This window comes from Salvelinus fontinalis, chromosome 20 (genome assembly GCF_029448725.1).
Source record: "Salvelinus fontinalis isolate EN_2023a chromosome 20, ASM2944872v1, whole genome shotgun sequence".
NCBI classification, from domain to species: Eukaryota; Metazoa; Chordata; class Actinopteri; order Salmoniformes; family Salmonidae; genus Salvelinus; species Salvelinus fontinalis.
In genome coordinates this window covers 21,788,902-22,077,259 of record NC_074684.1, presented here as the reverse complement: position 1 = coordinate 22,077,259, position 288,358 = coordinate 21,788,902, and the positions used below count along the sequence as shown (strand labels likewise).

The window sequence follows — 288,358 nt, the reverse complement described above, 5'->3', positions numbered from 1 at the left end:
GAGAATGTCGCTGGAGGCTCCGGACTGGGGACCGTCGCTGGAGGCTCCGGACTGGAGAACGTCGCTGGAAGCTCCGGACTGGGGACCGTCGCTGGAGGCTCCAGACTGGAGGCCGTTGCTGGAGGCTCCGGACTGGAGAATGTCGCTGGAGGCTCCGGACTGGGGACCGTCGCTGAAGGCTCCAGACTGGAGAACGTCGCTGGAGGCTCCGGACTGGAGACCTTCGCTGGAGGCTCAGGACTGGAGGCCTTCGCTGGAGGTTTCATGCCATGACTCCTTACTGGAGGCTTCGTGCCATGAATCATCACTGGAGGCTTCTTGCCATGGATCATCACTGGAGTGCAGAGACACACAGGAGGCCTGGCTCTGGGAGCAGGCACAGGACTCACCAGGCTGGGGAGACACACAGGAGGATTAGTTCTTAGCGCAGGCACAGGACTCACTAGGCTGGGGAGACATGCAGGAGGCCTTGTCCTTGGCCGAGGCACCGGATACACTGGGCTGTGGAGGCGCACTGGAGGTCTCGAGCTAAGAACTTTGCTGCCATATGACTGGTTTCACATTTGTCTCCAGCGATTATAAGGTGAAATAGATCTAAAACAATTGTAATTTATATTTAGAATCCCCTTTTCCAAATAGCTTACTCATTTACCTAGCTCTTATCAATCGCTCTTATCAATTTGTAAATTACAGTGCTTGGAGAATGGTGATATTTCTATAGAAAAAAAGAAAGTAGATTGCTAGATTGCTAGACCTTATTTATCGTTTCATTGAGCGTAAAGTTAGCGGAATTATTACGGAATTAAGTCAAGGTCAGAATACGGCATATCTGTCGAACACCTCCGCCACACCTTCATTTCTTTAATCTCCACCCCCAACAAATAGCATGCTATTCTCATGCTTACATTCAAGGTCAGAATACACTTAGTGAGAATAGTGCCTAAAAACGGAATTATATTCCATTTACACTTGCTCGACTCAGGTCGTAATCAGCCCCTGAGAGATGAGCAGTCACCAGCTAGCTATCCTAGCTGTCCCTCTGGTCGGTCAACTGGCTGGGTCTATTTTCTACCCCACAGAGCAGAGGATGGATGGGAGGAAGGAACTGTAAATAGAGGGAGGAGTGCAGCAGCTATCATTGTTTTGACAACATGAACAGCGTGGATGTTGTTATTGTCTGACAGTCATCACATTGACCTGTGAAGGGACTCTTTCCCTACATGCCCCGGGGTCAATTGGAAACATCCACCCATTGATATGATATGAGATTCTTAGCAGAACTTTAGGCAGATGAATGGCATCTTGACTAACAGGAATGCAGGCGATGTTTGAATGATTTCAAAGGGCAGGGTTTTGTCTGAACTGGGAACTTGTTCCATCTTGAAGATGAAACCATACTCAGATGGAAAACATATCACTCTGTCAGTAGCTTAGAAAGCCAATGGTATTGACTCAGAAAGGTGAATAATAATAGTCTACTTAGGGGCTAATGAAGATGGAAACTATTCAAGCATTATTTCTCAGGCTCACCAACCCATTCCAAAGTTGGGAACAATTACAGATATAGTATAAGCTGACTATAGTCTATCATTTTAAACATAGGCATTACCATACAGTAGTACAAGACTACAGAGTTTACTGATACTTCAATTACTAATGTTCTACAATCCACATCAAAACGCACTTTGGTCGGTCATATCATCCATTAAACCCATTTAACCCCCCAGTCGTGCCCCAGAGAGAGCTCTTCCAGGCTGGGTATTTTTGCCTACCATGCCCCTAAATAGAGTGTCTGTCTGGAGGAAACAGTGTAGGCAGGAAGTGTGGTGGCACAGGTGGATGAGGCTGACATCCTCCAACGAGACTGTCCCTGTCTCCCTGACAGCACACACACCCTGGGTATAGCATTACAACCCAAGAGGGAGGAAGTGACCCATATCCTTTGCCATCATCATGATGAAATATGGGCTCATAGCTGCTTGGTTGTAAAGACACTGAGAGACAAAGACGACACAACTCAGTTGGGGATAGGCCTATTTCTAGAAATAAACATGTTGGAGGGTATTCTATGTCCAAGTATCATGGGTTGAAGATTTAGCAACAATTTAGAACACAAAAGTCCAGTAGCGGTGTGTGGGTAAAATCCCTGGGGGAGCCAATTCAAGAAAGAAAATGTCATATTACACCCTATGTGTTGTGATAATTACATTGTTTGCTCTATAACCTGTTAGTCCATATGCCTTGCCACCGTGATATATAGGTATAAGGCTGAGACAATAAGCCGACACAGTGGCAGAATAAATTCAACCACACCTTTGTTTCATCACATAACTGAAGTCCACAAAACATATTGCATGTAACAAACAGTTACATGGCTTCAGCATGGTCAAGCAAGATAATGTTTTCGATATTTACTGAATACTAAACAACTATTGATTTAGAACCACAGAGAGTTACTGCAAGTCGCAAAGAAAACAGGAGTTGCCTCCACTATTCCAGCACCATTTCAACTTCAATATTTCAACATCATCAAATCACCCAATACAAATCTAATACAGTGACAACTAAGATACCAAAAACTATTTAGTGCAATCAACATTAGCTAAATATGATATCGCGGTCCATTGTACTGATGTGTGTGTGTGTGTGTGTGTGTGTGTGTGTGTGTGTGTGTGTGTGTGTGTGTGTGTGTGTGTGCGTGTGCGTGTGCGTGTGCGTGTGCGTGTGCGTGTGCGTGGCTAAAATGCCTGGCTAAAATGCTTGCTCGCTATCCTTTCCTTTCATTGGAAACAATGCAGCAGGCCGGCTAGCTAACATTAGCCTACTACATCTAGCTACATATTGAACTTCCATCCTCTTAGGCTAGGGGCACAATGTATTAATTTATGGTTAGATCAGAATCGTCTTTATAACCATTGGCCAGTGCGGAGAATTAAGTAAAACCACAAGTCCAAGTCCCTAGCTCCATCCATGGCTAGCTTAGGAACTAAAACATTTTAGCTAGTTAGCTAGCCACTGGAGGACAACGACACAACTGGATGCAACAAATAAAAAAATTCTGTAAATAACATTTGGCTTGTGATTGGTGTGATGCCAAATCCAAACGGGTTTTTTGGTGTGCCAGGACCATTCACAGTTGAACTCACTCAACACTGGTTGGCTATTATTTAATTTTAAAAATTATCAAGGGAAGCCAAATGCTTGATGGCTTCCCTTGCATTCAAATGCTTTTTTTGACCAGACAGCATCAGATAGATGGCCTGCACATACTGAGACAGATGTGCGCTGTTTCGCTCGCTCTGATGCTTTCTCCGGTGAGATACATTCAGCCTCTAGGGAATTGAAGGAAAATGATGAAACACAGAGAGACGAAAGATCAATTATTAGATTTTTTCTTGGTACATTGTTTTGGGAAGCATCAATCAATACACTCCACTGCAAAAGTCACAATACTTCACCAGATATCTCAGCTACCTCACCCCCTATCTCTCTTAACCCTCCTGCTGTGTTCTGGTCGAATTGGACCGATTTACAAGTTTTATCTCTGAAAAATGTAATCTGATTGTCATATGGTTCCATGACTTTGTCCACACAGGGGATTTGAACACACAAAATAAATGTTGATGATATTCATAAAATGTTAGGTGTTTTATTTAACTTTTGTACACCTGTGGCGTTCCCGGTCATTTTATACACTACAATTAGTGTATAAAATTGAGTTCAGGCACATGCCCATTCATCAGATGGACACACTTCCTCTCCCAGACCCCCTTCCCCCCCCCCACATACATACACACACACACACACACACACACACACACACACACACACACACACACACACACACACACACACACACACACACACACACACACACACACACACACACACACACACACACACACACACACACACACACACACACACACACACACACACACACACAACCTCCCTCCCCTTCTTGGCTTCCATGGCAACCCCCACGGGAACCTTTCCCCAATATAATCTTTTCCCCACGGGAACCACACCTGTTGGCATTCTCACAAACAATCGCAACGTTGTTTCAATAATATATAGAACTTTTCTCACAGCTCTGGTATGTAAAGCTTTTTTGAGGCCTTGCTCACAATTCGTTCTGGGGCAGCACAATGACCAAACAATATACTGTATGTGAGGCTCTTGATCATATCTTTGATCATGACACTGGTGCGAAGGAGAGAGGCCAGGAAACTGACAGTGAAGATGCATTAGAGGAGAAAGTAGTCTGTGATAAATAGCACAATATGTTGCATCTGAGTATTTGTTATAGTCAAAATAATCCATACATTATGCTTTTTTACTCAAAAACGAGTTGTATGAGTTCAGGTCAATGAGGCCTACAGGCCATAAATAGCAAATAGATGTTCAAAATGTGTAATGTTCACAACAACTTAAGTTGATTAAAAGATCTAACACAACATTAGGTGATAATACATGTATTATTATGGATTTATAATCAGCTATAACGGGGCGGTCATTTTGGACCGGGAACAGAATGAATGAACATGAAACGAACACAACAGGAGGGTTTATAAGCTCTTTGACATGTAATGTGTTGATGTTTGGTTTAGAGTAATCTCTCGTGGACAGACTACGTAAACATATATCTGAACAATTATGCCAGACTTTAGTTGGGTTAACTGAGATTAGGTTTTGAGTAAGATGCCAGTGATGTAATGTGAGTGGAATCCTGATGTTCCTGTAACAGACACATTGTATGCCTTGTCAGACGTGCCAAGGCCACTACGTCTAAAGACACAGGGGAAACAGATTTAACAGCAACAGAAGGAAAGACGGGTCTAAATACTCACTTTGTAAATATTTGGAGATTATGAACACACAATCAGTAATTTCCACAACATGTATCTGACTATCAAACAGATTCCTTTAGAAACTTTGTTTCTCATGCACTTAGTTTTCACACACTTTGGGACACTACGTGAATAGGTTGGACGTCATAATGCCAAGTTAAAGGCATTTTTCGAATATGAGAGAGATTCCTGGTATAATGATTAGGAGACTAATTTCCTGGGCATTAGGCCAAACTTAATTTACTAGACAGCTTCAAAGGGAGTCCAATTGTAATGTGTATCATTTTGGGCGGCATTCTATTGCTCATAAAAATTATATTGCTCATAAAAAAACATGTTATTATATATTTTATGTGTTAGAATTAAAGTAGAATTTCAAAGAAACAATCTGTACATACATTGTCAACTAGTAGGCTGCATTTAGACAGGAAGCCCAATTCTGATCTTTCTTCCAATAATTGGTCTTTTCGGCAATAACATGAGATCTTTTTACATCAGATCTTTTTCAGAGCTGATCTGATTGTTCAAAATACCAATTTGTGGGAAAAAATGACAGAATTGAGCTGGCTGTCTAAACACAGCCGTAGAGTAGTAGGCCTAAAACAACTGTTCTGCAGGGCTGAGTTTATGGTTTGTGCATTGCCTTGTTTATGTTGCCATCTATTGGCTCTATTTGAGCGTTACACACATTTCTGGACAGGCTTTTATTTACTACCAGTTCGCCTAAACACCAATGGCCTCCCACATAAACTCAGAAGACTTTAAAAATATTTTGCAATTTATTAAACTTATTGGGCAACTGAAAGTAAAAAAATAAAGAGGCTCCAGCTTAATTGAATCACTGCTCACACTCCTCCCACACTGTGTCCCCAGGAGTACGAGAGCCAGTCGAGCGCTGAGGCTAAACTGGTGAAAGAGTTTGATCTGCTAGAGAGGATTCTGCCGGCCGATGAGTACAAGGAGCTGGAGGAGAAACCAGGCAGGCTACATTAGTTCTTTGATTCCACACAAGGTAGGTACTATCTCTCCTTTAACTTGGTAATGAGGGCTGATAATCGGCTCTATGGGCTATGTAAAGGTGGTGTAAAATGTTTGTTTCTTTCACATTCTCTCCCTCCACATGGCAGCTGGAGGTGATGGATTGTCTAGCTCAGAGAACAAGAACAGGCTCCTTCCTCCTTGTGACTTCAACATTTCCACTGAATGATGCTACACTCAGCATGTGTCCATAATGTTGTGGTAGCCACTGTTCTAACTGATCCTCACAGGTCATGGCAGGATTTCTGGTTTGGGAGCTGTGGAATAATGAAGCAAAAGCTGGGCTATCGTTGAAAACAAAACGTGTGCCCTGTTTTACTCCCAAATTGTTTATTTTATTCTACATAGAAGTTGGGCAAGATTTTGAGTCATTTGTTTTTAATGAACGTTTCTGAATGTGCACATACTTCACCTGTATGATTCCCGTAACGTACCAGAAGATGCACGTTTGTATTTATTTTTTGTTTGATGTACCTCTTAAACTGTGAGTCTTTAGTAAAAACATTTTTGGGCATTAATTCCAATAGGCCCACTCGTTCCAATCAATAGAAACTGCAAACACCTCATGCCACGTTCTCTAGAAAGGCATTGGCGTAAATGCTTGAGGCAATGGGAAGTTGTTTGTCAATTACAGCACATTTAAAAATGTGTTTGGGCTGTTTTAATACAATGTATGTGTGCTTGAGTGTTTGATTAGATTAGTACCACATTTAACATATAGTATATATTTCAATGTAATAACATGTTTTAAGAGTGACATACGACACTAGACCTTTAGGTTGGTTTGCAAAAAAGTATTTAATGATACTGCAGAAAACACAGTATATTCACATAGCAGTTTTTTCGGCAGTGATGGATGTGGAACTGTTAGAGCGGGTCAAATCCACAGGCGGCTCCTGGCATTATACCTACAGTGGACATGCATGGCGTCGTATTAAGAGAAAACCCATCAGCCTTGTTTACAAATTCGAACACTGGAATGTGAGATGTTATCTACAGTACATCTCATTTAGGTTGATAGAAATCCTCTATTTTGTTTGAATGATTTTCAATTTGAGCGACTTTATTCCTAGTTAGCTTACACTTTCTAATTCTGAAATTCAAACGCAAGTGGGACAGGTTTGGCTTTGTGACACCGCCAAAACATCAGTCTATGCGGGTGTCAGCTATTGCCGGTTAACACTTGATCTGATTGATAAAATCAGTAAATGTCTGACCTGAATGTCTAAGAAACGTCACAGTTAAGTTAAAAACCAATAAAAACTATTTGAATAATAAACACAAGGAGAAAGTGTTATGTAAATAGAAAAAAAAAAACAGCTGTATGGTCCATTATTGAAGATTAGCAGTAATAACCAGTAATAAACACATTTAAAAAATAAACTTTTAATCCCACAGGGTGTCAAAGCATCTACACCGCTTGACAGCTGTGACCTATAATAAGCATAAATTGTGTATCCTATACATACACTGGATGGTCATTCTGCCACCTATCAAGGCTCATGTGCAAACAGTGCACGGTTGGAATAAAGGAGATATTAGTATGATTCAAAGGTGTGACAGTGTATTCAGTAGATTCCAGCGCAAGGCCTCATCTTGGTCCCCATTAACAGTGCAGTATTGGCCTACAAACCCAGCACATGCAATTTCAAGTATAAGTATCAAATACAACTCCCTCCCCCCAATAGTGTTATATGACTGTCCACTCTTGGAAAGTAGGGGCTCTATTCAATGTGTATTGCTGAAGCCTTACAGATTGCACAATAGAAATGCAAAAGGTACATTTTCCCGATTGAGCTAACATATGCAGCGTTTACCGTGAATGCAGGAACATTGCCTTTAAAATGTATCACGCTGTCACACTGGACTTCCACAATATGGATTGAATAGAGCCCTATGTCCTAATGATAATACAATATATATTTTTTACGTCAGTAATTTTAGTATTGGGAAGAAATGTGTCACTATTTTTTGTTTTTCAAATACATTTGATATAAACGGGACAGACTCATTTTAATACAAAAAGCTAATAGATGTAATCATAGAAATGAAATATCAAGGACAGGAGTACTTTACAGTATCACAATCTTTCTTTTTAATGTTGTATGGAAATGCATATAAAGCTAAGTAGCAGGTAGATAATACACATTTGTGTTGGTACTTGATGGGGCTTTGGGTAGATAGGCCTATGTCATACACTCCACATCAGGAAATGTAATGTGGCCTCTGGGCCAGTAAGGGGCAGTAGAGTGCTAATCCTGGTCTGGGGAGGTAGTTGAGTGGTTCAGACTGGTCTAGCAGGTCCTCTCATGATCACTGCTCTCGGGCATGTTGTTACTGGGGGTTTCTTGGGCACTGGCGTGGGCACTGGCGTGGGCGGCTGAAGACAACACCTCCTCAAAACTCCCTCCACCCCCTTGGCTTCCCACCTTGGTCTGCTCCAAAAACAAAAATGCAGAGGCACGCACACACAAAAACAAACCAAAATGTTAAAACCTAGAAGAATCTGTGACATTTCTCTGGTGTTCTAACAACCCTGCTGATGACAACATTAGGCTCTAAATGCTCACATTCAAAGTGTAGCGATTGTTCTCCAGAGAGTAGTGTTTAACTTCAATTAGTTGAGCTGTAAAAATAGACAGGATTAAAAAAAATAATAATAATGTTTTATTTAACTAGGCAAGTCAGTTAAGAACAAATTCTTATTTACAATGACGGCCTACACAGGCCAAACCTGGACCAATTGTGCGCCGCCCTATGGAATACCTAAACTAGAGGAAGTGAAGCTTTAAAAGGAGTCAACAAGACAGACCTGAATACTGTTGAGGCCAATAATGTTTACTCACTTATGTTGACTTTACTTAGGTCAGGATTCAATCCGATCATGCTTTGTCCGCAATGCACATTTTAAAGGCAATGTTCCTGCATTCGGGAGGGACACATTCTTAAAAAACGCTGCATCTCTCAAATTGGAAAATTACCTTTAAAATGGGGCATTGTCCAAATCCGCAATCGGATTGAATCCCGGCCTAACTTACTTCAACATTACGTAAATAAATCTCTCATAGCTCTCCGTCATTGCTCTTACAGCAACATGTGTAATGTTTCACATTACCTTTATGTTGGAAACGGTGCATTCAACCTTCTCCTCGAAGGACTTGAAACTGGACGAGTTCCTAATGGGATGATTAGTCAGATCAGTTTTCCACAATACTACAATTTTACTATACAACATGTATCTGAGTCACCATGAAGCAGAACTGCACAACGGTTGAAGCCAGCCACCATACTGTACCTTTACTGTTGTGTACAGTTTAACTAAAGCTGCCAGCACTTACAGTCCTCTCTATACTAAAGCTGCCGGCACTTACAGTCCTCTCTATCAACACAACACTGTGAGAAGACCTGTATGCTCAGTGTAATTGAAAGGTTGCTTTTTCTAGTGTTAGGATTTCTATGATTGCTGTATTTTTTTCACACATTTCTCTTTTAATAAACAGGTCAGATAGCTAGAAAAGTATTTATCTTGTCCTGATGACTGCTGCAGTAAATAGACCAGGATTATGTTTTACCTGTAAATTCTGAAACAATACCAATTCTCCGCATCATAATGCTTACAAACATTCAGCCTTAAGACAACAAGATTGACTGGGTGGCTAAGGATGGGGATCTAGTGGAGTTGTAACGGCTTCTCTCCTCCTCTTCGTCTGAAGAGGAGGAGTAGGGATCAGACCAAAATGCAGCGGGTTGTGAAGACAAAGAATATTTATTAACAGAACGACGAAACACGAAAACTCTTTAACAAACTAAAAAACAAATAAACGACGTAGACTGACCTAAAACATGAGAACTTACAAATACACGAAGAACGCACGAACAGGTACAGACTACAAACCAACGCTACAGTCCCGTGTGGTATGAACATACATACAGACACGGAAGACAATCACCCACAAACAAACAGTGAGAACAGCCTACCTTAAATATGGTTCTCAATCAGAGGAAACGTCAAACACCTGCCTCTAATTGAGAACCATATCAGGCAACACATTAAACCCAACATAGAAACACAACACATAGAATGCCCACCCAGCTCACGTCCTGACCAACAAAACAAAGGATTAACACAATAACTAGGGTCAGAACGTGACAGGAGTACTAACTCTATCACTATACACAATTACCTCATAGCGGGCATGCTCATTGAGTGGCGGATAGAGTAGCTGTCCCCAGAGAGCATGGCCCAGGTAAGAGAGGAGTTAAATCATTAACATGGATTTACAGAAAGCAGAAATCACAGAGCACACACACACACCCTCTAATCTACAGTACGGCAACTTTTCTAGACATTTCTATAATAGAGATTTACCCATCATCCGATTGCCTAAAAGAAACATACAATTCTTAGATTGAAATATTATAGAGAAATATAATAGCTTATATACTGTAATATGATATATGTTCTTAGACAGTGTTGGGAAAGCTAAGTATTGCCTACTTCACCCATATTTTATTTTAGCCAAAAAAGTAGTGTAGTTCCAGTAGTTACTTACACCGCTACATGGTAAAAACGTTATTTACTACTGAAAACACTATTTGAATTCAGTTAAACTACCACAAACCTACTGCAAAACATTTATGTAGTTAAATTAATAGTTGTAGTTCCCTACTCAACACTGTTCTTAGACGACTTACTCATGCAGTATAATCTAAAGTAATGACTTATCCATATTTATATGACTAACAACTTCTAGAGAACTAGTAATGATAATTGTACAAAAGAGAAAGAAAAATAAACTCAACTGTAACCATATTGGACTACCCTCAAATAAAACATGCTATGGTCCACAACACTAAGTCATGCATGCCTACTGGTCAGTTTGCTACAGATCTGAGGAGTTGGCGTATTCAGTGACTGCACTGGAATTGTCTCAATCAAATCAGTACAACACATTATTATTATAATTATCACATTATTATAAGAATCCTGGAAATTATCTCATTCAGTTGGTAGTCATCATCCTAATTACGCTCATATTTAAGTAAGTCAATGGCAACCATCTTAGTTGGTCTTTTGACTAGTTTCAGTGCAGTCATAGCAAAGACATACAGAATATCAGAAGTATAAGACTACTGAGATAACACTGAAACACAATATCTTACCCAAGTGAATTTGATCTTTTGATGCGTAGAAAGAGATGAAAAAACAAACATATTTCAAGACATTTGAATGACAGTATCAAGTGCCCCACTTATACTGTACATTGTGACTTAATTTCAGAAATACAGCAAAAAGTTTAATTAATCTTCTTTTCAAGAAAAGCCACATAAAGATCCAGTCCACACACACTTCAAACACACAGTTAACCAATCAATCATCCAAGCTATGGCAATGCCATACTGTATGCTGTACTGTAGGCCTACATTATGAAATAGAATGCAAATGTTTGGGTTGCAACTATTATTTTTAAATCTGCAGTCTGTAGTGCCGAGTAAAGCCAGCAGCAATTATCACCACAGGCAACATACCTTGCTCTGTCTGGTACCTCCTAGCTAAATAATACTTTTAGCATATTTCAAACCCAATGCAAGTGGGCCAGGGCACTTTTTCATTTCACTGGGCAACATAGTGAAAATAATGTGTTGTACTGTACATGTAATTCACACGAAAAATCCACACAGGAACTCATTTGCATGCACACACAAACACACACACAAACTAGGGGGCATACCTTCCGGGATACATTAACTCAAGGCCAAACATGTTGGAATACATGAAATATTGTCTATTTGTTTCTCTGGATTAATGTTAAACATGATTTCATACAACATTGGTTGATAAATACACTATTCCAAGTATTTTGTGACGTGTTATTATCATGCAATAATGACGACGATATTAAAAGAACAAAACAAAGACTGACACCTCCGCAACACACACTACATGACATGGACAGGTATAACAGTAAATCACAGTTTTCCTTCATCATGGCTAGTCTGAGTATTGCATTACCAGTGACAGCTGTCCATGATACGATAGCTCCCCAGTGGCTGAGTGTAGAGCCAGAATACTGGCCAGCCATGGAGCTCTATTGTGCCACCATGCCCTGTCAGAGCTCCAGTCCTTCAGGGCCGATCGTGGTCAGGCGCCACCCCGAGGGTCACTGCGGGCTAGCCCACAGTTCTCCCAGCCCTGATCACAGCTCTCCAAGCCCTGATCCAAACCCACCCCGGCCTGCATCCAATCTGGCCTGCAGAAAGCCGCTTACTCTAGGTTTACGCAACGCAAACATGTCCCCTGTAACAGATTGTCTGGGTCAACCCCAGCAACAGTCAGGATTGGGCACATGACAAGGCAGACTGGGTGCAGAGACAAGGGGGGAGCGTGGTCATTCTGACTGGAGGGCCCCTGTATTCTGTTTCAATAGCTGTAGGCTTTAAGATGTAGCAAAAGGATTTAGTTGATAGGATATTAAATATTTTGATGTGTGGTTGCCATAGGCACCAGTGACACTGTACCTCATATCCCCAAACTTCCTGCTGATGGCTGTTCCCAGTGTGGTGAACGCTGCTGACGTTTTCTGACCTGCCGTGCTCAACGTCTCCGATGTCTTTTTGTACCTGGCCAAATGAAAAGACAAGACGGTGATGATCAAAACAGACAAAGAACAGGATACCTTAGGACAGCCACTTCTGTGCTCTTCCCATCCCTGTCCAGAACACTGTTCACTACACACACACACACATTAGTTTTATAGTCAGAGTTGGAGCCAGGGTGTAACTGATACTCCAGCTCAGCATCATATCTATACAAATATGCCCGATGGGTATATCCTTTACCTGTGGACAGCAGATTTGATACATTTTTATTCACTGCATATAGTATACATACAGTGCCTTTGGAAAGTACTCAGACTCCTGGACTTTTCCCACATTTTGTTACGATACAGCCTTATACTAAAATTGATTAAATGCAACATTTTCCTCAGCAATCTACACACAATACCCCATAATGACAAAGCGAAAATAGGTTTTATTACATTTTAGCAAATAAAAAACAGAAATACCTTATTTACATAAGTATTCAGACCGTTTGCTACGAGACTCAAAATTGAGCTCAGGTGCATCCTGTTTCCATTGATCATCCTTGAGATGTTTCTACAACTTGGAGTCCACCTGTGGTAAATTCAATTGATTGGACATGATTTGGAATTCATACACCTGTCTATCAGGTCCCACAGTTGACAGTGCATGTCAGAGCAAAAACCAAGCCGTGACGTTGAAGGAATTGTCCGTAGAGCTCCGAGACAGGACTGTGTCCAAGCATAGATCTGGGGAAGGGTATCAAAACATTTCTGCAGCATTGAAGGTCCACAAGAACACAACGGCCTTCATCATTCTTATATGGAAAAAGTTAGGAACTACCAAGACTCTCCCTAGAGCTGGTTGCCCGGCCAAACTGAGCAAAGGGCCTTAGTCAAGGGGGTGACCAAGAACCCGATGGTCACTGACAGAGCTCTGGAGTTCCTATGTGGAGATGAAAGAACCTTCCAGAAGGACAACCATCTCTGCAGCACTCCACCAAATCAGGCCTTTATGGTAGAGTGGCCCGACGGAAGCCACTCCGCAGTAAAAATGCACATAACAGCCCGCTTGGAGTTTGTCAAAAGGCACCTAAAGACTCTCAGACCATAAGAAACAAGATTCTCTGGTCTGATGAAACCAAGGTTGAACTCTTTGGCCTGAATCAGGTCAGAGGTTTCCTCCCAAGCGTCAGGTTGGGAGGAAACCTGGCACCATCCCTACGGTGAAGCATGGTGGTGGCAGCATTGTGCTGTGGGGATGGGAGACTAGTCAGGATCGAGGCAAAGATTAACAGAGCAAAGTACAGAGAAATCATTGATGAAAACCTGCCCCGGAACACTCAGTACCTCAGACTGGGGGCGAAGGTTCACCTTCCAACGGGACACCGACCCTAAGCACAAAGCCAAGACAACACAGGAGTGGCTTCGAGACAAGTCTCTGAATGTCCTTGAGTGGCCCAGCAAGAACCCGGACTTGAACCCCATCAAACATCTCTGGAGAAACCTGGAAATAGCTGTGCAGCGACATTCTACATCCAACCTGACAGAGCTTGAGAGGATCTGCAGAGAAGAATGGGAGAAACTCCCCAAATACAGGTGTGCCAAGCTTGTAGCGTCATACTCAAGAAGACTCAATGCTGTTATCGCTGCCCAAGGTGCTTCAACAAAGTACTGACTAAAGGGTCTGAATACTTGTTTATAAACTGTAATATTTCAGTTTATAAATTAGCAAGAAATTCTAAAAACCTGTTTTTGCTTCGTCATTATTGGATATTGATGAGGGAAAAAAACAATTGAATCATTTTTAGAATAAGGCTGTAACATAACAAAATGTGGAATAAGTCAAGGGGTCTGAATATTTTCTGAAGGCACTGTTCCCTGAGCAAGGCACTGGTGAGAAAGACTGTTTCCCTATTGATGCTGCAGAATCGATGGGGAACAGAGGAGAGCATCACTTTGATCATTTGTACAGCTTAAATACCACTGTTAGGGCGCTGGCCTATAAAGGGAAGCCATTGATTTTCCTCTTTGTTTTCTAGGTCTAACAGCCTGCTAGTCTGAAGCCAAACCTGGTCTCAGAGCATTTCGTATTTTTCTGTATGTAAATTCTGAGACACTACATTTAGTATGATATGTTACGTTTCGTATGGTATGTAATAATTTGTGGATGTCCATCACCCAACTTATGTTATGAATTTGCAAAATGTACTATGTTACAAACTTGCTAAATGTATGACTTGTTACGAATTCTAGCTAGGTGGCAACTTTAGCTAACTGGCTAACGTTAGCTAGACTAGGGGTTAGGGTTAGCGGTTAAGTTTAGGTGTTAGGTTAAAGGGTTAGAGTTAGGGAAAGGATTAGCTAAAGGGATTAGGGGAAGGGTTAATGTTAGGGAAGGGTTAGCCAACATGCTAAGCAGTTGCAAATTAGCTCAAAAGTAGTAAGTAGTTAAAAAGTTGCTAATTAGCTAAAATTGTCCGTGATGAGATTCAAACTCGCAACCTTTGGGTTGCTAGACAGTCGGGTTATACGCCTACCCATTAACCGACCAACCACCCTTTCCCCAGGCGCCGAAGACGTGGATGTCGATTAAGGCAGCCCCCCGCACCTCTCTGATTCAGAAGGGTTGGGTTAAATGTGGAAGATACATTTCAGTTGAATGCATTAGGTATCCCCCCCTTTCCCTTACTTTCATTTTTGCCATAAGTAACCATATGTCTTATATAACCATACCAAAAGTAACATATCATACTAATTTGAGTGTCCCGGATTTACTATGTTACGTCTAGTCTATGAGACCAGGATGTATTGCCTGCCTGGCTTCCAACCTCTCAGAGCCCCAGGCCCTAGAGCCTGATTACCACTCAGTACATTAGACACAGACTGCATGGAAATCTGAGGTCCGCATCTGGCCGTCACAGACACACCTATGCCTGCTAACAGTTCCATCTGAAAATGATCACTACGCCTCCATAAGAATATCATGTTCATGTTGCTGTCCGAATAGTCTCCTGTATTTCTCTCAACTCGCACATTACTTGTCCTTGCTTCCAGCCTAACATTTAGTTTGGTACAGCGGGGGTTAATATAAGCCTTGTAGTCTGTCTGTCCGACCTCGGAAACAATGTTTCCCTTTTGAATTTCAATCTCTGTAGTAACAAACCACACTGACAATAGATACAGCTCAGCCGTTGAGGGAGTTGTTGACCTCCTTCACACTTGTCCCCGTTTTGCGTTGGTGTTGAGACTGGAGATTAAGGAAATATGTTGTGGCATTTACACAGCGGAGGCCCCCTAATCTCCTCTCCCGTCCAGCCAATGATTCCTCAGCACCACCGGATTGCTTGGCCCTGGCGACTTGCGGTTCCCCCTCACCATGGTAACAGTGATTGGAGAGGGGCACTGCTCATTTGTGCACCTAGTTAAAGTGTGACTCTGGTAACTGAATAACCAGGGAGACAAGGCCACTCTGGAAACACACAGACCGAGTCGGAGGAATGAAATCTAGGCCGACTGTATGGCTGTTCACACAAAATGGCTATAAATACAGGACTGACCTACACTGAGTGAACACCTGGTCTTTCCATGATATAGACTGGCCAGGTGAATCCAGGTGAAAGCTATGATCCCTTATTGATGTCATCTGTTAAATCGACTTCAATCTGTGTAGATGAGGGGAAGGAGACAGGTTAAATAAGGATTTTAAAGCTTTGAGACAGTTGTGACATGGATTTGTGCCATTCAGAGGGTGAATGAGCAAGACAAAATATTTAAGTGTCTTTGAACGGGTTATGTTAGTAGGTGCCAGGCGCACCGGTTTGAGTGTGCCAAGAACTGCAACGCTACTGGGTTTCCCCCAGAATGGTCCACCACCCAAAGGACATTCAGCCAACTTGACACATCTGTGGGAAGCATTGGAGTCAACATGGGCCAGCATCCCTGCGGAACACTTTCAACACCTTGTAGAGTCCATGCCCCGACGAATGGAGGCTGTTCGGAGGGCAAAAGAGGGTACAACGCAATATTAGGAAGGTGTTCCTAATGTTTTATCCGCTCAGTGTATATGAGCTCTACAAAACAAATCAGCGGTCCACTTAACATGTCTTTCAGGGTTTGTCCTGGTCAGAACTGCACACATTGTTTTGATGTTGATCAGTGTCCCAGAGAGAGCCTGAAGCTGCTGTTTGTTTTGACTGGCTGCTCCCGTGGGCAGATGTGTCCTGGGCCAGGCAGTCTGGCAGGCAGCACTGTACTGCTGTAGATGTAACAGCACTAATAGGCTGCTTGCTCCCTGTCAATGTCTACCTCACTGAGCCTGAACAGACCGGATCCATACATACATCACTCTGTGATGCCCATAAAGGCAATCTCTGGTGTCAGGAGCAAAACACCTTAAGGGCCCGAGTGCCATTTTCCTATTTTCTTCTCCAAATGCTAAGCTTATGCACTTACTCTGAGACAGTCTTTAAATGGCAACAATAAATGGCAACTGTAGGAGTCTAATTTAGATCCCCCCCTCCCCATTCCTCTGGCTCTATGCACATTGGAATGTATTGTAACAACATATTTGACACATCACACAAGCATAATACACACACTGAAATATGTTGGGTACTTACGCAGTGGAAGTCTGCATGTCATACCAGCTCTTGTTGAAGTTCTGTTTGAACTCACTGAGTGGTGTTATACCCAGTTTGGCTTTGAGCTCTGAGTGGTGTTTCTCTTTGGAGGCCAACACTTGCCTCAGGGTGGAGATTTCTTCCTCTAACTAGAGGGATAAACATAAAGAAAAACAGAGACAAAAGAGAATTAGAGAAATGGAGTAAGAGAGGGATACTAATTTCCCCTTAGGCTCAAGTATCCATATGTGACCTTATTTGCTTTATAGAGCATTCAATTTGAATGCTCAAAAAGTGTAATATTGTTTTGTGATGAAGCCTAATACGCTACAAACGGCACTACATAGATGTTGGTTATAGAGCTGTAATAATAAACTGAGGGAACTGAAGTACAGAACACTGGCTCTCCCATATAAACATAGTTCATGGTATTTGGCCTGAGCCCAGTTGGCCTGAGGTCAACACCAGAGGAAACAGTGACCGGCAGTAACAACTGTAACCCAAATCCCAATTATGCTGAATCCTAATATGAAAAGAGTACTGCCGATAGAGCTGCCAGGATTTACATAACTCATAATGCCGTCTACTTCCGGTCCTATTTTCCTGATAATATATCTCTCCCATTGTCCAACACTGTCTGCCCATGTGAGATAGATAAGTGTACTAACTTTTTAGCAGTCTTTCGGTTATTTGGATGGACAGAATGAAGGTAGAGCTTTCTTGAATCCAACTCGATCAACATACCAGGCTAAACATTGAAAAACAGATCAGTGAAAAGTGCTGATGAGAGGGACTACCTTTGTGAGTTCACTCAATATTTCCTCCCTATCTTCATCAGTCATAGTGTTGTTGAGGTCCACATCTGACACCATCTCTTCATCTACTTCTGTTACAGGCTCTGGGTCTAACAGACCTGGGGATAGACAAGGATGGAGGGTTAAAAACTAAACCAACTCTCCAAAGGTTAGGAAACTACAAACTCGCATATGGTGGACATTAACAATCACATACAGTAAGTCATGGCTAGTAACTTAGGCACCCTGCTGTCAAATGGTCTAACTAGAAGAGCTGAGTAGGCGACAGCAAGGCAGAGCCACAAATCTGTTGCCATAGTAACACGGCCACAGTTCAGTCAGAATGAACTAGATCACTGCTCTGCATCACTGAGACAATGGCAATATACCCAGCATGACCCCAAAATAGTTTAACAACCACCGTTAGATCCAGTGACCGTAATACTCTACACTAGAGCTTCCATTTCCAAGCCCATTTATATTTTATGCATTTAAAGCTAAGATACAGTATCTTCTGGATAGTTTAGAGAAAAGTAATGTTCCAGAAGGCCACCAGTTGTCTATTAGAGCTTATAAAACTAGGTGGGTCTAATCCTGGATGCTAATTGGTTAAAACTGCATTCCAGCTGGTGTCTATTCTAAAAGTTATCACTGGCTAAAGCTATGACGTTGAAATGCCCATTTACTCTGTTCCATCTCACTGCGCGATCCACTGTCTCATCAGCCCAGCCAGGCAATTTATAAACTTAATCTCCACTATAAAAAGCATCTAGACATTATCTCCCATTTACTTTAGACTAGCATTTGGTTTTCAACAGCGGAGATCATTGGTTTTGAATATTGAAATTTGATCTCCAGATGTCCCATAGTAATGAACGTGTCGTAAGTCGGGATGAGACAGACAGGCAGACAGCTTTTCTCAGCCAGTCGAAATCATGAATCAGCTGGCATCATTTTTATGGATATATACAAAGAAATGTCAATAGAAAACAGGTAAAACGAAATGCAGCTAGTTTGCAGTCTTTCCATCTTCAGTTTGAAGTGATTGTGTTACCTGTGGTGTTGCCAAGCGCCTGTTCTGAACAAAAGTGTCCTGATGAGAGTACATTTTCTATGCCAGGCAAAATCGCGTATCATTATCTCATTGTTATGGATATATCCAAATAAATGCCACTAGAAAACTGCTTAAAACGCAAATGCAGCTACTTTGCTGTCATTTTGGCTGCACTGTTTGATGTGACTAAGTTAGGCATAGTTGGATAGCATTTAGAACGAACGACTGGGTCGCGTCCATAGATATTGAACAAAAAGACTCAACGACTGGGGCTGGCAACCGAACCGATAGAACAAACAACCAGCTGGCTTGGATAGCAACCTTAGATTTGTGTCGGGACTATATCTCGTGGAAGGATGGAATAGTATGAATAAATTCATCAAAATAATGTTTTTTTATGAAAATATATCAATCATTATTTGAATATGTTGGTAACCTGTTGTACAAAAGTGATAATGCCCTTGAAGCCGGTGTTGAGGATATATTAGCACAGCTTGTCGGCCCTATACGAACAGCAAAATATCCTCCCAACACCAGTTTCTCTGACATTATCACTTAAGAAACAACATCTAAGACGGTTAATTATCTGGTTCCACTAAAACAAAAAAGGTCAATAGGTCTGACTAACAGTGCCTAATTAAATAGGAGCACAAATCTATTGTTTATTGCAATTGTTTTGGAACCTAATAGTGATCTAATTACATGATAATAAGTGTGTGTGTGTGTGTGTGTGTGCATTCATGCATCTGTGCGTGCATGTGTGTGTTTACCGTTACAATATAAGAAAAACCAGACAAACAACATAACACTTCCTGGTACGTGAAGCACTGAGTGTCTGGTCAATATCTGCAGCCCTGCTCAAAATGACTGACGCACAGACCGATGAAGTAATGGCCAAAGCCCTGACATGGTGTTCCCTCTGCAGATTAGATCAGTCATTAAATTGTCCCTACTACCAATAGTCTCTTATAACTGCATAAGAAGTACAGTAAAGAGACTGTGGCTGTACATTCTATACAAGCCTACAGTAATACACCTGACAATGTAAACTGAATAGAAATCCCAACCTACACTAATCCCAAGGTTGAAAAGCTCTGAGCCAGGACATAACTGTGACATCTAAACTTAAGGGATGTTATTGAGCAGCGACAAGTTTCCTAAGACGAAGCTAGCTAGCGGATGTTTTTGTCCAGACAAAGACAACTAACAAACAGGCGTCACGTCTTTGAGGCCTGGCTTCTCATTACATCTGCAGATGAATGGTGGCATGGCACAGAGCTTGTGATGCAGTTTGGCCACATAACCCAATAACAGAAAGGAAGGCTGTGCTGGGGAACAGAGCCCAATACTTTCTCATCACAAGCCTTTGGAGCCGTTCCCTTTATTTGGAGCCTTTTCATGTAGCCTTCCACATTATGAACGGCAGCTCTCCTTGTGAATCAATCTTCAGCTCTGTCATTTTGCCTTGCTTCAGTGCTTGTAATAGTCAATATATTTCAGAGTACAATATAACCAAACTCAGCATTGTATGGTCATTCGATTTACCTCATTAGTTTTCTACTGACAGTTTGCTCATCTCAAATGGGAAAGGATTCAGTTTACTTTGAACAGCGGTTTCTATCTTTTAACTGTGAAAGGGTAGGCCCCCAGTAGGGATATGTTGCTTAGCAACTTGCCATGTAGACGTGCAAACCTAATCATTATCCTATTCATTAAATCCTTTTGTTGTCATTAAGACATGTCAATCTGTCAACACTGGGCTCACTCAATTGAAATCTGACAATTTAGAGGTCTTGTGTTTGTGTTGCCGGTGTGAGGTTCTGAGTCCATTAGCATTGTTCCTGAGGCCCTGAATGAGGTCCCTGCTGTAGATACATTAACATTTTCTCATGTTCCTTAAATAATCAATATGGAAATCAATATGAAAGAACACAAAAACCAACAGGAAACCATGCAGCCCGAATGTCATTGGAGTCGATGGACTCTGACTTTCCTCTTGACACCCTGGCAGCCTGTCATCTGAATATCACATTGCTGTTGCACCACACAGCTCTAAAGCTCACCCCATCCCTGCCTCAGTCTGATTTAACAGAGAACCACAGTCACTGCCAAAATTATTGGCACCCTTGATAGAGATGAACAAAGACTATAAAATAAATAATTCAAATACTCAGCTATATTGTATGAAGAAAAATGGTATTCTCTTATACTAATACAATTACTCAAAGAAAGAGATTTTGTTTATCAAGTAATAATTTATTTTTCTACAAAAGAATGGTTGTCAAAATTATTGGCACCCTTGTTTTCAATACTTTGTGCACCCTCCCCTTGCCAGGACAACGGCACTGAGATTGGAAAACACATTTGAGGAATAGACCATTAGTCCATACAGAATCTTTCCAGATCCTTGATATCCTTTGTCTGCACTAATGGACTGCCCTCTTCAACTCAAACCACTAGTTTTCAATTGGGTTCAAGTGTGGAGACTCAAATGTTATTTGTCACATACTTTGTAAACAACAAGTTAGACTAACTGTGAAATGCTTACTTACTTCCCAATAATGAAGAGATTTATTTTTTATTTTTTAAATAACATGAGGAATAAATACACAATGAGTAGTGATAACTTGGCTATATACACAGGGTACCAGTACAAATTTGATATGCTGGGGAACAAGTAATTGAGGTAGATATGTACATATAGGTAGGGATAGGGTTGCAAAGGGTCGGAAACTTTCCGGGTAAATTTCCAGAATTTTTCTGGGAACTTTTCCATGTGAAGATAAGCCCGGGAATTTTCGGAATTTAGCTTAAATTCATCAAAAAAGTTAGCTTATAACAGTGAACCTTTTTTGTGGGATACACAAGGCAATTCTAGGTCTTGTGGCACATTTTGGTTAAACTATCCCCAATTCAATGGAATTGCAACCCTCTGAATGCACAGTGTATTCTTCCATCCCATGTGCAGTGCACTGTTCCATTACATATACCGCTGATTCTCAAGATGTTGCACACTAATGAGATGCTATTGAGCCCACACTACTACAAAGTCTGAGCCAAGGACCACATTTTCTGGTAAGTTTTGATTACAATACTGGGTGGGGTGAATATATTTTATATGACATACATTATTTTTTGTTAACTAGTAAATAGTGGTCTATTTGGGATGATGCTGGTCATGACTCAAATCAACACCCTTTCAAAGCATTTCATGGCCACAGATGTGAGTGCTATGGGGCGATAGTCATTTAGACAGGTTACCTTGGCATTCTTGGGCAAGGGGACTATGGTGGTCTTCTTGAAACATTTAGGTATTACAGACTGGGTCAGGGAGAGGTTGAAAATGTCAGTGAAGATATTTGCCAGCTGGTCAGCGCATGCTCTGAGTACACATCATGGTAATCCGCCTGGCCCTGCGACCTTGTGAATGTGTACCTGTTTAAAGGTCTTACCCACATCGGCTACAGAGAGCGAGATCACACGGTCGTCCGTAACAGCTGGTGCTCTCATGCATGGTTCAGTGTTACTTGCCTCGAAATGAGCATAGAAGGCGTTTGACTCTTCTGGTAGTCTCACATCACTAGACAGCTTTCCCTTTGCATTCCATGATAGTTTGCAAGCCCTGCCACATCCGACAAGCATCACAGCCGGCATAGGAGGAGTAGATCTTAGTCCTGTATTGACGTTTTGATTGTTTGATGGCTCATCAGAGGTCGTAGTGGGATTCTTATAAGCGTCCAGATTAGTGTCCCACTCCTTGAAAGCGGCAGCTCTAGCTTTTAGATCAGTGTGGATGTTGCCTGTAATCGATGGCTTCTGGTTGGGATATGTACGTACGATCAAATCAAACCAACCACAATCAGTCAGGGTTCTGTAATACTACATAAACTCTAAAAGGTTATCTGTTCTTGTGTACTCATCCTGATTTTGGAGTCTATTTCGGATGTTCCGCATCTGAACACGTCACTGTCACATTCCCAGTTCAGGTCAGCAGGTCTGGGTAGTCTGAAGGTAGTCTGTGGCATGACAACTCATCCTCACTTAACTCACACTAATCATATTCAGCAGCACAGAGGCCAGAGCTGTAGAAATACACTCTCCTTTTCACATGCTAGGTTCTCAAAGTCATCATTGTTTTGGTGTACAAACTTCTCCACACCACAGATTCTGTAGTATTGACAGCTAGCCCACTGTTGTTCACACAGAATCAATCAACCTGATATTAACCTATAGGCAAACTGAAAGGCATATCTCTCACACTGTGGCTGCTCTGGCCATGCTAAAGTCTGTCATCCAAGGTGAAATATCTGTCTATTAGTGATGGTATCACAGTGAGTATCACAATGGTTGTCCTCTCTCAAAGCAGACAAACAGGTTGCGATCCATTTTGACGACACGGAAAACTGATACTGATACCCTCTCATCTCGACCCTTGCACATTGATAGCGATAGCACTGTCATCTCCTATTATCACCGCTAACTCATTGATGTTCAATGAGTTTACCCATGCAGTAAAATTACCTGCATTACGTATTGACAGAAGAAACAAATCCTGTAACCATAACGAAGTGTGTCAGACGGAGCACGCAGCCAACATAACCGGAAGTGTTACTATAAATCTCCAATCCCCTTATCAATGAGATAGCTCTTAACCACGGTAAATAAAATGGATCAGTTAGTAAATAAACAAAGGTTATCTGGAAATTGGTTCCACTTTTTGCTTCCGTTTTAGACCATCTCTGCCTGTTACATAATTTCTGACCTGGCTATAGTAGTGGTATTTTCCTCAGGGATTATCAAACTAGATTTACCACAGTCCTTCGCCTCAGCCACAGCAGAGTTAAGCAGTGGTGATAGCTAGCTCAAGTCAAAGATGCCATTTCAGATAGCCCTCTGACTGCAACTTCATCAAATGGTTGCTCTCAAATTCATTTGGTGAATTAACACTTTCAGGGGTGTTTTTATCCAATTGGTGGAGGGAGGTGAGAGTGAGTGCAGTCCTTCAGTCACTCACGATAGTGAGACTTAAAACATGAATCAGTAATACTGCATTACTCCAGTCAGAAGGGACACATCACATGAACATTCCTGTGAAGGGCAGTCAGATAATCAGAGAAGCAGCATACCTGTCCTGATATGTCCTTGTCCTCTTTCTTCATTTGGTAGCAGAAACGAGGGGGAAAGATTATGTTAATTTTATGAAATTAGTCATTATTGATCAGATATACACTAAGTGTAAAAAACGTTAGGACCACCTCTTTCCATGATATAGACTGACCAGGTGAAAGTTATGATCCCGTATTGATGTCACTTGTTAAATCCACTTCAATCAGTGTAGATTAAAGAAGGATTTTTAAGCATTGAGACAAGGATTGTTTATGTGTGCCATTCAGAGGGTGAATGAACAAAACAAGATTGAAGGGCCTTTGAACGGGATATGATAGTAGGTGACAGGCGCACCAGTTTGAGAGCGACTGATAATCGGCCAGGCCGATATAGCGGTCCGATATTGGCCTTTTCTAGTCTAACGTGCATCCTCGTTTCATATTTTTTCCTACCCACGCTCTCCTTGCTAGATATTATTCACATGTATTGCTTGGTAGCAAATGTCATCGCCATTGAGATAGTTCTCATAGTAGCAGGAAACAGCAGCAAGTAATATGAGCGATGAAGAGATGTGAAAGGGTGCGGAGTTACAGCCATCGGTCTATCCAACTGTAGCAGTAGGATCAAGTTTGCCCGTTTATTGACCGATAGCTGCACTAGTCAATTGAGTTGTTTAGCGATGCGTCCTGGCAGCTAAGTTGTTTAGCGATGCGTCCTGGCAGCTAAGTTGTTTAGAGATGCGTCCTGGCAGCTAAGTTGTTTAGAGATGCGTCCTGGCAGCTAAGTTGTTTAGAGATGCGTCCTGACAGCTAAGTTGTTTAGAGATGCGTCCTGACAGCTAAGTTGTTTAGAGATGCTTCCTGGCAGCTAAGTTGTTTAGAGATGCTTCCTGGCAGCTAAGTTGTTTGGATATGCGTCCTGGCAGCTAAGTTGTTTAGAGATGCGTCCTGGCAGCTAAGTTGTTTAGAGATGCATCCTGACAGCTAAGTTGTTTAGAGATGCATCCTGACAGCTAAGTTGTTTAGAGATGCGTCCTGGCAGCTAAGTTGTTTAGAGATGCGTCCTGGCAGCTAAGTTGTTTAGAGATGCGTCCTGGCAGCTAAGTTGTTTAGAGATTTGTCCTGGCAGCTAAGTTGTTTAGAGATTTGTCCTGGCAGCTAAGTTGTTTAGAGATTTGTCCTGGCAGCTAAGTTGTTTAGATATGCGTCCTGGCAGCTAAGTTGTTTAGAGATGCGTCCTGGCAACTAAGTTGTTTAGAGATGCGTCCTGGCAGCTAAGTTGTTTAGAGATTTGTCCTGGCAGCTAAAAAATAAATAAAATCCATATAAAGGAAAATGACAACAAAAAAAATTACTAGTTTCATAAGCATCCGTGATCATAAATCATGACGTTACGTTGGACCCATTTGCATTGAACAGATGTTCTTTTATATTCTCAAACTAACAGCAGTGCCTATATGATGTCCTTCCATACAGGTGTGACATGCTTGAGTGATGCTTTTATGCAAATGTTGTTGATCAGTAGGGCAATATAGAAGGCAAACAGACTGTTTGTCATCTGTAGCACCATAGATGCCACAGATCAGCCAAAATCTACTTTTAAATATACTTAAGTATCAAAGGTAAAACAATAAATAACTTCAAATTCCTTATATTAAGCAAACCAGATGGCACTATTGTCTTATTTATTTAAGGATAGCCAAGGGGCACACGCCAACACAGACAATTTACAAACTAAGCATGTGTGTTTGGTGAGTCTGTCAGCTCAGAGGAAGAAGGGCCAGGGATGTTCTCTTGATAAGTGTGTGAATTGGAACATTTTCCTGTCCTGCTAAGCATTCAAAATGAGTACTTTTAGGTGTCAGGGAAAATGTGTGGAGTAAAAAGTACATTATTTTTGGTAACACTTTACTTAACCTATCATCATAACACATTATGACATGGTCATAACCATATCATAATATGTCACAAGAGCTGACAACTTCTCATAACCTGTCATAATATGGTCATAACACTGTCATGAACCATATGTTCACCTGTTGTAACATATATTGCGTTATTTTATGGCTGGTTATGACAATGTCAAAACCCACATTTATTCAAATATGTTTTTTTCCCTGCAAAGAAGTTTACTTTCATTTGAAAGTTTGTTTCTTAATTTCTTTATTTTTGTAATGAATTATTTACAGTCATGTTTTTTCTCTCCATCATATCTTAAATAACCTGTAGAAAATTAACGTTGGTAGCCATGAAGTGCATTGAAAGGCTGGTCATGCAGTCTTAACCCAGTTTATCAAGAGATTTACCATTCAAATCAAATTACAGTGCATTTACAAAGTATTCAGACCCCTTTACCATTTCCACATTTTGTTACGTTACTGCCTTATTCTAAAATTGATTAGATCGTTTTTTTCCTTTATCAATTTACACACAATACCCCATAATTACAAAAGCTAAAACTTTTGGCAAACTCCAAGCGGGCTGTCATGTGCCTTTTACTGAGGAGTGGTTTCCGTCTGGCCACTATTATAAAGGCCTGATTGGTGGAGTGCTGCAGAGATGGTTGTTCTTCTGGAAGGTTCTCCCATCTCCACAGAGGAACTCTGGAGCTCCAGAGTGACCATCGGGTTCTTGGTCACCTCCCTGACCAAGGCCCTTCTCATCCGACTGCTCAGTTTGGTCGGGCGGCCAGCTCTAGGAAGAGACCAATGTGTTCTTGGGGACCTTCAATGCTGCAGACATTTTTTGATAACCTTCACCAGATCTGTGCCTCAACACAATCCTTGGAGCTTTACAGACAATTCCTTCAACCTCATGGATTTGTTTTTGCTCTGACATGCAATGTCAAATGTGGGACCTTATATAGACAGGTGTGTGCCTTTCCAAATCGGTGGACTCCAATCAAGTTGTAGAAACATCTCAAGGATGATCAATGAAAACAGAATGCACCGTAGCTCAATTTCAAGTCTCATCCATTTTTTTATTTTTTATAAATTTGTGCAAATTTATAAAACTTGTTTTCACATTGCCATTATGGGGTATTGTTTGTAGATTGATTTTTCATCAATGTAATTAATTTTAGAGCAAGGCTGTATCATAACAAAATGTGGAAAAGGTCAAGGGGTCTGAATAGATTCCGAATGCATTGTACTATTACCATTGTTTTTTCCAATTTAACTACATAACAACAAAGTCAACTGTATTGTTTAGTTTAAAAAATTATGCATTAATGCATACATGGCTGTCTAATGATATTGAATATCGGCCTAAAATATTGGCTTCCTTGACCCCCCCCCAAAACAAATTGGTTTCGGCCCTAAAAAATATCCATATCGGTCGTTCTCTAGTTTGAGTGTGTCAAGAACTGCAACGCTGCTGGGGTTTTCACGCTCAACAGTTTCCCGTGTGTATCAAGAATGGTTCACCACACAAAGGACTTCCAGCCAACTTGACACAACTTTGGGAAGCATTGGAGTCAACATGGGCAGCATCCCTGTGGAACACAAACAAACACACACACCTTGCAGAGTACATGCCCCAACGAATTGAGGCTGTTCTGAGGGTAAAAGGGCATGCAAGTCAATATTAGGAAGGTCAGGTGTTCCTAATGTTTTGTACTCTCAGTGTATAGGCCTAGACTACTTTGTCCAAGGAGGTCACATGTTCTAAACATACAGCCTATGGATATAACATGTTCATAACCAGAGAGAAAATGCTGTATAACAAACATCTGAACATTTTTGACACATACATAGATTACATAGGTGTTTCATTGTTTGCCTAATGAAGGTTACCCTGGTTAGGCAATTCACGTACAGATCCGTTTAGGCTGTATACATACCGAGAGAACATTTAGAAATTTCAATCAGCTCAAACATAACATGCTAGAGAACTTTAGTATTCCAAAAGATAAATCTTGCTATCTACAGTTGAAGTTGGATGTTTACAGACTTAGGTTGGAGTCATGAAAACTTGTTTTTCCTAAAATCAGATAAAACTTCAAGCAATCATAGGTTACACTAGTAGAGTAAAAAAGGGGATACTTTTTTACTTTACATTAGCGTTAGTCGATACCTCCGTAAATGCTGTTTTTGTTACGCGTGTCAAACACTCTCAAACTGGGACTATCTGAACTTTCAAAACTCGTTTTTTCAACCACTCCACAAATTTCTTGTTAACAAACTATAGTTTTGTCAAGTCAGTTAGGATATCTACTTTGAGCATGACACAAGTAATTTCCCCAACAATTGTTTACAGACAGATTATTTCACTGTATCACAATTCCAGTGGGTCAGAAGTTTACATACACGAAGTTGACTGTGCCTTTAAACAGCATGGAAAATTCCAGAAAATTATGCCATGGCTTTAGAAGCTTCTGATAGGCTAATTGACATCATTTGAATTGATTGGCGGTGTACCTGTGGATGTATTTCATGGCCTACCTTCAAACTCAGTGCCTCTTTGCTTGACATCATGGGAAAATCTAAATAAATCAGCCAAGACCTCATAAAAATTACCTCCACAAGTCTGGTTCATCCTTGTGAGCAATTTCCAAACGCCTGAAGGTACCACGTTCATCTGTACAAACAATAGTACGCGAGTATAAACACCATGGGACCACACAGCCGTCATACCGCTCAGGAAGGAGATGCGTTCTGTCTCCTAGAGGTGAATGTACTTTGGTACGAAAAGTGCAAATCAATCTCAGAACAACACCAAATTACCTTGTGAAGATTCTGGAGGAAACAGGTACAAAAGTATCTATATCCACAGTAAAACAAGTCCTAGATCGAAATAACCTGAAAGGCCACTCAGCAAGGAAGAAGCCACTGCTACAAAACCGCCATAGAAAAGCAAGACTAGGGTTTGCAACTGCATATGGGGACAAAAATCCTACTTTTTGGAGAAATGTCCTCTGGTCTGATGAAACAAAAATAGAACTGTTTGGCCATAATGACCATCGTTATGTTTGGAGGAAAAAGGGGGAGGCTTGCAAGCTGAAGAACACCATCCCAACCGTGAACCAAGGGGGTGGCAGCATCATGTTGTGGGGGTGCTTTACTGCAGGAGGGACTGGTGCACTTCACAAAATAGATGGCATCGTGAGGCAGGAAAATTATGTGGATATATTGAAGCAACATGACCTCAATCCTATAGAAAATGTGTGGGTGTCACTCCTTGGTCGGGCGGCATTCGGCGGTCGATGTCACCGGCCTTCTAGCCATCGCCACTCCATTTTTCATTGTTCCATTTGTTTTGTCTTGTTTCCCGCACACCTGGTTTACATTCTCTAATTACACTGCATATATATATTCCTGTTCCCCCCATGTCTTTGTGTGGAATTGTTTAATGTTTAGTGTTACGCGCCAGACTGGTTGTTCCCCGGTTATCGTGTTTTGACCCGTAGTATGTTTATTGTTCATACATTTGCATTATTGTGAGTGTTTTCACGCTTATTCACTTTTGCCATTGGCTGGAGGTTTTTGACGCAGTTGCGTCTGTCTTTTGTGCTTCTGCCAAATAAAGTGCGCCTGATCACAACTCTCTGCTCTCCTGCACCTGATTCGTACCAGTAGCGCTCAACCTTGACAATGGGCAGAACTGAAAAATAGTGTGCGAGCAAGGAGACCTACAAACCTGACTCACTTATACTAGCTCTGTCAGAAGGAATGGGCCAAAATTCACTCAACTTATTGTGGGAAGCCTATGGAAGGCTACCCAAAACATTTTACCCAAGTTAAACAATTTAAAGGCAATGCTACCAAATACTAATTGAGTGTATGTAAACTTATGACCCACTGGGAATGTGATGAAAGAAATAAAATCTGAAATAAATCCTTCTCTCCACTATTATTCTGACATTTCACATTCTTAAAATAAAGTGGTGCTCCTAACTGACCTAAGACAGGGAATGTTTACTAGGATTAAATGTCAGGAATTGTGAAAAACTGAGTTTAAATGTATTTGGTTAAGGTGTATGTAAACTTCTGACTTCAACTGTATCCACATTATAGGGCAAGCAAGCATATCAAGAACACATAGGCCCATTTTCTGGTTTAATTGTGCAGTATCATCAAGACAGATCAGTGATTTATCACCACATGCTCTTACAATTCACAGTAGCCTATAAAACATATGCAATTGATGTTGCACAGGTTTACTGTTCACACGTGGGCCCATGATGACACACTCAAGTTACTGTAACTACTGTAATACTACCAATAATAGGGAAGGAGGGACTGAACAAAGACATGTAACTAGTAGAAAGAGGAGGAAGGGAAGCGCTACTAAGGTACACTATAGTATATTTTGGTAGATAGAAGGTGCTCTTTGGTAAAAGGTGTAAATTGGTCATCAAAAAGAAAGGAGGACCAAGGCACTCTTCATATAATAAATTAAAATGCCTTTATTAGTATGGCATGTTCAATAGAAACAAAGTTGTTTAAAAACCGACGCGCTCATGAGCATACAACTCCAAGTTAGAACGCGTCGGTTTTTAAACAACTTTGTTTCTATTGAACATGCCATACTAATAAAGGCATTTTAATTTATTATATGAAGAGTGCCTTGGTCCTCCTTTCTTTTTAAAGACATGTAACCTTCAGGTTGCATCTCAAACCTGCTGGGCATAACCCACTCATCAGACTACAAGGTCTTACCCCATACCCCTGCACCATCGCTCAGTACATTAAAATCGCTCAGTACACTAGAGTACAGATCTGATGATGCATTTGATGTCCATAAGCCAATGAATGGGGTGGAAGACAAAAGAGTAGGTTACACACACACACACAGGCGCACACACACACACAGACGATTGGTGTACAATGTAGGTTACAGTGTCCACTAAAGCAGGGGTCTTCAACCTTTCTGGCTCAGGGACCCCCTCCCAGGCAAACTGGCAACCCACATCATACATTAACCCCCCCAAAATGTTCACGTCTTGTCATCAAGTAATCAATGCTTTGTACAGCAGTGATGAATGTATAAGGCCGAAACGTATGCTCTTTATTAACTTTTTTTGCACCTTGCACTGTCACCCTTTGTATTTTTTTGAGCATTGATTAAATGAAGTATATTATTTTTACATCTCGGCCTCCTTGGGTTATTCATGGTTTGAGTGCTAGTCCCTTTCGAACTATCTTTATATATTTTTATCTTATGTAAACTCTAATATAGCCTATTTTCTCTAAGAGCAGCTGTTTAGCTGATTAAACAAAGGTTAGCCATGGGTTGGCAAAATGAAAGTCCAAGTCAGTCAAGAAAGCTTACTAGCTGCCATCGGCACTCGAAAGCCTGGTAATCTATTCACGGGTGCTTTTTCTAAGTTTATGTCAGATACTCCAGTGAGTGTAATTAGCTCCAAGTAGTGTAATTTGCTCAATATTTGGAGTTGAGAATTAACATTGACATCATTAGAAATAAGATATTCTCCTCTTTTCTATTGTACTGTAGGTATGTAGTCAAAAAAAGAATATTCTGTTGTTGCTAGTGATTTTAATAAAAACGTTGAGGGGGAAACACTTTTCTTTCTTTATATATGTTCGCACACACCCTGCAGTACCTCCACGGACTGTGGAACTCCGGTTGAAAACCCCTGCATTACAGACTGACTGTAACTTGATAACCAGAGGTTGATAAAAACCAATGCCTAGACCTTGTTTGAACCAGAAAGTCAATTATAATATCCAGTATTCAACTGGTAACCTAATCTAGTGGGAACAAGATATGACAGTCATCTTGCTATTTGGAAGATAGGGCCAACTACAAAGAAACCCTCTCCAAACCAAATACCTATCACAAGGTTTCAATTATTTGGTCAGATGGTCATGTGGGGAGGGGAAATAGTGGCCTTGCCCTTGAGCCAGTCATATGGTTTGCAAAATGAATTTGAACCTAATAGAGGGACAGAGCAATATTACATCCACATTAACTTGATCTTTTGTTACCATGTTGCAACATGATGTTGCACACCGGACAGAAATGGAAAAGTTAACCACGTGCTCCATTAGGCAGCCTAGATGCGTCATGTGATAACTGGTCACGAATGGCTATTCTGTTGATAAAATGTTTGCCTTTTGAGGAAAAAGAATTTATTAAAAGTTATGACGCACCTATCAAGACCATCATCCCATATACAAGGTCAACTGCTTATTACGGTTACTAATATATGCATTAAGGTTAACTAAGTCTATATCAAATATGAATACACTAACAATAGTTTTCGTTCATCTCTGCTAATTGTAAGTAACAAACAGTTGGCTAAGTACTAGTTACCCAGTTGAATAAATGCAACAACAAAAAGCCACTATGTGCAACATATTATTCTATAATTTTAGAGAGATGGAATTCTCACTCACCCTGTTGTCTGGTCTCCATTCGAAACAATCTGAAGCAGTTGGCTACTTCAAGTAAATATAAATAGTTCTAGCAAACAACGTGTTGGACGTGGATATAGTTGCTTACTGCTGCGCTGTCAGATGCCAGTCTTTACACGATTTCCTTCACTCTCAGTTAATACGGTACCGCCTCCATGGGCGGGGCGTCCAACACAAACCAATTGTTGTGTACACAATGACTCATAAAAATAAGGTTAGCGCTATCTGGATTCATTGGGACGTCCTTACCCTAAACCCTAACCCTAACCCTTTAACCAGTGTAGAGCAGCTGGTAGCCTGGCGGTTAGCAGCATTGAGCTAGTAACAGAAAGGCCGCTGGTTCAAATCGTCCGAGACAACTAGAAGAAACGTCTGTCGATGTGTCCTTCAACGCAAATTGTTCCTGTGAATTGCTTATGATAACAATGTCTGCTCAAATGTAAAAATGTGTTAAACTTCAATTGGGTGACGTTAGAGTTGGGACGTCCCAAAGATTGCATCCAACTAGACTGCCCTTTATTCACAAAGGAATCTGATACAAAGTTGTGATGTTTTCATTTTCCAAATACTCTTTCCTGTCTAACGAATGATGCGTGTCATGCTTATCAATCCATGATCTAATACAATAAGAAAATTGAGATTTTTTTAAATTAAATAACACATATGGAATCATGTAGTAACCAAAAAAATGTTAAACAAATAAAATAAAAAAATGTCCATTTTTTAGGTGTGATGGTGGAGGGGTGCTTTGCTGGTGACACTGCCAGTGATTTATTTAGAATTCAAGGCACACTTTTCAACAGGACAATGACCCAACACACAGCTTTGCACACTCTTGGCATTCTCTCAACCAGGTTCTTGAGGTAGTCTCCTGGAATGCATTTCAATTAACAGGTGTTAAAAGTTAATTTGTGGAATTTATTTCCTTCTTAATGTGTTTGAGCCAATTAATTGTGTTGTGACAAGGTAAGGGTGGTATACAGAAGATAGCCCTATTTGGTAAAAGACACAGTCCATATTATGGCAAGAACGGCTCAAATAAGCAAAGAGAAATGACAGTCCTTATTACTTAAATACATGAAGGTCAGTCAATGTGGAAAATTTCAAGAACTTAGAAAGTTTCTTAAAGTGCAGGCGTAAAAACCATCAAGCGCTATGATGAAACTGGCTCTCGTGAGGACCGCCACAGGAAAGGAAGACCCAGAGTTACCTCTTCTACAGAGCAGAAGTTCATTAGAGTTACCAGCCTCAGAAATTGCATCCCAAATAAATGCTTCACAGAGTTCAAGTAACATACACATCTCAACATCAACTGTTCAGAGGAGACTGTGTGAATCAGGACTTCATGGTCGAATTGCTGCAAAGAAACCACTACTAAGGACACCAATATTAAGAAGAGACTTGCTTGGGCCAAGAAACACGAGCAATGGATGGTCTCTGCATTTGTGGTTCATACCGTGAAGCATGGAGGAGATGGTGTGGGGGTGCTTTGCTGGTGACACTGTCTGTGATTTATTTAGAATTCAAGGCACACTTAACCAGCATGGCTACCACAGCATTCTGCAGCAATATGTCATCCCATCTGGTTTGCGCTCAGTAGGACTATCATTTGTTTTTCAACAGGACAATCACCCAACACACCTTCAGACTGTGTAAGGGCTATTTGACCAAGAAGGAGAGTGATGGAGTGCTGCATCAGATGACCTGGCCTCCACAAACACCCGACCTCAACCCAATTGAGATGGTTAAGGATGAGTTGGACAGCAGAGTGAAGGAAAAGCAGACAACAAGTGTTCAGCATATGTGGGAACTCTTTCAAGACTGTTGGAAAAGCATTCCAGATGAAGCTGGTTGAGAGAATGCCAAGAGTGTGCAAAGCTGTCATCAAGGCAAAGGGTGGCTACTTTGAAAAATCTAAAATATATTTTCATTTGTTTAACACATTTTTGGTTACTACATGATTCCATATGTGTTATTTCATAGTTTTGATGGCTTCACTATTATTCTACAATGTAGAAAATAGTAAAAAATAAAGAAAAACGCTTGAATGAGTAGGTGTGTTCAAACTTTTGACTGGTACTCTGTGTATATATATATAAATGCTATTAGTTTAGTACACTTAAATATTATTGACATTGTTTCCAGTAGAGTGAAAGCGTGACATTCATGTATATTAATTTAGGCTAGTTGGATACAATGTTTAATTACAGAATGGAAAGTCACCTGCTGATTCATAAATTGTGATTCTAGTCTTTGAGAATCTACCCTGATCAATGTACAGTACACCCTCATCTGTCAGAGTAGGGTAACTACATCTCTTGTAGTACATTTGTCACAAGATAAATTGAGTTACTGTAACTCCAGATGATTGGGTTACAGTATAATAATAAATAATAATATATACTTTGATTTAACAGATTCAATCAATCCCTTACTCCATGATATACATTATTTGCTTACAGTTATGGCCAGGCAAACAGATACATTTTTTTACTTTTGAAAATTCTGCTAAACGTATTCATTTTATAAGAAGCAAAACACTTAGAAGATAGTTAGACACTCAAGACATCAGTCTTTCAGATGCAATGATTGGATGATCGCTGTGAGGGTTAATAAATCAATTCATGTTCAACCTGAACTCTTTTATCATTCATCCTTTTAGTAAGCATCCAGCAACACTTCTTCTTCAATGCAGCAGTTGTTCTTTTGATCAATGATGTGTTTTGGAAAGACCTTGCATTTTAAAAGAGAAGTTCACTATTTTACAACTTGATGTTAGATAGTTCCTCACCCTGAAAATAGTCTATTGGCCAGGAGAAACCATGGTTCAGTTGTCTTTAAACAGCCAGTACAACATTAGCTAACTTTAGCCACCACTAGGTAAACATCTAAGGAGGTGATGGGGGCATGATGTGAGCATGTAAAAAAAAAAATGTATGTCCAAATCACCTGAAATGTAATACATATGTGGTTTGATTTTACTTAAAGGTAATTTGGCCATAACATTCAAAAAAACATGCTCACATGCCCATCAATTCCATAGATGTTTTTCTATCAGTGGCTAAAGTTAGCTGAAGTTAGTTTCTCCTGGACCATAGACTATTTTCAGAACCATCTAACATCAAGTTGTAAAATAGTGAAATTCTCTTTTAAGACGTAATCTTTCCATGAATATAATTTCAAATTAATTTTAAAGATTACATTTTTTTTTTGTCTTATCAAGACACCATATGAAATACTGTAATTCACCGGGTGTTTTTCCATATCCCACGCCGACATGCTATACCAGGGACCAGTGTGGTAGTACTGGTAGCTGAGTTCCTCAATCTGCAGCTCTGCCAAGCTGTATCCTGTCATTAGCAGCAGAGGAGCTCTGTCAACAGGATGTCTGTTTCAGCCGGTACAAAGAGAGAGGAGCACGGCCCCACACTAGGAGGAAACAGTCCCCCAGACAGACAGCAACTCCACTTCACATAGTGAAACAGGAGGAGGCAGGATATTCAACTGATGGGTGGAATTTTCATTATGATGAACCATTATTCAGATCAGACTCAGAGCTACAATATGTCTGGTACAGATTGGTTTCTTATTGTGGTATGAGGCCCTTGTATTGGGCAGAACAGCAACAATATAATATTGTTTACTATGTAATATTGCTGATGAATAACCACTAACTACAGGCAATTCTCATTAATTGTGTTGTATATTTCATAGCTTTGTCAGCTCTGCTGAGCCTCTTGATAAGGCCCTGTTAAAGAAAAACTCCACCCCAAAACACTGTTTTGGTGTTTGTTTCATTAGTCCATTGTTGATATACTATCAAAAATGTTTTGCATGTCAGCAATCAAGTTTTCAACATAAATCACTTTTAAAATACATAAATACAGCCGGTATAATACCTTTTGCATCATATGCTGTCTTCTTGAATTTGTTTGATATGGAGCCTGTGTATTTACACAGCTGTTCACAGCATTCTAAATCACACACAATAAATCAGATGATCCTGGTAGGAAGGAAGGAACCAGCTGGGAGCACACATCATTCTGGTCAAACAAGCCTATCTGCGTTCCGGGGCTCGCTCCCTATGCTGGCTCATAGGAGCGTATCTGAGTCCACAGTACTTGGTTGTTTGAAGGCCCTATTGTAACTACTTTCCCATCCCCAGGAGGACTCCACTTGACCTGTGGGTCCATAACCAGCTGGACTCACTTTCTCAGTAGCCATCACAGCCGCAAGGTCAGCTGATCTCAGAGCTATGTACAGAGGAGTAAGCGCAGGCCCCAGTTAGATCACATGACATTGGGAAGCAGTGAGCTGTGTTTGCTTTCCAAATGCCCCCATATTCCCTATATAGTGCACTACTTTTGACCAGAGCACAATGGGAACTGGTTAAAAGTAGTGCACTATAAAGGGAATAGTGTGCCATTTGGGACACATCCTGTGTCTGTCCACCCAGGGAGGATAGAGTGGATACTGGACAGGATAGATAACATAACAGCTTGGCCCTGCTGATGTGGTGTAGGCCACCCTCCTGGGCTATTCTCAGAGGGGGCAAGCACTAATGGAAATGAAGGTGATAACGTTTCCGTAAAAACAACTTCTGAACAGGACATCCTCGTGGATGGAGGGAATGGGGTTCACGACAGGAAGGGGCAGTGTTCTTTGAAAAACTATAAATCAAGGCAAGCGCAAGACAGTGTTTTTTGTTGTGCCATCAATTGGTTTTTCTTGGCTGAATAGTACAGGGAGAAGAGAGATGTTTTTGGCATTTCAACCATCACTGTTTAATAACTCCACAATTCCATCTGATAAAAACATACATTCCTTTTCTGCAAAACATGAATTACACGAACTGAGAAGATAGTGGTGCAGCAGCATCGAAGACCCACAAACAAAAGTAGAATACAAATCTGTGCATTTGATTTTCATAAACCAACCAATACATGAAAAACTACTATCTGTGTTGTTGTAGCTTTAGTTTAAACTACTAGATAATTTATATCTAGATCAGGAGAAATTGACAATTTCAGTTGTGCAAGCTACAGACCTTTTTGGAGCAGAGATGAGATTCTCTTTAAAGTCAGGAGTAACACTTCTTGGAGATCAAGCATATATCAATAATCTTTGTAAAGGCACCAGGTAATCTTTATGGTAACAACACCTCAATGGCTTTAATAGGGACTTCAGCCAGCCGATAAGCCCCTGGGCAAGTTCAGACATCAGAGGTGAATCACCCACCTGCCCAGATGTCAATTCAATGTGTCAGGTTAAAAGGTAACATGTATACACTAAAAGTGTCATCAAACAATGGCATTTTAATATATTATATCCAGGTGATTACTTGATGAGAACAATGGTGATATCATACCTGGTTTCTGGTAAGCTATATCTTTAAAATCCTTAAAAAACAAAAACAAACCATTTGTGTGTCAGGCTTTGATCATGTAGCACAGTGGAGCTAAAGGGGCATGCAGGGAAAGACAGCAGTGGAGAACGTGAACAGAATGCTCCCTGAGAACAATTACAAAAGCCTCATAGATTTCAAATTCTGTTCATGACCTTTGACATTGTGGTAACTCACAGTAACTAGAGTGAAGTAGTAACCAAGCTTTCATCCATCTCCATCATCATCCTCACCATATTATGTGGTATTAATAACACATGAATCAATGCAGTGTCTGAATGTCTGATAAATACAGTGGCCATGGTGAGAAGATTGGGTAGATAGGGGAGAGGTGGACAGGCCCACTGTTGCCAAGTTACAACCTTTAAAGCTGCAGAGAATCCACTATTCACTGGCACAGATCCAGGCCCATTGTGTGCCTTTCAAAAGGGTACTTACATCAAAGGCCACTGGAAAAAAGTCTAAGAGACATTTGATTGTCAGCTGTGATACAATTATTATTTATTTTTTTAATTTACTGATGTTGTGCCCAAATTGAATTAGAGAGAAAGTTTAATTAAACATGCCCTATTGTAATCAGTGTTTCAAATTCAAATTGAGAATGGACTATGGTTTATTATTAATGATATCAAGACACCGTGCTTATACATTTGATGTGAACAGAAACCCCCGACATGACTAATATGAACGTCATAGACACATTCATAAACATATAGCATGTACTGTATGACACTTCCAACTAGATTTAAATAATGGACGACTATGGGAAAGTGATTGTTTCATGCAATCTAGTTGAGCTTGAAAGTGAGTTCCTTAAATAGGCTCCTCAGAGTAAATAACAAAACCATGGCTTCTCTATCATAGATCTTACTGTACATCTCTCTGTCCGTCCTCCATAGACATCCATGTTTTAATTGAATGGGTTTTAGATATATTCTCACAGCAGACATCTGATATTGACCATTGAAGGAGGCAGAAAATGTGTCAAATGTACATTTTCAAAACAAACACATATATTGCGGCATCGTTACTGGGCATCAAACAGGAGTTATTTCAACAGCGCTTTTTCCCAACATGAAAAAAACAAATGTATTTTGTTGACGATGCAAATACCAGTGTGTGTATGGGTACAGCACTCTGCGGTTGGCAGGGATGGAAGTGGCTGAACGTGTGTATGTGTATGGAATGGAACCTAAAACACAAGCACCACTTACAGGGCAGTTAGGGAATGGTCATAAAAAATTTACAAATCAATTGCTTGTTGTGTGTAACTATCTACAGGTAACTGCCAAAATAAAGGAAACACCAACATAGAGTCTGAATAGGGCGTTGGGCGACACCATTTTTCCACAATTAAATTCCATGATTTGGTGGAAAACGTTGTCTCAGGCGTCGCTCCAAAATGTTCCATAAGTGTTCAATAAGGTTGAGATCTGGTGACTGACTGACACACACACACACACACACCCTTTACACCCCCTATGCTCCTTTGAGAGCCTCTTTCAAGGTCACAAAAATCTCTTCTTCTAGCCATGGTAGCCAAAATAATATTGTGCACTGGGCATTTTTTTACCCAAAGCATGAAGGGATGTTAATTGCTTAATTAACTCAGGAACCACACCTGTGTTAGTTCTGGGCGATTAGCTGACATTTCCATTTAATTTCGTTTTTTTAGACAACTAATTGACCGAAAATCGGTTCAATTATTAGAATTTCATTTCGTTTTTTTTTTCTTTCTGCAAGCTCAATGCGCAAATCAAGCATGAACTGTGGGAAGTTATAGACAGGTGTAGTTTTCCACAGGTCAAAATTCATCATCTTTAAGTGCAGAAAGCACGGTAATTAACTATAATGACCAGAATGTTTATACACAACTGAAATATTGTATTATAGTAATGTGAATAAAGGATGGTGGAATAAAGGACCCTGATCTCTCTTTTTGACAAACATATCAAGACTGTTTCAACGACAGCTTTTTTCCATCTACGTAACATTACAAAAATCAGAAACTTTCTGTCCAAAAATGATTCAGAAAAATGTATCCATGCTTTTGTTACGTCTACGTTAGACTACTGCAATGCTCTACTTTCCAGCTACCCGGATAAAGCACTAAATAAACTTCAGTTAGTGCTAAATACGGCTGCTAGAATCCTGACTAGAACCAACAATTTTTATTATATTACTCCAGTGCCAGCCTCCCTACACTGGCTTCCTGTTAAGGCAAGGACTGATTTCAAGGTTTAACTGCTAACCTACAAAGCATTACATGGGCTTGCTCCTACTTATCTTTCCGATTTGGTCCTGCCGTACATACCGACACGTACGCTACGGTCACAAGACGCAGGCCTCCTAATTGTCCCTAGAATTTCTAAGCAAACAGCTGGAGGCAGGGCTTTCTCCTATAGAGCTCCATTTTTATGGAATGGTCTGCCTACCCATGGGAGAGACGCAGACTCGGTCTCAACCTTTAAGTCTTTACTGAAGACTCATCTCTTCAGTAGGTCATATGATTAAGTGTAGTCTGGCCCAGGAGTGTGAAAGTGAACGGAAAGGCTCTGGAGCAACGAACCACCCTTGCTGTCTCTGCCTGACCGGTTCCCCTCTCTCCACTGGGATTCTCTGCCTCTAACCCTAGTACAGGGGCTGAGTCACTGGCTTACTGGTGCTCTTTCATGCCGTCCCTAGGAGGGGTGCGTCACTTGAGTGGGTTGAGTCGCTGACGTGATCTTCCTGTTTGTGGGCTATACTCGGCCTTGTCTCAGGATGGTAAGTTGGTGGTTGAAAATATCCCTCTAGTGGTGTGGGGGCTGTGCATTGGCAAAGTGGGTGGGGTTATATCCTGCCTGTTTGGCCCTGTCCGGGGGTATCATCAGATGGGGCCACAGTGTCTCCTGACCCCTCCTGTCTCAGCCTCCATTATTTATGCTGCAGTAGTTTATGTGTCGGGGGGCTAGGGTCAGTCTGTTATATCTGGAGTACTTCTCCTGTCTTATCCGGTGTCCTGTGTGAATTTAAGTATGCTCTCTCTAATTCTCTCTTTCTTTCTGTCTCTCGGAGGACCTGAGCCCTAGGACCATGCCTCAGGACTACCTGGCATGATGACTCCTTGCTGTCCCCAGTCCACCTGGCCGTGCTACTGCTCCAGTTTCAACTGTTCTGCCTGTGGCTATGGAACCCTGAGCTGTTCACCGGACGTGCTACCTGTCCCAGACCTGCTGTTATCAACTCGCTAGAGACAGCAGGAGCGGAAGAGATACTCTCAATGATCGGCTATGAAAAGCCAACTGACATTTACTCCTGTGGTTCTGACCTGTTGCACCCTCGACAACTACTGTGATTATTATTATTTGACCATGCTGGTCATTTAGGAACATTTGAACATCTTGGCCATGTTCTGTCATAATCTCCACCCGGCACAGTGAGAAAAGGACTGGCCACCCCTCATAGCCTGGTTCCTCTCTAGGTTTCTTCCTAGGTTTTGGCCTTTCTAGGGAGTTTTTCCTAGCCACCGTACTTCTACACCTGCATTGCTTGCTGTTTGGGGTTTTAGGCTGAGTTTCTGTACAGAACTTTGAGATATCAGCTGATGTAAGAAGGGCTATATAAATACATTTGATTTGATTAAAGGTTGTGTTACTGCATTCAACCCACATACCCCACCCACACAAATATAAATAGAAAACAGTGATTATTTTTCAAAAACCGAACAGAAACCAACCCAACTTCAAAAAGTTCTAACCGTTCAGCACAAACCTGTGTGGAAGCACCTGGTTTCTATATTCAGTGCATTCGGAAGGTATTCAGGCCCCTGACTTTTTCCACATTTAGTTATGTTATGTTATAGATTAAATAGTATTTTCCACTTCATCAATCTACACACAATACCCCATAATGACAGAAAGAAAAGGTCTTTAGAACATTTTTGCTATGAAATATCACATTTACATAAGTATACAGACCCTTTACTCAGTACTTTGTTGAAGCATTTTGGCAGCGATTGAGTGTTCGTGGGTATGACGCTACAAGCTTGGCACACCTGTATTTGGGGAGTTTCTCCCATTCTTCTCTGCAGATCCTCTCAAGCTCTGTCAGGTTGTCAGGTTGGATCGGGAGCATTTTCAGCATTACATTACAGCTATTTTCAGGCTGGGCCACTCAAGGACATTCAGAGACTTGTCCGGACTCTCCTGCAATTGTCTTGGCTGTGTGCTTACAGTCGGTGTCCCGTTGGAAGGTGAACCTTCGCCCCAGTCCGAGGTACTGATTGCTCTGGAGCAGGTTTTCATCAAAGATCTCTCTGTACTTTGCTCTGTTCATATTTCTCTCAACCCTGACTAGTCTCCCAGTCCCTGACGCTGAAAAACATCCCCACAGCATGATGCTGCCACCACCATGCTTCATCGTAGGTATGATGCCAGGTTTCCTCCAGACGTGACGCTGGGCATTCAGGCCAAATAGTTCCATCTTGATTTTATCAGACCAGAGAATGTTGTTTCTCATGGTCTGAAAGTCCTTTAGGTGCCTTTTGGCAAACTCCAAGCGGGCTGTCATGTGCCTTTTAATGAGGAGTGGCCTCCGTCTGGCCACTTTTCCATAAAGGCCTGATTGGTTGAGTGCTGCAGAAGGTTCTTCTTCTAGAAGGTTCTCCCATCTCCACAGACGAACACTGGAGCTCTGTCAGAGTGACCATCGGGTGATCAATGGAAACAGGATGCATCTGAGCTAAGTTTGAGTCTCAGAGCAAAGGGTCTGAATACTTATGTAAATAACGTATACGTTGTTTTTTTGTTATACATTTGCAAAAATGCTGCTTTGTCATTATGGGGTATTGTGTGTAGATTGATGGGGGGAAAATATATGTAATCCATTTTAGAATAAGGCTGTAACGTAACAAAACGTGGGAAAAGGGATGGCGTCTGAATACTTTCTGAATGCACTGTACTTTGTATACCTCATTTACTTAAGTTTTTCCTTCATTTTGGTAGTTACCTGTATGTGCACTCCACAATAAAATCCCTGAAAATGTCATAAATATGCAGGTGCTCAGGGTCTGCAAAAGAATGGTGATAGACTCACCCACACGTCTTCAGTAACTCTTTCCCATTCTATACAATGTGTTTCTGTTTCACTAGCCATGCTATAGGAGCCCAGACACTGTGGAGGTAAGTGGGGCGGAACAGGAGTAGACTGCTCTGTGAGCCTTTAGATCCACAGGCTGGAGGAGGAGCCACAGACAGTGTTGTGGTAGACATGCAGTAGAGAGAAGGCCACTGTAAAGCATTGCTCTTCTCAGGCTGTGGATGGAGACCAACCCTCCCCCCAAATCCCTGTGTCCCCTCCCTGGGCTTTGTATCTGGAGCAGGGTCCTGACCACACTGCCATGGTCCTCAGCTCAGTGCCAACGGCCAGTACACTGGGTGCGCTGCCGTCTCTTCTTACAGATGTAGAAGATAGGAAAGGCCACGAGTCCTGAGGAGAGAGCAGAGTAGGAGAGAACAGGCAGGTTAATATGGAATGTGAACTAAGCTCTGGGAAATGACTGAAGTGACACCTCTCGCAAGGAAGTGTTGACAGTATTGGTGGTCGATCAAGGAAATACTTTAATAATCTCAATACTGTTCTGTTGTTCGCACTAGGAACACATTACCTTTGAAATATGGACACACAACAATAAAGATAATTTGTGAGCAGGATTAACAAGTGTCTGTCAACAGCTTTATATCAGTGTGTCATCCTCCCATCGCCCAGTGTAGCAGTGCTATCTGAAGTGGACAAGCAGACACTTAGCTGATTCTATCAATTCACACCAAAACACAGATGGCTCTCTCCAGCAGACCACAGCCACTGAACAAGCGGAGTCACACTACATACCTGAACCAAGGGAAAGTAACACATTTCAGATTCTCTAAAGCACCAGCGGTTATGTAATGTTTCATTAAAAGAGAGATTAAAAGAGCAGGATTAAAACAGTAGGTAATAGTAGTCGTTTCATGTTATAAAGGATGTAACAATGCTTACCTATGACCATGGATACTGCTCCGACAACCACCACCAGGACTATGACAACAGGGGCCACCACCACTTTACTCACTGGAATGGGAGGGAGACAGAAGAGACAACACAGATATGCATAAGGGGTCAGGACAAGTACATGCATGAAAATGCATGAGGAGGACAGGGCAGTTTGGAATAGCACCTTGGCACATTAACATTTTTAACAGGTTATCAGAGGTCCTGCGCCACTACAGTACACCCAACCTAAATCAAAAAAAGCCAGTAGCAAGTTATGGGACTACGGTTTAGATAATTCACATGTTTGTTTTCATTGGCACGGCTGTTAAAACATGAGAATGGGAGCAGGCAGGGGAGTGTTTTAATGGGAGGTAGAGGGGGTTTTGTAGACCCTTTGAGGGACACATTAGCCCACCGTCAGTGTGTGTCAGATGTTTCCATTGGCACCATGCTGATATCTCAGTAACTTTAGCTAACCCCACTCAGGGAGCAACAGCTGAGGCCCTGCATGTCACTACACAAGGCCCCGAGGGAACATCAGATACAGAGCTGCAGTCAGAGCACCTATCAGAGAACTACTGAATCTCTCTGGAGAGCAGTTCACTATTCACACACAGCAGGCAGGGTCACAAAGACATGCGTCATCTCAGATAAGGAAGTTCTGCTGATATGGGGCATGCAAATCATCCACTGTGTTGGCAGCTACAGTTTACCGTTATTGTTCTGATTTCAGAGCTGTGAGAAATGACAATGCATTACAATGCAATTTTTAGCATAGGCACTAGACGTATTGTGGAAATGGGTTGTGAAAGAGTCATGTCTGCAGCATCAAGCTAGTATATGCTGTTTTGATCATCTTCATTATTGTGTGAACTGATTAAGAAGATGAAAGGCCACCCACATGGTAATTGAAGTTTACTCGTCGCCCCCGCGTATGTATCTTTCTGAGTCTGACCACAGAGACCAAGGAGGAAAGTCATAGGCAGTGTAACGACTGAATTAAAAGGGAGGCAGAAGGACTGTGAAACTACAGCTGCTAATCAGAGTATCTTTTTAAATCAGGCCTTAAGGGCCTAGTCTAAATATAGTTGTCATATTGTCAGAGGGTACTGATTGCTTGCTTGTCTAATAATATTAACCATGAAATGCAATAGGAATCCCAAAATGTCCCCTCTATAAAGGGTTTAAGGGCCTCTGGGTCACGGGCTGAGGCTGGACAGACTCACCACACACGGACCCCCGGACCAGCCGGCGGAGGTGGGGCTTCTCAGGAAGGTAGCGGTACTTGCAGCCGAACACGCTGAGGTTGGATGTGTGATCCCCGAAGAATCGCAAGTGGCGGTACTTCTCCCCACAGCGGTAGCAGAAGTTGGTGCTGCACTGGGTGCAGTTCATGTGATCGCAGCCCTCCGTCCTCTGAATGTGGATCTGGAGAGAGCGACATGACCTCATGGATGCTCTATAAAGCTTTTATAAGTCGTTGTTCGTTTAAAGTGTGACCCTAATTTCTTAACAAAATATGTATCAATTACTAGATTATCAGTCAGCTCAGCGCAGGTTTTTCTAGAATAGAAAGTATTTTGGTTTGGTTCCAAAACGAGGGAAAAGAATGGAACATTTTGTTCTGATATTAAGCATCACTCAACCTCTCTCCCTGACTCATGCTGACTGACATTGCATTGAGAGGAGAGTGCTGCCATGGACAGACAGCCAGCTAGCAGCCAACACCTCAGTGAAAGTTCCTTCCAATACGAAAACGAATTAGCAGTACTGTGCTTGTTGCTCTTGCTTTCTAAAAGGCCTCTCACTGTGTATGAAACAAAGAGCTGACGTGACATACTAAATCTAATTTGGTATTGACTTTCTGCCCAGGACTCAGTCTTATGACTTCATGGAATGCTTCATTTCCAGCCATTGTTACAAGTGGACAAGGGAGGAAAAAGACCTCTGACACTCTCTTTCTCTCCTCTCAGAGAAAAAACACACAGAGGACACTGTCATGGCTGTAGAACTACTGAAAAACACATCTTTAATCATCTTATGTTGTTGACATACAACGCTGGAGAGAACAGACGGCCCTGTCTCCACCTGCCTAGTCAAGATAACACCCTTTAGGACCGTGTGAGAAGGCCTCCTATATCATCGTTTGGCTGCAGAACTGTCAACCACAATCTTCTTCCAGTAGCTATGTTAACTAGCAAGGTTTGCTATTTTTCTCCACTCTCCTGGCTCTGTCACCCACCTTGCAGTGGGGGCACTTCTGGGCGTTCCTCTGGCCATGCTCGATGATGCTGGCCCAATGACGCAGCAGCTTGTCCCCCTTCCTGTAGTCCCGGCACTTCAGGTCCTCGTGCCAGGGGGCATGGCATTTGAAGCACCACACAAACTGGCACTTTGTGCACTGGATCTGCAGAGGCATAGACAAGTGATAGGCTAGATAGTGGCATGGCGTATAAAAGGCATAGACATGTAATTGGCTAGATAGAGGCATAAGATGCATAGATTTGCTGAGAAGAACTGAAGTGCCTGCATGGACTAAAACCTCCCTCATTAATGATACATGAAAAAGCACTTTGTTCATGATTCAAGAAACCTACAAATTTTCCCAAGAATTACAAACAGCAGAGGCCCTGTACTCACCTTGTACTTGTGCTCAGTCATGCTGTATAATATCTGATCTCAGAACAGTACAGGCCCTCTCTCTCACCTTGTATTTGTGCTCTGCCCTGCTGGGGGTGTGTCCTTTCAGCGAGGTGAACTGGCTGCACTGGGGACAGGGTTTGGTGCTAGAATCAATCTGGCTCAGCTCCAGGAAGTATTTGTATTTGGCCACTTCCTCGCTGCCCAGGTGGGACACCACCAGGCTCTCCTTCAGGTAACCACTGCACTCCGTGATGGGGCACACTATGTCCGTTCTGCCCACCCTGACCTGGGGGACACATAGACATAACACAGGGATCAATTGAGAGAGATGTGAATGCTTTATGACAAATTAGGATAAACAAATAATAAGACAGTGGTCGTAAGTTGCATACAAACACAATGCCATTGGCCCTAGATCCGGTAATAAAATATTGTCAATACATTTAGCTACTGGATTGCAAGTGTGTTATGTAGGTGAAGGTTAAACAGAATACACAAGCAAATACTACAGTGTACAGTACATACAGTACGGAACATACATTTCCTGGGTGGTACTGTACAAGGAAAAGTTATTTACCAGAAGGTGAGCGGTATGATCTGTTGTTACCCTAATCCCCCTATAAGAGATACTGTGGTGTGTGAGAGAATGTGCCTTGGAAGGCTTCCATGAACCACTAGTGACATCGCTAGTCATTTTAGTCATTTTGCAGACGCCCTTATCTAGAGCAATTTACAAGAGCTATTAGGGTTAAGTGCCTTGCTCAAGGGCACATCAACAGATTTGTCCTGGCCCAACACTGTTAACCGCTAAGCTATCTGCCACCCCATAGTCATAACACTACTACAACAGTGGAAAACTACAGAGGAAAAAGGGCCCAGTACGCCTCAGTGGGAGTCTTAGCATTAGCCTCATGAGTACACCCCACCACCACTTCTCCCCCTCCCATGTAGAGCTCCAGGACACCCTTGCTCCAGGCACAGTGGGTCCCCTCCAGGGTGCTCCTCCCAGGGCATGGTGCAGACAGATGGGTAGGCCCCGGATTAGTACATTGCTGCTGATCTGAGCTGAGTAATCCCCTCCTGGCTGGGCCTGTAGTACATGTCCATACAGTAGACTAGAGAGTGATGCAGCACAGCTCTGGGGTAATGCCCAGCAGACTCTTTTCACTATGACAGCCTGGCCTCTGGCCCTATGGACCCTGTTCCTGCACTGTAAAACATTATAGTTGTTTTGACAGTATTATATAATAAAACTAACAGTAAAGTACCATATTCATTATTTACAGAAAATTGACGTAAATGACAATGCAGTCTGAATGAGCTTAGGCGTAAATGTTAAATCATACCGTAAATGGTTGCATGGTACTGTTGTTTCTGGCTCATTAACATATTTTGAGGTGTGCCGTGTTAAGAGGCTACATTTGTGCCACCCTTTAGATAGAATGCTGCACTAATTGAACTGATATGTGGTAGTTGTGCTCTAACAATTAAATGTGTATAGGGAACAGATTGGAGTGGCAGCAAGTCTCAAACCTTTAATGGTTGAGTATTTTCCATGTCCTTTGGTCTGTTTTGCCCTTTAGTCATTTCCAGTTTGGATGCCTTTGTTAAGGCCTCTAGAAGTGCAAGTGATAGGAAATACAACACTAAGTATTTTAAATCACTTTCACTTCTAGAGGCCTTAACAAAGGCTCCCAAAGTGGTATTCATATGGAAACACAATAACTAGCAGCCCACCTGATTGCTCCACTGCCATGCATTTACAGTAAAATACTGTACAATACAAACTCCATCACTCTTCAATTAATTTTTATGAATTTATACATTCATTAGTTACAATTGCCATAATAAGATTACAGTAATGCAGTGTACTGTTGTTTTACAATAACTTACAGGCAGCATGTTGCCTGTAAGTTACCATAAAAACAAAGGCAAAAAAGATTCCAGTAACACTATTGGATACCATACAATACAGTAACATAATGTACCTTTTTTACAGTAACTTACAGGCAACTAGCTTCCTGTAAGTTACAGTAAAAACAACACAAAATGGTTTACACTGTGGCCCTGTACTCTCCTCAGGGCCAGGCTGTGCACTCTGGGTGTTGCTCAACACAGCACAACAGCAGCTCAGCTATTGCTGTCCAATGAGCTCACATATGTTATCGCATCAGAGGTTGGTGATCAGAAGTACGTAGGCCTAAAGTAACAACAAGCAGAATGTTTTTTTGAGGCAGCTGATTGAAGACTTTTCTAGAAAGAGCAGAGCCAGTGCAAGTGAGATATCAATAACACACACTATTCTTTCTCAGAACCATGACATCAGCCAACTCAACCAGTCTCCATTTCACATTTTAGTCATTTAGCAGACGCTCTTATCCAGAGCAACTTACAGCAGTGAGTGTATACATTTTTGTACTGGTCCCTCATGGGAATTGAACCCACAACCCTGGCATTGCAAGTGCCATGCCCTACCAACTGAGCCACACAAGACCAATTGACTAGACAAAAGAACCCATATTAACTAAACATGGGATAAGACATGTTCTTCTAATAATATGTCTAGTCCATTGTACTGTAACTAACTGTGTGTGGGCACCAGGATGATATATCTACTGTGTGTGTAAATAAAGGAAGTGAATGTGTGGACAGTTTATGTTGTGACTTGCACTGGGAAGTCTATCTTCTAAAGCTGCACAGACAAGGTCACAGGCTTAGGACTAGCTAGGCTGTGACACTGATGAGACGGTCAGTAAGAGAGTTGCCACCTGTGAACGTAGTGCCCAGTGATGAGGGTGTGAAGGAGTCCCATAGAGAAACCCTGAGTCCACCTCTACACCCATCAACCAGGCCACGGGACAGTGGCCCTGACAGCCAACACAGCAGGAACACTGGAGCTGTGGCAAGATGTAAAAAAATATATACACTAACATCTCCCTTCCCTTCTGCCCTCCAAGAGCAGTGCCCCTGGATTACACCAGGGCATAACATCTGTGGTCAAGTGGTGTGTGTATGTGTACACCTAGCATAACTGTCCTGCTGCTTCAGAGCCAGAACCAAACAGAGGAGAAACTGTAGTCCACCATAGCCTCACAGAGAAATGAATGAGCGATCTCCGGGAGTGCGTTCTCATCCCTTCATTATGTCTAATTTTAGTTCTGATTTCACTGATGACCAGAGGTGCAGATTAACTTCATCAGGCAGAACGCTTCTGTCCTCAGACTACAACGTTGGTCGTGAGGTAGAGCTCTCTTTCGTGCGCGGACGCACAAATGCACACACGCGTTACGTTACATTATCCAATTTCCCCTAACCCAAACCCAAACCATAACCCAAAATGTTAACCACTCACCCTAATTGTAACCCCTAAGCTTAAAATAACCTTAAGGACATTTGGGGATTTTAGGTTTACCTTATATTATTCTATCCTCATGGGGACCTAAAATTAATTTATATTTAAAATCCTATTTCCCTAACCCGTAACCCTAACCCCTTACCCTAATTGTGATCCTAACCCTTAAACTTAAAATAACATTTGTCCTCATGAGGACGTGGGAAATGTCCCCACACGGGATAATTTTCCATGTTTTACTATCCTTATGGGGACATTTGGGGATTTTAGGTGCCCACAAGGTTAGAAGAACCAACACACACACACACCTGCCCATAGCGTTCAGCCTGAGCCGGTCGAACCAACTTTAGTAGAGGAGCTACACATGATAAGGCTGGTAACACCACGATGGGCAGCTACACGATGGGAAGCTACAGATACAACAGAAGATCAGTGTCGGGTTGATACATTTTTGGGGGGTAAATCAGGCACCTGTCCTACCAGTGTTAGTCAGTGTGATAGTCATATCATCCAATTATGACTAACACAGACTAAGGGATTACTATTCTGTATCCATGCAAAAGCCAAGTGAATAACAATGTGCCTGGCAACACCTGCAATACAGTGAGATGTACTGAGAGGAAAGTCTTCATATTCTCTGACAGAGCTGACAAGCCAGTGGTACATCATCAAGCTCTGGACAGGTCAGACCATATCAAACAAAGCGTGTATGAGTCAGTGTGAGGGACAAAGACATGTGGCATCACACCAGATCTAGAGGGCAGGATAACATGCTTCCTGAATCCTGGCCTATCAAAGGGTCAGAACATTGCAATCATGCCAAGACTGACTGGCAGACAACAACTTACCAGCCTCTCATGAGATGCATTGAGGCCTCTCTATTGAACACAGTTAGACTAAGGTGTTCCCTCTACAGCATAAAGACAGGGAAACAGATATAACGAGTCCCTTAATCAAAGGAAATAGGAAGTAATGATATGTTGTCATCAACCAATAGGAAACATGTCCCTGAGTTGGAAGTATATCCTGCCTGTTTGGCCCTGTCCGGGGGTATCGTCTGACGGGGCCACAGTGTCTTCCGACCCCTCCTGTCTCAGCCTCCAGAATTTATGCTGCAATAGTTTATGTGTCGAGGGGGCTAGGGTCAGTCTGTTATATCTGGAGTATTTCTCCTGTCTTATCCGGTGTCCTGTGTGAATTTATGTATGCTCCCTCTAATTCTCTCTCTCGGAGGACCTGAGCCCTAGGACCATGCCTCAGGACTATCTGACCCGATGACTCCTTGCTGTCCCCAGTCCACCAGGTCGTGCTGCTGCTCCAGTTTCAACTGTTCTGCCTGCGGCTATGGAACCCTGACCTGTTCACCGGACGTGCTACCTGTCCCAGACCTGCTGCTATCAACTATCTAGAGACAGCAGGAGCGGTAGAGATTCTCTGCATGATCGGCTATGAAAAGCCAACTGACATTTACTCCTGAGGTGCTGACCTGTTGCACCCTCTACAACCACTGTGATTATTATTATTTGACCCTGCTGGTCATCTATGAACATTTGAACATCTTGGCCATGTTCTGTTATAATCTCCACCCGGCACAGCCAGTAGAGGACTGGCCACCCCTCATAGCCTGGGGGCAATTACAACAATACTGAATGAACACTTATTTTAACTTAATATAATACATCAATAAAAATCCATTTAGCCTCAAATAAATAATGAAACATGTTCAATTTGGTTTAAATAATGCAAAAACAAAGTGTTGGAGAAGAAAGTAAAAGTGCAATATGTGCCATGTAAAAAAGCTAACGTTTAAGTTCCTTCCTCAGAACATGAGAACATATGAAAGCTGGTGGTTCCTTTTAACATGAGACTTCAATATTCCAAGGTAAGAGGTTTTAGGTTGTAGTTAATATAGTATTTATAGGACTATTTCTCTATATACCATTTGTATTCCATATACCTTTGACTATTGGATGTTCTTATAGGCACTTTAGTATTGCCAGTGTAACAGTTATAGCTTCCGTCCCTCTCCTCGCTCTTACCTGGGCTCGAACGAGGAACACATAGACAACAGCCACCCTCGAAGCAGCGTTACCCATGCAGAGCAAGGGGAACAACTACTCCAAGTCTCAGAGCGAGTGACATTTGAAACGCTATTAGCTTGCACCCCGCTAACTAGATAGCCATTCCACATCGGTTACACCAGCCTAATCTCGGGAGTTGATAGGCTTGAAGTCATAAACAGCGTAATGCTTGAAGCAGTGAAGAGTTGCTGACAAAACACACGAAAGTGCTGTTTGAATGAATGCTTACGAGCCTGCTGGTGCCTACCATCGCTCAGTCAGACTGCTCTATCAAATCATAGACTTAATTATAACATAATAACACACAGAAATACGAGCCTTTGGTCATTAATATGGTCGAATCCGGAAACTATCATTTCGAAAACAAAACGTTTATTATTATGGCATATACCCTGACTCTGCGTGCAATGAACACAAGAGAAGTGACACAATTTCACCTGGTTAATATTGCCTGCTAACCTGGATTTCTTTTAGCTAAATATGCAGGTTTAAAAATATACTTCTGTGTATTGATTTTAAGAAAGGCATTGATGTTTATGGTTAGGTACACGTTGGAGCAACGACAGTCCTTTTCGCGAATGTGCACCGCATCGATTATATGCGACGCAGGACATGCTAGATAAACTAGTAATATCATCAACCATGTGTAGTTAACTAGTGATTATGATTGATTGATTGTTTTTTATAAGATAAGTTTAATGCTAGCTAGCAACTTACCTTGGCGTCTTACTGCATTCGCGTAACAGGCAGGCTCCTCGTGGAGTGCAATGAGAGGCAAGTGGTTAGAGCGTTGGACTAGTTAACTGTAAGGTTGCACGATTGAATCCTCGAGCTGACAAGGTAAAAATCTGTCGTTCTGCCCCTGAACAAGGCAGTTAACCCACCGTTCCTAGGCCGTCATTAAAAATAAGAACGTGTTCTTAACTGACTTGCCTAGTTAAATAAAGGTGTAAAAAAAATATATATATTTTTTATATCGACCAAATCGGTGTCCAAAAATACCGATTTCCGATTGTTATGAAAACTTGATATCGACCCTAATTAATCGGCCATTCCGATTAATCGGTCGACCTCTATTAGGGACCACACATGTTGTGTTAAATGTGCCAACACAGTGATTGTGTTAAAAGTAAAACATTGTGTCGTTACTAACTAGACACATGGATGTGTAAAAAAAATGACACAACACACAAACATTCAGAAAGCAATGATAAGGACTGCCATGTAGCTATATTATATGAATAATTAGCCATTTAAATTAGGCTTTTTAAAATACAGTGTATTTTTTGCACTCAAGACATGGTGAGGGGATTGAACTGGAGTGATAGTCATATATTTCCATCCCTCTGATCTGGCAGCATCACATCAATTAAGACAAGAGCACGCAGACTATTCATGAGACTGGAAGACATGCAGGCTTTTGTAATCATAATGACATTAAGACTTTAATAACAATGAGTTTGAATCATTACAGGCAAACCAGCTATGAGAAGTCCTCAAAAAAAGAGGGAAACGAATAGATACTGTAGGACAGGACTGAAGAGCTAGTAGGTATACTTCAAACTCACATCAGTTGAGACAAACACTTACACCAGGGGTATTCAACCAGGGGTCCCTGGCCCCTCAGGGGCCCGCTGAAGTACTGCAGGGAAGGGGAGAATGGATTTATATTTTTTATAATTTCAATGTTTTGACTATCACTAAAAACAACCTAATAAATAAATGTTGAATGATATACATTCCTACAGTAAGAGTAGAATCTCTTCTTTCTAATGATGTCAACTTTATTTTTCAACTCCCAAGCACCGGCGAATAGGCTACCAGCGAGGCAAGTGCCGCTGGCAGCAGGCAAGCTTTTTTCACCTGGACATACATTTTTGCTAACTAACCTTTGTTTAACCAGCTAAACAGCTGCTCTTAGTGAAAATATGTTTGGAGTTACCTTTCTAGCTGTCATTCACCTGGTGATAAGACAGGAAATGTTTTGCTAACATATGATGTGGGTCTATGGGTTCCCGGTTTGCTTGCCCCTGGGCAAGAAAAGGTTGAAGACCCCTGACATAGATCAATAACTGGACAAGTTTTGGTGAGTAACTAGGGATATTTTCCCACTGTTTCAGTGTTCATAAGATCCTTAGAACATAAATCATGGAAGGCTTGCACCTCTTTGAGTTGTATAATGTATACGGATCACTGGAAAAGCTTAGAAACCAGAACACCAGAAGTGTTAGAGCATTTGAGCCCAAAAGAGCCAACAGCAAATCCTTTAAAACGGGTTTAATAGCTGAAATGCATTAGGCATGACAGACACGTGAACATGGAGGAAACTGGAGCTGTAACAGTCCCTATCCTGACCCCGAGACAGATGAGTCAGCGACTCAATTGGATTTGAAAGCCAAGGAACAGTCTGCAATCTGATGCTACCTGATGACAATAACAAGATCCCTCTAGGTCAGGGGTCTTAAACAGGTCGATCTCGAGCTACCAGTAGCTCGCAGCTACATACACTACATGACCAACAGTATGTGGACACCTGCTCGTCAAACATCTCATTCTAAAATCATGGGCATTAATATGGAGTTGGTCCCCCTTTGCTGCTATAACAGCCTCCACTCTTCTATGAAGGCTTTCCACTAGATGTTGGAACATTGTTCCGTTCAGCCACAAGAGCATTAGTGAGGTCGGGCACTGATGTTGGGTGATTAGGCCTGCATCGCAGTCTGCGTTCCAATTCATACCAGAAGTGTTCGATGTGGTTGAGGTCAGGGCTCTGTGCAGGCCAGTCAAGTTCTTCCACACTGATCTCAACAAAGCATTTCTGTATTTTTGGACCATTGGACTGCCAGATTGTGAAGTGTGATTCATCACTCCAGAGAGCGTGTTTCCACTGCTCCAGACTCCAATGGCAGCAAGTTTTACACCACTTCTGCCGACGCTTGGCATTACACATGGTGATCTTAGGCTTGTGTGCCGCTGCTCGGCCAAGGAAACCCATTTCACGAAGCTCCCGATGAACAGTTAATGTGCTGACGTTGCTTCCAGGGGCAGTTTGGAACTCGGTAGTGAGTGTTGCAACCAGGAACAGACCATTTTTATGCGCTACTCGCTTCAGCAGTCCAGTTCTGTGAGCTTGTGTGGCCTAACACTTCGTAGCTGAGCTGTTGTTGCTCCTAGACGTTTCCACTTCACAATAACAGCACTTACAGTTGACCGGGGCAGCTCAAGCAGGGCAGAAATTTGATGAACTGTCTCGTTGGAAAGGTGGCATCCTATGACAGTGCCACATTGAAAGTCACTGAGCTCTTCAGTAAGGCCATTCTACTGCAAATGTTTGTCTATGGAGATTGTATGGTTGTATGCTCAATTTTATACATCTGTCAGCAACGGGTGTGGCTTAAATAGCCAAATCCACTAATTTGAAGTTGTGTCCACTTACTTTTGAATATATAATGTATGAGTAGCTCACCAAACAATTCAGAAAGTACATAACATTTATGTTTTCCACTGCAAACTGTCAAACAAATCTCACAAGTATCAGACACCACAATCTCCCAACTACTGCCACTATTGGCTTAAAAAGCCAAACCTAACACAATTAATTTCCAGCAATATTGCCCCGGTTTGTTTATCAGTCCGTGCGTAGGCAGTAGATGTGATAACCGTCTTGTGGGTCGACAGAAATACATTTCCCAAAACCATTCCTCACTCACTAGATGCACATTTAAAGGGTTAGATGCACATTTAAGTCCAAATTACAGTCCAAAAATCTTCCAGATCTAAAAAACATTTTCTTCTGATGTGATTTAAGCAGAAACACAGACTCAGAACATCCCATTTCGTTTTTTCTCTATTAACAATTGTAATTTTGAGAGTATAACCAGGAAAATAAAAAGAGAAAACATAATTTGGGAAAATATAAAAAGTATTTTATAGAGCTCCCCCTTAGAGTTGTTTATTACCATTATTTGACCAGGTATATTAAAAGAAAACATAGTGCACCACTTTCTCTTGTACAGTAAGGACTCCGGGAAGAGTTGCAGGTGAGTGGAGAAGAAAAGAATGGGCCTATTTGAAAGCAACAAAAAAAAATGCTTGCGACATGTTACATTTTTTAAAAGTAGCTCTCATGCTAGAAAAGGTTGGAGACCCCTGGTCTAGGTAGACAACTGATGTTGTCTTCAGAGATATCACACTGCAGCACGCAGCCTCCAGAGGAAGAGAAGCGTGATTTAACTAGGTTCTACATGGACAAGCTCTGTGATTAAGCTATCAATTAAAGCCACACACAACCTGTCCCCACCCCTCCCTCCGCTGCTGCCATCAGCCGCAAGGAAAGACAGCGCTCAACACACCCACCTCCCTCAGCCAACAAATTCATTCTGCAGGCAGTCAGTGCCTTCCCTGATGTCGCAATTTCTTTTGTCACCCTACATTTGTTTTTATAATTTACAGACTCCCTATCCGCGCAAACCAACCACAGACACCACACACTGGTTATCTGCTTTAGACATCCATAGAAACTGTATTAAGTCATTCCACACCTAATTAAAGGATAGACAGAGACAGTCTGATACATTCTCTGGGAAAAACCTTGCATATCCTTTCACTTTACACTCAGTTGCACAGAGTTAGGCCTAGTCATCCTGTTGAATTCCACAGCGCAGCACAGTTGCAGATTGTTCCTTGTGAGATGAGTCAGTTGGCTCAGAAAGCAGGAAGCACATGACTTCCCTAAACAATGATAACAATGGCCGAGGCAGTACTGTTACAACACAATGGGCTATCCCTTCCATCCTTTCTCTCCAAGCAGCCCAGCAAAATACTGACATTTAGGCCTAACACTAAAATAGGAAAGTGTTCAACCTGTTTTTTTCATCACTATACTAGCCTGCATCCCAATGACTTGTCTCTCCTCCAGGCTGTAGCAGGAGACAGACCATCTGACTGGGTGTTCCTCAGGTAGTTGAGCACATGGTGCACAGTGTAATACTAGATCCCAGTGCTCTCCCAGCAGACTGCCCTTGCAGGTGTTCCACTTAGTGGACCAGGGCTCTCATTGGGTTCATTCAGAAGGACACAGCAAGCCAGCTGTCGACAGACCACAACATCTGCACCCAGATACACTATTGACATGCCAAATGAGCTGGAAAGGATCTTAAATTAACACAAAGCAATCCAATGGGTCTAAACGTACATTTGTGTTGTGAAAACAAAAATGTATCAAAACAGGTGGGCCTATAAGTGCCATAAATATATATATTTATATAGGCCCCATCTTGTTTTGTGTCAGCGTGTCTATTGAGCACACACACACCCACCCAGAAGGCTTGATAACACAGACAATTTGGATACCAGGCCTTTCTTTACCTGTGAAATGATGTATATTTTCAGGCATTCCTCACAGACAGCCTTCTTGCAACAAAATAACGGCTTTATGTGTGTGTCGTCCAGACAGATGCGACATGCCAAAACAACTGATTCATTGTAATCCCCGTTGTAAAAGTTGCTCAGAGTTCTAGGATCAATCAGGTTCGGTAGCGTATATGGATCGGAAACGGTGTGGTGGCCCATTTCCAAATTGCTCTGCTGCCGCAAATCTGTGGATGACTTTGTAATGACGTTTGATATTGACGGAGTTATCGCCCCATTATATTGGTGTTCTCCGGTATTGTCAGCCGGTTTCCTGTAGTTATCGTTTGCAATACAGTATACAGTACAGTAAACATGTTCCTTTAACTGTACGACATCGTCGTCAACCCTGCTACGTTCACAAATATCGTCAGAATCTGTTACATCAACTTCATTCAAATCGGATGACGTTAATCCCTCTGTGTGATCTGCGATTTGCTCTTTTACATTCGTTTCACTGCCACTTGACTTTTCAAGGTCCACATGATCAATTCGTTCATTTAAAACTATTTCTACCATGGCATCCTCTGGGTGTTTTTGGTCATCTGCTGAATTGTTTTTGAAATTCGTAGGGGATCTCGTCGTCCCGAAATTCCTCCTCAAAATATCCACTGCAGTCGGTTTTCTGAAACTGTATCCCTCAACATTTTCTTTACTACCCGTCCTCTCAACCCTGTGTGTGTGCGTCTCCAAAATCCCGTCACCGTCTGGTGTTTGGATCTTTGTTTCCCTGACATCTTGAATAAAATCTGTGCCTGATGTCTCAACTTTATCAAGCATTTCTGCTGGATTGCAGACTGTCTCTTCGTCATATCTGCTGACAAAACGCGGCATTTCACACGTACACACATTCAGAGAAATATGTTCATCTTCCATTCCCAAGGTACAACTCCCCATGCACGCTGTACCTCTTCTCCAACTCCAGACACTAACAAACAAAACAAAACCCAAGTAGGGTATATTTCTGCTTCCGGGGCTGCGTGTGGGAGAAAATAAATCCGTAACGTTGTAGCTGTTTGACTTCATGCAACCTGTACGCGCGCCAGCTCTGACTGTGAAATAACAGCGCATTTGTCGATAAAAAAAGCAAGATAAGAGTCAGATGCATATCCATCTATTACTGTTAAGCAACGTTAATAGTGTAGTCTCTGGGGATCCTTGGACGCTTGCCTGCCCAGCAACAGGCTACCACCAACCAAGGTAGAATCAATCTAGGACTGTATGACCTGTAATTTACGTCCATTGCCCACAAAGGGCGAATCAAATCTATGGACGCAACTCATACAAGTCACGAGGGCAAACTTTTTATTCTACAAAGTGAGAAACACCTTACGTCAAGCATTTTGGAAAAAATACTCAATACCAATTATAATGCATATATGGTGAGATTATAATAAATTCTATAATTACAGTTTCCAATGTCAATAGTCTGGCTGAAAGACATTATCAATAAAATAAATCAATAAAATTCAAGATCAGAAAGTTATGGCACTTAATTTCACAACTGACTATATTTTTTCCGTGTATTTATTTGCCATGGGGGTTTAACCTTCAGCTAATAATTGTTTAAATATGAATCTACAGTATTCTCAACAAAACACTGAAATATCATCATAAATGTTTTTGGGGTCCAGTGCAACAACAACAGTCAACAGTAGAGGGTAGTAGAGTCTAACACAACAACAAAAACATGGGCATTTGCATTTAGGATTTGTAACTGCAAAAGATGAAACGTAAAAAAGTAAGACAAGCATATGCGCTGACTGTGCAGTTTTCTTCTGAAGGGTTTCAGGCTAAACTACCTTAATAATAGGCCACCAAGGGCTAATGGGCACGTGCTGAATCAACACTGTGCTCGAATTAGTTGATTTTTCCCAAGCTAAGTGGACCCTTGGGGTTCTGTTGATATATGCATGCTTTACCGTACAGAGAGGGAGGAATTCAGCAAAGACAAGCAACTTTCACACACTGTGTGATGAAGCTAATATTGTATTTAAGAAGCCAACTGCATGTGGGTATGTTTGGCTGGTGAGAAAATGACTAATACCATAATGATATTCAAACAGGGTTTATAAAGATAACCTCTTGATATGTAGTATCATGAATATGTACAATTTAAATGGTGAATTGTGTGTTAAACTGTTTATAAGCATCTTTTATTTTACTTTCAAAATACAGCAGACATGCTGACTTAGACTCTGAACTCTTCAGTCATCCAGCATTTTGCATCATCATGATGCTGTGGCCGGTAACACTTTGCTTCTTAAAAGAACAATATCTTGACAACTTGAATGCTGAAATACAAAACATTTTGGGACTGTATCAACAAAAAATACCAAAATATAGTTTTTGAGTGGATTTTCCTTTAAACTGGCATTGAGAGTGGCAGCTGATATATGAATAAGTGGCATTGAAGGCAGTACAGTGATATGGCTCATCAGTCATACCTCAGTCTGAGGCTTCCCAACCTCATACATCATATATACGGTACCAGTCAAAAGTTTGGACACACCTACTCATGCAAGGGTTTTTCTTAATTTTACTATTTTCTACATTGTAGAATAATAGGGAAGACATCAAAACTATGAAATAACACATATGGAATCATGTAGTAACCAAAAAAGTGTTAAACAAATCTAAATATATTTTATATTTGAGATTCTTCAGAGTAGCCACACTTTGCCTTGATGACAGCTTTGCATACTCTTGGCATTCTCTCAACCAGCTTCACCTGGAATGCTTTTCCAACAGCCTTGAAGGAGTTCCCATATGCTGGGCACTTGTTGAGCACTGCCTAGAGGTGTGTTGGGTCATTGTCCTATTGAAAAACAAATGATAGTCCCACTAAGTGCAAACCAGATGGGATGGCTTATTGCTGCAGAATGCTGTGGTAGCCATGCTGGTTAAGTGTGCCTTGAATTCTAAATAAATCAAAGACAGTGTCACCAGCAAAGCACCCCCACACCATCACACCTCCTCCTCCATGCTTCACGGTGGGAACCACACATGATGAGATCGTCCATTGCTCGTGTTTCTTGGCCCAAGCAAGTCTCTTCTTCTTATTGGTGTCCTTTAGTAGTGGTTTCTTTGCAGCAACCATCAAGGCCTGACTCACACAGTCTCCTCTGAACAGTTGATGTTAAGATGTGTCTGTTACTGGAATTCTGTAAAACGTTTATTTGGGCTGCAATTCCTGAGACTGGAAACTCTAATGAACTTATCCTCTGCAGCAGAGGTAACTCTGGGTCTTTCTTTCTTGTGGCGGCCCTCATGAGAGACAGTTTCATCACAGCGCTTGATGGTTTTTGCAACTGCACTTTAAGAATCTTTCAAAGTTATTGAAATGTTCTGTATTGACTGACCTTTATGTCTTAAAGTAATGATGGACTGACATTTCTCTTTGCTTATTTGAGCTGTTCTTGCCATAATATGGACTTGGTTGTTTACCAAATAGGGCTATCTTCTGTATACTCCTCTACCTTGTCACAACACAACAGATTGCCTCAAACGCATTAAGAAGGAAATAAATTCCACAATTTAACTTTTAACAAGGCACACCTGTTAATTGAAATGCATTCCTGGTGACTACCTAATGCAGCTGGTTGAGAGAATACCAAGTGTGTGCAATGCTGTGATCAAGGTAAAGGGTGGCTACTTTGAAGAATCTCAAATATATATATATATATATATATATATATATATATATATACATATATACATATATACATATATATTTTGATTTGTCGGACACTTTTTTGGTCACTACATGATTCGATATGTGTTGATGTCTGCACTATTATTCTACAATGTTGAACATTGAAAAAAATAAAGGAAAACCCTAGAATTAGTAGGTGCGTCCAAACATTTGACTGGTACTGTACACCTCAACTACATGTGGTTCCTGTGTCAGGAGGCCCAGACAGATTGTTTGATAGAGGTAAAGAGGAGACAGACACTAATGGCTAGGAATGCCGAAAGATTGCTGGTTTGAATCCCGCCAACTATGTGAAAAATCTGTCAATGTGCCCTTGAGCAAGGCACTTAATCATAATTACTCCCGTAAATCACTCTGATAAGAGTGTCTGCTAAATGACTAAAATGTAAATGTCATCAGATACGGAGCTCTAAGATGTCCCTGATGTTCTCAGCACTATTTAGCACAGGAGCCTATATGCTTTTATTCCTGTTCATCATTGTCTAACACCGACGGGTCTCCCAGGACTCTCTTACAACAATCTGTCACATGATGGCACCTCTTTGGTCAGCTTAGAGCCAGGCTGCAGTTTTACTCTGCTGGAGCTTTTAAACAGAATACTCTGCATATTCTCTTGAACAGATGGCTGTGAATATTGGTGAGTCCTTGACATTTAATTTCGAGGGAGATTGAGCATTCAGTGAACTTCCAGTCAGCTCTGTATGTTGGGGCCATTGCTCTATGAACATTACCTCTGTGGTTTCCAAGTACAGACAGCGTCCTCTCCATAATTGGTGTATATTTAGAGACACACACGCAAAGATCAGATTAAAAAAAGCAAGTGTCAAGCATTGATTTCTTCCCCCCTGAGCACAGCTCATCTCCTGTAGTATATAAGAAATGATTCTGTTTCCAAATGCCTTATTGGGTAATGATCCAGTTTCCAGTGTGGAAGCAGAGTATGTCCTGTTCTACCAGATGGCAAGATTTGTTTACTACAGAAAGCTGTATAGGTCGCAGGGTCTCAAGTAACAATGTGCTTCACACCTTTCTTTCTTTCATAAAGTAATATTTAATAGAAAACCCAGGCAAGTGAAAGGTAAACCTGCAGACATATGTATAGGAGATAAAAATCTTTATATCCACAGGTTTCCTCATGTGCTTGATGCGAGGGATGTAATCAATAGCCTCCTGGCAGAGCATTATACTTGGTACAGGGCAAGTACATAGGTATTTTAAACAATCTCCACTAGAGTGGAGCGTTTAGCAAAAGAGAGGCAAAATTATATATGACACCTTCAGGTTAGCTTCAAACCCTCACATGTGGAACTTTTCTCTGGGACTTGTATACACTTTTATTTGTATTACCTGGCATTTATTGTTATTTTATTGTAGCTTATGTACTGTAGCTTAGGCCTATTTGTGATTAGCATGCAACCTCATAGGCCTATTATTTTAGATCGGAGTCTTAGAAAACTTTTAATGGTTATTTCTCAAACGCATGTTGCTTTTGCTATTTTTGCTATTGTCTACCCTTGAATCTGTCACACCCTGATATGTTTCACCTGTCTTTGTGCCTGTCTCCACCCCCTTCATGTGTCGCCCGTCTGCCCCATTATCCCTTGTGTATTTATACCTGTGTTCTCTGTTTGTCTGTTGCCAGTTCGACTTGTCACGTCAAGCCTACCAGCGTTTTTCCCATACTCATGTTTTCGCTCTAGTCCCTGTTTTCTAGTTTTGACCATTCTGCATGTCCTGATCCTGAGCCTGCCTGTACCTTGTACCTTTCAGACTCCACTCTGGATTACTGACCTCTGCCTGCCCTTGTCCTTTCGTTTTCCTGCCCCCCGTTTTGTAATAAACTTTTGTTACTTCGAACTGTCTGCATCTGGGTCTTATCCTGAGGTCTAATATAATCTTACACCGAGGATGATGCATTTGGGGCCCGATGCCTCTTAAATGTGGTGAATCTTTAGTGTTTTTCTCATTTTTCATCCTAGGAAAAACCATACCCTTGCCCCGCTTTTGCACTGTAGAACTCTACACATTTTTTCCCATTCAACATGGGAGAAACCGCACGGTTGCATTTACATGTCTGGATTGTTCTTTCAGTACTTAACCATGTCTCTGGACTAAAAGCACCTTTTGAAATATGTTGTTTTAAAGGCTGGTTCCTCTGGACTATGGTTCTAGTACTGTCTGTGAATCCAAATGTTGTAAAATACAATCTTGACTTGCCATTATTTTTTGCTTCTTCTACTGTCAGGAAATGTGCAATCTAACCCAGGTCGTGACATTTCTACCTCATCTGAATTGAAAAGTCAAAATGGGCTGAAGTTTCTACACATAAATGCAGTGGCGACCCCCCCTGTTTTGAGCCACACCAGTTTAGCTAAAATAATTATATATATATATATATATATATATATATATATATATATATATATATATATATATATCTGTAGTTGCACCATGAAAGCTAGAAAGGTCAAGCCCCTTGGGTGCTGCCATAGATTTACATTAGAAGTGCCCATACAGGAAGGCTCAAGGTCATTAGCCACAGATAAAATGACGTCAATTCACGTTATCTGTAACGTAGCTTTGATTGGACTGATGTCAACATCATACTTTCAAAATCTTAGCTAGCAAGCTAGACAAGAAGTTATCATCATCATGAATCAAGTCTTCAATATACTGGCAAATCCGTTTCAAACCTTGTCATATGAAGAGAGATTATAGACAAAACGTATCAGTGCTCATCAGCCATTGGACATAAATATTACACAACAATTTGGAAATTGCAAATTCAACAATGAGTGGTTTAGAAGGAATCAGTAGCTAACTGCAAGCGTTGCAAAGCAATCACTAGCCTGCTATTCGGTAGAGAAGGTGTGGTCCAAGTCTGGGATTAAGGGTATCTTTCCCAAGCTTAAAAGGATAAACATTCATGTGCAACACCACGGGCCAGAAAAGGTTGAATACATTGGCCATGCTGTCAATCCAGCATGACTTCTGCCGCTTTCAAAACAACTGTAAACTCAGAACTGTGAAATCTCAGACTTCAGTGAGTTCAAGACAACTGGAAACTCTGAAAAAAATTAGCTCCAACTGGGAAAATATGTTTTGAAAGGTCATCCAGCTTGGAATTCCAAGTCGGGAATTCGGCCCTCTTTCTAGCGCTCCGACCTGAAGATCACTGACGTCATGATTTGACCTTGTTTTTTTCCCTAATTCCCTGTTGTCTTGAAATTACCATAAATCCAGAGAATGACAGACTTTGATGACAAAGTTTGATGACAAAATTTGCCCACAAGAACGAACACCACACCACCTTCCTGTTCAAGTGAGCACAGCACAACAAAGTGAGTCCCCCAAAAATGTATTGTTTGCTGCTGCATAAATTATGTAATATGCTATGGGATATGTATACTGTAGCTAAGAAAGTAATACTAAGTGTATGTTGTGTAGTAAGCTGTTAGTAGCCCATGTGCCTCACCCTAATATAACTTCATAACCCTCATAACTTAGCCTACTGTTCTGACTTGGTGGTGCACATTTAAAGTATAGCCTGTTTTAGAGAAATGTCATCATCGAATATTGTAAGAGCTTTCATTGTCTGCTTATAAGGTTCTGACTTGGTGTACAGGGAGAATACTGTAAGAACAGCCCATTTTCTGAGTTCTGTCCCTGTGCAGTTCAAAAGTCCTGAAAAAAAGAGTTTTATTGACTACGTCCATTTTAGCTCACTCATTAATGTCTTAATCGAATTTATTGATTGCCTCTCATCCACTCATCGTTCCCTTATGCCATAGTTTGTACAACTCAATTGTCAGTAGAAACCACATTTGTTTAAGCAAATCAGCCATATCAGCTTTGTTTTTAAAAAAGGCAGTAAATGAGGCTGAATGAACTGTTTCGCTGCCAGACAAGGCTCAGCTGATAGCCAGGTGTGGCTGTGGTAAGAATTCAGTACAGGGTACAGAAAAGAAAGCTCTGCTGTTGGGACAATTTTTATGTAGGCCCTAGCAGTTTGTTGTACCATTTGTCACATTATAGTGAAATTAATGTATTATTGTGTTGTGTTGTTTAGTGGCTTTGCTGGCATGCCTCTAAAAAGAAAATGTTGAGTTTGCTCTATCAAGATTTACATGCTAAAATTACGGTATAAATGTAAGTAGTCTTCTTCTGAAACCTGATTTTGTGAATATTTGGATAAAAACCACAGATCCAGATGCGTTTATGCTTTCTGAAACCTGGTTCAAAAAATATATCACTGACAAAGACATTGGTATTGATAGTTGCAATGTTTTTTGGACAGATCGCAAATCTACTGTAAGTTTGGTGGTGTTGCTATATACATAAAAGTTCTCGGCGACCATTCAGACTTCTGTTACTAAGCCCAAGCAATTTGAATATCTGTCTTTGAATATAAATCTCTGCGCATCATTGAATCTGGTTGTCTCCTGTTTTATATACCCCAATCTGCTATTGCTGGCTCTCTGGATTGTATTTTTTATTATTATCACGTCAAACCTGAATTTGTGCTTATGGTTGACCTGAACATAGACTTGTTGACATCCAACTCTGAACAACTGAAGAATCTCTGTAACACCTAAAATCTTACTCAGATTGTCAACAGTGTAATAACAAGGTTGAATGCAAAGTGTCCTTTGAAATCCTCTTTGATTGATCTTATTTTAACCAACACTCCTTATCGTTTTAATGCTTCTGGTGTTTTTGCATCAAGTGATCACTGTGCGGTTGCCTGTATACAGGATGGTAAAATTCAACATGAAAGGAAACTGGAAGCACTTTGATATTCATGGGTTTTTACATTATGTTTTTAATATAGCCTGGAATAGAGTTGAATTCATCCCTGATGTTGAATTAGCCTTTTCTTACTTCCACAAAGCATTCCAGGATGTATGTAACAAGCATGCCTCTTTCAACCAATACAGATTTAAGGGCAGAGACAACCCTTGGTTCTCAGATAAACTAGCTGAAATCATAAGGAAACGGAATGCTATGTGGGCTAAAACAAGAAGGTCTGATTCGGCTGATGATTGGATGGCTTTTAAACACATTTGGAATCAGGGTGTGGCTATGACCTAAAAGCTGAAGGCAGACCACTACTGTACCTCAAATCTACTGCTGACCATCTGAATAATTTTTCCAAATTTTGGCAAGTAGTGAAAGGTTTAGAGTGCAGAAAAGATGCACAGCTTCCTAAACAACTGCTGTTAGACCTGAGAAAAAAATATTTCAGAATAGAGTTTATCAGCATTTTCTTGAAGCAGGTGGGTTATTTGATAGGGTTAAAGGTCAAAATGAGCCTGATACCTGATATCCCCATCCACTCCTTCTCCAGGTTCTCCTTCTCACCCTTCTCTGTCTCAGAGTTGTGTAGAGCCCTGAAAGCAATTGATGTACAAAAAAAGATCCCCTGGCCCTGATGATCTAGACCCCCACATAGTACAATTAGCTGCAGACATCATTGCTCCCCCTTCAACATACATTTTTCACCTCACCCTAAAATGTAATGAAATTCCTCTTTTGAAAGGAGGTGATCCCACTGTACTGAATAACGGCCCATGTCAAAATAGTCTGTTATGGCAAAATCATTAGAGTCCCTACTCAATAAGCAGTTTAAGGCCTACCTGCAGGAAAGCAATATTTTGAGTGGTATACAATCAGGTTTCAGGTCAAGCCACAGCACTGTTGCAGCAACATTGAACGTTTTGGATGATATTCACTGTCCTCTCGATAAGAAGTTGCATTGTGTATCTGTGTTCATAGATTTGTCAAAGGCATTTTGACACTGTCGACCATAGTGGATTGGAGAGACTAAAGTGTATTGGGATTACTGGTCATGCTCTAGAGTGGTTTGTGAACTACCTGTCAAATAGAACCCAGCGTGTTATTAAGGCAGGTGGTTGTAAGTCTGACATCATAGAGCTGCACTCAGGTGTGCCTCAATGATCCATTTAGGTCCTTTGTTGTTTATGATCTAGATCAACAACATTGGGAGATATTGAGACAGCATATGTACATTTCTATGCGGATGACACTGTTCTCTATTCAAGTGGCAGCAGTTTGACATTGGCTTTTGAAAATGCTCAAACAGCTTTTAACATCATTCAACAGAATCTGTACGATTTGAAGCTTGTTTGAATTCCTCTAAAACAAAATACATTGTGTTTTCCAATACTAAATACTCTGAAAACCATGTCATTACTAGCTTGGAAGGAAGTTCTATAGTGCAAGTTTGGGTGGATGAGAAGCTGAGCTTCACTAATCATGTTGAGACCTGGTAAAGAAGATCATGTTGAAATAAGGCTTGTTTTTCTTTGGAGGCCAGAAAAGAGACAGACAGGAATGCACACCGTACCGTCTTAGACTACAGTGATGTCATTTATATGCAGACCTCAAGCACTACCCTGAAGGCACTTGATTCTGTGTATCATGCAGCTCTTAGGTTTATTACCAACCAAACGCGTCTGAAGCACCACTGTGATCTCTATAGTGCTATTGGCTGGTCTTCGTTGACTCTTCATAGGCTTAAACATTGGTGATATACGATGACCATTTCGGTCATAGTATACTGTTCGTCTTTGATAAGTTCAGAAAATAAATACCAGTTACAGTCTCACTCCTACTTACTTTTGCTTTTAACGTAAAAAAAAGAATAATCTGACGCTTGTATGTTTCTGTAATTGAAATGTGTGTCTACGACAAAAAAAATGTTTTAATGGTGTGTCTATGCCTGTAAGTTGTTACAGTATGTCTGATATTTGTTTCAAACATTGTTCACCATGCTGCTGTCTTGGTTGGATGACCAGGTGAGGCTGGCAACAGTTTGCCTCCCATACCGTAGGAAATTGTAATGAATGATACCTTCAGGCGGTAAAGGCTGATGCTAGGCATAGCTAACTATTATTGTATCAATACATATTGCTGTTCAGATGAGAGACTAGGAAGTATGATGTCAGTGATTACATCAGACGTTGCAGGAAGGGAGAGTCCTCGGAAAACAAATGAGAAAAAGGATTGGCCTTTTCCACAGTTTGATTTTATTATATTTACAGTCATTTTGAAAAGTAACATAAATAGAAAATTGCTAAATCTATTGAGAAGTAGAAGTCAGCGCTGAACCCAAACAAAACAACCAATGGAGTATTCAGGAATGTACTACAATTAGCAATTGAGTACCTGCAACAGTATTATACACAGCTCCCTTTGAATGTATAGGAACTTAGAATACTGTAATGCCATATACAATCAAATTATTTTCTTTTTAATTCAGATCTTATATAACATATTGTCAAAAACTTTATCTGGGTTGAAAATGTTCTGCTATATTTACAACTTTGAATTCTCTCTGTGAATGAAGGGGTCATGTAAGATTGCAGCAGTAAGTAACTATGTTGGTCTTCAACATTTCAGACTGGGTTATCTGGCACAGGGTGACAGTAACAGGTGTATACATCCACTATCCTCCAGAGGATGCTGGTGGAAGGAGCTATAGGACGGCAGGCTCATTGGATGGAATGGACTTAATGGAACTGATGATTTCCATATGTGTGATGTGTTTGATACCATTCCATTCCAGCAATTACAATGAGCCCGTCCTCCTATGGCTCCTCCCACCAGCCTCCTCTGCTATCCACTCACATTAGAACAACTCACTGATAAAACACAACTGACTCTTCAAGAGGTGTAATCTTGGATTTACTATGCAAGGAAGCATACTAGCGATCATATAGCTTTTACACAGTTGAATACCAATATATTGTCCCAGACACAAATGTTATGAAGAGGATAATGCTTAGGAATCAGAGTGCGATCAGGGCGTTGTCAGATTGATTGTACGTTCGTAAATTCAGAGAGGTACGCTGTTGGAGCTTTCAGAGCGCACACTGGACGCTTTGGCCGATGAGTAGGGTTGATCCGAGTGTTCTGACCTCACAACGTCAGTCAATCACCCAAGCTAACTGGCTAATGTTGGCTAGCTTGCTACTTCCAGACAAATAAGATAACACCTCACTGACAATTTTACTCCCCCTAGCAGAGCTGGTTATGCTGTTTTCATGTTATCTAGAGCGTTGGTGACTGTAATTGTGTTGCTGGCAACAGTTTAATTATGTTTTTTTTTGCCAAAGTTCACTGACAGCGGACATATTCAACTGGTGCTGAGTGTTCGTAAATTCATCAGTTTTTCTGCGCTCTGCCACACTCAGACGGGAGTGCTCTGACCTCGGAGGGTAGATAGCCAGATCGAATTTACGGAACGCACCCTTTATGTCTTCAGATGTTCTACATGCTGTTACCATGGTGATGTTTAAACACGATTAGTAAGTGTATAGTAATGTTGCAAGGAAAACTTGCCTGAGTTTAGAAGAGCATTTTATGCATCTCGAGGTACCATTTGAATATTCTAGATCTTGGAAGGCCTGTTAGTATTACCGCATTAATTTACAAAGGAGCCACCAGATTCACACCACTGAAATAGAAAACATAGAGAGGTCCTATGATATGGAGTTCTGGTCTACAAAGCTGAAGGATTTATGCATAGCGGGGAGATATACAAAAAAATGCTCACAGGGCTCCCTTCAGCAGAAGAGTTACAGTATGAGGATGCTATGACGATGATGACAGAACTGAGATCCTGATTGGTTCGGGGTTCCCGCACTGTCCAATAGACAAAAGCACAAAGTTTCAGCCACAGCACAAACTCTACCACACATCTCCTTCTAGTCCTCACACCAGACTATCAGCAAGAAATTGTTCCCAAGAATTCCCTTGACAATTTGTACAGTTAGGAGTAAAAGAAGGGCCCACTTATACACAACATAATAACTTATTAGTGAACTATAAAAGAGTAAACACTGTCACACATGTTAAAAAATGCCTAGAATTTAAAGAAGTTACATTTAGTTCTCTTTATCTTTAGACTCAAGACTCCACTCTGTCTTAGAAAAGCACAAAATTCACATAACCTTACTGCGCAAAGACAGCTGCAGAAAGGCCAACTGTTACCTCTACCTAGTCTGGGATAATGTCCAGTGCTTTCAGAGATTAAATATTCAACAGATTTTGACACCTCATGCAAACAAATATGGTGTTATCCCCGAATGAACTTTTGAACTGATGACCCCGAGACTAGCTCCAAAAATATGTATCTCTAGATAGCATCCAATATTTTGTCTAACTCATCTTTAACTATTGTTCTTGGCACTTTCAAGACAAATACATCCATCATAAGAAAAAGCAACTGGTTGCTTTTTCCATTTCATCAAAGTTTTGTCCCATGCAATTGCCCAACTCAAGATGGAATTCCAACAGCCAAAGTGTATTGTAAACACATCATGGTTCACATGTACATTTATTTCTAATCAACTCTTTAGAATGGGCAATAGGACTACTTCTGATGACTAAAACCATATCGATCAGTTATTGAACATTGTTTAATTAAGTGAAGAGTATTTCTAATCAAGTTAATCAGAACACATTGAAACTCTGCGGCATCACTTAACTAGTGCTCTCAGAACTTGGCATTCCCTTTGTCCGGAATCTTGATCCATTTGAAAACTGTCCAGAGGAATCAAAGCAATTTTTTCCCTTAATATTTCAGTCATTCAGCTGTCAGAAAGAGAGCAAGAACCAGTATGGAGGAGAGATATGCATCCTGTAAGGTCAACACAGCCACAGGAGGGTGTTCTTGCACCTGCCTGGCCCCTCGTCCAGGCCAAGACTGTGACTCCACTGAGCAGAGGCTGAGCAGAGAGACAAAGGAAATCCTGTGTTTTTAGTCTTTGAGGTTAAAGTGTAGAGTCTCACTTCCTCCACACAGTTTGTAAGACACTGTATTATTTTAAGACATTTACGAAATGAAACAAAGTTAAAACGGTAGCTCTCTATTTGATTGGTACATAAGGCAGCTGTCCTTTGTTACTTTGCCCTGGAAGAGAAAGAGGAAAAGGAATTAGTGTCAATAAAGCACAATACCACAGATATATTCAAATATATGCTAATATTAGATGCTCATGCTAAAACAAACTCGGCATGAAAACAAAGTGAGAATGATTACACCTGCCACTATTCTCTAAAGACCTTGGTAATTCCCAGTTGTCACATCCAATAAGAACTATTGTTAATGGGTATCAGCTGTGAAGACTGATTGGCTATTGAAGATGGTGTGTAGCACCTCTACCACACCATTGTCTTGGTGTCCATGATTAATAATCTCTATTGTCTTCCCTACTGGGTGCCATAAAACCACAGAATGGCTCTTAATGGCATTTTTGTTTGTTTCAGTCTCATGTGTTACAAATATCAAGTCCCTTAAATCCATCATTTGCCATGTGTGTTATATGCTGACCTACTGACAGTAATACGCTTTCCCCTGAGCAATGCAGGAAATTATTCTTATGTAATTATAGTTGTTGTATAATGTGATGACAGCAATGTGATATGCCCTGGAATTAGACAACTATATGCCCAACTATTATTGAGTTGGATAGGCAGATTTTTACATGACACAATTGAGAAGTTATGTTGGCGAATGCTGAGACGTAAATAACCTTGAGTACAAATCTAAACCCTACTCCCTAAACCCTACTCCCTACTCCCTACTCTCCTCCCACCTGAACTCAGCTGACCTTGTACAACCAGCAGCTAATAACAGACGGTACAAAACTGATCTCACAATGGACCAGATACAACCCATCCTATTCCCTTCACATTAGACACAATGGGAAATGTCCACACACCCCTATGCACACTTCATTGTCCCCTCCCTGTTGTTTTTCCATACATTGCTGAGAGTGACAGACAGCAGGTTAAGATTTAGGAGACACACTTCATTGTAGTCACCCTGAATAACCTAATACAGGCATTAGGCTGGGCAAGCGGCTGTTACCCCCCCTCCCTCTCCCCACCAGCAGACATGTCAGCACCCTGCTCCAAATCCTGGCATGACTTCACAGAGTTTGTCCCCCCTCCTAGTGTTAGAGTCACAGGGTTAGCTGGACCAGTCAGCTGAGGCCTGTGCTCCACAGAGAGGCATTGGCAGGCAGGCAGGCAGACAGACAGGCAGGCAGGCAGGGGATACCCAGGCTGTTCTGTTCCTGCCACTGTGGGGCTCATCTGGCACACCAGGCCATGAGCACAGCTTGGATCCCTGCCATGCATATCCAAAACAATGTGACCCCATGTGATAAAAAGGTGACATTTAAAGAAACAGTAGTTCCCCTATGAGCAGCTGATGCTACATTGTATAGCTGGTGGATGTTTTATCCTGTCAGATATTAGTAGTGTAATACCTTTATATCTAACCAGTGCAGTTAATAGTTTGCTGCATTATGATCAGCATCATCCTCACTTTGATCACTGTCATTGTGAAAATGATATTTCTTCCCACTGTGCATCTACAATTCAACATACCTATGAGATTAGCGTTTGAGGATAACTCTTTATACAGTAGGAGTGGATTACTGTCTATTCCCAGTGTATGATATGTTGACTGGCCTGCACTGTACACAGGATTAGAAAACAATATCTCTGATCCATTCAGTGTCAACGAGGGGAATCCTTTCAAGTTTGAACATCTCTTCCTGTGTTCTCCTCATTTCGTCTCAAGCAAATCCTAACCTTTCAGGAGTCCAGATACAAACATTCCCTCCCTCATTGTTGACACAAGCTATTTCTTTATCTGTATTGACACACTAGCGTTATTTATCGATGAAACTTCTCTCTGCCTTACATTATAATGTCCTCACATAGGCTAGTCCTATTCGTCTAATTTATAGACTCAAGTGTGAAAACATAGTGAACTTGGCACCAAGACAAGACAAGTCTTGGTGCCAGGAGAAAACATTTCAGAAGTACTTTAATAGGAGGTGTGAAGAGATGTAGCTACATTGCACTTACATGTACATGGGTTGTAGTTGCAAATGGGATGTCTTCTGAGGCCCTTGATAACCGTAGGAGTCGAACCCTCCTATAAAATCAACTGGAGACAAAGAAAAAGAGGATATCTGGTTACTGTGAGATCAAACAAAGGCTCAGAATGCCTGTTGTGTGTCTGTACACGTTAGAGGATGTGATGGAGTAGAGGGGCCTGTGGACTCCAACAGCTGTCTCCTACAGTAAGAGCTGTCTCCTCCAGTGTGTGTGTGTGTGTGTGTGTGTGTGTGTGTGTGTGTGTGTGTGTGTGTGTGTGTGTGTGTGTGTGTGTGTGTGTGTGTGTGTGTGTGTGTGTGTGCTTCTGTGTCTCTAAATAAGCGTGTGCCTGCTTGTGTCTGTGATAATCCCAGGCAGTGGATAATCAGTGTCTGGACCATCTAAAGGCTGGGTATTGGTGATATACGCAGTGGAGCCATGCTGCAGATCACACAGAATACAAACTGGACAGGATTAGGGCCCAACCCTCCACAGAGACCTGCCAGCAGTTTCAAGCCCCAGCAGGTCTGGGTAACTGGGCCTAACACAAAAAGACGGAGGTACTAAAGCCTCTGATAAGATCCGATGTCTTAATGCATCCGAGTCTGTCTCTAAGACAAACAAAACACTGAGATAAGATTGATTAGCTGATGAGGGCCCCCTTCCTTCCCTACTGCTATGAATGGGAGGTGATGGAAGGTTTGGTATTATCATCATTATAATGGTACATTTAGGGGATGTTCACCAAAAGCTCGAAATCCTCACTGGCCCTCATTATAGGCATTAACCTGTGTACTCTGATCAGGCTTATCAGAGGACCTGCAGTGATAAGACAGAAAGTGTACAATTTAAGATCTGGAGACTGGCCACATCTCAATCAGGCAGTTTCAACAAAATGTTAACTCCAAAGCTTGGGACTATAAGGTTCTATGTGCATTTTTATCAACATGTTGTTGTTGACATACCCTTGTTCTGTTCAATTTTCTCTATGTATATAGTACTCTAAATACCCCAATTCATGTTATTAAGTTCAAAAGAGTACAAGATAAAAATTGCTGACATCATTCAAACCAATGATGGTTCGGAACTTTAAAGCCAATTATCTCAGAATCATCTTTTTTCAGATAGAACCTTATAGTCCCAAAATATCGTACTGTATGAAGGATACAATAAAGGTCAAGGTTCGCACCACATCCCCTTAAAAAAAGGTTGTTTATTTAGTTTCCGTAAATGTAGCTTCAGCACCTAAGTGTATATGTTCAGTATTGTTCTGCAGAGTAAATGCTAATATATAGCCCACAAGCAAACCATTATGTGTTTAATAAAAAAGCTATTTTCATATTTTCCTTTTGATGGAGGGAATAATGTTTGTGTATAATGCCCTAATGGTTAAATGACTGCCGGTGTAACGTTCCTCGTCTGAAGATGAGGAATCACCGGACCAAAGCGCAGCGCGGTAAGTGTTCATGTTAATTTATTAAAAACAGAAAACTAAACAAAATAACAAAGAGAATGAACGAAACAGTCCTGTCTGGTACAGACACAAAGACAGAAAACAACTACCCACAAAACACAGGTGGGAAAAGGCTACCTAAGTATGGTTCTCAATCAGAGACAACGATAGACAGCTGCGTTTGATTGAGAACCACACCCGGCCAAACACACAGAAAATAAAACATAGAACACAAAACATAGAATGCCCACCCCAACTCACGCCCTGACCAAACCAAAATAGAGACATAAAAAGAATCTCTAAGGTCAGGGAGTGACAGCCGGCTACTTATGTTTACCATGCTAATATGAAAAAAGAAGCTCTTGGTGACTTGGTGACGTAACACATTAAAACAGATGTGCTAATGGTTAAAACCACTTAAGGTGGATTATAACAGTTAGTATATCCATACCAAAAGCCCTGAAGGATGCCAGTAAAACACTATTATCATTCTGCATTAAAAATAAACAGCCACCCCCTGCCCCCAAAGATATAGGCACATAATGATGGTTCTTTATTAAGTAGGCATTATAAGATATAGGGGAAGGTTTGATGGCAGTAGTGTTAAGAATAGCAGTCAGCACGACTATGTCTCCAAATTGTTTTGTCTTAAGCAGTCACAACAAGTTGGTATGACAAAGCAGTGGCAAATGAAATGCCGCCAAGGGCCAATCAACATGAGGTTCCATCTTCCTGGTACGCTGACCCTGATTGCAAATCCAACAGAGGAAGCTGTATTCTCATGTACTTATTATAAATTCAAAAAAAGTACTTCTAGCACCTTGATTCCCTCCCTCTTCTTCATTCTCTCTCTCCTCCTCTCTTGGAGACTAAATCATTTTAAATACTGTCCTTTCTTTTAAATGGACCCTGGGATATTACCCTTGATAGTAACTGTAATTACGGAGTGAGCGTGTTGATTGGTTTTAGCTGTTCATTACCTTCTCTGAGGTGCTTCATGTACTATATTAATTGGAGCTGTAATAGCCAATACAGCTCCCAGATCAGTGTTTCCTCATGTCCCAGGGATCAAACCATCAATACCATTCTCATTCACTGGAGGATAGGAACACTGTTGGATAATATTATTCCTTTGTATTGGGCAAATTAAACAGTGTCTCTCAGCAATCATTTCATGCAGGACATCAAACCTCCTCTGTCACATTGCAAATATAGTATTATCCTTCATAGGCTTTTTCCAGGTACTTTAAATTTCAACTCTGGAATACATCAACGAGATTGTCAAGTGCAAATTCCAATTAAAGCTTAATTTTCCCTGAAGGGCACATTTCTAACAGCCATTACTGAGTGGCAAATAGAACCTGCTCTTAATTTGGACCCAAATGACTTTTATCATAACAATGCCTGAGGGAATCCTTTACTTATTCAAGATGGGCTCTTTAATATTTCAAATTGAGGTACTCCCCATTTTTTGGCAGGGAGGGATACATTTGGGCTCTAAAGACAGGAAAGCTATGTCTGGAGATGTTCTTTTAGAGAGAGAGCGCTGTGGTCTGATAGGCAATCTCAGGTAGCTGAGATACTCACATTCGGTTGTGGTCATGGTTCAGCACTCCTGCCTGCCTTTTGGCTGTCTCACAGGGGCTCCAGCACAGCCAGGAGAAGCGCTGCATTTTTTACACTCAGATTCCCATGCTAAATGTAGAGGAAATAGTCTACTAAGCGCTGTATTTTTTACACTCAGATTCCCATGCTAAATGTAGAGGAAATAGTCTACTAAGCGCTGTATTTTTTACACTCAGATTCCCATGCTAAATGTAGAGGAAATAGTCTACTAAGCGCTGTATTTTTTACACTCAGATTCCCATGCTAAATGTAGAGGAAATAGTCTACTAAGCGCTGTATTTTTTACACTCAGATTCCCATGCTAAATGTAGAGGAAATAGTCTACTAAGCGCTGTATTTTTTACACTCAGATTCCCATGCTAAATGTAGAGGAAATAGTCTACTAAGCGCTGTATTTTTTACACTCAGATTCCCATGCTAAATGTAGAGGAAATAGTCTACTAAGCGCTGTATTTTTTACACTCAGATTCCCATGCTAAATGTAGAGGAAATAGTCTACTAAGCGCTGTATTTTTTACACTCAGATTCCCATGCTAAATGTAGAGGAAATAGTCTACTAAGCGCTGTATTTTTTACACTCAGATTCCCATGCTAAATGTAGAGGAAATAGTCTACTAAGCGCTGTATTTTTTACACTCAGATTCCCATGCTAAATGTAGAGGAAATAGTCTACTAAGCGCTGTATTTTTTACACTCAGATTCCCATGCTAAATGTAGAGGAAATAGTCTACTAAGCGCTGTATTTTTTACACTCAGATTCCCATGCTAAATGTAGAGGAAATAGTCTACTAAGCGCTGTATTTTTTACACTCAGATTCCCATGCTAAATGTAGAGGAAATAGTCTACTAAGCGCTGTATTTTTTACACTCAGATTCCCATGCTAAATGTAGAGGAAATAGTCTACTAAGCGCTGTATTTTTTACACTCAGATTCCCATGCTAAATGTAGAGGAAATAGTCTACTAAGCGCTGTATTTTTTACACTCAGATTCCCATGCTAAATGTAGAGGAAATAGTCTACTAAGCGCTGTATTTTTTACACTCAGATTCCCATGCTAAATGTAGAGGAAATAGTCTACTAAGCGCTGTATTTTTTACACTCAGATTCCCATGCTAAATGTAGAGGAAATAGTCTACTAAGCGCTGTATTTTTTACACTCAGATTCCCATGCTAAATGTAGAGGAAATAGTCTACTAAGCGCTGCATCCCTTATTTCACTCAATCTTTTTCTAGCCTAAGGGAGCAACCTCACTGCACACCCTATGAATCACTTAGTTATGTCTCTCATAATAGCTCCCATATAAAATGTACTGTCTGTACATAGAAGCTGTTATGGGAAACATTACCATGTTATCAGACGCAAAGCCTTCTTCAATTATATTAAAATCTTGCCATAGGAAGAATCTGCATTGTTGACAAGTGTCACGCCCTGACCTTAGTTATCTTTGTTTTCTTTATTATTTTGGTTAGGTCAGGGTGTGACGAGGGTGGTATGTGTGTTTTTGTCTGGTCTAGGGTTTTGGTATGTGTAGGTGTGTGTGTAGTCTAGGCATACTTAGGTCTATGGTGGCCTAGATTGGTTCCCAATCAGAGGCAGCTGTTTATCGTTGTCTCTGATTGGGGATCCTATTTAGGTTGCCATTTTCCAGTTTGGTTTGTGGGTGATTGTCTATGTTGATGTTGCATGTCTGCACTCGTTAATCTTAGTGGCATGTTTGTAATAGTTTGTTTCGGTGTTCTTTCGTTGTCATTAAATAAGATGTATTCACATCACGCTGCGCTTTGGTCTCCTCACTACGACGATTGTGACAACAAGTAATGGGCGTACAATGTTCTGTTGCGACAACACTAACCAGCAGTCAGGTATAATTTCAGTACATTTGAATAAGTCTTTTCAACCTACCAACCACCAACAGTATTGTGCTGGGACCTAGGGGAGGCGAGCACTCTTAATAAAGGCTTGCTGTACCAACCTTACAGTCAATTTTAATAACTATAATTATAAATATTGAATTAATGCAGTGGAAAAAAATCCCAAATGACAGAAGGCATGTAGAGTCGCCTCATGTGACCTCCTCCCTCTCTATACTTTTCTCTCTATCCCCTCTCGTTCCTGCTTTCTCTTTATGTCTGTTGCTTGGTGATGAATGTTGCAAATGGAGAGAATGCAAGAGAGATCACTAGAAGAAAAATGGTATTGATCTAGTAGGCCGGGGTACTTGGCAAATGCATTCTTTCCAACACATACTATGTTTACAAAGCAAGACCGGTAACAAGGAGAAGTCGCACATGTATTGCGGCAATCAATATCAATTATAAATGACGATAACACAAATTCCTGTCCCAATATAACTTTTGTAAAAAATGAGTCAGTGGCCAAAGAGAATAATTCATGCATCTTGGAACAAGGCAATTTGACTGGGTCTGTGCTGCAATGTTTTGTGAATTTAACAAATGGGGACATTTCCCACACTTCCTTTAAGGCTAGGATTCACAAGCGGCTGGGCCTGGGATCAATAAAATAAATTGTTTAAATCAGGCAACATCTAACTCCAAATGTTTGCTGGAGCATTAAACTTGGCTAAATTTAAAGATCCGGCCAGATGAGGAATGTACATGCCAATGCCCAGTTATTAGAGTAAATAAAGTACTCTGTAAACACAGGAATACAAAAATGTCAACCTTGAGGCACTATCTATACTCTTATTTAAAAGGGTTCTTCAGCTGTCCCCATAGGAGAACCCATTTGTGTTCCATGTAGAACCATTTGTGGTTCCAGGTAGAACCCTTTTGGGTTCCATGTAGAATCCTCTGTGGAAAGGGTTCTACATGGAACACAAAAGGGTTCTACCTGAAACCAAAAAGGGTTCTTCAAAGGGTTCTCCTATGGGGACAGCCAATGAACCCTTTTAGGTTCTAGATAGCACCATTCTTTCTTAGAGTGTAGTTGGATGTAAACACTTTAGTTATTATATCATGGAGCGAGTCCAGGAAGATGTCTCATTACTGTTATGTGATTGGTCAGGTAACGCTTATGAATAAAATATGTGTTTCACTAAGAAACACGAGGTGAGATGGCACTTTTAAAATTGTCTGAGTCATCATTATAACAAGCAAAGGGAAATTATTCACCATAAAAAGTGTGACTGTAGGAATCAGCCATATTTCTCATAGATCTACCATATTAATTGAAAGGCAATACTCACAGCTGTCTTCCTCTTCTGAGATGAGCTTCACCACATAACAGGCATAGATGAACCCAACAAGCTGAAAAAGAGAAATGGGGAAAGTTAATCAAATACATTTTCTGCAGAGTGGTGACATTTTACAGTGAGAAGGGGACCAATTAGAATAGCACAATCAGTGAAGGAAACATAGATGTTTGTGTCCATGCCCTCAAGAGATGAAGAGAGCTACACAAACTTATTGGTGGGAAAACATGAGAAAAAGTATAAAATTATTGAGAGATCAAAAGCGCATCTCCATGTGGAAAACATTCTGTGTTGAGGAAACAGGTGTTAGTACAGCGTCTAGTGTATCACACTGCTCTATGAAATGGGTCATATAGAGATGTTGAAGAGACACTGAAAAACAGAGGCACATAAACGATGTTCCAAAAAAGAAAACCTGCATCGTCAATGGGGTAAAAAACATGGTTTAAGAGACATTTCACAAATAGTGATTATCTATATCCATATTTATGTTTTAAACAGAAAGGCTGTGGTTCCGGATTTTCTGTAAACCCGATCTGCAGTGGCTAAAGATATAGAGATTTCTGTGCATCTTCAGGGATTTTTTTTGTAGCTGCTGCCTACATGAACCCAGCAAAAAAATAAACGTCCCTTTTTCAGGACCCTGTATTTCAAAGATAATTGGTAAAAATCCAAATAACTCACAGATCTTCATTGTAAAGGGTTTAAACACTGTTTCCCATGCTTGTTCAATGAACCATAAACAATTAATGAACATGCACCTGTGGAACAGTCGTTAAGACACTAATAGCTTACAGACGATAGGCAATTAAGGTCACAGTTATGAAAACTTAGGACACTAAAGAGGCCTTTCTACAGACTCTGAAAAACACAAAAAGAAAGATGCTCCCTGCTCATCTGCGTGAACGTGCCTTAGGCATGCTGCAAGGAGGCATGAGGACTACAATGTGGCCAGGGCAATAAATTGCAATGTCCGTACTGTGAGACGCCTAAGACAGCGCTACAGAGAGACAGGACGGACAGCTGATCATCCTCACAGTGGCAGACCACGTGTAACAACACTTGCACAGGATCGGTACATCCGAACATCACACCTGCGGGACAAGTACAGAATGGCAACAACAACTGCCCGAGTTACACCAGGAACGTACAATCCCTCCATCAGTGCTCAGACTGTCCACAATAGGTTGAGAGAGGCTGGACCGAGGGCTTGTAGGCCTTTTGTAAGGCAGGTCCTCACCAGACATCATCGGCAACAACGATGCCTATGGGCACAAACCCACCGTCGCTGGACCAGACAGGACTGGCAAAAAGTGCTCTTCACTGACGAGTCACGGTTTTGTCTCACCAGGGGTGATGGACGGATTCACGTTTATCGTCGAAGGAATGAGCGTTACACCGAGGCCTGTACTCTGGAGCGGGATCAATTTGGAGGTGGAGGGTCCGTCATGGTCTGGGGCGGTGTGTCACAGTATTATCGGACTGAGCTTGTTGTCATTGTAGGCAATCTCAACGCTGTGCGTTACAGGGAAGACATCCTCCTCCCTCATGTGGTACCCTTCCTGCAGGCTCATCCTGACATGACCCTCCAACATGACAATGCCACCAGCCATACTGCTCATTCTGTGTGTGATTTCCTGCAAGACAGGAATGTCCTTGTTCGCAATGGCCAGCGAAGAGCCCGGATCTCAATCCCATTGAGCACGTCTGGGACCTGTTGGATCGGAGGGTGACGGCTAGGGCCAGTCCCCCCAGAAATGTCCAGGAACTTGCAGTTGCCTTGGTGGAAGAGTGGGGTAACATCTCACAGCAAGAACTGGAAAATCTGGTGCATTCCATGAGGAGGAGATGCACTGCAGTACTTAATGCAGCTGCTGGCCACACCAGATATTGACTGTTACTTTTGATTATGACCCCCCCTTTGTTCAGGGACACATTGTTCAATTTCTCTTAGTCACATGTCTGTGGAACTTGTTCAGTTTATTTCTCAGTTGTTGAATCCTGTTATGTTCATACAAATATTTACACATGTTAAGTTTGCTGAAAATAATTGCAGTTGACAGTGAAATGATGTTTCTTTTTTTGCTGTGTTTAGCTCCTCCGCTGCCTCTTCTCCTTCCTTGATCGGCGATGAACGCCTTTGTCTGGTGTAGCCTACAAAAATGTATGATGTACACAAAGGACATTGTCGACATGTTCCAACTACTGCATTCCATGCCTCAGTAGGCTATTAGGCATAAGCACAATTTCATTTTCTTTTTCCAGGAGGGGAGTTAGTCTACATGCAGCTATTTACATGTTCTACACAAAAGACATGATCAACATGTTCGTACAAACTCGCAGATTGTCATTTGCCCCAATGCAAAACTCAAGTGGGGAGTTGCATGCAGCTATCTAGGCAGCATATCAAATTCAAGCAAGACAGTCTACTTAGCGATTTAATATCATTTTTTTAATCATACAAACATTGGCTAAGCAGGAGGCAGACAGGAAGTCAAAGTATTAGTGTTATTTTTCAGCAACTCTGGCTAGTGGCTACGATATGGCAGCAACTACAAAGATTAGCCTATATCACACAAAATGTAGATTGTTTTTACTCCAATGCAATGTGCTTATGCAACTGCAATATATGTTACAACAAACAGAGAAGGTTGTAGCCTTCATAATGGCCTTGAACGTTTGTTCAAATCGCCTCAGGGTTTTTATTCCAGCTCTTCAGAAATATGAGGCAGAGACATTGTGTCACGCCCTGGCCATAGAGAGGTTTTTATTCTCTATTCTCTACGTCTCCTCATACCAGTGATGATCCAGTCAGGTTATGGGGGGGGGGGGGGTACTGTCACACCCTGGCCATAGAGAGGCTTTTATTCTCTATTTTGGTTAGGCCAGGGTGTGACTAGGGTGGACATTCTAGTTTCTTTATTTCTATGTTTTCTGTTTCTATGTTTTGGCAGGGTATGGTTCTCAATCAGGGACAGCTGTCTATCGTTGTCTCTGATTGGGAATCATTCTTAGGTAGCCTGTTTTTCTACCTTAGTTGTGGGTAGTTGTCTGTGTTATTGGCCTGTATAGCCCTTGTCAGCTTCACGTTAGTTTTGTTGTTTCTTGTTTTTGTTGGCGACATTCATGAATAAAAAGAAATGCACGCTGCACCTTGGTCCGGTCATTTCCACCCTGATGACGTTCGTGACACATTGGCTATATCATCATGGTTCAGAAGGGGGTGGGTAAAGAGAGAAATGTGAATGAAGGATTGAGTGTGAGCAGCAGCTACGTAGAAAGAATTGTGTGTGTAAATTAACACATGCGCAGAACGCGATCCGGATTGGTAGCTTTGAGAAATACGTTTCCAGAGGGGCCGGGGACAAAAACTCCCTATTCGCAGCCACGGCCTAAAAAAAATAAAATGGTCGGTATCAAATAATGTGGGCCTGGCGGTTCTTAATGAGACTGTATTTAAAATGTGTCACCTAATATAAAGATTTAGTGGATTAAGTATAACAATAGAAAGCCAGGGGAACATAGGAACATAGGAAATCTAATTGGAGGCTTATCCTGAGCGAAATACAGTAGCATACTAGATATCCCTGCTCTAGGCACTAATAAAATCCAGAACACAACAATATTACTCTCTTCCCCCGCTCCTCCTTAGGCCTGTAATTTCATAGGCCAGTGATTGGAGGTCTCTGATTGGATTGGGCGATAGGGAAGCTGGGGTTTTGACTGTGGTGAGTGTGTGGAGAGGAATGGACATTCTCAATGTCACAGAGGATTCAGTCAGACAGGAGGCCAGGCACGAGACAGTACTGTAGACAGCCATGTGGATAATGGGTGTGCCGTCCTCATATTCAGGCATTGTTTGGAGTCTAAGGGCCACAAACAGACATAGTTACAAATCTGAGCAACCCCAGATTTAAGATTCTGGGAATACCTCAAGGTCTCGCTCTCATTTACTCTGAATAATGTGCCCGCCCCACACTCTGTCTCTGCAGTAAGCTGGGAGCACAGGCCAACACTCACACAGACACTAGTCACACACAATGCCGGCCCTGCCACACACACACACACACACACAACACACTGCACACTTTACCCATCAGGAGCACTGAGGAGGTGAGACAAAGGAGCTGTTTTTGTTTGCTGCGTGATTACCAGACAAAAAAAACACACACACACACACACACACACACACACACACACACACACACACACACACACACACACACACACACACACACACACAGCTTCTCTGATTAGCCAAAGGTATCTCGTTTAGAACCATGTCACAGGGTGTAAACCTAATTTGTCTCCTGTAAATAAACCTGGGTATTCTTATGATAAAGGCTCCTTTATACACAAGCTGTTTTACTCCATAGGAAATTACACTGTGAAGATGATTATTGACGGTTGGTTAAAATTTGACTCTATAAATCTGAATAATGCATGCAGAGTTTCTGAGAAAACCATTCATAATTGAGAATAATTCTGGGAGCATGATTGCTCTCAACACAAGCATTATAAACAGACACACAACACAGCCATTCTCTATTGTTTAGGCGAGAGTCAGTGAGACACACATCTGTACTACATTCATAACTGTCACTTTTAAAAGGAAGCTTTGTCCAGTTGACTTTGGATATGACTGATTGTGTTACTGTTCAAAGACTGATTGAATCAGGAGCCTTATAAATGAACAGACACAGTCTCCTCTGTTGTGCAGCTGACAGCCATGACACTGTGTGTCCTCCACGACACTGAGTAAGTGACATGTTTTGCACTGGTGGGATACTGTTCACATGTTGGCCTTATTATAGTCGAAAGGTGCTGTTGTATGGATGGATCACATGCAAATCACTGCCCAAAGGTCAAGGAGTGTTGAGGCTGAGACAGAGGACTCTCCACTTTCAATTGTGCAGCACTTATGAAATTCAACTGACGTGACAATGTACTGTAGGAGGAGTGTTTTCAGAACGCGCCCATTCATTTAGAATGTACCAATTCAGCCAGGGAACAATTGACTAAACATTCTCGACAGTAAACACCATTGAAAAAATATATATATTCTTTGTTGTCAAAAATGGGTTTCATATTCATTGTTTGATATCAGAATCATACAGTGGGGTATTGCATTTTGGATACTGTGCCATGTCTAGTGATGTGAACATGACGCTGCTTGTGTAAAGATCCTGGAACCTAGGCTAGTAAAACCTCACATTTTATTAATACTCAGATATTTTATTTCACCCTCGAATATTAGAGCTCGGCAGGGAAAATGCAACTTCAAAAGTCCCTCATAGAGTAATTGATGTGGATGTAATTTCCCAGCTAACCTATCTCCTCATAAAAAGTGGTGCGAAATCACATAGTTTAATCAATTTCCTGGTGTTGTGTGGCATCACTCAACCTATTTCTGTTTCAGCGTAGACTCCCATTTCAAACTGTGTGCGGCTCAGCTTGTGCATAAGGTAATTCACATGTCCTTGACTCTATCCTCCTGCGTTCCCTGGCCCGCTGCGGGTAGCCTTGGTCCTTCGCGTTTATAAACTGGGCCGGAGCTGCTTAACATGCCAACAACTGGTCATTGGCAGTTGACAGCTTTCACCATCAAACAACCTTTTAGGTGAACCTTAGCTTTTTACTGGGGTTGCATCGCCAGGAAATGGAAGCAAGCTACAACATGTCATCAAGGCTAAACATCTAAGTACATTGACTCCATCAAATCTTTTAAATAGGACAACTGTTGGCACACAGACTCTTGTAAAACCAGACCTGGCTTAGGGAAGTGCTGATTGTATATGTGAGGCATTTACAGAGTATACTAAGGGTCTGATGTGTGTTTTATTACTCATCACAATAAAGCCAAGTGGCATTTCAGCAGTTCCTGTAAAACAAGGCTTTCTGTTTGCCACAAATCAGAGATGTTGGGGGTAAATGCTGTGGATGGCAGACTGATGCATCACTCTAAATGAGGCCCTGCACACACTGTGTAATACAGCACAGAAAGATTGAGGACAAGCGAAAGCCTCGCTGAAATGTTTCCCTAGTATTTAACCCCATACTGAGAACAAAAGACTGGAGAACATTTGGAAAATGGGCTCTGAGCAAATGTATTCATGATAATTCAATGATGGCAAAGCATCACCCCACACATCCACAACCATCAAAGACATTTCATCTGCACAGTACACAGTAAGAATCCAGTATTATTACTAGCCAACATTTTCCAAAGCTACTTTGTGTTATTCTAATATATGAATATACTCATTAGTGTAATTACAAGTGAATTTCCCCTGGTGTATGTTTTTATACATTGATACATCAGTGAATCATCGTTTGACAGTTAAAATCGTTAGAAAATAAGAGATTGAGGAATTCATTAGCTTTCATGTAATGTAGACAAATGGCTGACTTTCATCTATGAGCTGGCGACCATTCTTCGGTCTAATCCAAATAAACCTCTGTGTCTTTAGTAATCTGCCACCAGAACAGAAACCAATTCAGTTGTCTTCATTCGAACCCTCCTTGGGGGACCTACATACACCCAGCTCTTCATCTGAATTAGTCTCCCTACGGTGGAGGGAGGGGCTCCACAGCAAAGACCCCCTGAGCTTGTGCTGTGTGAGTTCCACATTGGCATTGGTCTTGTTCGGTTGCTAAATTAACCGTTTACTTCCTTAATCATAGCTAAGGGCCAAGCTCCTTGACTTTTCTACTGAGCCTTCAGCTGGTGGCCATCTTTTTGTAAGAGGAGAGGAAGCAAAGAGGTCAAATGATAGATGTATATAATGTAGGTTGTAGTGTAAAACATTGTACATAATGGATGAGGATAGAGTGTGAATCCTAATGGCACCCTATTCCATATAGTGTACTACTTTTGTCCAGCTTCTGATCAAAAGTAGCGCACGATATAGGGAATAGGGAATAGGGTTCCATTTGGGACGCATGATAAACTCCTTTCCTCATTTGTGTCATTAGAAATACATTTTGTAATCAATACAATTGGTTAATTAATCACATGCTTTTAACTGAAAATGTGTCAAGTCAAAATTCTAATGAGAATGCATAAAATGTCACCGCTGTCCAATAAATTCTACCAACTTTCTTGCTGAATCATAAATGCTTTCAAACAAGTTTACCTCTTATATCAATGGCCACAGTTTGCCAGAAAGAGGATGACAGGATGAATACAAAATAAACTCGCCTGGAAGAGTTTTGAGAAATTGAAACATTAAGTATTTCAAGTAAGAACATAACTCACACACAGTAAAGAGATATTCCACCAAACCAGACCATTCTGTCGAGGTGCATTTTTATCTGATTGGTATGTACAAGAAACCCTAAACTATTCAGTTTTTACTCTCAACCAAGCCTGATGGTCAATACTCAAAGCTGTATGTGGGGAAACATGTATCTTGGCCTGTACCCCAGACAAATTCCAAGCCAAATGTGTGCTTTGGAAAACAGCATATAACACAAATGAAAGTAATATGTCTAAGCAACAGGCAATCAATATTAAGCCGCTAGGTTAAAAATTCATTAATATGAAGGATTATTCAACATTTAGTCTGAATCTCTTGAGCAAACACGGTAATGGGTTATGCATCTTTAGCAGAATCACTGAATGTTGAAATAGTACGTGGTTTAAACACATCTCTCTCTACTGAAAGGTCATATTTATTAAGTCATTCCCTAAAGCAATTATTCATAATGATCGTTAATGATGTTATATGTGCTGTTTGGTTGCCCTACCATTTCTAGAGAATCCAAAGAGATAACAATCAATCAATGAGAGAGCTCTTTACCAGGAGAGAGCTCTTTTACCTCAGGATAGCTGTTGCACAGTCTCAGTGGTACCAAACCAAATAATCAGATATAAGGCAGAAGGCTTTGCTTCCTCTGAGATTACTGTGATTCTCCAACTACACACATCAGACCCAATTTTCCACTTTCACAATTGTGAAGGCACTTAACTGTTGGGGAGAATGAGTCGCTTTTTGACATGGCAGTGTAACAGCACACTAAACACATGGTTGGTGCTTTCCTCCCACTCTCTTCAAGCACACAGAGATGTTTGTGAAGTGTTTGACAATGATTCCCCTCTTACAGTTTCCCATCTCCTTTATACATCTGAGACAGACATCAAAAGTCTCACCAGCCAGGCCAAACATACCATGGACAAATAGGACTGAATGGAGAAATCGCTTCCTTTATAGCATGCCTTTATCGTTTGCTGTGCACTCCTGTTGGCAAAGAGTCCATATAGAAACAGAAATAGGCTGGTTACGTGACATGGTTGTTGCATGTATGTTGACTGACAGAAGGTTGCGGTGGAATGACCTTTACTGGGTTTTTGCACTGGTTGGTAACTCACACAGGAGAGAACTATTTGTTCTCATTTTCACTGGTCATGGTTACAGGGACGGGCAACTGGAAGCACCGTCCCCCTTTTATAGGCGCACTGACCAATTTCAACAACACATTTTAGAACTCAGTCGAGGTCTCAACTTATTGTTGAGCGTTAGAATAATAATTGGAAATTTGGTTGTGCATCAGCAGTCACTTAATTATCCCATGTCCGCATTTGTTTTTGGGGATTGGTAAATTAATCTAGCGGCCAGCTAGAGTTCTGTTTTTTTGTGGCCCCCACCCCATCAAAGTTGCCCATTCCTGATCTAGACCATTAAAGGTACATTCCATAATATCCTTCTACATTGATGCTGCTTCCACCCACACCCACACATGACTACAGTAATGAATTGATGGATGTGACCCAAGGTGGGTTAGATAATGTCCTTTACCTCTGGCAAAGCGTCAAATACACAACTCTGCTTAATTGGTTCTGGTCTTATTGGCTAACCTTATTGGCTTTGCAGAGATACTTTTCCATCACTTGACAATCACTATGTGGCCATTGTCCAGGCATTGATTGCTTGCTGTAAAAGCCAACTCTATGAGCTTGGAGCAGAATTGCTCTTTGTTTACTATAATACATCCAGACATCTCTCCATTGCTTGCCAAAATACTGTTTGAATACCAACCCGGCATATTGCCCCTCTATAATGTACTGAGCCCTGAGAGCCTTCAGTAGATGCCTGCTCTGTATACTGAGCCTAAAGTCTCCAAATGAATGGCACGCCAGCTAATATCGGCCTGAGAAGATGGTAAAGCTACAGTAATGCTAGTTTTGACCTCAATATGTGCCTGAGTATCTGTGTATTTCTAATTGTAAAGTGTGACGCACCTATGTGAAGCTTGATAACTTGTCTGACAACAGAAAAATCTATCTCACATCTTTCCCCTAAATAGGAGGGTCATGGTGATAAATAAGCCATTTGGTGCTTAGCTTGCGTGACTTCTTGCTAATTGTTCCTGTGACCTCCCAAAGCCCTCAAGAAGTAATGGTTATTTTATACCACGTCAAATAACATGGGCAGGGTCAAATAGGCACGGTCAAATAGGCAGGGTCAAATAGGCAGGGTCAAATGCCTTCTTAACACTAAGCGGAATATCTTAACATAATGCTACAGTAAACATTAGGAACATGTTTATTCCCTAACTGTATCCCCAGAGAACATGTGCTTTCTGTAACTAGAGCTCCACAAAATACAGTCCATACAGTATCAACACACTGTATCTTCATCATACACATACAGTACTTCATACACCAAGGCTGTTTGTGATTCAGCACAACACATTACAGTATATCTCTATTGTGAGAGTGGAGAGCTTACAAATAATATGCCCTTTGTCAAAACACACGCGGCTGAGCTAAACATCACCACAGCATGTCCTACATGTCACAATGATAGACAGCCATTTCTTTTTACTCTGACGATGTTGTGTCGTGACCGAGGCTGTACGCTGCTACTAACAGCGTCAGTGTCACTACAATGCTTTCCCAATGATGGCCGAGCCCCAGCAGCACCAGTGCAGTGCTATCTCTCCACTTTGTGCCCTGGTAATAATCAGCTCAGTGGGGTGGAGGCAGACTCATCATGTCCAGCTCCGTGATATGGATGTTGGGGGGAGGCTCTCGTCATTAAAGCAGTGGAATGAAACACTGTGCCCTCGCAGCTCGCAGGGTCCCATCAAGCACCGTCCCGTATCATTTCTGACATTTGAAAAATAGGCGCCCGCCTTTTCGTCGCCAACCTCGCTCTCTCTCTGGCTTATCAGATGAGAAGCTCTGACACGTCAGAGATCCTGACAATATCAGCTCTCCTGTCACTGAGCCCAGGTCCACGCCGTTATTCCACAACAACAAACCCTTCTCACAGAGAGAGGACGAGGAAGGGGACAGGGGTGGGCCAGGAGAGAGAGACACAGAGAAACAGGCTTTGAATAAGAACAGAGAGAGAGATTGAAAGGGACCTGAGATTGATACTGAAGCCTCTCTGATAACAACATTGTGAACCAGACTGACGGGTGTCTGCTGAATTATTTGCTGAGCATGACTCTGTTTCAACACAACAATTAGTCTAAGATTGCAATTCTGTGCGGCCATGGTCTCTGTGTGGGTCTTTAGGGACTGACATGTAATGAGGCAAATTGATTCACTTCCCTCAGGGTGTTGGCCACTGTCAAAGCTGATTCATTTTACTCCAGGGGCTAAAGCATTCACTATTCACAGAACTGACAGCATAAAAAATAGCTTTCTATACATGCACAGGCATGAAACAAGTGTAGTCTTTGGGGAAGAAAAACAGATTGTCAAAAGATGTGGCAATTTGAGCAAAGCACCTATCCTGGCTAAATGAACTGGATTCATCTATCACTGTGGCCTTTGCTTTTTGTTTAATTCGTATACTTCGAGATTCAATCAGAGACTTGGAAGATTTGGAAGGCAAAGTGTTTTTCCTTCACCAGTGCATCAAAGGAACAGATTCCTCCACCATGACCGATACCTCCTCCAATCCTCTTAAAATGACTTGACCAAATTGGCCTTAGTGTTTGCTTTATATTACCCAGAGCCCAGCCGCCAGGTCTTCAATAGTGATTTCTCTACAGATACCCATCTTTCCATTCTGTTATCCGCACCAGACACAGCTTTGAACAATAGCCATTGAAATGAACATTGGAGGCAGTGAGAGAGAGGGAGGTTCAGGTGCAGAATAGAAATGAATGTCTGAAGACAGAAAGACAAGGAGAGAGAGAGAATTTCTCATCCCATCATGACAGAAATGCCAAACCACAGGAAAATAAATTTAAATTAAAATGGTGGGATCATATGGAGAACAAAACTAGCAAGATATTTCCACTACTCTGTGAATAGATCACAACAGTAAAGCAGCAATGCCATTGTTTAAACACTTGGAGGTCATGCTAATTAATCAACAGGGTAAATAATATTGCAAAGAGCTCGACTATTAACCAGGCAAATACTAAACAAGGGGTCTTTCACAGTGCCTGAGTGATGGGTGAATGTATTATACGTATGGGTATGCCGTGCATCCCTTTAATCTTGTAGCTAATGGACCCAGGCCTAAGCTCTTCTACAAACAATTACACTCACATTCAAAGACCCATTCTGAATACCTAACAAAATACACTGCAACAGTACTGTCAGAGGGCACTATGTAATTAAACAAGGTGTGATTCATTACAAGTGTCATTAAAAATATTCTCATAAGCACATCACCATAGCTATGTTTAATAGTCTCATTCATTAAAGTGTCTCTCCTGGCCGTGGGCTCAGAATGCCTGTTGTCTGTCTGTACGGGTTAGAGGATGTGATGGAGTAGAGGGGCCTGTGGACTCCAACAGCTGTCTCCTACAGTAAGAGCTGTCTCCTCCTGTGTGTGTGTGTGTGTGTGTGTGTGTGTGTGTGTGTGTGTGTGTGTGTGTGTGTGTGTGTGTGTGTGTGTGTGTGTGTGTGTGTGTGCGCGTCTGTGCGCGTCTATGAGATGTCACTCTGGATATGGGAGCATGGGCATAATTGTAAAGTTAACATTTGACAGTAAGTGGTACTAGCCAGGATTTCAGCCTGCTACATATACTGTAGTCCTATGGCACCTGTCATAGGAAGCACCCGTCAATGACAAGTTAGCTCTTCTGTACAGACCCAGTCCCGTTACGGCTCTATGAAGCTCTGCCTTTACTGTATATGTGCAACTTTTAGTAGCCGCTATACAGCAGCACTGTCTGGCACTGACTCTCACATTTCCTATCAGGGTTACTCTCACATTAAACCATGTCATTGTCCAAATGCAGTCAATGCACATGTTTTAAATAGAATAGTTAGTCATACCTTTAGAGCCTCATCATTCCACAGCTAACAGCTTTGTTAGAGTGAACGTGGATCCTCTTCTGATTCATGACCTTCCACGACTGGCTGTTCTTAGAGAAACCGGCCGCGGACCTCTGAGGCATCAGCCATGCTACTGTATGCCGGACACAGCTCATTTAGCCGCTCATCCAGCCATGTGAGCTAGCCGCCCCTCTCTCTCTCCCCCCTCTCCCCCAGGCTCTCCCCTAGACCCCAGTAGTGTGGTGGCGTTTGCTGGAGCCCTTCGCTGTGGCTCTGTGCACTGCCTTGCCGCTCTGCTTCGCTCTCTCTCTCTCTCTCTCTCCCAGTGTGAAGGAAGAACAGAGAAATCTGCCTGGCAACACAGCAACGTCTTCCTGCACTCATCTCCCAGAGGTTGATTGCAGATAATGATTGACAAGCAGCCGTTCTTATAGATAAAACAATTATCATAGTAGCAAAGCTAGTGAAAAAGTGGTTGGTTGTTCAGAGACCTACAGTATTTGTTTGCATACAGTATTACTGTACTGTATATTTCTCTGGTAAACTGTGATGGTTTCTGTACAGTAACAGTTTTGTTTTCCACCATGATGCTATCTTCTCCTCAATGCTTACATCACAATAATAGGTTCATGCAGCAGATGATGGTGCATAGCAAAATGGCCGGACCTCGCCACAGTGCGATGGCCAAGGTGAGACAGAGGACATCCATAGTGTTAACCATCATCAGTGGTTCAACTCCCACTCAGTGCTTTGTGATTACACTCCCAGAGCATGATGGACCACTGCTGAGCTGAAGAACACAGTCAAGAGTATGTTTACTGATATGAGATTCTCAGTACTTTTTCCTCCGATTCCCTCGGGAACATTAACACATTATCCATAGATAATAACATTCTAGGCTGGTGGGAACAAAGTGCAATTGTAGATGGGATGTGGAGAAAGAGCAGTGAGACACCACAGTTTCACCGAATCTCACAGCCCCAGAGCTGAAAATAACATATGGTCCCTCAGCTAAGTGCCATCTAACCCAACAGTCTCATGTTGACAGTGTCACAGTGACCCCACCGCAAACAGCTTGGGCTGGCTTTATTACACTACTCCGGTAAAAGGTCACGGCGCCAATAAACATCTTAATTATCTACCGTAGCTACCGGCCTGTCTGTCTGATGTTGATAGCAAAACACAGTCCTTCAGAGTTTCAATCAGACAAAGACAATGAGGACTGTAGGAGAGGAGAGAACAGTGGAGTAGTAACATAAAAAGATCCTCCACTGATTCCAATTCTCTCTCAGTCTCATCCACTGCAGGCTTCTCATTACGACACAACTCTATTTAATTACTTTGAGACGGAGGCTTCCTCATGGCGTAATGATGCGTACAGCCATACTAATGTCTAGGCTGGTTGTAAATGAACGGATTAGGCCCCTACATCAATTCTCTGCTTTGAAGGAAACCTCATTAGCACAAGGTGCTGCTCTGTTGCTCTGATGTTAAAAAAGACAGTAATAGAAAAACAATGAGACTTAGGGAACAACGTCTTCCGTCAGAGACGAGGTAGATGTTAAAAAATGGTGGGTGCGTGCATGACAAGGAAATGACAACACTCTCTCTGTGATGCTTCCTCTCTAATCCTTGTAATTATCTCTGTATGAGACCTGAGCAGGACGAAAAGAAGGAGTTCATCATTTTGGTTCACACAGGGAGGCCCTTTCATTGTGGACCATTTTCATAGATATTACTGAATTAGGTTAACCCATGTTATTTTCATTAATAAATATGAGATAACAAATTATTACTCGGGTACTTTGTACCCTGTCAAATGACTGTACTTCAATGAAAGAAGAGGGACAAACAAAAGTTGCAGATCAATTGTGTTCTTGTCTGGCAGAGGGGGAAGGAGAGAACAGGAGAACAGGAGAAGAGAAGGAGGGTGCTTGTCTCGGCAGTTATCAGATCAAAGAGCCACTCATTCAGTTTGGGGGAAAGATAATGAACCAGTCATTTCTAGCCCTGAAATTCTCATGTGAGGAAACAAAGCCATTCATTATCCATCAGAGGTGCTGGGGAAAATTGACATTGTTGCCTCATGCTGCCAGACACAATTAAACAGTCTTCCATCCATGTCAAACGTCTGAGATAGGAGGAGTGTGTTTTGGATGCTTATTGTGAATTTTTCTCAGCCCAATTTTGAAGTCTGCCGCTAAGACTTCCAGTGCCACCACACAAAGCCGTTTCCAGAGTATTGGGGGTCATTTGGCAAATTGATTCTAGATTCGTCCCAATGCTTTCCGCTAAGCTAATAAAAAGCTACTTAAAGACAACAACAATAAAAATGCATTATGGCAACATTGGATAGGTATTATGGGAATACCGGTATGTGTAATGCTGTGCTAATGTTTGTATATGATTTGCATAATTTATAGTAGATGCTGGACACTGTGGCCAGGTTTTGCTCATTGCTATCAGTCATACTGACAAAGCATGACACACCACTTCCCAAATGACTCCACTGCAGAGACTAGTGCTCTGAGAGGACCAAGAACAACTCTCAGCTCTAGCTTTTAGTTTATATAAGAGAGCATAACACACTTTGGCCATTAGTTTTAATATTCAACTTTTTTAAATGTTTTGGTCTCTCTCCAAGCACATTTTAGTATTTGAAATAAGATGGTTAAGCAATGACAAAAGTGATGTCGGTAGCAGTATAAGATGGCACCGAAATATCAGAAAGAATTATCAAACCATTGTAGTATTATTGGGCTCCATGCAGTCCTTTAAATCAGCCCTAGCTCCGCTCATTCGGCTAAAAGTTTCTGCTGACACAGACACCCGTCTTTCCCCTTCGATGTTTCAGGGAGAACTTAACTCAATCATTGTCATATTGATCCTGGCACCCGACATTCTCCTGACACCATACCAGTGGAACAGCTCCTGTGTTTAGGAGACTAAGCGTTATTGAACTTGCAATAACTCCAACCATTTTCTACATAATATCTGACAGGTTCTAAGCATATTTCTCACTGGTGTTTGGAATTGTGTTATGTGTCCATTCTACTGTATCGCAAGAGAGATTGGAGGAACAGGTGGTGGAATATACTGTAGACTCAATGCACAGACCTTGTTCGATGTTACTGTAATGCAATTGTACTACAGTAGACAAAGCATATGACTGGCGAAAGGGATATGATCATCCACCTTCTCCCAATTGTTCTTAATCAAAACAATCTAAACATAAAATGTCATTGTTTTTTAATTAAAAACAGTGGTTAGAAAAATCTATAAATGTTTGTTTCATCCTATCAAGTGTTAGGTTCATGACTGAAAAATATTCCAATGTAAAGAGTAAAATACATTGAGATCTAACTTATAAACCCGAGAAGTAGCCCTGAAATCCAATTCAAAGTAGGTTGCACAGTGTCAGTTGGGAGCTGATAGAGTTTGAGAATAGTTCTAAATCCAGGCAGATAAAGTATCGGGTGGTTAGCTGGGTAGAACGCTCAGTCTTTAACACACTGGGAGAGAGAACATTTTCTCTTGGGATCTATCTATGGGGAACCTTGCCATGATCATTTACACAGCAGCAACACCACACTCTTTTTCATTAACACATTCCCCTAATTACACGCCATACATTAAGTCATTATGAAATATACTGGTGCATTGTGGGAATTTCCCACTCACACTGCGAGCCTGGGGACTATAATTACGAATGGCGGGAGAGAGAGAAAAAAATAAAGATACACTGGGGACAGTTTTCCCTACACACACACACACACACACACACGCGCGCGCGCGCACACGCACATGCACCTACCCACCCACACCCACCCACACACACACACACACATGCACCCCCCCCCCCCCCCCCCACCACACACACACGCACACGCACTGTACGAAAACGGAGGGAAAACCAATCATCAATAAGGGAATTGCGTTTCCCTTGCTATCCCCCTGGGATGGCCCACTGCCAAGCCACTAAAAGCTGCCGCCAAGCCTAAGAGTTATTTTTCCCCTTGACTATTTTCTGCGTTATAATATTGCCGCAAGACCATTAGTCACTAAAGTAGTAGGCAGCTATTAATACGAGACAAAATAATGCAGCTCAGGTCTTGCTTGCCTGCTCGCTAAGCACTGCCTTATTAGGGTTGTGTTTCACATCACATTGGCATGTCTCAGCATTGATGACCGTGCACACGACTAACTCCTTCATCCATCTTAACACAGGTAGACAGCCTCACTAAACTGAAACCAAGATGAACATTTCTGAGCAGAATGAAATGGTTCACCATAGCCCAAATATAAAAGCCTTTTCATGTGAAACAATGTCACTGTACAGGGCATGTAGAACTTCAACAAAAAGAGTCCCACATGCCCAAAGCCTAGCGCTGTCCATCCCATTCCCTTGCTAAGATGAGCTGAGCTGAGAGGGAGGGTAGTGGGTAGCAGCCCGACACAAACAGCCAGAGACCTACTATACTTACAGCCAGGAGGATCTGCAGGGAGCTGTGGGCCACCTCCACATACTGGTACTCCAGCAGACAACCTGCGATGCTGATGTAGCGGTGGTCCTCCGGGGCCCAGGACGGAGGAGGGGTGACCGGGGTCACCCTGCAGCCTGGACCGTTCTCCATCCACCAGGACCGGTGCATGGACATGTTGAAGGTCATGATCAGGTCACTGTCCTGCAGGCAGAAACAATAGAGAGAGCTATTTTATATAGAGTAGAAATTATAGAAGTATCGAGGATAGCTACAATAGATGTTCTATTGTAGGTGTTTAGCTAAGTCCCGATTGCTTTAACCAGCCAGCGGTGGAGTCAGTGCAATTATGTAACCAAGCTAATGCAAGATTACACATCTGTCTGCCGGTGATTTAACAGCATAGGTCAATCACCCAGCGGTCCACAATATTGTAATCAAGATAAAAATGTGTTCATTGGCATGGAACAATGGCTAAAAGGGTGAAAAACCTCCCCTCTGTGACTTCTCTATGCTACCCATTTCCTACTCTTTAAAAAGGGTGCATAGTCTGGAGGAGATTGAGATTCTTATTTAATTCAATGTGTATTTTATTTTCAACAATGAGCTCATTTCTGACATTTGTTTTTAAGAATCATCTTTCATTCTGAAGTGGGAAAAGCTTTGTACTACTGCTACTTTGGCAGTATTTCATCATGAGTCAAGTTAAAAGCTTTGCTTAACATTTTGCAACACAATTATTTATTCTGCCTCTTTACCGGCATCTCAGAAGGCTATTAATTCTGAGCAGAACAAGAGTACACCGTGAGTAAAACTAAGCCAACATACATTTAGATTTTGAATGCCATTTATTTTACAATCAACTGGCAGAAGAAATCCCATTTCTCAAATCCCAGCGCTAGCAATCCAAATGCTGGCGTACAAAAAGCACTTATGACACCCCAGGTCATTTGAGTCAACGCCAGCTATCCAAGCTGAGGATAATTCTAGTGGGTATTGAGAGAGAAGTGTGCATGCACACATCCTAAATCCAACTATAACAAATGAAGAGGGAATAAAACAAAATCCATCCATCTCATAAATGGTACTTCTAGCTCCCAAACCTCTACCCGGTTCTTACGCCTACGAACGCATGACTGAATATATTCGATTCAGCATTATCACCCTCTGCTCAATAGACTCCCTAAAGACCTGCATTTTTACATTTCAACTCACAATTCTGAGCACTGCTTAAATCAGACAAGCGTGCCTTCCAGCCCAACATTTGCCATTGCCTGCTGCGCAGTGTATCGGTTATTTTAGCATAAAACCTTGGTATTTGGTACAGAGACAAGCATTCCCTTTCACTTGCAAAGCCAAGTAACACCACCCACTTGTCTTTCTTCCAAACTACACTTATCAACCAGCTCTCACTTGTCTTTCTTCCAAACAACACTTATCAACCAGCTCTCACTTGTCTTTCTTCCAAACAACACTTATCAACCAGCTCTCACTTGTCTTTCGTCCAAACAACACTCATCAACCAGCTCTCATTTGTCTTTCGTCCAAACAACACTTATCAACCAGCTCCCACTTTTCTTTCTTCCAAACAACACTTATCAACCAGCTCCCACTTGTCTTTCGTCCAAACAACACTTATCAACCAGCTCCCACTTTTCTTTCTTCCAAACAACACTTATCAACCAGCTCCCACATTTCTTTCGTCCAAACAACACTTATCAACCAGCTCCCACTTATCTTTTCTCCTGCTCTCAGAATGAATCACCCAGGGGATTGGGGTCAGTGGCATTATTGCATATGAAGATCTATCATTCCTCTGCTTCTAGAAGTGGTACCCGTGTTTGTCCACAAAGGACGTGGGTGTTGCGATTAACTGCTTTTAATTCATCTTGAAATACACATCAGGCAGAGATGTTTTGTTGGATCCTTGCCAAACAACACACCCACAGCATAATTTTTGTCTGCTTGTGTGTCTCATTGAGGAGTGGATATTGATGGAGCAGGCTCCCCAATACAATCAGAAGCACAAGGTCTCATCCAACACAGGTTCAGTGCCAGACTGCTCACATGTTCTAGGTTGTATTTACATTAAAACCTACAAAGTGGACAAAGAAATACATGAAATGCCTGAAATTAAAGCTGGAATCCATAGCAGTAAAACTGTCATGTCTGTTTACAAAATTACAACAAGCAAGATGTTACTTCAAACAACAAACACAGTTTTTTTCCCTCTGATATCCTTGCACCCTTGTACATTTTTTTTATCATGATGCTGGAGGCTCATTTCCTCAAAACATTTTTATTTATGTATATATATTTTTTATTTCACCTTTATTTAACCAGGTAGGCCAGTTGAGAACAAGTTCTCATTTACAACCACAACCTGGCCAAGATAAAGCATAAAGATAAAGCAGTGCGACAAAAACAACAACACGGAGTTACACATGGCATAAACAAACGTACAGTCAATAACACAATACAAAAAGTCAGTAAGATAAGATTAGGGAGGTAAGGCAATAAATTGGCCATAAAGGCGAAATAATTACAATTTAGCATTAAAACTGGAGTGATAGATGTGCAGATGATGATGTGCAAAACATAAACAATAACAAATGCTGTTGCACCTATCGTGGAGATCAGTTTTATTGAAAAAACTATTCCGGCCTCCAGGGTGGCGCAGCGGTCTAAGGCACTGCATTGCATTACAGACCCAGGTTCGATCCCAGGCTCTGTCTGCGACCGGGAAACCTATGATGCGGCGCACAATTGGCCCAGCATCGTCCGGGTTAGGGGAGGGATTGGCCAGCCGGGATGTCTTTGTCCCATCTCGCTCTAGCGACTCCCTGTGGTGGGCCAGGCGCATGCACGCTGACTTCGGTCGCCAACTGTATGGTGTTTCTTCCGACACATTGGTGCGGCTGGCTTCCGGGTTAAGCGAGCAGTGCCAAGAAGCAGTGCGGCTTGCCAGGGTTGTGTTTCGGAGGACGCATGGCTCTTGACCATTGCCTCTCCCGAGTCCGTACCGGAGTTGCAGCGATGGGACTAAGACTCTTTTGGACTACTAATTGGATATCACGAAATTGTGGAGAAAAAAGGGTAGAAAATGTAAATAAATATCAAACTCTTTCAACTGCTCATAACTTTACCCACCACTATACCACAATGGCCTACTGGTATGTGAAATATTAGGTACTGTTGGCCTAAATCTACTAGCTGGACTAGCATACCCGTGCCTGTCCCCTAGCACAGACCCAGCTCAGTGTGACAGGTGTGTTCTCATGCCTCCTCGTATGAAGACAGACAAGTGGAAAATAAAGAGTGCTAGATGTGGAGAGAAGGAGAGGAGGGCCAGGTTGCTGCTGTCTACCTCTCTGTGTCTCCCTGCCTATGTATCTGCTGTAATGAACGTCAGTCGTGTGGACAAACACTATCCATCACCAGTCAAATTGCGGAGAGAAGGAGTGGTGAGCGTACAGCTGCAGTAGTACAGGGATGCCTGCCTTACTAGCAGACAAACACCGTTCCATTACCCTTTGACTGACTGTTGGTGTGGCTCAGCATCATTTTGGAACCAGTACAATGACAGCGTGAGAGGTGGGTGTTATTGAGGGTGGACTAGTTGTTATTAAATAGTAAGGTGATGTTGATGTCTGGTCTTTTCTTGATGCAATCAATGGTTGTCAGGAGTTGTTGTCGTCTTTCAGAATTGTTTAAGACTACCGAGAAACACTCGGTGTGACACTGATTTAGCCCACTGCAGTAAATTAAGTACTGTACAACAAAAATGAAGTCACCAGGGAACACAAACATTTTTAATAATTGAAAATCAGTCATATGCAGTATCTAAAATCTCTAGGAACAAAGGCAATTATTAAAGAAGATGCATGGATACCATTGAACGTTACTTTGCCGTCTCTGTCCCTGTGGGTTCCATTTGTAGAGCTTTGTACTGTATTGTTGTATCATCAGACAGAAAATCCTTAGAAAGTCAGAATCAATTCAATCAATTTAAATGGTCTACAACTGCTTAAATATGACATTGATTGAGCATCAAAAGCACTGACACTACAAAGGCCAAAACAAATTGGATGGATACACTTCTATGAGAGTGGCAGTTATGTTGTTGATATATTTTAGACACCACCAGTACATTCCTGCAGGAGTACTTTCAAGATCTATAAACATGCTTAGCTAGCCCTGGCCAGGGGGATTTTCTTTCTGAACACAAAATGGGGGCAGTCACACTGCTAAGTACAACAGACAGCTATGAACGAGTTGCCTGGCTACCCAAACTCCTTCCTCCAGCCAAACGCTACTTCACGCCCATGGACGTTCGTTTCTTCTCCCCAATGAGTCTGGATCTGAGTACCTGCCTGACGATTTCATTTACACAAAGACATTTTAACCGTTCTGATTGGTCCCAGAAACCGTTGGATTGGGCCAGAGCCAGAACAAACGTGGATTAAGCACCATTTTGAAAATTTTCCATTAGCTTTGACATTATCAATCAATCAAACAAATTTTTATTTGTCACATACACATGGTTAGCAGATGTTAATGTGAGTGTAGCGAAATACTTGTGCTTATAGTTCTGACAGTGCAGTAATAACCAACGAGTAATCTAACCTAACAATTTCACAACAACTACCTTATACACACAAGTGTAACGGGATGAAGAATATGTACATAAAAATATATGAATGAGTGATGGTACAGAACGGCATAGGCAAGATGCAGTAGATGGTATAGAGTACAGTATATACATATGAGATGAGTAATGTAGGGTATGTAAACATATAAAAGTGGCATTGTTTAAAGTGGCTAGTGATACATGTATTACATAATGATGGCAAGATGCAGTAGATGGTATAGAGTACAGTATATACATATGAGATGAGTAATGTAGGGTATGTAACATTATATTAAGTGGAATTGTTTAAAACCTCTACCGCTTCTCTCTCCCGGATCCGGGATCCTCCTCATCAAAAAAGCTGACTAGCATAGCCTAGCCTAACGCGACAGGGATATCATATAATATAATTTCATGAAATCACAAGTCCAATACAGCAAATGAAAGATAAACATCTTGTGAATCCAGCCATCATTTCCGATTTTTTAAATGTTTTACAGCGAAAACACAATATATATTTATATTAGCTAACCACAATAGCCAAACACACAACGCCATGTTTTCACCATGTTTCCACCACAAAGGTAGCTTTCACAAAACCCACAAATAGAGATAAAATTAATCACTAACCTTTGAACAACTTCATCAGATGGCAGTCTTATAACATCATGTTATACAATACATTTATGTTTTGTTCGAAAATGTGCATATTTGAGGTATAAATCGTAGTTTTAGACTGCAGCCACCATCACAAATAGCACCAAAACAGCCAGAATAATTAGAGAGAGCAATGTGAAATACATAAATACTCATCATAAAACATGTATGAAAAATACATGGTGTACAGCAAATGAAAGATAAACATCTTGTTAATCCAGCCAATATTTCCGATTTTTTAAGTGTTTTACAGCGAAAACACAATATATATTTATATTAGCTTACCACAAAAGCCAAACACACAACGCCATTTATTCACCGCAAAGGTAGCTTTCACAAAACCCACAAATAGAGATAAAATGAATCACTAACCTTGAACAACTTCATCAGATGACAGTCTTATAACATCATGTTATACAATACATTTATGTTTTGTTCGAAAATTTGCATATTTAGAGGTACAAATCCTGGTTTTACATTGTGAATACGTAGCCTGATGCACCAAATTGTTCGGAGATATTTTGGACAGTCATGTAATCTAACCAAAGAACTCAGCATAAACTTTCCTGAAAAATACATGTTGTAAAGCAAATTAAAGATACACTAGTTCTTAAAAACTTATTATGGCTGCAAGGCAAAGTGTTGAGTAGCCAGTGAAATCGTGCCCATTTCAAATGGCCTCCTACTCAAATCTTGCTCGTACAATATGGATATTATTATTCTTTTTGGATAGAAAACACTTTCTAGTTTCTAAAACAGTTGGAATTATTTCTCTGAGTGAAACAGAAGTCCTTCTGCAGCACTTTTCCTGACCAGGAAGTGAAATGTCAGAAATCGATGCTCTTTTCAACTTGATGCCTATACATGGTCTTGACACTTAGGAGTCTACTTACACTCCATACGCCTTCCTATTGGTGTAAAGAGGATGTGAGAGAATAAATGTTTGTGCTCATCTTGGTCTGTGGTGGAAAAAAAGCTATTTCTTTGACGTGACCGTCCACTTCCGGTACTCTGAAGGAAGTGGGATTGACTTCTGTTTTGCCTTCGTAACGAACGACTAACATCTCCGGCTCGATTTTTTTTTTGATACATGTGACCATATCATCGTAATGTATGTTTTTTCAATATAGTTTAATCAGATTATTGAAACTTTTTTCGGGAGTTTTGCCGTGTTCCGTCCTCTGACTGTGTTTACGTTGGAGAAATTTGTGCCACTCGGCTAGTGCCAATGCTAATTGAAGAGGGAAATTTGCCATTCTGAATCCAAACAACGACTCATCTGGACAGAGGACACCTTCTTCAACATTCTGATGAAAGATCAGCAAAAGTAAGACCCATTTTATGATGTTATTTCATATATCTGTCGTGCATGTGAACTGGCCGTGGGCGCCCAATTGTTTCTGTCTATTGTAGCTACGCTAATATAGCGATACATTTTGTTTTCGCTGTAAAACATTTAATAAATCGGAAATATTGTTTGGAATCACAAGATGCCTGTCTTTCAATTGCTGCAGACTATGTATTTTTCAGAAATGTTTTATGATGAGTAATTAGCTATTTGACGTTGGTGTCTGTAAATTTTATGGCTGCTTTCGGTGCAATTTCGGATTGTAGCTGAAATATAAACTATGGTTAATACATGAAATGTGCAAATTTTTCGAACAAAACATATGCTATACAATAAATACGTTATCAGACTGTCATTTGATGAATTTGTTTCTTGGTTAGTGGCTATTTATATCTTTATTTGGTTGAATTTGTGATAGCACCTGATGGAGTAAGAAACTGATGGAGTTAGAAAAGTTGTGTCTTTTGCTAACGTGGTTAGCTAATAGATTTCCATATTTTGTCTTCCCTGTAAAACATTTTAAAAATCGGACATGGCTTGATTCACAAGATGTGCACCTTTCATCTGGTGTCTTGGACTTGTTAATGTGTGAAAGTTAAATATAAAAAAAATATATATTTTGAATTTCGCGCCCTGCACTTTGAGCTGGATGTTGTCATAAGTGTACCGGTGTCGGGCTGCCCCCCTAACAGGTTAATGCAACCGCTGTGTTAGATTTTAAAAAATTACTTTAGTACAACATACAGCATGCAATATTGTGAGACAGCGCTCACCAATTCTCTGCCTTGTTGGAGCCAACACAAACCACAAAAATACAAAATAACATCATAAATATTCCCTTACTTTTGATGATCTTCCATCAGAATGTTGTGCAAGGAGTCCTAGTTCCAGAATAAATCGTTGTTTTGTTTTAGAATGTCCATTTCTTCTGTCGAATTAGCAACTTTGGCTAGCCATGTGGAGGGCACATGTCCAAAAAATCTTTGCGCCTGGAACGAAAAATTCCAAAATTCCCAATAAACGTCGTATAAACTGGTCAAACTCGGTTGAAAATCCTAATTTGTGATGTTTTTCTCAGATGTATCCAATAAAATCAGAGCCGGAGCATTTTGTCGTGTATACCTAAAGCTTTTCAGAAGACAATGTGAGGTTCCCTGGTGTGCAGTTGAATACTGTCAAAAGAGCGGACCTGTCACTCCAAAAGCTCTCATTCGGTCTCACATCAAGCTAGACACCCCATTCAACATTCTACTGCCTGTTGACATCTAGTGGAAGGCGTATGAAGTGCATACAGATCCATAAATATAAGCCAGTTGAATAGGCAGGCCCTGACACAGTGCCCCATTTTCAGAATTTTCACTTCCTGTTTGGAAGTTTGCTGCCAAATGAGTTCTGTTTTACTCACAGATACAATTCAAACAGTTTTAGAAACTTCAGAGTGTTTTCTATCCAATAGTAATAATAATATGCATATTGTATGATCTAGAACAGAGTACGAGGCCGTTTAATTTGGGAACAATTCTTTTCCCAAAGTGAAAACAGCGCCCCCTATCTTATGGCTGAAGGGGCAGTATTGAGTAGCTTGGATGAAAGGTGCCCATTGTAAACGACCAGCTCCTCAGTCTCAGTTGCTAATATATGCATATTATTATTAATATTGGATAGAAAACACTCTAAAGTTTCTAAAACTGTTTGAATTAAGTCTGTGAGATTAACAGAACTCATATGGCAGACAAAAACCTGAGAAGTTCCACTTCCTGTTTGTATTTTTTCTGTGGGTGCCATATTTTCAACCAAGCTCTTATTCAAAATACAGAGACATATGGATGAGTTTTCACTTCCTACGGCTTCCACTAGATGTCAGCAGTCAATAGAACTAAGTCTGATGACTCTAATGTGAAGGGGGGTTGAAGGAGACAGAATTTAGTATGAGGTGCCATGAGGTGACCATGCATTCAACAGGCGCCGTCATGTGAGAGGCAGCTCTGTTCCATCTCTCAATTGAAGTCGATGTAGTTCTCCGGTTGGAACGTTATTCAAGATGTATGTTAAAAACACCCTAATGATTGATTATGTACTTAATTTGAAATGTTTCTTCGACCGGTAATATCACTTTTTAACTTTTCGTCCGATATAACGCTGACCAGAATTAGCGTATGGATATGTAAACCAGACGCGCTAACAAAAGAAGGTATTTGGACATAAATAACGGATTTTTTCGAACAAAACAAACATTTATTGTGGACCTGGGATTCCTGGTGTGCTTTCTGATGTAGATCATCAAAGGTAAGGGAATATTTATCATATATTTTCTTGTTTATGTTGACGCCATCTTTGCGGCTGTGGTGTTTTACTTTTGAGCGTCGTCTCAGATTATAGCGGGGGTTTCTTTTTCAGTAAAGTTTTTTTGAAATATGACACAGCGGTTGCATTAGGGAGAGGTATATCTATAATTACATGTGTATAACTTGTATTATCATCTATATTTATGATGAGTATTTCTGTTGAAACGACGTGGCTATGCAAAGTCTTGATGTTTTTGCGACTAGTGAATCTAGTCGCCTCAATGTAAACTTAGATTTCTTTATATAAATATGAATTTAATCAAACAAAACATGCATGTATTGTGTAACATGAAGTCCTATGAGTGTCATCTGATGAAAATAATCGAAGGTTAGTGATTAATTTTATCTCTATTCTGGTTTTTGTGAAGCTATCTTTTGCTGGAAAAAATGGCTGTGATTATTGTGGTTTTGTGGTGACCTAACATAATCGTTTGTAGTGCTTTCGCTGAAAAGCCTATTTGAAATCGGACACTTTGGTGGGATTAACAACAAGATTACCTTTAAAATTATATAAGACACATGAATGTCTGAGGAATTTTAATTTTGAGATTTCTGTTTTTTGAATTTGGCGCCCTGCACTTTGACTGGCTGTTGTCATATCGATCCCGTTAACGGGACTTCAGCCATAAGAAGTTTTAAAGTGGCTAGTGATACATTTTTTACATACATTTTGTCCATTATTGAAGTGGCTGGAATTGAGTCAGTATGTTGGCAGCAGCTACTAAATGTTAGTGGTGGCTGTTTACCAGTCTGATGGCCTTGAGATAAAAGCTGTTTTTCAGTCTCTCGGTCCCTGCTTTGATGCACCTGTACTGACCTCGCCTTCTGGATGATAGCGGGCTCAACAGGCAGTGGCTCGGGTGGTGTTGTCCTTGATGATCTTTATGGCCTTCCTGTGACATCGGGTGGTGTAGGTGTCCTGGAGGGCAGGTAGTTTGCCCCCGGTGATGCGTTGTGCAGACCTCACAACCCTCTGGAGAGCCTTATGGTTGTGGGCGGAGCAGTTGCCGTACCAGGCGGTGATACAACCCGACAGGATGCTCTTGATTGTGCATCTGTAAAGGTTTGTGAGTGCTTTTGGTGACAAGCCGAATTTCTTCAGCCTCCTGAGGTTGAAGAGGCTCTGCTGCGCCTTCTTCACCACGCTGTCTGTGTGGATGGACCAATTCAGTTTGTCCGTGATGTGTACGCCGAGGAACTTAAAACGTACTACCCTCTCCACTACTGTCCCGTCGATGTGGATAGAGGGGTGCTCCCTCTGCTGTTTCCTGAAGTCCACGATCATCTCCTTTGTTTTGTTGACATTGAGTGTGAGGTTATTTTCCTGACACCACACTCCGAGGGCCCTCACCTCCTCCCTTTAGGCCGTCTCGTCGTTGTTGGTAATCAAGCCTACCACTGTAGTGTTGTCTGCAAACTTGATGATTGAGTTGGAGGCGTGCATGGCCACACAGTCGTGGGTGAACAGGGAGTACAGGAGAGGGCTCAGAATGCACCCTTGTGGGGCCCCAGTGTTGAGGATCAGCGGGGTGGAGATGTTGTTACCTACCCTCACCACCTGGGGGCGGCCCGTCAGGAAGTCCAGTACCCAGTTGCACAGGGCGAGGTCGAGACCCAGGGTCTCGAGCTTAATGACGAGTTTGGAGGGTACTATGGTGTTAAACGCTTAGCTGTAGTCGATGAACAGCATTCTCACATAGGTATTCCTCTTGTCCAGATGGGTTAGGGCAGTGTGCAGTGTGGTTGCGATTGTGTCGTCTGTGGACCTATTGGGGCAGTAAACAAATTGGAGTGGGTCTAGGGTGTGAGGTAGGGTGGAGGTGATATGGTCCTTGACTAGTCTCTCAAAACACTTCATGATGACGGAAGTGAGTGCTACAGGGCGGTAGTCGTTTAGTTCAGTTACTTTAGCTTTCTTGGGAACAGGAACAATGGTGGCCCTCTTGAAGCATGTGAGAACAGCAGACTGGGATAAGGATTGATTGAATATGTCCGTAAACACACCGGCCAGCTGGTCTGCGCATGCTCTGAGGACGCGGCTGGGGATGCCGTCTGGGCCTGCAGCATTGCGAGGGTTAACACGTTTAAATGTTTTACTCAAGTCGGCTGCAGTGAAGGAGAGTCCACAGGTTTTGGTAGCGGGCCGTGTCAGTGGCACTGTATTGTCCTCAATGCGAGCAAAGAAGTTGTTTAGTCTGTCTGGGAGCAAGACATCCTGGTCCGCAACGGCCTGTTTTCTTTTTGTAATCCGTGATTGACTGTACAACCTGCCACATACCTCTTGTGTCTGAGCCATTGAATTGTGACTCTACTTTGTCTCTATACTGATGCTTAGCTTGTTTGATTGCCTTGCGGAGGGAATAGCTACACTGTTTGTATTCTGCCATGTTTCCGGTCACCTTGCCCTGGTTAAAAGCAGTGGTTCGCGCCATCAATCCACGGTTTCTGGTTTGGGAATGTTTTAATAGTTGCTGTGGGTACAACATCGCCAATGCACTCGCTCACCGAATCAGCGTATTCGTCAATGTTATTGTTTGACGCAGTGCGGAACATATCCCAATCCACGTGATCGAAGCAATCTTGAAGCGTGGAATCAGATTGGTCGGACCAGCGTTGAACAGACCTGAGCGCGGGAGCTTCCTGTTTTAGTCTCTGTCTATAGGCTGGGAGCAACAAAATGGAGTCGTGGACAGATTTTCCAAAAGGAGGGCGGGGGAGGGCCTTATATGCGTCACGGAGGTTAGAATAACAATGATCTAGGGTTTTACCAGCCCTGGTAGCACAATCGATATGCTGATAGAATTTAGGGAGTCTTGTTTTCAGATTAGCCTTGTTAAAATCCCTAGCTACAATGAATGCAGCCTCAGGATATGTGGTTTCCAGTTTACATAGAGTCAAATAAAGTTCGTTCAGGGCCATCGATGTTTCTGCTTGGGGGGGAATATATGTGATTATAATCGAAGAGAATTCTCTTGGTAGATAATGCGGTCGACATTTGATTGTGAGGAATTCTAAGTCAGGTGAACAGAAGGACTTGAGTTCCTGTATGTTGTTATGATCACACCACGTCTCGTTAATCATAAGGCATACCCCCCCGCCACTGTTCTTAGCAGAAAGATGCATGTTTCTGTCAGCGCCATGCGTGAAGAAACCGGCTGGCTGTACCGACTCCGTTAGCGTGTCTCGAGCGACCCATGTTTCCGTGAAGCAAAGAACATTACAGTCTCTTATGTCTCTCTGGAATGCTACCCTTGCTCGGATTTCATCAACCTTGTTGTCAAGAGACTGGACATTGGCGAGTAGTATGCTCGGGAGCGGTGCGCAATGTGCCCGTCTCCGGAGCCTGACCAGAAGACCGCGTCGTCTGCTCCTTTTACGGCGACGTTGTTTTGGTTTTGATCCATTGTCCTGTGTGGTAGTCGTATTCCTGGTCGTAATGATGGTGAGTTGACGTTGCTTTTATATTCAGTAGTTCCTCTCGAATGTATGTAATAAAACCTAAGATTACCTGGGGTACCAATGTAAGAAATAACACGTAAAAAAACAAAATACTGCATAGTTTCCTAGGAACGCGAAGCGAGGCGGCCATCTCTGTCGACGCCGGAAGTCAGACTTGTTAGAGAGGGAATGATAACTTTCTATATGATTTGTTAGAGAGGATCCAATCGCTGATTATTTTGTTTTGTACAAAACCCTCATTTTGACGTCACCACAAAGGACTTCAATGATGGCAGTCTCAGACTGAAGTATGTAGCGGACATAGAACAGGGGAAGAATTCAGTTTGAGTCGTCAGGCAAATGAAAGAGACACAGAAGGACTAGGGAACATTTCTCATTCTTTTCATGGTAGCAGGGGTCAAAATTCCCTGTAGAACGCAGGAAGAGATCAAGAGATCAGCTTTTCTGTCTTTTAAGACATCAATCCAAACTCTAGAGGACTGTTGGGAGACTGTTCTGACAACACTAACGGGAAGGATACGCATCCTCTCTCTCCTCTCACAACATGCTGATTTACAACTGAATACCTATCAAGCCTGCATGAAGTACTGTATGTGGTAGGAAAAAAACATTCATACCATTTAAATACCACTAAACAAGTGTGTCTTTGAATTGAATTTATGGCACTCACAGCAGTTTGCTATGTACTGCATAAGTACCCGCTCTATAGGAATGTTCCAACTAGGAGTGACTCACTGTAATCAAAAATAGAGATTGTCATTGAGAGAAAGCAATCTGAAGGTATTTGAGAAAGGATCAAGATGGAAAACAATCATCAGCAAACAAGTTGAAAAAATCTGCTTTTGTCAGTCCGATGAGAAGTACATGCTGAACCAATGGCTGATAACAATGAATAGGCTGATTGTGTTACAAGGAGAACCAACAGAATACTCTGAAATAGACAGGGAAATAAATGTATAGTTTAGCAATAGAATACCTGTGTTTCCCATTGATTACAATTTTTCCTATTCAGAGAAAGTCTACGTTTAAAACAAAGAATCTAAGCATGTGCCAAATTGCTTTTATGCTACATTAATTGCACCATGGAAAAATTCATTATTTCAGTGTGAACTATAAGAATACTGAGGCTTAGCTGATAATGAGGATGGAATAGGAGAGTGTTCTGTGTCAACAGAGACACTTACAGCAGGGCTACACACACTGTCAAGCACCTCATATCCAAGAAATATCCAAGAAATCCAGTTATCCTTTAATAACCTCCCAGAACACACAATGAATGAGTCCACACAAATTTGCAGTTACATTACTTGACATATAATTTGTCTACACTAATTATAACAGCATCATCCACATATGGCTGTCTCAGTCATAACATATGTTGAGCTGGACATTGGTCCTCAACTTCCAAACTGTACTCTTGTTTTGTTTGGGATTTCGGGTGGTGTCGAGCAATTACTGTTACAGAGGCTAGAGAGAGGCCAGGGAGAGGCTCGGGAAAGGGGGCAGAGAGAGGCCAGGGAGAGGCTGGGGGAAGGGGGCAGGGAGAGGCTGTGGAAAGGGGCAGCTGGGCCCCGTCTAAAGACTGGTGTCTCTAATTGCCTGTCGAGGGATGTGTCAGAACAAACACATCAGGGGGTCAGCAATAACCATCTATACCAAACAACTATCTATAGTACTACACAGTCCACGTGTTGTCGTGTGTCAACCTTTGATATCCGTTGCAACATCGGTGAGAATGTCTGTGTAAGTTGATAAACCTATTCACCAGAATGTGTAGGCCTACTTGTTTTGAATGAGTGAGTAGTGAGGAGTTGGTTCAGAAGAACGTTTGAGGATAATTTGGAATGATGTATAACACATAGTAAACATTAACTTCAACACACTGAGTATTACTCATCAGTACAACATCTCCCCTCATTCACTCAGACTTCACTTTTCAACTCCTGTCCACGTATAGTACAATGCATAATGCATAGACTGTATGTCCCCTTTCTAACTGTCATCCACGAAAGCAGAGTGATCCTTGAAAATCTGTCTCCCTCTCCGATGGCTTCTACCTCGTGTTCAGATCCTCAGAGCTTCCCCCCTCATCGGACCGTGAGGTTTACATTTACATTTACATTTAAGTCATTTAGCAGACGCTCTTATCCAGAGCGACTTACAAATTGGTGCGTTCACCTTATGACATCCAGTGGAACAGCCACTTTACAATAGTGCATCTAAATCTTTTAAGGGGGGAGGGGGGGGTCAGAAGGATTACTTTATCCTATCCTAGGTATTCCTTAAAGAGGTGGGGTTTCAGGTGTCTCCGGAAGGTGATGATTGACTCCGCTGCCCTGGCGTCGTGGGGAAGTTTGTTCCACCATTGGGGTGCCAGAGCAGCGAACAGTTTTGACTGGGCTGAGCGGGAACTGTACTTCCTCAGTGGTGGGGAGGCGAGCAGGCCAGAGGTGGATGAACGCAGTGCCCTTGTTTGGGTGTAGGGCCTGATCAGAGCCTGAAGGTACTGAGGTGCCGTTCCTCTCACAGCTCCGTAGGCAAGCACCATGGTCTTGTAGCGGATGCAAGCTTCAACTGGAAGCCAGTGGAGAGAGCGGAGGAGCGGGGTGACGTGAGAGAACTTGGGAAGGTTGAACACCAGTCGGGCTGCGGCGTTCTGGATGAGTTGTAGGGGTTTAATGGCACAGGCAGGGAGCCCAGCCAACAGCGAGTTGCAGTAATCCAGACGGGAGATGACAAGTGCCTGGATTAGGACCTGCGCCGCTTCCTGCGTGAGGCAGGGTCGTACTCTGCGGATGTTGTAGAGCATGAACCTACAGGAACGGGCCACCGCCTTGATGTTAGTTGAGAACGACAGGGTGTTGTCCAGGATCACGCCAAGGTTCTTAGCGCTCTGGGAGGAGGACACAATGTTGTCTGAGACTCCGGCCCCTTCATCATCCACAATGGATTCTACAGCTGGCTTGGGTCCATCGGGCCCCACCGCCCTTCGGTCCTCGAGGGGTTTGCTAAACTACTCGAGGCAAAAGAACGTCCGGACCTTCTCAGCCATTGCACCAGCTGTCGTCATTGACGGTTCACGGGGCAAAAACCCTGTGCTATCCTGGAGCGTGAGTTAGGACATTAAAAGGCTGCTTCCGAATGTTCTACGAAAGCAGCCGGGAGCTGACGCTGTTGTCATGTGGGGTGAAACGATATTAGGAGGACTAGCTCAGAACTGCTGAAAATTGATTTTTAAAGAACTGATTCTAGCACTGAACATTTTCTAAAAGCGGCAAATTATTTCAGGTCTGGTACCATCGTTGGGCCGCGGGTGTGAACGACTCAGCAGGCTACTAGCATTACACACCTGGCTAAAAGATTAGTGTAGCTCTGTTGGAATAACTTTTATAGATAACTTTGACACCTTCTGGAAACAGAAGATACTCTACAGGAATGAGAGTCCATCCAAATCATCTTGGCTCCAAGACTTTGTCCATGCATTTAAAGGCTGCATTGAAACAATGACTTATTAATGACCCAAGCCCAGCTCAGATTGTAACTGACAATTAACCTGTAAGTCTATGTCATCGTTTTTTTGTTTGAATTGTTTATGTGTTCGCTATGCGGGGGAAATGATAAGACAAGTAGAACTACATGGCTAAGAACTGTTGTAACGGGGATTATTATCGTAGCAACACACCTTTGGAGTGAAGGCAATCCCGCACTGTGTTAGCTAAGTTTTCATGTCTTCGGGTGTAATTCGTAAAGGTTGAAGTGTGTATGTTAGGATGGTAACATAATAATTAAGGATGAAGCGTGAATTCATGCCAGGAATAATAAGTGTGAAGTTTTTGATTTCCTCCCTTCTGTAATAAGCAACCAATGAGGTATTTTCCCTTTATTCATGTATTTAATCTGATACTGTTTAAGCTCCGGGCTAAACTGTTTATGTATGTAAGCACTTCAGAGTTATATCAAGCCAATAAGTCACTCGTAAGACAAGTTGTAAGAGAGTGTGCTTAACTGTATTTTCATTTACTTTATTGTTCTCACTGAAGGTGATAATTCTGACTAAAACTACAGAATAAAGCCTCCAGTTAAATCAAGGAACGGTTGTGCTCGTGGTTACTGGAGGAAGCTACAGTGAGAACTCACTGCTCTTTACGAGCAAAAGAGAAAGAAGAATCTGACCCAGCTGTAAAACGTCTACAAGATTCCCAAGTCCTGGTAGTCCCTGTCATCTGCCAGATAACAGTTTTGCACCTACCTGCAACCTAAGGATACAATTACTGAGGATAATAGCGGACGATAATGCCACTCCAATTTGCCATATCTTCAATCTAACCTACAAGAAAGTGCGGCTTTTGACATGATTGATCATAGTCTGCTGCTGTAAACACGTATGTGTTATGCCTTTACACCCCCTGCTATATTGTGGATTATCAGGTTTCAGGTAAGACCCAAGTGCAGACTGTTGCTGTAACAATGTTTATTGCAACAGGCAAACGACAGGTTAAGGCAGGCAGGGGTCGATAATCCAGAGTAGTGGGGCCGAGGTACAGGTCGGCAGGCAGACCCAGAGTCAGATCAGGCAGAGGTCGGTAATCCAGAGTAGGGGCAAAGGCACAGGACGGCAGGCGGGCTCAGAGTCAGGACAGGCTAAGTAATAAACCAGGAGGATGAGAAAAAGAGGAGCCGAGACAAAGTAGGAGCCGAAACAAAATGCTGGTTGACTCGAACAAACAAGATGAACTGGCACAGACAGCCAGAAAACACAGGTATAAATACCCAGGGGATAAGTGGGGAAGATGGGTGACACCTGGAGGGGGGGTTGAGACAAGCACAAGGACAGGTGAAAGATCAGGGCGTGACAGTAACCCCCCCTCTAGGGATGCCACCTGGCATCCTACCTGGACGCATACCTGGTTGAGCGGGGTGTCGGCGTTGGAATTTAGAGATGAGGCCTGGGTCCAGGATGTTCCTAACAGAGACCCAGCACCTCTCCTCCAGGCCATAACCCTCCCAGTCAACCAGGTACTGGAATCCCCTGCCCCGAGGTCAAACCTTCAGGAGACGTCTCACCCTGTACGCCGGTTGGCCGTCGATGAGACGGGGAGAAGGGTGAGTATGGAAACAGAAAACAAAGGGTGAGATATGGGTTTAGATCTAGACACATGAAAAGTAGGAAGTATACGGAGGGTACAGGGCAACAGAGGACGAACAGCAGAGGGGCTATTGTTTTTGGATCGGGGGGAGAAAGGTCTCAGCTTCCGGGGGTGTAGCCACGGGGCTATAGCGGCGTGCCAGTACATCCGGCTTAACCTCCTTGGGTACCGGTCGGTGTTGTGGAAGCGAAGTGGCAAGGGCCTTACTGAACCTCTCCCGGAGGTCCTGGTACTTCGCGGGATTACGTCCCAGGGCAGGCAGAGCTATTTTCAGGAAATGGCGTGGCAGAATGGGCCCCAGCCCACGATGGCACCAGTAGACCAGTCAATCAAGGGATTATGTCGCTGGAGCCAAGGGAATCCCAATACCACATGAACCTGCGGAGACTCAATTAGCAGGAATTGGATCGTCACGTTGTGGTTCCGACACTCGTAGGTTTTTGGGGGTGGTATGGTGGGTGACCCAGCCTATAAAGCACCCATCCAGTGCTCTAACATCCATGGGAATGGAGAGGGGTTGAGTGGGGATGCCCAGCTCGGATGCTAGGGTCCATGAGACTCATATCGGCCCCCCGAGTCCATGAATATCTGGAGAGACTTGGACTGGTTGCCCCACAGCAGGGTGGCATGGAGAGGGGGCGTGTAGGGGGATAAGCACCATTATCCTTAAGACCCACCAGAGTACTCATTCCTACCAATGAGCTAGATCTCTTGAAGGGACAGAAAGACACATAATGACCAGCAGTACCGCAATACAGAGAACTCTGGGTGTTAAGTCTGCGTACGCGTTCGGCTGGAGACAGCCTAGCCCTGCCGAGCTGCATCGGCTTGGGAAGGGGCAAATCGTCAGTTTTCGGAGGCTCTTGGAGAAACTCGGGTAAGCTCGTATCCTCTCGGGGACGATGACACCGGGGACTTCCGGCATTCAGATCTCTTCTCCCTCCTACATTCCCGTAGCCGACCATCGATCCGGATGGTTAAAGTGATGAGTGAGTCGAGATCCTTTGGTAGTTCCCGGGCTGCAAGCTCGTCCTTTACTTCCTCCGATAATCTGTGCAGGAACGTGTCGAACAGCGCTTTCGGGTTCCAGGCACCTTCCACTGCTAGCGTGCGGAAATCCACCGCATAGTCTGTCACACTGAGGGAGTCCTGCCGAAGCTGGAGTAACTTCTGGGCAGCCACTCTCCCGGACACCGGAGCAACCCACGGAATTTCCCCCGCAAAGCATTCAATGCTAGGTTGTGACGTTCATCCATGTCCGGGAACCCTTCCGTCAGACCACGAAGCAACTCCTTGTGTCTACCAATGACGGCTCCATGGGAGGAGATGGCGTTGCGGAGCAGGTCCAAGTCTGCTGGGTCAGTCATGGCTAGTTCGTACTATCAGGTTTCAGGTAAGACCCAAGTGCAGACTGTGTTGAAGTAAGGCAGGCAAATGACAGGTCAAGGCAGGCAGGGGTCGATAATCCAGAGTAGTGGGGCCAAGGTACAGGACGGCAGGCAGGCCCAGGTCAGACAGATGTCGATAATCCAGAGTAGTGGGGCCAAGGTACAGGACGACAGGCAGGCCCAGGTCAGACAGATGTCGATAATCCAGAGTAGTGGGGCCAAGGTACAGGACGACAGTCAGGCCCAGGTCAGACAGATGTCGATAATCCAGAGTAGGGGCAAAGTCACAGGACGGCAGGCAGGCTCAAAGTCAGGACAGGTTCAAAACCAGGAGGACAAGAAAAAGAGAGACTGGGGAAAAGCAGGTGCTGAGACAAAACACTTGTTGACTTGAACAAACAAGAAGAACTGGCACAGATAGCCAGAAAACACAGGTATAAATACCAAAGGGATAAGTGGGAAGATGGGCGACACCTGGAGACGGGTGGAGACAAGCACAAAGACAGGTGAAACAGATCAGGGAGTGACATGGATAAAGAGTTACCTTCGGAACAGTGGGGACAGTGAAGAGACACACACATGCACAGACACACACATACAACATCCTAACACATGCACTCTATACACACGTACACATGGATTCGGTATTGTAGATATGTGGTAGTGGCCTGAGGGAACACACTTAATGTGTTGTGAAAAGTGTTATGAAATGTAATGTTGTGTAATATTTTTTGTATTGTATAAAATGTTGCTGGACCCCAGGAAGAGTAGCTTCTGCCTTGGCAGGAACTAATATGGATCCTTAATACATTCAAAATACAAATACAAAGGATATATAGTCCAAAATCAACACAAAGCTTGTGATACAAAAGCCTCTGGTTCTTTCCACAGCAGTCCTGCCCCCAACCCCAGATTAATGAAATAGGGTGCGGCATATAAAAGCGGCTGTGGATGTGCACTGTCCGAGGGACAGAGGAATATACAGTTGAAGTTGGAAGTTTACATACACTTAACTTGTTTTTCAACCACTCCACAAATTTCTTGTAAACTATAGTTTTGACAAGTCGGTTAGGACATCTACTTTGTGCATGACACAAGTAATTTTTCCAACAATTGTTTACAGACAGATTATTTCACTGTATCACAATTCTAGTGTGTCAGAAGTTTACATATACTAAATTGACTGTGCCTTTAAACAGCTTGGAAAATTCCAGAAAATTATGTCGTGGCTAATAGGCTAATTGACATAATTTCAGTATATTGGTGCTGTACCTGTGGATGTATTTCAAGGCCTACCTTCAAACTCAGTGCCTCTTTGCTTGACATCATGGGAAAATCAAAAGAAATTAGCCAAGACCTCAGAAAACAAATTGTAGACGTCCACAAGTCTGGTTCATCCTTGGGAGCAATATCCAAACACCTGAAGGTACCACGTTCATCTGTACAAACAATAGTACACAAGCATAACACCATGGGACCACGCAGCCGTTATACCGCTCAGGAAGGAGACGCGTTCTGTCTCCTGGAGATGAACATACTTTGATGCGAAAAGTGCAAATCAATCTCAGAACAACAGCAAAGGACCTTGTGAAGATGCTGGAGGAAACAGGTACAAAAGTATCTATATCCACAGTAAACCGAGTCCTATATTGACATAACCTGAAAGGCCGCTCAGCAAGGAAGAAGCCACTGCTCCAGAACCGCCATAAAAAGCCTGACTACGGTTTGCAACTGCACATGAGGACAAAGATCATACTTTTTGGAGAAATTTCCTCTGGTCTGATGAAACAAAAATAGAACTGTTTGGCCATAATGACCATCATTATGTTTGGAGGAAAAAGGGGAAGGCTTGCAAGCCGAAGAACACCAATCCAACCGTGAAGCACGAGGGTGGCAGCATCATGTTGTGGGGGTGCTTTGATGCAAGAGGGACTGGTGCACTTCGCAAAATAGATGGCATCATGAGGCAGGAAAATGATGTGGATATATTGAAGCAACATCTCAAGACATCAGTCAGGAAGTTAAAGCTTGGTCGCAAATGGGTCTTCCAAATGGACAATAACCCCAAACATACTTCCAAAGTTGTGGCAAAATGGCTTAAGGACAACAAAGTCAAGGTATTGGAGTGGCCATCACAAAGCCCTGACCTCATCCTATAGAAAATTTGAGGGCAGAACTGAAACTGAAAAAGCGTGTGCGAGCAAGGAGGCCTACAAACCTGACTCAGTTACACCAGCTCTGTCAGGAGGAATGGGCCAAAATTCACCCAACTTATTGTGGGAAGCTTTTGGAAGGCTACCCGAAACGTTTGACCCAAGTTAAACAATTTAAAGGCAATGCTACCAAATACTAATTTAGTGTATGTAAACTTCTGAACCACTGGGATTGTGATGAAAGAAGTATAAGCTGAAATAAATCATTCTCTCTACTATTATTCTGACATTTCAAATTCTTAAAATAATGTGGTGATCTTAACTGACCTAAGACAGGGAATTTTTACTAGGATTAAATGTCAGGAATTGTGAAAAACATGTTTAAATGTATTTGGCTAAGGTGCATGTAAACCTCCGACTTCAACTGTAAGTAACAGCTACAGCCATGCGTGTTGTTCATTTCTGACACCCGGAGTTCCTAAGGAATATGCTCATTGTGCCATGGAGTGTAACGGTAGCACTGTGCGTCTGAACCGTTGCTAAGTGAGACAGAGACGGAGCCAGAGTCACCTCAGAGCTGGGCTGTAGGACTCCAGTATAGGGTGACATCAGCCCAGCCGCGGTTAACAAACCACTGGCTGAAAGGGAAACTGGTACTGAAACTGAATGAACCGACTCTAATGTCTGCATGGCTCAGACTGGCCAGAGCTTAATATTAGCTTTCTTGTTAACAGCATCCACCTTATACGGGCTCTATTGTGTTCCATTTCCAGCTGCTGCACAACAGACAATTCCTGCCAGTTGAGGAGTTTTGTCTGTTCACAGGACCATGAAATTAGCTCATTTAGCATAACTGAATTAATTTGGTGCGATTAAAATAATGGCGGACACTGCCATACTGTTCCAAAGAAACCATGGCTAATCATCAGGCCTTTGTCCCATCCTATTTATCTGCTGGAGTGAAATGCCTCCTTTGTATGGAAGCCGAATGGCAAAACATGGCCTCCATTAACAGATGGCCGATTGTTTACATCGATGAAAATTGCAAACACAGTATTTGAATATTTAGCATGCCTTCTTACTACAGCTACAACATCAATGTGAATGAAAACTGAGGGAAGAAAAGTCAGGACAAGCAGCTCCTTCTTCCAGATGAAGCTATCTACTGCAGCTCGGCTGGTTCGGTCGACTACACCACGTGAACATTAAATAACACGGAGGAATAGCAGGGCAGAGCAGAGAGAGGAGATGAGGCCTCTGGACCAGGCTAGGCACTAGGTAGCTGTTTATTAGCTCCTCTGGCATCTTATTGATCCGCTCACCGGCCTGGATATTAGAGTGGTAATTCACTTTTTATACAGTACCAGTCAAAAGTTTGGACACACCTACTCATTCAAGGGTTTTTCTTTATTTTTACTATTTTCTACATTGTAGAATAATAGTGAAGACATCAAAACTATGAAATTACACATATGGAATCATGTAGTAATCAAAAAAGTTTTAAACAAATTAAAATATATTTCATATTTTAGATTATTCAAAGTAGCCACCCTTTGCCTTGATGACAGCTTTGCACACTCTTGGCATTCTCTCAACCAGCTTCATGAGGAATGCTTTTCCAACAGTCTTGAAGGAGTTCCCACATATGCTGAGCACTTGTTGGCTGCTTTACCTTCACTCTGCGGTCCAACTCATCCCAAACCATCTCAATTGGGTTGAGGTCGGGTGATTGTGGAGGCCAGGTCATCTGATGCAGCACTCCATCATTCTCCTTCTTCATCAAATAGCCCTTACACAGCCTGGAGGTATGTTTTTGGTAATTGTCCTGTTGAAAAACAAATGATAATCCCACTAAGTGCAAACTAGATGGGATGGTGTATCACTGCAGAATGCTGTGGTAGCCATGGTGGTTAAGTGTGCCTTGAATTGTGTGTCACAGTGTCACCAGCAAAGCAGCCCCACAACATCACACCTCCTCCTCCATGCCTCACGGTGGGAACCACACAAAGACACGGCGGTTGGAACCAAATATCGCAAATTTGGACAGATTTCCACCTGGCTAATGTCCATTGCTCGTGTTTCTTGGCCCAAGCAAGTCTCTTCTTCTTATTGATGTTCTTTAGTAATGGTTTCTTTGCAGCAATTCGACCATGAAAGCCTGATTCACGCAGTCTCCTCTGAACAGTTGATGTTGAGATGTGTCTGTTACTTGAACTCTGTGAAGCATTTATTTGGGCTGCAGTTTTTTGAGGCTGGTAACTCTAATGAACTTATCCTCTGCAGCAGAGGTAACTCTGGGTCTTCCTTTCCTGTGGCGGTCCTCATGAGAGCCAGTTTCATTATAGCGCTTGATGGTTTTTGTGACTGCACTTGAATTGACTTGCAAAGTTCTTGACTGACCTTCATGTCTTAAAATAATGATTGACTGTCATTTCTCTTTGCTTATTTGAGCTGCTCTTCTCATAATATGGACTTGGTCTTTTACCAAATAGGGCTATCTTCTGTATACCACCCCTGCCTTGTCACAACACAACTGATTGGTTCAAACACATTAAGGAAAGAAATTCCACAAATTAACTTTTAACAAGGCACACCTGTTAATAAAAATGCATTCCAGGTGACTACCTCATGAAGCTGGTTGAGAGAATGCCAAGAGTGTGCAAAGCTGTCATCAAGGCAAAGGGTGGCTACATTGAAGAATCTCAAATATAAAATATATTTTGATTTGTTTAACACTCTTTTGGTTACTACATGATTCCATGTGTGTTATTTCATAGTTTTGATGGCTTCACAATTATTCTACAATGTAGAAAATAGTAGAAGTAAAGGAAAACCTCGGAATGAGTAGGTGTGTCAAAACTTTTACTGGTACTGTATATAACGCATCAGGGTGGTGTGTTCCCTCCATTTGTTATCCAGGGTGGGGAAATCATTGCTATTCCCAGGCAGAATCCTCTGGCATCGAGGCTGCTTCGCAATTTTTTTGAGCTGGTTGAGCTTGATGTCGTGGTTTTCTCTGTGACAGTTTGGAGCTCGCCTGCCTGCTTTTACTTCCATCTGAAAGCCTGTTCAATAAGCCTGGACTTTTCAACCACTGTCGCTATGCTTCAGGAAGTGACTGTGAGAAGATACGTCGTATGGATCTATGGTTCATGGTTTAACCCTTTATGTAAAGCACATGTAAGTTTAGTCAAATGATTCTTCATTCTTTACAATCATTTCCAGTTGAACATTTTCAATCATTACTCTCAAAATTCAATACCAAAAGGAATAGTGTATTCAAATCTTGCTGTAACCGGGCTGGATGATTCTCTTCTCATCACTCATCTTGAAAAAACGGTGACTAAAAACATGGAAATCAATCAATCCGCCATCATTAACACAATGGAAAAATCGAATGACTTATTATTGAAATATTGAACAGCACGGGCGACCGAGAAAAACTAAATGGTACAATTTAAGGCTTAGTGGCAAACAATAATGCAGGCACTAGGGATGGGGTGTGAGCATGCGGATGAGATTACGTAACAATAACTAGGCTATATACAGGGGGTACCAGTACTGAGTAAATGTCCCGGGGTACAGGTTAGTCAAGGTAATTTGTACATGTAGGTAGGGGTGAAGTGATTTTACATAGATAATAAACAGTGAGTAGCAGCAGTGGGGGGGGGTTAATGTAAATAGTCTGGGTATCCATTTGATTAATTGTTCAGCAGTCTTATGGCTTGGGGTAGAAGCTGTTAAAGAGCCTTTTGGACCTAGACTTGACATTCTGGTTCCACTTGCCATGCGATAGCAGAGAGAACAGTCTATGACTTGGGTGACTGGAGTCTTTGAGAATTATTTGGGCCTTCCTCTGACACCGCCTAGTATATAGGTCCTGGATGTCATAAAGCTTGGCCCCAGTGATGTACTGGGTCAGATATCGAGCAGTTGCCATACCATTAGTGGGATGCAACTGGTCAGGATGCTGTCAATGGTGCAGGTGTAGATTTTTTTGCTTGAGGATCTGGGCACCCATGCCAAATATTTTCAGTCTCCTGAGGGGGAAAAGGTGTTGTTGTGTCCTCTTCACAACTTTATTGGTGGGTTTGGACCATGATGATTCGTTGGTGATGTGTACACCATTGAACTTGAAACTCTCGACCCGCCCCACTACAGCCCTGTCAATGTTAATGGGGGCCTGTTCGGCCCTGCTTTTCCTGTAGTCCATGATCAGCTCCTTTGTCTTGCTCAGGTTGGGGGAGAGGTTGTTGTTCTGGCACCACTCTGCCAGGTCTCTGACCTCCTTCCTATAGGCTGTCTCATCATTGTCGGTGATCATGCCTACCACTGTTGTGTCGTCACAAACTTTATGATGGTGTTGGAGTCGTGCTTGGACACGCAGTCATGGGTGAACAGGGGGAACAGAAGGGGACTAAGCAAACAGTGCTGAGGATCAGTGTGGCAGATGTGTTGTTGCCTACCCTTACCACCTGGGGGTGACCTTCAGGAAGTCCACGATCCAGTTGCAGAGGGAGATGTTTAGTCCCAGGGTCCTTAGCTTAGTGATGAGCTTTGTGGGCATTATGGTGTTGAACGTTGAGCTGTAGCCAATGAACACCATTCTCACATAGGTGTTCCTTTGTCCAGGTGGGAAAGGGCAGTGTGTTCACATTGACTACGGAGAGCATGATCACACAGTCGTCGGGAACATCTGGGGCTCTCATGCATGCTTCAGTGTTGCTTGCCTTGAAGTGATCATAAAAGGCATTTAGCTCGTCTGGTAGGCTTGCGTCACTGGGCAGCTCGCGGCTGAGTTTCCTTTCATAGTCCAAAATAGTTTGCAAGCCATGCCACATCAGACGAGCGTCAGAGCCGGTGTAGTAAGATTCAATCTTAGTCCTGTATTGACGCTTTGCCTGTTTGATGGTTCGTCTGAGGGATTAGTTGTATTTCTTATGAACGTCAGGAATAGTGTCCCACTCCTCGAAAGCGGCAGCTCTAGCCTTTAGCTCGGTGCTGATATATAAATAATACTATTATTAAAAAAAATGCTGTAACTGAACGCTTCTTGTATTCATATCAAAATTATAAAATCTATTGCCACACTATACAAGAGTCCCTTTATTCAAAAAATCCAATTACAACCCCTTTTCACAGGCACAACGTCTACACAATAAAGTACTATATTTCAATATGAGGACCAGAAAGGGTGTGGAATGTCTGAATCAGATAATTTCCCTACAATTTGATTTCCTTGCTGAACACGGAGGGAGATTTATGAAAGCAATTTTCTAAATGTAGCACAATGATAAGATATTTCATCACCCTGGGGTTGTGTGTTAAACTCTTGTATACATTGGAGTGAGAAATAAAGTAATGGTTCATGCGGCCATGGCTATACAAGACCTGTAATCAATGTACTGGTAACCCATTCAGGAAATAAGTTGAATGCGAACTTCTAACAAGAAATTACTTTGGAAATGAATCATATGCCCTTTCTGAATGACATGTTGGCGAGACAGGTCCGCATTATGTGTGACACAAACCCTCCCTTTATATCCATAATAAGCAGAGTCAACGCAGGATCCAAACAATGGAGGAGAGGAGAAAATCATAGGCAGCTGCGAATCAAACAGCAGTGGAGCGAGCCACTTCCACTCACAGGAAAAAATACACCAAAACTTCTCATCTACATGCCTCTTTACTGAGGTGACTCACACACTACAGTTAGAGAGAGAGGGGGAGAGAGAGAGGGGGGGTGGCGGAAGAGAAAAGTGAAAGGAAGAGAGAGCAAGAGCAAGAGAGAGAGGGGGGGGGGGTGATGGGAGAAAAAGAGAAAGGGAGAGAGAAGAAAAGAGTGAGGTTGACAAGAATGAGATCAGAGAAATACGGAGTGATAGAGTATGAGAGAGACGGATTAAAGGAGAGAAGAGCAAAATGAGTAAGAGAGACAATGAGCAGGGGAAGTGTGCAGAAGGAGGAAAGGATCAGTGTACAGAAGGAGGAGAGGATCAGTGTGCAGAAGGAGGAGGGGATCAGTGTACAGAAGGAGGAGAGTATCAGCGTGCAGAAGGAGGAGGGGATCAGTGTACAGAAGGAGGAGGGGATCAGTGTACAGAAGGAGGAGGGGATCAGTGTACAGAAGGAGGAGAGTATCAGTGTACAGAAGGAGGAGGGGATCAGTGTACAGAAGGAGGAGAGGATCAGTGTACAGGAGGAGGGGATCAGTGTGTAGAAGGAGGAGGGGATCAGTGTGCAGAAGGAGTAGGGGATCAGTGTGCAGAAGGAGGAGGGGATCAGTGTACAGAAGGAGGAGAGTATCAGCGTGCAGAAGGAGGAGGGGATCAGTGTGTAGAAGGAGGAGGGGATCAGTGTGTAGAAGGAGGAGGGGATCAGTGTGAAGAAGGAGGAGAGGATCAGTGTGCAGAAGGAGGAGGGGATCAGTGTGCAGAAGGAGGAGGGGATCAGTGTGCAGAAGGAGGAGGGGATCAGTGTGTAGGAGGAGGGGATCAGTGTGCAGAAGGAGGAGGGGATCAGTGTGTAGAAGGAGGAGGGGATCAGTGTGCAGAAGGAGGAGAGTATCAGTGTGTAGAAGGAGGGGATCAGTGTACAGAAGGAGGAGAGGATCAGCGTGCAGAAGGAGTAGAGTATCAGTGTGCAGAAGGAGGAGAGGATCAGTGTGCAGAAGGAGGAGGGGATCAGTGTGCAGAAGGAGGAGGGGATCAGTTCTACAGAAGGAGGAGGGGATCAGTGTGCAGAAGGAGGAGAGTATCAGTGTGCAGAAGGAGGAGGGGATCAGTGTGCAGAAGGAGGAGGGGATCAGTGTGCAGAAGGAGGAGGGGATCAGTGTACAGAAGGAGGAGGGGATCAGTGTGTTGAAGGAGGAGGGGATCAGTGTGCAGAAGGAGGAGAGGATCAGTGTGTAGAAGGAGGAGGGGATCAGTGTGCAGAAGGAGGAGGGGATCAGTGTGTAGAAGGAGGAGGGGATCAGTGTGCAGAAGGAGGAGGGGATCAGTGTGCAGAAGGAGGAGGGGATCAGTTCTACAGAAGGAGGAGGGGATCAGTGTGTAGAAGGAGGAGGGGATCAGTTCTACAGAAGGAGGAGAGGATCAGTGTGTAGAAGGAGGAGGGGATCAGTGTGCAGAAGGAGGAGAGGATCAGTGTGCAGAAGGAGGAGGGGATCAGTGTGCAGAAGGAGGAGGGGATCAGTGTGTAGAAGGCGGAGAGTATCAGTGTGTAGAAGGCGGAGGGGATCAGTGTGCAGAAGGAGGAGGGGATCAGTGTGTAGAAGGAGGAGGGGATCAGTGTGCAGAAGGAGGAGAGGATCAGTGTGCAGAAGGAGGAGAGGATCAGTGTACAGAAGGAGGGGATCAGTGTGTAGAAGGAGGAGGGGATCAGTGTGCAGAAGGAGGAGAGGATCAGTGTGCAGAAGGAGGAGAGGATCAGTGTGCAGAAGGAGGAGAGTATCAGTGTGTAGAAGGAGGAGGGGATCAGTGTGTAGAAGGAGGAGGGGATCAGTGTGTAGAAGGAGGAGGGGATCAGTGTGCAGAAGGAGGAGAGGATCAGTGTGCAGAAGGAGGAGAGGATCAGTGTGCAGAAGGAGGAGGGGATCAGTGTGCAGAAGGAGGAGGGGATCAGTGTGCAGAAGGAGGAGGGGATCAGTGTGCAGAAGGAGGAGGGGATCAGTGTGCAGAAGGAGGAGGGGATCAGTGTGCAGAAGGAGGAGGGGATCAGTTCTACAGAAGGAGGAGAGGATCAGTGTGTAGAAGGAGGAGAGGATCAGTGTGTAGAAGGAGGAGAGGATCAGTGTGCAGAAGGAGGAGGGGATCAGTGTGCAGAAGGAGGAGGGGATCAGTGTGCAGAAGGAGGAGGGGATCAGTGTGCAGAAAGAGGAGGGGATCAGTGTGCAGAAGGAGGAGGGGATCAGTGTGCAGAAGGAGGAGGGGATCAGTGTGTAGAAGGCGGAGAGTATCAGTGTGTAGAAGGAGGAGGGGATCAGTGTGTAGAAGGAGGAGGGGATCAGTGTGTAGAAGGAGGAGGGGATCAGTGTGCAGAAGGAGGAGGGGATCAGTGTGCAGAAGGAGGAGGGGATCAGTGTGCAGAAGGAGGAGGGGATCAGTGTGCAGAAGGAGGAGGGGATCAGTTCTACAGAAGGAGGAGAGGATCAGTGTGTAGAAGGAGGAGAGGATCAGTGTGTAGAAGGAGGAGAGGATCAGTGTGCAGAAGGAGGAGGGGATCAGTGTGCAGAAGGAGGAGGGGATCAGTGTGCAGAAGGAGGAGGGGATCAGTGTGCAGAAGGAGGAGGGGATCAGTGTGCAGAAGGAGGAGGGGATCAGTGTGTAGAAGGAGGAGGGGATCAGTGTGCAGAAGGAGGAGAGGATCAGTGTGCAGAAGGAGGAGAGGATCAGTGTACAGAAGGAGGAGGGGATCAGTGTGTAGAAGGAGGAGAGTATCAGTGTGCAGAAGGAGGAGGGGATCAGTGTACAGAAGGAGGGGATCAGTGTACAGAAGGAGGAGGGGATCAGTGTGTAGAAGGAGGAGGGGATCAGTGTGCAGAAGGAGGAGAGGATCAGTGGGCAGAAAGAGGAGGGGATCAGCGTGCAGAAGGAGGAGGGGATCAGTGTACAGAAGGAGGAGGGGATCAGTGTGTAGAAGGAGAAGGGGATCAGTGTGTAGAAGGAGGAGAGGGTGTGGGCTGGTGAAAGAACCTGGCCGTCATTCTTCAGTTAAAAGTCTGTTTCTCATACTCCTCTGCTGCTACTGTAACCCGGGTGACGCATGGCATCTGTGTCCTCCCAGAGGAGGGTGTGGCGAGCGGGGGACAGATTGCTCCATGACATCAAAGACTGCCGTCATCACACACAGTAAGACACAGATGAGCTATGCCATGTGTGGGGCGCGTGCGTGCATGTCTCAGATATGACTAGCCACAACAGGGAGGAGTAGCAGACAACACCTTCTGTGCACACAAATTAGATTGTTCAGTTCTATCGAATGATGCACGCACCACTTCTCCCTAACAACCCATATGGCCAAAAGAGAGAGAGAGGCCCTGTTATGGTCTCTGAGACATTTCGGCACTACAGCCCCACAATTTGTACTAATAGCTACAAAAATAGATGATAAAAAACAGGGGAACAAATAGAATTATACTCATTTTTCACAGATAACTTGTCAACTGGAATGATGACACAGCACACAATAATGGGGAAAACACCTCGTAAAAATCTTAGCTACTCCACAGACTGTCTTTGAAGTCTAAAGTCACATCTCCTTGGACTGGTGATTCAGGCATTCGGGGGATATGGGGAGCAAATGGACCATTAAAATGAGTGGAGAAACTCCACAGAGACAAATAACGAATTCATTTTAGACAGTAGGCAGCGCAATCAAGAAAACAGCAGAAGAAACCAGCAGAGTGAGAGAGAGAAAGAGAGAGAGAGGAATAGAGGGAGAGAGGGGAAGGGAGAACGGTATTGCTGCTGCAGGTTAAATGGGCAGTCCGGTGGGTATTTCTTTAAACAATGCTTCCCTGGTGCTGTCATTACTGATGTAGGCGGACTCAGTCTGGGCCTGCTGCCTCCTGTCATATATAATCAGGTGCACAGACTGAGTTCTTTATCGTTAAGCAACCCTAGAACATGAACATCACAACAAGATCTGCTAGCAAAACCGTTCCTATCTCTTCTAGTTTATAGCAGATCTGGGTTAAATACATACTTCTGTAAATGTCAAAACACTTGTGCTGCTTAATTTAATTTGCCAGGTACAACCGGAACCAATGGAATAGTCCCAAAAGTGCACACAGCAAGCTATAACACTATTGGCAATAAAGTAGGTCATTCACAAAGTCAAGTAGCGATCGAAAGCCAAATGGTAGTGTTCTCCTTCTTGCCTGAGAGCGCTGATTGCAGAGAGAATTGCAGGTAACAGAGCAGATGACAGAGCATGACAACAGTGTCCAACCAACAACAGGTGCCAAAGCCAATGTTTGTGGTCTAACAGCTGAAAATTGGAAAGAAGGAAAACATTGAAAAGCCACGGTATGCATACCTGTGACAATCACATTCACCTCGACAAGAGAGGGAAAAAACTGTTGGGGCTTATTCTTTAGGCTTCACAAAGCAAATCATGTTCAGCTTGCCATGTACAGTATATCAACACAAAAGGATAAAGTCAATCTTCCATTTTGCTTACACAGCATAATTCATAGCGTCCATCTGTACTATCCACATAGCAAGGGAAAAAAAACTGCTTTCGGATGGCAGTTCATTTAATATAATAGGACACATGGCAATCATCATAAGATGCCTTTTCTCCATCTTATAAGTGACCTTTAGAAGATTGACCTGAAAATGCCAGATTCCCAGTGTCATAACACCATTCGCATAGGATGAACTCTGGAATACCTTTTGTAAAGGTCTCTAGTCATTAGTCTCTGGTTCTCTGCAAGGTCCAATAACCCTTTCTGTTGGCTGGCTGCAGGACCCCCCTCCTATGGGACTGCCTGAGGAGGAGGAGGCATGGCTGGGACTGGGACTATGTGCTTCTACATCTGCATTGCTTGCTGTTTGGGGTTTTAGACTTGGTTTCTGTATAGCACTTTTTGACATCGGCTGATGTAAAAAGGGCTTTATAAATACATTTGATTGAATTTCATTGATTGACTATGTGTGTGTGGCGGAGTAACCTGTTCAAGGAGACACGCTCCATTTGCCTCACACCTGCAGATGGTTGCTACACTGGTGGCAGAGAAAAGCATTGTGACATGAGCAGCGTGTGGAGAGGAAAAATCAACAGAGATAAACAACCTGCTGATTTTCTGAGACAGTTCCATTTCACATACATTTACCAGGAACCAGTGCTCTATATGAATAGACATGGACACCTCTGGGAGACAATGGGAGTGCTTTTCTTCTTCTCCCCCATTCCGTTCTGTTTTGAATAAGATGTTGTTCTGTCTCGCCTGCGTTCAACTTGGCCAGTCACAATTAAAAGAATAAGCAGTGTACTGTACTATGTAATCGCCTGGTGTCCTTTGTAAAGACAGTGTCCTTTATCTCCTCTTCAACAAACAGAGACAGTTGGCTCAGCTGGAAGGAGTGTTAGACAGAAGGGTTATCTCTTCTAGAGAACCAGTGGGGACTTGAGGCACTTGTTTCACTTGTCCCAGTGACAGCAGCTGCCAGGATCAGTCAGGGGCCAACAGGGTAGGGTCAGGGGTCAGTGGCCCCTCATCCCCCGTTCCTTGTCTGCCTGGCACCAAACATCTGACCACCACTTGCAGGACCTCTAGACCATCCACTCAGACCACTCAGAAAAAAATAACAATCTCAAAAGGGGAGAATAGCCTCAGCTTTCATCCAAAAAGAGAGAGGGAGAAAATGTTATCCATCCACATTAGAGAAGGGGGATAACTGGTTTAGTTGCAAAAAAAACCTCATAAAATTCAAGGAGAAGCCTTCAGCTCTTAACTTAGTGGATTTCCTCCCTAGACAGGAGACTTAGACGTGGAAACTGGGTCAAGTGAATATCACTTTAAACTCTGGGGGGCATGTGAAAAACGTCCGTTTCTCCTTCCTTTATTGGTCCCGGGAGGATCCGGCAGTGTGCTGAAGGCTTTGCCGCTCCACTGGTGTTGGTGTGCAGGTGAGCATGGAGGAAAGGAGGAAGCCCATTCCATCTCCCTGATTTAGGGCCCTGGGCGGGTAGACGAAGGCATACCTCCAACTCAACTGGGCCCTGGTTTCACTAGGGTGTGACGGCCCACCTTGGCAGGGGGAATCAGCCACACTCCACATGGCTGAAACTGGCACCCATATGTATGGCAGCTTGGGGCCTAGGGCCTGGCTGTCCAGAGAGAAGGAGTGTATCAGGGACACACAGACCCACTTTGAACCTCCAGCCTGGCATGGAAGAGCCACTAGTACAACAATTCACCTGAGTGACTCCAGTTATGCACAGTTCTGTTCGACATGCTGGGTTGGGTGTCAGAATTAGGTATTAGGTGTCAGAATGAGGTATTATACATGATGGCCTTTCTGGATAGGGTGGAGGGGAAGCAAGGAAGAACAGAGAAAGTTAATGATCCTTCTTAGGTGGGTGGAGGGATACCATGAGAAACATACACTTAAATGTTCTCACGCGCTCATAATGAGCTTATCGCCATTTAAAGCACAAGTCAACATTATAATGATGCTTCGTTATCCTTTTACTAGAATATGAGCTTATTCATCCTAAATGTCCTCTGTTTCCTTGCAGTTATCCCCTCTCCCCCACTCCCTCTCTTTCTCTCTCCCTCCGCTCCCTCTCTCTTCAGCTCAACCCCATAATGTTGTGGCTGATTGGTCTCTCGTTACGATTCATCTCCTGACTGTACATCATCACCCACCTTTGTGATGTCTGCAGATACAGTAGATTATGCCATTCATCCTTAAGAGTTTCAGTTACTTAACATTTTTTGTAGTTTAGCTAAATGAATCATTAGCTCAGCTATCTTATTAATTCAGACCCGCAGCACTAGGTTGTGCATCCTTTTTAAGGAAAGCACCCTCTCCAGCCTTTGTAAATATTAATAGATTCTGAAACAATTAATAGTGTACAAAGTGAATCAAAGCAATATTTGAATAAGGCTCACAAAAAGTACCATGATGATATGCGGTCTGATTATGTTTAATGCTAACGTACATTGACAACTATAAAATATAGATCTTTTGCAAGGAGGCTCTGGGGATGGTGGCTATGAAAACCCACAAGAGTCAATGATGACACATTATCACGATTGTCAGAATATCAGCCAAGCCTCAACCAGAACTGGTGATCTCACCTGGCACAAATGAAGAGTGTGACTGTACACACTGTCATCTTCAGTCGTATCTACCTAACATCTAATACATTATACAGCTATGTATTATTGATTCCTGCTTCCCAGCTCCATGGGTGTGTGGGTATCAATGATGCAAACTATCTATGACAGAAAGAGGGGATGAGTGTGTGATGTTACAAATGACTTTGAAGTGTATCAAGGATGGAGGCTGTTAACACCAAATATCCTCTCGAAAACCAAACCTATCAAAAATAGCACAAACACAAAGGGACTGGGCTCAAATTGGACCAGAAGCACAGGGATAATGTAACCTTGTTTCTAACTGCTTTGTTAACTCATAATGCTGGCCCAAAAATAGAACAAAAGACTAAAGGCACAACGCACACCAACAATGCCGGAAATTATGATAGGATATGTTAGGGGGGCAGCCCGTCACCGGTACACTTATGACAACATCCAGCTCAGGTGCAGGGCGCGAAATTCAAAATCTATTTTTTAAAAATATTTAACTTTCACACATTAACAAGTCCAATACAGCATTTGAAAGATAAACATCTTGTCAATCCAGCCAACATGTCCGATTTTTTAAATATTTTACAGAGAAAACACCACATATATTTATGTTAGCTCACCACCAAATAAAAAAGAGGACAGACATTTTTCACAGCACAAGTAGGATTCAAGTAGCATGCACAAGCCAACCTAACTAACCTAGAAACAACCTAAACAACCTAGAAAAAACTACCTCAGATGACAGTCCTATAACATGTTACACAATAAATCTATGTTTTGTTCAAAAAATGTGCATATTTTAGCTATAAATCAGTTTTACATTACTGCTCCCATCATAGCTACAGTCTGAAATCGCACGGGAGTAGCCAGAGAAAATACAGACACCAACGTCAACTACTAATTACACCTCATAAAACATTTCAGAAAAATATATGGTGGATAGCTAATGAAAGACAAAGATCGTGTGAATAGAGCCAATATTTCCGTTTTACAGCGAAAACACAATATATCGTTATATTAGCTTACTACATTAGCTAGCATACGGCAGCATTGATTCTAGTCAAACGATAGCATAGCACAGTTCGACAGATATATGAAAAAGCATCCCAAATTGGGTCCTTATCTTTGTTGATATTCCATCAGAATGTTGTAAAGGGGTCCATTGTCCAGTACAGTCTTTGTTTGGGTTCCAGAACAAACTATTTCCCTCTTGTATTAGCAAGCACACTGGCCGTGCGGCGCTAACCTCTCTTTCTTCAAACAATTCCTGCGTCGCATCACGTCTAAAGTCCAGAATAAATTTCAATAATATAATTAAACTATATTGAAAAAACATACTTTAGGATGATTTTGTGACATGTATCAAATAATATCGTAGCCAGAGCTCATATTCACCTTTAACGAGCGTTTTCCAGGAGCCGAGTCCATATTCTACTTTGTGACCAGAAAAAAAAATTAAGTGCGCAGGTCTCACTCCAAGGTGCTGTGTTCAGTCCCTGGACGAGATATTCAACTGCTTTCTTCTCTCACTTCCGCATTACACCCAGAGGAAGGCGTATGACGTGTTTCTACAGTCCTAAGTGACATGACCTTTTATAGACAAGCTCTTAAAGAGAGACATCGCATTTGGAAATCTCAATTCCGGATAGGAAATGGGCTGTAAAAATAGTTCTGTTCCACTTAGAGAAATGATTCAAACGTTTTTAGAAACTAGAGACTGTTTTCTATCCAATAGTATTAAATATATGCATATTGTAAGAGCAAAAATTGATTAAGAGGCCGTTTGAAAATGTGCACATATTTTCCAGTTTTTCAATATTCACCCTGCAGCCATAAGAAGATAACGAGGGTATTTCAGTCAGTGAAACACACTGTGCCGTTTTAAAGAAATGCACAGTACACTCTGCCACTAGCACTTCCAATAATCCATATCTCAGTGTTAATCTCAGTGTAGTCTGGAAGGTGAATGTAGCCAGGGCAGGCCACAGGCTCAATGTTAATCTCAGTGTAGTCTGGAAGGTGAATGTAGCCAGGGCAGGCCACAGGCTCAATGTTAATCTCAGTGTAGTCTGGAAGGTGAATGTAGCCAGGGAAGGCCAAAGGCTTAGTGTTAATCTCAGTGTAGTCTGGAAGGTGAATGTAGCCAGGGCAGGCCACAGGCTCAGTGTTGTGCAAGAGTATTTGTCTGGTGTTGGCTCTGCTCACATTTGCAACAATCAGTCAATGGCTAAATCCATAGCCCTATGGGCCCTGGACAAAAGTAGTGCACATTAAATGGAATAGGGTGCCTTTTGGGACACATGATGCTCCACCTATAGACTGAATGAAGACTGAGGCAGGGTTCTGAGTCTAATTCTGCTGCGGGAGATGGTGATGGGGAAATTATGTAAATGATCATGATGGAAGATAGGCATCTAATCAGGACAATCACAAGTGTCGATTAGAGGGCATACTTCATTAGCTTGATTAGGTTTAAGCCAAATAAAAGCAATTCAAAAGATTAATGTTGGTTTTACGCAACACTGTCTTAATGGGATTTTAGTTGGCAACATGTAATGGTTGAGAACACACTTATTCCATTGGATAGTATAATGACATCCTCAAGGTTCCAAATATCTATAATATATTTATATATCTTTTAACGTTGTACCAGTTCTCCATTTGCTTCTTTAATGTTCTCAATCAAGCAGTGCTACTGCCTTCAGCACCCCAAGACACCTCTTTCCATATCTAAAAATACATTCATAATTGGGAAGTTGCATGCTGTTGTTAAATGGGACTTACAAAGAGGAGGAGAAATGCTTAGCGTATTATGCTTTATTAGTGTAAGCGTGAATGTGATTTAAAAAAATAATAATAATAATATCAATGTTGTTTTTTTGTAACTTTAGCAAGCAAATCAGAAATAGCTGCCGACTGTATTCCTTTGATTATGCAGACCCTCTCGTCTCCCTTACTGGTATAGCCACTAACTAAACATACTATCATTGCTTTAGCCAATCAGGGCTATACAGATGTAGGATCTTATTTTGATCACCCTGTTGAAGGAGAACTTTCCTGCAATGCAGGAAATTTAAAACTTGGAGTGCATTTGGGTTTTAAAATGACTCCTGAAGTTTGTAATTTCCACTTGGAAATTTCAGACAAAATGTTCCCTACAAAAATGCCCATTAATTATAATCCACATAATAATTCACATTTCCTGTTACTGCAGGATTATAATTAACTCAAATTAGGGTCCTACATCTGTAACTTCATCTATGACAGACATATCTATTATACATGAACACCAAACAGCACACTGTAAGATGCCCCAGGACTGAAAATGTAAAATATTAATGTTGCTTATATAAACTGACATCATTCACATAATTTAAATGCCAATCATGCTACTGAGCATACAATGCCACTACGAACCTGTCATTGAATGGGGACCATTCATCCCTGAAGAAAAGATGAGCAGCATGTATATGATTGAAGACCAATAGCAACATGTATTCATACTTCCCCAGTGACAGGTCCACAGTATACTGTCTAGTCAACTATGTAGCGTAGGATGCTCTGCTGTGGTTTGTAACTGTTTTTATGTAAATGTATTAAGGAAACTTAATTTGACTAATGCTGGCAATGGTTTTCTGATCATAATGCATGATAATTTGTCAAATTAAAAGCTGCCTATTTCAATTGAGGTAAAAGCTTTTCTATTCACCGTTTGGACCCAAGCCCAATTCATGAGCGGTGTTTCCAAAGAGATTGTCACGTTCTGACCTTAGTTCCTTTTATATGTCTTTATTTTAGTTTGGTTAGGGCGTGAGTTGGGGTGGGCATTCTATGTTTTGTAGTCTAGGTTTTGTATTTCTGTGTTTGGCCTGGTATGGTTCTCAATCAGAGGCAGCTGTCGCTCGTTGTCTCTGATTGAGAATCATACTTAGGTAGCCTGTTTTCCCACTATGGGTTGTGGGTAGTTTTCTGTGTCTGTGTTTTTTCCATACAGAACTGTTTCAGTCTTGTTCATTCTCTTTTGTTGTTTTGTCATTCAGTGTTCATGTTCAGTTGGATTTCATTAAAATGGACACTAACCACGCTGCACATTGGTTCGATCTTTCATACTCGTCATCAGACGAGGATGAGTACCGTTACAGAGATTATGTATTGATGAATGACTATGAACCTGATTTGAACTCTCACATCTCTGCTACACGATGTGCACACAAAGCAAAAACAGCCCCACCTTAAGAGAAAATAGCAACCTTTCATTCATTTTTCAAAAATACTGTGTGGCACAAACTGTGCTGTAGCGTTTCTCTCTATCTCTCTCTATCACACATGCCATACATATACAGTACAGTACACATGCAGAAACAACAGCTCTATAAAAGCATATGAAAGCAATACAAATGACGTATGCAGAATATGTTCATTTCAAATGGAGCAGAGCAAAAGGAACCAGTGCCAGAGCAGAGGCAGCTCTAGAGATGAATCTGTATGTGTGTGTATGTGTGTGTGTGTGTGTGTGTGTGTGTGTGTGTGTGTGTGTGTGTGTGTGTGTGTGTGTGTGTGTGTGTGTGTGTGTGTGTGTGTGTGTGTGTGTGTCGGTGTTTGTGTCGGTGTTTGTGTCGGTGTTGGTGTGTGTGTGTGTGTGTGTGTTTGTGTCGGTGTTGGTGTGTGCGTTTGTGTGTGCGTTTGTGTCGGTGTGTGTGTGTGTGTGTGTGTACAGACGCCCCTGGTCCACAGCTCATTAAGTGGGAAATGAAACTCATAGAGAAATGAGTCTGGGGGTATCTGCTCCACTCACTGCTGATTGGAGCCATATTACTTAAAGTAATGTTGAGATGCAGATTGGTGGAGTGAAAATAGATTTACTCTGAAGGCATGTAGAATGTTCCCCATGAAAAGGGTAAAGATATGCAAAAGGAGGCGTAGATGAGTAATTCTTAGCCAGCTCTTAACAACATGTGATATTTTTATAGTAACCACTAGCATAATGGAAGCAAACTGAGAGTAGAACTGCAGAATGTGGCCCCTTCAATCGCTACACACACCCCTCACCCCATCCCACCCTACCCTACACCAAAATTACAATGCTGAGGAAAAGACCTTTTGAGAATACTGGTGAAATGGGTCTACGATCACTATAATAACACTGCTGACCTACATATAATTGGGAAATGCGTTGTGTGGGGGCTGGGGTAGGGCTCCAGGGCAAGAGAGGCCTCAGGCAAGTATTGTCTACACTCTTAGGAAAAAATATGCTATCTAGAACCTTAAAGGGTTCATCGGCTGTCCCCATAGGCATAGGGGAACCCTTTGAAAAACCCTTTTCAGATCCAGGTAGAACCCTTTTGGAAGTGGTGGAAAAAGTATGCAATTGTCATACTTGAGTAAAAGTAAAGATATCTTAATAGAAAATGACTCAAGTAAAAGTGAAAGTCGCCTAGTACAATCCTACTTGAATAAAAATCTACAAGTATTTGGTTTTAAATATACTTAAGTATCAAAAGTAAGTATAATTGCTAAAATATTGGAAATATTAAAATTGTAATTTTCAATTTATTTATATTAAGCACAATTATTATTTATTTTTTAATTCACGGGTTGCCAGGGGCACGCTCCAACACTCAGACATAATTTACAAATGAAGCATGTGTTTAGTGAGTCTGACAGATCAGACGCAGTAGGGATGACCAGGGATGTTCTCTTGATAAGTGTGTGAATTAGACCATTTCCCTGTCCTGCTAAGCATTCAAAATAAAACTAGTACTTTTGGGTGTCAGGGAAAATGTATGGAGTAAAAAGTACATAATTTTCTTTTTGAATGTAGTGAAGTAAAAGTAAAAGTTGTACAAAATGTAAATAGTAAAGTAAAATACAGATACCCCTAAAAACTACTTAAGTCGTACTTTAAAGTATTTTTACTCAAGTACTTTACACCACTGCCTTTTAGTTCCAGGTAGAACCCTTTTGGGTTTTACAGTGCTTTCGGAAAGTATTCAGACCCCTGACTTTTTCCACATTTTGTTAGGTTACAGCCTTTATCTAAAATTGATTACATAGTTATTTTTGCTCAGTCTACACACAATACTCCATAACGAAGAGCCCAATACAATTTGGGACATTTTTGCTAATTAATTAAAAAAAAAATTAAAACATCATATTTACGTGAGTATTGAGACCCTTTTCTCAGTATTTTGTTGAAGCACCTTTGGCAGCGATTACAGCATTGAGTATACTTGGGTATTACGCTACAAGTTTGGCACATCTGTATTTAGGGAGTTTCTCCCATTCTTCTCTGCAGATCCTCTCAAGCTCTGATGGGGATCGTTTCTGTACAGCTATTTTCAGGTCTCTCCAGAGATGTTAGATCGGGTTCAAGTCCGGGCTCTGGCTGGGCCACTCAAGGACATTCAGAGACTTGTCCCGAAGCCACTCCTGCGTTGTCTTGGCTGTGTGCTCCAGTCTGAGGTCCTGAGCGCTCTGTAGCAGGTTTTCATCAAGGATCTTGATCCTGCCTCGATCCTGACTCGTCTCCCAGTCAATGCCACTGAAAAACATGATGCTGCCACCACCATGCTTCAACGTAGGGATGCCAGGCTTCCTCCAGGTGCGACTCTTGGCATTCAGGCTAAATAGTTCAATCTTGGTTTCATCAGACCAGATAATTATTGTTTCTCATGGTCTTAGAGTCTTTTTTGGCAAACTCATAGCGGGCTGTCATGTGCGTTTTACAGAGTGGCTTCTGGCTGGCCACTCTACCATAAAGGCCTGATTGGTAGAGTGCTGCAGAGATGGTTTTCCTTCTGGAAGGTTCTCCAATCTCCACAGAGGAACTCTAGAGCTCTGTCAGAGTGACCATCTGGTTCTTGGTCAGCTCCCTGATCAAGGCCCTTCTCCCCCGATTGCTCAGTTTGTCCCGGGCGGCCAGCTCTAGGAAGAGTCTTGGTGGTTCCAAACTTCTTTCATTTAAGAATGATGGAGGCCACTGTGTTCTTTTTATTTATCCATTTAGTTTGTTGTAAAAAAAATATACATATAATAGTGTAACCATGACCTGTACTCTGTGAATGAGCAGGGTTCTTTTTGTAAGCTGTATAGAGCTGATATCCATTTATCTCACTCAAACAGTGGTGTGTTACCGGGGTGAATTCTAATGTCGTCCATTGAGCAAATCCAGTCCACACGCCAAGAGCCCTGTAATCTAAGTCAAGACAGTGTTAATTTACCATTATTTATCAGAGCATGTGAGTTTAATTAATAGCTTCATGAATTTCAGAAGAAGGTAAACATCTGGTTACAAATAACCCAGATCTTTTGATGTGTATGAGCAGCACAGGGGTCTGCCGAACCTGTATCATCATCAGAAAGTTGTGGAGCGTCTCGCTTTACTGTGTCTCTTTAATTTCCCATGTGTCCCCCCTGTATTCCATAACGCTTAAAGGTGTTTTTTTTCTCTTTAAAGTGACACAAAACGCAGTTACATAAAGAAAAAAGTCATGACAGGATGTGGTCTGACCAAGGCTGCCGACTGGCCACTTTTTGGAGGTGAATAGGAAGTTGATCATGGAGAGTGATCTGAGGCAGCATGCAGATCCTCCTCACAGCAGGGTCATTTACATTTCATTGGAATACCAAATCCCTGTGAATCCTGCAGCTTAGCAGACTGAGGCATGTTTGAGATGTCATTATACCAGGATATGTGTGTGTGTGTGTGTGTGTGTGTGTGTGTGTGTGTGTGTGTGTGTGTGTGTGTGTGTGTGTGTGTGTGTGTCGGTGTTGGTGTGTGTGTGTGTGTGTTTGTGTCGGTGTTGGTGTGTGCGTTTGTGTGTGCGTTTGTGTGTGTGTGTGTGTGTGTGTGTGAAAGCCTGGCATTCAAACCCACCTAAAGAGAAGAGTACGGTATATTTCCCTGTTCCATCTGCCAGTTTCAATACTGTACCCTTTCATTCAGGGAAAATATGGAAAATCGATTCAATGAAATGTAAATGGTTGCATCTTGGGCATGTGTGAGTCAAGTGAATAACAGTGACCTACGTATTGCAACGGAGGTCTTTGCTGTAGATCCTCTTGTGTCATGAAGGAATGGAATCACCATCTATCTCCTTCCCAACTGGTTTGACCCCTCTATATACTATATGGAGATGCTATCAAGAGAATGGCTCAGGGAGAAACATGTTATAATTACGTATGAGGACAGAGTGCTCTTTAACAGGCATATAGCACACACAGATAATGCCACATTCCATTTAGGAGGATCAAATCGTATTTGTCCACAAGTCTTCTGAAAGCCTGGAGCAGCCTTATTGATTTTCATAAGGTCCATAATCATGTGTTTGTGAATGAGATGGCCTCTGCTGTGGGTGTATGATTATCTGGCTTTTTCTATGTGAGACTTACAACAACATCTTCACGTATGAGACAGAATTAAAGGCAAACGCAACGCACCCAACCCTGGGGAGCACCACTGACATATCCAAGTCTGTTGTTATGACACAAAGCTAATCAATCATTTAGGTGATGGTATTGATTGGCATTTCACTGCAGGCAGGGGGAGGGAGAAATTAGATAATAAATGACTGATCTAGCTCGCCTATCTCTCATAATGCCCAGCACTAGGGCTATAGGGCCATTACTGTATGTAGAAGACTATAAGAGAGCTCTATAGGAGAGCCTCAAAATTACACAGCCAGCTAGCGCTGTGTGGTGGAGAAAAGGAGCGATGGAGGGAGAGGAGGCGAGAGGGAGGCAGCAGGGTTCTATCACACCCCACAGGAGGTTAATTGTTCCTTGTAATGAGGGGAATGGATGAGTGAAGGGAGGAGAGAGGAAGGAAGGGAGGATATACTGTAGTCAAACAATAGTGAGGTAGAGAGAGAAACTGAACAAACCTATCACACTGACAACAGATTTTGTCTTCATATGTCTTCGTTAGTTTGTGAAGGCATGCAAAAGCAACGTCAGAGCCTTGAAACAAACCACACAACAGCCTGGTATGAATAAAAACACATAGGCCTATTATATAGGCAAAAAACTGACAGGTTTTTTATTATTCTCACTGTGTGTCTGAAGTAGTGCTGCGATGCTTACCTAGCTTTATTCCTGAATCAATGAAGGGAATGAGGAGGATTGGGACATGGGGATGGATTCTGAGAAAGAAGACGTACAATCATCTGACTCCAAGAAAGGGATTAGGGATTTTCATTACTTTTCACAAAAATTTTAAGCTGTTCTATTGTTCATTAATTCTTGTTTTAAAAAGATGTGGACAGCTTGCACAACCAACTTTATGGTCAGCTGTCTTGGAATACACCACAATATCAACAAAGACTGCTCAACTATTTTGGCCTAACTGATCTAACTAAGCTAATAAACTAGGTTAATGGCCCCCGGTGAATCAAATAGTCTCTACTGTGATACTGTGTCTGTGACTCAGTGTCAATAAGACATTAGCAGCTGATCTTCTCCAAATGACAGATTGATTCTCATCCATAATCAGATCGACACGGCCAGTTACCGAGCATCAAAATAACAATACTAATCATATCTCCAAGGACATAGGGTTTATGGAGAGATTAAAGTAGTCTCACATCATTGCTACTTGAGCTTGATCATACCAAGCTGCCATTCTAGGACATGAAGTCTATATTTAACCTCTCTTGGGTAGGGGGCAGTATTTTCACGTCCGGATGAAAAGCATGCCCAAAGTAAACTGCCTGTTAATCAGGCCCAGAAGCTAGGATATGCATATCATTGGTTTTGGATAGATTTGGATAGAAAACACTCTAAAGGTTCTAAAACTGTTAAAATGATGTCTGTGAGTATAACAGAACTGATATGGCAGGCGAAACCCCGAGGACAAACCATCCCAAGAAAAATATTTTTCAGTTTAAAACCTGTTAAGGCTAGGGGGTGCTGTTGTCACTATTTATGGAAATCGTGTAATTTTTGAAACGGCTTCCTACAAAATTCTTGATCGTACAATATGCATATTATTACTATTATTGGATAGAAAACAGTCTATGGTTTCTATAGGCGTTGAAATTTTGTCTCTGAGTGGAACAGAACTCATTCTACAGCAATTTCCCTGACATGGAGTCAGATTTCACACATTTTGGCCCCTGTTCTGGAGTCAGTTTTAAGGCCACTGTTATTGCTATGAGTATACGGACACTGCTTACGTCTTCCCCTGGATGCCTTTACGTGATGACGCTTTGAATGGTATCGATTGCCCAATCACAGCCACTATAAATGAAAAAATCCTGTAGGTAGGAACTCTTTTCTAGGTGCGTCAGGCGCGCGGAGGACACCGACCTACTGTTTTTCCAAGCATTAGTGTAGCCAACTTATATTTCTCCGGTCATGTTAAGACTCATTATAGGAGTTAAAAACATCATAAGGTAGTTAATTTAAAGCGTTTTATAGCAATTTATATCCGTTTAGTGCGATTTTGGAACATTTATTTCTGAGCCACTGTGAATCTCTGGGCACCGTTCCAGTTCATGCCGAACGCAATGTGCATTTCTACATGGCAAGAGGACAGCTTTCGACCAAAAGACGATTAGACCCAAGAAAGGATTCTTTGACCAAGATTCTGATGGAAGAACAGCTCAAAGTAGGAACAATTTATTATGATAAATCGTGTTTCTGTCGAAAAATGTTAGTGGCTTAGGACGCCATCTTTTTTGACGTAGCTTCGTTTGGCGCAAACTGTATTGAAAAGTAAGGATAATTTAAAAAATGTAATTCCGCGATTGTATTAAGAATTAAATTGTCTATCAATCGCTGTCCACCCTATATTTTTTAGTCACGTTTATGAGTATTTATGTATACGACTAGATCACTGTCTAATATGGCGCACGACATTTTCTGACCAGCTGGGCTACTTTTCTCATTGTCTAACCATGATTTTGGTGGCTAAATATGCACATTTTCGAACAAACTGTATATGTATGTTGTAATGTGATGTTACAGGAGTGTCATCTGAAGAATTCTGAGAAGGTTAGTGAAAAAATTAATATATTTTGGTGATGTTTACGTTATCGCTCTCTTTGGCTAGAATCAATGCTGGGGTAATGTTTGCACACGTGCTATGCTAATATAACGATTTATTGTGTTTTCGCTGTAAGACACTTAGAAAATCTGAAATATTGTCTGTATTCACAGGATCTGTGTCTTTCGATTAGTGTATGCTGTGTATTTTTACGAAATGTTTGATGATTAGTAGTTAGGTAAACACGTTGCTCATTGTAATTATTCTAGTCCATTTGTGACGGTGGGTGCAATTGTAAACTATGACATCTACCTGAAATATGCACATTTTTCTAACAAAACCTATCCTATACCATAAATATGTTATCAGACTGTCATCTGAGGAGGTTTTTTCTTGGTTAGTGGATATCAATATCTTAGTTTAGCCGAATTGGTGATAGCTACTGGTGTTGGTGGACAAAGAAAAGATGGTGGATTATGCTAATGTGTTTAGCTAATAGATTTACATCTTTACATATTGTGTCTTCCCTGTAAAACATTTTAAAAATCGGACATGTTGGCTGGATTCACAAGATCTGTGTCTTTCATTAGCTGTATTGGACTTTAATGTGTGAAAGTTAAATATTTAAAAAAATATTTTTTTTTTGAATTTCGCGGCTCTGCCTTTTCAGTGGGGGCGGGGGGGGGGTGCCGCTAGCGGCACCCCGGGGCTAGACAGGTTAACACTGTTTTCAATGGCTGTCAATTTTAGTATAAGGCGAAATCCTCCCAGATTGCAGTTTCTAGGGCTTCCACTAGATGTCAACAGTCTTTAGAAAGAGTTTCATGCTGGTTTTTGGGAAAATGAGCCATAAATTGTAGTTTTTCTAGGTGGCTCCCATTTTGTCTGTAGTGTTTCTAAGCGCGTGGAAGAGAGCGCGTTCTTTGATATTTTTCCCCGGTAAAGACAATAACGACTCTCCGTCTTAAATTTGATTGTTTATTTACGTATTAGGGTACCTAAGGTTTGATTATAAACGTTGTTTGACCTGTTTGGAAAAATGTATTGGTAACGTTTGAGAATTTAAATTTTGTATGCATTTTGATGGTGGGAAACTGGGTGGATTATTGACTGAAGCGCACCAGCTAAACTGAGTTTTTATGGATATAAAGAAGGACATTATCGAACAAAAAGACAATTTGTGATGTATCTGGGACCTTTTGGAGTGCTAACAGAAGAAGATCAAAGGTAAGGCATTTATAATATCGCTATTTCTGACTTTCGTGGTGCACCTGCCTGGTTGAAATATGTTTTTCATGCTTTTTAATGCGGGGCGCTGTCCTCAGATAATCGCATGGTGTGCTTTTGCCGTAAAGCCTTTTTGAAATCTGACACAGCGGCTGGATTAACAAGAAGTTAAGCTTTATTTTGATCTATTACACTTGTGATTTTATGAAAGTTAAATATTTGTAATTCTGTAGTTTGAATTTCGCGCTCTGCAATTTCACCGGATGTTGGCCAGGTGGGACGCTACCGTCCCATAAGAAGTTAAGAACCATCGCAGTAACTAACTAGAAGGTACAGCTGATTTACATGAAGCTTAAAGCCCATACACTGATAGTGTTAATCTCAGACTGGCAGTAAATGTTCTTATCACAGACAGGACCTCTTCCCTCATGAACCTGATCAACCATTAAATGCAATTTAATGTTATTTCTTATTCAGCGCAGGGGCTGCGTTTCTTTTTAAAACGTAATACGTTTTTGATGGATCGCGGGTATTGAAAAACCTAACAGGGAGCTGTGTTGCCTCAGATCATTTCCACATGATACGCCGTTTGCTCCGGAATTACTGTTTCTCATCATTAGCCGCTTCATTTCCAAGGCTGGTTGTATTCCACTCCCTCCTTGGGAATTACAGTGTGATTACTTTCCATCCTTGTGTTTTAATGCAGAGGATCCACAGCTGAGCCACACTGCCATACCTTGTTCACACACAATGAGCATGTTATGCTTATGAATGACACATCCATTTCATTGTTGGCTGTCTCTCTATGGTAACTATGGAAAAACAGCCAAAAAGACTGACAACAGCAAACATGTGAATGATACAGTATCATTCAGAAATACATACAATACCTCAGAGTATGATTATTACAGTAGGATCACCATAAGGAATGAAAGCTTTGTTATAATAAATGAGAGATGGTCTTCCCTGTGCCCTATGTGTAGCTGGAAACTGACATGTGATCTCACTGACCCTGAGTCAGTTCCTACATGCTCATCAGAGTGGTTGAGACCCTTTGGGTTCTGTCCTAGCTGCAATTAGATGTACAGGAGAGAGCAGGTCTGGGTTTAGATCTCCTGTCTCAGCTGGAGGCACCCAGATGACTGATTGTTAACGGCTGTCATCCCCATGACCTCACCTCCTCAGGTTCCCTCCAGAAATATGCTACCCATGCTGTTCTGGGCCAGGAGGTAGCTAGGAGCATGGTCCTCAGACAGGCCTTAGGCAGCCCTGGCTAACACAGTTAGTATTCACACAGAGCATCTCCCAGACAAAAGCCTCTGATAGACCCGTGAAATAAGCAATCTCTCAATTACCCCCCCCCCCCCCCACCCCCGATGCTTCTGACCCCAGTAGCACCCTGACGTCACTCTGATTAAGCTTGGCAAGACAGAAGGTGCGTGGAGACCCAAAGAACACTCATCCTTGACCTTCCTCACAAGTTGAATCCTTTAAGTTTAGCGTTCCCTATTGTAAGATAATTATAAACATATGTCAGGAGCAGAAAATCAGAGAAAGCTCTGAGACACACTGCACCGGGGGAGAGCTCAATGTCATTAAGTCTTTAGTATTTCATTTAATCCACATAGATAAAAACCCAGGCAATGATAAAAAGGGAGTGCTACACAACACAAAACAAATAAATAACTATTTTTACAGAGAATTCTGCTGCACTTCTAAAGTTTGTCAAATGTATCAACACCTACAAAAACATTTCTATTAATTATAATATAATAATTCACATTTCCTGTTGCGGCAAAATAATTTTCCTGTTGTAGAAAACTGGCTTATATTAAGATCCTACATCTGTAAGGAGACACTGAGTGAAAGGAAAAATATGTTTTGGTTTATTATGTATCAGATTGCATTTCATGGTTTGAATGACTCAGCTAGCTATAAAAAATGTGATGACATGATATCTTGGAATCTGTGTTGCAGCACAGAATTAAGCAATGGTGCCAGAGGAGATGGGCTCCTAACCAATTGTGATATTTTGTGTGTTTTTTCGCATTGTTTGTAACTTATTTTGTACATAATGTTGATGCTACCGTCTCTTATGACCAAAAATACCTTCTGGATATCAGAACAGCTATTAATCACCTCAAACTGGACAAAGATGTTTTCTTTAATGAGTCTGACGCGAGGGATATAATGTTGCTCCCAGACAAGGCCCAAAACCCGTCATTCGCATGAAGATAATAAGGAAATACAGGGGGCGCAGATCAGGGTGCCTTGTGAGAATTCGTTGGCGAGTGGGTAACCCGCCTCTCCCATCCGTTATATTGACAACGTGCAATCACTGGAGAATAAACTGGATGAGCTCCATATGGGACTATCCTACCAATGGGACATTATAAACTGTAATATCTTATGTTTCATCGAGTCGTGGCTGAACGACACACAAAAAATATACAGTTGTCTGGATTATCCATGCATTGGCCGGACAGAACAGCTACGTCTGGTAAGACGGGGGGGGGGGGGGGGGGTGTTTATATTTGTCAATAACAGCTGGTGCGCGATGTCTACTAAGTAGTCTCGAGGTATTACTTGCCTGAGTTAGAGTACCTCATGATAAGCTGTAGACCACACTATCTACCAAGAGAATTTTCATCTATATTTTTCGTAGCCATCTATTTGCCACCACAAACTGACACTGGCACTAAGACCACACTCAACGAGCTGTATAAGATCATAAGCAAACAAGAAAATGCTCATCCAGAAGCGGCACTCTTAGTGGCCAGCGACTTTAATGCAGGCAAACTTAAATCCGTTTGACCTCATTTCTACCAGCATGTCACATGTGCAACCAGAGGAAAAAAAATTCTTGACCCCTTTACTCCACACACAGACACATGTGTAACCGATGTGAAATGGCTAGCTAGTTAGCGGTGGTGCGTGCTAATAGCGTTTCAATCGGTGACGTCACTCGCTTTGAGACCTTGAAGTAGTGGTTCCCCTTGCTCTGCAAGGGCCGCGGCCTTTGTGGAGCGATGGGTAACGATGCTTCGTGGGTGTCATTTGTTGATGTGTGCAGAGGGTCCCTGGTTCTCGCCCCAAGGAGCGAGGGGATGGACGTAAAGTTAAACTGTTACACATGCACAGCTCTCCCTCGCCCTCCACTTGGCAAATCTGACCATAATTCTTTCCTCCTGATTCCCGCTTACAAGCAAAAACTAAAGCAGTACCAGTGACTTGCTCAATACGCAAGTTGTCAGATGACGTGGATGCTACGCTACAGGACTGTTTTGCTAGCATAGACTGGAATATGAATATTTTGCTAGCATAGACTGGATTCATACAATGACATTGAGGAGTATACCACCTCAGTCACTGGCTTCATTAATAGAGTTTCAAGTTCCTTGGTGTCCACATCACCAACATTATGTTTCTATTTTTTACTTTCGTTTATTTAGTAAATATTTTCATAACTCTATTTTCTTAAAACTGTTGGCTAACCTGTTGGGGATGGGGGCGCTGTTTAGACTATTTATGCTAATTTGGCTAATTTTTTAAACGGCTTCCCACAAAATCCTTGATCGTACAATATGCATATTATTATTATTATTGGATAGAAAACAGTCTATAGTTTCTATAGGAGTTGAAATTTTGTCTCTAAGTGGAACAGAGCCCATTCTACAGCAATTTCCCTGACATGGAGTCAGATTTGAGAAATGTTGGCCACTCTTCTGAAGTCAGTTATAAGGGCACTGTCGTTGCTATGACTATACGGACACTTCTTACGTCTTCCCCTGGATGCCTTTACGTGATGACGATTCCAACGGGGTCGATTGCGCGTTCACAGGCCCTACAAATGAAAAAACCCTGAAGCTAGTCATTCTTTGGGAGCTGCGTCATGAGCCTAGAGGACACCGGCGCGCACCTGTTCCAAGCATTAGTGTAGGGAGTAATATTACTCTGGTCATGTTTCTACTCGTTATAGGAGTTAAAAACATCATAAGGTAGTTAATTTAAAGCGTTTTATAGCAATTTATATCCGTTTAGTGCGATTTTGGGACATTTATTTTTGCAACGATGTGAAAAGTTGGGCACGCTTTTCAGTTCATCCCGAACGCAGTTGACATTTCCACATGGCAAGAGGACAGCTTTCCACCAAAAGACGATTTCTCCCAAGAAAGGATCCTTTGCCCAAGATACTGATGGAAGAACAGCTCAAGGTAGGACATTTTTATTATGATAAATCGTGTTTCTGTCGAAACATTTTAGTGGCTTAGGACGCCATGTTTTTTGACGTAGCTTCGCTTGGCGCAAACTGTATTGAAAAGTAAGGATAAATTAAAAAATGTAATAACGCAATTGTATTAAGAATTAAATTGTCTATCAATCCCTGTCCACCCTATATTTTTTAGTCACGTTTATGAGTATTTATGTATAAGAGTAGATCACTGTCTAAGTGGCGCAAGGACTTTTTCTTTACCAGCTTGTCTACATTTCACATTGTCTAACCATGATTTTGGTGGCTAAATATAAACATTTTCGATCAAACTGTATATGCATGTTGTAATGTGATGTTACAGGAGTGTCATCGGAAGAATTCTGAGAAGGTTAGTGAAAAAATTAATATCTTTTGGCGATGTTGACTTTTATCGCTCACTTTGGCTAGAATCAATGCTGGGCTGCTAATTGCTATGTGCTATGCTAATATAACGATTTATTGTGTTTTCGCTGTAAGACACTTAGAAAATCTGAAATATTGTCTGTATTCACAGGATCTGTGTCTTTCGATTCGTGTATGCTGTGTATTTTTACGAAATGTTTGATGATTAGTAGTTAGGTAAACACGTTGCTCATTGTAATTATTCTAGTCCATCTGTGATGGTGGGTGCAATTGTAAACTATGCCATCTACCTGAAATATGCACTTTTTTCTAACAAAACCTATCCCATACCATAAATATGTTATCAGACTGTCATCTAATGAGTTTTTTTGTTGGTTAGGGGCTATAAATATCTTAGTTTAGCCGAATTGGTGATGGCTACTGGTGTTGGTGGACAAATAAAAGATGGATTATGCTAATGTGTTTTTAGGTAATAGATGTACATCTTTACATATTGTGTCTTCCCTGTAAAACATTTTAAAAATCGGAAATGTTGACTGGATTCACAAGATCTGTGTCTTTCATTAGCTGTATTGGACTTTAATGTGTGAAAGTTAAATATTTTTAAAAAATATTTTTTTTGAATTTCGCGGCACTGGTTTTTCAGTGGGGGGGGGGGGGGGTGTGCCGCTAGCGCCACGCTGATCCTAGACAGGCTAAATGACACCAGACAGTGCTAACCTACAGGACCCCCCCCTCCCCCTCCTCCTCTGTGTCAGAATCTCTCACAAACCCACTTTTCAACTAACGTCGCAATGAAACGCTACTGACAGAGATCAGTGGATGGAACCAGCCAGACACACAAATGTCTATTTCTGAGTGACCTACTTTCGGAGAGTAAGAATCGTTCAGAAATGAAATATCAGACAGACATCAAATTAACATGCTGCAAATATTTTTGGCTGTCTCTGCTTACAGCCATGATTATTAACTGGTCACTAGGATTGTCACAACCATAACAATGGGTGGGGCAACCGTCATAACTACAACAGTATGAAAGAGTGATATCCTTACATTGGGAATATTCATGCACACTGTCCATAGATGCAAACCGTACCCTGTGTCTATGTGCAGCGAATGAGGAGGACTTAACAACACTTTTTTCCAGTGTTGTCCCACACCAACAGGGCCCAGTTTTTGTTAAGTTACCTATCTGAATTATCGCCTAGTTGATAGGATAAAAAAAATGATGTTTTATTGTCACATACACTGGATATGTGCAGTAAAATGTTTTGTTTCACAGGGTCAGTCATAGTAGTACAGTGCCCCTGGAGCAAATTAGGGTTAAGGTGCTTTTGCTCAAGGGCACATCGACATATTTTTCCCTTTTCGGCTCAGGTATTCAAACCAGCGACCTTTCAGTTACTCGCCCAACACTAACCACTAGGCTACCTGCCTCCCTAAAATAGAATGAATAGAACAGGAGTCCCCATTCAAGTCAATGGTTCGACCGTTCTATTCATTTTATTTCTATGTATTTAATCCTATCCGATAGGTAAAATCCAGATAGATCACTTTTGAAAAACTGGGCCCTGGGGATTGAGATGACTGATGGAGGACATAGCGGTTGAGGGGAGAGCCAGAACGCTGTAAAATACTTAACATACAAGTGTAAAATAGGAAGGTGGAAATTAAGACTCATTCTTCAACCCTGTAAAATCGGTGTCTCTTTGACCAATCCATTCCCCTCACAAAGAAGAAATGGGGATATAATGTCATATTCACACTTCAATGAGAATATCCTAAATAATTTTTCAAAAGATTCAATTTCAGGTGTTCAAATTTTCTCAGGCTGGAAAGGATCTTTAAAAACAGCATAAGTAGCACATTTAAATGGGTCTCTGTAGCTCTGCTCATCACTTCTCTCCAGTAGGCCCCCAGTGTTAAGAACTGAACTGTCTGACAAAAACTGGGCTGCAGCAGATTTATGAGGGAAAGATTAACAGCTGAAGGAGGTTTCATTTATTTTGTTTCTGTTTGGTTTGATAATTTGTTTGTGTGCGATCATTCTCTGTAACAGTAGCAACAGGGTGTCTACAATTGTAACGCGCTTCCTCCTTCTCCTCATCAGAAGAGGAGTAGCATGGATTTGACCAACGTGCAGCGGGTTGTGAATACATCATGAAACTTTATTTACAAGACAAAACTAAACACACGAAGAACACTTGAATATTTTACAAAACGAAGAAGACAGACCTGAACGAGAGTACTTACATAAAACACGAAGAACGCACGGACAGGGAAAACAGACTACACAAATACCGAACAAACGCTACAGTCCCGTGTGGTACACCGACAAGGACACAGGAGACAATCACCCACAAACAAACAGTGAGAACACCCTACCTTAATATGACTCTCAATTAGAGGAAAACGCAAAACACCAGCCTCTAATTAAGAGCCATACCAGGCAACCCAAAACCAACATAGAAACAGAAAACATAGACTGCCCACCCAAAACTCACGCCCTGACCATCACACACATACAAAACAACAGAAAACAGGTCAGGAACGTGACAGAACCCCCCCCTCAAGGTGCGAACGCCGGGCGCACCAGCACAAAGTCCAGGGGAGGGTCTGGGTGGGCATCTGACCACGGTGGTGGCTCAGGCTCCGGACGCTGTCCCCACACCACCATAGTCACTCCCCGCTTCTGTATTCCCCTCCCAATGACCACCCTCCAACTAAAACCACCTAAATGAAGGGGCAGCACCGGGATAAGGGCCAGCACCGGGATAAGGGCCAGCACCGGGATAAGGGCCGGCACCGGGATAAGGGGCGGCACCGGGATAAGGGGCGGCACCGGGATAAGGGGCGGCAGGTCCTGGCTGAGGGACTCTGGCAGGTCCTGGCTGAGGGACTCTGGCAGGTCCTGGCTGAGGGACTCTGGCAGGTCCGGGCTGAGGGACTCTGGCAGGTCCGGGCTGAGGGACTCTGGCAGGTCCGGGCTGAGGGACTCTGGCAGGTCCGGGCTGAGGGACTCTGGCAGGTCCGGGCTGAGGGACTCTGGCAGGTCCGGGCTGAGGGACTCTGGCAGGTCCGGGCTGAGGGACTCTGGCAGGTCCGGACTGTGGGGCAGCTCATGACTGTAGGGCAGCTCATGACTGTAGGGCAGCTCATGACTGTAGGGCAGCTCTGGCGGCTCCTGACTGGCTGGCGGCTCTGGCGGCTCCTGACTGGCTGGCGGCTCTGGCGGCTCCTGACTGGCTGGCGGCTCTGGCGGCTCCTGACTGGCTGGCGGCTCTGGCGGCTCCTGACTGGCTGGCGGCTCTGGCGGCTCCTGACTGGCTGGCGGCTCTGGCGGCTCCTGACTGGCTGGCGGCTCTGGCGGCTCCTGACTGGCTGGCGGCTCTGGCGGCTCCTGACTGGCTGGCGGCTCTGGCGGCTCCTGACTGGCTGGCGGCTCTGGCGGCTCCTGACTGGCTGGCGGCTCTGGCGGCTCCTGACTGGCTGGCGGCTCTGGCGGCTCCTGACTGGCTGGCGGCTCTGGCGGCTCCTGACTGGCTGGCGGCTCTGGCGGCTCCTGACTGACGGACGGCTCTAGCGGCTCCTGGCTGTGCAGACGGATGGCTCAAAAGGCGCTGGGCAGACGGATGGCTCAGAAGGCGCTGGGCAGACGGATGGCTCAGAAGGCGCTGGGCAGCCGGATGGCTCAGACGGCGCTGGGCAGACGGATGGCTCAGACGGCGCTGGGCAGACGGATGGCTCAGACGGCGCTGGGCAGACGGATGGCTCAGACGGCGCTGGGCAGACGGATGGCTCAGACGACGCTGGGCAGACGGATGGCTCAGACGGCGCTGGGCAGACGGATGGCTCAGACGGCGCTGGGCAGACAGGCAGTGCAGAAGGCGTTGGGCAGACGGCCGACTCTGCCCTGCTGAGGCGCACAGTAGGCCTGGTGCGTGGTGCCGGAACTGGAGGTACCGGGATGACGGCACGCACCTCAGGGCGAGTGCGGGGAGAAGGAACAGGGCACACTGACCTCTCGAAGCGCACTATAGGCCTGGTGCGTGGTACCGGAACTGGAGGTACCGGGCTGAGGGCACGCACCTCAGGGCGAGTGCGGGGAGAAGGAACAGTGCGTACAGGGCTCTGGAGACGCACAGATGGCTTAGTGCGTGGTGCCGGAACTGGAGGCACTGGGCTGGAGACACGCACCATAGGGAGAGTGCGTGGAGGAGGAACAGGGCTCTTAAAACGCACTGGAAGCCTGGTGCGTGGTGTAGGCACTGGTGGTACTGGGCTGGGGCGAGGAGGTAGCGCCGGAAATACCGGACCGTGTAGGCGTACTGGCTCCCTTTAGCACTGAGCCTGCCCAACCTTACCTGGTTGCATGCTCCCCGTAGCCCGTCCAGTGCGGGGAGGTGGAATAACCCGCACCGGGCTATGTAGGCGAACCGGGGACACCATGCGTAAGGCTGGTGCCATGTAAGCCGGCCCAAGGAGACGTACTGGTGGCCAGATATGTAGAGCCGGCTTCATGGCACTTGGCTCAATGCTCAAACTAGCTCTACCAGTGCGGGGAGGTGGAATAACCCGCACCGGGCTATGTACACGTACAGGAGACACCGTGCGCTCTACTGCGTAACACGGTGTCTGCCCGTACTCCCGCTCTCCACGGTTAGCCTGGGAAGTGGGCGCAGGTCTCCTACCTGCCCTCGGCCCACTACCTCTTAGCCCCCCCCCCCAAGAAATTTTTTGGGTAGTACTCACGGGCTTTTCAGGCTTCCGTGCTAGACGTGTCCCCTCATAATGCCGGTTCCTCTCTCCGGTCTCCTCCGCTCTCAGAGCTGCCTCCCGCTGTTCCCATGGGCGGTGATTCACCTCCACCTCCACTTTAGTCCATGGTCCCTTTCCTTCCATGATCTCCTCCCAAGACCATAAATCCTGCTTCGTGCGCTGTCGTTGCTGTCCATTAACCCGCTGCTTGATCTGGGTTTGGTGGGTGATTCTGTAATGCCTTCCTCCTTCTCCTCATCAGAAGAGGAGTAGCATGGATTTGACCAACGTGCAGCGGGTTGTGAATACATCATGAAACTTTATTTACAAGACAAAACTAAACACACGAAGAACACTTGAATATTTTACAAAACAACAAAACGAAGAAGACAGACCTGAACGAGAGTACTTACATAAAACACGAAGAACGCACGGACAGGGAAAACAGACTACACAAATACCGAACAAACGCTACAGTCCTGTGTGGTACACCGACAAGGACACAGGAGACAATCACCCACAAACAAACAGTGAGAACACCCTACCTTAATATGACTCTCAATTAGAGGAAAACGCAAAACACCAGCCTCTAATTAAGAGCCATACCAGGCAACCCAAAACCAACATAGAAACAGAAAACATAGACTGCCCACCCAAAACTCACGCCCTGACCATCACACACATACAAAACAACAGAAAACAGGTCAGGAACGTGACAACAATGTGGTGTCCACTAAAGGACAGAGAATTTTATTCAAGGTAATTGTCATTCATTCAGGGAGAGTGATATATGCATTCTAGTCAAGGCACCTTAGAAATCGTAAAATTATATTATTCATTATTATGATATAGCTGAACCATAGGAAATGCTATGCATACTGTGCAATACAGATGATCACAGCTTTTATATTTCAATATATTAATCAATTTGAGAAGCTGAGGTGCAGACTCACCCTCTTCTCTCTTGGGCTCCAATGGTCAAACAGGCTCACATAATAACAACTAAATATTCCCTATTGCTCTAAAATAGCACACCAAAAAAGACCAGTACCAATGCAAAGCTAAACAACTAACTGGTTTTGTTTTGACTAAAGTCATTTTTATATTTTATTGTGTCTTGGGTAAGTGAGTGAGAAAGAAAGTGGAATTTGAGCAATTAGCAATAAAGGTTGAACTTTGGAATGATGTTATAGAAGAACAGGCAGTGAATTAATTGCTCTTTGTGTAATGATGCTGAGAGAGAGAGAGAGAGAGAGAGAGAGAGAGAGAGAGAGAGAGAGAGAGAGAGAGAGAGAGAGAGAGAGAGAGAGAGAGAGGGGCCATAATGGTGCTTCAGTGCTTTATCTCGCTCTTTTTCTGACACCCCGTTACTCGGATCCACATACTGGTAAATCAAGTCCTTCTGTTTGAGAGAATGGACATTCACTCTAATCTGTTCTCCTGAGGTACAGTACAATACAATATGTGACAAGCTGACATTACTATGGCATTGCCATACAATTGTGATTTAATGCTAGCTACAGTAGCATGGATACTACAGATACTCTCACTATTATCTCAAGTACAGTTTGGCGATAATGACCAACATAAGGTACTGATGAGGTGTGACAAATGACCAACCTCACAGTGATTGATGAGGTTGACTGTTGTAGCGGACCTTGTGTAAGTGTTTGTACCAGTGGCTGTCTTTGCTAATCTGTGATGGAGAGAGAGAGTAGGGTAGGGGAACTCTCCTGTACTTGTTGACCTTCAAACAGAAGGGTCAATATAAATCAAGAGCTGTGATTCTAAATGCTTGTGTTAAATTATATTCATCCTGTACTGCATCGCATGGCTTATTATTTTTCCTCTTCGTGAGCTCAAAAGGTCAGTTGCTTTAAATTATATTTGAATGCTTTAAATGTCCCTTCAGTGTTCAGGTCACAGCTATCAGACAGATATCAATATGAAGGAATTAAAGATGGCTGCGCTGGGTGTCTCTGGACTGCAGTTGTGTTTATGATGTCTATACGATATCATAAGAACTGATTTTCTCAACAAACTGTCCAAAACAGCTATGGCACCAAGAGGCTGAAAAAGCCTGTTGACACTGTCTATAGCTTTAGGCAGTACTAAACTCATACACTACATGGCCAAAAGTATGTGGACACCCCTTCAAATTAGAGGATTCGGCTATTTCAGCCACACCCGCTGCTGACAGGTGTATAACATCGAGCACACAGCCATGCAATCTCCATAGACAAACATTGTCAGTAAAATGGCTTTACTGAAGAGCTCAGCGAATTTCAACGCAACACTGTCATAGGATGCCACCTTTACAACAAGCCAGCTCCTCAAATTTCTGCACTGCTAGAGCTGCCCCAGTCAACTGTAAGTGCTGTTATTGTGAAGTGGAACATTTTGAGGAGCAACAATGGCTCAGCCGCAAAATGGTAGGCCACACAAGCTCACAGAATGGGACCGCCGAGTGCTGAAGCTCGTAGCGTGTAAAAATCGTCTGTCCTTGATCACAACACTTACTACCGAGATCCAACTGCCTCTGGAAGCAACGTCAGCACAATAACTGTTTGTCGGGAGCTTCATGAAATGGGTTTCCATTGCCAAGCAGCGGCACACAACCCTAAGCTCACCATGGGCAATGCCAAGCGTCGGTTGGAGTGGTGTAAAGCTCGCCGCCATTGGACTCTGGACAAGTGAAAATGCGTTCTCTGGAGTGATGAATCACGCTTCACCATCTGGCAGTCCGACTGATGAATCTGGGTTTGGCGGATGCCAGGCGAACGCTACCTGCCCGAATGAATAGTGCCAACTGTAAATGGTCTGGGGCTGTTTTTCATGGTTCGTGCTAGGCCCCTTAGTTCCAGTAAAGGGAAATCTTAACGCTACAGCATACAATGACTTTCTAGATAATTGTGTGGTTCCAACTTTGTGGCAACAGTTTGGGGAAGGCCCTTTCCTGTATCGGCATGACAGTGCCCCTGTGCACAAAGCGAGGTCCTTACGGAAATGGTTTGTCGAGATCGGTGTGCTAGAACTTGACTGGCCTACACAGAGCCCTGACTTCAACCCGATCAAACACCTTTGAGATGAATTGGAACTCTGACTGCGAGCCAAGCCTAATCGCCCAATATCAGTTCCCTACCTCACTAATGCTCTTGTGGCTGAATGGAAGGAAGTCCACACAGCAATGTCCCAACATCTTGTGGAAAGACTTCCCAGAAGAGTTTAGGCTGTTATAGCAGCAAAGGGGGACCAGCTCCATATAAATGCTCAGGATTTTGGAATGAGATGTTATGATTCATCCCGCCAAATTCCAATCCTTTTTTTCTTCTAATGTCATGTTTTGTCTTTAATCATCTTGTCTTGTCCCTGTGCTTCCCTCTGCTGGTCTTATTAGGTTATTTCCCTCTTTCTATTCCTCTCTCTCCTCCTCCCTCTTTCCCTCTCCCGCTCTCTCTCTCTATCGTTCCGTTCTTGCTCCCAGCTGTTTCTCATTCTCCTAACGACCTCATTTAGTCTTTCACACCTGTCCCCTATTTTGCCCTCTGATTAGAGTCCCTATTTCTCCCTCTGTTTTCCGCTTCTGTCTTTGTCGGATTCTTGTTTGAGGTTTGCTGTTCTGTGTCCTTGTTGCGCCCTGTCGTGTTTTTTGCCTTTGTCAGATGCTGCGTGTGAGCAGGTGTCTATGTCAGCTACGGTCTGTGTCCTCCTGAAGCGACCTGCAGTCTGTGGTCGCGTCTCCAGTCGTTCCTCTCTACTGACAAGAGGTTTTCAGTTTCCTGTGTTGGAATTACCTTTGAGAAGATCCAGGAGAATCATTGTTTGTTTAAGAATGGAATAAAGACTCTGTTTCTATTACGTCGCTTTTGGGTCCTCCTTCATCAGCATAACAGAAGAATCCGACCAAGAATGGACCCAGCGACTACGGATTCTCTCAACACTGCCGTCAAGATCCAGGGGGCAATGCTCGGCAGACACGAGCAGGAATTGTCTGCTGCTCGTCATGCCGTTGAGACCCTGGCCGCTCAGGTCTCCGATCTCTCAGGACAGTTTCAGAGTCTTCGTCTCGTACCACCAGCTACTTCCTGGTCTTCCGAGTCTCCGGAACCTAGGGTTAATAATCCACCATGTTACTCTGGGCAGCCCACTGAGTGTCGCTCTTTTCTCACCCAGTGTGATATTGTGTTCTCTCTCCAGCCCAACACATACTCTGGAGAGAGAGCTCGGATCGCTTACGTCATATCACTCCTTACTGGTCGGGCTCGGGAGTGGGGCACAGCCATCTGGGAGGCAAGGGCTGAGTGTTCTAACGTTTATCAGAACTTTAAGGAGGAGATGATACGGGTCTTTGATCGTTCAGTTTTTGGGAAGGAGGCTTCCAGGGGTCTGGCTTCCCTATGTCAAGGTGATCGATCCATAACGGATTACTCTATAGAGTTTCGTACTCTTGCTGCATCCAGTGACTGGAACGAGCCGGCGTTGCTCGCTCGTTTTCTGGAGGGACTCCACGCTGAGGTTAAGGATGAGATTCTCTCCCGGGAGGTTCCTTCCAGCGTGGACTCTTTGATTGCACTCGCCATCCGCATAGAACGACGGGTAGATCTTCGTCACCGAGCTCGTGGAAGAGAGCTCGCGTTAACGGGGTTTCCCTTCTCCGCATCTCAACCATCTTCTCTCATCGGCTCAGAGACTGAACCCATGCAGCTGGGAGGTATTCACATCTCGACTAAGGAGAGGGAACGGAGAATCACCAACCGCCTTTGCTTCTATTGCGGTGCTGCTGGACATTTTGTCATGTCATGTCAATTCAATTCAATTCAATTTTATTTTATATAGCCCTTCGTACATCAGATAATATCTCGAAGTGCTGTACAGAAATGTCCAGTTAAAGGCCAGAGCTCATCAGTAAGCGGAGGGCTACTGGTGAGCGCTACTACTCAGGTCTCTCCATCAAGATCCTGTACTACCTTGTCGGTCCATCTACGCTGGACCGGGTCGGCTGCTTCCTGCAGTGCCTTGATAGACTCTGGGGCTGAGGGTTGTTTTATGGACGAAGCATGGGCTCGGAAACATGACATTCCTCTCAGAGAGTTAGGGAGGCTCACACCCATGTTCGCCTTAGATGGTAGTCCTCTCCCCAGTATCAGATGTGAGACACTACCTTTAACCCTCACAGTATCTGGTAACCACAGTGAGACCATTTCTTTTTTGATTTTTCGTTCACCTGTTACACCTGTTGTTTTGGGTCATCCCTGGTTAGTATGTCATAATCCTTCTATTAATTGGTCTAGTAATTCTATCCTATCCTGGAACGTTTCTTGTCATGTGAAGTGTTTAATGTCTGCTATCCCTCCTGTTTCTTCTGTCCCCTCTACTCAGGAGGAACCTGGTGATGTGACAGGAGTACCGGAGGAATATCATGATCTACGCACGGTCTTCAGTCGGTCCAGAGCCAACTCTCTTCCTCCTCACCGGTCGTATGATTGTTGTATTGATCTCCTTCCGGGGACCACTCCCCCTCGGGGTAGACTATTCTCTCTGTCGGCTCCCGAACGTAAGGCTCTCGAGGATTATCTGTCTGCTGAAGGCATTCAGATGGATCCCGCTAAGGTCCAGGCTGTCAGCGATTGGCCCGTTCCTAAGTCACGTGTCGAGTTACAGCGCTTTCTCGGTTTCGCTAATTTCTATCGGCGTTTCATTCGTAATTTCGGTCAAGTGGCTGCCCCTCTCACAGCTCTGACTTCTGTCAAGTCTTGCTTTAAGTGGTCCGGTTCCGCCCAGGGAGCTTTTGATCTCCTCAAGAAGCGTTTTACATCCGCCCCTATCCTTGTTACTCCTGACGTCACTAAACAATTCATTGTCGAGGTTGACGCTTCAGAGGTGGGCGTGGGAGCCATTCTGTCCCAGCGCTTCCAGTCTGACGATAAGGTCCATCCTTGCGCTTACTTTTCTCATCGCTTGTCGCCATCGGAACGCAACTATGATGTGGGTAACCGCGAACTGCTCGCCATCCGCTTAGCCTTAGGCGAATGGCGACAGTGGTTGGAGGGGGCGACCGTTCCTTTTGTCGTTTGGACTGACCATAAGAACCTTGAGTACATCCGTTCTGCCAAACGACTTAATGCACGTCAAGCTCGTTGGGCATTGTTTTTCGCTCGTTTCGAGTTCGAGATTTCCTATCGTCCGGGAAATAAGAACACCAAGCCTGATGCTTTATCCCGTCTCTTTAGTTCTCCTGTGGTTTCTACCGAACCCGAGGGGATTCTCCCTGAAGGGCGTGTTGTCGGGTTGACTGTCTGGGGAATTGAGAGACAGGTAAAGCAAGCACTCACTCACACTGCGTCGCCGCGCGCTTGTCCTAGTAACCTTCTGTTCGTTCCTGTCTCTACTCGTCTGGCTGTTCTTCAGTGGGCTCATTCTGCCAAGTTAGCTGGCCACCCCGGCGTTCGGGGTACGCTTGCTTCTATTCGCCAGCGGTTTTGGTGGCCTACTCAGGAGCGGGACACGCGCCGTTTCGTGGCTGCTTGTTCGGACTGCGCGCAGACTAAGTCAGGTAACTCTCCTCCTGCCGGTCGTCTCAGACCGCTTCCCATTCCTTCTCGTTCATGGTCTCACATCGCCTTAGACTTTATTACCGGTCTGCCTTCGTCTGCGGGGAGGACTGTGAGATCCGCCAATAAACGTAGGATTAAGAGTCCTAGGTATTGTCGCGGTCAGAGAGTGTGGCTTTCCACTCGTAACCTTTCCCTTACGACAGCTTCTCGCAAGTTGACGCCGCGGTTCATTGGTCCGTTCCGTGTCTCTCAGGTCGTTAATCCTGTCGCTGTGCGACTGCTTCTTCCGCGACATCTTCGTCGCGTCCACCCTGTCTTCCATGTCTCTTGTGTCAAGCCTTTTCTTCGCTCCCCCGTTCGTCTTCCCTCCCCCCCTCCCGTCCTTGTCGAGGGCGCACCTATTTACAAGGAACGGAGGATCATGGACATGCGTTCTCGGGGACGTGGTCACCAGTACTTAGTGGATTGGGGGGGTTACGGTCCTGGGGAGAGGAGTTGGGTTCCATCTCGGGATGTGCTGGACCGTTCGTTGATTGATGATTTCCTTCGTTGCCGCCAGGGTTCCTCCTCGAGTGCGCCAGGAGGCGCTCGGTGAGTGGGGGGGTACTGTCATGTTTTGTCTTTGATCATCTTGTCTTGTCCCTGTGCTTCCCTCTGCTGGTCTTATTAGGTTCTTTCCCTCTTTCTATTCCTCTCTCTCCTCCTCCCTCTTTCCCTCTCCCGCTCTCTCTCTCTATCGTTCCGTTCTTGCTCCCAGCTGTTTCTCATTCTCCTAATGACCTCATTTAGTCTTTCACACCTGTCCCCTATTTTGCCCTCTGATTAGAGTCCCTATTTCTCCCTCTGTTTTCCGCTTCTGTCTTTGTCGGATTCTTGTTTGAGGTTTGCTGTTCTGTGTCCTTGTTGCGCCCTGTCGTGTTTTTTGCCTTTGTCAGATGCTGCGTGTGAGCAGGTGTCTATGTCAGCTACGGTCTGTGTCCTCCTGAAGCGACCTGCAGTCTGTGGTCGCGTCTCCAGTCGTTCCTCTCTACTGACAAGAGGTTTTCAGTTTCCTGTGTTGTAATTACCTTTGAGAAGATCCAGGAGAATCATTGTTTGTTTAAGAATGGAATAAAGACTCTGTTTCTATTACGTCGCTTTTGGGTCCTCCTTCATCAGCATAACATCTAATGGCACTATTGGACAGGTTACTGCGTATACTTTTTCCCGTTTTCTTCCAGAGACAAAAGGGACGGTTGAAGGGTGAACCGGCTTTCTCCCAGCATGTAACATTTAAGAGCACCATTGTCTCAGAGCCCCGTCACTGCTTTTAGCAGTGTCCTTGCCACTGGATCCTCGCCCCAGTCACTCAATGTGTGGTCGAATACGAAGAGTCTGATTTAGGCTGGGTTGATATTTAACACTTTATCAGACTAGAACACTGCAAACATATTGACAATGATAACCAGTCTTTGTGGTTTTCTTGGCACATTTAGGTATTCTCCCACATCACCAACAGAACAGCCCTACTTTATATGCTTCCCTACTACCTACCATCCACTGAGGTCCCATACCCGTAAGTGGAGTGATGTATTATGGGATGCTACAGTGGTTCTACAGCCCATAGGCCTGTTTCCTGCCCTGGATTCTCTCCACTGAGATGCCAATCTCCTGGTTCCTGGTTCCTACCCGGCTGTGCTGTCATGTTGTTGGATATGACTAATTTCTCCCCACCTGACATGCTGGTCAAGCCCTGCCAATCACGACACTTTGGACAAATCACCCCGCCCCTGATGGCACCACGCTGCGCTGATCAGCACATTCATCTCTCTACCCTCTCGCTCCCAGACAACGGCTCCTTCTCTCAGGTGAATGGAGAAATTATTCTGATTCTGATTTCCCCTGCATCCATTATACACTGGCACATAGTTCTTCATTCTATGGGTTGCCTTTTACAGGCAGCTGACAATAGTTCCCAATATGCTATGCTGGACTATGTATCATATGTGCGTTTTTTACAGTCATATGAATCCATGCCAGAATGTGAATGGAATGGGAATAATATAATTTGGCTGTACAGCCGTAGGCATCAAAAAAGGTAGTTTGGCATTTGTTTGTTTGTTTCCGCTGACTGACATTGCTGATGACACATTCCCTCACAGATGGAGCAGTGGGACAAACACACAGGCCCCCTGCCGAGAGATGATTGATGGGAGAAACTTCTGGCTTGTTGAAAGGGAAATTTAACTCAAGTAAATGGATTATAACAAAACAATGTACTGACAAAATGACAGTTTGATGTCACATAGCTTTTGCCACAAAGGCTCAAGTATTAACTTTTGTCACATGATTGAAATGTGAATGTTGATTTATGGGACGTTAGTGCTGTTCATTTTCCACAAACACTTTAAAATGTATATATAGTACAGTACAGAGCCATATATTTAGATAGATCTAAGTCGCTCTGGATAAGAGCGTCTGCTAACTGACTAAAATGTAAAATGTACATGGCTCTGGTACAGTATATTGACTATTGACCGAGGCGGGTGGAGAATGAAGCATTCATAGAGAGCGGAGACAGTGGTGAAGCATCTACAAGCCTCTCTGAGCATCAACTTGGTTGGTGCACTGCATTAGTGTCATTCTAATCTGAACAGCACACTGGAGAGGGAACTTTTATTGTCATCTTTAATGTCACTGAGAGCACTCTGCAGACTTCAGCATTCATCAGGGAGGCATCTTGAGGATGCCTTGCGTTTTATTCTGCCTTTAGCCTGTTATTACACTAATGGCTAGTTCCCAGTCTGTCTTCTCATGCATTGATTATGGTTATGGTCAATACAATTGATACATTCCGCCATCTTCACATTTGCTATGCCTCGTACATACATGATAGATGGGTCCAAATATATTTCAAAATGTTTCACCAAGTTCAATCAATGAGTCTCAGTTAAATCAAGGAGTGGATCAAGTTCATTTGAACTCAATCAAGTGAAGTCCATGTCGTTGGTTTGGCCTTTAGTCACCAAGGAGAATACATATTCAATCTATTAGGTTGTTAAATGACATGGCACAGAGCTCGTCAACTCTTAACAGCAGCACATTGAACCATGACAGGGTCACAACTCACGAGGTCCAACATGGCACCCAGGCTATAAATAGTTCACTAAAAGGCAGGCTTCAGGTACTTTTAATGACTTATTCAGCCCAGGCCAGATCGATTCAAATAATAGCAACTCCAATATATAGATGTACCCCTAAAAGGTTATAAAACCCAGAGCTCTGCTCTTGAAATAGACTCTGATTATATATATCAGAGGTCTATGAGACAGAAAAATGGCTCTTAAAAACCTAGTGCATGTAACTATAAAATGTAAACAAAGTCAGAGTAGACTAGTGTGTGCTGGTCTGCATGTTAGGGAATCTAGAGCGATCTGATTGCTCCATGGGATCAATTTGAACAACTGGATATTACTAGTCAGGCAAATTAGGTTTAGTGCACTGCCAAAGGCTATAACATGAGTAATGACCTATCCATGATTAAAGCAAACATACTTCTGGTGATAGGCCTGCATTGCTTCAGCTGTAATACAGAGTTTAATCAGAAGGTGATTTTTTTGCACCATTTATTTTATGACAACATATTTCCCTTATGTCTAGTGAGAAGTACACAAAGTTAGTAAGGGATAGAGGCTACTCTATGGGAGTGTCCGTGATTAATGTAGGCGTTAATGTAGGAATTCAGGAGTTCTAATGTAGGAATTCAGGAGTCCGACTCCCCTGTAAAACTCCTCCGGCCAGCTTGTCTGTCCCTAAACTAGATGGCTAAGTCTGTGATGGCCGGTGATGGGAAATAATAGCCTTTTTGAGCTAGCACATGAACTGTAACTCATCTATTCTGAGGGCCTTCATGGTGCTGACAGATCCAGACTTTTCCCTCCTCTCCAGTGAAATTGACTATAAATCACTTTATCACTCCCAGCCCTGACACTTTATCAGAATACCAGCATTTTACTGTATATGAAGACTATGAAGAGCATGCAGACAGGAAGAAGGCCTGCATTTAAAATTGCTCCAAGAAAAAGAGCACAGATAACCTGCCAAAGTAAGGATTTACTCATTGAGGCTCTGCCATGCCACTTACAACCATATCAATATTTCACAGGGATGTAAATATATCAGCATTATGACATAACAAAATAGGAACTTCTTACAAACCGGCCAAAAACAGGTAACTTTAATTCAATTGAACTGAGAAGATATTTGCATCAAAGCTATCATATATTCTCCTCTAGGCCTAAATCCTTCGGACAGAATTTTTACCATTGCTTTGATTTGAACGTTGAACAACTGCTTAGTAATTTCATAATGCAGTCAGCAATTGTTAAAGCCTAGAGCTAGAGGGCTCAAATACAGAGGGCAGGATCAATGTGGAGTTGGAGAACGATGGCACACAATATTTTCCATTAATCCCATACTAAAATGTCAGAAAGCTCCATTCCGATGGAGTTACTTGTTTATGTAGATGTCAGGTTGTTCCAGTCTGGATGAAATTCCTGGGTGAGGACAGGTGAGCTGTTTTTCTGGAAGTTAGTGTGTGGAGACGAGCCAGATGTTTCCGTCTTTCCCAGATTGGGAGGGAAGTTTGTGAGCAGCTCTTATTCCATCAGCTCTCTCCTCATCCTCCTCTCTGCCAGCCTGTGACTATTTGCCTAGAAGCTAGAAGGCTGGCTGCTGCCATGGCTGGGACACGTCTTATTTACTGTGCCTGAGCTCAGCCTGGAGCTCCATGGCTCTCTACGCCTGCTCTACCCACTCTCCCCTGCTCTTCATTTTCACTTTCTGTGCCACCAGTCCCCTGCTGATGGCCTCCAAATCCAATCCCCAGCATCTCTCTGGGCATGCCAATGGAAATGGACAACAGGCCAAAGAGTTTGCAGCTTTTAACCCATTCACATATTAAAGCACAAACACAACCCAGAGGGGAGCTCTCGTTAAGAGTGCACAGTTTGCTGCTTGAGACATCCGCAACTCAGAGGGCCACCATTTCTCTTTAATGTCAAAGAAACATGATCACATTTTCTCTCTACAGGCCCAAACCTGATCTACTAAAAATACTATAGCTGTTTATTCTCTCTCAAGTCATTCACTATTTCAATGTCAATCACTCTCCTGATAGACTATTGGCTTTCACCCAGACATGTCCCTCTCGGCAGAGTGATTGAACTCGGTGAGACCTGTAAGAAGGATCGCGCTATTTAATGAAGGACAGACGTAGGGATTCTTCCCATTTATTTATCTTTATTTGTTTCTGTGTGTGATGTAAATCTAATTGCATTGCTGCCTTGGCGGGTCCCGATGGATTCTCTCCTGGTTAAACACATTACACCCACATTAATAAATCATGAGCCACACCAACTAGAGCCAAATAAATCACACTAACTAACATACTATCACTTTACTGTTACTAATTAAAGTGCCTGAGCAGACCCACTGTGCAGAACATGCAGTGGAATCACACAGAACAACAGAACCTCAGCTCTACAGCACTGTCGAATACCAGATGCCCTTTTTCGACAGCCTGGCAAAACGAGGAGGAGCGATGAGTTGATGCCTCAGTGCCTCTCTTCTCACTGGAAAGACAAGTGAAAAGGCCACTTGAGGGAACTGACTGGTAAATTGTGAAGGAAGTCTGGAAGCAGGGGAGAAAAGATATGCTGGGCTGGGAGCAGCAGCAGAAGAAGAAGCTCTTGAGGAGCCTCAGCATCGGCAGAGGAGCGGGCTCTTGGTTTGTGATGGCGCTGCAGTAATGACAGACCGCAGGCCCCAGAGGAAGCCCAGCTTCAAAAGATGACACACCAGTCCTGCCAGTCCCCAGTCCACAACAAGCCAATCACACGAGCCTCAGAAATCCTACTGTATACCACCTACAAACCCTCTGTCTTGCCTTGAATTGAGGATCACTGCATTCGTATTTGGTCAACAGATGTTCTCAGTGCCAAGCCAATGAACATCCTCTTCTAAGGATGCTCTTCTTTCAGGCAAGTTAGATGGCAAAAAACTCAGAACTCACTGATAAAAAGGCAATATACTATGCAGAGACCGTATATTTGTGGAAATAACAGGATTGAGTTCGTCAAGGTGTATATAGCCTCAAACCCATGTGATTTGCCAGCAGTTAATGACATCGACTGCACTGTAATAAAACTGTAACGCAACAGATGCCATCCCCTGATGCTTTTCAAAAGTGCTAAGATATCTCTGAGGTGAAACTGCCAAATCCTCCAAAGGCAATTGAGGAGGAAGGAAGCCATTTTGGCAAAGGCTGGTGGAGAGTGAAGACTGTGAGGCTAAGTGAGTGTGCCATCTGTTGCCATAGATTCCAGATAAGATGAAACAGTAATGACTAAGCAACACGGAAACACAATCGACTAATAAATTAACAGACATTCCTCTCCGATAAGCACAACACAAATGGTGCGACAAAATACCCATACATGTTCTCAGTCCTTTCTATGTGGATCCACTGAACTAAAACTACCATACCGGTAAATAAGCTTGACCAATAACACTAATAATAGTTATCATTCATGATAGAATATTTTCATGTAATGCAGGCATGTTTGTGACCAAAAGCTACAGCAATATAGCCTTAGTGTGTCTATTTGACTCTTCTCCACAGCTCTAATATTATCGGATCATGAGAAGCGCTCAGAGTCAGTGATCAAAATAAAGGGATTAGTCATTTCAGTTTCATTTGGAAAATGAAAACGTAATAGATAAAAGCACTTGATGAATTGGATAATCAAGTTACACGGCTGGTTTGCCTTTTAATTGGGTACAATATTGGACATTTTGACATTTTAATTATATCTTCTCTCATTTTCTCATACATACATGAGCAGATGAAAAATTATGGAATAAATTGCTAGTTGAAATGAGAGAGATTGAGCATGGGGAGCAAAGAGAGGGAGTTGGGTGAGGGAGGGAGAGAGACATGTAGAGAGAGAGAGAGAGACGACACATTTGCATCTATATTGCAGTATTACTGTATTACCTTGAACTAACAGTGAACCAACAGTGCTTATTGACACATCAGCTTCAGTATAGTACTACTCCTTTTGTATTCATGCTTGTAAAAGTACACACTGTGCACTTTTCGTTCGAAAGAATTTCGAAGCAAAATAACAGAGAGACGGCTAGATAGATTGCTAGCTTAGCTAGCTATCTCTTTCAGAACCAGTGAAGTAATGTGTAACCCGTGATTAAATTGCATGAGAATGCCATTAAAGACATTTTATCCATGGCCTCTGTTCCCGGGCAGGTAATAATAACAGGTCTCCAGTCCTGTACAGCTCTACGCAGGTCACATTACCTTGGAGAGGTCCCCCACTTCCAGGTAGAAACAGATGATGAAGACATTCCAGGTCACCCAGAGCACCAGCCACACTGCATACTATGGGTGAGAGAGAGAGTGAGAGAGGAGCGAGATAGAGAGGTGAGAGAGAGAGAGAGAGAGGAGAGAGGGGGGGGGGAGAGGAAGCACACACCACTGAACTAACAGTATCACAGTATTAGAACACCACAAGTGGTGTCAAGTTCAGAATAACACCCCAAAAACAAATGCATATTTGGATTCTCGTTAGTACCTGGGCCAAGATCATAGTGTTTCTTTGTAATTAATTATCTTCCGGGTATGTCTTCACACAGATCTGAGACATGCCAGAGTTAAACATTCAGTGCCTTCTCGGTATTGAAGCAGAGTATTATTAATGTGTGCGTGTTTATTGGTTTATTCGGATCCCCATTAGCTTTTGCCGAAGCAACAGCTATTATCAGCTCGGAGGCTCCTTAGAGATAGGATGGAGGCTTATCAAAGCATTCTGAAATGTGTCAAAATTAAATTGTTAGTGAAGAACACAAAGTTGTTGTTATAGTACAGAAGGTCCACTTTTATGTCTGTACGGTCAAAAGGTCTAAACGTGTACTCAAGGGCAAAATTAGTTTGACAACCCTGATCTAAAACATGGCGCATCTAAAGACATACATATATATTTTTTGGAGCAGTAACGATGTGCGCTGAGAGTCGGGAAGCAAGTTCAGGGAGTGAGTGTTTTAATAAATAAATGAAACCAACATGTAACACAAACAGAGCACAGACATGACCCAGGAACAGAAACAATGACGCCTGGGGAAGGAACCAAAGGGAGTAACATATAAAGGGCAGGTAATCAATGAGGTGATGAAGTCCATGCGAGTGTCATTATGCGCGTAACGATGGGGACAGGTGTGCGCCATGACAAGCAGCCTGGTGACCTAGAGGCCGGAGAGGGAGCACACGTGACAAGCAGGATGATTTGAATCCTCTGATTGTATTTTAAAGCAGACAGTTGATCCAGAATACAATACTGGGCATGGGAAAAGGGAAATCAAATTGCATTACATGTAGGGAGCTCAGCCTAATTTACTGTATTATATTGCAGTCGGAAAGTATTCAGACCTTTTGACTTTTTCCACATTTTGTTACGTTACAGACTTATTCTAAAATTGATTAAAAGAAACAATTTCCTCATCAATCTACTCACAATACCCCATATTGAGAATACAGTTGTTTTTTTATATTTGGCAAATTTATAAAACAATTAAAAACAGAAATATCTTACTTACATACACTACCGTTCAAAAGTTTGGGGTCACTTAGAAATGTCCTTGTTTTTGAAAGAAAAACACATTTGTTGTGGGATAGGGGATAGGGGGCAGCATTTTCACTTTGGATGAATAGCGTGCACAGAGTGAACTGTCCCAGATGCTAATATATGCATATTAGTATTACTATTTGATATAAAACACTCTGAAGTTTCTAAAACTGTTTGAATGATGTATGTGAGTATAACAGAACTCATATGCCAGGCAAAAACCTGAGAAAAAATCCAAACAGGAAGTGAGAATTCTGAGGCTGGTCGATTTTCAACTCATCGCCTATTGAAATGCCAGTGGGATATGGATCTGTTTGCACTTCCTACGCCTTCCGCTAGATGTCAACAGTCTGTAGAACATTGAATGAAGCTTCACTGTGATGTTGAGCCGGATGGGAGCTGTTTGAGTCAGTGGTCTGGCAGAGTGCCAGGTCCTGGTCACGCGCATTCCACATGATATCGACTTGCGTTCCATTACATCTATAGACACAAAGGAATTCTCCGGTTGGAAGTTTATTGAATATTTATGATAACAACATCCTAAAGAATGATTCTATACTTAGTTTGACAAGTTTATTCGACCTGTAATATAAATTTTTGAAGTTTTCGTCCAAAGTTCGACTGGACCTGCACGAGCGTTTTAGATATGCGTACTAAACATGCTAACAAAAGTAGCTACTTGGACATAAATAATGGACATTATCGAACAAAACAACAATTTATTGTGGAACTAGGATTCCTGGAAGTGCATTCTGATGAAGATCATCAAAGGTAAGGGAATATTTATCATGTCATTTCGTATTTCTGTTGACTCCAACATGGTGGAGAAATGATGTTTCTATCTGAGTGCCGTCTCAGATTATTGCATGGTTTGCTTTTTCCGTAAAGTTTTTTTGAAATCTGACACAGCGGTTGCATTAAGAACAAGTGTATCTTTAATTCGATGTAAAACATGTATCTTTCATCAAAGTTTATGATGAGTATTTCTGTTATTTGATGTGGCTCTCTGCAATTTCTCCGGATATTTTGGAGGCATTTCTGAACATGGCGCCAATGTAAACTGAGATTTTTGGATATAAATATGCACATTATCGAACAAAACATACATGTATTGTGTAACATGATGTCCTATGAGTGTCATCCGATGAAGATCATCAAAGGTTATTGATTCATTTTATCTCTATTTCTGCTTTTTGTGACTCCTATCTTTGGCTGGGAAAATGGCTGTGTGTTTTTGGACTTGGCGGTGATATAACATAATCATATGTTGTGTTTTCGCTGTAAAGCATTTTTTAATTCGGACACGATGGGTAGATTAACAAGATGTTTATTTTATTTGCTGTATTGGACTTGTTAATGTGTGAAAGTTACATATTTCTAAAAAGTATTTTGAATTTCCCGCGCTGCCTTTTCAGCAGAATGTTGTCAGGGGTTCCGCTAGCGCAGGGCTTCTCAACTATTTTCTGTTACGCCCTCCCTAGGAAGAAGTAAACATTTTGCGCCCCCCAACTATCCGCCGCGACTGTAAATAGTATAATTTATCTATAAAACTGTTATAAGTACACCTCTGCATAACATTGTATCCTTATTAACATTAAAGAAAAGAAAAAAAGAAAAAAGAAAGAAATATAGATCAACTTACAACAAAGAATAACTTTATTAACATTGTTTTATAGTCTGTAACAGAAAAGACTTAAAGCGCATAAATTTGCCTGAAAAAAAGAAAGAAAATCAAGCCTTATTTAAACTGTAAACCTTTTTTGACCATTTGATACTGAAAAATGTAATTAAATATAATCAATAAATAATAATACATTCAAATTGATCAGCAACATTAACTCAGGAGCACAATATATGAAACACTTTGACCTATAAAACAAAAATGAATAAAACAATTTGTGCTGATTTAAAAAAAATCAAAATGAGGAAGTCAGGATTAATGGCTACAATGAGCACGTTTTGCAGAGCACAGCTTTTCGAAGCGGGGTTTGAAGCATGATACTGCAACTCTCAGCTCCTGCTCAATGTTTAGCTGGGACCGGTACTTGGTCTTCAGTGCAGCAACAGCAGAGAAGCCAGTCTCACAAAGATAAGATGTTGCAAAAGGAAGAAGAATGCCCATGGCCCTCTGCCCTAAGAGTGGATACTGCCTCTCTACACTCAGCCAGAATTCACTCAGGATCTGTGATGTGAACCTCAGTCTCAATGTGGAGTCAGACGTCATATCAATGAACTGGTCCTCCTCTGCAGAGCTGAAACCAGTTGGAGCTGGTGCATTGAAAGGATCTCTCACCCAGTCATATTTGGAAGTACTTTTTAAAGAATCCCATCAGTGATGAAATATGCTCCTTAATATATCGAATCACTGATGTGGCATCATAGTCAGTAATGTCAACAAATTCATGCAGGTTCTCGAATGAATCAGTATTTCCTTCATCAAGTCACCTGCCCCACATTGCAAGCTTTCGAGTGAAAGAGCTGATCTTGTCTGTGACCTGAGGGAGGTGTTTATCTTTGCCTTGAAGCTGTAGATTTAGTTCATTTAGCTTTCCAAATATGTCACTCAGGTAGGCCAGTTTTGCCAGGAAGTTCTCATCACAAATTTTTTCTGCGAGGTCATACTTGTGCTCCTGCTCCGAAAACATTCTTATCTGCTCTCTGAGCTCAAAAACTCTGGACAAGACTTTTCCTCGTGACAGCCAACTTGCTTCACTGTGAAACAGCACAGCTTGATGTTCAGCTCCCATCTCCTCACAGATAGCAGAGAAGACTCTTGTTTTTAGTGGTCTGGTCTTTATAAAATTGACTACATCTACAATGTCAGTCATAACCTCACTTAATTCAGAGGAAAGGTGCCATGATGCCAGTGCTTCTCTGTGTATAGCACAGTGTGTCAACTCAGCATTAGGTGAGGCCTTCTTGATGAGTGCCCAAAGTCCTTTTCTCATCCCTGCCATGGTCTGTGCACCATCACTGCAAACACCAATGCAGTTCTCCCACTTTAGCCCATTCTCAGTCAGGAAGCAGTCCAGCATTTTGAACAGCTCTTCAGCTGTGGCTCTGTCTCTGACATATTTACAAAAAAGTAGATCTTCACACAGGGAGTTTGTCATGTCAATAAACAAACAGTCTTTGTTGCTGTCAGTTGCTTCATCGAACTGTAAGGCAAAATGTTTGTCTTTGAGTTTATCTACCAGCTGTTCTTTAAGATCGTTAGCAATGTCATTTATATGTCTGGCGACAGTGTCATTGGACAGAGGGATAGTTTTTATTTTTGCAGCACTTGCGTCATCCAGCATGACAGAGACCATGTCTAATGCTGCAGGCAGTATCAGCTCCTCTGCTATGGAGTGTTTTGTTTTGCACTGAGCAATTTGGTACGCCACCTTATATGATGCTAACAGTGCTCGCTGGTTTACTGAAGTAGCATTCACAAAGCGGGACGATTGTTGGCAATATTCGGCAAGTTTTCGCTGAAAAAACTCAAGCGGCTTATCAGCGTGATTGGGGTGTAATGTCTTTAAGTGACGCCTTCATTTATTTGGCTTCATGCTGTCAGCTGACAACATTTTTAGACACAGTAAACATACCGGTCTTTCCTCGTCTCCCACCGTAGTCACAGTGAAGCCAAGCACTACATAGGCGTCGTCATATTTCCTCGTCTTAGCTTTCGGGAGACTTACATTTGTCTCATTATCTCTGTCTCTCTCCGCCTTTCTTTTCATCCCTGTTAAATATTTTTCCATGGTATCTCTTAAGGGTTTGTTATCTGCATTTCACATCTCCTGCTCTGTGCTGTGTGCTCTTGTTCGGGGCAAAAAAAACCTACTCCCTGTGGCAAAAAAAAAGCATGTTCCCCGTGGTCACACGCGCCCCCCCTGGCATTGCTCCGAGCCCCCCAAGGAGGGCGCGCCCCACTATTTGAGAAGGACTGCGCTAGCGGAACGTGTGTCCTAGAAATGTTAAAAGAACAGAAATAGTAAACAGAAATACAGTATAGACATTGTTAATGTTGTAAATGACTATTTAAGCTGGAAAAAACTGCTTTTTTAATGGAATATCTACATAGGCGTACAGAGGCCATTATCAGCAACCATCACTCCTGTGTTCCAATAGCACGTTGTGTTAGCTAATCCAAGTTTATCATTTAAAAGGCTAATTGATCATTAAAAAAACCTAATGACCCTTTGCTATGAGAGTCGAAATTGAGCTCAGGTGAATCCTGTTTCCATTGATGATCCTTCAGATGTTTCTACAACTTGGTTGAGTACACCTGTGGTGAATTCAGTTGATTGGACATGACTTGGAAAGGCACACACCTGTCTATTTAAGGCCCCACAGTTGACAGAGCACGTCAGAGCAAAAACTAAGCCATGAGGTCGAAGGAATTGTCCATAGAGCTCTGAGATAGGATTGTTTTGAGGCACAGATCTGGGGAAGGGTACCAAAACATTTATGCAACATTGAAGGACCCCAATAACACAGTGGCATCCATCATTCTCAATTTGAAGAAGTTTAGAACCAACAAGGCTCTTCCTAGAGTGTCAACGTCGTGTGTATAGGTGGCAGGGAAGTCAGGCGCAGGAGAGTAAACGAAGTGTAGATGGAGACTTTTAATAAATGTCCATGACATGCTCCATGACATGCGGCTGATACCCTAATACACATTGAAAAGGGGTAAGGTTAGTGGAGGAGTGACGTAGCGAGTTCTGGGCCATCTCTGCCCAGGGCACGAACTTCGCCCACTCCCCCGGCCGGTCCTGGCAATAGAACCGCAGAAACCTGCCCACATCCTGGTTAACTCTCTCCACCTGCCCATTACTCTCGGGGTGAAAACCTGAGGTAAGACTAACCGAGATCCCCAGACGTTCCATAAACGCCTTCCAGACCCTTGACGTGAACTGGGGACCCCGATCAGACACTATATCCTCAGGCACCCCATAGTGCCGGAAAACATGTGTAAACAGGGCCTCCGCAGTTTGTAAGGCCGTAGGGAGACCGGGCAAAGGGAGAAGACGACAGGACTTAGAGAACCGATCCACAACGACCAGGATCGTGGTGTAACCCTGTGAAGGTGGAAGATCAGTCAAAAAATCCACTGACAGGTGCGACCACGGCCGTTGAGGAACGGGTAAAGGTAGAAGCTTACCTCTAGGCAGGTGTCTAGGAGCCTTGCACTGGGCGCACACCGAACAGGAGGAAACATAAATCCTCACGTCCTTAGCTAAAGTGGGCCACCAGTACCTCCCATCAAGACAGCGCATCGTCCGACCTATCCCAGGATGACCAGAGGAGGGTGATGTGTGAGCCCAATAAATCAATCGGTCGCGGACAGCAGATGGAACGTACAGACGACCAGCTGGACACTCAGGAGGAGAGGGCTCTGCACGTGACGCCCGCTCAATGTCCGCGTCCAGCTCCCACACTACTGGCGCCACCAAACACGATTCTGGGAGTATGGGAGTGGGATCCATGGGCCGCTCCTCTGTGTCATACAGCCGAGACAATGCGTCTGCCTTGACGTTCTGGGAGCCTGGTCTGTAAGTAAGCGTAAACACAAAACGAGTGAAAAACATAGCCCACCTTGCCTGGCGAGGATTTAGTCTCTTCGCCTGCCGGATGTACTCCAGATTGCGGTGGTCAGTCCAGATGAGAAAAGGGTGATTAGCCCCCTCAAGCCAATGCCTCCACACCTTCAAGGCTTTTTCGACAGCTAACAGCTCTCGGTCCCCCACATCATAGTTTCACTCCGCCGGGCTGAGCTTCTTCGAAAAGAAAGCACAGGGGCGAAGCTTCGGTGGCACACCCGAACGCTGAGAGAGCACTGCTCCTATCCCAGCTTCGGATGCGTCCACCTCTACTATGAATGGCAAAGAGGGATCCGGATGAGCCAACACAGGCGCCGAGGTAAACAGAGCCTTCAGTTGTCCAAAAGCCCTATTCGCCTCGGCCGACCACTGCAAGCGCACCGGTCCCCCCCTTTAGCAGTGAGGTAATGGGAGCTGCAACCTGACCAAAACCCCGGATAAATCTCCGGTAGTAATTGGCAAACCCTGCACCTCCTTTACCGTGGTTGGAGTCGGCCAATTACGCACGGCTGTAATGCGGTCGCTCTCCATTTCCACTCCTGAAGTGGAAATCTGATGCCCTAGGAAGGAGATGGATTGTTGGAAGAACAAGCATTTCTCAGCCTTGACATATAGATCATGCTCCAACAGGCGACCAAGCACCCTGCGCACCAGGGACACATGCTCGGCGCGTGTAGCAGAGTATATCAAAATATCATCGATATACACCACTACACCCTGCCCGTGCAGGTCCCTGAAGATCTCATCTACAAATGATTGGAAGACTGATGGAGCATTCATCAACCCATATGGCATTACCAGGTACTCATAATGACCTGAGGTGGTGCTAAATGCCGTCTTCCACTCATCACCCCTCCTAATACGCACCAGATTGTACGCACTCCTGAGATCCAATTTTGTGAAGAAGCGGGCCCCGCGCATTGACTCCATTACTGTATTGATCAAAGGTAGCGGGTAACTATATTTTACCGTGATTTTATTGAGATCTCGATAATCAATGCACGGGCGTAAACCGCCATCCTTCTTCTTCACAAAAAAGAAACTCGAAGAGGCGGGTGAAATGGATGGCTGAATGAACCCCTGGCGCAGGGATTCAGAGATATAATTATCCATAGCCACTGTCTCCGCTTGCGACAGAGGATACACGTGACTGCTGAGATATGCAGCGTCTACCAGGAGATCTATCGCACAATCCCCCTGTCGATGGGGTGGTAATCGAGTCGCCTTCTTTTTACAGAAGGCGAGTGCCAAATCGGCATATTCTGGGGGAATGCGCACGGTGGAAACCTGGTCTGGACTTTCCACCATAGTAGCACCAACGGAAACCCCTACACACCTACCTGAGCACTCTCGCGACCACCCCGTGAGAGCCCTCTGTGGCCAAGAAACAGTGGGGTTATGAGTAGTTAACCAGGGTAGGCCTAGCACCACAGAATACGCAGGGGAATCAAAAAGGAAAAGACTAATCTTCTCCTTGTGACCCTCCTGCGTTATCATAGACAAAGGTGCGGTGACCTCCCTGATAAACCCTGACCCTATTGGTCGACTATCTAAGGCATGAATAGGGAAAGGCATATCCACAGAAACAATAGGAATCCCTAAACTATGAGCAAAATTTTTATTAATGAAATTCCCAGCCGCGCCTGAATCTACTAGCGCCTTATACTGGGAATGCAGGGAAAAATCCGGAAAAGTGACAGAGACAAACATAAGTGCAGCAGATGGCTCTGGATGAGTATGGTGCCTACTCACCTGGGGTGATGCCAGAGTGCCCTGCCTGCCTTCTCTATTCCCAGAGGAACCAACCCGGCACCGATCAGCAGTGTGATCTCTGCGATCATAGATGGTGCTCGAGCGGGTACCCCCTCCGGTCACCCTGCGCACCATCCCTCCCAATTCCATAGGTTCGGGAGAAAGAGTGCGGGAGGATGGAACAACCAGACCCCGATCTAGACGTCCCCGAGTAGCCAGCATGTTGTCCAGCCTGATGGACATATCCACCAGCTGGTCGAAGTTGAGGGTGGTGTCTCTACAGGCCAGCTCCCGACGGACGTCCTCGCGTAGACTACAACGGTAGTGGTCGATCAGGGCCCTGTCGCTCCATCCAGCGCCGGCAGCCAAAGTCCTAAACTCTAAAGCGAACTCCTGAGCACTCCTCGTCCCCTGCCTCAGATGATAGAGGAGCTCACCTGCTGCTCTGCCTTCGGATGGGTGGTCGAATACTTTCCGGAAATGGCAGATGAACTCCTCAAAATGGTCCAACGCCTTATCCTCTCCACACACAGCGTTGGCCCACTCCAGGGCTTTCCCGGTGAGGCATGAGACGAGGGTGGAGCTTTTCTCACGGTCTGATGGTACTGGAGAGACCGTGGCCAGATACAAGTTCAGTTTTAGGAGAAAACCCTGGCAGCTGGCAGTATCTCCATTGTATCCCGTGGGTAGGGATAACTGGATCCTGTTCTGTTCCGGAGGAGAAAAAGCGTTCAAAGGAATTCCAGGTGGTGGTGGAGGTGCTGGAAAAGCTCCCTGTCTCTCCCAGCGGTCCATATTCTGGACAATGCGATCCATGGCAGCGCTCAGACTGTCAATCTCCTCCGCTTGTTCCATGACGCGTTCCTCTACCTCCATTAGCGAAGTGCCTCCTCCTGCTGACTTCATTTTTATGGTCAGAGATTCTGTCAACGTCGTGTGTATAGGTGGCAGGGAAGTCAGGCGCAGGAGAGTAAACGAAGTGTAGATGGAGACTTTTAATAAATGTCCATGACATGCTCCAAACACGAGAAATATACATACATCCAATAAAAATGGGTACGAGGACCCGTCGCGCACCTATACACCAATAAACAACACTTGACATAAAACAATCTCTGACAAACACATGAAGGGAAACAGAGGGTTAAATACACAACAGGTAATGAATGGGATTGACAACAGTTGTGTGGGAAGACAAGACAAAACCAATGGAAAATGAAAAATGGATCGATGATGGCTAGAAGGCCGGTGAAGTCGACCGCCGAACACCGCCCGGACAAGGAGAGGCAACGACTTCGGCAGAAGTCGTGACATAGAGCTGGTCGCCCGGCCAAACTGAGCAAACAGGTGAGAAGGGCCTTGGTCATTGCTTTTCTACAGACAATGGAATTCTCTGGTTGGAACATTATAGAACATTTATGATAAAAACATCCTAAAGATTGATTCTATACTTAGTTTGACAAGTTTCTTCGACCTGTAATATAACTTTTTCAACGTTCCGTCTGACTGGACCAGATCGCGCTTTTGGATTTGTTTACCAAACGCCCTAACAAAAGAAGCTATTGGACATAAATGGACATAAATAATGGACATTATCGAACAAAACAAGCATTTATTGTGGAACTGCGACTCCTGGGAGTGCATTCTGATGAAGATCATCAAAGTTTAGTGAATATTTATAATGCTATTTATGAATAATGTTGACTACCCAACATGTCGGATATTTCTCTGGCTGATTTGGGCTCTGAGCGCCGTTCTCAGATTATGCTTTTTCCGTAACGTTTTTTTGAAATCTGACACAGCGGTTGCATTAAGGAGAAGTTTATCTAAAGTTCCATGCATAACACTTGCATTTTCATCAACATTTATAATTAGTATTTCTGTGAATTCATGTGGCTCTCTGCAATATCACTGCATGTTTTGGAACTACTGGACGTAACACACCAATGTAAAATAAGTTTTTGGACATAAATATGAACTTTACCGAACAAAACATACATGTATTGTGTAACATGAAGTCCTATGAGTGTCCTCTGATGAAGATCATCAAAGGTTAGTGATTAATTTATCTCTATTTGTGCTTTTTGTGACTCCTCTCTATGGCGGGAAAAAATGGCTGGGTTTTTCTGTGAGTTGGTGGTGACCTAACATAATCGTTTGTGGAACTTTCGCTGTAAAGCATTTTTTTTAAATCAGACACTGTGGCTGGATTAACGAGAATGTTATCTTTAAAATGGTGCCTAGTACTTGTATGTTTAAGAAATTTGATTTATGAGATTTCTGTTGATTTGTATTTGGCGCCCTGCAATTTCATTTGCTGTTGGCGAGGGGTTCCCCAGTCCTAGACAGGGTAAAACAATTTTTTCAACCACTCCACACATTTCTTGTTTACAAACTATAGTGTTGGCAAGTCAGTTCGGACATCTACTTTGTGCATGACACAAGTAATTTTTCCAACAATTGTTTACAGACAGATTATTTCACTTATAATTCACTGTATCACAATTCCAGTGTGTCAGAAGTTTACATACACTGAGTTGACTGAGTTAAACAGCTTGGAAAATTCCAGAAAATGATGTCATGGCCTTAGAGGTTTCTGATAGGCTAATTGACATCATTTGAGTCAATTGGAGGTGTACCTGTGGATGTATTTCAAGGCCTACCTTCAAACTCAGTGCATCTTTGCTTGACATCATGGGAAAATCAAAAGAAATCAGCTTCAGAAAGACTTCAGAAAAAAATTGGAGCCCTCCACAAGTCTGGTTCATCCTTGGGAGCAATTTCCAAACGCCTGAAGGTACCACGTTCATCTGTACAAACAATATTACGCAAGTATGAACACCATGGGACCAAGCAGCCGTCATACCGCTCAGGAAGGAGACGCGTTCTCTCTCCTAGAGATGAACGTACTTTGGTGGGAATAGTGCAAATCAACCCCAGAACAACAGAAAAGGACCCTGTGAAGATGCTAGAAGAAACAGGTACAAAAGTATCTATATCCACAGTAAAACGAGTCCTATATCGACATAACCTGATAGGCTGCTCAGCAAGGAAGAAGCCACTGCTCCAAAACCGCCATAAAAAATCCAGACTACTGTTTGCAAGTGCACATGGGGACAAAGATCATACTTTTTGGAGAAATGTCCTTTGGTCTGAGGAAACGGAAATAGCCATAATGACCTTTGTTATGTTTGGAGGAAAAAGGGGGAGACTTGCAAGCCGAGGAACACCATCCCAACCGTGAAGCACGGGGGTGGCAGCATCATGTTGTGGGGGTGCTTTGCTGCAGGAGAGACTGGTGCACTTCACAAAATAGATGCCATCATTAGGAAGGAAAATTATGTGGATATATTGAGGCAACATCTCAAGACTTCAGTCAGGAAGTTAAAGCTTGGTCGCAAATGGGTCTTCCAAATGGACAATGACCCCAAGCATACGTCCAAAGTTGTGGAAAATGGCTTAAGGACAACAAAGTCAAGGTATTGGAGTGGCCATCACAAAGCCCTGACCTCATCCTATAGAACATTTGTGGGCAGAACTTAAAAAGCGTGTGTGAGCAAGGAGGCCTACAAACCTGACTCAGTTACACCAGCTCTGTCAGGACGAATGGGCCAAAATTCACCCAACTTATTGTGGGAAGCTTGTGGAAGGCTACCCGAAGCGTTTGACCCAAGTTAAACAATTTAAAGGCAATGCTACCAAATACTAATTGAGTGATGTAAACTTCTGACCCACTGGGAATGTGATGAAAGAAATAAAAGCTGAAATAAATCATTCCCTCTACTATTATTCTGACATTTCACATTCTTAAAATAAATTGGGGATCCTAACTGACCTAAGACAGGGATTTTTTTTTAAGGTGTACGTAAACTTCCGACTTCAACTGTACATGGTGACATGCAGTATTAATGGCTTGGAATTTTCGTCACAATAGTGTTTTGAACATTCTTTAGGACTGATGCCCAACAGAATTCTGCTCAATTGGAACTGATGAAAATTTCATCAAAAGTGTATTACAGTGGCTTGGAAATACAATACATTTCTACCTTTTGTCATCGTTGTGATGTAACCAGATTGACTGTAGATGCAGTAAAATGTTAGCTAGCTAGTTAATATTGAGGGGAGACCAACATATTTTAGCTAGCTAAAGTTATCATTGCTAGCTATTTTTGATGAACTTTGCTTACAAATAAAAACATTGCCATCTGTCTAAAGTAAATTTAACAACATGATAATGATGGCAAAGTTTTTTCCTACCAACTACACTGAACAAAAATATAAACGCAACATGTAAAGTGTTTGTCCCATGTTTCATGAGCTGAAATAAAAGATCCCAGAAATGTTCCATACGCACAAAACGCTTATTTCTCTCAAATGTTGTGCACAAATTTGTTTACATCCCTGTTAGTGAGCATTTATTATTTGCCAAGATAATCCATTCCCCTTACATTTGTGGCATATCAAGAAGCTGAATAAACAGCATGATTATTACATAGGTGCACCTTGTGCTGAGGACAATAAAAGGCCACTCTAACATGTGCAGTTTTATCACACAACATAATGCCACAGATGTCTTAAGTTTTGAGGTAGCGTGTAATTGTCATGATGACAGCAGGAAATTCCACCAGAGCTGTCAGGGACTAATGGGACTAATGGCACTAATGGCCTGTTCCTGGTGCTTCATTGGCCCTGATACCCACTCAGCCAAGGAAAATGGAACTACAAGTGGTGTGCTGCTGTTATGACATCGTGCCAGAGATTTGAATGTTAATTTCTCTACCACAAGCCGCCTCAAACATCATTTTAGAGAATTTGGCAGTACATCCAACCAGCCTCACAACCACAGACCATGTGTAACCACGCCAGCCCAGGACCTCCATGTCCGGCTTCTTCACCTGCGGGATCGTTCGAGACCAGCCACCCGGGAAGCTGATGAAACTGTGGGTTTGCACAACCAAATAATTTCTGCACAAATTTTCAGAAACTGTCTCAGGGAAGCTCATATGCATGCTCGTCGTCCTCACCAGGGTCTTGTCCTGACTGCAGTTTGGCGTCGTAACTGACTACAGTGGGTAAATGCTCACCTTCGATGGCCACTGGCACACTGAAGAAGTGTGCTCTTCATGGATTAATCGCAGTTTCAACTGTACCGGACAGATGGCACACAGCATGTATGTCGTCGTGTAGGCGAGCGGTTTTCTGATGTCAACGCTGTGAACAGAACGCCCCATGGTGGTGGTGGGATTATGGTATGGGCAGGCATAAACTACAGACAACGAACACAATTGCATTTTATAAATTGCAATTTGAATACACATAGATACCGTGACAAGATCCTGAGGCCCATTGCTGCTCCATCCATGTTTCAGCATGATAATGCATGGCCCCATGTTGCAAGGATCTGTACACAATACTGACCGGTTTTCTTATTCACACCCCTATCTAAGGTATCTGTGACCAACAGATGCATATCTGTATTCCCAATCATGTGAAATCCATAGATTAGGGCCTAATGAATTCATTTCAATTCACTGATTTCCTTATATGAACTGTAACTCAGTAAAATCTTAGACATTATTGCATGTTGCATTTATATTTTTGTTCAGTGTATTTGTCTACTTTAGCAATGTCATCGACATGTTATGAATGTGTTAGGGTGCACTTTTCCCCTTCACCTTTTTAAAATATATGTTTCCGGCTGAATTCACCAGACCATTGAGAGAGGGGGAGAGCGGCCACGGAGTAGGTTTTTACCATCTCTAAATCTGACACGTTGTCAGGACATTAGATCCAGAAGATGGGTACGTGTAGTGGAACCTCATTTGGCCCCTCTCCAGCTACAGGCAAGCGCATTTTTAAATGAGAATAAAAATGTATCTGCTCTGACAGCATTACCAAAACGGATATAAGCAAGAGTAATGCTGGACAGTAAGCCATTTATCTTCACAGGCATAGGAGGGGGTGAGGAGGGGTGTAAAGGTGATCAGCTTTATCTCTGCAGCATGACAGGGGCTCTCTCTGACGGCTGATTTGATGACCAGGTCCATCATAACATCGATATATCTCCTGAGCTCTCAGACAGGTCAAAATGCCTGGGTTTTAAATCTGCATGTGTGGTTTTAGTGAAAGGCTGTCACTCATAACAAGGGATTTATTTCTGGTAGGAGAATCTTGAATTAAAGTTTATTCCTGCTCACTTTACCCCCATTCTGTGTAGGACATAGATTTAGCCTTGGCATCATATCAGTTAGAGGACCATACACTGAGTGTACAAAACATTAAGAAGACACCCCTTAATTATTTTGTCTTGCCCATTCACCCTCCGAATGGCACATAAACTCAGCAAAAAAAGAAATGTCCTCTCACTGTCAACTGTGTTTATTTTCAGCAAACTGTGTAAATATTTGTGTACATATTTGCATGAACATTTGTATGAACATAACAAGATTCAACAACTGAGACATAAACTGAATAAGTTCCACAGACATGTGACTAACAGAAATTGAATAATGTGTCCTTGAACAAAGGGGGGGTCAAAATCAAAAGTAACAGTCAGGATCTGGTGTGGCCACCAGCTGCAATAAGTACTGCAGTGCATCTCCTCCTCATGGACTGCACCAGATTTGCCAGTTCTTGCTGTGAAATGTTACCCCACTCTTCCACCAAGGCACCTGCAAGTTCCCGGACATTTCTGGGGGGAATGGCCCTAGCCCTCACCCTCCGATCCAACAGGTCCCAGACGTGCTCAATGGGATTGAGATTCGGACTCTTCGCTGGCCATGGCAGAACACTGACATTCCTGTCTTGCAGGAAATCACGCACAGAATGAGCAGTATGGCTGGTGGCATTGTCATGCTGGAGGGTCATGTCAGGATGAGCCTGCAGGAAGGGTACCACATGAGGGAGGAGGATGTCTTCCCTGTAACGCACAGCATTGAGATTGCCTGCAATGACAAGCTCAGTCCGATGATGCTGTGACACACCGCCCCAGACCATGATGGACCCTCCACCTCCAAATTGATCCCACTCCAAAGTACAGGCCTCAGTGTAACGCTCATTCCTTCGAAGATAAACGGAAATCCGACCATCATCCCTGGTGAGACAAAACCGCGACTCGTCATTGAAGAGCACTTTTTGCCAGTCCTGTCTGGTCCAGCGATGGTGGGTTTGTGCCCATAGGCGATGTTGTTGCCGAAAATGTCTGGTGAGGACTTGCCTTACAACAAGCCTACAAGTCCTCAGTCCAGCCTCTCTCAGCCTATTGCGTACCTATCTTAGCACTGATGGAGGGATTGTGCGTTCCTGGTGTAACTCCGGCAGTTGTTGTTGCCATCCTGTACCTGTCCCGCAGGTGTGATGTTCAGATGTACCGATCCTGTGCAGGTGTTGTTACACGTGGTCTGCCACTGCGAGGACAATCCGCTGTCTGTCCTGTCTCCCTGTAGCGCTGTCTTAACTTCTTGCGACTATAGGGGGTGCTGTTTCAAATTAGCATAATTGTCTCTACAGATGAAACGGCTTCCTACTCAATTCTTGATCGTACAATATGCATATTATTGTTATTATTGGATAGAAAACACTATCTAGTTTCTATAGCCGTTTGAATTATGTCTCTGAGTGGAACAGAACTCTTTCTACAGCGAAATCCATGACAGGTTTTGCGAAGGTCTGAGAGCGAAGCTCTGATCTCAGTTCAGTTTAAAGGGGTGTGTATATCCTATGGAACGACACGAACTGCAGCCGCCTTCCCCTGGATGTCAGTAACCAATGAGAAGTGGAATGGGCTTCCTACGTAGCTCTCAGAGGTTATAAAACACCAAGGAGTGAGGTACGCCTTCTTTTCGACGTTGAACTTTACGCAGAGAGAGACCTCGGAATGCCATTTTCGAACGCTCAGTAATGAACTTTAGATATATCAGTCTGTAATTTAATTTGATATAGGTGTTAGAAACATAACGAAGCTATTTGAAACCGAGTTATATCAGATTATGCGAGTATATTGCTATTTTTCGGAATTTCCTCAGTATTGCGTAATGAGGATTTGGACACGTTAGCTAATGTTAGCAATTGTTAGCTATAGTTAGCTGCTATATCAGAAGTTGAATGCAACGTTTTACAACCAAGCAATGATTCTTTTGGACAAAAGTACCACTTGGCCAAGATTCCGATGGAAGCTCGTCGAAAAGTAAGAGCTATTTATGATGTTATTCCATTTTTATGTGGAAAAATGTAAACTCAATAACGGTAAATAGTGACGCCGTTATTGCGGCACTAGTCTGTCTGTAACGCACACTGTATGTCTAGTAACGTTAATTTTAAAAATCTAACTTAGCGGTTGCATTAATAACTAATGCATCTTTCATTTCATGGCCAACCTGTATTTTTTTAGTCAAGTTTATGAATAGTTTTCGATAAAAACAGTTGTATTATCATGATGCTGCCGGGCAGATTGCTTGAGTAGTTGGACAGTATTTCCATTGTGTAAGCACGATTTGTGCCGCTAAATATGCACATTTTCGATCAAACTCTATATGGATTGTGTAATATGATGTTACAGGAGTGTCATCGGAAGAATTCTGAGAAGGTTAGTGAAAAAATTAATATATTTTGGCAATGTTGACGTTATCGCTCTCTTTGGCTAGAATCTATGCTCTGGTAATGTTTGAACATGTGGTATGCTAATATAACGATTTATTGTGTTTTCGCTGTAAGACACTTAGAAAATCTGAAATATTGTCTGTATTCACAGGATCTGTGTCTTTCGATTAGTGTATGCTGTGTATTTTTACGAAATGTTTGATGATTAGTAATTAGGTAATACACGTTGCTCTATTTATTTATTCTAGTCCATTTGTGACGGTGGGTGCAATTGTAAACTATGAAATCTACCTGAAATATGCACATTTTTCTAACAAAACCTATCCTATACCATAAATATGTTATCAGACTGTCATCTGATGAGTTTTTTTCTTGGTTAGTGGCTATCAATATCTTAGTTTAGCCGAATTGGTGATAGCACCTGATGGAGTAAGAAACCGATGGAGTTAGAAAAGTGGTGTCTTTTGCTAACGTGGTTAGCTAATTGATTTACATATTTTGTCTTCCCTGTAAAACATTTTAAAAATCTGAAATGGTGGCTTTATTCACAGGATCTGTATCTTTCATTAGGTGTCTTGGACTTGTGATTTAATGATATTTAGATGCTACTATTTAATTGTGACGCTATGCTAGCGATGCTAATCAGTGTGTGGGGGGGGGGGGGGGGGGTGCTCCCGGATCCGGGGTAGAGGCTCGTTAGAGGTTAAGCGTCTCACAGTACAGACATTGCCATTTATTGCCCTTTGCAACATGCCTAAAGCACGTTCGCGCAGATGAGCAGGGACACTGGGCATCTTCCTTTTGGTGTTTTTCAGAGTCAGTAGAAATGCCTCTTTAGTGTCCTAAGTTTTCATAACTGTGACCTTCATTTCCTTCCGTCTGTAAGCTGTTAGTGTCTTAATGACCGTTCCACAGGTGCATGTTCATTAATTGTTTATAGCTCATTGAACAAGCATGGGAAACAGTGTTTAAACACTTTACAATGAAGATCTGTGAATAGCTGTAATAGCTAAAGTAAATTAGATAGTGCAGTTAGAATAACAAGATTTGAAGCTTTCTGCCCATATAAGACATGTCTATGTCCTGGGAATTTTCTTGTTTTTTACAACGTCATGCTAATCACATTGGCGCATGTTAGCTCAACCGTCCCAGTGTAGGGACACCGATCCCATAGAGCAGTGGTTCCCAAACTTTTTATAGTCCCGTACCCCTTCAAACATTCAACCTCCAGCTGTGTACCCCCTCTATAGCATCAGGATCAGCGCACTCTCAAATGTTGTTTTTTGCCATCATTGTAAGCCTGCCACACACACACACTATAAGATACATTTATTAAACATAAGAATGAGTGAGTTTGTCACAACCCGGCTCGTGGGAAGTGACAAAGAGCTCTTACAGGACCAGGGCACCAATAATAATATAATAATAATCAATAATTTTGGTCTTTATTTAACAATCTTACATTTAAAACCTTATTTGTTCATCAAAAATTGTGAATAACTCACCACAGGTTAATGAAAAGGGTGTGCTTGAAAGGATGCACATAACTCTGCAATGTTGGGTGGAGAGAGTCTCAGTCTTAAACAATTTTCACAGAACTGCTTGTTGCATTTTCGGTGAGGCTCTCTTGTTCAGATATGGGTAAGTGAACTGGAGGCAGGGGATGAAAGGGATAACGAATCCAGTTGTTTGTGTCATCCGTTTCAGGAAAGTACCTGCGTAATTTGGCACTCAACTCACTCAGGTGCTTCGCTATATCACATTTGACATTGTCCGTAAGCTTGAGTTCATTTGCCCACAAAAAATCATACAATGATAGAAAGACCTGTGTTGTCCTTGTTGATGCAGACAAAGAGGAGCGCCAACGTCTTAATCATAGCCTCAATTTTGTCCCGCACATTGAGTATAGTTGCGGAGAGTCTCTGTAATCCTAGATTCAGATGATTCAGGTGAGAAAAAACATCACCCAGATAGGCCAGTCGTGTGAGAAACTCGTCATCATGCAAGCAGTCAGACAAGTGAAAATTATGGTCAGTAAAGAAAACTTCAAGCTCATCTCTCAATTGAAAAAAACGTGTCAATACTTTGCCCCTTGATAACCAGCACACTTCTGTATGTTGTAAAAGCGTTACATGGTCGCTACCCATATCACTGCATAGTGCAGAACATACATGAAAGTTCAGGCGCCTTGCTTTAACAAAGTTAACCATTTTCACTGTAGTGTCCAAAACATCTTTCAAGCTATCAGGCATTCCCTTGGCAGCAAGAGCCTTTCGGTGCATGCTGCAGTGTACCCAAGTGGCGTCGGGAGCAACTGCTTACACACGCGTTACCACTCCACTATGTCTCCCTGTCATGGCTTTTGTGCCATCAGTACAGATACCAACATGAGCAGCAGCTACGTTTGGCTACATACGGACCGTTAGTGGAATTCCCGCGAGAGAGTAACGGTTCATGTGATTGGATGTTAATTATTTGACTAAGCTACCTGTATTTCACATTGTGTTGTTTAAAAAAAATGTGAATCACACTTTTGTTTGGCGTACCCCCGACGTCATTGCGCGTACCCCTGGGGGTACACGCAGTAGAGGTTAAAAATCCTTCTCTAAACTGTCTCCTCCCTTTCATCTACACTGATTGAAGTGGATTTAACAAGTGACATCAATAAGGCACCATAGCTTTCACCTGCATTCACCGGGTCAGTCTATGCCACAGAAAGAGCAGGTGTTTTCTACACCCAGTGTATATTATTTTTCAGTATAGACACTCTAAATATCAATTCAAGTCATTAAATATTAACATGTGATAGTATCTTTTGTCTGTCTGTTCTCCCAGTTTAAGGAAAGCCTTTGAAAAACAGCATTATACACAACTGAAATCAAATGTGTGATAGGTGAGATGTATTATTTGCTTCATAACACCACTTTACATAAAAGCATTTTCCACTTTCCAAAGATATTAATGTATAGGAAATTAAAGAAGATATAACTCACCCCGGTTACGTATCTTGGTCTGAACTGTACAGTCCCAAAGAGCCCCAAGATGACTATGATGATGTGCACAAAGTTTGTGAGGATAGGAGCCCATTGGTACCCAAGGAAGTCAAATATTTGTCGTTCCAATATGCTGATCTGTAAGGAAAATCAAGAAAAATAAATTAACTTTAGTATCAGACAAAAACAATGTAATATTGTGCTTATACACTGACTACATAGCTGGCTTTTTCATGAGGTTTACTACAAGATGCCTGTGTACAGTTGGGGGCCATTTTAACTTTTTATTGCTGAACTGCTGGAGGGTACCAGAGCCCTGAGAGATGTGTTAGAGTGATGTATCTCCAAGTTTATGCTGAAAGGGAGGGAGGACAGGGCATTCTGCTTGCACACCACACTAAGGGGCCGAGACTTCAGCCTCCTCTCTCTTCTCTTCCCAATCACACAACTGCCTCTAATTGCCCGGGAAGTGTAGAAATCCTCAGGGTCACGTCCCCATCCCCCTCGATCTTGGCCTCTGTGGGAAATTGAAGCTGGCAAGGCTAGACCCATTTGCCCCGACCATTTGGATCTGTGTGTGATTGGACATGACACCAGTTGTTGATATTACTACCAGCCATGGCACTTCAAACGGCTGCGGTAAGGAGAGGGATCACAGTGTGTCCCAATGGTGTCGGAGCCAGATATCACTTCATAGCTCCAACGCTAATGGTTCCCAAATCCCCACTTGCACTGCAACTACAGGAGGCTTTAACCTCAACTTCATATCTGCAACTAACAATCTCCTTACTGTAAAGGCACTGTCCTTACTAATAAAGGTATATCGGAGCACTTCATTTATTACAGTTGGAGGAGTGAAAAAAATGCCTGGCAGGATAATTGGATTTCCCTCCCTGTAAATTCCATATGAACGAATAGGAAATGGCCTTGAAATATTTGTGAGATCTCAGTTTAACAAACTGCCGCCTGAATTCGAGAACTCGAAGTATGTATGTTCGTGATTGGAATTCTTCACTAGTGTTCCTTCTATTGACTGTTGATGAGCTTTGATGATCACAACAGATGCCACAACTAAATTAACTTCTCCTTTGAGCTCTCCATTCCTCTCCATGTCGCTAAGCAACATTTTATGAATGTTAAATCCAGTCTGTCCATGGCTCAGTCCAGTCCAGGGCTGACCAGCTGAAGATCCCTCACAGTGGGCTTCTGATTAAGAATAAGCTATGCTACCTGCCGATCCACAAATCTCCCTGCTGATTCTGTCCCATGCTGTCTGTCTGTATGTCTATGGCAGCCTAGCTAGCTGCTATACATCTGATACTGTATGACTCATAGATCATGAATCAGAATGCACAGTTAGGTCCATGTGGCAGGGTCCTCCCAGACACAATGACTCACTGCTCACTGCTCAATGACTCAGTTTTTCCCAGATTAATGATAGTGTTTTTAAAGAACTTTCCTCCGAAATACAGAGGCTGAGCTTGGCATTTTTCACTTTCATTGCCAACTATTCAGAGCTCAGCTTACCTTGTTTCATTGTATGACATGTAGTGACCTTCTTTTAATGCTTGGTTTATAAGAGCTATTGCTCAGGGGATGAGATTTCTCTCCATTTACAGGATCTTCATTGTAAAAGTGCCGGCACAACTGTTATTCATCCAGCAGGAACTGAGAAATTAAAAAAAATATGTTTTGAAAATATAACCTAATTGAAAGTGAATTAGCTTCTAGTTAGTGGCTTTCATTATGATCTAGTATATTAGACTGTCTTTTTTCCTAAGGTGATGTAGGCTATTCCGCCACTGGTATGTAAATTGCTTGGTATCTATGCTAAGCTGTTCCTGACACCTATCTTGTCTGTTTATCTGGGCCAGTCTCCATGGTGACCCTCTGTCATTTCATGTATCAGTGGAATGAAAGGAAAACTGGTGTTTTTCCATCTGTTTCTTTCCATAAAATACTGAATACAGTCATAGCAAAAGGGAGTCAGAGTCAGGGATCAACGCTAGCTCCTCCACGCCCCCTACCACCCTGCAAAGACCTCTTATAAAAAGCACCTTTCTGTCTAATATGACACCCGTCAGGTCCTCCTCTCAGAGGCATTGTTAACTTGTTTCTGCTGAACTGCAAAAGGCACAAAGAAAATGTATGATGGTAATTAGCAGCACTCAGCATTTCCATGGTATTGGAGAAGGAGAAGCACTCATGAAAAGCTGCATGCACCTCGCCATATTAGCTACTAAAGCGGGGAGCCCAGAGAGTCCTGTTGGGAGCCCATATGGCAGCGCAAAAGCAGTCTGCCGCCTGGATTAGAAAGGTAAACAACAAGGAAACATGCTATATTGCTGCAATTAAACATGCAGCGCTTCCACACCACATTTACATGTATAAGGCTCAACCCAAATAACAGCCATTGGTGAATTGTAACCCCTGGCACTAGTTACCTGATAATCTCAATGTCAAAGCTGCCTGGGAGTACACTTGGGAGTACCTGGTGTTATTGGATGAACTCCCAGACACCCAGAGACTCATCTGCCTCGGTATCACGGGCCCTGTACAACGTTGAGAGAAGAAAGAGGCTTCAGGGCTTTCCTCACTGCCTGACACAGAGAGACAAACCTTGGGCTATTGTTGGAATCAGAGGGCCTCCCTAGTCATTAATGTGGCCTCTGAGCCCACTTTCATCAACACAAATAAGAACAGCTCTCCCAAGCAGCTGTGCACAGAGTAATTATCCATACATTAGTAATTATAAACATACATTTGGGGGGAACCCATTATTGAGTGGGTCAGAAGTGGCCCTATTCTCCAGGGAAATAACATTGACTAAATGAAACAGAGGGGATCCAAATAACATGCCAGATCCTAAGAGAAGGAATGTCTCAGTAGGCTGTAACCCTTTATCTGACAAAAAACATCTGCAAGGGGAATCGGTAGGCCCTACACCAAATTAGAAAAAGAAAAACGGAATAATAAACCATGAAACTCCACAAATCTGTCATTATATATTGTCATGGTGTTCTGTTTTTCATACACAAGAGTGAATTTAGTTGATCAATCTGTCTGGTCATGCTGTTTTGCATAACACCTTCATTTTACCCTCCTGAAAAGAGTTGGAAAGAACCTCATTACTGAGGTATAACATAAGGAATCCTGGCTGATTACAGGAAAAGAAGTGCACACTTCAGCTCTACAACTGCTGATTGAAATGGAAGTTTATCCTCCGAGCTTTGCCAAAGCTTAGGGGTTTTCTTTTTTTCTCCAAGTGTGGAGGAGACATGAGCTGCCTCTAATCACTGAGACAAAAGCCAATCAATCAGTTGTGGCAGCATGAATAGAGGCAGGCAGCTTCATGCTGCATTCAGACAATGCTCGGGAGGCTGTACGACACACAGTGGCTCTGACCAGAGCACATTAGCCCCAGAGTGTGGGGAGGTAACAGGAGGTAATGTGCAGCCTGGACTAGTGGGTTCCCTCTCATGCAAAATCACAGATAAGGCCTTCACCATTCTCCATCACTAGTACTACAAATCCACCTGCAAACGCTCAGGTGTTTTAATGGTACTCCAAACATTCAGTTAAGCTAGACTACAGAACCTGGGGGAGAGAAACACACCAAGGTAGAAATTGATTTGTTAAACAAATAGCACATCAACGCTTATCGACTGGATGGCACACTGGGTATTTTGTTTTGCAGATAATAAGGGATGTTGTTTAGCTTTCGAGGAAAGTAGGAATCAGAGGCTCTAATAATAATTTTAGTGTGACATGGAAAATTGTACTGTAGCATACATGTTCATTTCTGTGTGTGTCCATTTCTGTCCCTGCAGGCAGTTGGCTACTGTATAAATTATTTCCTTCTGTATATTAAACCAATCCCATGCTTGGCGAGGTTTCATAATTTATTCACTGTGAACGTGAAAAACAAATATATTTAAAGTATATTCAGGCTAGATCATTTAAAAAGGTTTGAAACCAATCTCTCACATCTGCAGAGGGTAAGACTGTCTCTCAAAACACTCTTGGATGGAAAGAAAACATTTATGTAAAATGTATGATCCAACATTAATATGTACTAGATTTCTCAGAGACATCACTTTCACAGGATATTCATGAGATGATCCTAACGATATATATAATCTGATAAATAATAAAGCGCAACCTTTTTGCCAAATATAAACGAGTCAAATAAACTTTTTTGTTTTACCAGATAAAATATTAAACAACAGCAACACACTTTAAAAATGCTGACATTTTGAATCATTTTCTCCCCCACTTTGCCGTATAGATGTTTAAAAAGAGAGAGAAAACAACTAATAATATATGCACAAGTTTCATGAAATATTCATCAACATCATGTGCATGCATGTGTGAGCTGACGGAAGAATTGTAAAGTCATGAAAAATGTATGGGTGGAGGCTGGGGGGTCCAAGATATGAGATGGGGTGTCACCTTTTTTTGCTTTGGGGAGTGTTGTGTGTTTTTTTTATTGGGCACAGTTTACATTCGTTGTTTTGCAGGTGTTCCTACATTTTTCATTCCGTCCTGCTTGCATGCGCTTCCCTATCAAACCCCTGGTTCAACCAATGCCCTCCGAGACAAGTGTTATGCCACTGACAGGCCGCGTGCGCACTGCCACGGACAGGTTCGTTGTTTGAATGAATTAATACATTTCTCTCTGTCTGTCCCATAGGCTACGTTTATAATGCATCAATGCTGCAATGTATCAATTTATCACCGCCAGCCTAGGCTAGGCTACTACAGTAAATGTAGGTGACCACCTGTGTACTATGCAAGAGAGAGACAAAAAAATATTGCCCGGTGTCACGTTCCTGACCTGTTTTGTATTTATTTAGTATGGTCAGGGCGTGAGTTGGGTGGGTTGTCTATGTGTTGTTTTCTATGTTGGGGTTTTGTGCGTTCGGCCTGGTATGATTCTCAATCAGAGGCAGCTATCAATCTTTGTCCCTGATTGAGAATCATACTTAGGCAGCCGGGGTTCACGTGTGTGTTTGTGGGTGTTTGTATTTCGTGTCTGTGTTCGTGCCACACGGGACTGTCTTTCGGTTTGATTCGCTTTTGTTATTTTGTTTCGTGTAGTGTTCAGTTTATTGTTAATAAATCATGGACACTTTCCACTCTGCGTCTTGGTCCGATCCCTACACCTCCTCTTCAGACGAAGAGGAGGTAATCTGCCGTTACACCCGGAGTTTGACCATATCAATAACTGCTGACAAAGATTTAGGCTACATAGATGTCTCTCTCTCTCCCTTTCCTTTCCTTGTCTTTCCTAGTCAGTTCATTTGATACGCTACATTGTTTAGGCATAATCCTAATGTTGCCTACTTTCTGATATCCTACAGCCAGGATTAGAAGGTAGGCCTAGGTTTTTAATACGTTTTTAGGAAAGGAGAAATGTAATTTGTCCTTGTGTCTGAGATGCGCTGGTATCTTTGATTGTCCATTCAGAAAGTCTCCGAAAGTAGCCTATCTGGACTGAGGAATGATATAACTGACATAAGCATAACAAAAATGAAAGCAAGTGCCATGATGATCAGCATATACATATATACAAAAGTATGTGGACACTGCTTCAAAATAGTGGAATCTGCTATTTTAGTTACACACGTTGCTGACAGGTGTATAAAATCGAGCACACAGCCATGCAATCTCCATAGACAAACATTGGCAGTAAAATGGCCTTATAGAAGAGCTCAGTGACTTTCAACGTGGCACCATCATAGGATGCCACCTTTCCAACAAGTCAGTTTGTCAAATTTCTGCCCTAATAGAGCTGCCCCGGTCAACTGTAAGTGCTGTTATTGTGAAGTGGAAACATCTCGGAGCAACAACGGCCAGCCGCAAAGTGGTAGGCCACACAAGTTCACCGAACGGGACCGCCAAGTACTGAAGCGTAAAAATCGTCTGTCCTTGGTTGCAACACTCACTATCGAGTTCCAAACAGCCTCTGGGAGCAACTTCAGAACAATAACTGTTTGTCGGGATCTTCATGAAATGGGTTTCCATGGCCGAGCAGCGGCACACAAGCCTAAGATCACCATGCGCAATACTAAGTGTCGGCTGGAGTGGTGTAAAGCTTGCCGCCATTGGACTCTGGAGAAGGGGAAACCCATTCTCTGGAGTGATGAATCACATTTCACCATCTGGCAGTCCGATAAACAAATCTGGGTTTGGCAGATGCCAGGAGAACTCCACCTGGCGTGTAGGAGGAAGAATGGTCTTGGGATGTTTGTCATGGTTCGGGCCCCTTAGTTCCAGTAAAGGGAAATCATGACTGGCCTGAACAGATCCCTGACCTCAACCCAATCTAACACCTTTGGAATGAATTGGAACGTCGACTGCGAGCTAGGCCTAATCGCCCAACATCAGTGCCCGACCTAACTAATGCTCTTGTGGCTGAATGGAAGCAAGTCCCCTCAGCAACGTTCCAACATCTAGTGGAAAGCCTTCCCAGAAGAGTGGAGGTTGTTATAACAGCAAAGGGGGGACCAACTCCATGTTAATGCCCATGACTTTGTAAGGAGATCCAGGTGTCCACATACCTTTGGCCATGTTGTGTATGTACTGGAATGACAACAGGCGCCAGTTTTGCATTTCTTCTCTTCGGCTGAGATGCAACTGAAGCAAACACTCCTGTGATGATTGAATCATCTTGTGATATTTTCAGTAGTAACATATTGCCACTGCCACTGCCTTCTCAAATGCAAGAGAATTACTGCAGGAGCAGCGTTTGTGACGTTGTGCAAATATTTCGTCAAAGTTGGGGGATAAAACGGCATTGGAGTTGGTGTGAAAAGGGATATACTCTGGTCGCAATCATTATTGTGAGATAATTAAATGAAGGGGGAGGGAGGGGGTAGTGCAACAAGGGTCATATACATTTTTCTAACATTGGTAAAGGGGGCAAAACATTTTTTAGCATAGCTCGAGTTGGATCCCCCCAGTAATTATCGAATGGTCCGTTACCACAGAGGGAGGGATGAGATAAATGAAGTAGCTTTTGTGGAAGTGGAATCACTAAATATGATACACCCAGAGATGGTAGAGGGATCTAGAGTGCCTTCGGAATGTATTCAGACACCTTCACTTTTCCATATTTTGTTGCATTACAGCCTTATTCTAAAATTGATTATTTAATTTTTTTCATCATTTTTTATTTTATTTTCATCAATCTACAAACAATACCCCATAATGACAAAGCAAAAACATTTTTTTCAAGTGAAAAAAAATATATACTGAAATATTACATTTACTTAAGTATTCAGACCCTTTACAGCATCAAGTCTTCTTGGGTATGACACTACAAGCTTGGCACACCTGTATTTGGGGAGTTCCTTCTTTTCTTCTCTGCAGATCCTGTCAAGCTCTCTCAGAGTTCCATCTTGGTTTCATCAGACCAGAGAATGTTGTTTCTCATGGTCTGAAAGCCTTTAGGTGCCTTTTGGCAAACTCATAGCAGGCTGTCATGTGCCTTTTACTGAGGAGTGGCTTCCGTCTGGTCACTCTACCATAAAGGCTTGGTTGGTAGAGTGCTGCAGAGATGGATATCCTTCTGGAATGTTCTCCCATCTCCACAGAGGAACTCTAAAGCTCTGTCAGAGTGACCATCAGGTTCTTGGTCACCTCCATGACAAAAGCCCTTTTCCCCCAATTGCTCAGTTTGGCCGGATGGCCAGCTCTAGGAAGAATCTTGGTGGTTCCAAACTTCTTCCATTTAAGAAGGATGGAGGCCACTCTTTTCTTGGGGACCTTCAATGCTGCAGAAATTATTTGGTACCCATCCCCAAATCTGTGCCTCGACACAATCCTGTCTCGTAGCTCTACGAACAATTCCTTCGACCTCATGGCTTGGTTTTTGCTCTGACATGCACTGTCAACTGTGGGAGCTTATATAGACAGGTGTGTGCCTTTCCAAATCTGTCACATCCTGACCATAGAAAGCTTTTATTTTCTATGGTAGAGTTGGTCTGGGTGTGACTGGGGATGGTTCAAGTTTATATTTTCTATGTGGGGTTCTAGGTTTATTTTCTATGTTGGTGATTTGTATGATTCCCAATTAGAGGCAGCTGGTTATCATTGTCTCTAATTGGGGATCATACTTAAGTAGCATTTTTTCCACCTGTGGGTTATGGGATATTGTTTATGTTTAGTTGCCTGTTAGCACTGCATTGTCGTCACGTTTCGTTTATTCTTTATTTGTTTTGTCTTTGCTAAAGTTTCACTTTATTCTTTAATAAATATGTGGAACTCTACATACGCTGCGCCTTGGTCCGTCTACACTAACGAATGTGACAAAATCATGTCCAATCAACTGAATTTACCACAGGTGGACTCCAATCAAGTTGTAAAATCATCTCAAACAATAATCAATGGAAACAGGATGCACCTCAGTTCAATATCGAGTCTCACAGCAAACAGTCTGAATACTTATGTAAACAAGGTATTTCTGTTTTTTCTAAAAACCTGTTTTTGGGTATTGTGTGTAGATTGCTGAGGACAATGTTTAATTTAATCAATTTTGAGAATAAGGCTAAGAATAACGTAACAAAATGTGGAAAAAGTCAAGGGGTCTTAATACTTCCCGAAGACACTGTATTTGGTGTGATGAAAGCATTCCGACAATAATGGTGTATCCAGTAGAGCTCCTTGGGGAACACCTTCCCTCTCTGCTAAATACAATGACAAGCCTTCAGCGCCTGAGATATGCACATAATAATGCAGCTACCTTTGTTCTGCCATAGCAGTAGTCACTTTCTGCACTGCTACACCTGAGGACAAGATCTACCAATCTAACACAGTTCCACTAGAGGAACAACAAGACTTAATCTGAGAGGAACAAATCTGAGAAGCAATCAATATGCTCATGTTGATTTAATTTCTTATTTTGCTGTGGTTTTATGTACTGTACCCTTGCGAGTACATTGAATGTGATGATAGTGGTAGAGTATGTGTAAAGTTATAGTTCCATATACCCAACAAAAGGCTTTGAACATCCTTTTAATTTATCTTTACCTGTCAGTCAATTGGATGTCAAGTGGTGAAGAGCAACCATTTAATGAATGTGTCCTTAAAAATGACTTTAACATTCAATTAGCCTATGTATAATTATGCCTTCATCAAAGCACAGCAGGGTGGGGTTACCAGGTAGTGATGATTAAAGATGCTAATCTACAAACACACATTTAAAGGTATAATATTGTTATATTCATACTTATTCCTCCAAACCAATAGTCCTATTTATAATGGGTGAGCAAGACACACAATAGCCTATGTGGTCCATGAACCCAGAGGACATTCTAACAGTATATGAGTCCTTCATTGTACTATAGTGAGGTATGTTCCTATTATAGATGGTTCTGTGAATGTAGGCTACATGTACCATCTTCAATGATAAAAGACTCAGACCTACAGGGGCTTTGAAAGTGACAAATGCAGGCCCTTGGGTGTATGACAGGCCACATCGAGATGGGGAGGAGGGAATGGACAAACCACAGCGAAAGATGCAGTGATGTGAAACTAGCCTACATGTTCAACTGAGTACCAAAAGTGTCTCACACACTGCTTGAGTCTGTGTGGATAACAATTCATTGAATTTTTATGAATATAAACCAGTGCTTTTGGAAATACACTGTAACATTCAGTGAATATGTAATTACAGACATAAAGTGTTCTTGTGATTGAACCAATGAGCAGTTAAACAAAATGGAGTCAAATTATAAATGAATTCTGCAACATTATACAAATAACAGTCATTCAAAATGCATCAGCTCCATCAACATCTTATCAACTTTGTGTTTGTAATGTCCGTTTCATGAACACTACCTGCTTTCTGCGCTGATTGAAATAAGCATTTATGCGACACATGACAGCTATCTCAAACTGAATGTGCTGTCTGTCAGTAAGGAAACAAACACAGCTAATGTACTACAGGAAATACTGTACCGTATTGTTTTCAGAACTGGGATAAGTGTATATGTGGGCTGCTAACTAATTCAAAGGGCAATATGACACAGATCCATAGCTATGGCAAATTCTGCCTACAAATGAGAGATCTCTTTTTTCTCAGTACAATTTCTGTTGCAACCCCTATGGAGATCACATCAACAACTTCTAGGGTAAGGCTCCTCCACCAGTCCACCAGTTATATGACATAACCATGATAAAAAACAACAACCAACATAATGAGTATCATAAGCTGCATACAAAATGTTAAACTACTGGATGTTCTTCTCTCCGCTGAAAATAAACGACCTCTTAACCCATGCCAGGTGCTCTATTGTGCTCTCCGGTCATAAATGTACTATATTTTCCTCTATGATTTTGGGTGTTATCGGCCACCATCAGCACCGGCCTGTACTCTAAATGCCCTAAGCTCTCTCCTGGCCCCTTACACTAAGTTTGAATTTGTCCTGCTAGGTTACCTAAACTGGGACATGCTTAAACCACCTGATAAAGTCTTAAATCAAGGGGACTCCCTAAATCTTTCTCAGATTATTACCAATCCCACAAGATATGAAGTTGATGTTTTTCTTACAAATAATCCTGATAGGTATCAGTCTGGGGTTTTCTGTAATAACCTTAGTGATTTGTAATGGCTGCTCTGTGAAACGACCTGTCCTGATTTGTCATAGATGCTTGCTAAAAAACTTCAAATTAGAAACAAGTGCAACTTTTGGAGCAGCGATGAACTTTGAGTCCCTAATCACCTGAGTCCTTAATAGAATCCTTAATCACCTGAGTCCCTAATCTTTGTGTCCCTAATAGAAATTATTGGAGTAGCGATGATCTTTGAGTCCCTAAAAACCTGGCAGGGCCAGAGAATCACAGCAAGGGTATTTTATTCCCAACCGTGCCTGCCTGAGAGCCTTCCCACTGGGCAAAAGCTTGTTGAATAACATTGTTTCCACATCATTTCAACCAAAAAATGTAATGTGATCAAATCTAACTTTAATTGTCACATGCTTCGTAAACAACAGGTGTAGATTAACAGTGAAATGCTTACTCACGGGCCCTTCCTAACAATGCAAAAAAAAATAGAAAAAGAATAAAACATGGAATAAATACACAATGAGTAACGATAACTTGGCTATTTACACGGGTTACCAGCACAGAGTTGATGTGTAGGGGTACGAGGTAATTGAGGTAGATATGTACATATATGTAGGAATAAAGTGACTAAGCAACAGGATAGATAATAAACAGTAGCAAGCAGCGTATGTGATGAGTCAAAAGAATTAGTGGCAAAAGGGTCAATGCAGATAGTCGGGAAGCTATTTTGTTAACTATTTAACAAATTATTTAGCAGTCTTATGGCTTGGGGATAGAAGCTATTCAGGGTCTTGTTGGTTCCAGACTTGCTGCATTAGTACCGCTTGCCTTGTGGTTAGCAGAGAGAACAGTCTATGACTTGGGTGGCTGGAGTCTTTGACAATTTTTCGAGTCTTCTTCTGACACCATCTGGTATAGAGGTCCTGGATGGCAGGGAGCTCAGCCACAGTGATGAAATGTGATTTGATTTGATTTTACGTTCTTTAGCGCCTTAAGGTACTAAGCGGTGATGCAGCCAGTCAAGATGCTCTCAATGGTGTGGCTGTACACATTCTTGAGTCTCTGAGGTTTCCCTTTGTAATCCGTGATAGTTTGCAAGACCTGCCACATCTGACGAGAGTCAGAGCTGGTGTGTAGTAGGATTCGATTTTAGTTCTGTATTTACGTTTTGACTGCTTGATGTTTTGTCGGAGGTCGTAGTGAGATTTCTTATAAAGCGTCAGGATTAGTGTCCAGCTTCTTGAAAAGCTCTAGCCTTTAGATCAGTGTGGATGTTGCCTGTAATCCATGGCTTCTGGTTGGGATATGTAGGTTCCTGTCACTGTGGGGACGACGTCGTCAATGCACTTATTGATGAGGTGACTACCTCTTGAAGCTGGTTGAGAGAATGCCAAGACTGTGCAAAGCTGTCATCAAGGCAAAGGGTGGCTACTTTGAAGAATCTGAAATATAAAATATATTTTGATTTGTTTAACACTTTTTGGTTACTACATGATTCCATATGTGTTATTTCATTGGCTTCACTATTATTCTACAATGTAGAAAATAGTAAAAATAAAGAAGAATGAGTAGGTGTGTCCAAACTTTTGACTGGTACTGTAAATCAAAACTAGAAATTGAACTGACGCCTATGCCCAGTGGGTTATTTATAATATCAGCCATTGAGGAGCCCCCAGGAACTGATAACTAGCCCTCGTTTGCAACACTAGGCTTCTTAAGAACCAATGGGGGGAGCATTAATGACATGAGTGAGGATAGCTTCAGGAGAAAGGGGACAGAGTTTGAATAAAACTCATCAGGATATGGATAAGTGTTAGCCTAATGAGGATAATTAATTTCAATATTTGTTTGCATTTCAAGGAGCCCTGGTGAAGTATCAGTGTTGCCTGAGGGCCACCAGCCCGATGAGCTCTGAACCAGCAATAGACCTCTGTGTTGCCAACATGGCTGGAAAATGTGACTTGACACTATGCAGCAAGTGGCTATTATGAACTACCACAGACAGTCTATTGTAAGCAACAAGTGGCTGACAAATTCGCCAATTCATCCGCAATTACTATGAAATGCTTCATGATGAATTAAGCTTCGGAATGCAAAATAATCTGACAAACTCCGGAGGGCAAAACTGAATAATGTGGTCCGGTTTTAATAGCATTAAAGTTCTATTCCTCATAACAAGATATTAATGGGGTTTACGGTAATTGGATGACCTTAAACTGTGATCTCGGTTTTAGATGTATTAATTGCCAGTTTTTTATTGATTTATCTAGCTAGAGAGCTTGTTGGGGAACATGGTATCCTCAAACTCATTAAAAGCTTTCGGGGGACTTCTGCTCTGATGACTGCATTACTAGGGCTGGAACAATTACTGTATAAGTGTGTAACTGACGGTTATGAATGAAGACCCTCGTGAAAATAAAATAAATGTCATCATCATAATTTTTTTAAATTAATTTGTGTAACGAACAGCTGACTGAAAATGGCCGGGCATTTATGCTATTTGCCTTATGACTCTTACATGCTTTGTTGACTATGAACTTGCTTGTTTACCCAACCGTGGGACAGACTATGTTTGTTACCACACTCTGGACTCTGACTCTCTATTGGTTACACAGACTCTTGGCCACCCATCACATTCTAACCACCTCTCGCCAGCTTTGTATTCATGCTACCTGATGAAATTGCTGTACAATATGATCTTGTTGCCATCTAATGCGCATTCAAATGTTATAAATCAACACTGCAGAGCTCTCCCTGTCCTCTGCCGTGCCCTGATTGTATTGCTGCTGATTATATCTGGAAATGTGCCTGTGCACCCTGGCCCATCTAGTGTTGCTAGCCGCAATTCTGATTTCTGGTCTGATATCTGCTTCACTGATTTCTGCTTTCGTAAAAGCCTGGGTTTTCTGCACGTTAACACTAGCAGCTTTTTCCCTAAAATTGATCAATTGAAAATGTGGCTTCACAGCTCCAATCCAGAGGTGTTGGTCGTTACTGAGATGTGGTTAAGAAAGTGTGTTTTGAACACTGATGTTAATAACCTTTCTGGTTATAACCTTTTTTGGAAAGACAAATCTTCCAAAGGTGGTGGAGTGGCAATCTTTACCAAGGATCACCTTCAATGCTCAGTTGTCTCCACCAAGTCTGACCCCAAACAATTTGATTTAATGGTTTTACGCATTAAACTTTCAAATAATTCTTTGTTGAATGTTGCTGGGTGTTATCGGCCACCATCAGCACTGGCCTGTACCCTAAATGCACTAAGCTCTCTCCTAGCCCCTTACACTAAGTTTGAATTTGTCCTGCTAAGTGACCTAAACTGGGACATGCTTAAACCACCTGATCAAGTCTTAAAGCAAGGGGACTCCCTAAATCTTTCTCAGATTATTACCAATCCCACAAGATATGACTCCAAACACCCAGAAAAGGTTACTCTCCTTGATGTTATTCTTACAAATAATCCTGATAGGTATCAGTCTGGGGTTTTCTGTAATGACCTTAGTGATCACTGTTTAACAGACTATGTTCGTATTGACTGCTCTGTGAAACGAACTGTCCTGATTTGTCATAGATGCTTGCTAAAAAACTTTAATGAGCCTGAATTCTCGTTCAGGCAAGTTAGAAATAAGTGCACTCAGGCTATCCGGAAGGCCAAAGTTACTTTAAGGGGCAGTTTTCTCTCTGTGGGTCTAACCCCAAGAAGATCTGGAAAACAGTTAAAGACCTGGAGAATAAGCCCTCCTCCTCACAGCTGCCCATGTCCCTTAATGTCTATGATGTGGTGGTTACTGACAAGGAGCACATGGCTGAGCTCTTTAATCACCACTTCATTAAATCAGGATTCCTATTGGACTCTGCCATGCCTCCTCGCCCGTCCAACATTTCCTCATCTCCCACCCCTTCTAATGCGACTATCCCCGATGCTCCTCCCTCTTTTCCCCCTGCCCCGCTACAAAGTTTCTCCCTGCAGGCAGTCACTGAGTACGAGGTACTAAAGGAACTCCTTATTAGACTTGACCACAAAAAAAACATCTGGGTCACATAGTTTAGACCCTTCTTCTGGAAGGTAGCCACGGTGCATCCTTTATTTAACAGGGGATATCAAGCTGATCCTAACTGTCATAGGCCAATTTCTATTTTGCCCTGTTCATCAAAAATGTTGGAAAAACTTATCAATAATCAACTGACTGGCTTTCTTGACGTATATAGTATTATCTCGGGTACGCAATCTGTTTTCCGCTAAGGTATTGGATGTGTCACTGCAACCTTAAAGATCCCAAATTATGTCACCATTGCCCTTGATTCTCAGCAATGTTGTGCTGCTATTTTTATTGACTTTGCCAAAGCTTTTGATACGGTAGACCATTCCATTCTTGTGGGCCAGCTAAGAAGTACTGGTGTCTCTGAGGGGTATTTGGCCTGGTTTGCTAACTACCTCTCTCAAAAGGTAGAGTGTATGAAGTCAGAACATCTGCTGTCTCAGCCACTGCATGTCACCAAGGGAGTCCCAAAAGGCTCGATCCTAGGTCCCACGCTCTTCTCAATTTACATAAACAACATAGCTCAAGCAGTAGGAAGCTTGGGAGCATCCATTTATATGCAGATGATACAGTCTTATACTCCCCGTATTTTGTGTTAAACGCTCTACAACAAGGCTTTCTAAGTGTCCAACATGCTTTCTCTGCCCTTAACCTTGTTCTGAACACCTCCAAAACAAAGGTAATGTGGTTAGGTAAGAAGAATGCCCCTCTCCCCACAGGTGTGATTACTACCTCTGAGGGATTAGAGTTTGAGGTAGTCACCTCATACAAGTACTTGGGAGTATGGCTAGATGGTACAATGTCCTTCTCTCAGCACACATCAAAGCTGCAGGCTAAGGTTAAATCTAGACTTGGTTTCCTCTATCGTAATCGCTCCTCTTTCACCCCAGCTGCCAAACTAACCCTGATTCAGATGACCATCCTACCCATGCTAGACTACGGAGACATCATTTATAGATCGGCAGGTAAGGGTGCTCTCGAGCGGCTAGATGTTCTTCACCATTCGGCCATCAGATTTGCCACCAATGCTCCTTATAGGACACATCGCTGCACTCTATACTACTCTGTAAACTGGTCATCACTATCATACCCTTCGCAAGACCCACTGGTTGATGTGTATTTATAAAACCCTCTTAGGCCTCACTCCCCCCTATCTGAGATACCTACTGCAGCCATCATCCTCCACATACAACACCCGTTCTGCCAGTCACATTCTGTTAAAGGTCCCCAAAGCACACACATCCCTGGGTTGCTCCTCTTTTCAGTTCGCTGCAGCTAGTGACTGGAACGAGGTGCAAAAAACACTCAAACTGGGCCGTTTTATCTCAATCTCTTCATTCAAAGACTCAATCATGGACACTCTTACTGACAGTTGTGGCTGCTTCTCGTGATGTATTTGTTGTCTCTACCTTCTTGCCCTTTGTGCTGTTGTCTGTGCCCAATAATGTTTGTACCATGTTTTGTGCTGCTACAGTACCATGTTGTGCTGCTACCATGTTGTTGTCATGTTATGTTGCTACCATGCTGTATTTTCATGTGATGCTGCCATGCTATGTTGTTGTCTTAGGTATCTCTTTATGTAATGTTGTGCTGTCTCTCTTGTCCTGATGTGTGTTTTGTCCTATATTTTAATTTTATTTTTAATCCCAGCCCCCATCCCCGCAGGAAGCCTTTTGCCTTTTAGTAGGCCGTCATTGTAAATAAGAATTTGTTCTTAACTGACTTACCTAGTTAAATAAAGGTTCAATAAAACATTTCACTTGGGCATTCATGCAGTTGAGTTCGTTTTGGCTGTAACATGGGCTCTTATTAACACTGTGATGAAACTTTGTTGCTTCTCGCTGAAACAAGCAAACACATCTTCAGTTGCTTAGGCAACGCCCTCCACAATGCAGCAGCATCACCCATAGAAATAGAATGAATAGAACAGGCATGGAACCTCTAACACTGGCAATTTGTCTGGTCAACTCATGGGTACACTCACAATGGCTACTGGGTATTGTGATGCATTATTTTCCATGGTAATTTAGAATGTCCATTCAAATGAAGTTAACTGATGTGGCTCATGCAATGGAATGTATTTTTTTCTGTTGAGTTGAATCAACAATTCACAGCACATATTTTACTTCCTGCTTTGCTCCTATGGGTACACTCGCAATGGCTGCCAGTCCACCCATCATGCCATCATTGACTTGAATGGGGATCCCTGTTCTATTCATTATATTTCTATGGCACCACATGCAGTCAGGAGAGGAGAAATGTGAAAAAAGGCTGTATGCTGCAAATTTGCTACAATTTATATGAATCAAAAATCTGTGATGAATGTGGCTAAAATTGTGATTGCGAGACACATGGCTATATAATATACTGTACAACAGAAAGATATGCTGAACTGCATAAAGACTCACACAAAAAAACATACAAATCAATGGGGGGCAGGGATGAAAGCAGGCCTATATTAAGCTATGGAGCCTCAAAGGCGACTGTGTAGAAAAGACAAAAAAACAAGGCATTCTCTTTAAGCTCTGGAAACCCAGAATGATTTGTTGATTAACGTGCAGTGGACTAGAACAGCTGGAGATATGAAATTCATTGATGAAGTCTCGCATAAATGCACTGAGTCATTCCACACAACCTAGCCTATTTGTTCTGCTCTTAATTTCCACAGGCTCAGAGGAGGGAGGCTACGTGTACCTGATCCAAGCCCTAGGAATAAAGCCTCACTGTACACACCCGGTGCATTCAAATGAATTCCATCAGTCTGAAATAACTCATGCATGCTGTCTGTTGTTGTTCTCATTGCTTTTGTAAATCAAGCAGCATCAACCAAGCCCTCTGAAATGTTATGTAATTCATAAACAACCTGCTGTGTGGCTACTGGCAAGGTGCTGACACAAACCTTAGGTTCACTGTTCGATATGAATATCTGTGATTTACAAAACGTTTTTTCACTTCATTATAAAGTAGATGTTATGTGTGGGTTTAAACATATTCACTGAACAAAAATTTAAATTGAACATGTAAAGTGTTGGTTGTTTCATGAGCTGAAATAAAATATGTCCCATGTGCACTCCTTTCTTCACATCCCTGTTAGTGAGCATTTCTCCTTTGCCAAGACAATCCATCCACCTGTCAGAAGTGGCATATCAAGAAGCTGATTAAACAGCATGATCTCTACACAGGTGCACCTTGTACTGCTGACAAAAAAAGGCCACTCTAAAATGTGCAGTTTTGCCACAGATGTCTCCAGTTTTGAGGGTGCATGCAATTGGCATGTTAACTACAGGAACGTCCAACAGAGCTGTTGCCAGAGAATTTAATGTTAACTTCTCTATCATAAGCCGCCTCCAACGTCGCTTTAGAGAATTTGGCAGGCCCCGTGTAACCAACGCCAGCCCAGGACCTCCACATCCGGCTTCTTTACCTGCGGGATCATCTGAGATCAGCCACCCGGACAGCTCATCTGCGTGCTTTTCGTCCACACCAGGGTCTAGACTTGACTGTAGTTCGGTGTCGTGACCAACTTCAGTGGGCAAATGCTTACCTTCGATGGCTACTGGCACGCTGAAAAAGTGTGCTCTTAATGGACGAATCCCGGTTTCAACTGTACCGGGCAGATGGCAGACAGCATCTGATCCACACCCTCACCTTTTTTATGTATCTGTGACCAACAGATTCATATCTGTATTCCCAGTCATGTGAAATCTATCGATTTAAGGCCTAACAAATTATTTCAATTGACTGATTTCCTTATATGAACTGTAACTCAGTAAAATCTTTCAAAGTGTTGCATGTTGCGCTTATATTTTTGCTCAGTATAGGCTAAGTATAGGATGAGAGATGCAACAAACACCACAAAGGATTTTGAAATGTTTATATTAACAATTGCTCAATGTCACTAAATATTGACTGTGTGCGTTATCATGATCAAAGTAAACATGATTCAACACAGCACTCCAGTCACACAAAGAGATGCAAATCTTCTCAGCCTGAGCACTCTATATGAATTTATTTTGGGTCAGTGAGATGAGTGCACCGGAGACAAAGGCTTGAATATTCATTGGGTTCTGTGCTACATCTTATGTAAATCCTCCTTTCCAACCCAAACATGTTGAACAGAGCCAGTATTACCCAGGTCAACCTGTCACAATCCCCGGTGACAGACCCCCTCCGGAGAGGAACATGTGTTGATCAGGCCGGCACCGTCCATTCACTCCAATCTACCGAAGGGCGGCGAGTGGGGGGGTAAAAGTCCCTTCCCAATTACTACACAGCCATCAGGGCTGACGGAGTCAGGGAGAGCCATGGTGGTGGTGGTGCAGGCAACCATGCAACAACAGGCACTATTGAGGAAGGCTACGCATCAGTGTCCCAGACCTCCTGGCTGTCTATGGCCATTACCAAGAGACAAACCCAGATCGGCCATAAGGAGAGCAAGACCATTAGAGGCCTAGGCCAAAGACAGTGGGCGACTCTGTGGCTAGCTATAATTTACATTTACATAAGAGCTTGCGTCTCTCGGACACTCATTCCTAAACAGAGAGGTTTAAAAGCTATGAGTCATGACACACACTTCTGGGAAAGGGAGCTGGCAGTTTCTCTACTGATGAGAGGGAAAGTATATTTCAAATAATTCTAATGGAATTGCATCAGGATGTGCTCACAACTGGATGCAGTGTATTTGTCCATTGCTCAGGAGTGCTGTGCCACTGACATGTCTCTTGAAAATGACAGAGAGCGTTGGCAGTCACTCCGACAGCAGTGGGAAGTAAAATACTTCCAATTCTAATGTAAAGTCAAGCTTTCTTCGGACCCTTTTCATGTTGTAACGCACACAGATGTTTCCAATTACATGGACTGTGGGTGTAAAAGTCTGATTGAACTTTTCTGGAAATGTTTTAACCAGACCCATAGGTTTCTCTTATTTAAATATTTGTCCAGTCCAGGATCAAAAAGAAACAACAACGTTACAAAGATCAGTATGTTTTTGGAGAACAGACCCCTGAGAGAAGCTAAGCCATTACAAGTGACAGCAGCAGCATTTATAGCTGATAACATCATCACACAAAGGTCAACATCCATCTGATATCTATTCAGCCAACATCCTATGTCGTAAAGGAGAGGATGTTATGTTAGTTTAGCTTCCATCACAGCCAATCACAGGGATTTACGGCAATTGTCTGATGATTCTGTGACCTTTTAAAAGCCAGTGATCAAATTCTGCTTCACAATGGATTATTGGGGGACAAGAAAAGATAAGAAAAGTTACGATCATCTTTAATTATAATAATCCTTGAAATTGCGTGCCTTTAAAAAAAACCTTGGTTGGATGGGCCTGAGAGCTGTGAAATGTAATACTCTGGCCCTGAGCTCCCATAAAACAGAGCCTTTGTATCTTGACTTTAGCAAAGTTAACTGGCCATTCCTAGGTCAGCAGGGGCTGTTATTGAAACTTCCTGAGCCTTAATGATATCTGTCCACCAGGAGGAGAATTGATCGACTGCGTCGTCCTGCAGTCCACAGCAGAGAGCAGCTGATTGCCCGATCCATCAATCAATGATCTGCCCACGTCGTCGATCAGATACAGCACTAAGCCCCGGAAACTACAGATGTAAGATCTTAATTTGAGCCAGTTTGCTACAGCAGGAAAATAATCCTGCACCAACAGGAAATGTGAATTATTGTTGTAGTGGTTGATATAAATCAAGTCTGAAATTTCTGTGGAAATTACAAACTTCAGAAGCCTTTTAAACCTCAAATACACTACATGTTTTAAATGTCCTGCATTGCTAGAAAGTTCTCCTGCAACAGAGTAATCAAATTAAGATCCTAAATCTGTATATAGCCAATTTTAGCCTCTCAGGGCAGGGCAAAAGAAGAGATGGAAAGTATTGCGATGGTGTTTGAAATTTAGTAGAGGTAATGGCTAGAGCAAATCACAGCTAATCATTTCCCGAGTGCTTGTTTTGTTGTTGTTGTTTTCCCAATTACTTGTTTTGAAATAATTATATACTGATGTGTTCAAGTGTTTTACTTTATCTCCCATGTGAAACTAGTTCTACACCAGGCGGTATCAGAGGAAGGCCCTAAAAATTGTCAAAGACCCCAGCCACCCCAATCATAGACTGTTCTCTCTAATACCGCATGGCAAGTGGTACCGGAGTGCCAAGTCTAGGACAAAAAGGCTTCTCAACAGTTTTTACCCCCAAGCCATAAGACTCCTGAACAGGTAATCAAATGGCTACCCGAACTATTTGCATTGTGTGCCCCCCCAACCCCTCTTTTTACGCTGCTGCTACTCTCTCTGTTTATCATATATGCATAGTCACTTTAACCATATTGTCACATTCTGACCTTTATTTTCCTTTGTTTTGTCTTTAGTTAGTATGGTCAGGGCGTGAGTTGGGGTGGACAGTTCTATGTTGTCTGTTTCTATGTGGGGTTTTCTAGTTTGGCCTGACATGGTTCTCAATCAGAGGCAGGTGTTTTGTGTTGTCTCTGATTGGGAACCATATTTAGGTAGTCTGTTTTGTATTGTAGGTTGTGGGTTATTGTCTATGTCATTACGTAAGTTGCCTGTGTCTGCACTTGTCGTAGTATAGCTTCACGTTCGTTCGTTTGTTGTTTTGTTAGTTTGTCAAGTGTTCTTTGTTTCGTCTTCGTTAAATAAATTCAAGTATGTATTCAAACCACGCTGCGCTTTGGTCCGATCCTTGCTCCTCCTCAGACGAGGAGGATTACGACGTTCGTGACACATATCTACATGTACATACTACCTCAATCAGCCTGACTAACCGGTGTCTGTATGTAGCCTCGCTACTTTTATAGCCTCACTACTGTATATAGCCTGTCTTTTTACTGTTGTTTTATTTCTTTATCTACCTATTGTTCACCTAATACCTTTTTTTGCACTATTGGTTAGAGCCAGTAAGTAAGCATTTCACTGTAAGGTCTACACCTGTTGTATTTGGCGCACCTGACAAATAAACTTTGATTTGATTATATTTATCTTAATAGTTTTGACTCCGTTTTGAACTGAGCTCTTGCATCTACCTATACTTTACTGGAGACTATTTGTGGCGATTCTGTGAGCGTGAAACATCACTGCAGTGTCCAATACTCATTAAGAGTCATGAGAACTATGTAATCATTAATATAATAGTCATGCACTGGAGTCATAATAGTACTGTAAGTGCCTACCTAGGAAATTATACTTCTCTTAAGGCTCCGTGCTGTACAGCACTTAAATCCTTATTCAGATATTTTCAAAGGATGTGAAGTGCACTGGAGAACATATACACTGAACAAAAAATATAAATGCAACATGCAACAATTTCAAAGATTTTATTGAGTTACAGTTCATATGAGGAAATCCGTGAATTGAAATAAATTCATTAGGCCCTAATCTATGGATTAACATGACAGGGAATACAGATATGCATCTGCTGGTAAACAGATACCTTAACTTAAGGCTAGGGGGTGCTGTTGTCACTATTTATGGTAATCGTGTAATTTTTGAAACGGCTTCCTACAAAATTCTTGATCGTACAATATGCATATTATTATTATTATTGGATAGAAAACAGTCTATAGTTTCTATAGGAGTTTAAATTTTGTCTCTAAGTGGAACAGAACTCATTCTACAGCAATTTCCCTGACATGGAGTCAGATTTCAGAAATGTTGGCCCCTGTTCTGGAGTCAGTTTTAAGGCCAATGTTATTCCTATGAGTATACGGACACTGCTTACGTCTTCCCCTGGATGCCTTTACGTGATGACGATTTGAATGGGGTCGATTGCGCAATCACAGGCACTATAAATAAAAAAAACCTGTAGCTAGGAACTCTTTTCTTGCTGCGTCATGCGCGCGGCGGCCACCGACCCGCACTTGTTCCAAGCATTAGTGTAGGGAGTAATATTACTCTGGTCATGTTTCTACTCGTTATAGGAGTTAAAAACATCATAAGGTAGTTAATTTAAAGCGTTTTATAGCAATTTATATCCGTTTAGTGCGATTTTGGGACATTTATTTCTGAGACGCTGTGAATCTCTGGGCACGCTTCCAGTTCATGCCGAACGCAGTTGGCATTTCCACATGGCAAGAGGACAGCTTTCCACCAAAAAACTATTAGACCCAAGAAAGGATCCTTTGCCCAAGATACTGATGGAAGAACAGCTCAAAGTAGGAACAATTTATTATGATAAATCGTGTTTCTGTCGAAAAATGTTAGTGGCTTAGGACGCCATCTTGTTTGACGTAGCTTCGCTTGGCGCAAACTGTATTGAAAAGTAAGGATAATTTAAAAAATGTAATTCCGCGATTGTATTAAGAATTAAATTGTCTATCAATCGCTGTCCACCCTATATTTTTTAGTCACGTTTATGAGTATTTATGTATACGAGTAGATCACTGTCTAATATGGCGCACCAACATTTTCTCACCAGCTGGGCTACATTTCACATTGTCTAACCATGATTTTGGTGGCTAAATATGCACATTTTCGAACAAACTGTATATGTATGTTGTAATGTGATGTTACAGGGGTGTCATCTGAAGAATTCTGAGAAGGTTAGTGAAAAAAATAATATATTTTGGCGATGTTTACGTTATCGCTCTCTTTGGCTAGAATCAATGCTGGGGTAATGTTTGCACATGTGCTATGCTAATATAACGATTTATTGTGTTTTCGCTGTAAGACACTTAGAAAATCTGAAATATTGTCTGTATTCACAGGATCTGTGTCTTTCGATTAGTGTATGCTGTGTATTTTCACGAAATGTTTGATGATTAGTAGTTAGGTAAACACGTTGCTCATTGTAATTATTCTAGTCCATTTGTGACGGTGGGTGCAATTGTAAACTATGCCATCTACCTGAAATATGCACATTTTTCTAACAACCTATCCTATACCATAAATATGTTATCAGACTGTCATCTGATGAGTTTTTTTCTTGGTTAGGGGCTATAAATATCTTAGTTTAGCCGAATTGGTGATAGCTACTGGTGTTGGTGGACAAATAAAAGATGGTGGATTATGCTAATGTATTTTTAGCTAATAGATTTACATCTTTACATATTGTGTCTTCCCTGTAAAACATTTTAAAAATCGGACATGTTGGCTGGATTCACAAGATCTGTGTCTTTCATTAGCTGTATTGGACTTTAATGTGTGAAAGTTAAATATTTAAAAAATATATTTTTTTTGAATTTCGCGGCTCTGCCTTTTCAGTGGGGGTGGGGGTGGTGTGCCGCTAGCGGAACGTGTGTCCTTGAAAGGTTAAAAAAAGGTGAGGGCGTGGATACGACAACCAGTCAGTATCTGGAGTGACCACCATTTTCCTCTTGCAGTGCGACACATCTCCTTCGCATAGAGTTGATCAAACTGCTTTTCATTGTGGCCTGTGGAATGTTGTCCCACTCCTCTTCAATGGCTGTGCCAAGTTGCTGGATATTGGCAGGAACTGGAACACGCTGTCGTACACGTCGATCCAGAGCATCCCAAACATGCTCAATGGGTGACATATCTGGGGAGTATGCAGGCCATTTTCAGCTTCCAGGAATTGTGTACAGATCCTTGCGACATGGGGCTGTGCATTATCATTCTAAAACATGAGGTGAATGGCACGAAAATGGGCCTCAGGATCTCATCACGGTATCTCTGTGCATTCAAATTGACATTGATAAAATCCAATTGTGTTCATTGTCCGTAGCTTATGCCTTCCCATACCATAATCCCACCGCCACTATGGGGTACTCTGTTCACAACTTTAACATCAGCAAATCTCTCACCCACACAACGCCATACATACACGCTGTCAGCTGCAGTCAGTTCAAGACCCTGGTGAGTATGACGAGGACGCATATGAGCTTTCCTGAGATGGTTTCTGACAGTTTGTAAGGAAATTCTTCAGTTGTGCAAACCCACAGTTCCATCAGCTGTCCGGGTAGCTGGTCTCAGAGAATCCCGCAGCTGAAGAAGCCGGATGTGGAGGTCCTGGGCTGGTGTAGGTACACGTGGTCTGCGGCTGTGAGGCCGGTTGGACGTACTGCCAAATTTTCTAAAATGACGTTGGATGCAGCTTATGGTAGAGAAATGAACATGAAATTCTCTGGAATGATGTCATAACACCAGCAGCACACCACTTGTAGTTCCAATGAAGCACCAGGAACAGGCCATTAGTCCCTTACGTCTCAGCCCTTATCCATCCCCTCTAATCAGCTTCAAAACTTTATGTTTGGCACCAAGGTGCCTTGCCTTCCCCACTAAATATCCTCATTCTTCTATAAAAAATAACTCCCTGCAACTCCCCCGATGTAGGCACATTTATGTCTATTGATCCCAACAATATAGACAATTCTGGAGTCCTAATTTAACTGTAAAATATAACAACAATAGCCTAATTGCCAACCCAAAATTCATGACAATCACTGGATTACGTTGTACATCCTTAGCAAAGAGCAATTTCTAAAGCAGTAATTTTGATAGGACTGTCTGGGAGTTATTTGAGTGGGGAGGGTAAAACTGACAATTAGCTGTTATTGGCAGAGAGGTTTGGAACTCTCTTATTGTTCTATTAACTTATTTACCGCATGGTGATGTCACCATGGAAGGCCAAAACTCCCTCTCACCAAAACAGGCTGAACTTTCAGGTAGTCTTTTGAAACAGCTCCTACACTAAAAGGACATTATCATCATATTCACAATTTCACAGTATTATTCCAACATAGTGTAGAAATATACACTCATTAGCCAGTTTATTAGGTACACCCATCTAGCACCAGGTTACCTCCTGAACAGCCTGAATTCTCCAGGGCATGGACATGTTGCTCAATTGGTACTAAGGGACCTAACATGTGCCAGGAAAACATTCCCTTCACCATTACACCACCGCCACCAGCCTGTACTGCTGACGCGAGGCAGGATGGGGCCATGGACTCATGCTGCTTACGCCAAATCCTGACAGAACAGGAACCGGGATTCATCGGACCAAGGCAATGCTTCTCCACTCCTCAATTGTCCAGTGTTAGTGATTGCGTGCACACTGGAACCACTTCTTCTTGTTTTTAGCTGATATGAGTGTGGTCGTCTGGTGCAATAGCCCATCTGTGACAAGGACCGACAAGTTGTGCGTTTCAAGATGCCGTTCTGCACACCACTGTTGTACTGCACCGTTATTTGCCTGTTTGTGGCCTGCCTGTTAGCTTGCACAATTATTGCCATTCTCCTTCAACCTCTCATTGTCCTTCAACCTCTCATTTTGCCCACAGGACTGCCGCTGACTGAAAAAAAAATAATGTGGTGCTGGTGCCACCAACTGAAAAAAGTATGTGGCACCAGTGCCACCAATGGAAAATGTTAGTCTGTAGCCCTGCAGGTGTGTGAGGCGCCGTGGGGTTCAGGTGAAGCCAGCTCTGACATGTTTTTAATGAAGTCACTGGAGGGGGTACGGCAAGGGGGCGATGGAGGGAGCTCACATTGATCTCCATGACTAATTTGGATGTTTTCTCAAAGCAGGTGGAAAATGAGAATGACAGAGCATGAGCGGAATATGCTCAAGAAAAACTCTACTCATGATCAGAGAAGGTGTGTATCATGTGATGCACTACAGGATGAAAGGTGCTTCTGCCAAATTCCCTTTTCCATTCAACTCAACAACAAAATACCTGACTGCCATGGAGTGGGAAGAAAGAGCATCAACACTTTTTTGGCTCGCACTCCTTCCTCTATCCTCCTCTACATTTCTCTTCTCTATCCTGCTCGCAGTGGAAGGACATTTGGTAGCCTCTTACAGTATCTGCCTCACTTCAGAATGCTACTTTGACTACAGACATCAGACTTCTGAGGGAATGAGAAACCAAATGAGATTAGAGACAGGGAGATGACTATGTGCCGAAAATAAGTACAAAAAGTCTGTAATAAAATCCTGTTTGTTTTCCCACTGATTAGACAGAGCCTCGAGGGGGGGGGGGGGTGTAACAGAATAGGCTCTTCAAAGACATACACACACTTTCTATTGCAACAGGCAGGATGCCAACATTAAAAGGCCCGTAATAAATACATTGGACAAGCTGCACAAAAAAATTGTAAACGGTCCTTAGCATGGCACGGAGAGATGCATGAGCTAAGTAAACAGTGAACCTCACCTTTGTTTATCTTGAGTGACATTGATTTTAATGACTTTGTGTGAAGTGACCTTCCTAATTGTGCTGCTGCTTTCCTATTCACAGGCTGTAGCCAGGCAGTAAACCACAGGGAGAAGAAAACAGTTTGGGGAGCTCACCTAGCTGTCTGCAGAAAAGTGGTGGAAACCACTTTTGTTGTGTTGCTGCAGCTAAAGAAAATAGTTCTGCGCTGACATCACACATTTATAATCCGGATAGACACCTGAATACCAATACCCGTGAATGTGCCAGACCAATCAGCAGTAAGACTGACACTCGACAGTGCAGAAAACAACTTCAAAACGTATAATGGCTCTACTTTGACAACATTACGATTACCATAGAAGACAAGCAATAAGGAAAGGATTGACTCTCCCATTTTGGGATTTTACCGCCTGACAAAGAAGAGGGATATGTTAAATAGCTCTGCTGCACCTTCACCGCCTCTCTGCTGTAGCCAAGCACCAGATATGTCAGGGGAAATTACCTCTGAATCAAATCAGCCATTAAAATTCTCCTGTCACTCACTCTATTATAAGGAGTAAAAAATGCAGCTAAGACAAACTGCATCGCTCAATTAGTTTTGGCACGACTCTTTATCAGATACTATCAACATTGTTGGCATTCTAACAAATCTGTGGCTTTGTCAAAGTCAGACGTTGCAGAGGAAATCTATATTAACTAGCACCAGGGAGACTGCATGGGGAAGTAGTGCTACTAACATGGAAACCAGCTCAATTAATTACTGTCAAACATGCGTAAAACAGACTTGAAATGCATGACCTTGACCAGACCTCACCAGCTGGAGTCTACCCAACACATATGCAGCCCCAGCATCAGACTCTACCCAACACATATGCAGCCCCAGCATCAGACTCTACCCAACACATATGCAGCCCCAGCATCAGACTCTACCCAACACATATGCAGCCCCAGCATCAGACTCTACCCAACACATATGCAGCCCCAGCATCAGACTCTCCCCAACACATATGCAGCCCCAGCATCAGACTCTACCCAACACATATGCAGCCCCAGCATCAGACTCTACCCAACACATATGCAGCCCCAGCATCAGACTCTACCCAACACATATGCAGCCCCAGCATCAGACTCTACCCAACACATATGCAGCCCCAGCATCAGACTCTACCCAACACATATGCAGCCCCAGCATCAGACTCTCCCCAACACATATGCAGCCCCAGCATCAGACTCTACCCAACACATATACAGCCCCAGCATCAGACTCTACCCAACACATATGCAGCCCCAGCATCAGACTCTCCCCAACACATATGCAGCCCCAGCATCAGACTCTCCCCAACACCTATGGGTGTGTCCCAGTTCTGGTCGGCAGGGGAATCCCAGTTTCAGTGTACACTACTAGACCAGTCTGGGTATGCATGGGCCACACCCAAAGGAAATAAATGCAGGATGTTATTTATAGTATTGGGTAGGGGGAGGGGGGTTTGTTGTGAACCTCCGTCTGATCTTGGGGTTCCTCTCTCATTTATCATGCAACAATAAGTGACGGGGGCTGGAGGTCACTCCTCTCAGCAGGAATGCTAACGCTGCTCATTATAAACACAATTGCCAAACACAAACCAGGGAAATACGTACGGAGACATGGAGTCAATGAAAAATACCTTATACTCCTAAATAGCTCTTAATTTATTAGGTGATCATTACGCAGTGTGAAGACGGTGAATCCTGATGTGGTTGCAGAGGTGTGGGGGGGAATAATAAGAGACCACCAGGCTACCAGTGATAGCGTGATTGAGCAAATGTCTCATTTGTTGTAATTGGCTGTTTCTTTGTTCAATCACAGCGGTCGGGTTTTAGGCTGAAATGATGAAGCATCAAGATATTATTATTAAAGCACGTGATTCATGGAGCAGATGCCTTTTTTCCATGGTAGACACAGCACAAAGGAATGCTAATGCTGGGATAATACAAGACAAACTTCTTCTCCTGCTGCTCTAACTGGGTTTCTTTCCTTTCCTTTGTCAGTTAATAGGTTTCCGTTTTTCACCTCTACCCACTGGCGGAACGTCTCCCAATAAATAAACTAAATGCACACAAATGATTTCCCGATCATGAAAACAGACAACTAAATGGTTGATATATGGATTGGAAACTCTTTTATGAGGACAATCGCGGGGCAGAAATGGAATTTCTTCATGATAAATAGCAAGTATTATCTTCACTCTGCCCCAGGAAGCCATTGGAGCTACTTAAACAGAGTGGTGTTAATACTGGAAAATGCTTGCAGATGGACACCCAGAAGGCTAAAAACATTAGCCCAGTCCACTCCATCAATAAAGCTCTCACATCCTGGGAAGGAAATTGTCCGCTCTTGGCTTATCTCCCCCTTTTAGAAACCCTGGCATCACAGCAGAATGAAATGGCTGATACCCGGGTGCTGTGTATTCCAGGAGCATGGGCTGAGGGGCAACCTGAAACTATCCGCCATTTACATCTGGAGCATTAATAAAAACTGACGGTGGGGGGAAAGTGGTCACTGGATGGTTTTGAACTTTTTGACTCCACATGTTTGATTTGTATCTGTGGTGAGTGAGGTGGCACAGATAGCTCTCCCTCTAAAAGGCTCTGGCAGCCTAGTAATGCTGCTTGAGAGACAGAAAGAAAGCAGAATAGAGTAGAAGAGAGAGAGAGGGAGAGAATGAGAGAGAGAGAGACCAACTGCCTGCTTTAAGAGCTGCAGCAATCACAAGTCATTTTAATCATTAACAAAATGTAAACATCAAAGAAATTGATCCTCCTGTTCTATTACCACAAAAAAACGAATGTTTGAATAGGAATGAATAACACATAATTTAAAGAGTGACTGACTTTAAAAAGCAATGAATCCCTTTGAAAATGGCTTGTGTGGCATCTACGTAAGTCACACACAGTAATTCTAGAGTCAAAATTGACAATGAAGCGTAAATAGGATAACTTTGGTCATAAAGTCAGTCTCGTCCAAAATGGAGTTTGGATTATCCATGCGTCACAATGAGTAAAGTAAGGTTGGGTTTTGAATTGATTATGTCCATTTGCCCACTAACATCGGGGGAACAACTGTGGTGGTTGCTCTCTAACTATTAGCATAGACAGTGAGACAGACCTGCCCAGCAGCTACGACTTGATTTACATAAGAAAACACATTGCACATTTTTTTACTTGAGAAATACTGCACCAAACACCTTAGTTAGATGTAAAATTGTGCAACTAAAACATACTCTGCAAAAACGTCAAAATTCATTACAGATTTCTTGAGTTATCTTAGATTCATTCTGGGGATTTTGAGGAAGTGACATATGCTTAGTGTCTACAGTGTCTCATTGGGAACAAACATCATTAACCAAACGAGGAATTGGTCAGGAAACACACCTCCAAGACTGAAATCTAGTATTTCTAATGAGCAACAGAAAAACACACGTGCCTTACGGCGTGTTCAGAGGCTCTTTAAATCACCTTAAAACTACCACACCTGCTCTTCAGTATTGTGTTTTAATACCTTCATTTAAATCACCTTAAAACTACCACACCTGCTCTTCAGTATTGTGTTTTAATACCTTCATTTCCATTATGCACTGGATTGCTCATGTGTTGATACTTGCATTTCCAAATGGTTGAACCCACATATGTTTTAGCCTGAGTAGAACATCAGCTCCTCAGATTTGTTCTCTGTAATTACAACTAATTGGGGCTTTTACAGCCTAAAAGCCAGCACTCTGACTTGCTTCTTAAATGATGGTGTTGACACTTGTCTCCACAACAGTGCCACGGATAGACAGACTAGCCACCCCAGAGCAGAGGACTGAGAGAAGAACACAGCCTAATGAAGTGTTGCAGAGGTAATTTGTATTCCAAGGTCATCCAGTTTGTCTTGCGACACTCGTGTGATGTTGTTTGTTTCTCTGCTCTAAGGTTATTTGTGGGCACAAAAGACTTGGTTATAACAACCGTGTGCTTCCCTCCTGTGTGTGTTTCACCTGTTCTCACTGTGAGAGAATTGTCTTCAGACAATTCAATATCTGAGCAGTGGAAAGGGGGAGAGTTGTTATGTTCATGATTGTGTTTAATGTAAACAAGCCATCATTATTATGAGGCAATGGAGGAGAGGTCACTGAGTGGTCCCATGATGCAAACTAACTATCATTGTAAAACCACAAAAAGGCCAGAGAGAAAAAAGGCCATCCTCCTGTTGCTTTTCCTTCTAACTCAATAAGAGCTGACCTAAGGGTACTGAGTCCATGCATTTCAATCTTCTCCACTAACCCTGACAGATCTGCCAGCTATTCTCTGAATCACTTCTGAAATTGATGTGGAAATTGGGTGTTCATTCCATGTGTTGCCTAATCAGTGTTATTTCCCGGTGATTGTCAGTGACAATGCCATGATGAAACTAAGGGCAGACAATACAAGTCATGTGTTCTGTTCCTTTCTGGATTAAAAAAAAACAACTATTTCTATTGCTTTCCATTTGAGTTGATTTGTGACCTCAGTGCCAGTCTATTTCCTCAGCCCGATGCCTAATAATAGTTTTTTAAGGTAGGTAGGGAGTAAAAAGGGAAAACAAGTGACTGTCTGTTTAGTTATCAAGCTAGTCATTTACCATAACCCTTTCAGAGAACTTAAAATCTGTTTTCTTGTTTTCAGTGCATGGGCAGTCATAACCCACAGATAAGTTCCAGAAACAATAAAGAAAACTTCCAGAAACTTGGTTCAGAAAAGGAATGGATTTTCCCAGCATGTTTATATGCATAAATCCAGGCACAGCTGACAGTAGCGCTTATGTGACCCTCTAAGCTAAAATTACATCTGGCACAGTCCCTCTATATGCTTTTCCACTAATGAAATTTATGAGCCACTTCTATCTATCTCCGAGAGAGAGCTTGACCACATCAAGTCTCACACTACTTAAGATATTACTCCGGCATAAAAAGAGAAACTTCAGCATTGTCTTCAGAGCTAGACAGAATCACTCAGACCCCTCTCCCGATCCGCCACTTCCCCATCTTCTCCCTATGTAAACAAATAAATAAATAATAAGGAATTAAATTAACCCATTTTATTATTTTAATGGAAGACTGAGCTGTGCTAAAATTGGAGTTCCTTGGGGGGTGGTTTCTTTTTTGTGTGGGGGATGTATGGAATTGTAATACAGCGATGAAACTTGGTGTTGTTGTCAGATCATTCCACACTCCTCTCCTGTTTGGGGCACTTACCATCTGTAGGTAGTGTTGTGTGGGGGAGTTGAGAGTTGAGAGGCCATTGCCCTAGACATTTATAATTTCTGTGACATGGCTGATATTTTTCACAGTGATTGAGGATCTTTACCAACATGTCTCCCCCCTCTGTAACAGATGAAACCAGACATATCAAGCTGGAGCTGACATGCACCATAGTGCCTGAAGATACAACTTTAGGAAAGAAGGATCCCACCCCCCCAAAAAATAAACAGAGACAGTCAGACCCCCACATACTCAGAAGAATACAGACACACACACTTACTGAGACCTGCTGAGAAATAAATTGCAAGAAGAGATAACAGATCAATCAGGGCTGAGGGCCTGACAGCGAGGGACAGTTTGTCTTATTTCCAGCCACCCTCTAGCAGTCAAGTGCTGTCAACATCCGAGCTGTGCTGGGCTTATCCTGCCTCTCAGTCTCCACCCCCTCCCCTCTGTCACTCTATCTCCCCCACCAACCCTCTCCCTCACTCTTTCTCTCTCTTTCCGCCACCGGTGCATTCTTCCCTTCTCTCATGCTTGACCTCCATGTCCCTCCATCCCCCTTTCTCCACCCCTCTCTCCTCCCTTACAGACGTCTCTCTCTCTCTCTCTCTCTCTCTCTCTCTCTCTCTCTCTCTCTCTCTCTCTCTCTCTCTCTCTCTCTCTCTCTCTCTCTCTCTCTCTCTCTCTCTCTCTCTCTCTCTCTCTCTCTCTCTCTCTCAGCCAGTATCCCCTGCCACACGCCACCTCTCACACTTTCATTTCCAGAGCTCCAGTGCATCTTGTTTACCTGACAGCCTCAACTGGCGGCAGTGGCTGAGGGAGCAGTGAGCTATCTGGGCACCATCGGGCTTGAACTGTGGTAGGATGGAGGATGGTGGTGGGTGGATGGATGGGGGGTTGACAGTCATCTGATGACTCAGGCCTACACAGTTCACGAAGGTTCACCGTTCAGCATGTTTTCTTTCTGTAGGCTGTGTACCACTCAGATTGACATCAGAGATGGATATGTTTTGAAATCCATAACACGGAGTGTGTTGGACGCATCGCTAAGTTCAAATATGATATTCTGATGTACTGTCAGGATCAACAGGGAGGTCTTCATCGACAGCTTAACAGATGCGGAGACTCATACAGATTCTGTTGGTCTCTATCTCTGTACTATTTATTGTCATACAAGAGCACTAAGAAAAATAACATCTTTATCCAATCAATTAACTAAAAGGATCTTATAACCTCCATATAGAAACGGCAAGCTTCAAGCAACACTTGTAAATCATTTGAATAAACCACAGTAATATACAGTAAATACATTTCCCATTAACTAGAAAAATAGGCACAGACAGAAGGCATATTGCAATAGTCACATTAACCAGGAGCAGCGTTTTCTACTCATATAGGTACTCTCTAGCTTGTGAAATGACAAATACTACCCCCCAATTGAACATGTTTAAAATGCAACCTGCATTCTGCCACTGTTGGGTCTTTGTGGTCTTTTAATGATGCATTCTACTTACACAATAACTTCCTCACATCCACTTTTATATCTGACAGTCTGACAGACGCCTGCATCTATAAAATAAATGCTTCTCATCATGGCCTGTGCTGCTCAATAATGAATACCTCCAAATTGTAAAACCTACTTACCAGTCATGGATGACTGGGGGGAATCAGCTGAATTCCTCTGAACGTAGATTTTAGGCTGGTTAGCTAGAAGGACGTGCATCGATTATTGAACAGCCTGCTAATAACTCATAAGGTGAAAGTAGTTTGTTCAGGAGGAGATAAGGCTGAAGATTAACATCGCCTGCTTCATATCAAATCAAATGTTATTTGTCACATGTTTCGTAAAACAACAGGTGTAGACTAACAGTGAAATGCTTACTTACGGGTCCTTTTTCAACAATGCAGAGTTAAAGATAAAGATAAAAAAAAAAAAAAAAAAAAAAATAGAAATAGTGATGAGGAATAAATGCACAGTGAATAACAATAACAAGTAGAAATTACATGGTTATATACAGGAAGTACCAGTATTGAGTTGATGTGCAGGGGTACGAGGTAATAACATGGTTATATACAGGGAGTACCAGTACTGAGTCGATGTGCAGGGGTACGAGGTAATAACATGGTTATATACAGGGAATACCAATACTGAGTCGATGTGCAGGGGTACGAGGTAATAACATGGTTATATACAGGGAGTACCAGTATTGAGTCAACGTGCAGGGGTACGAGGTAATAAGATGGTTCTATACAGGGAATACCAATACTGAGTCGATGTGCAGGGGTACGAGGTAATAACATGGTTATATACAGGAAGTACCAGTACTGAGTCTATGTGCAGGGGTACAAGGTAATAAGATGGTTATATACAGGGAGTACCAATACTGAATCGATGTGCAGGGTACGAGGTAATAGCATGGTTATATACAGGAAGAATCAGTACTGAGTCGATGTGCAGGGGTACGAGGTAATAAGATGTTTATATACAGGGAGTATCAGTACTGAGTCGACGTGCAGCGGTACGAGGTAATAACATGGTTATATACAGGGAGTACCAGTACTGAGTCGACGTGCAGGGGTACGAGTTAATAACATGGTTATATACAGGGTGTACGAGTACTGAGTCGATGTACAGGGGTACGAGGTAATAACATGGGTATATACAGGGAGTACCAGTACTGAGTCTATGTGCAGGGGTACGAGTTAATAACATGGTTATATACAGGGAGTACCAGTACTGAGTCGACGTGCAGGGGTAAAAGGTAATTGAGGTAGCTTTGTACATATAGTTGCGGTGAAGTGACAAGGCAACAGGATAGATAATAGGCAGAAGCAGCTAGGACTGTGGTGGTCATGAAATTGTGTCAGTTGGTGATTGTCAAGCAAATAACTGCCGGTAATTGACAGTTCATTAACATAAACACATTTAGCATCTCCTGGGTTCCACGCCACTGATGCAGACTTTTGGAACATCTACATTTATAAAAGTCTAATAAATACATTTAATATCGCCTACACCATCACAATAAATCCATTATTTATTTTAAACAGGTCTAAAGAAACATGATATGAAGAAAATGTAGTCTATTTCGGAAGAACAGAAAAGCATACTCTTATGTTAGGCCCTGATCTGGCTATGCCACGTGGCTGCGGGCTACACTAATTAATTTAGCAGACAAGATTTGCTTAGAAATCTGTGGCATTATTTTATATTATTTCATAGCATGAAGAATACAATTGAACATAGCTGAATAAAATAGACAAGATGCTTTCTCCAAACAATTTGAGGGAGTGCGCACACGCAGCTATTCTGTGTTGAGCGGTTAACCAAGAAATGGGTCCTCCTAAATGCTTAATTTAGAGTTATTTATGCAACTTTAGTTGTGATACAAACGTTGGGCTATATGTTTGGATTTTTTATCAATTCTAAGGCTGCATGATTATTTGAAAAAAGTCACATGAAAGGCATGAGCTCTGCTTTGTTTTTTTGCGCAGGCTGCACACACTTCATCAGTCTCTTATTCACAATTTGATAAGCACTTGAAAATGCCTCGAATTTCCCGGCGGCATTTCCTTTGTGTATCCCGGCTGCGTGCTCCGAAGAACCTCTCACTGACATGGCTCTCTCAGATATCTTAATTCTTATTAGACAATGCCATCACATGATCCCGTCACAGGCATCTCAGGTCCTTCTCACAGGCTAGAAGTGAAGACAGACATATCGGGGACGCAATTGCGCACGTCCTTATCGAATTCTGAGGCGCATTTACTTTTTGTCAGCCAACATAAGTAGGCCTAACGAACAGTACAATCACTAGCCTATGTCAATGTACTATCCCCCATAGTACAAAAGTTGGCCTATTCTATTGGTCAAATTGTCTTTCTGTGCGAGAAACAGGGAGTACAGTTGTAGGATGCGATAGAGCCCAAATTAATACAACCACCTGCATCACATGTTTTTAAACCAATGTAGCTGATGCAACAGATCAGAACGTTTAGCTTAAAATGTTGATAAACTATTAGGCTATTTTTTCACATTATAAACGCAGCAGTGCACACACGGCAGTAGCTCGAATGTTCCAAAATGCTATAAATAGCGGGAAAACACTGTTCTCAAAAGTGACCGCAAATGCGATTATGCATGTAATGCTTTATTATAAAAGTGCATTTTTTGTATGAAAATTATCTTCCCCAAACTTGAAACTCACGCGCCACCTATGTATGCCAGTTAGGCTCTACACTGTTTGTAAAGCGGATTAATGTGCTTAAGAAGTTATTTGGCCTCTTTAGTTGTGATACGAACCTTATCAAAACATATAGGCCTATTGGCTAGGCTACATGTACCTGGTAAGACCCAGATGCAGACTGTGTCGGAGTAACAATGTTTATTACGGCAACAGGGCAGGCAAACGACAGGTCAAGGCTGGCAGGGTTCGATAACCAGAGTAGCGGGGGAAAGGTACAGGATGGCAGGCAGGCTCAGGGACAGGGGCAGGCAGAGTGGTCCGGCAGGTGGGCTCAGAGACGGGACAGGCAAGGGTCAAAACCAGGAGGGTGAGAAAAAGTGAGACTGGGGAGAAGCAGGAGCTGAGACGAAAAACACTGGTTGACTTGACAAACAAGATGAACTGGCAACAGACAAACAGAGAACACCGGTAGAAATACACAGGGGATAATGGGGAAGATGGGCGACACCAGGGGGGTGGAGACAATCACAAAGACAGGTGAAACAGATCAGGGTGTGACAACATGAGGTGTGTGACTATGATTTGAAAAAGTTGTAAAAAAAGTAATTAGCTGTTTCTTGCCTTACTGCACACAAGCTGGGCATCATTCACCAGTGATAGTATATAATTCAAAAGTGATAGGCTAATATTGTCACCCATCAGAGTATTCTTGATTTAATCTTGTCTTTACATATACTAAATAATATATGTGAAATTTGTTTTGATTTAGAATGGACCATTATAACGCACCTGTCTCAAAACAGGGGCAGGGATCCATACTGGCACTTGGATCCATACTGGCACTTAAATAACGAATGGAGAACGCTTTTCCCGTGGTTAATTTTCATGCCAGCCAGGTAGGCTATACTCCTGTTGTAAAGAGAAGCAATGTGCTTAATATTAGGAAAGTTGAGAAATAAATATAGAGGCCTAGCCTATAGAAAGCTGATGGTATCCTCCTATTTTTAGAGGCCATCAAAACTCTGTTTTCTCATGCAATTGCATAGCCTATAGATATGTTGCGCAACATGAGCTCATGGGTTCTCATGAAGTGTTTGATTCGATTTTTGATTACTTTTTCATTGATGTCTGAGTGATTAGAGGAACAATAGAGTGCTGAGTACCAGGCAGTTAACAAGTTTGGTAGGCTACTAATGACCATCAGCAGCATCAGAGCTTGGAAAAGCCTAGTTACAGTGACTAAACGGTAACCTAGAATTTGACTGTGGTCATGACTCGTTACCGCCGGTGTGGCGGTAATACGGTCACTGCAACAGCCCTAGTAGCAGCAGCATATGAGTGTGAATGTATAAGTGTGTGTGAATGTTAAGTATGCATGTGTGCATGTGCTACGTGTGTGTGGGTGTATGCAGTGTGTGTGTATGTGTGTTGGGGTGTCAGTGTAAGTATGTGTGAGTGTGTGGGTAGAGTCCAGTGGTTCCAGACTTGGTACACTGGTACCACTTGCCGTGTGATAGTAGGGAGAACAGTCTATGGCTTTGGTGGCTGGAGTCTTTGACAATTCTTTGGGCCTTCCTCGGACATCGCTTGGTACATAGGTCCTGAATGGCGTGGAGCTCGTCCCCAGTGATTTACTGCCGATTCACCAGTGATTCACCACCCTCTGTAGCTCCTTGCAGTCGGGTGCCTAGCAGTTACTGTACTAATTGGTGATGTAGCCAGTCAAGATGCTCTTATTAATGGTGCAGTTGTAAAACTTTATGAGGATCTGAGGGCCCATGCCAAATATTTTCAGCCTACTGAGGGGGAAGACGCGCTTTCATGTTAATTCCTTAGTGATGTGGACACCGAGGAACTTGAAGCTCTTGACCCGCTCCACTACAGCCCTATCGATGTGGATGGGGGCATGCTCGCCCCTCCGTTTCCTGTAGTCCATGATCAGCTCCTTTGTCTTGCTGACGTTGAGGGAGAAGTTGTTGTCCTGGCACCATGCTGTTTGATGATTCACCTCCCCAGCAACTGTGAATCCTGGAATCGATTCCTCCAATCACAATCTGGCTCTTTGAGGTCCTGAGATGGACTATGGATGAATGTAAAATTACAGCACTGTGCCTGTTCTTTTAAGAGGTCAAGGGTCAAGATAATAAATCAGGTGGATACTAGGGACTCATGTCTACCCACACTATCAACAAAGGCAACCTACAGTATATCCCATTCTGATTAATTGGTCAATCCATTTGGTCTATGTGGGGAATCCTGCACTGGAGCAGTAAATTACCTTGAAACAGATCAAGGGCTCTGCTTGAGGTATGTTATCATTATAGCCGCATATCATTTACAGCGCATTAAAGCTATATACAAGAGAGAAAAGTCAAATTGCACAATGAAAAGGTATTGCAGGTTTACTCACTCAGAATAAAAATGGCAATCCTGAGACAGTCATTTATCATTCTGACAAGATCTTTTTTTCCAGCTCTTGTGTCATCTGCAATATGCATTCTACACAATGGCCATTGTTTCATGAAATTTGTCTGCTCCACTGCCACTGAATACAACGCTAATAAATTAGTGTCTCATTGGAATTACATCCTCTGCATATTCAGACTGAAATAAAGCCAACTTACTATTTAAAGACTGAAATCAAGTCAGTCAAAAGCGTCAAGTTCCTCAGTGTCCACATCACTAAGGAATTAAAATGGTCCACACACACGCACACACTCAAAGACTAAAATCATGGTCTACACACCCACTCAAAGACTAAAACCAAGTCTAATTACAACCATTTCATTTCTCACCAGTTTTGTTCCACCACTTTCCTATTCAGCCCTTTCGGTAGATAATAGTGCATATCTGTCCAAGTCTAACGTCACACATCTCAGCTCAACCTCCTCTGTATTACAATGATCAGTGTCCTATATGAGTCAGGTCTTAGTATCATTACTCCTCCCTGTTGACTTGTAAACATGGCTTAACCTGAACAGGAAAGCAGAGCAAAAACCCAATGTAGCTGAGCATTTTAATATATATTAACAATGTACAGTACCATCTGACTATAGATACATATGGCTGTTGACATCTATTGATCTTATTTATGAAATACAGCAGGGTTCCACAACTGGCGCCCTGCTGGCCGAATTTGTCAGTTAACTCTAATGAACTTATCCACTGCAACAGAGGAAACTCTGGGTCTTCCTTTCCTTTGGCGGTCCTCATGAGAGCAAGTTTCATCATAGCGCTTGATGGTGTTTGCGACTGCACTTGAAGAAACTTTCAAAGTTCTTCACATTTTCCGTATTGACTGACCTTCATGTCTTTAAGTAATGCTGGACTGTTTCTCTTTGCTTATTTGAGCTGTTCTTGCCATAATATGGACTTGGTCTTTTACCAAATAGGGCTATCTTCTGTATATCACCGCTACCTTGTCACAACACAACTGATTGGCTCAAATGCATTAAGAAGGAAAGAAATTCCACAGATGAACTTTTAAAACAAGGCACACCTTTGAAATTGAAATGCATTCCAGGTGAGTACCTCATGAAGCTGGTTGAGAGAATGCCAAGAGTGTGCAAAACTGTCTTCAATGCAAAGGGTGGCTACTTTGAAGAATCTCAAATATAAAATATATTTTGATTTGTTTAACACTTTTGGCTACTACAAGATTCGATTATTCTACAATGTAGAAAATAGTAAAAAAAAAGAAAAACCCTTGAATGAGTAGGTTTGTCTAAACTTTTGACTGGTATTGTATATATTGTTGGACATAAAAGACTAAAAACACCAGCCAATCAGCTCCTAGTGATGTTAAGTTTGGAAATATTGTATTCCCATGCATAATAGAGAGACACGTGTTGTATACAAATGTTAGCAAGGTTTCAAATTATTTTGTTTTAGTCAAATATTATATAAGTTTGGGCAAGTGCATTTAGAAAGTATTCAAAGTATTTTTTGTTACTTTACAGCCTTATTCTAAAATTGATTAAATAGTTTTTCTTCCCTCATCAATCTACACACAATGACAAAGGACGTATATTTGTTGTTGAAATTTTAGCAAATGTATTAAAAATAATAAAGTTAAATTTCACATTTACATAAGTATTCAGACCCTTTACTCAGTACTTTGTTGAAGCACCTATGGCAGTGATCACAGCCTTGAGTCTTCTTGGGTATGACGCTACAAGCTTCGCACACCTGTATTTGGGGAGTTTCCCCCATTCTACTCTGCAGATCCTCTCAAGCTCTGTCAGGTTGGATGGGCAGTGTCGCTTCACAGCTATTTTCAGGTCTCTCCAGAGATGTTCGTTCGATCGAGTTCAAGTCCAGGCTCTGGTTGGGCCACTCAAGGACATTCAGAGACTTGTCCCGAAGACACTCCTGCGTTGTTTTGGCTGTGTGCTTAGGGTCGCTATCCTGTTGAAGGTGAACCTTCACCCAAGTCTGAGATCCTGAGCGCTCTGGAGCAGGTTTTCATCAAGGATCTCTCTGTACTTTGCTCCGTTCCTCTTTCCCTCGATCCTGACTAGTCTCACAGCCCCTGCGGCTAAAACACTTCCGCACAGCATGATGCTGCCACCACCATGCTTCACCAGAGAGATGGTGCCAGGTTTCTTCCAGACGTGACGCTTGGCATTCAGGACAAAGAGTTCAATCTTGGTTTCATGAGACCAGAGAATCTTGTTTCTCATGGTCTGAGAGTCCTTTAGGTTCCTTTTGGCAATCTCCAAGCGGGCTGTCATGTGCCTTTTATTGAGGAGTGGCTTGATTGGTGGAGTGCTGCAGACATGGTTGTCCTTCTGGATGGTTCTCACATCTCCACAGAGGAATTCTGGAGCTCTGTCAGAGTGACCATCGGGTTTCTTGGTCACCTGAATACTTTCCGAATGCACTGTATGTTCCACCTCCTGACCATCCGCTCAAGAAAAAAATCGGCCCGCGATTTAATCTCGGTAATGATCCCTAAATACAGCATAGGGAAGTGGGGTAAATTGAGCCTAAGGTTTAGTTGAGCCACCCCCTTTCTAGGAAACCATATACAAAATGTATCATGTGACCTAATATTTTGGAAGAGGCCATCATTTAATGGAGTCTGTGAAGGAAAAAAACACATGTAAAAAGTGGTAAGCAAATCAATTTATTGTGTTATAGGTTTCATGATGATTGTATCTAAACCGAAGTAGATTGTTTGGTACATCACTTGGGGTCTCTATAAGCTACAATATGAGATCATGAACCTAGAATGAAAGTGCATCCTTGTATATGTGTTGGTTAATACAGTCAAAATGTTTGCCTTGGGGTAAATTGAGCAAATGGCCATTGGGTAAGTTGAGCTGGTGGCCAACACACCCACACAGATTATGATTACATTTAGTCAGTTTTATGCATACTATGCACACTATGCATACTATTTTTTGCAATGTGTCGTTCAATGTGTCATGCATATGCATTTCTATTGTTACAGAACAGACATCATCATGCCCCGTACTTACAAACAAACAGGAATCTAGCCCCCCTTCAGGTCCCTGAGAGAGCAGCCAAGGAAGTGAGAGAAGGGAAGAAGTCCATTTGAGCAGCAACAAGGGATGAAAAAATTGATTGAATGACACTGAAGAGGTACACTACCGTTCAGAAGTTTGGGGTCACTTAGAAATGTCCTTGTTTTAGTCCATTAAAATAACATCAAATTGATCAGAAATACAGTGTTGACATTGTTAATGTTGTTAATGACTATTGTAGCGGGAAACGGACGATTTTTTATAGAATATCTACATAGGTGTACAGAGGCCCATTATCTGCAACCATCACTCTTGTGTTCCAATGCCACGTTGTGATAGCTAATCCAAGTTTATAATTTGAAAAGGCTAGTTGATCAATAGAAAACCATTTTGCATTTATGTTAGCACAGCTGAAAACTGTTGTCCTGATTAAAGAAGCAATAAAACTGGCCTTCTTTAGACTAGTTGAGTATCTGGAGCATCAGCATTTGTGGGTTCGATTACAGGCTCAAAATGGCCAGAAACAAAGAACTTTGTTCTGAAACTCATCAGTCTCTACTTGTTCTGAGAAATGAAGGCTATTCCATGAGATAAATTGCCAAGAAACTGAAGATCTCATACAACGCTGTGTACTACTCCCTTCACAGGACAGCGCAAACTGGCTCTAACCAGAATAGAAAGAGGAGCGGGAGGCCCCGGTGTACAACTGAGCAAGAGTACAAGTGCATTAGACTGTCTAGTTTGAGAAACAGACGCCTCACAAGTCCTCAACTGGCAGCTTCATTAAATAGTACCGCAAAACATCCGTCTCAACGTCAACAGTGAAGAGACGACTTCGGGATGCTGGCCTTCTATGCACACACACGCATTAAACAGCCATGCTGTTTAATAGGAAAGGTGAGTGGTGTCGGCTAACATTTTTGTTCCCTGTGCTAGCGCCATGCTACTGTAGCTGCTGCCAGTCTACAGGAATAGAGGAAAAGCGATTTCAACATGCTAATAGCCTTCGTATTAGAATGGAGTTTATTAAACCCACCAAACATTTTTTTTACACCTTATTCTCCCCAATTTCATGGTATCCAATTGGTAGTTACAGTCTTGTCCCATCACTGCAACTCCCGTACGGACTCTGGAAAGGCGAAGGTCGAGAGCCGTGCATCCTCCGAAACACAAAACAGCCAAGCCGCACTGCTTCTTGACACAATGCCCGCTTAACCCGGAAGCCAGCCGCACCAATGTGTAGGAGGAAACACCGTACACCTGGCGACCGTGTCAGCGTGCATGAGCCCAGCCCACCACAGGAGTCGTTAGAGCGCGATGGGACAAGGACATCCCGGCCGGCCAAACCTTCCCCTAACCCGGACAACGCTGGACCAATGCGTCTCCCGGTTGCGACAAAGCCTGGACCCAAACCAGCCCACCGAACATTTCTCCCATGCCTCACTGTCAGAGTCATAAAGGGCATTGTTACCCACTGAGAAGTCACAAGGAGCGGATCGATAAGCACACAGTGCATCAGGATTTTAAAGACTCTGTCTTACGAGGCACCCAGGATGGATGTGGATCTGGATGGAGTTAGATGGGGCAGGAGTTTCACATGAATGGGAAGGTGTAATGGGGCCAGCGCTCCATTCTTAAGCTTCATCCGTCCTGTGGGAGCTGAGGGAGGGAGATCAGAGCTGTGGTCAGGTCATGCTGCTGAAAGGCGCAGCTCCTCTCCTGTGCTCACAGGCTACTGTGGGATTGGAATCCCAGGGCAGGTAATAACTGGGCTTGGGATGAGCCCTGTAATAGCACTTTTTGTAATTGTTGTGTGTGAAGACCTTGACCCTGTATTCTCAGCTTTCTGAGTCTTTTTTTCTCTCCAGTTATTTACTGGTGTCTCTCTCAGATGAGGATGGTTCAATTTCCTGCACAATGGATGGATATATTTCAAAGATGGATGTCTGAAAAACATCCATTAAAATGTTAGTCTTTAACCTACTACATTTAGAAAAGACAGCATAGGAACACATTTTTTATGATCTGACAGAACCCCATCTTATTTACTGCCACCTAACACAAATGAGAGGTGAATGATATTTAATATGGTGGTTATGCAGGACTCATCACATCCTGCTGGAGCAGGATGTTGAAGATGTCATCTATTCTTCAAGGGGTAGCAATGTCTACTGTGACACCTATCCTAAGTGTAGGGGCTGTAACACCACTCTACAATGCCACGCCATGTCTCCAACTCTCCATGCTTCAGACGTAGCAAGTGTAATTCATTTTGTCCCATGCCATCCTCCCACCCTGGTGCCCTTGTGTTCACTGAAGGACTTACACATCCTTTCAACAGATACAGCTGTTGTACTCCAGGGCAATTATGGACATACAGCATGTTCTGGTGCGTCCCCACCAGATGCAGAAGGCCTTTGGGACCTGTCTTTGAGACCTGTTTTTGGGACATGTCTTTGGGACCTGCAATATACGTTTCCAGATTGTGACTATGAAAATGATCAATGCCACGTGAGGACATTGATCTTATCTAGGTTTGTCTCTGATTACGGAGCGTGTCACATACAGTAGTATAACATTATGTTGCTGAGACTTAGCATAAAATCCCCCGTAGTTGTGTGTGCTTCATCATACATATGCTTGTGAAGTGTGTTTTACACAGTGCCTTCAGAAAGTATTCACACCCCTTTACTTTTTCCACATTTTGTTGTGTAATGGCCTGAATTTAAAATATATTATATTGAGATTTTGTGTCACTGATCTACACACAATACACCATAATGTCAAAGTGGAATTTAGTTTGTATAACATTTTTTTAATTAATAAAATATGTAAAGCTAAACTGTCTGAACAAGTATTCAACCCCTTTGTTATGGCAAGCCTAAATAAGTTCAGGAGTAAACATGTGCTTGGAAAACCGCATAATATGTTGAATGGACCCATTCGGTGTTCAATAATAGTGGTTAACATGACTTTTGAATGACTACCCCATCTCTGTACCCCAGACATACAATTATCTGTAAAGTCCCTCGATCGAGTAGTGAGTTTCATGCACGGATTCAACCACAAAAACCATGGAGGTTTTACAATGCTTAGCAAAGAACGGTATTGATTGGTAGATTTAAAAAATAAAAAATAAAAAACATATGCTGAATATCCCTTTGAGCATGGTGAAGTTATTAACTACACTTGGGATGGTGTATCAATACACCCAGTCACTACAAAGATACAGGCGTCCTTCCTAACTTAGTTGCCGTAGAGGAAGGAAACCACTCAGGGATTTCACCATGAGGTCAATGGTGACTTTAAAGTAGTTAATGGCTGTGAAATGAGAAAACTTAGGATGGCTCAACAACATTGTAGTTACTCCATAATACTAACCTAAATGACAGAGTGAAAAGAATGTACAGAAAAAAACTATTCCAAAACATGCATCCTATTTGTATCTAGGCACTTAAGTAATACTGTAAAAAATATGGCAAAGAAATGACCTTTTTGACTTGAATAAAAAGCGTTATGTTTGGGGCAAATCCAACACAACACATCACTGAGTATCACTCTTCATATGTTCAAGCATGGTGGTAGTTGCATCATGTTATGGGTATGCTTGTCATCGTCAAGGACAAGATCATTTTTTTGTGATAAAATTAACAGAATAGAGCTATAAGCACAGGCAAAATCCTAGTGGAAAACCTGGTCCAGTCAGCTTCAAAAAGACACTAGGAGATTCATTCACCTTTCAGCAGGACAATGACCTAAAACACAAGGCCAAATCTGGAGTTGCTTACCAACTAGGCCTGAGTGTCCTAGTTACAGTTTGACTTAAATTGGCATGACAATCTATGGCAAGACTTGAGAATGCCTGTCTGGCATTGATCAACAATTAGCACGACAGAGCTTGAAGAATTAAAAAAAAGAATAATGGGCAAATATGTTTTACATTCAGCATCACTTCATTAAGTGAAATATAGGATTCAGAGACTTGTCCTGAAGCCACTCCTCCATTGTCTTGGCTGTGTGCTTAGGGTCGTTGTCCTGTTGGAAGGTGAACCTTAACCCCAGTCTGAGGTCCTGAGCGCTCTGAAGCAGGTTTTCATCTGTACTTTGCTCCGTTCATCTTTCCCTCGATCCTGACTAGTCTCACAGACACTGATGCCGAAAAACATCCCCAAAGCATGATGCTGCCACCACCATGCTTCACTGTAAGGATGGTGCCAGGTTTGCTCCAGAAGTGATGCTTGGCATTCAGGCCAAAGAGTTCAATCTTGGTTTCATCAGATCAGAGAATCTTGTTTCTCATGGTCTGAGAGTCTTAAGGTAACTTTTGGCAAACTCCAAGTGGACTGTCATGTGCCTTTTACTGAGGAGTGGCTTCTGTCTGGCCACTCTACCATAAAGGCCTGATTGGTGGAGTGCTGCAGAGATGGATGTCCTTCTGAAAGGTTCTCCCATCTCCACATAGGAACTCTAGATCTCTGTCAGTGACCATCGGGTTCTTTGTTACCTCCCTGACCAAGGTCCTTCTCCCCCGATTGCTGAGTTTGGCTGGGCGGCCGGCTCTAGGAAGAGTCTTGGTGGTTCCAAACGTCTTCCTTTTAAGAATGATGGAGGCCACTGTGTTCTTGGGGAACTTCAATGCTGCAGACATTTTTTTGTATCTTTCCCTAGATCTGTGCCTCGACACGATCCTGTCTTGGAGCTCTACAGATAATTCCTTCGACCTCATGGCTTGGTTTTTGCTCTGACATGAACTGTCAATTGTGAGACCTTATAGAGACAGGTAACGTGCCTTTCCAAATCATTCCCGATCAATTAGATTTACCACAGGTGGACTCCAATCAAGTTTTAGAAACATCTCAAGGACGATCAATGGAAACAGGATGCACCTGAGCTCAATTTCGAGTCGCATAACAAAGGGTCTGAATAATATAATATATAATATATAGTTTATTTTTATTTTTAATACATTTGCAAAAATGTCTAAACACCTGTTTTTGCTTTGTCATTATGGGGTGTTGTGTGTAGATTGATAAAGATTTTTTTTGTATTTAATCCATTTTAGAATAAGGCTGTAACTAAACAAAATGTAGAAAAAGTCAAGGGGTCTGAATACTTTCTGTAGGCACTGTATAGACACATCCTATGTGTTTTAATCAAATCAAATATATTCACTGAGCTTGTCTGATGCTTTAAGCACACGGTTTGATTAAATAATAAAGACACACAAATGACTAGAGGGAATCCGACCAGCAATTTATTTGATTGTGCCTAGCCGGGCTCAGACTTGCTGCCCTGTGTTAAAAAACATGACAGCGAGTGACTGTGACTAGCACCCATTGTCTCTCTCTTCTCCCTGCTGCAGCAACCAAAACATAACATCAAAGTGTTTATCGCGCTGTCCGTGTTGCTTAGGCTGCAACATAATTACAGCCATTTGAAAAGTTCTGTTACTGAAATCCCTCATTTGTTTAGGAAAAACATTCCCATTCCCTCAACCTTTGCTCTCTTTACATGACACATGTAAGCATTGCATACACGTGACCTATTGGGCCTGACCTACAGTATAGCATATCATAATCACATCAGTAAATTGGTTATAACAATCTCTGAACACCATAACAGCAAAATGGATGCAGAAGGTAAAGTTGCTCATGAGGTAAAGCGGAAGTCAGATGTGTGAAATAAATTTGACTAGTTGTGGAAAATACTGGAGATCAAGAATAAGAAGGTAAGGAGCAAGCGCTTCGTGCATAGTATGTATGCCAAACAGATGCTGTTAGATTACAATATCATTTTTCTGACCGTTTGGAACAATGTAAACACAAAATAAATTACAAGCGTACCAGAGAGTCTGTTGTAATGTTTTTTTGCTAAGCCTTTATTACAGCAAAGACTAAAAACAGTTGCATTCATTTTTTGAATGTAATTTCCGAAATGGAACTGTTTATGTGTTGTTTAAGCTAATTATTCAAGGCTAGCTTTATTTTATTTTAAACTAAAATTCTTGATTGCATTTCAAATCATGAATGACTCGAATGCTGTGTGATGCCATGAACAAATTAATGATTGATTGATACAGTAGCCTATAGAAGTATTGAACTATAGGCCTAAGTAAGATATGGTATTAAGACTAAACAGGATGGGCTCTTAGGCCTACAGCTCAATGGTGGTTATACAAGGCTGCTATACTAAGCCTGCTAATGATAATGACATTACTTATTATTATAATAATAATAATAATGGTAATAATAACAATAAGAAGGAGATCAAGAACAAGGAGAATAATTATTATTATTTCTGACAATTTGGAACAGTGTACACTACACAAAACAAATGATAAATAATACCAGAGAGGCTGATCTAACGGAAAAAAGTGTAAAGCCTTTATTACAGAAAAGCAAAAAATGGTTTACCTGACAAGTGGTTGCGTGAGGCTTGGTGCTCACAGAATCAGTAGGCTATTTAACAAACATTCAGACAGGCAACAGAAGCAGGATCTGCCTTATTTTTGTAAATACACACTATATGGATGATTTATAAAGCCAGGCACATTTAACAGTTAGGCTATTGATTATAGAACTAATTTAGTTGTGGTTTCCTCTCTCATCATTTTTCTTAGACAATAAGGCAAGGGCTGTTTTCTCGTCTCCTCATTCTGCTGCTGCCTCCACCGCATTGTTTTCAACACCAATATGCTGGTTAACTTTGCTATTGTGTACGTAGCAACATGGTCTAGGAAAAGGCGCCAATTAAACAGCGCACTGACGTGTTTCAGAACCACAGACAGCGACCACTACCCAACGCAGGAGAAAGCACATTTGTTATATAATAATATTATTTTTATTAGTGTTGCACCATTGTTCTTATGTAACATAACCATATACAATTTCAGTAGCACATGTCTTAGTCACATGTCAGATGTGATGGACTGTACCATCCCCACGGCCTCCACAATGGATCAGTCCACTCAGACAGGAGCCAATCTGACAAGTGTCTTTTACACCATGATATACAGTTCCTTCGGAAAGTATTTAGACATCCTGACTTTTTCCACATTTTGTTACGTTACAGCCTTATTCTAAAGTGGATAAAAAACATTAAATATTCAGCAATCTACACACAGTTCCACATAATGACAAATGAAATTTGTATTAAATATTTAAAAAACTGAAATACCTTATTTACATAAGTATTCAGACCCTTTGCTATGGGACTCGAAATTGAGCTCAGGTGCATCCTGTTTCCATTGATCATCCTTGAGATGTTTCTACACTTGATTGGAGTACACCTGTGGTAAATTCAATTGATTGGACATTATTTGGAAAGGCACACACCTGTCTATATAAGGTCCCAAAGTTGACAGCAAAAACCAAGCCATGAGGTTGAAGGAATTGTCGGTAGAGCTCCGAGACAGGACTGTGTCGAGGCACAGATCTGGGGAAGGGTACCAAAACATTTCTGCAGCATTGAAGGTCCCCAAGAACACAGTGGCCTCCATCATTCTTAAATGGAAGAAGTTTAGAACCACCAAGACTCTCCCGGCTAAACTGAGCAATCGGGGGAGAAGGACCTGACAGCCCGCTTAGAGTTTGCCAAAAGCCACCCAAATACTCTCAGACCATGAGAAACAAGATTTTCTGGTCTGATGAAACCAAGATTGAACTATTTGGCCTGAATGCCAAGCGTCATGTCTGGAGTAAACCTAGCACCATCCCTACGATGAAGCATGGTGGTGGCAGCATCATGCTGTGGGGATGTTTTTCAGCGGCAGAGACTGTGAGACTAGTCAGGATCGAGGGAAAGATGAACGGAGCAAAGTAAAGAGAGATCCTTGATGAAAACTTGCTCCAGAGCTCTCAGGACCTCAGACTGGGGCGAAGGTTCACCTTCCATCAAGACGACGACCCTAAGCACACAGCCAAGACAACGCAGGAGTGGCTTTGAGACAAGTCTCTGAATGTCCTTGACTGGCCCAGCCAGGGCCTGGACTTGAACCTGATGGAACATCTCTGGAGCTGTGCAGAAACGATCCCCATCCAACCTGACAGAGCTTGAGAGGATCTGTAGAGAATGGGGGAAACTCCCCAAATAGAAGTTTGCCAAGCTTGTAGTGTCATACCCAAGAAGACTCAGTACAAAGTACTGAGTAAAGGGTCAGAATACATGTAATATTTCCGTTTTTTTTAAATAAATTAGCAAAAAATTTATAAACCTGTTTTTGCTTTGTCATTATGGGTTATTGTGTGTAGATTGATGAGGGGAGAAAAACAATGTAATCATTTTTAGAGTAAGGCTGTAACGTAACAAAATGTGGAAAAATTCAAACGGTAGGCACTTTATATGCAGTATATATTTTTATGGCTGATGCTCGACTAAAGAAATCTCGATCGACCAACAGCCTTTCAACCAAACAATTGACCAGTCGACTAAATGGGGTCAGCCCTAGTAGAATTGCAGGAAATTAGCTTTAAAACAGCCAACAGGAGGGCCTCGAAAATGTTTGGTCGACGACCGCACCATGGGACATGCCCATGGCCACTTTAAAGAATGCTTGATTCTCAAAGTCCTGCTGTGGGTCTTTTCCTCTGGGGAGAAGGAGAAGGGGATAGAGAAAGAAAGAGATGGGGAGATAAATAGAAAGAGAGAGTGAGGGAGAGAGTGTATGAGCATGCATGAGCGTGCCTGTGAGTATTTGTGTGTGTGTGTGTGTGTGTGTGTGTGTGTGTGTGTGTGTGTGTGTGTGTGTGTGTGTGTGTGTGTGTGTGTGTGTGTGTGTGTGTGTGTGTGTGTGTGTGTGTGTGTGTGTGTGTGTGTGTGTGTGTGTGTGTGTGTGTGTGATCAAGGCTATCCATAATTCCTGACCAGTTCCCCAGCCAACTCCTATTCACCCAAGGTCACCACAGTGATCCAGACAGCCATGCAATAAGGGCGGCCGGAGAGCATCACTCACTTCTAATGCAATCAGAGCCACCAGCCCACCACAAATACAGTACACCAAATAGTAGCCCAAAGGCATCCAGGAAATTATATTTATGAATCATGGACACCAATCACTTCACAAATGGGCTTGCCTTTCTGACAGCCACAAAAGAATTGCCATCACAAAAGACTGCAGTCAATCTGGAAAACAGGGAACTGTTACTTGTTTGTCAGGTGCATTTGTGTTGCTGATATACAGCCACAGTGAGGTGAGGCTCCCAGCCACACATGGTGGAAAAGCCCACAGGGGGCAACAGCAGGAGGGGGGTCTGAGTAAGAGCATGACAAGAACACTAAACACATTACCACTTTGCCCACAGGACACCGCACTAGCTGATGTGGCAGAAAACACAGCCTCTGGTCCAAGGGGCTGTATTGAGTTGGTGTGGAAAGTGTTATTTTTACTGGTTCAAATACATATACGTCTGATGGGAGTATAAAACAACAAAAAAGGAGGTTGGAATATACAGTACAGTACAGTCTTTATACATCTGTTTTGTATTCAAAACTCTCTAGTAGTTTGCTATTAATTGTTTTGGCACTGTTCCTCACATTTCTGCACCCCCGAAACAATAACAATCAATTTGTAACTTTTACCTCTGTAGGAACCCAAAGACAGTTGCTCAGTTAAAATTCATTTAATTTGCTTGCAAAAAAGTCAATCTAATGCCACTAATATATTCAGAGGAAGATTTCCTTCCTGTGCTCTAAAATATAATCACATTTTCTCCCTTGCGATAAGGAGGCCTCCTGGCAATGGCCCGAAGCGCATTTAGCATATGGATCGTTCCACCTCAAAAAGCAAAACAAATAGGATTTCGACACCCACCATCTCAGATTATTCTGAAATAGTTAAGATTAGCATTCCTGCAATATTATTTTCTTGAAATATAATTTGATCTCTGAGAAATTAAGCTAATTGATTGCACCCAAATTGTTCATTTTAATTTATAGAATTCATATAATATTCGGCGCACAGAGATGGTCGCCTCGCTTCAAGTCCTTAGGAAACTATGCAGTAATTTGTTTTTTTACTTCTTGAGGGCAGGGGGCAACATTTTCACTTTTGGGAAAAATAGCATACCAAAATTCAACTGCTTGCTACTCATCCCCAGAATATAGGATATGCATATTATTAGTAGATTTGGATAGAAAACACTCTGAAGTTTCTAAAACTGTTTGAATCATGTCTGTGAGAATAACAGAACGTATGTAGCAGGCAAAACCCTGAAGACAAACCATTCAGAATTTGTATTTTTTTGATGTCACTGTCTTTTCAATTAGTTTTTTTAGAGACACCAGATTTCTAATGGACTTGTTTGCAGTTCCTACTGCTTCCACTGGCTGTCACCAGGCCTTGGAAATCGGTTGAGGTTATTCCTTGTGTAGTGAAGAAGTAGGGCTATCGTAAATGAGGGTCACATGAAGTAAATATTTTGAGAGAGTCACGTTACGAAAAAAGTTGCGTCAGTTTGGTTTCTTTTTGTATTGAACACAGATCATCCCGTCTTCAAATGGATCGATTATTAACGTTTAAAAATACCTAACGTTGTATTACCAAAGTAGTTTGAAATGTTTTGGTAAAGTTTACATGTAATGTGCATGTAATTGATATATTTTGTAGTGACTTGGCAAAAGTTGGAAGCTGTGTTTTTCTGGATGAAACGATCCAAATAAATTGATATTTTGGATATATATCGACGGAATTAATCGAACAAAAGGACCATTTGTGATGTTTATGGGACATATTGGAGTGCCAACAAAATAATTCCGTCAAAGGTAAGGCATGATTTATATTTTATTTCTGCGTTTTGTGTCGTGCTTGCAGTGATGAAATATGCTTCTCTCTTTGTTTACTTTTGTGCTATCATCAGATAATAGCATCTTATGCTTTCGCCAAAAAGCTTTTTTGAAATCTGACATGTTGGCTGGATTCACAACGAGTGTAGCTTTAATTTGGTATCTTACATCTGTGATTTAAGGAAAGTTTGATTTTTATATAATGTTATTTGAATATGGCGCGGTGTATTTTCCCTGGCTATTGGCCGGTGGGAGGTTTGCGTCCCACCTGCCCCAGAGAAGTTAATGTATTATTTCTTACATTGTTAGCCCAGAAAATCTTAAGTGTTATTACAAACAGCCGGGAAGAACTGTTGGATATAAGAGCAACGCCAATTTACCAACATTACGACCAGGAATACGACTTTCCCGAAGCGGATCCTTTGGACATTGGATCTAATCCCAGAGGCCGACCCAAAACAATGTTGTCGTCGCAGGAGAGGCCGGAGCGGCCTCCTGGTCAGACTTAGAAGGCGAGCACACCATCCACCGCTTCCGAGCATATCACTCGCCAATGTCCTGTCTATAGACAAGGTGGACGAAATTAGTTGCCTTCCAGAGAGACATCAGAGATTGTAACATTCTCTGTTTCACGGAAACATGGCTCACACAAGATATGTTGTCAGCGTCGGTACAGCCACCGGGTTTCTTCATGCGTCGTGCCGACAGAAACAAACATCTCTCTGGTAAGAAGAAGGGCCGGGGTGTATGCCTCATGTCTAACAACTCATGGTGTAACATACAGGAACTCAAGTCCTTTTGTTCACCTGACCTATAATTCCTTACAATCAAATGCCACCCGCATTATCTCCCAAGAGAATTCTCTTCTATTATAGTCACAGCCGTGTATATCCCCCCCAAGCAGATACCTCGTCGGCCCTGAAAGAACATTTATTATAGTTGGGGATTTTAACAACGCTAATTTGAGAACAAGGCTACCTAAATTCTACCAGCACAGTAATTGTAGTACCCACTCGAGCAAAACACTGGACCACTGCTACTCTAACTTCCGCGATGCATACAAGGCCCTCGCCCGCCCTCCCTTCGGCAAATCTGATCATGAGTCCATCTTGATGCTCCCCTCCTATAGGCAGAAACTAAAACAGTAAGCGCCCGTGCTTAGGTCTATACAACACTGGTCTGACCAACCAAATTCCATGCTTCAAGATTGCTTCGATCACATGGACTGGGAAATGTTCCGGGTAGCCTGGGACAAAAACATTGACGAATACGCTGACTCGGTGAGTGACTTTATTAGGAAGTGCATTGGAGATGTTGTACCCACTGTGACTATTAAATCCTTACTGAACCAGAATTCGATTGATTGCAGCATTCGAGCAAAACTAAAAGAGTGAACCTCCGCATTTAATCATGGCAAGGCGACTGGAAACATGACCGAATACAAACAGTGTAGTTATTCCCTCCGCAAGGCAATCAAACAAGCAAAGCATCAGTATAGAGACAAAGTAGAGTCGCAATTCAACGGCTCAAACCCGAGACGTGTGTGGCAGGGTCTACAGGCAATCACGGATTACAAAAAGAAAACCAGCCCCATCGCGGACATCAACGTCTCGCTCCCAGAAAAATTAAACAACTTTTTTGCGCGCTTTGAGGATAATACAGTGCCACCGACACGGCCCAATACCAAAGACTGTGGGCTCTCCTTCTCCGTGGCCAACGTGAGTAAAACATTTAAACGTGTTAACCCTCGCAAGGTTGCCGGCCCAGACGGCATCCCTAGCCGCGTCCTCAGAGCATGCACAGACCAGCTGGCTGGTGTGTTTACGGATTCAATCAATCCTATCCCAGTCTGCTGTCGCCACATGCTTCAAGATGGCCACCATTGTTCCTGTTCCCAAGAAAGCTAAGGTAACTGAACTAAATGACTATCGCCTCATTGCACTCACTTCTGTCATCATGAAGTGCTTTGAGAGACTAGTCAAGGATCATATAACCTCCACCCTACCTGATACCCTAGACAAACTCAAATTTGCTTACCGCCCCAATAGGTCCACAGTGATGCAATCGCCATCACACTGCACACTGCCCTATCCCATCTGGACAAGAGAAATACCTATGTAAGAATGCTGTTCATTGACTACAGCTCAGCATTCAACACGATAGTACCCTCCAAACTCATCATTAAGCTTGAGACCCTGGGTCTCGACCCTGCCCTGTGCAACTGGGTCCAGGACTTTCTGACGGGCTGCCCCCAGGTGGTGAAGGTGGAAATAACATCTCCACCTCACTGATCCTCAACACTGAGGCCCCACAAGTGTGAGTTCTCAGCCCTCTCCTGTACTCCCTCCTCACCCATGACAAGTTTGCAGACGACACTACATTGGTAGGCTTGATTACCACTATGATGAGATAGCCTACAGGGAGGAGGTGAGGGCCCTCGGAGTGTGATGTCAGGAAAATAACCTCTCACTCAATGTCAACAAAACAAAGAAGATGATCGTGGACTTAAGGAAATAGCAGAGGGAGCACCCCTCGATCCACATCGACGGGACAGTAGTGGAGAAGGTGGAAAGTTTTAAGTTCCTTGGCGTACACATCACGGACAAACTGAAATGGTCCACCCACACAGACAGCGTGATGAAGAAGGGGCAACAGTGCCTCTTCAACCTCAGGAGGCTGAAGAAACTTGGCTTGTCACCTAAAACCCTCACAAACTTTTACAGATGCACAAACGAGAGCATCCTGTCGGGCTGTATCACCGCCTGGTACAGCAACTGCACTGCCCTCAACCGCAAGGCTCTCCAGAGGGCAGTGCGGTCTGCACAACACATCACCGGGGGCAAACTACCTGCCCTCCAGGACACCTACAGCACCCGATGTCACAGGAAGGCCAAAAAGATCATCAAGGACAACAACCACCCGAGCCACTGCCTGTTCACCCCATATCATCCAGAAGGCGAGGTCAGTACAGGTGTATAAAAGCTGGGACCGAGAGACTGAAAAACAGCTTCTATCTCAAGACCATCAGACTGTTAAACAGCCATCACTAACATAGAGAGGCTGCTGCCAACATACAGACTCAAATCACTGGCCACTTTAATAAATGGATTTAATAAAGGAATCACTAGTCAATTTAAATAATGTCACTTTAATAAGGTTTACATATTCTACATTACTCATCTCATATCTATTGTATCTTGCCTATGCCGCACGGCCATCACGCATCCATATATCTATATGTACATATTCATATTCCATCCCCTTACATTTGTGTGTATAAGGTAGTCGTTGTGAATGTGTTAGATTACTTGTTAGATATTACTGCACTGTCGGAAATAGAAGCACAAGCATTTCGCTACACTCGCATTAACATCTGCTAACCATGTGTATGTGACCAATAAAATATGATTGGATTTTAAATATCGTACCTAAGATCCGAATTGGACTAAACTTTTTCTAACAATGATTAAGACATGAGGAATCCCAAAAGATGGTCTCAAGCCACCCACGGACCCTCCACATCCCACGCCAATCCCACCCCAACAGTGAGTTTATAGTATCAGTTCTCTATGTCTGACAATAGAAAATGGTGTGATTGGTCTGTGTGAGGGGGAGAAGGGGTGGAACAATTTCCTGAAGATTCCCGAAGAGACCCCAATGACGGTGAAGAATCTCTAGGTTAAAAACCACTGTACAAGATTGCGAAGAGTAGGCAATGCTGCGACTTTGAGTATTGTTTCTTCATCCTTCACCCTAATGTATTCCCAGTGAATGTGTTAATGTTTTTTTCCTGCTGTTCAGAGAAATTAGTCATTGAAGTTAGGTTTCTGTCCCATCCTACATCCTGATATTACCAGGTTCTGACCACTAGATGTTAGGAACTATATTTATTTAATATTCTTTAAATCCTACTGTGTAAATGAAAATGTCCAATTTGGGTGTAATCAATTAGCTTGATTTTTCAGAGATCAAAATATACACTGAGTGTATAAAACATTAGGAATACCTTCCTAAAATTGTTTTGCACCCCCTTACCCCCTCAGAACAGCCTCAATTCGTCAGGGCATGGACTCTACAAGGTGTCGAAAGCATTCCACAGGGATGCTGGCCCATGTTGACTCCAATACTTACTACAGTTGTGTCAAGTTAGTTGGATGTCCTTTGGGTGGTGGACCATTCTTGATACACACAGGAAACTGTTGAGCCTGAAAAATCCAGCAGCGTTGCAGTTCTTGACACACTCAAACTGGTGCCCCTGGCACCTACTACCATACCAAGTTCAAAGGTACCAAAATATTTTGTCTTGTCCATTCACCCTCTGAATGGCACACACCCACACATAATTTCTTCATTTTTTACATTTATGTCATTTAGCAGAAGATCTTATCAAGACCAATTGTCTCAATGCTTAAAAATCCTTCTTTAACCTGTCTCCTCCCCTTTATCTACTCTGATTGAAGTTGATTTAACAAGTGACATCAATAAGGGATCATAGCTTTCATCTGGGTTCACCTAGTCAGTCTACTATGTCATGGAAAGAGCAGGTGTTCCTAATGTTTTGTACACTCAGTGTACTTCAACCAAATAATGTTGCAAGAATGCTAATCTTATCTGTTTCTAACTACAGAAACAATTTCAGAACAATGGTGGGTGTCATTGCTTGCTGAAATGATATGGAACAACCAATTCGATCAGAGTGAGTGAGCGCTGAGTAACCAGTCCTCCAATCCCATAACCCCTCCATAAAAATCACCTCATGACGATAGCTAGGCCTGGCTCTGCAGCGATTTGGTGGGCTTCTGGGCAGAAATATAGCCAAATCCCTGGCATTGAAATCTGCTATGATGGAACCCTGTTGATTCCTTTGAAAGACTCGGCAGAATCAAAGGATTTGGTCAGGATTCCAGGGCTTTATGTAGGCCCTTACAGCAGCCCTGCACTGAAACCATACCATAATTCCTCCACATACTGTAACGCTGGGAGAAAGCACCTAATAGTATTTGCAATTGAAAGGGACACTTTGCAGGTAAGCTCATGATTTTATAAAAAGAACGTCTGACCATCTAGTAATCTCAAAGCAGAGCGGCATTTACTAGGTTTTCAAATCACAGCCTACAAATCAATATGGGAGACATTGGGTCCAGACCTGGCCAGCACTAGGACCTCTGGGCTACAGTGAAGCCATCTCAGGGTGTTACCCAGGTGACTGGCAGACAAGCTGGCTGACCTCTGCTGACCCTGACTAACTGGCCCCATCCCAGACCCTGGCCCTGCATCTGATCCCCTGCTCATTGACAGATCACACGTTGGAATTGCTTTCACAGCTCTGGCAACCTGGAGCCATGCGCGTGGCATTATACCCTCATCTGTCCTTCAACCGCCACCATCAGCACAGCATTATGAGCAGCCATGATCGGGTTACCAGCGCCGCACAGACAATCAGCGTAAGTGCCTTGCAGAGGTGTGAGAGAGCCCAGTCGGCCCACTCATTACTGCCGCTTCCATCATTCATAAAAAATATTGTATGGGGATTGGACACCTGACATAACGGGCTTCACGAATATTGTCTCTCACCATTTCTATCAATCAAACTATAGTTTGCTACCGTTGTTGTAGGTTTTTATGTGGGACATTTCTGAGAGTGACGCGTCAGACTGTGTATGACTGTGTTTACTTGTACACTCACGTTGTTAAAGTCTGGTAGTCCAACTGATTAGGTTCAGTCAGATTACAGATTCCATTACAGAGCATGAAGAGAGTACATCCAGATAGTTGCTGGCTGAAACAGTACACTCTGTGTGGTGTGTAGTTTAGCCCCAGTGTTAAAGCAATACAACAGCAGGAAAAAGAATAGGATAGGATTACAGAGGGACTAGGAACAGAGTAATGTAATATGGTTAAATCAATTCATACAGTATATAATCTGCTTGTTGCTCAGTAAAACACATCACAGCTAAAACTATGAAGAGGAGGGAAGCCTATGTGCTGGAACACACAGAACTGGTAGACTTCGCTATAGTACAAACCTCTGGCTAATGATCAAGCAGTAGAATGTTTTTTCTCTTCACATCTCTATGTAATGTGTGTAGCCTAATGTTGTAATGTTTTTGCACCATGGAATTTATGGACCACAATGGAAATAAGTCTCTGCCTTTTTTGTGTTATCCCTGTCATGTTTTAAAAATATATGTACTGTGTGTATGTGTTTTTTTAACTGGCAAAATCAATCAATTAATCAACCAATAAGTCAACCAATCAATCAACCAATCAATCAATCAGTCAGCCAGCCAGCCAATCAACCAATCAATCAAACTATCAATTAACTTAACCCCCCCCCACCTTGACAGAATTTCCAAAACAGATGTTATGAGGGCCACATGATGACAAAAGAGGCCTGCTTATTTCCTGAGGCACAGTACAGACACAGAGGCAGTCTTGGGGCCTTTGGCTTCCTCCAGCAGGAGATTGGATGTCATACATCAGTCTTCAACAACCAGAGAGCTACACAGAGCAAGACCAATCTAGCTTGGTACTGTCACAGACAGACAGGCATTATCTATAAGCTTAGTGAGAGGAGCGGGATAACAAGTCTACCTCCCCAGGCCGTCTGGGGCTGTTGTTTGTGAAGGTCATCACCCTGTCTCATTATAATATCTGGGTAGTAAGTGAAAACTCACACAAGCCAAGTTCGTGCACGCAATGCCTTGAGTTATACTTGTGATTTCACTCCTACAAAGACCGCTGAGTAATATTCCCTCTCACACGCAGTCCTTTCATTCTAACCTACACACACACACACGCAACACACACATGCATACACATACACACCACAGAAGTGGCTACAAGAACAGTTACATGGTTTGATTCTCCCTCATCTCCCCCGCCATGTCTTGTTTCATATAAGCATCTTTGTTTTGGTCTCAATGGGATTACATACTCAGTGTTTTACCGCTGCAGTCAGAGAGAACATCTCCAGGGATTTAACACAGCAGACAGGTTATGCAGAGGCACTATGGGTACCGGTATTCATATTTAATGGGGAACAGGCTGTTTATTATTAGATTGTAAAGTTTGGGAACACTGCTTTTAGGAGAAGATTCATAGGTAACAACTGGAGCTTGAAACAGTCAATTAAAATATTGATCTAATAACTATACATTTTTCCCCCAAAATAACAGCTTTCTGTCAAAATAAAATTGACTCACATCATAAAAGTATCATTATAAACTGGGTGGTTCGAGCCCTGAATGCTGAATGACTGACAGCCCTGGTATATCAGACCGTATACCACAGGTATGACAAAACATTGATTTTACTGCTCTAACTACGTTGATAACCAGTTTATAATAGCAATAAGGCACCTCGGGGGTTTGTGGTATATGGCCAATATACCACGGCTAAGGGCTGTGGCCAATATACCACACCCCCCGTGCCTTATTGCTAAAATATAACACATTCTTTGACATGTCATCATGGCACAGGCCCCTCATCTCTTGAACAGTCAGTTGTCATTGTTCCTAAGCATCTCTGAACCAATCACTGCTACACTGTTTACGTATCAATCCATCCCTCTAATAAACAGCCAGGCAGGTCCTCACAGAGACATGGTGTCTGCCCTACATCCCCGCACTGAAGGCTCATCGCTGAGGTCAAACCCCATGTAATGAGAGCTGTCCTCAGAGCCGTGGACGTGCCCATCCACAGCGCCATGTTTACTTATCTCTGGCCTTAATCAGTCATCCACTAGCCTAGTCATCCCATCCCCATCCAGCAGCTAGCTCTGTTTATCCCCCAAGGTCCTCCAAAATTACCCTGCAGAATGCCTCTGATGTGCCTTTAGACCTGTGGCCACTCAGGCCTGCCCTCGTCTCTCTACAGCCGCCTCTCACATGCCTCGCTGCCTCATAGCCACTCTACCGAGCCACATGCTTTCATTGCATTTTCACAGCGTTCTGACAACAGTCAAATGGCCGGAAAGAGATTGAGCAGGGTAGAATAACAACTTTGGTTGGCAGACTGCATTTAGTTATCAAAAGTTAACGCCTAACTCACAGTGCTGTTGTCAGACAAAGCTGGAATTTTTAGTAGCTTGTCCAGCTGTCAGAAGTTGGGTGTCCAATTTAAATACCTCTGCAGTTAGACACATTGTGCTGCCTGCATTTCTTGCCTGTTACTTGCTGTTGCTAAGATACACTGTCATTTTTTTAAATACTTCAGCTCAATGGAGAATTACCCTAACAAACGGACAGCAGCACCGGGGTTCATCTCATTGTCCTTGTACTACTGTATGTACTGAAGGCATCTCTCCTGTCAGCAAGATAGACAGGGATGAGAGGATAGGTTAAGGTAAAATTAGGGGTTAAAAGCATTGGGCATAAACTTTCTAGAGTGACGAGATCCCCCCCACACACATATTCACAGCACTCATAGTTATGGGTCTTGCTAAGATTTGAGGGATTTATAACATTTTGAAGAGTCATTAAATCTTTCTGCCTCCTTAGATATCAATGGCAGTACAGGGAGATGATTGATTTTGCTCTTCTCCACATCAAGGACTTTCTTTACATGACAGGCAGCTTTCTGTGACATGTACCTCTCATCTCTCAAGCTGCAAACACTATTTACCTTCATCTTTCTGACTGCATAGACCACCGACTGGCAATGCCTCAGTCACTACAGAGGTTCGCAGACAATGCTGAGAAACAAGCCACCGCTCCTCTAACGTTATGTAATCTCTATAATTTGTGCAGAAGGGATGGATGAGTCAATCAAATTAGAACAGGTAGCTGAGAGAGTAGCATAGGGGTTTACAGTGTGTTAGTTCCCTCAGCAAAATTGGTGTAAAGGCTGAAGGGATGTGTCTGGATCTGATAGGACTGCGTGGCGGAAAATAATGCATTCATTGTAATAACCCATGTTAGAATCTAATCAAGGGATGTTATTACATTATAATATGGTTAGTGGTGGTACTACAAATAGCCTCAGGATGTAGTTTAGTAGACTCATAAGCCAATAAAACCTAATGAAACATGGCACAACTCTGCAGTTACTCCCATATATTTCTATATAAATAAATTATCCTTTGATCTGCTAACAAGCATACTGTACTGGTTCACTTGGAACAAGAAGCTTTTCACCTTAAGGGGTAAACAATAAAAAACAAACCAGACAAAACCGAACTCTCCATTTGGATAAACGCAGGGGGTTTTGCAAGCCAGGCAGTAAATATTGAGAGAGAATTTACCCACCAACTTACTCCCCCATCTGTCAATGCTGAAAACCTAAAGTCATGTTCCGAGCCAGCTGATGGCAACTTTGTAGCTATTGACACATTCTTGCTTGGCTAATGATGTCGCACAACCTGCTTTTTTTCACTATCGGAATCAATAAAGTGTTGCTGTCAGGGCCTAATTCAAAGCCTTGTTGTGTTGGAAGCCAAATGCATAAATCCAGCTTAGTATGTTACAACTGGGAGAAAAACAGCCAGTAAAAAATGAAACCAACATCCTACTGCACCAGTGGATAGATTTAGACAGATGCTATCCCTAAAGACATGAAATACATTCAACAGAAATGCAGAGAAGTTAACTTCCTACCACTGAAACTTGCTAGGCTATACTCCATGACAAGAATGAATGTATGAAATGGATTACAGGGTAAACATAGCGGAGACAAAATGCAATTATGCATTTGCAGCCAGTGCAGTGCTATATTCATTAATACCTATAATATCATATAAGTGTGCTGTTGGTAGGTCTGGGACTGCAGAGCAGAAGACAAATATGGGCCCTGAGGTGAGGAATTTGGACAATTTAAGCCAGTCATTCTACAGACATGGCTTTGCCATCCCGATCAGGGATTGATCCTTAATTTTCCCCATCTCCGGAGTGAATTCGCATTCTGATTCCTAAATTCGATGAAATTCTCCACCAAAACTGTTAGGGCCCAATTTGTAGATGCATCTCCTCTATGCTTTTTTATGATCCCTCCAGATGTTTGCTTTGGATCACGTTGTCAGGATGAACGTTTAATGGATATACCTGAAAGTAAGCATACCAATCCTAACAAAAATGTCAAATTGAGCATCGGCAGAAACTTCTTATGCTAGATAAGCACAGAATATGGTTAATGAGTAGGAAGTGTAGAGGATGTGGAGGTAAGTGACATCTCATATCTCATCCTGTAGGCTTGGAGTCGTGAATAGAGTCGTGATGCCCTTAAAGAGCATCAACATGATGAGTTCACTACATTAAATAAGTAGATACATTTCTTCAGACTCGATTCCAGATTAATTATAAAGGCATGTCCATTTACTATTCACCCGACCAATTAGTTTACAATATCAGTCTAAACACATATTTCCAATTGTTTACCTGCCCTGCTTCAATGATCTACAGCAAACGGACCATAAATAACTAACTACAGCTCATTCAGGAATGCAATACCAACTTGGTCAATAACGCTGTAATTGCTGTGTACCTCGAGGCTTTTTGCTTCGACTTAATTAGTCTATTGGAGATTCCCTTCCAATAATTTGACTTAGACTTGAGTGTCAGTTTACTTGAACATAATACCTTAATGGAAATGCAGAAAATACCTAAATACTCCAGTAATGATGCACTGATATGAAAGATATAATAGCTCTTTATGTTTCTCCACACCACCAATGTGTTGTGGAAACACGGCGTACAATACTACATACAGTGATTGAATGTATTTGGAGGGCATGTAAATGAGCAGGCCTCCTGAACACCATCCCCTCCTCAGAGAGCCACAGCTCCATCAAGAGCAGAAGTTCAGACCTCCCACACCTAGCAACCACACGGAGACCAGCTGCCAGTAGCCAACATCAGTCAGGAAATTACATCTTCAAACATAGCCCAGCTTTCATGTCCCCTATTTCAGATGTAAGAATAGTATAGGGTAAGTGCTCTGGACAGTTAACAGCTTTCCTTAGGAATTTATTGACTGCTTTATAGGGTTTAATTCATGCCACACACACGGCCTACCCAGCTGTCTTTGTTTAGCCTACAGGCATGTCTAGGGGTGACGCACACAGTTAATATTCACTGATATAAAAAGCTGGAATCAAAGAACTTAGGGCCAATTATCTTTTTAAATGTCCAATACTGCAACCATCTGGTCAACAGCTTCCTATCTACTGTTCCTCCCAGCAGCCACCTCACCCGGCTGCTGTTTCAACATCATACAATGAGACTATCCAATAACAACACAGGGGGATGAGTTGTAGTTTGTTGGTGGTCGTAACCAGCTGTAACAGAGGAACTTGACTTCCAATGGTTAATGCCTTTCCTTTCCAGCAGATGCTGATGAGCCATGGCAGTGTTTAACTTTCACTATCAGATAACAAAGATGCAATAAGAGCTGGGGAACCTGGCTAATTTACACTACTGAAAAAAACATATTCATATTGATCTGCTATCTCTGCTCCCACAGAAACACCAACAGGGGGTATGGCCTCCCGGGTGGCGCAGTGGTCTAGGGCACTGCATTGCAGTGCTAGCTGCGCCACCAGAGTCTCTGGGTTCGCGCCCAGGCTGGGCTGGGTTCGCGCCCAGGCTCTGTCGCAGCCGGCCGCAACCGGGAGGTCCGTGGGGCGACGCACAATTGGCATAGCGTCGTCCGGGTTAGGGAGGGTTTGGCCGGTAGGGATATGCATGTCTCAGTATGTAAAAATGTAATGAAATGTAAAAAAAATTAATAAAATGTATGCACTCTACTGTAAGTCGCTCTGGATAAGAGCGTCTGCTAAATGACAAAAAAATGGGTAGAATGAGAAGCTAGCATATTTAACAGTTTAACATATATTTACTTATATGTATGAAAATGTAAATGTGTGAAGCTTTTTCAGTGGAACATACCAGCAATGGGACATTAACCGTGATAAATGTATGTAGTATGAAGCCTACTTGATAGGTTAAGCTATCACAAAAATAGCCTAGAGACAGAGGAAATACACTGTAAACTATACAGCAATTCAACGTGCACATGGTGAGGTAATGAATGAAAACCGAATAATAACTGAGAGGTTCAAAAGCAGCATAAAAACAGGTCAATAAACCCTACATTGTGTAACATTTCATTTCAGAATTGGTCATTTAATCAGATACACTTGAACAGCACAATCTCCTCTTAATTCTTGTTCGGTATTGTGTGAATTAGCCCCATATTAAGATCCATTCTGAAGCACAGATTGAAGCACAAACAAAAGGAAAATGTAACTGTGGTTATTTAACAATTTTAAAAGCTTTCCTCGTGCTTATTTAGCATGGATCATATGGTTGGACAACAAATTGTCCCTTTGAAGTCGTTTTGAGAGCATTAGTTCTTGGTTGTTTAAGTGTTGTGCTTACAAATATACTGAGTGATAGGCGATGCTTGAAAGACCCAGCATGATAAATTGTTAAGTTCAAATGGTCTAATCAAGGCACATGCATATATTGCAATAATAATGAGGCCTATTTTTTTGGTGCATAATTGCTATGCTATAATACGACTACATATCAAATGGTTTTGAAATAGTTTACAAGTTCTGACATCAGCCAAGGCCAAGCAGTCAGCTCGAGTGAAAGGGAAAAGCACAGATGATTAGATAAGCCTAACAGGGCTTTCCTACCGACTAGAGGAGTCTGTTACCAAAAATACAGCTGCTGCTTCAGAGCATTAACAAAACAGTAACTGCTGCTGCTGATAAAAGCGGCCTAGTGGAAAAGGATGCATTCCTACTGCAGCTTTGAGACATCACAGATGTGTTGGGAGCGAGCAACCCTGGCGTGCAGTAGGTAGGCTACACAGGACCAGTAAGTGTTTGTCTAAATGCAGCCTGGCAGGAGGATTGGGAAAGGTCATCTCCAGCTCTGTGTGCATGAGAGCTCATTGATCATAGGGATATCTGTGGGTGAGGTTGGCCAAGGTATCAGTGCTTCAGAACAACTCCAGAGTGGTCTTTCAGACACAGCTGTCCTGTGATCTCTGCTGAAATCTCCCACATCAAACAACACTCACTGAACAGAACAGGTACACAGTGTCTGTGGAGCACCGACATTTTTCATCAGAACATACAAAAAAGTTTGAGTAAACTAACAGTAACACATACGGAGACATTTTCACTACAACCAAATATACTTGCAAATCTTTCCTTTTCAAGTGCTAAGAGAGGACTAAAGCCCTCTTAGAAAGGAGGTGGCTTATCATTTTCTGTAAAAGTAACCATGTGAGGAGAGCAGACCCATAGCTAGGTCTCTAGCCAGGAGAACTGTGAGCTGTAATTAAGACTCTAAGGGGGTGGCCTTGCCCACCACGACTCGGCTGAGTCTCGCTAACAGGGGCATGTTATAAGACATGTATAGCCATCTGCACATGCTTAAGGGACAAGCTGAACAAAACTTGGAATGTCATGTGACCTATCACGCTAGGGTGATTTATCATAGATACCAGCTGGTGGATAGTGTTGATTGTCACCACCACCTACTATCAGTTAAGTGACAGTGAGTCACTGTAGGCTAAAGGTCACATTTTTTATGATAAAAAAGACATCCTGATGAGTGGTGAAACAAGAGGCATGTACTAGGCTACTTGCCTCTCCAAAAGACCCGAACACCTGCAATAATATTCCATCACCTCACCTGACATCAGCCACTGAATGTGATAATGTTACCCAGAAAACAGTATGTTGACTAGCATCACTTCCAGTACATTTGAGTCATTGATGATTGCATTATCAGTTGCAATCCATCTAATTCCACAATAATCCTACACGGCTCTTAGCCGACTCCACGATTTACCATGGGGTTGAGCCGCGACTAGTGTGGGCAGACTGGAGCTTTTTAACGTTTTTCTTTTAATAAAAAACGACTGATCTCAGCACCCAAAGAATAGCCCGCAATTACAAAGAACACTGTAGTTTGTAATTGCGTGCTATTATTTGGGTGCTGAAATCAGTAAAAAAAAAAAATACATAAACTACATTTTATGTGACGTCGGAGCTCACACCGCCCACACTAGTCAATGGTGAACTAAATCGTAAATCGTGGAGTTAGGTTTATTTGAACATTTCTCACTATCCGACTGTATAGTGGAACCATTCACAAGCACAACCCATCCCCGCCATATCACCATGCTTCCCTGGCATCTGTCCCAGGTGGTACAGCTGGTAAGAAGCCTCTCATGCGTGCAGTCAGTGAGCACCCGGAGGAGCAGATGCGTGAGAGCGTCCCTTTTGCTCCAAGTGATCATATTCCCGCAGGGAATGATCCACTCTCTGAATTGTGGATTCGGTCGTAGGGCAAGGGTGTTGCAGGCCATCTTAACCATACAGTTATTGATTTAGGGCGGAAGAGTTGACTTAGGAGTGCATGTCCGCAGTTGGCTACTGTACAGGGAAGTAGCTATATATCACCCTCATCGCATCTCCCCATAAGGAAAGCCATTACGCATGTAATAATTCATATCATAAACTCACCAATTGCATGCCACAGATAAAGGCCAGGGTGCATCGGCCACTGCAACAACCCATTGTGTACTGTCCACTTTGGATCTCCGCTCCACGTGGGTCGCTATAACTCCCAAATCCCCGAATCTCTCCGCTGGTCGCCCGGGCAGTTCCAATGACGCGACCACACTTTACAGCGGCGTGCGTTTCAGGCAATAATAGATGAAGACAATTATGATTGGCCAAACAATTTGATAATATATATTATGTCTCAAAAAATAGTGGAGAACTTTGAATTAGTCATACGGGTCCAACTATTTAAAATGTTGAAAGTCGGTCAGCTCTTAATTAGCAGAATTTGGCCTACTATCTGGTTATTATACGTCAGAGCAGTCCAGGGATAAACCATAAACTAGAATTAAAGCCTCTGAAAATTTTCTACAAAAAAAATCCATTCAAATATGGTCCAGAATAAAGTGCCAGTGGGCACTAGGCAGAATAGTATCCTATCCTGAACACAGTGGCCACTTGAAGAAATGAACTGTGTCAGGCTATTTCTGAAAGGCTCCTTTGCTGAGAAACAAAGAAAGCCAGTGTTCTTTAAGCCGATGGGGTTCTTCTCATCGCTCCTCCCTCCACGGTCGGGTTGTTCGGGTCCCAGTCTGCAACTGAACTAAACAGCGCGCGCCCTTTACTTTTCACACAGAAAGGCTATGGACAATGTAGAATTCAAAGCAGTCCGCCGTTATCTTCCCTGCTTAAATCTCTCTCATAGGAGGCATGCTACGAATATGAGAATTTCAGTTATGTCCAAAATCGGTGGTGCTGAACACAGTCCTAGTATCCTCCTCAGCAGCACTGTGCATCCTCACTCGCCCGGATTTCATAACCGCTGATTGTCCCTTGTTGGACATGTAACAGTGTTCACTTACACATAGAGAATCCCGGTCATATACTGTAGATATTGTCGGTAGGACAGACAGTGCAGTAAAAAGACGGACAAAAGAGAAACGCGGTTCACCTTGCGCGGTCGCCAGCCCCACCATCTGACGCTCCAGATTGAATGAACCACACGCAGTGTTATACACCGCAGGGAAGCGGCTACGTTCCTTTGAGCCGGAGATGAGATATAGAGTGCAGCTAAGGACCTGGCCATCACTCAATACACTGGATCAGCCCTCCGTTCCGATTCGCACTGGGCGTCAACGGCAGAGAGTTGATTTGATATCGAACTAATGATACTTTTGATTCATCACTTGTAAATCAGGATGACAGAGAGTCATCCACAACAACACCTCAATTAAATGAAAGTAAAAAAAAGGTTAGCCTATTGATGTTGCCAAATAGTAATAGGGCAATACTAACAGGCCTTTAACTTAATAAATTTTAGCGGACAGTTTCATCCAAAGACATGCACATGCTGTTCCAAGTCCAACCATAGCCGCCGGAAGTAGGGGTGCTAAGGTTGTTGCAGCACCCCCTGATAAACTGACATTTGTGAATTAGGCCTTTATTACTCCCATAGGTCGGCGCATAATTGGCACGTCGTCTGGGTTAGGGTTTTGGGCAGGGTAGGCGGTCCTTGTAAATAAGATTTTTTTTTTACTGACTTGCCTAGTTAAATAAAATAAAAAATGTATTAGTGGAGAAAAATACTCCTCGGCAACCCCCCCCCCCCCCCCCCCCCCATCTTCCTGCGGCCAAACATCATGTTCAACCCATGAGCCAAACACATATGACTCCAAAGTGGCCTCTGAACAAAACATGCACTAATGGGTACATTGTAAAACAATTTGCCTGTTCTTCCCTCATGTTCTATACTCCCCCTCATTTCTTTTGATTGGCAAGAACAGTTATGATTCTCAATCGCTTTCTCTCTCTCCCTCTCTGGTATACACACAAACAGAGCGAGAGAGAGCACACACATACTTACAGACATACGCACACACGCACACTCACTCAGGCACGCGCACACGCACACACACACACACACACACACACACACACACAAACACAAACAGCAGTAGTGGTGTTTATTACATGGCTTAATTATTGTGGTAATCTTGAGTGACAGTATCATGTATTTACTGTCTGATATCCTGGGAGTAATGACTAGTGGCATCCATGCATCCTCCTTGGAATCATTTTTTTAGAGAGAAATGGAAGACTCGTGGCATAGCTCCTCCATTGTAATCTCAGAATCGTTTCCTTAAACGAACTATGAAACTGATACATACAGAGATATAGAGAAGGCTGGAAATGTTTTTATCTGCCATGACCAGATGCCTGTTGGTGCAACACTTGGGATCTGTCACTGAATTGCTGTGATATTTTAACTTTTAAGCTGGATGGTTGTCATAAAGAATTTGAGGCAAACGTATAGGAAGGTGATGTAGGGTATACAAAGCAGCCAATAACAATGGAGATAGCTGAGCTAGGCTTGGCTTATCTATAGTCTTTTTGGTCAGCCCATAGTGTTTTGAAAAACGTTTTCATGTACTCTATTTGTGGATATTCAGTAACACAGAAACCGGCCCATAATGTCTGACCAAACACCTACTTGATGAGTAATTCACTATATTTCCTTTTTGAAGATAGCTAGCTGTTACATCCAAATTTATAATAAACATGCACCATCTCATTATCCTCAATGCCCTTTCTATGTAACGGATCATCATATCTTATTTGGCAAGTCTAATGAAGTAGTCCTGAGCCTGTACTCAGAGCTGTTAACGGCTACATTAACTGTCAATAAAGCATGTGAATGTCCACCTCTGTAAAGCCTCACTAAGCTCAGACAGCATTGATTGAACTTTTTGACTTTTACTTAATTTAGCGGTGCGATAAAGCTATCTCCTTTTAAACGTTGAGTTTTCACCTTCAGTGAACTTGAGATTCAAAGAGAGTGGCACAGCCCCAGCTGTCACTCAGAATGATGTCAGGGTCTATGTGTGGCTACTAGACAATCAGCTGCAGTGTTGCTGGAATTCAGGCTCCACCTGGTCAAATGACTGATTTGATTATTTCAGTGTCTTAGAGAGAATACATGCACCTCAGTGGAGGTTGGTGGGAGGAGATATAGAAATCGAATCAATGGAATGGAGTCAAACGTGGTTTCCATACATTTTATGTATTTAACACTCTTCCTATATCTCCTCCCACAAACCTCCTGTGATGCACGAAAAGGTACACAGACCATTATGGGCGTATGGTATGTGTATTGTATGTTTTGTCCTCTGTTTCGTGCTTTACAAAGAGTGATACACATTTTAAACGCCCTGAGGGTATCATACAAATAAAAAAGAAACAGTCAATTAAACCAATCTGTCACGATCGTGTGGAGGATTGACGGACCAAAACGCAGCATTTGGAAAATAAGCCGCCTACTTTTATTTTAGAAGAAGGCAAAACAAAAAGCAAAACACTTACGAACTTAACCAAAACAATAAACGACCGTGAAGCTAATAAACGTAGTGCACACACAGGCTACAAACGTATAACATAGACAATTACCCACATCAAACGAAAGCCTATGGCTACCTTAAATATGGCTCCCAATCAGAGACAACAGAAATCAGCTGTCTCTAATTGGGAACCCATTCAGGCAACCATAGACTCTCCTAGACAACTACACCCAACATAGACACATACACTCAACACAAACCCATACACTACACCCAACACCCCCTTTACCATATAACCACTCAAAACCGATAAAACACAAACATTCGCCATGTCACACCCTGACCTAACTAAAATAATAAAGAAAACAAAGAATACTAAGGCCAGGGCGTGACATAACCCCCCCCCCCCCCTTAAGGTGCGAACTCCGGGCGCACCAGCACACAGTCTAGGGGAGGGTCTGGGTGGGCTTCCTTCCACGGTGGCGGCTCCGGCACTGGTCGTGGTCCCCACCCCACCACAGTCACTAACCGCCTCCTTAGCTTCCTCCAATTGACCCCCCTCCACATTAACCCCACTGAATTAAGGGGCAGTTCCGGACTAAGGGGCAGCTCCGGACTAAGGGGCAGCTCCGGACTAAGGGGCAGCTCCGGACTAAGGGGCAGTACCAGGGTAAGGGGCAGCACCAGGATAAGGGAGAGCACCAGGATAAGGGAGAGCACCAGGATAAGGGGCAGCTCCGGACTGAGGAACGGCAGCTCCGGACTGAGGGACTGCAGCTCCGGACTGAGGGACTGCAGCTCCGGACTGAGGGACTGCAGCTCCGGACTGAGGGACGGCAGCTCCGGACTGAGGGACGGCCCATGGCTGGCTGACGGATCTGGCTGCTCATGGCTGGCTGACGGATCTGGCTGCTCATGGCTGGCTGACGGATCTGGCTGCTCATGGCTGGCTGACGGATATGGCTGCTCATGGCTGGCTGACGGATATGGCTGCTCATGGCTGGCTGACGGATCTGGCTGCTCATGGCTGGCTGACGGATCTGGCTGCTCATGGCTGGCTGACGGATCTGGCTGCTCATGGCTGGCTGACGGATCTGGCTGCACATGCTGGCTGGCGGATCTGGCTGCACATGCTGGCTGGCGGATCTGGCAGATACTGTCTGGTTGGCGGCTCTGGCAGATCCTGTCTGGTTGGCGGCTCTGGCAGATCCTGTCTGGTTGGCGGCTCTGGCAGATCCTGTCTGACGAATGGCTCTAGCGGCTCCTGACTGACGAACGGCTCTGACGGCTCGGGACAGACGGGCGGCTCTGACGGCTCGGGGCAGACGGATGGCTCTAATGGCTCGGGGTAGACGGATGGCTCAGATGGCGCTGGGTAGACGGATGGCTCAGATGGCGCTGGGTAGACGGATGGCTCAGATGGCGCTGGGTAGACGGATGGCTCAGATGGCGCTGGGTAGACGGATGGCTCAGATGGCGCTTGGCAGACGGGCAGTTCAGGCATCGCTGTGCAGACGGCAGACTCTTGCCGGCTGAGGCGCACTGTAGGCCTGGTGCGTGGTGCCGGAACTGGTGGTACCGGGCTGGGGACACGCATCTCAGGGCTAGTGCGGGGAGCAGCAACAGGACGCACAGGACTCTGGGGACACACAGGAGGCTTGGTGCGTGGTTTAGGCACTGGTGGTAAAGGGCTGGAGACACGCACCATAGGGCTAGTGCGTGGAGGAGGCACTGGTGGTACTGGGTAGGGGCGGGGAGGTGGCGCCGGAAATACCGGACCGTGCATGCGTACTGGCTCCCTTGAGCACTGAGCCTGCCCAACCGTACCTGGTTGTATGCTCCCCGTCGCCTGACCAGTGCGGGGAGGTGGAATAACCCGCACCGGGCTATGTAGGCGAACCGGGGACACCATGCGTAAGGCTGGTGCCATGTACGCCGGCCCGAGGAGACGCACTGGTGACCAGATGCGTTGGGCCGGCTTCATGACATACGGCTCAACGCTCAATCTAGCCCGGCCGATACGTGGAGCTGGAATGTACCGAACCGGGCTATGCACGCGTACAGGAGACACCGTGCGCTCTACTGCGTAACACGGTGTCTGCCCGTACTCTCACTCTCCACGGTAAGTACAGGGAGTAGGCGCAGGTTTCCTACCTGACTTCGCCACACTCCCTTTAAGGCCTCCCCCAAGAAATTTTTGGGTTGTACTCACGGGCTTCCAGCCTTGTTTCCGTGCTGCCTCCTCATATCGCCTCCTCTCGGCTTTAGCTGCCTCCAGCTCTTCACGAGGAAGGCGATATTCTCCCGGTTGTGCCCAAGGCCCCTTACCATCCAGTATCTCCTCCCATGTCCAAGAATCCTGTGTAGGTGGGTCCTGTTGCCGCTTTACATGCCGCTTGGTCCTGTATTGGTGGGTAATTCTGTCACGATCGTGTGGAGGATTGACGGACCAAAACGCAGCATTTGGAAAATAAGCCATCTACTTTTATTTTAGAAGAAGGCAAAACGAAAAACAAAACACTTACGAACTTAACCAAAACAATAAACGACCGTGAAGCTAATAAACGTAGTGCACACACAGGCTACAAACGTATAACATAGACAATTACCCACATCAAACGAAAGCCTATGGCTACCTTAAATATGGCTCCCAATCAGAGACAACAGAAATCAGCTGTCTCTAATTGGGAACCCATTCAGGCAACCATAGACTCTCCTAGACAACTACACCCAACATAGACACAGCTAGACACATACACTCAACACAAACCCATACACTACACCCAACACCCCCTTTACCATATAACCACTCAAAACCGATAAAACACAAACATTCGCCATGTCACACCCTGACCTAACTAAAATAATAAAGAAAACAAAGAATACTAAGGCCAGGGCGTGACACAATCTACATTTTCAATTTCCCATTGAATCCATTGCATTAAAATCTATCTATTGCCATGGGCAAAAATGCTGTTTATTACACTGTTTTTATTTATGACTGTGGTTATTTGAGGTCTGTGGAATAATCTCCTCCTGTGTTTTTTAATGTCCGAGGCTGTGGATCCACCATGTCTCGTCCCTTGTCCTGCCCCCTAGATTCCTTTTCCCCAGACCTGAAGATCCAAATCACATTCTGCGTTCCTTTCTTTTCTACTTTACGCAACAACTTTTGTGGTCACCCTCCTTTCACATTTCTCACTCTCAATTGTGAATTATAATTCTTAAAGTTTTACGGGGGAAACGTCCATGAAGCATCTGTATTCCAACCATTTGATCTCAATCAATTGCATGGGGATATGCATTTATATATTTTTGAGTTATACAGTGTTGTTTCAAAGTAGCCTACAATGTTGTTTTAAGAATTACGTAGAATGAGTGAATTTTAGAGCAGATGGTGCTAACAAACTGTAGTATAGCCTACCTGTGTTTGTTTCAGTCAAAGCACATATTTGCCTAGCGGCACGAGCTCTCGCCAGGAGAAAACATGTAACCAATCATCCAGAAATTAGGTGGTGTTTTTTGCCTTACAGTAACGTTAAAATACGCTATAATATTTGGTTCAGTTATGTTATTCAGCTTTGATCTAACTTTATTAAACGAGCACCATTCGCCAGAGTAGCCAGTTCTCTACGAGTATAACAGCAGAGGCTGTGCGTAAAGTAGAGAATCTCGCACATGCACTTTGGAACTTTTTTAGCTGTCAGGAAAAAAACTCCAGAAAGTCGGATCTGCAGCCACTCCATTTTTAAATAGCAGTTTGTATTAGATATTGCTTAATTATTTGTATTCTTCTTTGGTATTTTAGTGCAAACCGTTTAAGAATTAGAAATTAACAAGAATTGTCCATCTGAAAGTACAGAGAGATACTGTATTTATCCTCAAAAATGTAATGACACATGTTCATGATGTAAACACATGTTCATGATTTCAATGTTGGGCTCTTTCAGATTGCCACTGAGCTCTTTTTGATAGAGTGCCAAAAGTATTGCGAAATAGTAAACTTGAAGGAAAACGTTCGTTCACCTGATTATGGGAAGTAGCCTATTGTTTTTCATAAGGGCCCATATTCTAGGGAAGATTTACCAGCAAACATTACGCTATGGTAAAACAAACATGGATTACTAACCCAAATTATACCAAAATCTTGTCTGTCCCCAGTCCACCGGGTCATGCTGCTGCTCTAGTTTCAACTGTTCTGCCTGTGGCTAGGGAACCCTGATCTGTTCACCGGACGTGCTACCTTGTCCCGGACCTATTGTTTTCGACTGTCTCTCTCTACCACACCTGCTGTCTCGACCTCTGAATGCTCGGCTATGAAAAACCAACTGACATTTACTCCTGAGGTACTGAGCTGATGCACCCTCTACAACCTCTGTGATTATTATTTGATCCCTGCTGGTCGTCTACGAACATTTGAACATCTTGAAGAACAATCTGGCCTTAAATGGCCATGTACCCTTTAATCTCCACCTGGCACAGCCAGTAGAGGACCTGCCACCCCTCAGAGCCTGGTTCTTCTCTAGGTTTCTTCCTAGGTTCCTGCCTTTCTAGGGAGTTTTTTTCTACATCTGCATTGCTTCATGTTTGGGGTTTTAGGCTGGGTTTCTGTATAGCACTTTGTGACATCTGCTGATGTAAAAAGGGCTTAATAAATACATTTGATTGATTGATTGATTGATTGAAAGAGAGAATGGTTGGAACCAATTTATGAGCCCAGAATAGGGTGGTGGGCTACCCTCATTTTATTTTCTTTCCATCGATCAAGTCCATTTTTATACACACACCAAGCCAAAAACTAAATTATTTAGAGAGTTAATAATAACCGTGGGGCTTGGGCAATTTAGGAAACTCCTGTGTAAGCTATATGGGTGACCTATTTTGCATGGAGTTGGTATTTGTCAAGCAGTGGGATAATAATGCTATACTGTGCCTACCTGTGAGTCTACTAGGAGCAACTCTGTGGGCTGATTATAGAAGCTCACATAATGAACCAATTAAATTCACTAACAATGCCTTCGGTAGAGCGGGGCAATAATTCATCTTTTAATAAGAAGCACCTGAGACAGGCCGCATCGGGTGGCCCAGTGCCCCCTTGTGGTTTGGGCATATACACTGTATACCTTACATTAGGAACACCTTCCTAATATTGAGTTTGCCCTCAGAACAGCCTCAGTTCGTCAGGGCATGGACTCAACAAAATGTTGAAAGCATTCCAAAGGGATGATGGCCGAACAGCTCATTCCAAAAACATGGGCATTAATATGGAGTTGGTCCCCCCTTTGCTGCTATAACAGCCTCCACTCTTCTGGTAAGGCTTTCCACTAGATGTTGGAACATTGCTGCTGGGACTTGCTTCCATTCAGCCACAAGAGCATTAGTGAGGTCGGGCACCGATGTTGGGCGATTAGGCCTGGCTCGCAGTCGGCATTCAAATTCATCCCAAAGTATTTCTGTATGGACCTCGCTTTGTGCACAAGGGCATTATCATGCTGAAACAGGAAAGGGCCTTCCCCAAACTGTTGCCGCAAAGTTGGAAGCTCAGAATCGTCTATAATATAATTGTATGCTGTAACGTTAAGATTTCCCTTCACTATAACTAAGGGGCCAAGCCCGAACCATAAAAAACAGCCCCAGACCATTATTCCTCCTCCACCAAACTGTACAGTTGGCACTACGCATTCGGGCTGGTAGCGTTCTCTTGGCATCCGACAAGCCCAGATTTGCCCGTTGAACTGCCAGATGGTGAACTGTGATTCATCACTCCAGTGAATGCATTTCCACTGCTCCAGAGTCCAATGACGGCAAGCTTTACACAGCTCCAGCCGATGCTTGGCATTGCGCATGGTGATTTGAGGCTTGTGTGCGGCTGCTCGGCCATGGAAACCAAACCAGACCTCCTGTGAAGGACCTCGGCGTTACTCTGGACCCTGATCTCTCTTTTGACAAACATATCAAGATTGTTTCAAGGACAGCTTTTTTTCCATCTACGTTACATTGCAAAAATGAGAATTTTTCTGTCCAACAATGATGCAGAAAAATTAATCCATGCTTTTGTCACTTCTGGGTTAGACAACTGCAATGCTCTACTTTCCGGCTACCCAGATAAAGCACTAAATAAACTTCAGTTAGTGCTTAATACGGCTGCTAGAATCCTGACTAGAACACCAACATTTGATCATATTACTCCAGTGCTAGCCTCCCTACTTAACTTCTCTAGGATAGGGGGCAGCATTTTCACGTTTGGATGAAAAGCATGCCCAGAGTAAACTGCCTCCTACTCAGTCCCAGATGCTAATATATGCATATTATTATTATTATTGGATAGAAAACACTCTGGCGTTTCTAAAACTGTTTGAATCATGTCTGTGACTAAAAGAGAACATATTTGGCAGGCAAAACCCAGAGGACAAACCTTTCAGATTTTTTTTTTGAGGTCACACTCTTTTCAATGGGTTTTCATTGGAAATCCAGATTTGTAATGGACCTTCCTGCAGTTCCTATCGCTTCCACTGGATGTCAACAGTCTTTAGAAATTGTTTGTGGTTTTTCCTTCGAGAAATGAAGAAGTAGCCTTGTTCAGAATGAGGCTCCAGTGAAGTGTACTCTTTGTTAGAGGCGAATGACCAGAAAGCATGCTACACATTGTTTTCCTCCGGTATTGAACACAGATCATCCCGTCTTCAATTTTATCGATTATTTACGTAACAAAATACCTAAAGTTGTATTACAAAGCAGTTTGAAATGTTTGGACAAAGCTTACAGGTAACCTTTGAGATATTTTGTAGTCACGTTGTGCAAGTTGGAACCGATGTTTTTCTGGATCAAGCGCACCAAATAAATTGACATTTTGGATATATTTCGACGGAATTAATCGAACAAAAGGACCATTTGTGATGTTTATGGGACATATTGGAGTGCCAACAGAAGAAGCTCGTCAAAGGTAAGGCATGAATTATATCTTTATTTCTGCGTTTTGTGTCACGCCGGGAGGGTTGAAATATGATGGTCTGTGATTGTTAGCTGGGGTGCTATCCTCAGATAATAGCATTGTTTGCTTTCGCTGTAAAGCATTTTTGAAATCTGACATGTTGGCTGGATTCGCAACAAGTGTAGCTTTAATTTGGTAAATTGAATGTGTGATTTCATGAAAGTTACATTTTTATAGTAATTTATTTGAATTTGGCGCTCTGCATTTTCACTAGATGTTGGCCAGGTGGGATGCTACCGTCCCACATATCCCAGAGAGGTTTTAAGGCAAGGGCTGATTTTAAGGTTTTACTGCTAACCTACAAAGCATTACATGGGCTTGCTCCTACCTATCTTTACGATTTGGTCCTGCCGTACATACCTACACGTACGCTACAGTCACAAGACGCAGGCCTCCTAATTGTCCCTAGAATTTCTAAGCAAACAGCTGGAGGCAGGGCTTTCTCCTATAGAGCTCCATTTTTATGGAAAGGTCTGCCTACCCATGTGAGAGATGCAGACTCGGTCTCAACCTTTAGGTCTTTATTGAAGACTCATCTCTTCAGTAGGTTGTATGATTGAGTGTAGTCTGGCCCAGGAGTGTGAAGGTGATCGGGTAGGCACTGGAGCAACAAACCACCCTTGCTGTCTCTGCCTGGCCGGTTCCCCTCTCTCCACTGGGATTCTCTGCCTCTAACCCTATTACAGGGGCTGAGACCCATTTCATGAAGGTCCCGATGAACAGTTCTTGTGCTGACATTGCTTCCAGAGGCAGTTTGGAACTCGGTATTGAGTGTTGCAACTAAGGAGAGATGATTTTTATGCGCTATGTGTTTCAGCACTCTGTGGCCTACCACTTAGCGGGTGAGCCATTGTTCCTCCTAGATGTTTCCACTTCACAACAGCACTTACAGTTGACCAGGCAGCTCTAGCAGGGCAGAAATTTGTGAAACGGAGTTGTTGGAAAGGTGGCTGTGTGCTCGATTTTCTACACCTGTCAGCAACGGGTGAGGCTGAAATAGCCAAATTCACTAATTTGAAGGGGTGTCCACATACTTTTGGCCTTACTTTTCTGCGTATCTTTTTTCCCACTTTCACTTTGAACCGTTGCTGTTATGAGGATACCTTGTAGCCTACTGCCACCACATCACCGCTGGTATGCAGAGGTTGTGAAACGGTAAAGTCAAAGACAGTTGGCCTACAATATGAAGATGGACAAAAACTGCTTCTCCAATAGAAATCCCCAAACACATTTTAAAGGGATGTCATGTGCAGGCCGTCAAATCAAAAGCACTACAATATAAACAATAGAATATACAATATACTACAATATAAAGTAATTTTTACGAAAATGTCAACGTTTCAGTTTGTCATTTTTACGAGGTTGGAGTAATGAATACTTAAGACATTGGCTCCAATAATTGTTCACTTCTCTCATTGGGGGGCAGAGAAGTCAGACGCAGGAGAGAAATAACTGTTTCCAACGGCGCAGTTTATTTACAAAAAACCCCACTGGAAAACATAATAATAAAAATCAATGGGTAACATAACCCGACGCACACCAGTACAGACGTACACATACACTTACAATAAACAATCACCGACAAGGACATGAGGGGGAACAGAGGGTTAAATACACAACATGTAATTGATGGGATTGGAACCAGGTGTGATGGAGGACAAGACAAAACCAATGGAAAATTAAAAATGGATCAGCGATGGCTAGAAGGTCGGAGAGAGAACAACTTCTGCGGAAGTCATGACAGTACCCCCCCCCCCCCCCCCAGGATGCGCGGCACCAGCAGCGCGTCGACACCAACCTCGGGGACGACCCGGAGGGCGAGGCGCAGGGCGATTCGGATGGAAACGGTGGAACTCTCACAGCATAGAAGGATCCAACACGTCCTCAACCCAGCATCTCTCCTCCAGACCATACCCCTCCCAGTCCACGAGGTACTGAAGGGCCCTCGCCCGTCGTCTCGAATCCAGTATGGAACGAACAGAGTACGCCGGGGCCCCCTCAATGTGCAGAGGGGGCGGAGGAACCTCCTCGGACTCCTGGAGCGGGCCAGCCACCACCGGCCTGAGGAGAGACACATGGAACGAGGGGTTAATGTGGTAATCGGGGGGAAACTGTAACCTGTAACAAACCTCGTTCACTCTCCTCAGGACTTTAAATGGCCCCAAAAACCGCGGACCAAGCTTCCAACAGGGCAGGCGGAGGGGCAGGTTTCGGGTCGAGAGCCAGACCCGGTCCCCCGGTGCGAACACCGGGGCCTCACTGCGGTGACGGTCTGCGCCAACTTTCTGGTGCAGCACGGCGCGCTTAAGGTGGACATGGGCTGCGTCCCATGTTTCCTCCGTGCGCCGGAACCAGTCATCCACCGCAGGAGCCTCGGTCTGACTCTGATGCCAAGGAGCCAGAATCGGCTGATACCCCAATACACACTGGAAGGGAGAGAGATTAGTGGAGGAGTGGCGGAGCGAGTTCTGGGCCATCTCTGCCCAGGGCACGAACGCTGCCCACTCCCCCGGCCGGTCCTGGCAATAGGACCGCAGAAACCTACCCACATCCTGGTTAGCTCTCTCCACATGCCCGTTACTCTCGGGGTGAAAACCTGAGGTAAGGCTGACCGAGATCCCCAGACGTTCCATGGACGCCCTCCAGACCCTCGACGTGAACAGGGGACCCCGATCAGACACTATATCCTCAGGCACCCCGTAGTGCCGGAAGACGTGTGTAAACAAGGCCTCTGCAGTCTGTAGGCCCGTAGGGAGACCGGGCAAAGGGAGGAGACGACAGGACTTAGAAAAACGATCCACAACGACCAGGATCGTGGTGTTACCCTGTGAGGGAGGAAGATCGGTCAGGAAATCTACCAACAGGTGTGACCACGGCCGTTGTGGAATGGGTAAGAGTTGCAACTTACCTCTGGACAAGTGCCTAGGAGCCTTACACTGGGCGCACACCGAGCAGGAGGAAACATAAACCCTCACATCCTTAGACAAAGTGGGCAACTAGTACTTCCCACTAAGACAGCGCACCGTCCGACCTATCCCAGGATGACCCGAGGAGGGTGACGTGTGGGCCCAATAGATCAGCCGGTCGTGGACAGCAGACGGAAAGTACAGACGCCCAGATGGACACCGCTTCCAGCTCCCACATTACCAGCGCCACCAGGGAAGAGGCGGGGAGTGGGATCCACGGGCCGCTCCTCCTTGTCATACAGCCGGGACAAAGCGTCTGCCTTAACGTTCTGGGAGCCTGGTCTGTAGGAAAGGGTAAACACAAAACGGGTGAAAAACATGGTCCACCTTGCCTGGCGAGGGTTCAGTCTCCTCGCTGCTCGGATGTACTCCAGATGGTGGTGGTCAGTCCAGATGAGAAAAGAGTGTCTAGCCCCCTCAAGCCAATGTCTCCACGCCTTCAAGGCCTTGATGACAGTTAACAGCTCCCGGTCCCCCACATCATAGTTACGCTCCGCCGGGCTGAGCTTCATAGAGAAAAAGGCATAGGGGCGGCTCTTCCGTGGTGTACCCAAGCGCTGAGAGAGCACAGCTCCTATCCCAGCCTCGGACGTGTCCACCTCCACTATGCACGTCAAAGAGGGATCCGGACGGGCCAGCACGGGAGCCGAGGTAAACAGAGCCCTCAGGTGACTAAAAGCCCTGTCCGCCTCAGCTGTCCACTGCAAGCGCACCGGGCTCCCCTTCAGCAGTGAGGTAATGGGAGCCGCTACCTGACCCACCACGGGTAAACCTCCTTATCCGGTAGTAGTTGGCAAACCCTAAGAACCGCTGCGCCTCCTTTACCGTGGTGGGAATCGGCCAATTACGCACGGCTGCAATGCAGTCACTCTCCATCTCCACCCCTGAGGTGGAAATGCGATACCCTAGGAAGGAGACAGACTTTTGGAAGAACAAGCATTTCTCAGCCTTGATGTACAGGTCATGCTCCAACAGGCGACCAAGCACTCTGCGCACCAGGGACACATGCTCGGCGCATGTAGCGGAGTATATCAAAATGTCATCAATATACACCACCACACCCTTTCCGTGCAGGCCCCTGAAAATCTCGTCTACAAAGGCTTGGAAGACTGATGGCGCATCCATCAACCCGTACGGCATGACGAGGTACTCATAGCGCTCCGAGGTGGTACTAAAAGCTGTCTTCCACTCGTCTCCCTCTCGGATACGCACCAGGTTGTAAGCGCTATTGAGATCTAGTTTAGTGAAGAAACGCGCCCCGTGCCTTGACTCTATCGTTGTGCCTATGAGCGGTAGCGGGTAACTATACCTCACAGTGATCTGATTCAGACCCCGATAGTCAATACACGGGCGCAGACCTCCCTCTTTTTTCTTCGCAAAAAAGAAACTCGAGGAGGCTGGTGAAGTGGAGGACCGAATGTACCCCTGACGCAGGGATTCGGAGACATATGTTTCCATAGCCTCCGTCTCCGCCTGTAAGAGGGGATACACGTGACTCCTGGGAAGTGCAGTGTCTACCAGGAGATCTATTGCACAATTGCCCCGTCGATGAGGTGGTAATTGAGCCGCCTTCTTTTTGGAGACGGCGAGAGCCAAATCGGCATATTCAGGGGGGATGCGCACGGTGAAGACCTTGTCTGGACTCTCCACCGTTGTGGCACCAACGGAAACCCCTAAACACCTACCTGAGAACTCTCGCTACCACCCTGTGAGAGCCCTCTGTGGCCAAGAAACAGTGGGGTTATGACAAGCTAACCAGGGTAGGCCCAGCACCATGGTAAACGCAGGAGAGTCAATAAGGAAAAGACTAATTCTCTCTGTGTGACCCCCTTGCATCACCATGCCCAAAGGAGCGGTGACCTCCCTAATCAACCCTGACCCTAATGGTCGACTATCTAAGGCGTGAACGGGGAAGGGCACATCCACAGGAACAATGGTGGATCCCTAAACTATGTGCTAACGCTCTATCAATGAAATTCCCAGCCGAGCCTGAATCAACAAGCGCCTTATGCTGGGAATGCAGGGAAAACTTAGGAAACGTGACAGACACAAACATATGTGCAACAGAGGGCTCTGGGTGAGAATGGTACCGGCTCACCTGGGGTGACGCCAGAGCGCCCTGCCTGCTGCCTCGATTCCCAGAGGAACCAACCCGGCACCGACCGGCAGTGTGACCTCTGCGGCCACAGATGGTGCACGAGCGTGAACCCCCTCCGGTCTCCCTGCGCACTGCCACTCCCAGCTCCATGGGTATCGGAGAGGGGGTGCGGGAGGATGGAACCACCAGACCCCGATCTGGACGTCCGCAAGTAGCCAGCAGGTTGTCCAGCCGGATGGACAGGTCCACCAGCTGGTTGAACGTGAGGGTGGTGTCTCTGCAGACCAGCTCCCGACGGACGTCCTCGCGCAGACTGCAGCGGTAATGGTCGATCAGGGCCCTGTTGTTCCATCCCACGCCGGCAGCCAGGGTTCTAAATTCCAGGGCGAACTCCTGGGCGCTCCTCGTCTCCTGCCTCAGATAGTAGAGGCGTTCACCCGCCGCTCTACCCTCGGGCGGGTGGTCGAAGACCAGGGCTTTCCCGGTGAGGCACGAGACGAGGGCGGACACCCTCTCATGACCCAATGGAGCTGGGTGGACGGTGGCTAGGTAGAGGTCTAATTGTAACAGAAACCCCCGGACCATTTTCCTGTCAAAATGTAACGAGTACTTTTGGGTGTCACGGAAAATGTATGGAGTAAAAAGTACATTATTTTCTGAAGTAAAAGTAAAAGTTGGCAAAAAATATAAATAATTAAGTAAAGCACAGATACCCCAAAAAACTTCTTAAGTAGTACTTTAAAGTATTTTTATTTAAGCCCTTTACACCACTGGGATTTTGCCTCTGCTTAGCTGTATTCTGTTTCTTTCTATCCTAAAAAAACTCCCTAGTCCTTGCCAATGACAAGCATAATGCAGCCACCACCATGCTCGAAAATATGAAGAGTGGTACTCAGTGATCTGTTGTGTTGGATTTGCCCTAAACATAACGCTTTGTATTCAGGACATAAAGTTAATTTCTTTGCCACATTTGGAATACCTCCCTGGTCTTTATGGTTGAATCTGTGTTTGAAATTCACTACTCGACTGAGGGACCTGACAATTGTATGTGTGGGGTACAGAGATGAGGTGGTCATTCAAAAATCATGTTAAACACTATTGTTGCACACGGAGTGAGTCTATGCAACTTATTATGTGACTTGTTAAATATATTATTACTTATTTAGGCTTGCCATAACAAAGGGGTTGAATACTTGTTTTCTCAAGACATTTCAGATTTCCATTTTTAATTAATTTGTACAAATTTTGAAAACCATAAATCCACTTTGACGTTATAAGGTATTGTGGGTAGGCCAAAATATCATATTTTTTAATTACTTTTTACCCTTTTTTCATATCCAATTGGTAGTTACAGTATTGTCCCATCGCTGCAACTCCCGTAAAGGCGAAGGTCGAGAGCCACGCATCCTCCGAAACACGACCCTGCAAGCCGCACTGCTTCTTGACACAATGCTCGCTTAGCCAGGAAGCCAGCCACACCAATGTGTCAGAGGAAACACCACCCAACTGGTGACCGTGTCAGCGTGCATGCGCCCGACCCGCCACAGGAGTCGCTAAATCGCAATTGGACAAGGACATCCCGGCCTGCCAGACCTTCCCCTAACCCGGACGACGCAGGGCCAATTGTGCGCTGCCTCATGGGTCTCCCAGTCGCAGCTGGCTGCGACACAGCCAGGGATCATAACCGGATCTGTAGTGGCACCTCTAGCACTGCGATGCAGTGCCTTAGACTGCTGCGCCAGTCTTAGCTCACAAAATCTCAATTTAATCCATTTTAAATTCAGGCTGTAACACAACAAAATGTGGAAAACGTATTGACAAAAGTGCTCCACTGGAACGCGCCCACTCTGAGGTAATCAGTCTCATGGTTCATAACACAGTAATGATAGGTGATAAGCCTACAAAAAGATTGGCAAAAATATTTAGGAAAATGTGGAAAAAGACTGACAAAACAAACAAATAAAAAACACTAAAAGGATCCAAAATTAGAAGGATTAGGCTTAAATAGGCATTCCTACTAAAATAGGCCAGTAGTTTTCAAACCTCTCCTCGGAGACCCACAGACATTGTAGCCCTGAACTTGCTCACCTGATTTACCTAGGTCGCGTTCCTCTGCTCAGACGTTGTTTGCCTTCAGCCAATGGTAGTGTGCTAAGTCATCGACTGTGACGTCGGGCACCAGATTGCTATATGATGTGGTTAGCTGATACGTAAAATACCTATCCAAGCACTGTAAGATCTGGTATACATCAGCAACGCGCCTATGCTGGGAAGTTGTAAATACCAGTTCGATGAATTCCCGTGCTTTGAACTCATTGAGAAACGCTGATTGGCTAAAGATCAACAAGCTGCGTAATCCATAAACTTAAAGTACAGCTCTCATGTTTGCAACAAATTATAGTGTTCAAAAACCATATTAATAGATTGCTTTTTAGAAATAATTTTTTATTGTTGCATTTAACTGCCGAAAATGCTTTCATCAAGATCATTTCTTTAGTAGGTGATGTCAGAGGTCACCATGTGGTTGAAGTGGGAACTCATGATGATAGATGAGTTTCCGACTAGTAATTACCAGTTGGAGGGCTGTTCAAGTGGATTTTTCCCAGTTGTATGTGATACGTATATAAATTCCCACTTCCCACTTGGTTAAGTATGCAGCAGTAGTCAAGGGCATGATTATTAGTTGATAAGTTGAATCAGGTGTGCTAGCTCTGGAATAGTTCAAATATATGGAATGGCTGTGGGTCCCCGAGGAGATGTTTGAAAACCCCTGGGCTAACTTACTCAAGTATGGGTAACTGCATACTTGGAGTGTGTCTGAAAGTGGGCGTTGCAAAAGAAGTGGATGGATCAACAGCGATGGGTGTAACATTAGTGGGTGGATCAACAGCGATGGGTGTAACATTAGTGGGTGGATCAACAGCGATGGGTGTAACATCAGTGGGTGGATCAACAGCGATGGGTGTAACTTTAGTGGATGGATCAACAGCGATGGGTGTAACTTTAGTGGGTGGATCAACAGCAATGGGTGTAACTTTAGTGGGTGGATCAACAGCGATGGGTGTAACTTTAGTGGATGGATCAACAGCGATGGGTGTAACATTAGTGGATGGATCAACAGCGATGGGTGTAACATTAGTGGGTGTATCAACAGCAATGGGTGTAACATTAGTGAGTGGATCAACAGCAATAGGTGTAACTTTAGTGCTCCATTATTGGATAGCTTAATGTTTACAAAGCAGGTTAAGAGAACTGACGTAGCAGGTTAGGATAATTAACATAGCACGTTAGGATAATGAAAGTGGCAGGTTAGGAGAATGAGGTTAAGGTTAGGAAAATGGTTAGGGTTAGGCTTAGTTACAGTTGTCAACAATCGACTTGTTGTGCAGCCCAATCAGCCACACAAGTGGCAACAAATCTGCCCAATTAGCTGATTCGCTTTCCATACATCCAATTCTGTTGCTCCTCCCACATCTGTTGACACGTCCACCTTCAGACACACTCCATGAATGCAGTTACCCATGACCCTATGAGCAATTACAACACTGGCTAGGGGTGATGGCTGCTTCTTCTTCTTCTTCTTCTTCTTCTTCTTCTTCTTCTTCGGTATCATAGCATTCGCACATTTTGTTTGTGCATGCCGCCACCTACTGTGCTATAGTGTGTGGTCAATCACGTTACATTTTGTGATACAAAAAGTAATAATTGCACCACCCAATAACTCTACACCTATATACAACTATTTCATAAAAATAAAAAACACCACCCCATTCCACTACTATGACCCTAAACGATGCTACACTAGGCTGACGGCCTGGGAGGACGGGACTCTTTCATTCAACACCTTGTAACTCTTCTGCAGTATAACCTTGTTACTGCACATACCACAACATATCTTCTGTCATTTACGTTTATTTTCTGCGGTACAGTTATTAACCATGGCAATGAATGCTAAGAAGCCAACCTTACTGAAGCACATCTTCGTATCACTCTGTATTGGCCTAGGCCAGTGGTCACCATCCAATGGTAGACCTATAGGTGCACTTGATTTTCTCTCTTGGCCTGCTGGGTAGGAGGAATTCTAATTCAGATACATGAAATGGTTAAAAATGTGAATACTTTGTCTTCCCGGCCCTAGAGCTGCTGAATCAAGTGCACCTACCGCCAACAGAGCGGGGAGAAAAACAACATCTGGAACGCAAGGCTTTATCTTTGTTTTTTTTTACAGAAATGTTTGGTGATCGACTAGGAATGCCTTGGAGATAGACCAGTAGCGATCGACCGGTTGGTGACCACTAGCCTTACTTTGAACCATCATTCTCTACTCTCTTCACTGCCTCAGCTTACTACACATTCAGTTCTACTATGACTCTGGCAACCTCAACCTTTCTCTCGCGCACTGGACACTTCTGATCCCTAGCAACACGGGCACCCCAACAATTGCCACATTTTTACTACACATTCCTTTGTCCAATGCTCTCCTGCACACATCTCACATCTTGTAATCTCCCTCCTATTGTACACACTGCTGCGACATGACCTTGGCATCTGAAACACCTTAGTGGGTTTGGCACAGAAGTTCTCAGTGGATAACTGACAGATCCTAACATGACTTTATCAGGTAAAGACTGCTTCAAAAAGGACAGAAAATGTCATCTCAGTTTCACCACACTCACATTTCAGCTTCCATTTCAGTTGCTCCACCTCAACACGTAATGACACCCCAGTAAAAGGCGCCCTGCTCCGGAGAGCTAAGCAGGTCTTGTCCCTAGTCACATGACGCAAAGCACCTGCTCCCTCTGGATGGAAGAAACACTTCGAGCTATCTTCACCGATTTAACAGTACCCAACTTATTTTCTACCCAGGCTGAGACTACGTATGGATCAGCTAAAAAGCAGGGATCCACTTTTTCCAGAAATGTTTCTCCCACTGGGCCCGAGTCATCCTTTGCTTGACCATCGGGGCGAGACTTGGACTTGAAGGTCTTCAGCAGATCTATCATCACATTTATATGAATATGGTTTGAAGTACTTGGCGCCATTCTTCCTCAACACACATCTTCCCACTGCACTCGGTTCTTCTCCTTCTTCCTTGCTGCCCATAACCATGTCTATCCGTTCATCGTGCACTTGCCACACCTTCATCTGCTGAATTGCTTGCAGAGCACGCACTGATGGTGTTTCTCCAAAACCCAACTTCTGTTTGTTAGCTCAATTTACAAGCCTGGCTATCTTCTACTCTCCCCTGTATCAGCTGAGTATTAGAGGCGCCCTAACGGTGATCACTTCCTCAACACAGGTATTTATAGGACCTCGCCCATGGCCACACTTTCTGGAGCCTACCAACTGGCCCACAATCTATGGGACAAATCAAATTACTTAAAAGATGTAAACTGGGGCATGTACCATAATATAATCACTAATCTAAATCATTAATTAAATAGGATAACATCCTTTTGCCATATATACAGTACAATTGAGTAGGAATACACATTTTGACAATATTAATTATTAGCATCACATGGGCCTAATCTCAAACATATTCGAACAGTGGAGCGCGCAGATAGGCCTAATTCTAAACAAAACAGAAGAGTGGAGCTGACCTGCCAGTTGAAGCACAGCAGAACAAATTAAACAGCAATATGATTTTCTTTTGGAATGAAGTATAAAGCAAACCTTTACCTCGTAAGTGTTACCAAGCGCTTAAGAGCTGCTTGATATTGCATCCAAGTAGAAATAGCGGAGATAAAATAAGGAAAGAAACAAATGTTTGCTTGACATAATAAACTGCCAGTATTAGCAAACTAAAACTATGCTGTAAATTAACGGTAAAGGTTTAGAAAACTCTATTGTAAACACATGCATTGCAGGAGGATGATTCAATAGAGGCTGAACGCTGGGACTATAATGGAACTATTCAGAAATGGTGAAATGTGCTTTGGGGTGGAGAAGCTCGACTTCAACATCACAGAGATGTGTTTTCAGGTAGGCTAGGATTTGAGCATGCAACCTATAGCACCAGAGGCAGATGCATACACTTATGGCTATCTCAGTCCACAACGCCCTAGCAAAACCGAAAACCTACTTGAAGGTAAAAGCGCTCACTGTTGCACCAAGTAGCTGGTTTACATGTCACCGCTCAACGTCCTCAAACATGGATGGACGTTGAATACTGACTCGTATCACGGGTGACTTGGCTGCAAAAAAAGTTGAAGCATATGCTGCACTCGTGAATAGAATTGGAGTGCCATTTATAGTAAATGGTGTCCTACCTGGATCAAGTCATTGACATAAATAGCCAATTAGGCCTACATAGAATGACTGCATTTAAAAATTGCATGCATGTGTTTGTGTATGAGGGCGCGTGCATGCCTGCTTGTGTGAATGTGTGTTACTGTTTACTTTACCACTCTCGACAGTCACAGACTGTCACCAACACGCAGTGAGAATCTGGATGGTTTTAGTCTAGCGGCTGTTCGGCTACAGGAAAGCTGGGTTTGGTTCGCTTTCAGACTCCATAAACCCTTGGGACATGCAGGCTGATGGCCAATGGAAGCAGCCCACAGACAGAAAGTGGCAGCTGAGGAAACCAGCCCAACAACATGGCCAACCTGTGTGCTGTTGCAGCAGCAACATTGAGGGCAGTGTGAGATGAGATCAGTGTTATGAGGTGCGAGCTGGGGATGGTGAGAGGAGATAGAGAAACAGAACCACGGAGTAAAAACCAAGCTGACAGGCCAGGTATAGGACAAGGCTGTTCTCATATCCCACTGGAAGATAAATGTCATTTGGGGTGAAAACAAACCTTTTATGTGCATCTTGTGTCTCATCCATATTCACCAGCCTCATCCACTTCAAACAGAACATCAGGGAGATGTTGGTAAGGCGTTGGAGTTTTCACTTCTGCACATCTCAAGAAGCTCAATCTTGTTTACATTACATTTCCACTGTAAGGTATTTCATGGAACTGGATGTTTTGGGCAGCAGTAGCATCTCTCTCCCCTGAGTGAGGCCTTCCTTCCCCATTGAAAGCTGCCAAAGAAATGGAAGGCGGGTGGAAACCGGCAGCAGTTACATCCTGGCACGCTCTGTATGGCTCCTTTGAACTGCTGGCTTTGATAATAAATAAAAGGGGGCAGGCGCCAGAACACAATGTAATCTAATCAGTAATGTAGAAGTCCTTCATTGATAGTGTACCTTCTCAACACAGGGACACATAAGGTACTATTATGTGGAAATGGTTGGAGTCTTACTGTAAAGTAATATTGTTGGAATCAGGTGTCCTCTGAGATGCCCACTGCCTGTAATTTAGCCTCATCCTGGGTCACCTGTCTCAGGAGGAGAAGGAGACGGTGTACTACATCAAATCAAATCAAACTTTATTTGTCACACGCACCGAACACAAGTGTAGGCCTTATCGTGAAATGTTTACTTACAAACCCTTAACCAACAGTGCAGTTCAAGAAGAGTTCAGAAAATATTTACCAAACAAACAAAAGTAAAAAAGAATATAAAGTAACACAATAAAATAAAAATAACTAGGCTATATACAGGGGGTACCGGTACCGAGTCAATGTCCCGGGGTACAGGTTAGTCAAGGTAATTGGTACATATAGGTAGGGGTAAAGTGATTATACATAGATAATAAACAGTGAGTAGCAGCAGTGGGGGGGAGTTAATGTAAATAGTCTGGTGACCATTTGATTCATTGTTCAGTGGTCTTATGACTTAGGGATAGAAGCTGTTAAAGAGCCTTTTGGACCTACACTTGGCGCTCCGGTACCGCTTGCCAGGCGGTGATGCAACCGGTCAGGATGCTCTCGATGGTGCAGCTGTAGAACTTTTTGAGGATCTGGGGACCCATGCTAAATCTTTTCAGTCTCCTGAGAGGTAAAAGGTGTTGTCATGCCCTCTTCACGACTGTCTTGGTGTGTTTGGACCATGATAGTTCATTGGTGATGTGGACACCAAGGAACTTGAAACGTTCGACCCGCTCTACTACAGCCCCAGCGGTCAGCTAGCGGTAATTACGCATTAATACATCTAGCTACAGATTTTATGGCTTGGATTCAAAAGGGGTCTTATTGCCAAATGTACTGTATTATGAGTTTCTGCTATATCCCTTCTCAGGGACTGTTTTATTGTAGCCTTTAATGTGATGGAGTGGTTGTGATGTAGCAGGCAGCAGCACCAGAGGGGGCTATCGTTGAAATCCCAGTTGAGTCACTATTGATATTCCCTTGGCTCGGAGGACAGGCTTTTATGGATTACTCCTGTGAACGAGACCTGCATAACGAGGTAACAACATTAGTTAGACAAGCAGAGTGAGATACAATTATTCCGGGTAAGTGTCACCTGTAGAACAAGAATGCATCAAGCCAGAGAATAGATAATCACACATATATTTGAATGTGATTGTAGCTTAGTCTATCTATGGCTTTCTACTTGAAACCTTCAGAAACAGTATTCTGTCTGTCAGGCATACATCAAGTGAATGATTCTCAGCATGACTTGATAAAGCCCCCTGCAGCGTACACAATATCTTTATCATGTGTTTAGCTCAAGCCTGAGGAATCGTCTTCACAAAAGCCTTTATGGTGGAAGAGATAGGGAAAATGGTCATAAAGCATAAAATGCATCAACCCATATTCTATAACCCTCTCATTCTGATTATTGAAAGTGCTTACATTCTGACAAACTCCATCAAATCAACTTGCTCTTCAAACCAAGGCCTACTCCCCCTTGGTCTTCTTTGCAGAGCATTGTGTGATGCACATCCATTTGTGATGTATAATTAGATCCTAGCTCTGTCACAATACCAGAATTTTGACTTCGATACCAATACCAGGTTTAGTATCACGATGCTTGATACAATCACAATACTCAATTCATCAACGATACCAAAACGATACCGCTGCAAAAAATAAGGCATATTAGCCAAAGTCACAGAATTGCACGTGATCCAGACAGATAAACTCAGCTACTGCTCTGTGATATTGAACTCTGTCTGAGTTCATATCATTACTTTCAACTTTTTTACATCTACATTTTTTACATTTACATCTAAACATTTATATTTTTCGCATTAACCTTTCAGGAGCCTCTACCCCGGGTCCGGGAGCACCCCCCCCCCCCCCCCCCCCCCCCCACTGATTAGCATCGCTAGCATAGCGTCACAATTAAATAGTAGCATCTAAATATCATTAAATCACAAGTCCAAGACACCTAATGAAAGATACAGATCCTGTGAATAAAGCCACCATTTCAGATTTTTTAAATGTTTTACAGGGAAGACACAATATGTAAATCTATTAGCTAAACACGTTAGCAAAAATCACCATTTTTCTTTGTCCACCATTTTCTCTCAACACCAGTAGCTATCACCAATTCGGCTAAACTAAGATATTGATAGCCACTAACCAAGAAAAAACCTCATCAGATGACAGTCTGATAACATATTTATGGTATAGGATAGGTTTTGTTAGAAAAATTTGCATATTTCAGGTATAAATCATAGTTTGCCATTGCAGCCAGCATCACAAATCTCACCAAAGCTCCTAGAATTACTACAGAGAGCAACGTGTATTACCAATTTACTCATCATAAAACATTTCTTAAAACTACACAGCACATAGCAATGGAAAGACACAGATCTTGTGAATTCAGACAATATTTCAGATTGTCTAAGTGTTTTACGGCGAAAACACAATAAATCGTTATATTAGCATACCACATATGCAAACGTTACCAGAGCATTGATTCTAGCCAAAGAGAGCGATAACGTAATCATCGCCAAAATATATTATTATTATTATTATTTTTCTCAGAATTCTTCAGATGACACTCCTGTAACATCATATTACAACATACATATAGAGTTTGTTCGAAAATGTGCATATTTAGCCACCAAAATCATGGTTAGACAATGACAAAAGTAGCTCAGCTGGTCAGAAAATGTCCTGCACCATATTAGACAGTGATCTAGTCTTATACATAAATACTCATAAACTTGACAAAAAAATACAGGGTGGACAGCGATTGATAGACAACACTGTTGCCCGCTACTGAACGTGTAGCACAGACAGAAGGGGTAACACAGACATGTCACAGGGGCTATAAAACTGAAACATCAGTTTCGAAAATTTTCTGACCACCAAATATGGTAATAAGAGGAAGTCCAGTCATGGGTAGAGGGAGAGGATGGAACTACGGGAAACTGGGCGTACATTCTGCAAATTTTCTTATCGATGAAACGTCTGATCTCAATGTATTTTTCTGTTCCCACTAAGTTTTATAGACTTGACACTTTGCCAAAGTTGCAAAAAATGGTGTTGTTTAGAAGGGCTGTAAGGTCGAATTGAGTTTGTGCACACTCGCACTTCAAATAGGCGGTGTTCCATAACGTAAATACGAAATACATGCTACAAGACACCAATAGGATCTTGCTAGCACGTGCTTGGCTTTGTCCACCTCCTTGCTTGTTCTGCTTCATTTGCTCCCACTGTAAATGACACAGATGAACTATCTTGGGTTAGTTATAAATATCTTTGAGTATAGTGTTTTTTATTAATGCAAGATGGAAATCACATTTATTTTGGGAGATTGCCAAATGTGAATTTTTCATCCAAGGCAGGATACATATGTTGTTTCAAGTGATAATTAAACATGTTTTGTTTTCGTTACTTTTTTCTCAACTTGTTTCTCTAACTTTATAGTTATTCTAGCTAGCTAATGTTAGCTAGCTAAAACATAGGTTGATTGAGGATACCACTGTTGCTAGCCACCTCCACCTAATAATTATAATAAAAACAAACTTCCTTACCATCACAAAAACTTAAACGGGAGGCAACAGTCTTATAATATATCTGGTTTAACAAGCAATGTGTATTGTTTAACATTAGAATTAAAATAGTACTAATTTATGGGTTACAAGTTGCTAGCTATACCCTTCTTCTGTGGTTTGGTAACTTCCTGTTCTTCGACGGACACTGGCTGGACTGAAGACGAAAACAAAGTTTGGAAAATGTCAAAGTATGCAGAGTCCTTCTTGCAAAGGAGCCTTCAACCACAAGGGGGCATTGCGATTCCACTCTGCTATGGATGTTCTCATTAAAATGCATGACATCCGGTGCCACGTGACTGAGTGCTTATGAGTAATGTGAACAAGGCTTATGCCGCGTTCAAATGCTGGTCGAAACTAGGAAAGTCAGAAATTTCTGATGGTGCAGCTTCCTAATTCCGACTTGCACGTGAACGTGGCATTAAGGGGGACATCGGCTGCGTTGATACAGACTTGATCCGTGAGACGTATTTCATGTTCTAGTATTAAGAAAGTACCGAAGTTTCAGTATACCGTGCAACACTATTAGATCCATATAGCCTTAGTGTTGTCTGAGAGCTCAGTTAGCTAGTTTGTGTTTTCAGATGTTTCCCCGTAGCGCTGAGCTCGGTCGTTACTTGATGCAGCATGAATCCAGATGGCCACTTAAAGCTGGCAGGACAAACTTATGATTTGGTTTGACACAGCAAAACTGTGGCCCACCCCATTTGGAGTATTGTTACTGTGTCTGCTAGGCTAACCCACAACAAATTCATGACATGTTATTGTGGAGTCAATAGTACATCAACAGTTACTTTTGATCGTCAAGTCTTGACCCCTTTCTCTATAATGGTCATTTAGCATGAGTAGTTAATGCACTTGAGGCCTGCTGCCAGTAAGTCTTAATGACTACATCAGCAGCAGAACTGCAGACGCTGTATTCCTTGATCAGTTAGGGGTGTCCAACATTATGCTTCGTCCACACAAATTCAGAGAAACCAATGAGTGTGGAAGTAAACAGTGCTTAGAGTTCAAACAGCCGTAGAAGAGAGTGTGTATCGCTATCTGTCATTGCATGTTTTCTTTCAATTGAGGACTCATGAATATCTTATTGCTGGGGCTTCGTACAATGCCAGGTTAGTAATAACACATTTATCAACAGAAGAACTTTTACATACTTATGTGAAGATGGCAAGCTCTTTGCTTTGCCCTTTAATGATAGCATCTCAGAGTAAATTCTGTGTGTCTTGAAAGAAAAGATGGAAATGATTAAGTCTCTTTATTGCACCATCCAGATCTGAACAAATTTCAATGTCTTTCGCTACTTGTATTTGATTGATCTCAAATGTCCAGGTAGCATATTGTCTCTATGTAACTCATCAGTCATTGATGGGTTTGCTAATATAATTCTCAGGTCTTATCTCAAATCAAATTAAATCAAATGTTATTTGTCAAATGCGCCGAATACAACAGTTGTATATCTTACAGTGAAGTGCTTACTTACAAGCCCTTAACCAACAATGCAGTTTCAAAAAATACAAAAAAAGAATAACAAATAAAAGTAACAAATAATTCAAGAGCAGCAGTAAATAACAATAGTGAGGCTATATACAGGGGGTACTGGTACAGAGTCAGTGTGCGAGGGCACCGGTTAGTTGAGGTTATTGAGGTAATATGTGCACACTCGCACTTCAAATAGGCGGTGTTCCCAAACGTAAATACGAAATACATGCTACAACACACCAATAGGATCTTGCTAGCGCGTGCTTGGGTTATTGACTATGCATAGATAACAGAGAGTAGAATGACTATGCATAAATAACAGAGAGTAGCACCAGTGTAATGGGGGGGGGGGGGGGAATGCAAATAGTCTGGGTAGCCATTTGATTTGATGTTCAGGAGTCTTATGGCTTGGGGGTAGAAGCTGTTTAGAAGCCTCTTGGACCTAGACTTGGCGCTCCGGTACTGCTTGCCATATGGTAGCAGAGAAAACAGTCTATGACTAGGGTGGCTGAGTCTTTGACAATTGTTAGGGCCTTCCTCTGACACCACCTGGTATAGAGGTCCTGAATGGCAGGTAGCTTGGCCCCAGTGATGTACTGGGCCGTACACACTACATCTCTGTAGTGCCTTGCAGTCGGAGGCCGAGTAGTACCAGGCAGTGATGCAACCGGTCAGGATGCTCTCGATGGTACAGCTGTAGAACCTTTTGAGGGTCTGAGGACCCATGCCAATCCTGAGGGGGAATAGGTTTTGTTGTGCCCTCTTCACGATTGTCTTGGTGTGCTTGGACCATGATAGTTTGTTGGTGATGTGGACACCAAGGAATTTGAAGCTCTCAACCTGCTCCACTACATCCCCGTTGATGAGAATGGAGGCGTGCTCGGTCCTCCTTTTCCTGTAGTCCACATTCATCTCCTTTGTCTTGATCACGTTGAGGGAGAGGTTGTTGTCCTGGTACTACACGGCCAGGTCTCTGACCTCCTCCCTATAGGATGTCTCATCGTTGTCGGTGATCAGGTCTATCATTGTTGTGTCATAGGCATACTTAATGCTGGTGTTGGAGTCGTGCTTGGCCCTACAGTCATGAGTGAACAGGGAGTACAAGAGGTGGACTGAGCATGCACCCCTGAGGGGCCCCCGTTTTGAGGAGCAGCGTGGCGCATGTGTTGTTACCGACCCTTACCACCTGGTGGTGGCCCGTCAGGAAGTCCAGGATCCAATTTCAGAGGGAGGTGTTAGTCCCAGGGTCCATAGCTTGGTGATGATCTTTGAGGGCACTATGGTGTTGAACGCTGAGCTGTAGTCAATGAGTAGCATTCTCACATAGGTATTCCTTTTGTCCAGGTGGGAAAGGGCAGTGTGGAGTGCAATAGAGATTGCATCACCTGTGGATCTGTTTCTAGGATAATGGTGTTGATGTGAGCCATGACCAGCCTTGCAAAGCACTTCATGGCTACAGACGTGAGTGCTACGGGTCGGTAGTAATTTTGGCAGGTTACCTTAGTGTTCTTGGGCACAGGGACTATGGTGGTCTGCTTGAAACATGTTGGTATTACAGACTCAGGGAGAGGTTGAAAATGTCAGTGAAGACACTTGCCACTTGGTCAGCACATGCTGAGAGTACACGTCCTGGTAATCTGTCTGGCCCTGTGGCCTTGTGAATGTTGACCTGTTTAAAGGTCTTACTCACATCGGCTGCGGAGAAAGTGATCACACAGTTGTCCGGAACAGCTGATGCTCTCATGCATGTTTCAGTGTTACTTGCCTCGAAACGAGCATAGAAGTACTTTAGCTCGTCTGGTAGGCTCTTGTCACTGGGCAGCTGTAGTAATAGTCTGTAATAGTTTGCAAGCCCTGCCACATCCGACGAGCATCGGAGCCGGTGTAGTACGATTCGATCTTATTCCTGTAATGACACTTTGCCTGTTTGATGGATCGTCGGAGGGCATAGCGGGATTTCTTATAAGCTTAAGTAACTCTTGAACCTTTCAAGCTAGAGACACCAGACCAACTTTCAAATGTTCAGGCTATCAGATCCAATCTATCAATCGATCAATCTGACCACAACTACTGACCACAACCACACAACTACTGACCACAGCCACAAACCTACTGACCACAACTAATGACCATAACCACAACTACTGACCACTACTGACCACCCAACAACTGACCACCCAACAACTGACCACAACTACTGACAACACAACTCCTGACCACAACCACACACCTACTGATGAAAACCACACAACTACTGACCACACAACTATTGACCACACAACTACTGACAACAACAACACAACTACTGACCATAACTACTGAACAACACTACTGACAACAACTAGTAGCCACAACTACTGACCCGAAACTACAAAACTACTGACCACAACTAATGACCACTACTAATGACCACAACCACACAACTACTGACCACTACTGACCACACAACACCTGACCACACAACTACTGATCACAACTACTGACCACGACTACTCACCACAACTACTGACCAAGTCCACCCTGTTGTGCCCAAAGAAGCTACAACACAACTACACAACTACTTATCACAACTACTGACCACAACTACTGACTACAATGACACAACTACTGACCACAACTAGTGACCACGTCCATACTGAGGGCCCAAGGAACCTACAGCACAACCATTGTAACGGCTGTCCTCCTCTTCTTCATCCGAAGAGGAGCAGGGATTGAACCAAGGCGCAGTGGAGTTTGAATACATAATGAATTTAATGACAAGACGAAAAAACACGAACTTGACTATACACTAACAAAACAAATAAACGGTGTAGAACAGATCTGAACGACGGACTCACATAACACACGAGAACGCACGAACAGGGAAAAAGCCTACACATAAATGACACTTAACAAACAAACCGAAACCAGTCCCGTGTGGCGCAACGACATACACAAACACAGGAGACAATCACCCACAACGAACACTGTGACAACGCCTACCTAAATATGACTCTTAATTAGAGGAACGCCAAACACCTGCCTCTAATTAAGAGCCATACCAGGCGACCCAAAACCAACACAGAAACAGAAAACATAGAATGCCCACCCAACCTCACGTCCTGACCAACTAACACACATAACAACTAACATAAATAGGTCAGGAACGTGACATTACCCCCCCCACAAGGTGCGAACTCCGGACGCACCAGCACAAAGTCTAGGGGAGGGTCTGGGTGGGCATCTAACCACGGTGGTGGCTCAGGCTCCGGGCGAGGTCCCCACCCCACCATAATCCATCCTAGCTTCCTCCCTCTAAGAATGTCCACCCTCTTTTTATCCCCACAAAATCCTCTTAATAACCACACTAATAAGGACAACACCGGGACAGAGAGATAAATCAAGACAGAGGGATAGATAAGAATATAGAGGTAGATTAAGATAGAGAGGGAGATCAGGATAGAGGGGCAACTCCGGACTGAAAGGCAGCTCCGGACAGAGAGACAGCTCTGGACTGATGGGCAGTTCTGGGTATCTAGCCGTTTCAGGCTGAAGGGCAGCTCATGGCTGACTGACGAATCTCGACGCTCATGGCTGGCTGACGGCTCTCGACGCTCATGGCTGGCTGACGGCTCTCGACGCTCATGGCTGGCTGACGGCTCTCGACGCTCATGGCAGGCTGACGGCTCTCGACGCTCATGGCAGGCTGACGGCTCTCGACGCTCATGGCAGGCTGACGGCTCTCGACGCTCATGGCAGGCTGACGGCTCTCGACGCTCATGGCAGGCTGACGGCTCTCGACGCTCATGGCGCTCTGACGGCTCTGGCTGCTCATGGCTCTCTGACGGCTCTGGCTGCTCATGGCTCTCTGACGGCTCTGGCTGATCATGTCTGGTTGGCGGCTCTGGCAGATCCTGTCTGGTTGGCGGCTCTGGCAGATCCTGTCTGGTTGGCGGCTCTGGCAGATCCTGTCTGGTTGGCGGCTCTGGCAGATCCTGTCTGGCTGACGGCTCTAGCGGCTCCTGTCTGGCTGACGGCTCTAGCGGCTCCTGTCTGGCGGATGGCTCTGTAGGCTCATGGCAGACGGGCGGCTTTGCAGGCTCATGGCAGACGGGCGGCTTTGCAGGCTCCTGGCAGACGGATGGCTCAGACGGCGCTGGGGAGACGGATGGCTCAGATGGCGCTGGGGAGACGGATGGCTCAGATGGCGCTGGGGAGACGGATGGCTCTGGCCGGATACGGTGCACTGTAGACCTGGTGCGTGGTGCCGGAACTGGAGGCACCGTGCTAATGATAAGCACCTTCCTACTAGTGCGGGGAGCAGGGACAGGGCACACTGTATTCTCAAAGCCCACTCTATAACTGATGCGTGGTACCGGCACTGGTGACGCCGGGCTGAGGACAAGCACATCAGGATTAGTAGGGGGAGAAGATACAGTTTGTACAGGGCTCTGGAGACGCACTGGTAGCTTAGTGCGTGGGGCCGGAACTGGAGGCACCGGGCTAGATACACGCACTACAGGGAGAGTGCGTGGAGGAGGAACAGGGCTCAGGATACGCACTGGTAGCCTAGTGCGTAGTGTAGACACTGTAGGTACTAGGCTGGGGCGGGGAGGTGGTGCCGGAAATACCGGACCGTGGAGGCGTACTGGCACTCTTGAGCATTGAACCCGCCCAACCTTACCTGGTTGAATGCTCCCGGTTGCCCGACCAGTGCGGGGAGGTGGAATAACCCGCACCGGGCTATGTAGGCGAACCGGGGAAACCATGCGTAAGGCCGGTGCCATGTATGCCGGCCCGAGGAGACGCACTGGAGACCAGACGCGTTGAGCCGGCCTCATGACACCTGGCTCAATACTCAATCTAGCCCTACCAGTGCGGGGAGGTGGAATAACCCGCACTGGGCTATGCACTCGTACAGGAGACACCGTGCGCTCTACTGCGTAACACGGCGCCTGCCCGTACTCCCGCTCTCCACGGTAAGCCTGGGAAGTGGGCGCAGGTCTCCTACCTGCCCTTGGCCCACTACCTCTTAGCCCCCCCCCCAAGAAATTTTTGGGAATTACTTACGGGCTTTTTGGGCTTCCGTGCCAGACGCGTTCCCTCATAGCTCCGGTTCCTCTCCCCGGTAGCCTCTGCTCTCCTCAGTGCCTCCAGCTGTTCCCATGGGAGGCGATCCCTCCCAGCCAGGATCTCCTCCCATGTGTAGCAACCCTTTCCGTCCAATATATCGTCCCATGTCCATTGTTCCTCCTTTTCTTGTCCCTTTCTCCGTTGACTCCGCTGCTTGGCTCTGGTATGGTGGGTGATTCTGTAACGGCTGTCCTCCTCTTCTTCATCCGAAGAGGAGCAGGGATTGAACCAAGGCGCAGTGGAGTTTGAATACATAATGAATTTAATGACAAGACGAAAAAACACGAACTTGACTATACACTAACAAAACAAATAAACGGTGTAGAACAGATCTGAACGACGGACTCACATAACACACGAGAACGCACGAACAGGGAAAAAGCCTACACATAAATGACACTTAACAAACAAACCGAAACCAGTCCCGTGTGGCGCAACGACATACACAAACACAGGAGACAATCACCCACAACGAACACTGTGACAACGCCTACCTAAATATGACTCTTAATTAGAGGAACGCCAAACACCTGCCTCTAATTAAGAGCCATACCAGGCGACCCAAAACCAACACAGAAACAGAAAACATAGAATGCCCACCCAACCTCACGTCCTGACCAACTAACACACATAACAACTAACATAAATAGGTCAGGAACGTGACAACCATACAACTACTGACCACAACTACAGCTCTGCTCTGCACTAGCTCTGGTCGTGGGCGTAGTTAGCTGGCTCTGGTTCGCACTAGCGCTGGTTTAGCTCTGTTCTAGCTCTGGTCTGCACTATAAATTATAACTACTTAATTGTGCATACATTAGCATATAATACCCACCAACAATAATTGTAACTCTTGAACCGTTCAAGCTAGAGACACCAGACCAACTTTCTCATGTTCAGGATATTCCATCTTATCAATCAACCGATTGATCAATCACTCCAATCAATCAATATTTCCATCAATATTGTTTTCCATTTAGGCTACAAGTCCAACTTTCTAATGTTCAGGCTATCCTAACTTGATTAGTTTTATTACTTTATAAAGTATAAACTATAACTGTAGAAATGTGCACACATTAGCATAAAATAACACACCAATAGTAACTAATGAACTGTTCAAGCTAGAGACGCCAAACCAAATTTTATATGTTCAGGCTATCCTTCCGTATTCTATCCAAATAAACAACTGATCAATCAATCTTTTTCAAGTCACTATCATTACTACTGCAGTCAATACCGCTACTATAACTTGTTTCAAAACCATAAATCCACACCCCATTTTCTTCAGGAAATATACTTTTCTAGTTTTAGCCTAACTTCTGTCATTCCATGTTTGCAATGTTTGCATTTCTTTCATCAATTTCGTGGAAGTCCCAGCTTTAAAAAAAAACGAATGTATGACATAGGCAGCAATGGAGATAGAGTTGCATTGAGAGTATTATGCTGTAAGACTGATTGAGCGGTGGTTGCAGTGGTCCCACTTTGGGGTCTATCACTGCCAGGACATGATTTATAGTTCTCAAAAGTTCTCAAAACACTTTTGAGGTTTTGAGGTGTAATGATGCCCTAAAGGTGTCACAGTGATCTGTCAGAAAGGCCGTGGTTGTAAACGTCAGTGTGTGCCCAGCACAACAGTGCGTCACTCTGCAGGGAGAGATGTTTTACCCCTGATTGCACACGATTTCATCAGCAGGCCTTTCTGTTTTATCTCAACAGTGGTAGCTGACTGTGCAATGCTGTCAATATAATGACTTTTACTAGTTATGGAGGAATAACGACATGTTAAAACAAAATGATATTTTTTATTTGTCTCTAGTCTGAATGCCTGTACATTTTAATCAAAGGACAGATTACTGTGTAGATCACACATACAGCCATATGTCCGTCTCTTTGTAAAACAAATCTCAGGATACTGTACTCAACATCCTCATACGAAATGTGTCTTTTCAGCCCTTTATGTGAGCTCAGGGATCAGGCAGCAGTTAAACTGCTTTAGCTTGTCAAAAAGGCTTCTCAGCAGAGGCGTGTGGTTGCCAAGAGAGGAGGGAGGTTAAAATGCATGACATTTCTTCCCGAAAGATCAATTGCATTACATTTGAAATTTGCAAAAAAAATTCTCCAGATTTGTGGGGCATTTGACAGGCAAAATCAAACAGCGGCATCCGTTGTCATGGATTTCTGTTGTGGCTTTGATTCCTGTTTTGAGATGTACATGAATCTGGGAATCATACAATGTCAGTGGTTATATTCCAACCATCATATCAGATATGCTTTGGTCTTACAGTTGTAAAGATAATCTATGAATAATTGGACTAACCATGCCTAAATCAGGCTGCCAGGTGCCAGGCTGTTGAGTGGGAAGTGACTGACCCAGCTGGCACCCAGATAATAATGTGGGCACAGCGCTTCACAGGTAATGCAATCCCAAAGGGCAGTAAATCGAGTCTGTATCTTTTATTTCATGTTCACAAAGGTAAACAAAGCACTTAGGCTGCAATCAGCCTGGCATCCTGTGACAGATGAACAGCTCCTGACTGTGGCTTTTATTATTATTTAATTTGTAATATTATTTTTAATCAAGATCAGCTTTAAAAACATCTTCCTCAGTTTCCTGCCTGTGGACATTCCACTGTGAGTGACGTGACTTGTGTGTCTGCCAGTCCCATTCCCAGGCCAGCAGAGGGAGGGGGCTGTTCAGGAGAGGAGTACTTATGCCCCTTCTGCTCTCCACTCCATGACAGTACAGGTCTGTTGGAAGGGGTCACGCCCCTAGCCTAAAAAGGCAAAGCAGAATACAGCTGGTGTGGCTAGCTCTAAGAATAACCCAGGCAGGGCAGAATAGCCTGGGCTAAGATTACATTGAAGCCCCA

The 288,358-nt window shown here is 43.0% G+C and overlaps 3 protein-coding genes across 9 annotated transcripts; all 3 read right to left on the bottom strand.

Annotated features, from left to right (window-relative positions):
• Nucleotides 1-6,667: 6,667 nt before the first annotated feature.
• On the bottom strand, nucleotides 6,668-32,701 carry LOC129817517 (tumor protein D53 homolog). Of its 7 annotated transcripts, XM_055872849.1 has the most exons (10): nucleotides 32,405-32,701; nucleotides 24,066-24,092; nucleotides 17,889-18,004; nucleotides 17,092-17,240; nucleotides 12,408-12,509; nucleotides 11,052-11,066; nucleotides 10,073-10,111; nucleotides 9,004-9,064; nucleotides 8,459-8,514; nucleotides 8,236-8,323 (listed from the first exon to the last, which is right to left on the bottom strand). In XM_055872849.1, the coding sequence occupies exons 1-9, from the start codon at nucleotides 32,421-32,423 to the stop codon at nucleotides 8,506-8,508; spliced, it is 537 nt and encodes a 178-aa protein (XP_055728824.1). In that variant the 5' UTR covers nucleotides 32,424-32,701; the 3' UTR covers nucleotides 8,236-8,323; nucleotides 8,459-8,505. The 7 variants fall into 7 exon arrangements, with proteins under 7 accessions (XP_055728819.1, XP_055728820.1, XP_055728821.1 ...); XM_055872844.1 differs by lacking the exon at nucleotides 8,459-8,514 and having other exon boundaries at nucleotides 6,668-8,326; nucleotides 32,405-32,700; XM_055872845.1 differs by lacking the exon at nucleotides 8,459-8,514 and having other exon boundaries at nucleotides 6,668-8,323; nucleotides 32,405-32,698.
• Nucleotides 32,702-37,177: 4,476 nt separating this feature from the next.
• On the bottom strand, nucleotides 37,178-58,607 carry LOC129817516 (E3 ubiquitin-protein ligase RNF217-like). The gene is made up of 6 exons (XM_055872843.1): nucleotides 57,282-58,607; nucleotides 46,546-46,767; nucleotides 46,081-46,245; nucleotides 45,065-45,266; nucleotides 43,845-43,916; nucleotides 37,178-43,295 (listed from the first exon to the last, which is right to left on the bottom strand). Exons 1-6 carry the CDS (start codon nucleotides 58,392-58,394, stop codon nucleotides 43,219-43,221), a joined length of 1,851 nt encoding a protein of 616 aa, XP_055728818.1. The 5' UTR covers nucleotides 58,395-58,607; the 3' UTR covers nucleotides 37,178-43,218.
• Nucleotides 58,608-68,064: 9,457 nt separating this feature from the next.
• LOC129817515 (sodium/potassium-transporting ATPase subunit beta-1-interacting protein 2) lies at nucleotides 68,065-253,767 on the bottom strand. Its single transcript, XM_055872842.1, has 7 exons — nucleotides 252,626-253,767; nucleotides 185,672-185,809; nucleotides 165,420-165,500; nucleotides 95,981-96,181; nucleotides 79,244-79,304; nucleotides 72,946-73,027; nucleotides 68,065-70,975 (listed from the first exon to the last, which is right to left on the bottom strand). Exons 1-7 carry the CDS (start codon nucleotides 252,677-252,679, stop codon nucleotides 70,966-70,968), a joined length of 627 nt encoding a protein of 208 aa, XP_055728817.1. The 5' UTR covers nucleotides 252,680-253,767; the 3' UTR covers nucleotides 68,065-70,965.
• Between the last annotated feature and the right edge of the window lie 34,591 nt (nucleotides 253,768-288,358).

Coding starts and splice junctions, on each gene's coding strand:
- LOC129817517 (XM_055872844.1), bottom strand. Junction 12,510..17,091: donor GACATGCAGACTTCCACTGC/GTAAGTACCCAA, acceptor TCATTTGGCCAG/GTACAAAAAGACATCGGAGA. Junction 9,065..10,072: donor ATGAGCATGCCCGCTATGAG/GTAATTGTGTAT, acceptor TCATCCCATTAG/GAACTCGTCCAGTTTCAAGT.
- LOC129817516 (XM_055872843.1), bottom strand. CDS start 58,394: ATGCGCTGTTATTTCACAGTCAGAGCTGGCGCGCGTACAGGTTGCATG. Junction 46,246..46,545: donor GGGCAGAGCACAAATACAAG/GTGAGAGAGAGG, acceptor ATGCCTCTGCAG/ATCCAGTGCACAAAGTGCCA. Junction 43,917..45,064: donor GGTCCGGGGGTCCGTGTGTG/GTGAGTCTGTCC, acceptor CTCCCATTCCAG/TGAGTAAAGTGGTGGTGGCC.
- LOC129817515 (XM_055872842.1), bottom strand. CDS start 252,679: ATGGGTTGTTGCAGTGGCCGATGCACCCTGGCCTTTATCTGTGGCATG. Junction 79,305..95,980: donor CCCTGCAGATCCTCCTGGCT/GTAAGTATAGTA, acceptor TCTCTTTTTCAG/CTTGTTGGGTTCATCTATGC. Junction 73,028..79,243: donor CTCAGAAGAGGAAGACAGCT/GTGAGTATTGCC, acceptor CTTTGTCTCCAG/TTGATTTTATAGGAGGGTTC.